The following is a 288,358-nucleotide window of genomic DNA, read 5'->3' as shown; positions in this document are numbered from 1 at the left end:
TAAATCTTGGCTTTTTAAAAAAGTATTTGTTTACTTTTAGCTGCACTGGGTCTTTGTTGGTGTGTGGGAGCTTTCTCTGGCTGCAGAGAACAGAGACTACTGTCTAGTTATGGTGCATGAACTTCTCATTGTGGTGGCTGCTCTTGTTGCAGAGCACAGGCTCTAGGGCATTTGGGCTCCGTAGTTGCAGCACGCAGGCTCAGTAGTTATGGCACAGGGGCTTAGTCGCTCCACAGCATGTGGGATCTTCCTGGACCAGGGATTGAACCCACGTCCCCTGCATTAGCAGGTGAATTCTTAACCACTGGACCACTAGGGATGTCCAGTCTTGCTTTTTTAATAGATAGATAAAAATAAAAAATTTATATGCAGATGCAAATGCAAATGCAAATATATATATAAAATGGTGCTGTTTCTCTGGCAGACCCTACGACAATAACTGTGTTTCAGGTAAGCAAAACTCTTTCTGATCCTCTTTCTTGATTAGGATAGAAGAGAATGCATTTGTCAATTCAAAGGCTACACAATATGTTCCTGAAACTATGTCTGTTATGGCAGTTACAACTGAGGCTGCCACTTGGTGGAGTAGTCTACCAACCAATCTTGGTTTGTAGTAATCTATCAGTTAGTTCAGTTCAGTCACTCAGTCGTGTCCGACTCTTTGCGACCCCATGAATCAGAGCACGCCAAGGCTCCCTGTACATCACCAACTCCCAGAGTTCACTCAGACTCATGTCCATCAAGTCGATGATGCCATCCAGCCATCTCATCCTCTGTCGTCCCTTTCTCCTCCTGCCCCCAATCCCTCCCAGCATCAGGGTCTTTTCCAATGAGTCAACTCTTCGCATGAGGTGGCCAAAATATTGGAGTTTCAGCTTTAGCATCAGTCCTTCCAATGAACACCCAGGAGTGATCTCCTTTAGAATGGACTGGTTGGATCTCCTTGCAGTCCAAGGGACTCTCAAGAGTCTTCTCCAACACCACAGTTCAAAAGCATCAATTCTTCGGCGCTCAGCTTTCTTCACAGTCCAACTCTCACATCCATACATGACCACTGGAAAAACCATAGCCTTGACTAGATGGACATTTGTTGGCAAAGTAATGTCTCTGCTTTTGAATATGCTGTCTAGGTTGGTCATAACTTTCCTTCCAAGGAGTAAGTGTCTTTTAATTTCATGGCTACAGTCACCATCTGCCGTGATTTTGGAGCCCCCAAAAATAAAGTCTGACACTGTTTCCACTGTTTCCCCATCTATTTCCCATGAAGTGATGGGATCAGATGCCATGATCTTCGTTTTCTGAATGTTGAGCTTTAAGCCAACTTTTTCACTCTCTTCTTTCACTTTCATCAAGAGGCTTTTGAGTTCCTCTTCACTTTCTGCCATAAGGGTGGTGTCATCTGCATATCTGAGGTTATTGATATTTCTCCTGGCAATCTTGATTCCAGCTTGTGCTTCTTCCAGCCCAGAGTTTCTCATGATGTACTGTGCATCATGGGATGCAGGGTATACCCTTAAATAAGCAGGGTGACAATATACAGCCTTGACATACTCCTTTTCCTATTTGGAACCAGTCTGTTGTTCCATGTCCAGTTCTAACTGTTGCTTCCTGACCTGCATATAGGTTTCTCAAGAGGCAGGTCAGGTGGTCTGGTATTCCCATCTCTTTCAGAATTTTTCACAGTTTATTGTGATCCACACAGTCAAAGGCTTTGGCATAGTCAATAAAGATCACATTGGTGCATTAAAACTCAGAACCATATGACTAACTCCAAACTTTTGCCCTTCATCAACCATATACTGCTTCCAAAAGATTCCGTGAAATAACTATGTGGTATCTCAAAAAGTATACAAGACTTTTACTCAACTTCCCCTGCTTTGCAGCAATACTTATATCATCTCAATCACATTGTGATTTTTAAAAATGTTTATTTCTTTATTTGGCTGCACTGGGTCTCAGTTGCAGCATGTGGGAACTTTGATCTTCACTGAAGCATGCAGGATCTTTAGTTGTGGTGCGTGGGATCTTTTTTTTAAGTTGTGGCACATGGGATCCAGTTCCCTGCCAGAGATTGAACCCAAGCCCCCTGCATTGGGAGCACGGAGTCCAAGTCACTGGACCACCAGGGAATTCCCACCACACTGTGATTTAAAATTCTACTGCAATTTAAATAGTGGTGGAGCAGTTACTATTTTTTAGAAATCAATCCAAGAGGCCTCTACGATGAGAATCAACACCCTTACAAACGTACTATGACAACATTTTCACCTATTCACTTCAAGTTCAGTTTTCACAGGCTTGTAGTGGCATTGCTTCTTTAGAAATCTCCACTGTCTGTAACAGTGAACGCTTTCTTTGCTGAGAAGGCAGCTGGAGAATGCTACCCAGCAGGTGAGAACAGAATGCACGTCAAGGAAAGATCCAGGCATGGGCAAGAAAGGAAGGAGAGATCATTGTCAAAGAACCCAGAGACAGTCCTTTGTCCAGAAGACAAAAAAAAAAAAAATGCTGGCTTCTTGCTTTCTCTTGTCTCTTCCCTTCTTCGTGGTAAGATTATCAACCAAAAGTTTTAGATCTCAACTCTCTTTATTCTTTCTTCTGATCATTCAGCCAAAAGCTCCTGTACTGTGTAGCTGTGCTCCTGCCTGAACTACCAGTGTAACTGCTATTGTTACCAAGGTGTTACTGAAGTTCAGTAACAAGTTCATGTGCCCAATGCACAGTGAGGCCAAACAAAGCATAACACTAGAGTTTGGAGCAGAAAAAGGTTTATTGTAGGGCCAAGGAAGAAGGATGGTGGTTGGTGCTCAAAATCACAGAAATCCCTGCTGATTTGGGGTCGAAGGGGGTAGTTTTAAAGGCAAAATTTGGAGTGAGGGCTGCAGGGTGTGTGACTTTCTTCTGATTGGTTGGTGATGAGGTAACAGGGCACTGCTCCAGGAATCTTGTGCTCAGTTTGAAGTTACCATCTTCCACCAGGGTGGGGGGCCTTAGTTTCTGCAGAACTTACAAAGATATTGTTATGTATATCCCTTAAGGAGGAACCAGGATCCTGCTTTAATCACTGCACTAATTTCTAATTTTTAAAATTTATTTATTTGACTGCACTAGGTCTTCATTACTGAGTGCAGGCTTTCTCTAGTTGTGGTGAGTGGGGGCTACTCTCCAGCTGTGGTGCGTGGGCTTCTCACTGCTGGCTTCTCTTGTTGCAGAGCATGGGTTCTATGGCACGTGGGCTCAGTAGTTGTGGCTCACGGGCTTAGTTGCTCCATGGCCCGTGGGATCTTCTGCAACCAGGGACCAAACCTGCATCCCCTGCATTGGCAGGTGGGTTCTTAACCACTGGACTACCAGGGAAGTCCCTACACTATAGTTTATTGATTGTTCCTCCTTTGTTTCTGTATTCCCTTACTTCTCTGATTAGCAACTATTTGAATCGCTCTTTGGTATTCAGGAAGGTCGAAGAGGCTGACACCTTTTTCCTGCAAATTAAAAAAGGGAACTGGAAAGGCTTTTGTGCCTTGGAGGACCTCACAGGATCTGCTCAATTTCAAAGGCTGTTACCCCAGAAACTAGGGGAAGAAGGACTTGGATAAAAGCTGTTTTGAGAACTGATTATTTCCCTAGATCTCCTCCCAAATTCCATAAGAATGCATAACTGCCCCTCCTTTACCATGGTAAAAGTCTGGAGGCCGATTTTCTGGAGATGTGATGACGACCTCTGGATTAGGGGATACGAGACACACTTAAGGACTTGGGTACCCTGAAAAAATGGGGACAGCAGATGGCCATATGTTTTGCATATGAAATGTTGAGATGCCTCTAGCCCCTCCTTCACACTGCTCCCAGAACATCGGTGGTTACTGGACCTCTAGTCTTCAGTTAGGAAGGGCAAGATTCTTCTCTGGGGGAATCTAACTGTCCCAATAACTCCAGAAAGAATGAAGGGATGGAGCCAAAGCAAAAACAATACCCAGTTGTGGATGTGACTGGTGATAGAAGCAAGGTCCGATGCTGTAAAGAGCAATACTGCATGGGAACCTGGAATGTTAGGTCCATGAATCAAGGCAAATTGAAAGTGGTCAAACAGGAGATGGCAAGAGTGAACATCGACATTCTAGGAATCAGCGAACTAAAATGGACTGGAATGGGTGAATTTAACTCATATGACCATTATATATACTACTGCGGGCAGGATCCCTTAGAAGAAATGGAGTAGCCATCATGGTCAACAAAAGAGTCTGAAATGCAGTACTTGGATGCAATCTCAAAAACGACAGAATGATCTCTGTTCGTTTCCAAAGCAAACCATTCAATATCACAGTAATCCAAGTCTATGCCCCAACCAGTAATGCTGAAGAAGCTGAAGTTGAATGGTTCTATGAAGATCTACAAGACCTTTTAGAACTAACACCCCAAAAAAAAAGTCCATTTCATTATAGGGGACTGGAATGCAGAAGTAGGAAGTCAAGAAACACCTGGAGTAACAGGCAAATTTGGCCTTGAAATACGGAATGAAGCAGGGCAAAAGCTAATAGAGTTTTGCCAAGACAACGCACTGGTCATAGCAAGCACCCTCTTCCAACAACACAAGAGAAGACTCTCCGCATGGACATCACCAGATGGTCAACACCAAAATCGGATTGATTATATTCTTTGCAACCAAAGATGGAGAAGCTCTATACAGTCAACAAAAACAAGACCAGGAGCTGACTGTGGCTCAGATCATGAACTCCTTATTGCCAAATTCAGACTTAAATTGAAGAAAGTAGGGGAAACCACTAGACCATTCAGGTATGACCTAAATCAAATCCCTTATGATTATACAGTGGAAGTGAGAAGTAGATTTAAGGGACTAGATCTGATAGATAGAGTGGCTGATGAACTATGGATGGAGGTTCATGACATTGTACAGGAGACAGGGATCAAGACCATCCCCATGGAAAAGAAATGCAAAAAAGCAAAATGGCTGTCTGAGGAGGCCTTACAAATAGCTGTGAAAAGAAAAGAAGCGAAAAGCAAAAGAGAAAAGGGAAGATATAAGCATCTGAATGCAGAGTTCCAAAGAATAGCAAGAAGGGATAAGAAAGCCTTCCTCAGCGATCAATGCAAAGAAATAGACGAAAACAACAGAATGGGAAAGACTAGAGATCTCTTCAAGAAAATTAGAGATACCAAGGGAACATTTCATGCAAAGATGGGTTCAATAAAGGACAGAAATGGTAGGCACCTAACAGAAGCAGAAGACATTAAGAAGAGGTGGGAAGAATACACAGAAGAACTGTACAAAAAAGATCTTCACGACCCAGATAATCACAATGGTGTGATCACTCACCTAGAGCCAGACATCCTGGAATGTGAAGTCAAGTGGGCCTTAGAAAGCATCACTATGAACAAAGCTAGTGGAGGTGATGGCATTCCAGTGGAGCTATTTCAAATCCTGAAAGATGATGCTGTGAAAGTGCTGCACTCAATATGCCAGCGAATTTGGAAAACTCAGCAGTGGCCACAGGACTGGAAAAGGTCAGTTTTCATTCCAATCCCAAAGAAAGGCAATGCCAAAGAATGCTCAAACTACCACACAATTGCACTCATCTCACACGCTAGTAAAGTAATGCTCAAAATTCTCCAAGCCAGGCTTCAGCAGTATGTGAACCGTGAACTTCCAGATGTTCAAGCTGGATTTAGAAAAGGCAGAGGAACCAGAGGTCAAATTGCCAACATCTGCTGGATCATGGAAAAAGCAAAAGAGTTCCAGAAAAATATCTACTTCTACTTTATTGACTATGCCAAAGCCTTTGACTGTGTGGATCACAATAAACTGTGGAAAATTCGGAAAGAAATGGGAGTACCAGATCACCTGACCTGCCTCTTGAGAAACCTATATGCAGGTCAGGAAGCAACAGTTAGAACTGGACATGGAACAACAGACTGGTTCCAAATAGGAAAAGGAGTACATCAAGGCTGTATATTGTCACCTTGCTTATTTAACTTCTATGCAGAGTATACATCATGAGAAATGCTGGGCTGGAAGAAGCACAAGCTGAAATCAAGATTGCCAGGAGAAATATCAATAACCTCAGATATGCAGATGACACCACCCTTATGGCAGAAAGTGAAAAGGAACTCAAAAGCCTCTTGATGAAAGCGAAAGAGGAGAGTGAAACAGTTGGTTTAAAGCTCAACATTCAGAAAACGAAGATCATGGCATCCGGTCCCATCACTTCATGGGAAATAGATGGGGAAACAGTGGAAACAGTGTCAGACTTTATTTTTGGGGGCTCCAAAATCACGGCAGATGGTGACTGCAGCCATGAAATTAAAAGACACTTACTCCTTGGAAGGAAAGTTATGACCAACCTAGACAGCGTATTCAAAAGCAGAGACATTACTTTGCCAACAAAGGTCCGTCTAGTCAAGGCTATGGTTTTTCCAGTGGTCATGTATGGATGTGAGAGTTGGACTGTGAAGAAAGCTGAGCGCCGAAGAATTGATGCTTTTGAACTGTGGTGTTGGAGAAGACTCTTGAGAGTCCCTTGGACTGCAAGGAGATCCAACCAGTCCATTCTAAAGGAATCAGTCCTGGGTGTTCTTTGGAAGAAATGACGCTAAAGCTGAAACTCAGTACTTTGGCCACCTCATGCGAAGAGTTGACTCATGAAAAAGACTCTGATGCTGGGAGGGATTGGGGGCAGGAGGAGAAGGGGACGACAGAGGATGAGATGGCTGGATGGCATCACTGACTCGATGGACGTGAGTTTGAGTGAACTCTGGGAGTTGGTAATGGACAGGGAGGCCTGGCGTGCTGCAATTCATGGGGTGCTGAGAGTTGGACATGACTGAGCAACTGAACTGAACTGAACTGTCCCAAAAGAAAGACTTAAAGACACTAACATCAGGGGTTTCCCCAACAAATGGCTTGTCCAGATCTGTCCACAGGGAGACTTCAAAGTCAAACCATTGTTATGGTTTAAATTTTATCTTGTAGGTACTTAAGAGCCAGCAGAGATTTTTAAGTAGGAAATGACTAGATTGTATACTAAGTGGAGGAAATGTGCTTGTAGGAGGAAAAGTGGTATGAAAGGAGAGAGAATAATAGCAATGAAAACAGTTACAAAGTTATTTTAAATGGTGAGGAGGACTTCCTTGGCGGTCCAGTGGCTAAGACACTGCATTCCCAGTGCAGGGGGCCAGGGTTCAATTCTTGGTCAGGGAGCTAGAACCCACATGCAGCAACTAGGAGTTCACATGCTGCAACTGAAGATCTCACAGTTTAACAAGGGACCAAAAAGTAAATAAAGGAAATGTCAAGGAAGCATGAGAACCAAATACATAGGTATCAAAAATTGAAATAAATGTCAGTTATGATGATAGATGTGAGCAATTAAAATCTTACACTGAAGGACTAAGACTGAGGAATTCCATTTCAACCTGCTAATCTGGACACAAGAATTTAATTTCTTCTGTATGAGTCTGAGTCCAGTAAGAAGAGAGAAGCCACACCAGTAAATAGAACAGAGAAAATTTAATATTCTACTAATAACTTTTTTTACTAGTTAGTAAAAGGTTAACTACTAACAGGGTAAAAGAGAACTTAAGGGGTACACAAGTCACAAAGTGTAAAAAGTAGTTACTATCTCTAAGGCTGAGAAGTTTAGAGATAATAATTGTTCAAACTACCACACAATTTTACTCATTTCACATGCTAGCAAAGTAATGTTCAAAATCCTCCAAGCTAGGCTTCAACAGTATATGAACCAATAACTTCCAGATGTACAAGCTGGATTGAGAAAAGGCAAAAGAACCAGAGATCAAATTGCCAACAATCGTTGGATCATAGTAAAAGCTAGATAATTTCAGAAAAACATCTACTTCTGCTTCATTGACTATGCTAAAGCCTTTGACTGTGTGGTTCACAACAAACTGGAAAATTCTGAAAGAGATTTTGGTATTCAGGAATACCAGACCACCTCACCTGTCCCCTGAGAAACCTGTATGCAGGTCAAGAAGCAACAGTTAGAACAGGACATGGAACAACAGACTGGTTCCAAATGGGGAAAGGAGTACCTCAAGGCTGTACGTTGTTACTCTGCTTATTTAACTTCTATGCAGAGTACGTCATGTGAAATGCCAGGCTGGATGAAGCACAAGCTGGCATCAGGACTTCGGGGAGAAATTGACATTTCTCCCTGCAATTTTCTAATGAGCCAACTCATTGGAAAAGACCCTGATGCTGGGAAAGACTGAAGACAAGAGGAGAAGGGGGTGACAGAGGATGAGATGGTTGATGGCATCACCAACTCAAAGGATGTGAGTTTGCGCAAACTCCAGGAGATGGCGAAAGACAGGAAAGCCGGACGTCCTGCAGTACATGAGGTCACAGAGTCAGACATGACTGAGCAGCTGAACAACAAAGCTGAGAAAGAGCAAACAAGGAAAGAACAAAGACTGTAGAAGAGCCTCACTCCTGAGCTAAGACTCAGACCTTTTTGGAGAGTCTGCTGCTGCAAGAACATGAGACCTGTGGGTGGTGTAGGAACTTGCTGAAAGTGGCAAACCAGAGCTGGTTATAGGACTGGCCCAGAAACTTGTCAAACTATACAAGTAAATTGGATCCGGTCTATACGAGTAACGCTGGGTGGTGGAAAACCTTGCTTTTGGTTGTAGCTGCCCAGTGAGGGCAGCCTGCTAGGTGGGAAGATAATATGCTGAGTATGCAGGTCACAGCTGGTCCATAAGGACTCCTGAAGTGAGCACTAACCAGGTCTCCTCACATGCTCAAAATGAGCTGACAGGAAACAGGAAATGAAGTCTCTCCTATGGCTTTGCAGTGTCCCTCCAGAACTCTATTGACAAAAACTAATATAAAGTAACAAAGTAGAAATGTTTATAGGGTCCACTATCAAAAAAATAGGACAAAGAAGAGGACATTTGGATGTGAAAAGCAACAAATTAATAAGTTATTCCCTTTGATTTCCAGATGCACCCTTCTTCACACATTCAAACTTCCATACAACAATAAAGCAACAGTTATTCTTCATACAAGCAGAATTCTCCCCCTCTCCCCCAAATGAGGAGACACATAAAGAGTCATACCCATTATTGGCTACATTGATTACTCCTCAGATTCAGTCACAATCTCACTGAATCTTCTGATACCCGAAGACACAATTGTAAAGTTAACCTCCAGCAATTTGTAAAGAAAATAACAAATAAAAGAAGAATAAAATAGTTAAATATACACATAATTAGTGAAGAGAAAATAGATAAAGATATCACAATCCTCACTTTGATAATTAATTAGTCATGAGGCCATAGCTGAAATCTATGACTTCCTTCAGTAACCACATTGACCATTTTGGTCCTTTATGTGGTAGGGTGATCTCAGCCTTCATTCTGGGATGTTCAATAATCATGTCTTTTTGTTTTTCTTTTGGCTACACTGAACAGCATGCAGCATCTTCCCCAACCAGGGACTGAATCCATGCCCCCTGCATTGGAATTGCAGAGTCTTAACCACTGGACTGCCAGAAAAGTCTTGCTGCTGCTGCTGCTAAGTCGCTTCAGTCGTGTCTGACTCTGTGCGACCCCATAGACGGCAGCCCACCAGGCTCCCCGGTCCCTGGGATTCTCCAGGCAAGAACACTGGAGTGGGTTGCTATTTCCTTCTCCAATGCAAGAAAGTGAAAAGTGAAAGTGAAGTCGCTCAGTCTTGTCCAACTCTTCGCAACCCCATGGACTGCAGCCTACCAGGCTCCTCCGCCCATGGGATTTTCCAGGCAAGAGTACTGGAGTGGGGTGTCATTGCCTTCTCCAGAAAAGTCCTAGTCTTGCTCTTTTTTGATTGCTATACTTTTCCATAAATTTTACTTGGGTGTAGAAGTATCAAGAGTAGCCCCTTGTAAAGGAATTATTATACGATTAAAAAAAAAAAAAAGCACACCCAGAGGGGCTTCCCTTGTGGCTCAGTGGTAAAGAGTCTACTTGCCAATGCAGATGACACAGGTTTGATCCCTGACCTAAGAAGATCCCACGTGACTCAAAACAGCTAGCCTGTGCGCTACAACTATTGAGGCTGTGCTAGAGCCTGAGAGCCACAACTACTGAGCCCACATGCAGCAACTACCGAAGACTGAGTGACCCAGAGTTCATGCCCTGCAACGAGAGAAGCCACTACAATGAGAAGCCCTCACACTCCGATTAGGGAGTAGCTCTGATCAACACAACTAGAGAAAAGCCTGTATAGCAACAAAGACCCAGGACAACCAAAAATAAATACATAATATATATATTTTTAAATCCACAGATTTATACCCTATGGGAACTCAAATAGAATTTGTATCCTGCTGCTATGTGAAAATTGTATAAATCTTAATTATGTTGAATTGGTTCATAGTACTTTTCAGGTCTACTGTATCCTCCTCAGTTATGCAGATGACACTGCCCTAATGGCAGAAAGCAAAGAGGAACTAAAGAGCCTCTTGATGAAAGTGAAAGAGGAGAATGAAAATGCTGACTTGAAACCCAACATTCAAAAAACTAAGATTATGACATCCAGTCCCATCACTTCATGGCTAATAGATGGGAAAAAAATGGAAGCAGTGACAGACCTTATTTTCTTTAGCTCCAAAATCACTGTGGACAGTGACTATAGCCATGAAATGAAAAGACACTTGCTCCTTGGAAAAAAAACTATGACAAACCTAGACACTGTATTACTATGCAGGGACATCACTTTGCCAACAAAAGTCTGTATAGTCAAAGCTATGGTTTTTTCAGTAGTCATGTATGGATGTGAAAGTTGGACCATGAAGAAGGCTGAGCCCAGAAGAATTTATGCTTTCAAACTGTGATGCTAGATAAGACTCTTGAGCGTCCCTTGGACTGCAAGGAGATCAAACCAGTCAAACCTAAAGGAAATCAACCCTGAATATTCATTGGAAGGACTGATGCTGAAGTTGAAACTCCAATACTATGGCCACCTGATGCAAAGAGCTGACTCACTGGAAAAGACCCTGACGCTGGGAAAGACTGAAAGCAAGAAGAGAAGAGGGCAACAGAGGATGAGATGATTGGATGGCATCATCAACTCAATGAACATGTGTTTGAGCAAACTCTGGGAAATGGTGAAGGACAGGGAAGCCTAGAGTACTGCAGTCCATGGGGTCACAGAGTGGGACACAACTGAGCAACTGAACAACAACAACATATCCTCCTATTTTTCTGTCTATTGATTCTATTAATTTTTGAGAGTTTGATATGGAAACTCCAACTTAAAATCTTAATTTATCTACTTAAAAAATAATTATAATATATAGAGGGACTAAATGTAACTTTGTTTTGTATTTTCTAAGTCTCCTTTAAATGTGTTACCATACTTTCGTAATTTAAAAAAATCATTCAGTTCATTTCAGTTGCTCAGTCATGTCCAGCTCTTTGCAACCCCATGGACTGCAGTACGCCAGGCTTCCCTGTCCATCACCAAATCCTGGAGCTTGCTCAAACTCATGTCCATCCAGTCAGTGATGCCATCCAACCATTTCATCCTCTGTCATCCCCTCTCCTTCCACCCTCAATCTTTCCCAGCATCAGTCTTTTCAAATGAGTCAGTTCTTTGCATCAGGTCGCCAAAGGATTGGAGTTTCAACTTCAGCATCAGTCCTTCCAAAGAATATGCAGAACTGATTTCCTTTAGAATTGAATGGTTGTATCTCCTTGCAGTCCAAGGGACTCTCAAGTCTTCTCCAACACCACAGCTCAAAAGCATCAATTCTTCGGCACTCAGCTTTCTTTATAGTCCAACTCTCACATCCATACATGACCACTGGAAAAACCATAGCTTTGACTAGATGGACCTTTGTCAGCAAAGTAATGTCTCTGCTTTTTAATATGCTGTCTAGGTTGGTCATAGCTTTTCTTCCAAGGAACAAGCATCTTTTAATTTCATGGCAGCAGTCACCATCTGCAGTGATTTTGGAGCCCAAGAAAATAAAATCTGCCACTGTTTCCACTGTTTCCCCATCTATTTGTGATGAACTGATGGGATTGGATGCCAGGATCTAAGTTTTTTGAATGCTGAATTTTAAGCCAGCTTTTTCACTCTCCTCTTTCACTTTCATCAAGAGGCGCTTCAGTTCCTCTTTGCTTTCTGCCATAAAGTGAAAGTCGATCAGTCGTGTCTGACTCTTTGTGACCCCATGGACTATACAGTCCGTGAAATTCTCTAGGCCAGAATACTGGAGCGGGTAGCCTTTTCCTTCTCCAGGGGATCTTCCCAAACCAGGGATCAAACCCAGGTCTCTCACATTGCAGGGGGATTCCTTTACCAGATGAGCCACAAGAGAAGCCCTTCTGCCATAAGTGTGGTATCATTTGCATACCTGAGGTTATAGATATTTCTCCTGGCAATCTTGATTCCAGCTTGAGATTTACCCAGCCCCGCATTTTGCATGATGTACTCTGTAGAGAAGTTAAATAAGCAGAGTGACAATATACAGACTTATTGTACTCCTTTCCTGATTTGGAACCAGTCCAAATGTTCTATGTCTGGTTCTAACTGTTGCTTCTTGACCTGCATACAGATTTCTCAGGAGGTAGGTAAGGTGGTCTGGTATTCCCATCTCTTTCAGAATTTTCCACAGTTTATTGTGATCCATACAAAGGCTTTGACATAGTCAATAAAGCAGAAGTAGATGTTTTTCTGGAACTCTCTTGTTTTTTTGGTGATCCAGTGTATGTTGGCAATTTGATCTCTGGTTCCTCTGCCTTTTCTAAATCCAGCTTGAACATCTGGAATGTCACAGTTCACATACTGTTGAAGCCGTGCATGGAGGATTTTAAGCATTACTTTGCTAGTGTGTGAGATGAGTGCAATTGTGTGGTAGTTTGAACATTCTTTAGCATTGCCTTTTTGTGGAGTTGGAATGAAAACTGACCTTTTCCAGTCCTGTGGCCACTGCTGAGTTTTCCAAATCTGCCGGCATATTGAGTGGAACACTTTCACAGCATCATCTTTTAGGATTTGAAATAGCTCAACTGGAATTCCATCACCTCCACTAGCTTTATTCATAGTGATACTTCCTAAGGTCCACTTGACTTCACACTCCAGGATGTCTGGCTCTAGGTGAGTGATCACACCATTGTGGTTATCTCGGTCATTAAGATCTTTTTTGTATAGTTTTACTGTGTATTCTTGCCACCTCTTCTTGATATCTTCTGCTCTATTAGGTCCATATCATTTCTGTACTTTATTGTGCCTTTCTTTGCATGAAATGTTCCCTTGGTATCTCTAATTGTCTTGAAGAGATCTCTAGTCTTTCCCATTCTGTTGTTTTCCTCTATTTCTTTGCATTGATCACTGAGGAAGGTTTTCTTATCTCTCCTTGCTATTCTTTGGAACTCTGCCTTCAGATGGGTATATTTTTCCTTTTCTCCTTTGCCTTTCTATTGTCTTCTTTTCTCAGTATTTGTAAGGCCTCCTTAGACAACCATTTTGCCTTTTTGCATTTCTTTTTCTTGATCACTGCCTCCTGTACAATGTCACAAAATCATAGGGTTTTTTTTTTAAAGAGTAGCCCCAGGGAATACCCTGGTTCCAGAATCATTCTTATTGCTCCTTGGTGTAGCAACAACTTAATTTACCAATGATAATCAGGGAGTAACCACCCAGTAGAGCAATTCTTTTACCTGCCAGCTGGCTCAGTGACAATAAGAAACCCAAATAGCCAAATGGAGTTTCACTTTCTAATTCAATGGAATTATCATTGTATTTGTATTAGGAACAAAGAATCTCCAAACAACAAAGCTCAAAGTAGTTGAAAGAGGAGGGAAAAACCCTGTGAGTGGATTGAAGAAGAAGTGAAGTGAAGTCGCTCAGTCGTGTCCGACTCTTTTCGACCCCATGGACTATAGCCTACCAGGCTCCTCTATCCATGGAATTTTCCAGGCAAGAATACTGGAGTGGGTTGCCATTTCCTTCTCCAGGGGATCTTCCCGACCCAGGGATTGAACCCAGGTCTCCTGCATTGCAGGCAGACGCTTTACCATCTGAGCCACCAGGGAAGCCCTGGTGAGTGGATTATTAGGTATTAATTGTGAGAGGAGCCACTCCCACTTCCACTCCCTTGATTTCCAGATTCTGGTTATGAAGGAGATAGCACCATATAATGGTCTCTGATTCAAAGCATACACTGCAGGCTGGAAGATGGAATCCCATCTTTTCATTATAGTATCTCCCAACCTGAAAATCCGATCATTTGCCAAGGTCCATCCCATTTCTGCAGAGGCCAACAGGTATGTTAAATGCGGGTGTGATAGATATCAGCATCCCAGCACGTTTCAAGTCTTTATGGTGGTACTCATATCTACAGTTTCTACAGGGATGTAGTTTGCTTGTGCTGTTGTGTGGGCTAGATCGAGTTGGACTCTTCACAACCCCAAGGACTGTAGCCCACTAGTCTCCTCTGGCCATGGAATTTTCCAGGCAAGAATACTGGAGCAGGTTACAATTTCCTCCTCCTGGGGATCTTCCCGACTCAGGGACTGAACCTGCATCTCCTGCAACTCCTGCATTGGCAGGTGAATTTTTTTTTATCATTGTGCCATTGCTTTTTATTTGCTAATTTGTGAGAGAAGATAGCCTTTCTACTGCAGTGATACTCATAAACGTATTTATTCCAATTAAACATGAGGAAATGGGGAAATAAACATATGATGTGTCTGTGAACCAACTGGTCCCAACTTAATTTAGGCCTCAACTCCATTTATCACCACCACAATAGCCTCCATCATGAGCCACAATGTCATTTTGGCTTCCCAGTATTAGCATCAATCCAGAAGCAGTGTCTACCAATACTTGAAAGATCTGGATATTCCTTTTTTATCCAGTGCACAGTCACTTAAGCAAATGGGTGAAGGTCCCTTTGGAGAAGGCTTGAAGGAAGACTTATGATGTATTCATGCAGCAATGTTGTAGGATCATTTCTGAAGTGAAAGAACCCTACCATTCAATTAAGGAACTCTACATTTGTGAAGTGTCTTAAGTCTAGAAGCTGGACAAAAGGCCATGACTCTTCATTGTGGTAACTTGGTTCAGATTTCTGGCTATTAGACACAGATCACACTGTTCATCTGTTTCACTCTAAGGGACATCATGATCAATTAGCCGCAGCCAAAGGTCCCTGTGGGCTTCCCAGGTGACTCAGTGGGTAAAGAATCCTCCTGCCAAGCAGGAGACACAGGTTCGATCCCTGGGTCAGAAAGATGCCCTGGAGAAGAAAACGGCAACCCACTCCAGTATTTTTGCTTGGGAAATGCCATGGACAGAGGAGCCCAGCAGGCTGCAGTCCATGGGGTCACAAACAGTTGGACACGAATAAACAGCTAAACAGCTAAACAGCAGCAACAAAGTTCCCTATAGGCCAAAGCATTCTTATTATTGATAATGTCCCTGCTCCCATTTTTAGTAAACACATCTACTTTGTCTTTTATGGTTAAGTGATGCCATTTGACCTTTGCTACTTGAGAGCTTCTCATTTCTAGTGAAATCAGGGACATTTCAATGACAGCATCTTGCATGGTCAGGAAAGCAACCACAGACCTCTCTTAATTTCTTTCTCAATGCCTCAGTGACAGGAATGCCTTCCAAGCTTTCTCAGGAGTTATAGTGGGGGAATGAGTATGCAGTTTGCACATAATAAACCCATTCCAACCTCTTCTCTCCTTAAGTCTTTGTATTCTATTTCATGCCACTGAAGCTTTGGTATCTTATCCTCATTAAACACAAGAAAACAGGAAATTCCATGGTGGTCCAGAGGCTAAGACTCTACGCTCCCAGTGCAGGGCACATGGGTTCAAGCCTATTCAAGGAACTAGATTCTGCATGCCCGGACTAAAAGATCTCACGTGCCACAAATAAAAAAAAAGATCCCACATGCTGCAACTAAGATCCGGCACAGCAAAATAAATAAATACATTAAAAAAAAATGACAACAGGAAAATGAGTCAAAATGTTGATCCTTCAACCCACTAAGCTGTTAGAGCCACCTCTACTTGCATAAACCAACACATTAAGCCTGGAATATCTAGTAAGGGGGCCCTAATCAATGGATTATTCCTGATCTAGTTAAATTTTGTCTTCTTTGGCCTGACACTCTTAGAATCTATCTACCCCTACACATGTTCCCAGGCTTCTGCTACACTATATACATTAGCTAAACTTTGTAATAATTCATCTGATGCTTAGCTACTCCTTTCTTGGTCATATTGTACTGTATATCAAACTCCCTAGAGCAGACTGAGATTTGACCTTACTTATGGTTCTAGCAGCAGCCAAGTAAGATTGTGGTAGTTCTTGTGGTGGGTGCACATTGCCTTGCAAGGCACCTGTCCCTGGTCAGGTGAATGCCAGGATTTCAAACAAAACTAGGCTACTTTCCTCAGTTCAGTTCAGTTCAGTTCAGTCGCTCAGTCATGTCCAACTCTTTGTGACCCCATGAACTGCAGCATGCCAGGCCTCCCTGTCCATCACCAGCTCCCAGAGTTCACTCAAACTCATGTCCATCGAGTCGGTGATGCCATCCAGCCATCTCATCCTCTGTCGTCCCCTTCTCCTCCTGCCCCTAATCCCTCCTGGCATCTGAGTCTTTTCCAATGAGTCAACTCTTCACATGAGGTAACCAAAGTATTGGAATTTCGGCTTTAGCATCAGTCCTTCCAATGAACACCCAGGACTGGTCTTCTTTAGAATGGATTGGTTGGATCTCCTTGCAGTCCAGGGACTCTCAAGAGTCTTCTCCAACACCACAGTTCAAAAGCATCAATTCTTTGGTGCTCAGCTTTCTTCCCAGTCCAACTCTCACATCCATACATGACCACTGGAAAAACCACAGCCTTGACTAGACGGACCTTTGTTGCCAAAGTAATCTCTGCTTTTGAATATGCTATCTAGGTTGGTCATAACTTTCCTTCCAAGGAGTAAGCGTCATGGCTGCAATCACCATCTGCAGTGATTTTGGAGCCCAAAAAAATAAAGTCTGACACTGTTTCCACTGTTTCCCATCTATTTCCCATGAAGGGATGGGACCAGATGCCATGATCTTCATTTTCTGAATGTTGAGCTTTAAGCCAACTTTTTCACTCTCCTCTTTCACTTTCAACAAGAGGCTTCCTCTTCACTTTCTGCCATAAGGGTGGTGTCATCTGCATATCTGAGGTTATTGATATTTCTCCCGGCAATCTTGATTCCAGCTCAGACCCCTGCTTTTTGGAGGTGATGGATGCTTATGGCACTGACTGCAGCAATGGTTTCATGGATATATACTTATTTCCAAACTCATCAAGTTGTATACATTAAATATGTACAGCTTTTTGTATGTCAGTCACTTTTTTAAAGATTCTTCTTTATGTGGACCATTTTTAAAAGTCTTTATTGAATGTGTTACAATGTTGCTTCTGCTTTATGTTTCAGTTTTTTGGCTGCAAGGCATGTGGGATTTTAGTTCTCTGACCAAGGATTCAGCCCACACCCGCTGCTGCTGGAAGGCAAGGTCTTAACCGTTGCACTGTCAGGGAAGTCCCTGTCAATCACTTTTTGAACTCAATAAATGTTGAGGTCCTTTAATGGCCCGGAACCTGGTGGTCCGGAGTTGACAATAAGAAAGTAAAAGAGAGAAAGAGGCTGATATTCCTTGGTTTACACAGAAAACCAATAAAGCCCTTGATACGGGGCTTGCACTGTTTCACGTATGCACCAGGCACCCTCTCAAGGGGGTGAAGGCACAGTGCGCCTTCTCGAAAGGGTCTTAGAAGCCCGGGCAAGACAGTGAGCTCAGCCAGCTTCTGCGTTCCAAAGAATTAGCCTGAGAGAGAGAAAGAATGAAAGAAAGACAAGGGGACCCAATCTCTGATGGAGCAAAGGTGTTTCATTCAACATAGTGTGGGTATATATACTGTCTTACAAGGTAGCTATTTTCAGCAAAGATAAAAGTCAAAAGTCCAGACTTACAAATTATCAAGGAAATATAAGGCAATCCATATCAAAGAGAGAGGGTTGTAAATAATCACTTTTACCATATGGTTAATAAAAAGGAAGAGGGCCATAAATAGTTACTTATCACCATATGGAAAACTAACAAAGGAAATGCATGCATTCCTCAGCCCCAGAGCGGTTTGCCAACTCCTCTTAATTCCTGAATATTCAGGAATTAATAAGGGGCAGAGGATTCATGACAGATCCAAAACAGCACACAGGAAGCCTCCTGTTAATGCTTCCTGACAAATAAAGAGGCTTTTAAAAACACACACACACACACACAATTTTAATTTTTAAAAAAAGAATTTAATTGCCTAAGGCCTTGCCCACTCCTCTACCAGAGGAAAAAGGGGATGATAGAAGGTTGACCACTGCTCAGGAAGTTCTCCTTTCTGGTCCTTCCTTCTGGGTGCTGTCACCACCTAAAGCAGGTGGGCAGCATGAAGCAGTCTCTTATTGCCACAAACACACACTGTCCACTCCTGCCAGTTGTCCCCATGAGTGTTGGGTCACACTTTCTTCAGACAATATGAGCTTTTTAAATGCTGAAAATATAAGAAGACATGGAATTTATTTGAGAAGAAGGAACCCAATAGGTTGTAATTTGTCTTACTTGCCCCTCCTAGGAAGAACACTCTGATTTGGTGTAATGGCTAAAGTTTTGGGGAGAAGAGTTTAAAGAAAAAAACTATTACTATTCACTGGCCATCATGTTTAGTGATAACTTGCAGGTGCTTTAGGTCCAAAGAGAAATGGTGAAACAGTGCTATGGGAAAAGTAGCATTAGAGTCATGTGAAATTTCTAGTAATGATCATATCTTTTCAGTAAACTTGGGCTAAAGTGAGGCATCTGAAGAGAAAAAAATAGACAACATATTCATCAAAGAATACATCAAAAACTTTTGAATAAAAGTTGCATCTGTAATCTGGGAATTCAATATGTTCATGCCTTCTTTTTGACCTGGAGAAGTCCGAGGATTGTATACTCTATGGGGTCATAAAGAGTCAGACATGACTGAGCAACTTTTGCTTTCACTTTCATGCCTTTTTTTGGGGCTTCCCAGATGGTGCTAGCGGTAAAGAACCTGCCTGCCAATGCAGGAGACATAAGAGACGTGGGTTCAGTCCCTGGGTCGGGAAGATCCCCTGGAGGAGGTCATGGCAACCCACTCCAATATTATTCTTGCCTGGAGAATACCATGGACAGAGAAGCCTGGTGGGCTACAGTCCATGGAGTCACAAAGAGTCTGCCTGACTGAATACGCATGCATGACTCCTTTTTGGCTGATGTTTCACTTTACGATTTACACGTTAGAAGATGAACCATTCTGGACACCTTAACCATGTTCTTAGCTTCCCACCTCTATCTACAACTAAGTTATGAATTAGTTATTCTTCTTACATTCAAACCATAACTATCTCATATTTACCCATGCAGATGTACTTTCAGCATGTAATCCATATGGTGAAAGAACTGTTGACCTTAAAGACATCAGAATTTCTTACTAAAAAATATCTAACCAGCCAGATTAGTTGAAGTGTTGGTGATACACAGCAGAGACACTGGTGCAATGCACTCAGACTATATGACAGTCTCTGGGAAATATGATAATGTTGCCATATGGATTTTTTAAATATAATACTTGCAAGTCTTTGCTGTAAATGTGCATTTTTGAGGCAATTGTGAAAGTGGTGTGTGATTGTTGATGTGTTCTGTTGTAAATTCAGAGCTTTTTCAAGTTTATTGCTCTTTACCTATTGCTTTCAAAGTGTTATTTTTAATTAAAACTTGTTATACCACTACAAAAAAAAAAAAAATCTAGCCAGCTAATTCCTTTGTTGTTGTTGTTCAATTGCTAAGTCATGTCCACAGCTGCCTCAAATGCAGTTTGCTCGTGGCCACAAGTTCCATGAGAATCAGTATTTTAAAATAGAGTTGAATATACGTTTGTATCTAGAAATAATATTACCCTTTCCTCCTAGTAACAAAAGCTAAGAGCAAGTAAGAATCCAGAAAGTCATCCATCAGTGCAGAAGAATATAGGCTTAGATTCTTTGCTGCCAGAGGGGTGCTGATTTCAGCATAAATGCATCCTTCAGTTGAGAGGCCCTGCCACTCACCAGTGATGTTCACTTTCATTAATTAGAAACACTAAAATAACATGGGAATAATTTTGCTAGCCTAAAAGAGCTTAAATAAATTATACAAAAGTCATGAGTAAACAGAACACTCACATTAACTTTTCATGATTGTTCCCATCTCAACTTCATAGATTAGAAAAGTCTCCGAAGTTCAGTGTGATAGAAAGTCAGAATAAGACTCAACTAGGCCCAACCACACTTCAGATATATAACTAGTTCTTGTGTAACAGATGGCATGCTGAAGGGATAAGGAATTCTTTTCCCTGAAATGAACTTTAACCATATTATCATGTGTACTTAAATAGAAATCAGGGGTAAATTTCTGGCCAAGGATGCAGTGTGACCTTGGAACAAATTATTTTACACTGTAATAAAAGCTTTCAGGTCATAATAGAACCATTCAACTTCAGCTTCTTTGGCATTAGTGGGTGGGGAATAGACTTGGATTACTGTGATATTGAATGGTTTGCCTTGGAAACAGAGATCATTCTGTCGTTTTTGAGATTGCACCCAAGTACGGCATTTCAGACTCTCTTGTTGACTGTGAGGGCTACTCCATTTCTTCTAAGGGATTCTTGCCCACAATAGTAGGTATAATGGTCATCTGAATTAAATTCACCCATTCCAGTCCATTTTAGTTCACTGATTCCTAAAATGTCGATGTTCACTCTTGACATCTGTTTGACCACCTCCAATTTACCTTGATTCATGGACCTAACATTCCAGGTTCCTATGCAATAGTGTTCTTTACATCCAGCATCTAACTTTACTTTCATCACCAGTCACATCATCCATAACTGGTCATTGTTTTCACTTCGGCTTTGTTTCTTCATTCTTTCTGGAGCTATTTCTCCACTCTTCTCCCGTAGCATACTGGGCACCTATTGACCTAGGGAGTTCATCTTTCAGTGTCATGTCTTTTTGCCTGTTCATACTGTTCATGGGGTTCTCAAGGCAAGAATACTGAAGTGGTTTGCCATTCCCTTCTCCAGTAGACCATGTTTTGTCAGAACTCTCCACCATGATCCATCCATCTTTGGTGGCCCTACACAGCATGGCTCATAGTTTCATTGAATTAGACAAGGACCATAAAGAAAGCTGAGCGCTGAAGAATTGATGCTTTTGAACTATGATGTTAGAGAAGACTCTTGAGAATCCCTTGGACTGCAAGGAGATCCAATTAGTCCATCCTAAAGGAGATCAGTCTTGAGTGTTCATTGGAAGGACTGATGTTGAAACTGAAACTCCAATACTTTGGCCACCTGATGAGAAGAGCTGACTCATTTGAAAAGACCCTGATGCTGGGAAAGATTGAGGGCAGGAGGAGAAGGGGATGACAGAGGATGAGATGGTTGGATGGCATCACTGACTTAATGGACATGGGTTTGGGTAGACTCCCTGCAGTTGGTGATGGACAGGGAGGCCTGGTGTGCTGTGGTTCATGGGGTCAAAAAGAGTCTGACACGACTGAGTTGACTGAACTGAACTGATCTGCTGGCTAGAGAGCATCTAATCTCCAGGCTACCTTCCTGCAAGTTGGACTCAGCCATGGGACCCTAAAACAACTGTAGTATGAATCCCACAGTTCCGCAGAATATCTAATTACTTCCATGTGTGTAATAGGAATAGAAAATGAGATTTTAAATAATTTTAGTATCATCAAAAAACATGAAATATTTAGGTATAAATTTAACAAAGTATGTGTAAAACCTGTACACTGAAAACTGAAGAATATTTCTGAGAGAAATTAAAGCACAGTTGGGACATCCCTGGTAGTACAGTCGCTAAGACTTCACACTCCCAGTGCAGGGGCCCTGGGTTCAGATCCCTGATCATGGAACTAGATTCCATATGTCGAAACAAAGAGTTCACCAAAGATCGAAGATCCTGCATGCCACAATTAAGACTAGGTGCAGCCAAATAAATAGGGCTTCCCTGGTGGCTTAGAGGATAAAGTGTCCGCCTGCAATGCAGGAGAAAGTGAAGTCGCTCAGTCGTGTCCGACTCTTTGCGACCCCATGGACTGTAGCCTATCAGGCTCCTCCGTCCATGGGATTTTCCAGGCAAGAGTGCTGGAGTGGATTGCCATTTCCTTCTCCAGGGGATTTTCCCAACCCAGGAATCGAACCCGGGTCTCCCGCATTGCAGGCACATGCTTTACCATCTGAGCCACCAGGGAAAGAGACCGGGATTCAATCCGAGTCAGGAAGATCCCCTGGAGAAGGAAATGGCAACCGATTCCAGTACTCTTGCCTGGAAAATCCCATGGACAGAGGAGCCTGTGAGGCTTCAGTCCATGGGGTCTCAAAGAGTCGGACACGACTGACTGACTTCACAGTCAAATAAATAAATTAAAAAAAAAAAAAAAAGACAACTTGAAAAAAGAAAAAGAAAATAAAGCAGAATTAAATAAATGGAGAGATGGAATCATGTTCATGGATCAGAAGACTCAATGTTGTTAAGATGCCAATTCTCTCCAAACTGGTCTATCAGTTCAGTTCAGTTCAGTGGCTCAGTCGTGTACGACTCTTTGCGACCCCATGAATTGCAGCACGCCAGGCCTCCCTGTCCATCACCAACTCCCGGAGTACACCCAGACTCACATCCATCGAGTCAGTGATGCCATCCCGCCATCTCATCCTCTGTCATCCCCTTCTCCTCCTGCCCCCAATCCCTCCCAGCATCAGAGTCTTTTCCAATGAGTCAACTCTTCACATGAGGTGGCCAAAGTATTGCAGTTTCGGCTTTAGCATCAGTCCTTCCAATGAACACCCAGGACTGATCTCTTTTAGAATGGACTGGTTGGATCTCCTTGCTGTCCAAGGGACTCTCAAGAGTCCTCTCCAACACCACACTTCAAAAGCATCAATTCTTTGGCACTCAGCTTTCTTCACAGTCCAACTCTCACATCCATACATGACCACTGGAGAAACCATAGCCTTGACTAGACAGACCTTTGTTGGCAAAGTAATGTTTCTGCTTTTAATATGCTGTCTAGGTTGGTCATAACTTTCCTTCCAAGGAGTAAGCATCTTTTAATTTCATGGCTGCAATCACCATCTGCGGCGATTTTGGAGCCCAAAAAAATAAAGTCTGACACTGTTTCCACTGTTTCCCCATCTATTTCCCAAGAAGTGATGGGACCGGATGCCATGATCTTCGTTTTCTGAATGTTTAGTTTTAAGCCAACTTTTTCACTCTCCTCTTTCACTTTCATCAAGAGGCTTTTTAGTTCCTCTTCACTTTCTGCCACAAGGGTGGTGTCATCTGCATATCTGAGGTTATTGGTATTTCTCCTGGCAATCTTGATTCCAGCTCGTGCTTCTTCCAGCCCAGCATTTCTCATGTTGTACTCTGCATAGAAGTCAAACAAGCAGGGTGACAATATACAGCCTTGACGTACTCCTTTTCCTATTTGGAACCAGTCTGTTGTTCCATGTCCAGTTCTAACTGTTGCTTCCTGACCTGCACACAGGTTTCTCAAGAGGCAGGTCAGGTGGTCTGGTATTCCCATCTCTTTCAGAATTTTCCCACAGTTTATTGTGATCCACACAGTCAAAGGCTTTGGCATAGTCAATAAAGCAGAAATAGATGTTTTTCTGGAACTCTCTTGCTTTTTCCATGATCCAGCGGATGTTGGCAATTTGATCTCTGGTTCCTCTGCCTTACCTAAAACCAGCTTGAACATCTGGAAGTTCACGGTTCACGTATTGTTGAAGCCTGGCTTGGAGAATTTTGAGCATTACTTTACTAGCATGTGAGATGAGTGCAATTGTGTGGTAGTTTGAGCATTCTTTGGCATTGCCTTTCTTTGGGATTGGAATGAAAACTGACCTTTTCTAGTCCTGTGGCTACTGCTGAGTTTTCCAAATTGAGCGATGGCTTAACAGGCACAGGAGGGCCGAGAGGAGCTATTCCATGTTCAAACTGGTCTATAGATTCAATTTATGGAAAGGTTTTGTTGTTGTTGTTGTTGTTTAGAAATTGAGAAGAAGTTTTATAAATGTATATGGAAAGGCCAAGGACCCAGAATGGACCAAACAATCCTGAAAAAGGAAACAAGCTGGGGCACTTATACTACCTGACTTCAAGAACTACTATAAAACTACAATATTAAGACAGCATGGTGCTTACATATAGACATATATGAATATGTGTGGATGGACATATGGATCAATGGAACTGAACAGAGAACCCATGAATAGACTCATATGTATATGGTGAGTAGAAGCCCCAAAGCAATCCATCAGGAAAAGGAAATCCTTTCAACAAATAGTGCTAGAACAGATAAATATCCATATAAAGAAAATGAATCTCAACCTCTATCTCATCCCACACAAAAATTAATTCATGACAACCCTATTGTAAAAAACCATAAAACTTTTAGACAAAAAATAGACATGGGAGTAGGCAGATTTTCTTAGATGTAACACAGAAAGCAATAATCATAAAAAAAAAAAGTGATATATGAGACTTCATCAAAATTTAAAACCTCTGTTCGTCAAAAAATATGAAGAAATAATAGGCAATCCACAAACTAAAAGAATATATTCATAAAACATGTATCTGACACAGGACTCATGTTCAAAATATATAAAGAATTTCTAAAATTAACATTAATAAATTATCAAGCAAGATATTTAAACAGATTCTTCACAATGGAAGTTCTATGAAATGCCAACATGCACATGTAACAGTGCTCAACATCAGTACTCACTAAGAAAACGCAAATTTAAACCACTAGGAAATACAACACCTGCTGTGTGCGTGCTCAGTTGCTCAGCCATGTCTAACTTTTTGTGACCCCATGGACTGTAGCCCACCAGGCTCCTCCATCTGTGGAATTTTCCAGACAAGAATACTGGAGTGGGTTTCCATTTCCTCCTCCAGGGGATGTCCCTGACCAAGAGATCAAACCCACTTCTCCTGGATCTCCTGCATTGGCAGGCAGATTCTTTACCACTGTGCCACCTCCAATGGCTAAAAATGTCAAAAACTGGTATCACCAAATGCTGAAAAGAATGTGGAACAAACAGAACTCTCAAACATTGCTGGTGGAAATATAAAATGGAATACTTGGGTAAAATGTAATTTCTCATAAAGTCAAATCATAAACCTAACCTATATCCAGAAAACTCACTCCTAAGTAATTAGTCAAGAGAAATAAAAGTACAAATCTACAAAAAGACTTGTGCAAAAATGTTTATAGCAGCTTTATTTGTAACAGCATAAAACATAAAAAAAAAAACCAAATGTCCTTCAGTGGTTGAATGGATAAACAAGTTGTACCATATTCTTACAATTAAATAATTACTCAGAATAAAAGACGATGTTCTATTCTATAGCACAGGGAACTAATTCAATATCCCATGATAAACCATAATGGAAAAGAATAAAAAAAAGAATGTATATATATGTATAACTGAATCACTTTGATGGACAGCATAAATTAACACATTGTCAACTATACTTCAATAAAAAAATTATTCAGAAATATGAAAAAACATGGAAGCAACCTAGATGTCCATCAATAGATGAATGGATAAAGGAGCTGTGGTACATATATATATATATACAATGGAATATTACTCAGCCATAAAAAGGAACCCATCTGAGTCAGCTCTAATGAGGTGGATGAACCTAGAGCCTATTATACAGGGTGAAGTCAGAAAAAAATACAAGTATTGCATATTAACACATATATATGAAATCTAGAAAGATAGTACTGATGAAGCTATTTGCAGAACAGCAATGGAGATGCAGACATACAGAATAGACTTTTGGACATGGAGGGCAGGGCAGGAAGGAGAGGGTGGGATGTATGGAGAAAATAACGTGGAAACATATACATTACCATATGTAAAATAGATGGCCAATGGGAATTTGCTGTATGATTCAGGGAACTAAAACCAGGACTCTATAACAAAACCTAGAAGGGTAGGGTGGGGAGAGAAGTGGGAGGGAGGTTCAGGAGGGCGGGGACATCAGTATACCTATGGCTGATTCATGTCGATGTTTGGAAAAAAACCACTCAATATTGTAAAACAATTATCCTTCAACTAAAAATAAGTATATCTCATTGAAATAAAAAGAAATATGAAGAAATAAACTACTGATATATACACCAACATGGAGAAATCTCACAAACATAATGCTAGGCAAAAAAAGCTATACACAAAAGAGCATGTACTATATGATTCCATTTGTAGACAAAACTAATCTAAAATGAAAACAATCAGAACAATAGTTCCCTCTGGGGAGACAGGGAGGGATTGATGGAGAAAAGAGAGGATGGAGATTTTTGTGGGGAGACAGTGTTATTTGCTCAGTCGTGTCCAACTCTCTGCGACTCCATGGACTGTAGCCCAGTAGGCTCCTCTATCCATGGGATTTTCCAGGCAAAAGTACTGCAGTGGGTTGCCATTCCCTTCTCCAGAGGATCTTCCTGACCCAGGAATCGATCCCAGGTCTCCCACATTACAGGCAGATTCTTTACTGTCTGAGCCACCAAGGAAGTCCTTATATTATTATAGGTGTGTGAGTTATACAGGTATATTCATCAAAATTATGTAATTAACTTTCTTCCATTTCAATATGTGTATATCTTACCTTTAAAATAACTGCAAAAAATAAAATAATGGTCAAAAAACAATGGGAAGTGAATGGGTGGAAGCACTAAGGAAACAGGATTGGTAGAATGTTAATAATAACTGAAGCTGGTCAGTTACACTGAGTTCATTACATGATTCTGTTTGCTTTGTACAGACTTAAATTTTTTCATAACAAAAAGTTTTAAAAATTAGCTGGGCCCGCTTCATTTCCTGGTAACATTTCCTTGTTGTCCATCAAAAAGCTCATTTCCCACCATCAAAACTCTTTCAAACCTCCTCCTCCACTTTCCTCCAACCTGCCACCTGCCCTGTCTCCTAGTCTCCTCCTACCACTGAACCTACAGCTCCACCAGCATCTGTATCCACACCTTTCTCCTTCCCACTTGTTCCAAAGAAAGGGGTGGCACTTCTTCTCTTCAGTGTCAGTCCCTCTGCCTGGGCCCTAAAGCCCTGGCCCCACCACCAACCCACTTTTTCAGAGATCTTGTGCCTTTGATGATCACTTTCTCCTCTGTCTTCTAGGCTGGCTCCTTCGCATCAACATTCAGCTGCACTCAAGTCTCTCCTCTCCTAAAAACAAAGCAAAACACAAAAGCTTATCTCCAACTCCCCTCAAACCTCTGCCTTTTTTCCCACCTCCTCTAGAACCAAATTTCTTGAAAGAGTTTGACACTATCTCCACTTCTTCCATTTCTTTTACTCTTTGGCCCACTTCAGTCTGGCTTCCATCTCTACCACTTCATTGAAATGGCTCTTACCAAGACCACCAATGACCTCCATGGCACTAAAACAGGAGTATTTTTCAGTCCTCACCTTCTTGGACACTCGGCAGCATTCGACAGCCCCTTCTTATCAAAATCCCTCTCAAAGTGACTCCATATTCCCTGACCTAAGTCTCATCTGTTAACCTCTGTCCTCTATCAGAATATTTTATGCTGGAATTTCCAAGGTCAATGTCTGAGACCTCTCTCAACACATTGAGCCCCTCCTGGGTGATCTTGTTTGCTCCCAACTATATGCTGAGAACACCCAAGTGGATATAACCAGACTGTGTCTCCTTTATATGCCAAAACCATATACTCAACTCTCTACATGCTCCTGGATGTCCCATAGACATCTCAAACTCTGCATGTCTAAAGCTGAACTCTTGGATTTCCCTGGTGATCTAATTGCTACAACTCCCATGCTCCTAATGCAGGGGGCCCAGGTTCAATCCCTGGTCGGGCAACTAGATTCCACATACTGCAGCTAAAGATCAAAGACCCCAAATGCTGCAACTAAGGCCTGGCACAGCCAAATAAATAAATAACTATTAAAGCAATAGAAAATTGTTTAGGAAAAAAACAACAAAGTTGAACTGCTGGGTTTCCTCCCATACCCGCTTCCCTCAGAACTTCCTGTTTCAGTATCTGGCATCACTTTCCACACAACAGCTCAAGCCAGAGATCTGAGTATCCTTGACTCATCCTTGAAGTCACTACCCACATCCAATAAAACACCAAGTTTTAGAGATTCCACCTTTTAAATATCTCTCAAATCTTTGTTGTCTCTGGCTCACCCCAGTCCAAGACACCATCCCCTCTTCTTAGACTCCAGAAATTGTCTTCAGTCTCACAGTCCTCCAGCCCATCCTACACACGATAGCCAGAGTGCTCATTCTACATTTACATTTGATGATTTTCCCTATTTCTCCCCTGTCTACTCAGAAACATGCAGTGTCTTCCAACTACCCTAACTGTAAAATGAAAACTACTTAGCATGATCTATAAAGCCCTGTGTGTTCCAGCTTTTCTTACTTCTGCAGTCTGGCCTCATGGCTCTCCCCTTTAGTCTCTGTCTTGTTACACTAAGACAGGTGTGGCAGTCAAATCCTCCGTGATGGATAGATGCTGAGATGGAGTCAAGAAGGCAAAGGTTTGTTGGGGAGTAAAACCTATGAAAGCAAAAGGAAGGAAGCAGGATTGGGCAGGGGGGAGCTATGAAGACCACAATACAGGCCTGTCACAATCTTTGTCAGCACCACGGGGAGCTCTGGAGCAAAGGTTGCACATTACAGGATGCACACTGGGTGTAAATGGCAAGGCTCTTATACCACAGTCTTAGTCACTGGCTGGGGCCATTGGAGAGGACCATAACCCCATCTCAAATACTGAGGGGGAATTGAAAGAGTTAACAGTTATAGGTTGTTAATTGACCTTACTTTATTTTTTTTTCTTTGGCTGCACAGCGCATGGGATCTTCCCTGATCAGGGATAGAATCTGTACCCACTACAGTAGGAGCACAGAGTCTTAGCTACTGGACTAGCAGGGAAGTCCCAACTGACCTTCTCCTTAACAGTCCTCTTTTGAAGAGAAAGCAGCTATTTCAGTGTCTACCACCAGGAAGCATATAATCAAAGTCCCCACTGAAGCCTAGGGGATTAAGGACATTTCCCACTGAAGTGGCATTCCCAATGAAGCTGAGGCCTAGGCATTCCCTGGTGATTCAGTGGTTAGGACTCAGCCCTTTCACAGCTGGAGGCCTGGGTTTGATCCCTGGTCAGGGAACTAAGATCCTGCAAGTTAGTGTGTAGTAGCCTAAACAAACAAACAAAGACCTGCTGGATAGATTGAAATTGGCCAGGGAAGCGTGAAAGTATTCCAAAGACCAGCATGTGGGAAAGCTCTGTGTGGCAAGGGTGTTGGATCCTTGAAGGAAATGAAAAAAGATCCTTGTGGCTGAGCACAATGTGTTGAGCAAAATGTTGGCTTCCAGCACACTGAGGAAACAGATCTTTTTCAAACTTAAGGTGTAAAAGACTTTGAGAACCTCTAATTAAAAATGCAGACCCCTGACCCTCACCCAGAGAGTCTGATGCAGCTGGTCTGGTACAGAGCCCATTACCTATGTTTCAAAAGGCACTTTCCCCTGGGGATTCCAAAGTAGGTGGTCCACAGGACACACTTTGAGGACGGTGGTAAACAGTAGCTCTTATTATCTCTTTACTTGTCTCCCATAGACTGTGAGGTCCTCTCAGTTTTCTAGCATTGGGCATAAAATATACACGTGATAAACATTTGAGGAAGGAGTAAATGGCAAATGAAAAATGGAGGCAGAGCCATGTAATAAAAATGGGATAACTAAAAGCATCTTGTAAACTATAAATAAAATGTTCTATTCCGTGAACAGTGACTTTCAAACTTTTGGGGCATGTCCCACAGTAAGAGATATATTTTACATTGGGACTCAACACACACACACACACACACACATAATTATAAAACAACAGATTCACTAACCAATAGTTACCTTTATTGCATGCGAAGCATCCTGATATTTTCTACTCTACCTCTTTCCAAAAAGTATATTGTTTTAATGATCCATTCATGGGTCTTATGCAATTTAAAACACAGTGAGTAAAGTGCAGTCACTATCCCCTGACCTATCCTGTCCCACTCCCTCAGGTATGATTGTGTGCTAAGTTTCTCAGTCATGTCCAATTCTTTGTGAGCACTATGGACTGTAGCTTTCCAGGCTCCTCTGTCCATGGGATTTTTCAGGCAAGAATACTGGAGTGGGTTGCCAATTCCTTCTCTAGGGAATCTTTCCGACCCAGGGATTGAGCCTGCATCTCTTGAGTCTCTTGCATTAGCAGGTGGATTCTTTACCATTGTGCCTCCTGGGTAGCCACAGGTATGATTTGGCCTTGCTAAATTAACAACTGCAGCCATGAAATTAGAAAATGATTGCTTCTTGGCAGGAAAGCTATGACAAACCTAGACAGTGTATTAAAATGCAAAGACATCACTTTGCCAACAAAGGTCTGTACAGTCAAGGCTGTGGTCTTTCCAGTAGTCATGTATAGTCCAATGAGAGCTGGACCATAAAGAAGGCAGAGTGCTGAAGAATTGATGCTTTCGAACTGTGGCACTGGAGAAGACTCTTGAGAGTCCCTTGGACAGCTAGGAGATCAAACCAGTCAATCTTAAAGGAAATCAATTCTGAATACTCATTGGAAGGACTGATGCTGAAGTTGAAGCTCCAATACTTTGGCCACCTGATGCAAAGAGCTGACTCATTGAAAAAGACTCTGATGCTGAGAAAGACTGAAGACAGGAGGAGAAGGGGACATTAGAGGATGAGATGGTTGAATGGCATCACCAATTCAATGAATATGAACTTGGGCAAACTCCAGGAGATGGTGAGGTACCTGAGTCCATGTGGTCACCAAGAGTTGGACATGACTTGGCAATAGAACAACAACAAGTTAGTGACGAGTACCCATGACTTCTGTGAACTTAATTCTCAAGTCTCATATATGGTGCTTCTTCTGACTCAGAAGGTCCTTCTCCCCATCCTTACTTGCCTATGTGTGTGTTAGTCACTCAGTTATGTCAGACTCTTTTGTGACCCCCTGGACTATAGCCCACCAGGCTCCTCTGTCTATGGAATTCTCTAGGCAAGAATACTGGAGCGCATTTCCAGTTCCTTCTTCAGGTCTCCTGCATTGCAGGTGGAAGCTTTACCATTTGAGCTACTACACCTTTTACTTACTTGGGTAATTCCCATTTATTTTATCCTGTCCTGTGGCCTAAGAAGACTCCCCTCTCCTTATGCCTGTCTTAGGCTAAGACAGCATAGTGTTCCTAGCTCTTTCACTTTGCATGGAAAGTGTCTATGTGTCCATATCCTTTAGCAGACCATGAATATTTAGAAGTCAAGGATTTGGCAAAATGGGCAATCAAAAATTATTTGTCAAATACCTGAGTAAAATCTAATGTGCTGTTATGTGTTATTTTGAGAGGAAAAGTCTGGGTGCTGGAGAGGTGAAGAGGAGGCATGAGCTAAATGGTATAATTATGTTGTTAAACACATGAAGCTTTTGTAAACAGTCCAGGAAAAAACTCACATTTTCAGATCCTTCCAAACTCTATGGCTCACTAAAACCATTCACTATTACAGTAAAGTTTTAGGTCAGAGTGCAGGTTTTTGCTGTGTGACTTTTGTACAGCAGCTAAATATTTAAGAGTTTTGAGCATAAATAGTAATAGAAATAGTGATTCAGTGAGAAGTGATAAAGGTTTTGATGCTGGAATCAAACCGAATGGGTCAAACCCAAAGATGTAACCTCAAAGTGTCTAATATGATGGCCATAATTGAGATGGACAAGCTCTCAGAAGTAGAGTGGCTCTGCTATTCAGCACAACCAAAGGTCCCTTGGCTAATGTCCACATGCAAAGTGAGAAACTGAAATTATAAGGTCTTACCTTTTCTTCACCCCTAAGGTTACTCCTGTTAATTTACATATACTGTATTTTAGGGACAATGTTAACAAAATCCAATAACATTTCAAAGAAGCTTGTGTTGCCTTTAAAAACTGCTTCATCTTTGTAAAGACAAAGTATTTTTGTCATTTCTTAGTGTCCTTTACTTTAAGCACTTCTACTTAAAAGAGGCTCTTGACACTCTTTACTCCTTTCTCTACCCCTGGCATCTTTCTTCTGTCTTGTATTCTCTCTCTTCTCCTGAGTAATCAGAAACCAAAAGGATCTTTGAAATTCAGCTCTCTGACAGCTGAAGTGGGTAAGGGACTACCTTGCACCATACTTCATAAACAAGAACGCAAGAGAGTGAGGCTCCAACTCCTGGGAGCTGGGGCTGGTGTTCAACAGTGGTAGCAGCGATGCAGGGATCTGAGAGGAAGATGAAGAAGCACGGTTACATGTGAAAAGTCCGCTGTTCTACTACTGTACTGACACTTGGTAAAACTGACCAACCCAGTTTTAGTGCTTTTATTCTTTGTTTTTTCTATCAAGATTTGGAAAGGGTGGCATATTAGGCCACTGGTTAAGTGAAATATTCCCTATGTGCACTTTTATGACCTTGCTTTCAGTCTGAGAGCATGTGGTCTAACACTGAGCTTCCTACTTTTCATGCTTAATATGAGAATTAATCGAACTGTCATAATATTTATGCAAATGCTACATTATAAACATACAGCATTTATAATACTATGTCTATTATGACCTTGTGTCTTTTAAGACTTTTTTTTAATATCCAGAAGTTAAGTGGGCCTTAGGAAGCATCACTGCAAACAAGGCTAATGGAGGTGATGGAATTCCAGGTGAGCTATTTCAAATCCTAAAACATGATGCTGTGAAAGTGCTGCACTCAATATGCCAGCAAATTTGGAAAACTCAGCAGTGGCCACAGGATTGGAAAAGGTCAGTTTTCATTCCAATCCCAAAGAAAGGAAATGCCAAAGAATGCTCAAACTACCGCACAATTGCACTCATCTCACACGCTAGTAAAGTAATGCTCAAAATTCTCCAAGCCAGGCTTCAGCAATATGTGAACCGTGAACTTCCAGATATTCAAGCTGGTTTTATACAAGCCAGAGAAACCAGAGATCAAATTGCCAACATCCGTTGGATCCTCAAAAAGCAAGAGAAAAACATCTATTTCTGCTTTATTGACTATGCCAAAGCCTTTGACTGTGTGGATCACAACAAACTATGGAAAGTTCTTAAAGAGATGGGAATACCAGACCACCTGATCTGCCTCTTGAGAAATCTGTATGCAGGTTAGGAAGCAACAGTTAGAACTGGACATGGAACGACAGACTGGTTCCAAATCGGGAAAGGAGTACGTCAAGGCTGTATATTGTCAACCTGCTTATTTAACTTATATGCAGAGTACATCATGAGAAACACTGGGCTGGATGAAGCACAAGCTTGAATCAAGATTACCTGGTTATCAATAACCTCAGATATGCAAATGACACCACCCTTGTGGCAGAAAGGGAAGAAGAACTAAAGAGCCTATTGCTGAAAGTGAAAGAGGAGAGTGAAAAACTTGGTTTAAAACTCGACATTCAGAAAGCTAAGATCATGGCATCTGGTCCCATCACTTCATGGCAAATAGATGGAGAAACAGTGGAAACAGTGGCAGACTATTTTTTTGGGCTCCAAAATCATTGCAGATGGTGATTGAAGCCATGAAATTAAAAGACGCTTACTCCTTGGAAGGAAAGTTATGACCAACCTAAATAGCATATTAAAAAGCAGAGACATTACTTTGCCAACAAAGGTCCGTCTAGTCAAGGCTATGATTTTTCCAATAGTCATGTATGGATGTGAGAGTTGGACTATAAAGAAAGCTGAGCACAGAAGAATTGATGCTTTTGAACTGTGGTGTTGGAGCAGACTTTTGAGAGTCCCTTGGACTGCAAGGAGATCCAACTAGCCCATCCTAAAGGAGATGAGTCCTGAGTGTTCACTGGAAGGACTGATGTTGAAGCTGAAACTCCAATACTTTGGCCACCTGATGCGAAAAACTGAAAAGACCCTTTGAAAAGACCCTGATGCTGAGAAAGATTGAAGGTGGGAGGAGAAGGGGATGACAGAGGAGTAGATGGTTGGATGGCATCACCGACTCAATGGACATGAGTTTGGGTAAACTCCGGGAGTTGGTGATGGACAGGGAGGCCTGGCGTGCTGCAGTCCATGGGGTCGCAAAGAGTCGGACATGACTGAGCTACTGAAATGAACTGAACTGAACGTGAATATCCAGAAACCCTTGTCAGTCATTTAACAAAGTTAGTAGAGACTTCCCTGGTGGTCCAATAGTTAAGAATCCACCTGCCAATGCAGGGGACATGGGTTCTATCCCTGGTTGGGAAACTAAGATCCCACATGCCATGGGGCAACTAAGACAGCTTGCCAAACAAAGCTACTTAGCGCGAGCTCTGGAGTCCATGGGCTACAACTACAGAGAAGCCCACATGCTGCAATGAAAGATCCTGAGCACCACAGTGAAGACTCAATGCAGCCATAAATAAATAAATAACAATATTAATAGAAATCAAAGAAAGAAAAATTTACTCTCAGTCCCACCACTGCAACAAATCAAAACTCTCTTCATTTTCCTGGGTTGCCTTCAAATCTTTGCCTTTATCTCTATCAGCTATTTCACTTGCAAATGACAAAGAACAATAAACAATAAAGGAACTGTTGAAAAGCATAGTTTCATATGAGGCTTCCTTCACCCAATAGTTTGAACTAAATCACCAAGTACCAAGTTTCTTTCAACTACACTATTCTACCTACCACTGCCTTGCTTTATCCTCAGGCTCTGTCTATCCTCTATCTGAGGATCTTAGCAAGCCCCAGGCCCTTCCAGTGTGGTAGGAAAACAGCTGCAAAAGTTCTAGATCCCACACTCTTACACCTCATCAAGCCCTGGTAAGTGGGCTCCAATTAGTTCACCTGCCCATCCCTGCGCCAACCACTATGGTCAAGAAGGTGATGTTTAGATTGACCTGAATTATCAGAACTCAACACATGGCTGAGAACTGGTGAGAAGTGGTTTCCTTTCAAACAAACATATATGCCCTTAGGAAAAAAAGAAAATAGATGCTGAACAGCAGAAAGAATATATGCCTGTTACCGTATGCAAACTTGATTTGTATCATTATAATCACCGTTTGTTTGGTTGGGTTTTTTTTTTTTTTTTTTTTTGGCACACCTTGCAGCATGTAGGATCCTGGTTCCCCAATCAGGGATCGAACCCATACCCCCTGCAATGAAAGCGTGGAGTCTCAACCACTGGACCACTGGGGAAGTCCCATAATCACTGTGTGGATGTGATTTTATATTATGCTTTTTAAATACACATTTATTTATTTTTGGCCACATCAGATCTTAGTTGTGGTGCACAGGCTTCTCTCTAGTTGAGATGTGTGGGCTTAGCTGCCATGAGGCAAGTGGGATCTTAGTTCCCCAACCAGGGATCGAACCTGCATCCCCTGTATTGGAAGATAAATTCTTAAACCACTGGACCACCAGGGAGGTCCCTATATTCTGCTTTTTAAACACAATTTTCTATAGAGTTGTATCTCAATATGTTGGACTGATAGTAAGCATATTTTTTTTTTCCTGTCTTCACCTCTGGCAGATAATCTATATAAGAGTGTTTTCGTTTTATTCTACTGCCATATGGACTAGTTTGGTTTATGGTGACATTGACAGATATCTAGGTGGGAGGCCCAGGGAAGAAGGGGAAAGCCAGTGAGCATCCTTTTTTTTTTTTTTTAGTAAGCATACTTTTAATGCTGTTAAATTTATGTCATCTTTAGTGATTCTGTCATCATTTAAACTTGAATGTAAAATACTGTTGATGCTAATGAAAAATCTAGTGACCAATCATTCAAATAATATGAGCATTAAAATGAAGCATCCGTGGAAGCCTGTGTATCATAACAATGATCAAAACACACCTTTGATGTGGTCAACAATTTAAGGTTAAGACTGCAAGTGAGGATTTATTCAGTGATTTATTCATTTATTCTCAACAGACATTCAACAAGTACTCATTGTTTGCCAGTGTGTGCCAGAGTAGAGAATACAAAGGCGAATCAAACCTGGTCCCTGACCTCACTGATTGTGTGTTTTTGGCAGCCTTTTCCTCAAACCTTATTCTGAGTTTCATAATCTTGTTTTCTATATAATCTACTTTGAAGCAGCAAAATTCAGTAAAAACCTCAAGCTTTACATCTCTGATAAATTTCTTCCATGGGGCAGTCTGGACATCTTTTCAATTTTCTTCAGACTGACCATCAAGCTGTAGGATGGCAGTGTCTGACTACAAAACAGATTCTTGCATATTTGCTTACGTGCCTCCAGAACTTAGTTATCCACACATTATAATTTCTAGAGATATATAGGAATGTTTGACTGAATGGAAACAGGTAACATGTTCCTGGATGTTAGTCCTTCCCCAATCAGTGTATTGGTAAGTGCAATTCTAATCAGTCATCATATTAACTTTTAAATTATAACATAATTTAAAGATAGTTTTAATATCTTCTGGAGAAATATAAAAAATGAGTGACAGTTAGCCCTTCAGAGAAACTTTATTTATTTTTCATTTTTTTGGCCATGCTGCTGTGACATGTGGGCTCTTAATGATGTTAACGAAAGTTAAATACCCCAATAGGGTGTGATGAGAAGGGCGCTTCACTTCTGTGTTACTCTTTCCAAGAGCAGTAAATAGACTGTAAGTCCAGTCTAATCATGAGAAAGACATCAGACAAACCCCAACTAGAGAGAAGCCTGTGCAAGGCAACAAAGCCCAAGCACTACAACTAAGACCTTACACAGCCAAAAAATAATTTTTTTTTAATAATTTCAAAATAAAAGTTTACCTTGTTAAAAAAAAAACAGCACAATGCTGGCATAATTACATGCAGATAGAGCAATGAGACTGGAGATACTGCCTAGAAAGAGTATTAGGGTATAACAATATAATATAAGAAAAAGAAGGTGTTACAAATTACAAGTAATTTATAGATTAATCAGCAAAGTTGAGCCACAGTTGTTCAACAATTTGAAATTAAATCCAATTTGAGCTTTACTTCCATATTCATCTATGAATAATCTATAAATATTGAGCACCACCCATATGCCAGGAAGTATGTTGGGTATTAACACTGTTCCTATTCTCAATGTGCTTACAATTTAGTAGGAAATGAGACATGGAACAGTAATTATAAATGTAATTATTGTAAAGGGACAATCAGTTCACTTCAGTTGCTCAGTCATATCCGACTCTTTGAGACCCCATGGACTGCAGCATGCCAGGCCTCCCTGTCCATCACCAACTCCCAGAGTTTACTCAGATTCATCTCCATTGAGTCAGTGATGCCATCCAACCGTCTCATCCTCTGTCATCCCCTTTTCCTTCCACCTTCAATCTTTCCCAGCATCAGGGCCTTTTCTAATGAGTCAGTTCTTTGCATCAGGTGGCCAAAGTATTGGAGTTTCAGCTTCAGCATCAGTCCTTCCAATGAATATTCAGGACTGATTTCCTTTAGGATGGACTGGTTGGATCTCCTTGCTATCCAAAGGACTCTCAAGAATCTTCTCCAACACCACACTTCAAAAGCATCAATTCTTCGGTGCTCAGCCTCCCTGATAGTCCAACTCTCACATTCATTCATGACTACTGGAAAAACCATAGCTTTGCCTAGATGGACCTTTGTTGGCAAAGTAATGTCTCTGCTTTTTAATATGCTATCTAGGTCGGCCATAGCTTTTCTTCCAAGGAGCAAGCGTTTTTTTAATTTCATGGCTGCAGTCACCATCTGTAGTGATTTTGGAGCCCCCAAAATAAAGTCTGTCATTGTTTCCACTGTTTCCGCATCTATTTGCCATGAAGTGATGGGACCAAAAGGGCAATACTGAGTGCTTAAAAAGTGTTCCTAACCTAGCCTCAGGCATCATGAAAATCTTCTCTGAGGCAGTGCCATTTAGGTTGACATCTGAAGACAAGAAATTGACGAGGTAACAAGGGAATGAAGAGCACTGTAGGAAGAGAGACTGACCCAAGTAAAGACCTGAGATGTATGAGATGACCTAAGGAGAAAGGTTAGTGTGGCGAGAATAAACAAGAACTGAGAAAATACTCCCAAGGTACTCTAACATTAGAGGATGAATAGTGGAGCAAGAGCCAGCCTTGGGACAGAAAAGAAACACTCAAAGATGTATAAGGAAGAGATGTACATGTCTTCAAAACATAATGACAGTCTGGAAGCCAGGAAGAGAAATTGTGAACACCAATTTCTACATGCTGCTACAGGTTGAAGTGTCCCTTTGATTTAGCGATACTAGGTTACTGGTAATCTTAAATAAGAGCATTGAAATGATTGGGGAAAAAGCCAGATTAAGTGATCTGAAAGGGGAAGAGACAGGACTTCTGTTTTGAAGATGGCAAAATGATCCCTTACAGGAGTGTCCTAAAAGTATAGGACACTCTTTTCACCCAGACTCTGAAGATTCTATTGGTGAGGGGAGCACCAGCATCCTTGAAAGGCTCTGTATTGGCCATTCTCGGAAAGTCAGAAATGACAGTAGTGATGCTGCCATTGAGATGGGCTCCCTGAATTCTATGTGTGATAAGAGTGGCAGAGACCAAGTGGAGCACTTAACTGTCAGAGAGATATTTTAGAACTCTCTCTCTCTCTTCCCCTCTACTCTGTCTCTCTGGTGTGCATGGGTGGAGAGGTGGGGATGAGGGAAGGACACATGTCTGTGTGTGCATGTGCAAAGACAGCCAGAGCAGTGCACTTTTATTGGCAGAGGCAGTTATGCTTTCAGTATCTTGCCTCAAATCTGTGTTGACTCTCTGTCATAATCTAGACTCTTTTCCATATCACCAAACCAGCTTCCACAGATGGTTGATTCACTGCCTTGATGACATCTTGCTGACTATGAGAGGCAAGCAACTTCCTAATAAGCAGGAAGTTGTTTATCCAAAACACTGGATGCTTTGATAAGACACATGAGTGCCAGAAGGAGGGAAATAAACATAAACATTCATGAAACTGTTACATTGATGAACTTTCTAAGGGTCCAGTGGTCTGAGGCATGTAAAGTGTGTACTTCTCCAAGATGAGATGAAGAGTAGAAGAGAGGAGACTGTTACTCTGGAGATCATTGCAGCCAGAGATGTGGGCAGACATGAAAGCCACAGTAACTTCCCAGGGAGCTCCAGAAAACTATCTGCTTCTGCTTCACTGTTGGAGACTAAGTCAATTGGTGGAAGCATCTCAGGTTCCTGAGAATTACGGCACCTTCCCAGTGCCTTCTGGAGAACTACTCAGTCATTGATGTCTCAAGGTAAGACTTTTGGTGGCACTTTATCTTCAATAGTGGTTTCTCCAGCCTTTACTGTCCTGCTTTTCTAACTGTTGTGTAAGCCCCTAATTCATTATTTAGCCTTTCATATCTAGAAAACATAGAATGGTTCTGTTGTCTGATCCAGCCCATACTTCCCTACTTATTGAGGAATCGTTGACTTCACTGGATTTTCAAGTGGTTGAACCAATTTACTATGCTATTGACTATTTCAGTTTCTTCCCTTATGAATTAGCCATTCTTCTTATTAATTGCCCATTTTTCTGTGGTTTATGTGATGGTTAGTTTTATATGCCAACTTGGCTAGGCTATCAGTTCAGTTCAGTTCAGTTGATCAGTTGTATCTGACTCTGTGACCCAATGGACTACAGCACGCCAGGCTTCCCTGTTCATCACCAATTCCTGGAGCTTACTCAAACTCATGTCTGTCGAGTCAGTGATGCTATCCAACCATCTCATCCTCTGTCATCCCCTTCTCCTCCTGCCTTCAGTCTTTCCCAACATCAGGGTCTTTTCCAATGAGTCAGTTCTTCTCATCAGGTAGCCAAAGTATTGGAGTTTCAGCTTCAGCATCAGTCCTTCCAGTGAACATTCAGGACTTATTTCCTTTTAGAATTGACTAGTTTGATTTCCTTGCAGTCCAAGGGACTCTCAAGAGTCTTCTCCAACACCACACTTCAAAAGCATCAATTCTTCGGTGCTCAGCTTTCTTTATAGTCCAACTCTCACATCCATACATGACTACCGGAAAAACCATAGCCTTGACTAGACGGACCTTTGTTGGCAAAGTAATGTCTCTGCTTTTTAATATGCTGTCTAGGTTGGTCATAACTTTTCTTCCAAGGAGTAAGCGTCTTTTAATTTCATGGCTGCAGTCACAATCTGCAGTGATTTTGGAGCCCAGAAAAATGAAGTCTCTCACTGTTTCCATTGTTTCCCCATCTATTTGCCATGAAGTGGTGGGACCAGATGCCATGATCTAGTTTTCTGAATGTTGAGTTTTAAGCCAACTTTTTCACTCTCCTCTTTCACTTTCATCAAGAGGTTCTTTAGTTCCTATTCACTTTCTGCCATAAGGGTGGTGTCATGTGCATATCTGAGGTTATTGATATTTCTCCCTGCAATCTTGATTCCAGCTTGTGCTTCATCCAGCCCCACATTTTGCATGGTGCATTCTGCATATAAGTTAAATAAGCAGGGTGACAATACACAGCCTTGACATACTCCTTTCCCAATTTGGAACCAGAGATCTCTAGTCTTTCCCATTCTATTGTTTTCCTCTATTTTTTTGCATTTTTCACTGAGGAAGGCTTTCTCATCTCTCCTTGCAATTCTTTGGAACTCTGTATTAAGATGGATATATCTTTCTTTTTCTCCTTTTCCTTTTGCTTCTCTTCTTTTCTCAGCTAATTGCAAGGCCTCCTCAGACAACCATTTAGCCTTTTTGCATTTCTTTTTCTTGGGAATGGTCTTGATCTCTGCCTCCTATACAATGTCATGAACTTCTGTCCACAGTTCTTCAGGCACTTTATCAGATCTAATCTCTTGAATCTATTTGTCACTTCCACTGTATAATCATAAGGGATTTGATCTAGGCCATACCTGAATGGTCTAGTTGTTTTCCCCCACTTTCTTCAATTTCAGTCTGAATTTGGCAATAAGGAGTTCATGATCTGAGCCACAGTCAGCTCTTGGTCTTGTTTTTGTTGACTGTATAGAGCTTCTCCATCTTTGGCTGCAAAGAATATAATCAATCTGATTGCAGTATTGACCATCTGGTGATGTCCACATGTAGAGTCATCTCTTGTATTGTTGGAAGAGGATGTTTGCTATGACCAGTGCATTCTCTTGACAAAACTCTGTTAGCCTTTGCCCTGCTTCATTTTGTACTCCAAGGCCAAACTTGCCTGTTACTTCAGGGATCTCTTGATTTCCCACTTTTGCATTCCAGTCCCCTATGATGAAAAGGACATTTTTTTTTTTTTTTTTTTGGTGTTGGTTCTAGAAGATCTTGTAGAACGATTCAACTTCAGCTTCTTTGGCATTATGGGTTGGAGCATAGACTTGGATTACTGTGATACTAAATGGTTTGCCTTGGAAATGAACAGAGATCTTTCTATCTGTTGCATTTGAGATTGCACCCAAGCACTGCATTCAAACACAAATCTAGGTATTGCTGTGAAGATATTTTGCAGATGTAATTAACATCTACAACTATTTGACCTGAAGTAAAGGAGATTATGCCCACTGAGAGAGTAATACATAGGGGGGTGGGAGGGAAGAAGAGAATCTCCCCTATTTAGTTCTGTGTCCCTGGAGAACCCTGTCTGATACAGATTTTGGTACTAGGAAGTGGGTGCTGCTGTAACAAATACCGAAAATGTGGAAATGGCTTTGGAATTGGGTAATAGGTAGGGCTAGAAAAAATTTGAGGCACATGATAGAAAAGACCTAGATTGCCTTGAAGAGACTATTCTAGAAATATGGAGGCTAAGGTAATTCTTGAGGTCTCAGATGGAAATGAGAAACATGTTTTTAAACCCTCAAAGAAAGGCAATCCTGGTTACAAAGTGGTGGAGAACTTGGCTGAACTGTGTTTTACTGTTAGGTGGAAAGTAGAAATTGTAAACAATGAATCTGGATATTTAGCTCTAGATTTCCAAGAACAAGCATGGAAGGTATGACCTAATTTCTTGTTGCTTACAGTAAGACATAAGAAGAAAGAAAGAAATTGAAGAAAGGGCTTTTAAACAAAAAGGAACAAACACTTGATGATTTGAGAAGTTTCCAGCATATTCAGATAATACATACACTCTGGAAACAGAGGCGAGGGTGTATGTAGCTGGACAAACTGTTGTGGATGAGATTAGTTGTGTGATTTACAGATCTAATCAACCACCTCAGCAGAACCCAGGAATAGACATATGGGTTATACAGGAGGGATCTGTGGAGAACCCTCTTGTGTAATGGCATGGATTCCCCTGACATATAGAGAAGACTAACAAAGGTTTGTGAGACTGTCATATCAGCAGAAATACTGCCAACCTGGACTGAAGGGGACAGAGACAGAATGAAGGAAAGCTGTGGGACTTCAGGGATTCTACAGGTAGGAAATGAGCTGCCAAAATTACTCAGCTACATATATATGTTATGCTTCAAGTAAAAATAAAATGATTCCAAGGGCAGTACCTTGGACACAGAGGCCAGAGAGATGGGCCCAGAGGCAGGAGCTGAAGAAACCTCCTTGGGCTCAGAGGGCAGATAGAGCCACAGAGAATGATTCTCTAGCCCCAAGACCTAAAGGAATTTCCCCTGCCAGCTTTTGAATTTTCTTGAGATCAACTCTTTGCCATACTATGGACTGCAGCATGCCAGATTTCCCTGTCCTTCACTATCTCCTGGAGTTCGCTCAAACTCATGTCCATTGCATCAGTGATGATATCCAACCATCTCATCCTCTGTTGTCCCCTTCTCCTCTTGTCTTCAATCCTTCCCAGCATCTAGGTCTTTTCCAATGAGTCAGCTCTTCGTATCAGGTGGCCAAAGTTTTGGAGCTTCAGCTTCAGCATCAGTCCTTCCAATGAATATTCATGACCGATTTCCTTTATGATGGACTGATTGGATCTCCTTGCTGTCCAAGGGACTCTCAAGAGTCTTCTCCAACACCACAATTCAAAAGCATCAATTCTTTAGTGCTCAGCCTTCTTTATGGTCCATCTCTCACATACAAACATGACTACTGGAAAAATCATAGCTTTGACTATACAGACCTTTGATGGCAAAGTGATGTCTTTGAGTTTTAATACACTGTATATATCCACTCTTTTTTAGATTCTTTCCCATATAGGTCATTAAGAGCATTGAGAAGAGTTCCATGGGCTATACAATAGGTTTTAATATTAATAGTTATCAATTTTATATATAGTAGTATGTATACGTCAATCCCAACCCCCCTATTTATCCCTCCCCCACCCTTCCACCTCTTAAACATGTTTGTTTTCTACATCTGTGACTCTATTTCTGTCTTGTAAATAAGTTTATTTGTATCATTTTTTTAGATCCTACATATAACTGATATCACATGATATTTTTCTTTTTCTGTCTGAGTTACTTCATTCAGTATGACAATATCTAGGTCCATCCATGTTGCTGCAGATGGCATTATTTCATTCTTTTTGTGGGTGAGTAATATTCCATTGGATTTCTTTGGAAGGACTGATGCTAAAGCTGAAACTCCAGTACTTTGGCCACCTCATGCAAAGAGTTGACTCATTGGAAAAGACTCTGATGCTGGGAGGGATTGGGGGCAGGAGGAGAAGGGGACGACAGAGGATGAGATGGCTGGATCGCATCACTGACTTGATGGATGTGAGTCTGAGTGAATTCTGTGTGTTGGTGATGGACAGGGAGGCCTGGCGTGCTGCGATTCATGGGGTCGCAAAGAGTCGGACATGACTGAGCGACTGAACTGAACTGAATATTCCATTGTATATATGTGTACCACAACTTTTTTTACCCATTCATCTGTTGATGGACATTTAGGCTGCTTGGCTATTGTAAATAATGCTTCAGTGAACATTTGGGTGCATGTATCTTTTCAAATTATGATTTTCTCTGGATATATGCCCAGTGATGAGATTGTAGGATCTTACCATAGCTCTGTTTTTAGTTTTTTAAGGAACCTTTATACTGTTCTCCATAGTGGTTTATCAATTTACATTCCCACCAACGGTGGAGGAGGGTTCCCTTTTTTCCACACCCTATGAGAAAGAAATGGTAACGCACTACAGTATTCTTGCCTGGAAAATTCTATGGACAAAGGAGCCTGATGGGCTACAGTCCATGGGGTAGCAAAGAGTTGGGCATGACTGAGCTCACCCACACACATACCCAGCATTTACTGTTTGTGGATTGTTTGATGATGTCCATTTTGATGGGTGAGAGATGATACATCATTGTAGTTGTGATTTTCATTTCTCTAATAATTATTGATGTTGAGCATCTTTTCATGTGCTTTTTGGCCATCCGTATGTCTTCTTTGGAGAAATGTCTATAGATCTTCTGCGCACTTTTTGACTGTCACCTTTGTATTTTGCAACCAGGCAACTTGTTTTCTAGTTTCACAGGTTCACAGATAGAGAGAAATTTTGCCCCATGGTGGGGCATTTTCAGAGTTTCACCCACACTTGATTTACAAAATTTAGATTATGAGGTTTTGGACTTACTAAATTGATATTTAGATGAGATTTAGGACTTGGAGTTGATGCTGGAAAAATTTAAGACCTTTGGAAATGTTTGGATGCAATAAAAGTATTTTGCACACGGCATGAATGTGAAAGTATGGGTTCAAAGAGCGGACTGTATTGGGTTGAGTAGTATCCTTCAAAAAATCAGTCCACCAGAACCTCAGAATGTGACCTTATTTGGAGATTGGGTTTTCACTGATGTAATCAAATTTACATGAAGCCGTATTAGATCAAGGTGGTCCCTAAATATAACAGTTAGTGTCCTAAGAAGCCCATGATAAGACACAGGGAAGAAGAATATGTGAAGACAAAGGCAGAGATTAGAGTGATGCAGCTAGAAGCCAAGAAATGCCAAGGACTGCTGACAACCCTAGCTAGGAGAGAGGCATGGAACAATTCTTCCTTAGAGCTGTCAGAAGGAAACAGAGCTGCTGTCACCTTGATTTTGGACTTCTAACCTCCAGAACTGTGAGAGTATATTTCTGTTGTTTTAAGCCACTTAGTTTGTGGTAATTTGTTATAGTACGCCTAGGAAGCTAATACAGTCAGCATTTAGGTGTTGACTGGCATTCTATCATTATATTCTAAATATATATTGTTTATTGGATATTAGGTCACAAATAATTTCTTCCAATTTGCCCCTTAGATTTTCACTATGATGCCACTGACATACATGATTTTTAACATAAAAGTTATAAACCTTTTCCTTTCTGTTTCATGGGGTTTTTCAGTGTCCTGTTTAAGAAATCCTTCTTACCCTGAAACAATGAAGTATTTCATATTTTCTTCTATAAGTGTTTATGAATGGAATGAAATAGAATTGTAATTTTTTTCAACCAATTGCTCCAGCACCACTTAGTAAACAGCCTGTCTCTTCTCCACTGATACAGAATTCTATTCTTGTCATATATCACTTTCCATATATGCAGGGGGTCCATTTTTTATCTCTCTCTTCTGTTCCATGGATCTATTTGTCTACCTTTGTACCAATAACACATCAAATACTGGAACTTTGTAGCAGTGGTTTTCAACTAGGGGTGATTTTACCTCCCAGGGGACATTTGGCAACTCAGGAGACACTTTTGGCTGTCACAACGGAGGTTGGGAGTGGTACTGGCATCTAACGGTAGAAAATGGAAATGCTGGTAAACATCTTACAATGCACAGGCCAGTCCCACACAAGGAATTATCCTGCCTCACATGTCAGAGGCACTGCGGTTGAAGGACTTTGTTTTATAGAAGGCTTGTATCTGATAGGAAGTGCATTATCTCACTGAAACCTCACAATAACTCTACGTGATAGGTACTACCACTATCCTTACTTTACGATGAGAAAGCAGGAGCTCTGAGTTGACTGAAGGTCCTACATCAAACATTTGTCAATAATTGGTAGAATCTGGATATAAACCAAACTAAAACTCCCTAAAATAAGATAGTTCTCATCATGTCCTAAGACAGGGCTTCCAAATCTCTACAGTGTTTTCCATTGATTAACTGATCTTATCAGAAAACTCACTGTACACCCTTTAGATGCCAGACTGGGTTGAATGGTGGGAACCCCCAGAAAACAAACCAGAGCCCCTGGCCTTGTGGAGTTCATAGTCTAATAGGGAGATAAAAATGGGAACAGACAATCTCTCCTAAAATGCTGCGGCAGAGGGTAACCATCACTTCAGTTGCCTATCATAAAATAGTGCTTTAAAAGTGTCCAGGGACATGTGTCATCCTATGTACTCCCAAGTTTTGTTTAAAATCTGAATTTTAATCCGTTACAGAAAGGGTTTGCTAAGCAAAATTCAACTTCACCCCAAACCGTGTTCAAATTATTGCAAATTACAAATAAACTCAGCAAGTGGAATTGTACTGTTATGGGTATATAAATGTAGGGCAAAGATTGTACATAAAGACTGGGGGCTTCCCTTGTGTTCCAGTGGCTAGGACTTGGCACTTTCAATGCAGGGGGCTGAGTCTGATCCCTAGTCAGAAAACTAGATCCAGTAAACCACAACGAAGACTGAAGGCTCCATGCGCTCAACCAAGACCTGGCGCAGCCTAATTGATTAATGAACTTTTAAAAAGTATTGGACAGCAATCTTCATATAAAGAAAAATAATTAAATCTCTTATTTTGGTGGGACTATAAATCAGGAGAGTCCCTATGAAGAACAGTACAGAGATACCTTAAAACACTAAAAGCAGAGCTACCATGTGATCCAGCAATCCCACTCCTAGGCATATATCCAGAGAAAACTGTAATTCAAAAAGATGCATGCAAAAAGAAAAAGAAAAAAAAAGATACATGCATCTCAATGTTCATTGCAGCACTAATTACAATAGCCAAGACACAGAAGCAACATAAATGCCCATCAACAGATTAATGGATAAAGATGTGGTACATATATACAATTAAATACTACTCAACCATAAAAAGGAACGAAATAGTGCTATTTACAGCAAGATAGATGGACCTTACTTACTAAGTGAAATCATAGACAAATATCATGATATCACTTATATGTAGAGTCAAAAAATTATACAAGTGAACTTATTTATAAAACAGAAACAGACTCACAAACTTTGAAAATAAACTCATGGTTGCCAAAGGGGAAAGGTCTTGCGGATGGATAAATTAGGAGTCTGGCATTAACATATACATACACATATATATAAAATAGACAATCATCAAGATCTACTGTATAGCAAAAGGAACTCTACCCGTATTCTTTGAATAACCTGTATGGAAAAGAATCTGAAAAAGAATGGATGTATGTATAACTGAATAACTTTGCTGTACATCTGAAACTAACACAACATTGTAAATCAGCTCATACTTCAATATTAAATAAAAACTAAAAATAAAATTGGAAAGGATTTGTCAAAAAATTCTCTTCTTTTGTTTGGAGAGAAAACGCTTGTCATTTGTTCTGGATTAATACAATAATCATGGCAGGGAATCTGTGGTAAAACAGTAGAATCAAAGTTAGAACCATTTAACCTCCATCTCTGCCCACCCCAACCTTTCAGAAGTTTGAAAAGAAGGCCTGCAGGGTCATTAGTTTCTCTCTGTGGTAGCAGGATGGATGTGTTGGTCTCAAACCATCCATAATAGATGGGTTCTAGTCTAGCCTTCAAAATCTACTCCTATGATGATTGTTCCACAGCCTCCCTTGGCAGTTCTTAAGTGTTCTTGGAATTTTAATATTTATTAAATCCAAACCTCATCAACTTATTTCTGAAGTCCAGACAACAGCAGGCAAAATCTCTTGTAATTGATTCATCACCTGTTCTTCCCTTGTTAGGTTCTGATTTTACTTGCCAGGCACTTTCCACTGTCAAACTATTTCCTTCCTGTCTTGATTGCCAAACTTTCTTCTTAGTCTTACATCACTCCTGTCTTCACCTCCTCCCATTCCTGCCTAGCCTCTCCTTTTCTGAGTGCAGGCTTCTCAGTCTCCTTTGGACCTAATTCTGGGAGCACTCCTGATTCCAGTTGCTGAATTTTGCCACTTTCCAGTTATCTTTTTACTTTTTCTGAACAGTAATGCTTACAGGATTAATTCTATCTTACTATTACTGTAGCTAGCTAAGGGAAACTGATGCCTATTTTGTAATGCTGCTTTTATGAGAAATAATCTAGCTTTAGGACTTCCCTGGTGATACAGTGGATAAGAATCTGCCTCCCAATGCAGGGGACATAGGTTTGATCCCTGGTCCAGGAGAATCCCACATGCCATGGGGCAACTAAGCCCCTGCACCACAACTACTGAAGCCCTCCATACCTGGAGCCCGTGAACCACAACTCCTGAGCCTGCTTGTTGCAACTACTGAAACCCGAGCACCTAGAGCCTGTGCTCTGCAACAAGAGAAGCCACAACCAGAAGCCTATGTACTGCAATTAGAGAGTAGCCCCCACTCTCCACAACTAGAGAAAGCCTATGTGCAGCAACAAAGACTCAGGAAAACCAAAAAAATTAAAATCTAGCCTTAAATTTTTTCACCCAGTATCTATTTAGCCATTTTCACACTTTTTAGTTATGTATTTCTTATGTACTTAAGTAGATTGGGCAATGCTTTCCTGACAAAGACTTCCCTTAATATGGTTTAGCCAAAGTTTTGTTGAAGAATCATAGCAATTAAATTTTTAATGTTCCTACTTCAAGCATTCATCCACCACCTATTTATTAAGGATCTATTGTATTCCAAGCACTGGGCCTTTAGAATGAATCAGACTCAGACTATCTTGCTGCAGCTCCCCTCCAGTGGCACGCCAGGCATTTTGACTAATAATTATGGTAAGAGGTAGACTGTTCTGAGTGTCTTCAGAACACAGTGGATGTACAGCTCAGTCACAAACATTTTCTGAGTGACTTCAGTCTGACTGGCAGGCACTTCAGTCTGACTGCTGAGCAGAGAGGGAGGTGGATACAAAGATGAATCATATAAGGTCCCTACCCTCAGGAGTCACAATCTAGAGGGAGAGACTGAATGGGGTAAGATGTTTTGAGGCTTACAAAGAGGAAATATCTAGGCTGAGTCTTGAAGAAGAAGATAGCAGGCAGAGGTAGAGGAGGGAATTCATCCAGGCAGGGTAACAGCCTAAACAAAAACACAAAGGCATAAAACCACAAGGCTGGGACTTTCCTGGTGGTCCAGTGGTTAAGAGTTTGCTTGCAATATAGGGGACGTGGTGTTTTTTTTTTTTTTTCCAATGTGTAATTAATTTTTAATTTTTATATTATCTGTTTACTATTTGTTTTCCTTTTGGGGGGTTGAGGAAGGTAATAAATCCCACCTCCTTTCTTCTCTGAGTTCGGAATCCATTAAGAAATAAAGCACTTAAGTCAGACAGGAATAAAAACATAAGCGTTGATGACACTGTCGGGACAGTTCCACTTGTGCTGATGTTTATGATTCATTCAAAGAGAGATGCCTGAGTTTTCCTAAAATCACCTGGGTCCTGGGAGGGTATAAGTAGTCAGGGGACTAAGATTCCACATGCCTCTGAGCAACTAAGCTCCATGTGCTGCCACAACTACTGAGCCCACACACTGCAACAGAAGATCCCAGGGCTGCAACAAGTAATAAATTAAAAGAAATAAAAAAGACCTGGAGATATATACGTACATATATATGCATGCCATATACATATATACATACGTACAGCCAAGTAAATATATATATACATATTTTTTAAAAAAGCAAGTTGCAGACAGGTAAATAGGAAAGACTACAGATCTCTTCAAGAAAATTAGAGATACCAAGGGAACATTTCATGCAAAGTTGGGCACAATGAAGGACAGAAATTGTATGGACCTAACAGAAGCAGAAGATATTAAGAGGTGGCAAGAATAAGCAGAAGAACTGTACAAAAAAGATCTTCATGACCCAGGTAATCATGATGGCATGATCACTCATCTAGAGCCAGACATCTTGGACTGCGAAGTCAAGTGGGCCTTAGGAAGAATCACTGGGAACAAAGCTAGTAGAGGTGATGGAATTCCAGTTGAGCTATTTCAAATCCTTAAAAATGATGCTGTGAAAGTGCTGCACTCAATATACCAGCAGATTTGAAAAACTCAGCAGTGGCCACAGGACTGTAAAAGGTCAGTTTTCATTCCAATCCCAAAGAAAGGCAATGCCAAAGAATGCTCAAACTACTGCACAATTACACTCACCTCACATGCTAGCAAAGTGATGCTCAAAATTCTCCAAACCAGGCTTCAATAGTATGTGAACGGTGAACTTCCAGATGTTCAAGCTGGACTTAGAAAAGGCAAAGGAACCAGAAATCAAATTGCCAACATCCGCTGGATCATCAAAAAAAGCAAGAGAGTTCCAGAAAAAACATCTACTTCTTTATTGACTATGCCAAAGCCTTTGACTCTGTGGACCACAACAAACTGTGGAAAATTCTTAAAGAGATGGGAACACCAGACCACCTTACCTACCTCCTGAGAAATCTATATTCAGGTCAGGAAGCAACAGTTAGAACTGGACATGGACTGGTTCCAAATAGGGAAAGGAGTACATCAAGGCTGTATATTGTCAACCTGCTTATTTAACTTACATGCAGAGTATATCATGAGAAACGCTGGGCTGGATGAAGCACAAGCTGGAACCAAGATTGCCTGGAGAAATACCAATAACCTCAGATATGCAGATGACACCACCCTTATGACAGAAAGTGAAGAGGAACTAAAGAGCCTCTTGATGAAAGTGAAAGAGGAGAGTGAAAAAGTTGGCTTAAAACTCAACATTCAGAAAACTCAGATCATGGCATCCAGTCCCATCACTTCGCAGCAAATAGATGGGGAGACTGTGGAAACAGTGAGAGACTTTATTTGGGGGGGCTCCAAAATCACTGCATATGGTAACTGCAGGCATGAAATTAAAAGATGCTTGGTCCTTGGAAGAAAAGTTATGACCAACCTAGACAGCATATTAAAAAGCAGAGACATTACTTTGTCAGCAAAGGTCCATCTAGTCAAAGCCATGGTTTTTCCAAGTCATGTATGGATGTGAGAGTTGGACTATAAAGAAAGCTGAGCGCTGAAGAATCACTGCTTCTAAACTGTGGTGTTAGAGAAGACTCTTGAGAGTCCCTTGGATTGCAAAGAGATCCAACCAGTCCATCGTAAAGGAAATCAGTCCTGAGTATTCATTGGAGGGACTGATGCTAAAGCTGAAACTCCAATACTTTAGCCACCTTATGCAAAGAATTGACTCATTGGAGAAGACCCTGATGCTGGGAAAGATTGAAGGCAGGAGGAGAAGGGGATGACAGAGGATGAGATGGTTGGATGGCATCACCGACTCAATGGACATGAGTTTGAGTAAACTCCAGGAGGTGGTGATGGACAGGGAGGCCTGGTATGCTGCAGTCCATGGAGTCACAAAGAGTTGGACATGACTGAGCAACTGAACTGAACTGAGACATGTAAATATAGTATGATACCACTTACCTAAACTTTCAATATATGGAAAATAATACTATATATTATTTTGGAATGCTTATGTATTGAAATAGCAAGATTATAAAAACATACATGTGAACATTAAATACTAGATTCATTCTGGTTACTGCTGGAAAAAGAGCAGGAAGCCTGGGGGGAAGAAAGGGCTATAAGAGGGTATTGTAATCATTCACTTCTTTATCTGGGTGGTGAATCACGTGGGGTTCAATATTTGATTTTCTCTTCTCTTCCACATGCAACAATATTTTATAATTTGTTAAAGTTGGGGAGAAAGGGCCTTTTGGGATAGACTGTTAAATTGTGGTAGTGACCTTAGAGCAGTGTCAGTAGGTGGTGGGAGCAAAGGCTGAATGCAGTGGTGAGAAGAGAACAGGAGGTACCATTTGAGCTGAGTTTTAAAGACTTGCAAGCCCTCAAACTGTATTTCCAGCCTCTAGTCAAGCTAACCAGGTCAATATGCCTTAGATATAGCCCACTTGATCCCCACCCTAATCCTCACACTTGATTCCCATATTTACTTACATCAATTCTGTTCCCAGGGATTAACAGTTGTAGCTGCGAATTTCTGACAACCTGCTGCAGTCCTGGCCACTATGTATAGAACACCTACTATGTGCCAGGAACTTTACAGATACTCTTCTAGTTAACCCTGACAGCAAACAGAAGTAGATGTCGTTCTCATTTTACAAATGAGAAAACTGAGTTTAAATGTCATACTCCAGGTCACTCAGGAAATGGTAAAGCTGAGATTTATATCTATGTTCATCTGAACCTAAAACATGTCTTTCCATTACAGCAGCCTGTCTTACCTTCCCAACCCTGGCCCCACTGTACTCAGTTTCCATTCCTAGACTCAGTTCAAATATCCAACCCTTCCTTTTCTGATTCATCCATTCAAACATGTATTAAGTGTTTCCCAGCTACTGGTACTCCATCCATATGCCCTTGGCCCAGCCCAGAGACACTTGCAGCTTCTGAAGACTGGATGGCTTATGCTTCAAACACTGGCATCTTTCAGCCTGAAGGCTTTATCTGGCTGCAGGAGGACTTGGCCCATGTGGCAAGCAGGCTAAGATGATAGAGAATTAGCACCTGAGGGTGCTAGCCTCAACCAATGCAGGGTGATGCTTGGTAGAAAATACCCCCACTTGCTCTCTTTGATGGGACAACTCGGAAGTACATTCTACACACTTCCTTGAGAGGGTACCCAGCAGGATGAGCCCTAGTTGCCCATCGCTGTAGCCCTCTGATTAATGAGCCTTTTATTGGCTTTCTTACCTTTTGTGTCTCACTTTCCTACTCTCTCACCATACTTCTTGGAATCATGCTCAAATAAGCTCCATGTGCTTTCTCAGAGGGTACTTAGGGGAACAGAGACTAAGACAGAGGGTCTTCCTTATGCAGAGTCAGCAAAGCCTTCCCTTGAGCCCAGGCATGGTTTGTGTTCCTTCCTTCCACTAGCTTTGCTCCAGCTCCCTGAGGCTCTGTCATGCTATCCTAAAGCCTTTCTAAATGTGGGTCTGCCTAGCTCACTTTGAACCCCTCAGAGCTGATGCCCTGTTCTTCTTTGTCTTCCTTGACCCCAGCACACCAGAACTGCCCACTGAATGCCTGCTGAGTGGGCTGAACTGTTGAAAGTCCTTCTTACATTTGATCTAATTAATCCTCACCCCCCTTTCAGGAAACCTTGTATTACCCTTAAGCCTAGAACTATATACACATCAAGTCAAAATACATACAACTTGTAACAGTGTCAGAATAAATTTTTCTTCAATTTGAACCAGAAATAAACTAGAAAAACAAGTCCAGGGACTACATCTTCTAATGCAGGGGGTGCAGGTGATCCCTGGTTGGACAGCTAAGATCCCACATGCCTCGACCAAAAAACTAAAACATAAAACTGAAACAATATTGTAACAAATTCAATAAAAGACTTTAAAAATGGTACACATAAAAAAACCCAAATCCAATCATTTATTACACTTAAGATATTAATTCTGACAGTTTTCCTTAAAAAAAAAAAAAAAGCCCTACTTACGTTGGGTGCTTTGATTCAGACTGAAGATGAATTGAAATAATTGTTCTAAAACTTCTGTTTATTAATAAAATGCAAATGCATTGCTTGAAATGAAGGCAAGCAGGTTAGTCCAGGACCAGAGATATCTGAAGAGAAATACATTTTTTTGTTTGTTTTCAGTGAGGCACCCTTATGAAACAATATAATGTGGTAGATAAGAGCATGGATTTTAAAGCCAGCTTGCCTCTGTTTCTGTTTCTACCACTTACAGCCATGTGATCTGGAACCATTTACCCAATCCCTCTATTTCTTAGTTGCCTTAATTATAAATTAGAGATAATAATAGTGCCTATTATCTCACAAAGTTGCTGTCATTGAGATGGGGGTGGGGGAGATAATCTTGCTGCCGTTTTGGCTCATCCCTGCATCTTCCTCCCGCTCCATCAGAGAGCACCCTACTCCATGTTTCTCGTTCCTGCACCTCCCTCCACCTTCTCATAACCAGCCACTTCCTCACTCTTAATCTCCCTTCCCTCACTACCTGGGCCTAGCCCAAGAGCTTTCTCCATTGGGGTCCCTCCTGTTTCTCATACCTCCTTTTTCCTACCTCATCTCTCTTCTCCAACTGAGGATATAGGTATTTAGAAGAGGCGTATCTATAGGCCTCAGAAAGGAAGTTCCAGAGAATACAATGGAATGACCGAGGAGCAATGCAAGAAGGAAGTGCTGGGTCAGTGGAGGGGACCCAGGGAAGGACCTGTATAGAACAGATGGAAGAAGAGTCAGAAAGGCAGGGTCACCTCAGTGAATGGGATTCATCCTGAGAGTCTCTTGGAGGAGGAAGCATTAACTCTGACTCTTCTCCCCAGAGCAGTGCTGTTCTTGTCCTACCCTAGGACCTTAGGTGAATCCTCATTCCAAGTGTCTGGAAGAAGTAATTGAACCAGAATTATTTGTCTTTCTCACTGATAAAGGTGCCAGGTCTGTCACTTTGAAGAGAAGGTCCTCTAGTTTCCAGCCTTCCCCAATCTTACAGCATCATCTTGACTGTATCTGGGAAGTATGAGATAAGAATATTCTGCTTCTTATCTATAAAACACTGGCTCTCTGGCTGTAGACCTAATTTAGATTATAATCTCCTAGAACCATGTCTAGCAGTGCTGCATAGGAAAAAGCATAAACCATGGTGTCAGGTAGACATAGATTCTATTTTCAGCTCTGCCACTCACCAGTCACATGACTTTGAGGAAGTCATTAACCTCTCTGAGCCTCAATGTCCTCATAGGGATTGAAGTCCCCACCTCATAGATCATAGAAATAATTTTATTTATTTATTTTTTATTTGGCAGCACCAGGTCTTAGTTGCAGCATGTGGAATCTAGTTCCCTGATCAGGGATCAAACTCAGGCCCCCTGCATTGGGAGTGCAGAGTTTTAGACACCAGATCACCAGGGACATCCGGGTTATAGGAAGAGTTAAATGAGATGATGTATGAAAGACTCACAACTGGGAGGACTGAGACTGGGCCTATTTGTTCACTATTTGTAGTTCAATGTTCAGCACAGAGCATGCTCTCAATAAATATTTGTTATAACTGAACGAATGAGTAGGTACCCAACAAACTGTAGCCAGGTATCCCTTTGTCTGGGCTGATTCTGGCTGACTGCAATGATGCTCTTCCCTGATACATTCTGAAAAAAACTCACTGCATCGAATCCAGAGATAGTAGCATACTAGTCTAATGTGCGTGGGAGATTGCATCATGTCCCAGCAGGTTAAAAGGGGCTGGTGTGAAACAAAAGTTTCAATAATATTGATTGTGCCCATTGAGGAGTTTAATATAGTGCTTCTCAAATCTTAGTGTGCCTCTGAATCACCTGGGGATCTTGTTAAAAAGCAGGTTCTGTCTGCCATCTTTCTGTGCTGTCATAATGGTGCGCACAAATGTCCTGACTGATATTCTCAAGAGCATCAACAATGCCAAAAAGAGAGGTTCTTATTAGCCTGTACTCCAAAGCAACATCCAGTGTCTAACTGTGATGATGAAGCATGATTAAATTGGTCAATCTGAAGTCACTGGTGATCACAGAGCTGGGAAAATTGTTGTGAACCTCACAGGCAAGTTACACAAGTGTGGAGATCAGACCCAGATTTGATGTACAACTCAAAGATCTAGAAAAATGGCAGAATAACTTGCTACCATCCAGTCACTTTGGTTTCATTATACTGATAACCTTAGCTGGCATCAAGAACCACAAAGAAGCAAGATGAAAACACACAGGTGGGAAAATCTTGGGCTTCTTTTTCCAGGGATATAATGTGTGTATGGTCAGTTGCTCAGTCATGTCCGACTCTTTGTGACCCCATGGACTGTAGCCCACCAGGCTCCTCTGTCCATTGGATTCTCCAGGTAAAAATACTGGAGTGGGTTGCCATCTCCTCCTCCAGGGGATCTTCCCACAGGGATTGAACCCACATCTCCTGAGTCTCCTGCGTTGGCAGGTGGATTCTTTACCACTGCACCACTTGAGAAGTAATACATACATGCAAAGAAAATGCCTCACCGGGGGAAAAAAGAATAGGTTCTGACTCATCAGTTGCAAGTGGAGATTTGACAAGCTACCAGGTGATGCTGAGACTGCTGGCTTTCGGACCTCATTTTGAGTAGCAGGGGTCTAATACAGGGGTGAACAAATTTCCTCTGTAATGGGCCAGACAGTAAATATTGTAGCTTTGTGAACCATGGGATTCCTGCTGCAACTGCTTAACTCTGCCAGTACTGAAAAAGGGCGGCCATAGAAAACACTCAAACAACAAGCATGATTGTGTTCCAATAAACCTGTATTTACAAAAACCCAGCAGACCGAACTTGGCCTATGGGCTGTATGTAGTTTGCCTACCCTTTATCTAATACAGGTAAATCAACATACCACTCTTGTAATGAACATCAGTGAGCTTGTCACCTGAGTGCCCAATAATTCCCTCTCATATGATAACTTCCTCTTCCTGCAGATCCACTTCCCTCTCCCCACTATGATGCCAGGAGCAGAGTACCCACTGCCAGGCTCTCACAACGGGCCTCTGCTTCCAGACCCCAGTGGACTGGTTCAGAATGGTGGCACAAGTCCAAGGGGTATCATTCACATTCACATCATCCATACTCTCTTGTGACTCCAGGGGTACCTTCTACAGAGAGAACCATGCACCTGACTAAAGCAGGCTACTCAGAGTCTTTCCTTAAGATTCTGGAATTGAGTGTAGGGGATTCCTCTTTTTTTCTGCCTGTCTGTTCTCTTAAATGGAGAATACATAAGCAGAGATAGACCCTTTAAAAAAAAAAAAAACTCTGTTTACTGGGATGCAGATAAAGTTAGTAGAAAGAAGGAAGCATATACTCAGAGAGAGACAATGGTGAGAGCTGGTGAGAGGGGCTTCCTGGGTTTTCAGCAGCTCTGCAGTCACTGACTCCAGGTCACTTGAGGTCCAGCTGCATCCTTGCCCTTGCCTTCTGTGAGAAGACCTTCTATAAATGTATTTTTCTTTTGCTTAAATCCAGTAGAACTCGGATGCATGCAAACTTCAGTCCTAATAGCATTGATAAGCAACAAAAAAGTTCTTCAATGAAATTCAAATTTCATAGGATTTTTAAAAAAATCAATGGATAGGGACTTTCCTGGTGGTCCAGTGGCTAAGACTCCACACTACCAACGCAGGGGGCCTGGGTTGATCCCTGGTCAGGGAACTAGATCCCATATGCTGCAACTAAAAGTTTGCATGCCACAATGAAGACTCACCACATCCAAATAAATAAATGTTAATTAATTCATTTATTTATTTAGCCTGTGCTAGGTCTTTATTGCTGTGTATGGGCTTTCTCTAGTTGCGGCAAGCAGGAGCTACTCTGCAGGGGCAGTGGATGGGTTTCTCATTGTGGTGGCTTCTCTTGTTGCAGAGCATGGGCTCTAGGGGCGAACAGGCTTCAGTGGTTGTGGCATGCAGGCTTAGTTGCCCCATGGCATGTGGAATTTTCTTGGACCATAAGTTGAACCCATGTCCCCTGCACTGGAAGCACGAATTCTTAACCACTGGACCACCAGGGAAGTCCCATAAATATGTTAAATAAATAAATGCATGAACAAATACAAAATCAATGTATAGATTGATGTAGAAGCACATATTTTTGTTGAAACTGGATCTTCCTGACAATAGAGTATGTCCAGTGCATGGTTCAGTCCAGTGGTTAGGACTCCATGCTTTCACTGCCATGTGCCTGGGTTCAGTCTCTGGTTGGGGAACTAGGATTCTGTGAAAGTGAAATTGCTCAGTCATGTCTGACTCTTTGTGACCCCATGGACTGTAGCCTGCCAGGCTCTTCCGTCCATGAAATTTTCCAGGCAAGGATACTGGAGCAGGTTGCCATTTCCTTCTCCAGGGGATCTTCCCAACCCAGAAATCAAACCCAGATCAAAAGAGTATGTGATACTTCATAAATATTAAAGTACATCCATATTCTAATGAGCCACATAGTAATCAACCATTGTGTCAGATATATAATAATTCTCAGCCCCTAGGGCTTAGTGGCAGAGAAAACTACTCACTTGGGCAGAAAGGGATTTGGTGCAAGGTATTAAGTGAAGTTGCTCAGTCGTGTCCAGCTCTTTGCAATCCCATGGATTACAGCCTACCAGGCTCCTCCGTCCATGAGATTTTCCAGGCAAGAGTATTGGAGTGGGTTGCCATTTCCTTCTCCAGGGGCATGGTATTAAGTGGGTTACAATGTTGTTAGATGCCCTGAGGAAACAGACTCCAGTCTGATCACCCAGGAAAAATTCTGTAATCCACTCTGCAGAACTGGGCTGTGAAGAACGCTGCTGCTCCCTAGATAAAACAGGAGACTACTTGCTGAATCAGGGAGTAACCACCCGGCACTAGCTCTGGAATCTTGCCACCCCTTCCGCATCAGAAAGTTCCCTGACAAATTAGGGAGTCGGTACCTCTGCTTTAGGTACACATCAAACTCCTTTCCTCTCAACCATCAGAATGAGTAAGATAGATGCCTCAAATTCTCCCTCTTAACTGTTCATTTTCAGGTTACAGGTGGATGCATTTGAATGAAGGAACCTACATCTCATTCAGAACCCTAGCAGGAAAAGAGTCTGGAAAATGTACTTTTAAACTTTTCAGTCTCTGCATTCCAGGAAGACACACTGTAATGAGAATGGAACAGATGTTGAATGAGCCAGTCCACAGAATTAGCCGCACCCTTAATTGACCACAGTTGTAAAACAAAAATTTTATTTTTGTGAAGAAAATGTAAATATGAGCAAACAAACAATAACACAGTAGTTTGCTGCACTTGTCAGATTGATGCTACATAATTCAGACTTTCCTTCCTTTTGCCAGATAGTGTTAGTTATGCATTCATTTCTACTTAGGCAACTGGAACAGCTTTTAACATCGCAATGACTATGATGAGTAAAGAGATCTATTCATTCATTCATTTATTCAACAAATATGTTTCAAATGCCTGCTGTGTGCCAGGCATTGCTTTTGTTCTGCAGCTACAACAGGGAACAACGGATGCTACATCCTATTAGGTCAAGATTCCCTTTGAAAATTCCCTCCGTCCTCTATGAGGCTGAAAGGATTCTCGGGGTTCTGTTGACATAGGCAAAGACAAAGCTGTTGCAATAGTCAATGACCCTTAAGTACTTGGCCTTTTAAATCCAAAAGGTGAAAACATTTGATCAAAGCATGCAATGATATGTAAGTTAACTTTATTGACTTAAAAATTGTGTTAAAAAAATCTACATTAGAGATTTATTTTAAAAAAATGTTTTAAACCCTCTCTCAGCCAAAATTTCACCATTATTTGATGATCCTTATGAATTTTGCCTTGTCAGCTTTACTTTTATGCCAACTAATCTTTGGTAGTATGTAATGGAAGAGAAAATATAATTAATCTTTCCTTATACTGAAATCACTCAGATAAGTGCAATCTTTTAAGGGTTAAGTATTTTTGCTGATTTCTTTGTATATTTTTCATAAGGATGAAAAAGTCCATATATAAAGTGAAATGCAGAGAAGAGGCAACAGGAAGTTTCAGGCACCTATTAGAATCATTATTGATCTAATTACTGATTGACACCAAAGCAGAAAAAAACTGAAAGAACAACAAAAACAAAAACAAAAAAAAAGGCATTCACGAATTTGGTGATTCATTCATTCAGTAAATATATGTTTAAAAACCTATTATATTAGTTATCGTTGCATTATAAATTACCCCAGAACTTGGATGCTTAAACCAATAATGATAATCATTTATTACCTCTCACAGGGAGCAACTTGTTGCAGTGGTTCTGGCTTAGATTCTCTCATGAGATTATGGTTAGATGCCAGTCAGAGCTGCAGCTATCTGAAGGCTTGACCAGGGCTGGAGGATCCACTTTCAAGGTGCCTTCCTCCAATGGGGGGAAGGGATAGTTAGGGAGTTTGGGATCAACATGGACATTCTGCTATATTTAAAATGAATAAAATGGACAACCAACAAGGTCCACTGTATAGCACTGGGAACTCTGCTTAATGTTATATGGCAGCCTGGATGGAAGGGGAGTTTGGAGAAGAATGTTTACTTGTGTATGTATGGCTGAGTCCATTGGCTGTTCACCTGACACTATCACAACACTGTTAATTGGCTATGTGTGATGGCTCAGTGGTGTCCAACTCTTTGTGACCCTGTGGACTGAAATTATTGCATTAGGATTCAGAGAATTCTCAGTTGCTCATAAAGAATTTGAAATTTTATTTTGTCATACTTCTTGATGGAAGTATAATTCCTTACTAAAGTCTGAGGTAAAAGAAGTATCCTTAGTATGCAAAAGTTGTGGCTTATATGGAACATCTTATCTGTCCCTAACAAGAACGAGCACAATGCATGCCATAGAGTTGTGGTTGTTTAGTCACCAAGTTGTGTCTGACTCTTTGCAACCCCATGGACTGTAGCCAGACAGGGTCCTCTGTTCATGGGATTTTCCAGGCAATAATAGTGGAGTGGGTGGCCATTTCCTCCTCCAGGGGATCTTTCTGACCCAGTTAATTGGCTATACTTAAATAGAAAATAAAAAGTTTTAATTAAAAAAAGAAAGACAAAAAGGTGCCTTTCTCTCATGACTGAAAACTTGATGCTGGCTATTAGTAGGAGGCCTCAGTTCCTCTCCATGTGAGTCTTACCATGGTGTTTCTTCTTTAAAAAAAAAAAAAAATATATATATATATATATATATTTATTTATTTATTTATTTGGCTGTGCTAGGTTTTAGTTGTGGACATCTTTAGTTGCAGCATGTGGAATACAGTTCCCTGACCAGGCATCAAATCCAGGCCCCCTGCATTGGGAGCATGGAGTCTTAGCCACTGGACCATCAGGGAAATCCCTACCACAGTGCTTCTTGAATGACAGCACAGCATGCCCTGGCTTTCCCTGAGCAAGTGATCCAAGAACAAGAAAGCACCAGGAGGAAGCTTTATTCTTTCTATAACCTCAGAAGTTATATATTGTCACTTCCACTACATTCTATTTGTTAGAAGCAAGTCACTAAGTCTGATCAACATCAAGAGGAGGAAAATTAGTTTTCTGCCTTGAAAGGGTGAGTGTCAAAGCATTTTTGGATATATTTTAAAACCATCTCACCTATTATATGCAAGTATTAGAATACCAAACAGACATGACCCTTGTGGAATTTACAGACAAGCAAAAGAGAGGGGTTTTAATTAAATGAGCACACAGATAACTGCAAAATTATAACTATGATAAGCTCTGTGAAGGAGAAGAACACAATGTGATGAGAGAGAATAACAGGGGAGCCTGGGGTGTACCCAAAGGAGGGATGTTTTAGTCAAGATCTGAAGGATGAATAAGAGAGGGCAGAGAGAAGGGTGTGTGCCCCTGTGGCAGAGAAGAACATGCAAGAATTGAGGATCTAAAAGGTGGCTATGATGTCTGAAGCAGAGAGTGCAATGAAGTGAGAGGAGGCTGGTGGGAAAGGCCTACCATGAGTTGGGCTCTAGGTCTCAGTGGCTGTTCCATGTGAACCTGGGGGCAGATGCCCTGAGTCATCAGATTCCCCTCTATGTGCTGCACCCCCACGTGAAGCTGCAGGGACCGTATTGTTGCCAAATCACCACAAGAAGGCTCCCAACTATACTCAGCTGGTGTATACCTCTTTCATCAAGGAATTCTCAGGACAGATTCCATTCAAAAGGATCGCTCTACCTTTGTGACTCTCCTCACCTGTTCTCGATATCCTCTCAACTGATCCAGCACTCCTTGGCCCTGATCCCCAGTCATTCCTTTGTATCCTCTTGAACCTCATTCTGAAACTGATAAACTCCCTTAGATACCAACATCCCCAGGCTCTTCTCTTGCCTAAACTGAAGCCTGGTGATCCCTTGAGGACCCTCCCTCCACCCACCACAACCCCCTCACCAGCCAAAGCTCCCTCTCCAACTTTTTCATCTACTGAAAACTGGAAGGTGAAATCAGTGTCCTTCTTACCACCACATATAACTTCTAGAACTTTACTACTTCTCCTTCTTGTAAAAGAAAACTTATGAGAACTACCCTGGTGATCCAGAGGTTAAGAACTCGCCTTCCAATGCAGGGGACACAGGTTCAATCCCTGGTCAGGGAACTAAGATCCCACACGCTTCGGGGCAACTAAGCACAAGTGCCACAAACAGAGAACCCTGTACACTGCAGTGAAGAGCCCATGTGACACAAGGAAGACCTAGCACAGCCAAGAAAAAAGAGAAAGAAAAGAAAAATTATGTGCCTTCAAAGTCTCACCTCATCCAGATTTACCACCATCTTCTCCTCCCCACACAACTATCACTTTCCATTTTCTTAGTCATGACCTGTCATCCTCTGAAGACTTTGGCATATGATTCAAGACTTTTCTCTCATTTACAATTCCTATTATCCTTCTGGGTGGTATTGGTACCCACACAGCTAAACCTGGGCTCTCGGTTTCCTAGACTTCCTCACTGTCAGTGACTATTTTCTTCATTCCATCTCCGCCTCCCTATGTCCATGGTCACATATGGACCTTGTCATCATCAGAATCCAATCATATCCTAAATAACTTGTCCAAACATATCCTTCTTGAAAGGGCAAACACCACAGTGCCCTCTCATTCCAGCTTAATTATTTAAGAATCCCCATGGAAGTCACTCTTGGCCTTATCAGGATCTCCAACTTACTGGTTTTGCTCCATTCTGTCCATCAGCACCTACCTTCCTTGTCTCCTTAATGCCTTAAACATGGTCTGTCTTTGTGGTCATTCTTTTGCAAATATCCATGACCTCCCTGCCCCTGTCTCCTGGCTGGGGAAAAAAAATCTGTCCTCATGGGCTCTTAAGCCTGGTTTCCACCCCTCTTGTTTCTTAGAAAGCTCACTCTTTCCACTACCCCCTTCTCCACCCCCCACCTCATCTTCTACATCTTTAACTTCTCCCTATAGCAGAGATTGCTAGCTACCAAATCCTTTTCTTCCTCTTCCTGCACACAGCTAGACAAGATTTCTGAATCTCTCGGGAAGTTAGGTATGTATTAATAGTATGGCTCTGTGTGCTGAAGTGATCACTGCTGCTTTCAAGCCAGACCCCTAAAAACATCCCATGAATATTATTTATGCTCTTTTCTCTTTCAAGGCTTGATGCAGACAAGCTTAGAATCACAGGAGTCTGTTGAAGGTGGGTGAGACACAAGGTATAGGAAGTCAAGGTCCTAAATTACCATCTGGAGTAAATCTGATTGCTTTAGACTTTAAGTTATCAAGACACAAACTTCTATCATGTTTGAGCCATTATGCATAATTGGGAGGACTGATATAGGAGCTGGGCTTCCCGGGTGGCTCAGCAGTAAAGATTCTGCCTGCTATGCAGGAGACATACCAAGAGGTGCGTGAAATCCCTGGGTCAGGAAGATCCCCCGGAGGAGAACATGGCAACCCACTCCAGTATTCTTGCCTGGAGAATTCCATGGACAAGAGGAGCCTGGTGGGCTACAGTCCATAGGGTCACAAAGAGTCGGACACGACTGAAGCAACTGAGCACACACAGCAGCTAATGTTAGCTTAATCGCTACATCATTTACTAAACTGTTTTCATCAGCACACAAACATAGGCTGCTGCTGCTGCGTCGCTTCAGTTGTGTCCGACTCTGTGCGACCCCATAGACGGCAGCCCACCAGGCTGCCCCGTCCCTGGGATTCTCCAGGCAAGAACACTGGAGTAGGTTGCCATTTCCTTCTCCAATGCATGAAAGTGAAAAGTGAAAGTGAAGTCGCTCAGTCATGTCCGACTCTTAGAGACCCCATGGACTGCAGCCTACCAGGCTCCTCCGTCCATGGGATTTTCCAGGCAAGAGTACTGGAGTGGGGGTGCCATTGCCTTCTCCGAAACATAGTCTAGGATCCTCCAATCACAAGAGGAAATCTCTCCCTTGATCCAATACCCTTTCCAGCTACTACCCTCTCTTCTCCCCTAATAGCCAAGTTTTGTCAAGAATGATCTTCTCAGACTTCCCTAGTGGCCCAGTGGATGGGAATCTGCCTGCCAATGTGGGGGACATGGGTTCAATTCCTGGTCCAGGAAGATTCCACATGTCAAGGGGCAAATAAGTCCGTGTGCCACAACTACTGGGCCCATGCTCCAGAGCCCATGCTCCACAACAAGAGAAGCCACCGCAATGAGAAGCCTAAGCACCACAACAAAGAGTAGTCCCCACTCATCACAACTAGAGCAAGCCAGTGTGCACCAACGAAGACCCAGCGCAACCGAAAATAAGATAGATAAATACATGATTTTTAAAATCTCTCATAGGCTATTTAAAAAAAGAAGAAGAATGTTCTCACACTTTGTTTTCTCCCCCAACTCATTCTGATAGTCTCCAACCTAGCTTCTACCCACATCACCAAAATTTCTCTCACCTCAGTCACTAATAATCTCCACATTGGCAAGCCTTTTGGACACTTCCCAGTGTCCATCTTACTAGCTCTCTCAGGAATATATGACTCAGTTGGTCATCCTTTCCCTCTTGAAACACTTTCTCTTATTTTCTGTGGCACCACACTCTCCTGGTTGATCTCTCACCTCTGTCCCTATTCCTCTTTCTCCATTGCCAGCTCATTTTACCTGACCTGGACTGTCAATATATTTCTTTCACTCCCTTTCTCATTCAACTTTCTCTCTCTACACAACTTCATCCACACCCATATCTTTAACAACTGGCTATATCTCAATAACTCAAATTTATGTTTCCAACATAGACTTCCGTTCTGAGCTCTGAATACTCTTATCTACCTGAGGTTTCATGACATTTCATGACATTAAAGATAGAACAAGAGTCCAGGGCCAGAGAAGTGAGAGTGATTGCTGGTATATCCAAATCAAACAGGAAGGAGAGGAGACTTCCCCAGTGGTCTAGTGGATAAGACTTTGCCTTCCAATGCAGGCAATGTGGGTTTGATCCCTAGTTGGGGAACTAAGATCCCATTGTCTTTGGGCCAAAAAAACCCCAAAACAAAACAGGAACAATATTGTAACAAATTCAATGAAGACAATAAAAATGGTCCATATCAAAAAAACATTAAAACCAAAACAAAACAGGAAGGACAGATTGGACTGGGAATGGCAGGGATAGAGAACACGGAGGACACACTGTTTTACAGCCCACAGAGCACATGGCATGGATGGATCAGTCTCTATCTTTAAAAAAAAAAAAACAAAAACTATTTATTTGGCTATACCAGGTCTTAGTTGTAGCATGTGGGATCTAGTTCTCTGACCAGGGATTGAACCTGGGCCCCCTGCATTGGGAGCGTGGAGTTTTAGCCACTGGAGCACAAGGGAAGTCCTAGATCAGTCTCTTTTAAGGGACTAATGAAGCAGAGACACGGTGACAAGTATTTTGCTTCATCCTTTGCCTATAATTCCCTTCCTGTAAATCAGAGAACTAATTTAGAACTAATTATAAACTTGTATATAATTTTATTTGTTCAAGATTGTTATATTTTATATATTATGTTTTAAAACATTTCAAATTCAGAACATAAATTACAAATTCACTAAATTATTTTTAAATATAAAAAAGATGGAGCCCACAAACTACAGGACTTTAAGAACAAAGTATTGTTTGCCAGCTAGAAAAAGTAGGCAAAAACTGCAAATATAAGAAGATGAGGACTTCCCTAGTGGCACAGTGAGTGGAAGTACATCGGCCAATGCAGGGGACACAGGTTTGATCCCTGGTTCGGGAAGGTTCCACATGCCATGGGGCAACTGAGCCCCTGTACCACCACAACTACTGAGCCTGAGTGCTGCAACTCCTGAAGCCAGCATGCCTAGAGGCCCTGCTCCACAGCAAAAGAAGTTATTGCAATGAGAAAGCAGCGCTCGGCAGTGAAGAGTAGCCCTCACTCACTGTAACTAGAGAAAGCCCAGGGACAGCAACGAAAATAATCCAGCATAGATCCAGCACAGCCAAAAATAAACAAACAAATAAATAACATTTTTAAAAAGAGAGAAAGAGAGAAGATGATATCCTTTTGGAAACCATTCTGAGTCCTCCAGCCTGCTGGGGTTACTCTTTAATATCCAAATAAAGATTGCTCAAGACACTGCCCCACAGAATGCAGAAGTCTGTGCCCTCCTGATGTTTCGTATATTGCTTGGGAAGGACTCGTGTTCTCCTTATCACTGATTGTCCTGTTCTCCAGCTCAGGATGACTTACTTCACTCAAGGTTCTTCCTTGGATCTGGTATTCCAACCTTTTCATTTCTTCTCATTGTTTCACTCTCTCCAAGTTGTCCAGGCCTACTCCCCCAGGCTGCCCCTAAACTCCAAATTCCCCTCACTTCTTGCTTACTTTCCCTGGCAGATCAATTCTGCCCTCTTTATCTCATTTCTTCTATCCTCCTCTCCCCCTGCCCATTCCTTATTCCTCTCCTGAGAATCACACATCGTTTTCCAATCTGTGCCATGAATGCCATCTTCCTCCTGAGCCATGATTTTTTCCCTGAAGAGCAATTTGTTCCCACTCCACAGAGAAAATCATTCTTTTAACATCAACATCTGCCTCTGTGCCTCAGCATATACTATTCCCTCTGCCTGCAACAGCCCACATACTCCTCTCAACCCCTCTCATGGCCCACACATCCCACACAAGGCTCACTCAAGCATAAGCATCCCCAGCACCTGGTACACGTTTGAGAATTGAACACATTAATTACGTCTTCTCAACTCTCAAGTACAAACAGCATTCATTTCTAGAAAAAATCTTCAGGAAAAATAGAGCAAAACTGACTCAAACTTTTAATATAATGGGTCTCATATTCTGAGCTACTGTTGCCATCAGTTTCTACTGCTGTAGTTTTAGAATTTGCATTGGCTCCTCCAAGTTAAAGATTAGCCAAGACGGGAGCATCCTGCTCTTTCTTCCCTCATGTTCCTTTACTCCTTTAACTGATACATTTCCAGGAAGGAATGGAAATGATTTCTGATGGACCCACTGCTTGTCAGAAACCCAGCTGCCTCTCTGTGGTCTGTACACTATTTGCAAGATCTTTCTGGTATGCTGTCATTTGATCAACATTTGTGGGTTTGCATTTCTTGCCTCTGCAAGTAGAAAAGCGCAACAACACAGTTCCATTATTTAAAAATTCTTCTCCAGATAGTTTGGAAAGGGGCTGTTTTCACATTGTAACTAAGAAGTCAATTTCCTCTTTATTTATTTTTGATAGTCTTAATTTTTTTAATTTGGAGTATAGTTGCTTTACAATGTTGTGTTAGTTTCCACTGTACACCAAAGTGAATCAGCTAATATGTATACATATATAGCCCTCCCTTGGGAGCCTCCCTCCCACTCCACCCCAATCCTACCATCTAGTTCATCGTAGAGCACCGAGCTGAGCTTCCTGTGCTATACAGCAGCTTCCCACAGTGTGTGTCTGTGCACTCCATCAGTCGTATCCAACTCTTTTCGACCCCATGGACTACAGCCTGCCAGGCTCCATCATCCGTGGAATTTTTCAGGCAAGAACACTGGAGTGGGTTGCCATTTCCTTCTCCAATGCATGAAAGTGAAAGTGAAGTCACTCAGTCGTGTCCGACTTTTAGTGACCCCATGGGCTGCAGCCTACCAGTCTCCTCCGTCCATGGGATTTTGCAGGCAAGAGTACTGGAGTGGGGTGCCACTGCCTTCTCCGTCATTGGCCCTAGTCTTCTACAAAATGTATTATCATTAACTCATAATACATTGGGTGTTCTGTTATTTCCCTTTTAGCACTTTTATTAAAATTATTTTGAGGTGTTATCATAAAGCTTATTATTTCTTGTTCCTGAAAACGTTTTATCTATCCAGGCAAGACACAGAGACCCATGCCTTTTTTTCCACACAGGTTTAATCATCTGGTTATAATCTCACTTTAAAAGAGGTTTGTTCTGGGGACTTCCCTGGTGGTCCAGTAGCTAACCCTCTGTGCTCCCAGTGCAGGAGGCCTTGGTTCAATCCCTAGTCAGGGAGCTAGATCCCACATGCCACAACTAAAGACTCCATATGCCACAATAAAAAGATCTCGTGTGCTGTAACTAAGATCCAGTGCAGTCAAATAAATAAGTATTTTTAAATTAGATAAATAAAAGAGGTTTGGTCAAACTTGACTGTTGTGCAAATAGGTAAGTAACACAAGGTAGTGATTACCATGGGCTTTGGAATCAATGGCTTCCCTGGTAGCTCAGTTGGTAAAGAATTCAGCTGCAATGCCAGAGACCCTGGTTCAATTCTTGGCTAGGGTAGATCTGCTGGAGAAGGGATAGACTACCCACTCCAGTATTCTTGGGCTTCCCTGGTGGCTCAGCTGGTAAAGAATCTGCCTGCAATGCGGAAGACCTGGGTTTGATCCCTGGGTTTGATCCCTGGATTGGGAAGATCCCCTGGAGAAGGGAAAAGCTACCCACTCCAGTATTCTGGCCTGGAGAATTCCATGGACTGTATAGTCCATGGGGTCACAGAGTTGGACACAACTGAGCAACTTTCACTTTCACTTTGGAATCAGTAAACACCTCTACGTACTGGCTGTGACTTTGGACAAATAATTTCAATTTGGTAAACTCCAGAATGCTACTTTATAAAATGGAGGGCCATGTATAACTAAGAATTGCAACTAAGGATTGAAAAGCATTAAATGATTTTCAACTTGTTGACACAACCATAGAGCCTGAAACATAGCAAGCACTTAAACAGGAATTACTACTCTACTACTACTATCATTATTATTACTGCACTTATAGGATCTGAAAAATCCTGACATTCCCCTTGAGTTTCCTTGTCAGTTTTGATCAGTGGTATCCCAGGAAGAGGTCCAAGAAATAAATATTCTGTTTTCCTACATGATTTGCTCCTAAAATCTTGTATAAAAATCAAATGTGTGAAAATTTAACTTCTATTCATCAAGGAAAAGAAAGATAACTATTCTTAACATGCAAATATATATATATATATATATACACACACACACACACACATAGGAGAAGGCAATGGCACCCCACTCCAGTACTCTTGCCTGGAAAATCCAATGGACAGAGGAGCCTGGTAGGCTGCAGTCCGTGGGGTTGCGAAAAGTTGGACAAAACTGAGCGACTTGACTTTCACTTTTTACTTTCATGCATTGGAGAAGGAAATGGCAGCCCACTCCGGTGTTCTTGCCTGGAGAATCCCAGGGACGGCGGAGCCTGGTTGGCTGCCATCTATGGGGTCGCACAGAGTCGGACATGACTGAAGTGACTTAGCAGCAGCAGCAGCATACATACATAAAGTCTAGAATTATATCTGATTATATATTCCCAATATTTTTTACCTATTCGTTAATTCTTTTTCCATCCAAGTCAACACAAAATAAACTGAGTTAACACATTCTCATCTAAATGAGAATAAAGTCAACACTTCCAGCTTAACTGAATGGTAACCATTTAATCTCAATAGCAATACATTTATAAGACATATACATTTTATCACCACTGTCAGGAATTTCTTTTTCTGTTTTACACTTAGTTATATAAAATATACAAAAAATTCAAAGTTGGGCAAATATTGTTACACCAGCAAAAACAGAGAAACCAAATTGCCACTTGGTATTGTGTGATGGATCAAAATGTTCACTTATCAGCAGATGTGCAAACATTCAAAATGTTTTATTTAGACATATCAAAGTCTAATGTATAAAAGTACAGGTTGTAGGTCAGTCAAGAACTATCCCCATTGCACTTTGACAATCTTTTCTAAAGTTAACTCACCCAATAACTTTTCATAATGATTATTCATCTGAGATTGTTAATGGGCAATTCTTTTTTATTCTTAGTTTTTTGGGGGGCAATGACATGCAACATGTGGGATCAATGCAGGATCTTACTTTCCCAACCAGGGATGGAACCCACACCCCCTGCAATGGAAGTACAGAGCCTTAACCACTGGGCCAACAGGGAAATCCCTGGGCAATTCTTTTTAATCATGCTGATGTAATGGAGCAGAGGAGACTTCTGGGCAGAGGATGTTAGGAAAAGCAAGAACTCCTTGTCCATAGCCACAAAAGACTTTTAAGGTGTGGAGCTAGCCCTAGTACATGAGGCGAGTGGCCATTTGAATGTAAACTGGAACTGCGTATTTCATGTGCCAGTATTTGCAAAGGTCTTGCCTGGACTGGGGCTTTTTGTGTCATGCTCAGAAAAAATTTCAGTTTGGAAATGTTTTTATGCCAGAATTTCCCCAGGCCTCATCAACCTGTAAGTACAAATTAGGTCACATTAACAGATAAAACACAAATTGTACTTGTTCAGGCCCACGTTCAAGACTGTAGGCAGTGAGACTGACAGGTGACCTAGAAAGCTGGGTTACCTGCGAAACTGATGTTTATTTAAAGGTTACAATGGGAACAAAAGTAGCAGTGGAAAATCTGAGTGTGATAGCAGAAGCATGGGTGCTGCTGCGGGAGGGGGTGGGGGAAATTCCAGCTTAAGGGTATGTTGCAACAATGCAAAAAGACAACTTCCTGTGGCTACTCTATGGTGACCCCTAGATCCTCATGGTTCAGATATGCGTGTGTGCTAAGTCACTTCAGTCGTGTCTGGCTCTTTGTGACCCTATGGACTGTAGCCTGCCAGGCTCCTCTGTCCACGGGATTCTCCAGGCAAGAATACTGGAGTGGGTTGCCATGCCCCCTCCAGGGGACCTTCCTGACCCAAGGATTAAATCTGGTCTCCTGTGTCTCCTGTATTGAAGGCAGATTCTTTACTTCTTGGAGAAGGAAATGGCAGCCCACTCCAGTACTCTTGCCTGGAAAATCCCATGGACAGAGAAGCCTGATAGGCTACTGTCCATGGGGTTGCAAAGAGTCGGATAGGACTGAGCGACTTCACTTTCACTTTCACTTTTCTTTACCTCTAGCGCCACCTGGACAACTAGGACTTTAACAAAGGCTCAGTTTAACCAGTCGAAAGACATGCCTGCAATGTAGGCCATCTCTTCTCCCCACTCACTCAATTCTCCCCTACAATATCAAGTTACATATTAAGAAACATAAGGAAAAAAAAAAAATCAAGTCATAAGCTCAAACCATAAGCAGCACTGACTTTAAACCCAATCCAGAGACAACCTGCAACAGAGAGATGCCCTCTGTCTCTGACTGGGAGCTATCCTAACACAAGCTTCTGGCACAGAGGATGACAGTCACAAGAAGCACTTCTGGCCTGAGGGAGTCTCAAGCCTGCTTAAGTCACCACCATGGCTCCATGAGGCCAGACTCCTGCCAGCACACAGAGGAACCAGGAACCAGAGCCTTCATGTGCAGAAGTGTTTCCCACTTGAGAACAATACCTCCAAACTACGAAAGCTAAAAGTTGAGAAGCTGAGAGGCAAAAATCCTGTGGGTTATTGGATATAAGAGTGAGATGAATATTTGTATACATCGCATTGTAGACATCCTAGTTGCATGCACTGATTCCCAGACCCATATATTCTGGCTGTGGGGGAGAAAGTACCATATAATCATCTCTCAATCAGAGCATATACTGTTACTGAAAGAGAGTGTGTGAGTCTGGCTGCTCGCCACTCAAAAGGCAATAAACAGGCCAGGCTGGAGGAAAGGAAAGTTTGCGTTATTTCACATGCCGGCAACTGGGATGGGGGCGGGGGGGACAGGGGGACCAGCATCATCTTGGTTGTTTTAGGTACAGTTAATCTTCAGTTCCAGGGTCCCATCTGTTCCCATTTCTTTGAGGCCAGTTCTCAGAATTGTGGCAACTCATGTTGTGGGTACAGTCTGGTCATCATGTGGTTAACTTCTCCATCTGTGTGGTTTAGTATCTATAAGACAGCTCAGAATATCATCTATAGCCCTTGAGAAAGAACTAAAGATCCTTGATTATGCTTAAAGAGTATATTATTATTATTTGGTTTCCCTTTGTTTTCACATGTTCTCATTTCTCCAATTAAACTTATTCTTTGACTTAAGTTTCCCACAGACAAAAGGCAGGCAGAGGACATGGGTGGGTCGGGCAAGGACCATACAGTCCTGCTCCATTTCAGTATTTCAGCCTGTAAGACAGAACACTGTCCCTTCAGAGTGTTGCCTCCTAACTGACACCAAAACTGAGTCTTCAGTAAGCCATTCCACCTTTTTAGTAAGCCAGATACTTATAGGTAATAGTAAAAGTAGTAAGACCAGTCAATTCCCTGGGCATGAGCCCACTGACCGTGGATAGAATCCATGACAGTACATAAAGTATCCTGAGAGTCTGTAGATGGTAGAATTGACAGAAACATTACAGGAAGGATATGGAAAATCCATATCCATAATATATGTTTAGTCCTCTAAGGATGGATTTATGACCTTTCCATGATGAAAGAGATATATAATATAGTCAGCCTACATCAGCTGGCTGGCTTGTTCCTCTAGGGAATGCTATCTATTGGGGACTCACTGTTGACATCATCTGTTAGCAGATTAGGCACTCAGAAGTAGCAGCAGTCAAGTCAAGTCAGCTTCCTTAAGGGAAAGTCCATTTTGTTGAACCCATGCAGAGCTCTCACCTCCATCATCAAAGCATGCTGTTCATGAGTCCATTAAATAAGCACTGGGGTGGCTGATGAAACGGCACAGATTTGATCCAAAATCCTAAAGGTCTATACTGTGATTCTCTTACTGGTACTTGCCTAAGGTTTTATTACCATCCTTATTTGTTAGAGATTCTTGAGTGTCACTGGACCGAGTGATCATAAGGACCAAGTAGAAGAACATCTTGTGCTATAGCCTGGACTTGCAGAAGCTTTGTTCCACCATTTGACACTCACAGCCTTATAAGGGACTCCTCAGATGGTTCCAACTCAAAACGTGGTTTATATTGCCTCCAAAAGCCAAAAAGACCTATCAATTATGATTCTTTTGTCATGGTAGATAATACATCAATTTGTCTGTCACTGTGGAAAAGATATCTCAACGTGCTCCAGTCTGCTGGATTCTCAGAAACCACTGAAGTGGCAGGTCCCTGAGATTCATCTCAAACTTTCTGGTTTGCTCATATCTTAGTAAGGCTTCCAAATTAACTGCTACTTTTGCTCATCAGGTTGAATGAGCGAAGTGTCATCTATGCAATAGACAGTGACGTTTTGCAGAACATCAGCACCTCGGAGATCTCTGCTGACTGTAACGTGGCAGACAGATTGAGAGCTGACATAGGACTAAGCCAAGATGGTGAATGTCTTGGCTGTTGTTGCTGCCAGGTAAAAGTAAACTGCTCATGGTTACCCTTTCAACGTGGAATGGAGAAAAAACCACTAGTCACATAACAGGGCCAGGGACTCTATTGATTTCTTCCAGTACAGAAACTCTTTTATAATGGGAGTTGCAACTGAAGTCACACCCTAACCAAGTTTATTGAAATCTACAGTTATTCTCCAATATCCATTCTATCCAGGCCAAATGGGTAAATTAAATAGGGATGTCCTAGATATCACCAATCTTGCATGTTTCAAGTCTTCACTATTGAACTGACCTCTGTTCAACACAGAAATACAGAAATTGAATACAGAAATCCCTCAGAATACAGAAAACTGTATTACAGAAATATTTCTGTATTACTGTAATACAGAAATCCCTCAGAAATACAGCATTGCTTCTGGTTTACTATCTTGGTAGGAGGAGGAAGTTCAAGGGCCTTCCATTTAGCTATTTCTACCATAATGACCTTGTCCCATGGGTTAGAGAGCCAACACAGGAATTTTTGCCTCTGGTCAAGTTTGTCAGTTCCAATCATTGGGGGAATTACCCTAGGGTAGACCCATGAACTGACTGGTCCCATACATTGGTGGGCCACAGTGGCATTTTGGGCTCCTAGGAATTAGTATTAATCTAAAAGTAGTGTCTAGACATCCACCAAAGGTCTGAGTATTTTCTTTTCTCCACTTTAGTAAATAATATTAGATATCTTTAGGAAAGGCTCACAAGGAAGATTTACATTATATATTTGTGGCAATTCTATAGGATTCTTCCATAAGTGAGACCTAGCTTTCTGTTCAGTAAAGGAGCTCTGGGTTTCAGAACTGGATTAATTCTGTAAATTGAATGAGAAGCCATGATTTTCCACCGTGGTGACCCAAAAGAACTGAAAATAGGTACTCCAACAGACAATTGTTCATGAATGTTCACAGCAGCAATATTCACAACAGCCAAAAAGATGGCATGAATAGATTTTAAAAATTGTGGTATATCCATACCATGGGTATAATTTATCCATAAAAACAAATGAAGCACTGATACATTGCTATAGCTTGGATGAATCTCAAAAGCATGCAAAGCCAAATAAGCGAGACAGAAAATAGCACATACTACATGGTTCACTTAATACAGAATATCCAGAATGGGAAAATCCAGAAAGACATTAAAGCAGACTAGTAGTTGCCAGGGACCGGAGGAAAGCAGAAATGGGGAGGGATTGCTTAATGGGTATCTTCTGGAGTGATAAAAAAAGTTTGAAACTAGAGAGAGGTGGGTGTCTACAGCATCGTGACTGCACTACATGATACTGAATGGGACACTTTAAAATGGTTAATGGTATGCTATATGAATTTCATCTCCATTTTTTAAAAGAAAAGTAACAAAATAGTACCCATAAATTAAAAAGTAATGAAATTATTCCTTCTCTAGTACCAGTGGAAGGAGAGCATCCTGTTTTTCAATCATGCATATTTTTACCCTCTTACTTCAGAGAAACAGTACTTAAAAGAAATTGCAATGATCCAATACTACTAAATAGTTTACATATTTTGCTGAGTTGTTGGAATTTTGGGGGGTCGGGTAGGGATTATTGTGAAGTCTGACGAGGAAGAGAAGATCTATATAAAGCCTTTTTGTACTGGTCTCTTTGTTCTCAAAGAGAACATTTCTTTAAAAAAAAATTTTTTTTTTAAATTTATTTGGCTGCTCTGGGTCTTAGTTGCGGATCGTCCTACAGATGCTGTTTTGTAAGCATCTAATTCCTTGCATTGAATTCTTTTATGTTCCTTTCCTTTGGAATGGTTTCTGTTTCTTATCCTGAACCTCATTGACTTTTGGGGGTATTTAAAGAGATAAAAGCATTGAAAGAAATCAGCCCAGTGCCTGGCATATGGAGAGGGGTCAAAATTGATAGCAATTATTATTATTACAACACATTATTTTCTAATTCTTTATTATTACTACATGATGTAGAATTTCAATGTTTCTCCCCTTTCTTTGTTCCCCAATCCTGGTTAGATTATAAAAGGTTCACTCAGGGACTTCCCTGGTGGTCCAGGGGCTAAGATCCCTTGCTCCCCATGCAGGGGGCCTTGGTTCAATCCCTGATTGGGGAACTAGATCCCAAATACTGCAAGGAAGACCCAGTGCAGCCAAATAAAGGAATATAATTTTAAAAACAAACAAACAACAACAACAAAAAGGTTCACTCAAAGAACTGAGGAGTCCTAAACTTTTTCTCTGTTTCCATTTAGGCTCCTTGTATTAGTCAAAGTTCTCCAGAAAGAGACTTCCCTGGCGGTGCAGTGGTTATGAATCCACCTTGCAATGCAGAGGATGTGAGTGTGATCGCTGGTCAGGGACTAAGATCCCATATGCCATGGAGCAACTAAGTCCACACACCACGACCAGAGAATCCGTGCACCACAACAAAGACCCTGTGTGCCACAACTAAGACTCAACACAGCCAAATAAACAAATATTTTTTAAAAAGGTTCTTCAGAGAAAAAGAATCAATAGAATATATGAGTGCGTAAGGACGTGTGGGTATGGGTATGTATGTGCAAGCATGCACACACACACATGCTAGCAAGTTTGAAATTTGTAGGGTTATCCAACAGTGTGGAAATCCTGGCAGAAGTTGATATTATATTCTTGAGTCAGAAGGCAGAATGCCTCTCTCTTCAGAGGACCTCAGTCTTTTCTTGTAAAGCCTTCAACTGACTGGATGAGGCCCACCCACACTATGGAATGTAACTTGTTTGACTCAAAGTCTACCGATTTAAATGTTAATCGCATCTAAAAATACTCTCACAACTATTTGACCACATAACATAGACTAGTTAAATTGACACAAAATGAACTATCACACTATTCAAACCATCAATCATGTCATGTAATGTTTATCTATTGATGTTAATCCACAATGCTTTGGGGCATAAGACCCATTTGATTTCACTATGTACGTTTTAAAGGTATGGTACTTCAGTTTTCTTAGACTGAGTATTTGATATATGCAATAAACTACAGAAGACTGCGCAATGGGTAAGGAATAACCTGGGGCCTCTTCCTGCCTTTCGCATGCCACAGCTAGAAGATCCTGCATGCTCCAACGATCAAAGAACCCACATACCACAACTAAGACTCAGCACAGCCAAACACATAAATAAATATAAATATGAAAAAAAATATTACATGGAGCATGAGATGTAGGGAGACCATTAGGGTCCATGGCAGTAACCCAGGCAAGAGATGTCAGTCAAATGGATTAGGATAATAGCAGTGGAGGTAGGAGTGGAGATTAGGACAAGTAAATGATTTTTAGAGCCCTTTAAGAGGAAAAGTGAAGACATTTGGAGATGGATTGGACACAAGGTGAAGGAGAGGTTGGCGTCCCAGGTTTCTGGCTGGTACAACTAGCTAGTCACTAGCTAGGGAACACCGGACAAAGAAAAAATATAGGAGAAACTGTGTGTTCAGCCTTAGGTATGCTGAATTTAAGGTAAGGCACTCAAATAGAACTATCCAATAAGCAGTGGGGTATGCAGGTTTGAAGGTCAAAAGGGAGGTACAGCCTGGAGATGAATATTTGGAAGTCATATCCAGGGCCAGTCTATCTACTAGGCATGGCTAGGCACATTAGTGCCCTAATATTCTTAGGGCTCAGTTCAGTTCGGTCACTCAGTCATGTCTGACTCTTTGCAGCCCCCATGGACTGTAGCACCCCAAATTTTCCTGTCCATCACCAAATCCTGGAGCTTGCTCAAACTCATGTTCATTGAGTCAGTGATGCCATCCAACCGTCTCATCCTCTGTAGTCCCCTTCTCCTCCTCCCCTCAGTCTTTCCCAGCATCAGGGTCTTTTCCAAGGAGTCAGTTGTTTGCATCAAGTGGCCAAAGTATTGGAGTTTCAGCTTCAGCATCAGTCCTTCCAATGAACATTCAGAACTCTTGGGGCTCATACACACACAAAAAAGCTTTAATCTCCTTTAAATCAGAAAAAGAAGTCTTAATAGATAAAGATGTTTTAATAGAAATTCCATGGACAGAGGAGCCCAGTGGGTTGCAGTCCATGGAGTTGCAAAGAGTCAGACACAACTGAGCACGCACACAATACACAATATATTCATCTTTACACCAATGCAGTCATAAAAGATAATTTTAAAAGAAATGGTTCCCTAGGAAGGAGCGAGCCCACAAAAGTCCTAATGCTGTCCTGGTTGTATTAGTAAGGATGCTTCCTACCACAAATATCAAAAAGCCCACTCTCAATGGCTTCAGCAGGGACGATATTTAATTTCCCTTGTTCAGCATTAGGGTGGCCTCCAGAAATGACAGGAAGCTCATGCCCTCAAAGCCAGAGGCTCCTTCCAACTCTACTCTGCCATCCCTGCTGTTAGCTCCATCCTCAGCTGGGAGCACACCAGTACAGTAGGTCCAGAACACATCCAGACTTATCAACATTCCCAGAAAGCAAGCTCCCGAGAAATGTCACGTCCAGAGAATGCTTCTCTCCTAGGAGTGAGAAAACCTTTCCCAGAAGCCCTGCAGCAAATGTCCTCTTAGTCTCACTAGGCAGATACCCCTTCCGAAATCAGCTCTGGCAAGAAGGAAGGAATTTATATGATGGGCTCAGACTAATCATCTGGGGTGCAATAGAGGTTAGGGGGTCAACCACAATGCCTTCTCTCAAAGACTTCCTCCAGGAGGTGGGACTAGAAACTAAAAGCAGGGATGAGCTCACCCAGGGAAGAGTGTTCAAGAGAGAGAAGCACAGAGGACCTAGGAACTTCAGTATGTCCATGTTATGAGGGCTTCCTCACTGATGGAAGAGATTCATCATTAAATACAGTTGCAAATGGACTGGAATGTGAAAGCAGCCTGGGTGTTGGAGGCCCAGGTGTATGTTAAAACCTGTGTGACTGGGTAGGTTTCTTAAACTTTCTGCCTCAGGTTTCCTCTCTGTATAATACCCTACACATAGTAAATATCAAATAAACTCAGCTATTATTGTTTTATGGTCATCCACATTATTATTATATTTAGGTGATGGGAAGACACTGGAAGGGAATTGACAGGCAAGTGTCCTGGGCAGATTTGTGGCTAGGTTATATGGCTTGAGCAGTTGTGCTCTGTGCTGGGTTTCCTTTTCACTAGATCACTGTGAGCAACTCTCCAAGTTTCCCTCTGGCTGCCCCCAAGGTTGAACCCTACCAGAACCCTCCAGGCCCCAGCAGCATCTCTATAAAATCTGTGTGTTGGTTTTAGCTACACTCCTGTGCCTTGGAATCAGGATAAATTACTATCTCTCCTTTCACCCCTGCCCGCTTGCATTGCTGTCACTCAAAGAAATTAATCAGGTTTATTAAGCATGACCTCTCTTTTGTGAGCCTTGCTCCTGGTCTGCGGATCTGTACCTGTCTGTTGCTCTCCTAGCTCAATTCCAGTTGGGGAGGCCTCAGCCTCTCTCGGTGTTCTGGTGGGGGCAGGGACAAGCAGCCGAGTGGCCACATCTTTTGTTATTTGCAGAGACTGACGCACTGGGCTGGATTGGACAAAGGCAGGATGCTCCGCTGTAGTGAGCACAAGGCTCTTTGTTGCCATGGCTGTGGAAGAAATAGGAACAGAAAGGATAAATGTTGCATCCAAATACACTAATAATTAACACTTAGCACCATGGATATAAAAAGCACTTAATGCTAAATTACTGTGATCATAATAGCTCTTCTTTATTCAGCCTGACTCCATATGGCATCATGGTTTGGTAGTTAAGTGTGTGTGAACTGGAGCCTGACTGTCTGGGTCCAAATCCTGGCTCTGCTATTTGCCAGTGTGGGCCAGTTACTTACACTCCTTGAGTCTGTTTTGCATCTGTAACACACAGACAGTGGAAGTACATAACCCATAGTGTTATGTGAGTTCATACTAAAAGCACTTAAACATGACCTGCCACATAATAAGCACTCAATAAATATCATATTTTCATATAAATTGGTGGGCAAATTTGGACCTCAAAACAAACTTATGACATAGATGTTATTATTATCCCTATTTATTGATTGAGGATTCCAAGACTCAGAGAGGTTGAGTAACTTTCCCAAAGTCACCCAGCAAGAAAGTAGCAGGACCGATTCTGACTGACCCTAAAGCCATGTGCTTTCTACCGCACATGTCACTGTCTTCCACGAGCTCCTGGCAAGAGGCCCCACATCAATGTGATGGTGCAGTATTGGTGACTTTCACAACACTCTTTCATCATAGGTGGTACAGACCAGGCATTTTCAGAATGAAGGACAGAGGAGTCTTGTAGACAAGGCAGCTTACTCAAAGTTTCTCTATTCTCTGGCCCAGCTTCATGCCCAGACCCCCAGGCTTCCATATGTACAATGCCCAGTTCTCTGCTGGAAGGTGGAAGGCCAGCTAGGGAAGAGCAGAGACATAGCCCAGGTCTGTCTCAGGCACCATCCGTCTGATGGCTTGGCTTTAGAGGAGTCACAGGGCAGAACTTGGCCATGGGACACCAGGCTACACCAACACCAGGTCTGAGCTCAAGATGGTCCAGGACAGATCTTGCACCCCAAAAGTCTTTGGACACTACCAATAAAATAAAGTAAAACAGCACAGCCCAAAGCACCTTCATGCCAAAGAACTTAAAATTCTTGAGGGATGTCTGCATTTTTTTTTTTAATGTAAAAGAATCCAAGTCTGGCTTTTCATACCTTCTGTGGAGTGGACATCTGGCTGCCAGACCAAAAAGTGCCCACAGGACTCTGACCACTGTCTAGCCTAGTCAGGCCTCTGCCCATTCCTCCACACAACCAGTCAGGCCTCTGCTCATACTTCCACACAACCAACTCTTGTTATTTATTCAAAAGTAGTTCAATTCCTAAATGACCACCCGGGCAAAAATAAAACAGCCTTACAAATATCTCTGAGAAAGAGAGGCAATTGGCTATATCATTAATTGCAACCATTCACTGAGCCCAAACTCTAGGCAAGGCACTGTACTTACCATGGCCCTTGTCCAGGCCCTACCCATCCCTCACTTATCAAGTTTAAGTTTATGGCTAGCTCCTGATGGCTCCTCCTCTGTGATTCATGTTTAGATGTCCATTTGCAAGCTGGTAAGACGTGGCTGGGTTTACCCTTGACTCTGGGAAACACGGCCTTGAATATATAGCCTGGTGTCAGGAGAAGAGCCTGTGAAGGGGGCTCCCTAGAGTCCACAGGCTATGCCCACCTCTACTTCAAGACAGCAGAGACTTCTCTTGTGTGGACAGGCAAACTCTCAGTGCTATGTGGATCCCCCACTCCTATGCAGGCTCTGATCACAGACCCTCTTCCTCAATCCCTTCCACCCACACCTGCCTCTTGCTTCCTCCTCACACCCCTGGGGCTCTCAAATGGTGACCAGAGAAGGAAGAAAATGGCCAGGCTAAAGATTCAGTGAAAATAACAGGAGCTTTATACTTGGACAGACATGGATTTGAATTTCACCATGTTATTTAATAGCTCTGTAACCTGGGCTGGTCACTTGACTTCTCTGAGTCTGTTTTCTAATCACTGAAAGAATAATCTTCTGTATTCTTAGGGTTTCTGTGAGGATTAGAAAAGGTATAAATCAGTATGTTATGCTCAGTGATACTCAATAAATGGTAGATATCGTCAGATATAAGTTGGTCTCTTTTTTTAAATTTTTCAAAAGATTTTATTTATTTATGGCTGTCCTGGGTCTTTGTTGCTGTGCGGGCTTTTCTCTAGTTGAGATGAGCAGGGGCTATTCTACAGATGCAATGCTCAGGCTTCTCATCGCAGTCGTTTCTCTTGTTGCCAAGCATGGGCTCCAGGGCGCACTGGCTTCAGTAGTTGTGGCTTCCAGGCTCCAGAACACAGGCTCAATAGTTGTGGCAAAGGGGCTTAGTTGCTCCATGGCATGTGGGATCTTCCCCAATCAGGGGTTGAATTTGTGTCTCCCCTATTGGCAGGCAGATTCTTTACCACTGAACCACCAGGGGAGCCCTATAAGTTGGTCTCTTTCCATTCATTTAAAGTATATACACTTTCTCTCTCTAAATGCTTACAACCACCAGGCAACAGAGTCAGCCCACTAGTGATGCTGCTGTAAGGAGCTTGGCTGGGTTAGAGTATCTTTCCTGCTGGGCTTGGAGCTTAGTCTAGTACATATGCTTGGGTTTCAGCCCCTCTGTCCATGGTTTGGTGACCAATACTCTCGAGTTGCCTGAAGTTCAGCTTTGGGAAACCTGGTATGATTGGTCACCCTATCAAGAGAGTTGACCCAGAACAGATGGAGAAGGTGTGAGACCTGGAAAATAGCTGGGATTCCCATAACCTCTCCCAGTTTGCTGGACTGATGAGCCAGACTGGGCATCAACTCCACCCTTCCTTCTAGGTTCCCAGCCAAAGCCTAGTTAAACTGAAGTCAAGGGCGACACCTAGAGTCTGTGTGAAAAACTACAGGCTGGTAACCACCTACCTGGCCCCTGAGGCCTTAGTTGGTTAGTTCCTTTCAGTTCAAGTCAATTCAGTCGCTCTGTCGTCGACTCTTTGCAACCCCATGGACAGCAGTATGCCAGGCCTCCCTGTCCATCACTAACTCCCAGAGTTTACTCAAACTCATGTCCATTGAATTGGTGATGCCATCCAACCATCTTATCCCTCTGTCATCACCTTCTCCTCCCGCCTTCAATCTTTCTGAGCATCAGGGTCTTTTCTAATGAGTCAGTTCTTCACATCAGGTGGCCAAAGTATTGGAGTTTCAGCATCAGTCCTTCCAATGAATGTTCAAGACTGATTTCCTTTAGGATGGACTGGTTAGATCTCCTTGCTGTCCAAGGAACTCTCAAGAGTCTTCTCCAACACTACAGTTCAAAAGCATCAATTCTTCAGCGCTCAGCTTTATAGTCTTTATAGTCCAACTCTCACATCCATACATGACTACTGGAAAAATCATAGCTTTGACTAGATGGACCTTTGTTGGCAAAGTAATGTCTCTGCTTTTCAATATGCTGTCTAGGTTGGTCATAACTTTTCTTCCAAGGAGTAAGCGTCTTTTAATTTCATGGTTGCAGTTACCATCTGCAGCGATTTTGGGGCCCCCAAAAATATTCTGTCACTGTTTCCATTGCTTCCCCATCTATTTGCCATGAAGGGATGGGACTGGATGCCATGATCTTTGTTTTCTGAATGTTGAGTTTTAAGCCAACTTTTCACTTTCCTTTCACTTTCATTGAGAGGCTCTTTAGATCCTCTTCACTTTCTGCCATAAGGGTGGTGTCATCTGCATATCTGAGGTTATTGATATTTCTCCCCGCAATCTTGATTCCAGCTTGTGCTTCATCCAGTCCAGCATTCTCATGATGTACTCTGCATATAAGTTAAATAAGTAGGGTGACAATATACAGCTTTGACATACTCCTTTCCCAATTTGGAACCAGTCTGTTGTTTCATGTCCAGTTCTAACTGTTGCTTCTTGACCTGCATATAGATTTCTCAGGAGGCAGGTCAGGTGGTCTGGTATTCCCATCTCTTGAAGAATTTTCCAGTTTGTTGCGTACACATAGTCAAAGGTTTTGACATAGTCAATAAAGCAGAAGTAGATGTTTTTCTGGAACTCTTGCTTTTTTGATGATCCAATGGATGTCGGCAATTTGATCTCTGGTTCCTCTGCCTTTTCTAAATCCAGCTGGAACATCTGGAAGTTCACAGTTCACATACTGTTAAAGCCTGGCTTGGAGAATTTTGAGCATTACTTTACTAGCATGTGAGATGAGTGCAACTGTGTGGTAGTTTGAGCATTCTTTGGTATTGCCTTTCTTTAGGACTAGAATGAAAACTGACTTTTTCCAGTCCTGAGGCCACTGCTGAGTTTTCCAAATTTTCTGGCATATTGAGTGCAGCGCAGCACTTTCACAGCACCATCTTTTAGGATTTGAAATTAGTTAGTTTAGTAAATATTTATTATTGAGCTCTCACCATGTGCCAACCCTTGTATTAAGCACTAGGCACAAGTCCTGGGTGCCGAGGTCCAGCCCCGGCTGATCCAGGGTATTCGAAGAAGAGACGGCCTAGGTGACTATTTATATGCTAATTAGAAATATAAGAGTAATAGAATGAGGATAGCTCAGTAGGAAAATTCAGTGGAGAAAAGAGGCTGAGTAGCTTGGTTTACGCAGAAAATCAATATAACCCGTGACACCAGGTTAGCTCTGACCACGGAGGCCACAGGCGCCCTCTCGAATAGCGAAGGTGCCCCACCTTAGACACCTTCTCGAGTGGGTCTTAGAAGCCCAGGCAAATAAATGGTCGCAGAGGATATCCACGCTCCAGATGGGAGACTTCAGCCAGAATGTGAAAAGAAAGAATGACATAGGGAGACCAAGCGCTGGTGAACAAGGCCCGTAGCTTTATTTTCAACAGGGGTTTTTATACCCTAAGTTACCCTAAGTTACACATAGAGGATAATAGGGGATGCAAAGTCAGCAGTTTTTGATCCTTATCAAAAACCAGGATTTCTTTCCTGCAAATTTATCGTACACAAATGGTATACATCATCTTCTGGCCAGAAGGCCTATTAACATTTTATGGCTCCTAACAAAGACTTATCAACCGTAAGACTTATTTTCTCTAAGAGTAATTATTTTAAGGTTTGGCGCCATCTTCCGAAGATAAAATTGCATTCCTATAGGGTGGATGTGTAATGGGTTTACAACAAAGGAAAGAATTTATTACCTTAAGGGTCTAAAGTTACTAACACCAAGGCCACTACTTATTTTTTCTACATACCAACTATTAATTAATACATATACAAGGATACAATTCAGAGGATGTGAAAACTTGGCAGCAAGCATTGGCTCATCAATGAAATCTTTTACTAGTTTGTTCTGACAGTTTCTAACTCTCTGAGAGGTTCTAAGCTATTTGAATATCTTAGGCTTCCCGTGCCTCTTGAGGCTGGGAGACTGTAAACAATCGTATGCATAGCTGTAGGAGTCCGGGTAAACTTGTCAGGCGAGTTAGAGAGCCATCTGAGGGGTTGGATTTAAACACTCCTAATTGCCCAGGAACTTTATTAATTGGAGTTGTAAGTTAACTCTTTGACAGAGAGAGCGAGATGGTGGTGGGGGACAGTCCCCAGTAAAGTCAGAGGTGAGAGCACAAAGCAATAAAGTAGGCAGACTCTGGTTTTTTGGGGGTAGATGCTCGAGAATATCCGGGGGGATTCCTGAGGCTCGATCCCGCCTTTGCATATGCCGAGCCTCCTTCCTCATGACCTTTGTCACGAGTGGAATGTTTCTCACCGGCTCCCGGCACCTGGGGGTCTTGGAAGACATCCTCAAACAAGTTAAATTTTTTTTTTTTTTTGCCCATAATCAAAACTTTATTGAAAAACTGACACCAAAATAGGAGAGTGTTGCTGTATACCTTACAAAATTAAATGTAATTACATTATCTTGGTAGATTAACTGGAATTACTGAACTGATAAGGCTTTCTGCGATAGAACACAAATTCAAGAAGTTGTGTGGATCATTAGTGTTGCTTCCTTCTAAATGAACAGCCTTCTGTGAGTCTGACCTTTCCTCCTGTTGGCTGGCACAGCACTGTTGAACAGCCTACGCAAAGCACTACTGTCTGAGCATGGCTGAAGACCGTGGTAATCTTGTAGCAACCTGGACGTTTTACATCCATGAAGTAAGAATTTGGACTTTGAACCAGCTGTTTCTTTTTATGTTTTTTCTTTTCCTCGTCCAAGGAAGGATGCAGTAAATCTCTAGCTAAAGGCATGTTGATCCTTTCGCAAGCCCAGCCCGTGCAGATCTCTAAGGCGACAACCCCAGCGAGCAGCACGCGACGAAGCACGTGGCATCAAACAAGTTAAATTTATGTTGAGACATGAGGTTGGAGAAGGAAATGGCAACCCACTCCAGTATTCTTGCCTGGAGAATCCCATGGACAGATGAGCCTGACAGGCTACAGTCCATGGGGTTGCAAGAGATGGACACGACTTAGCGACTAAACCACCACCACCACCTATTGAGGTATTTGCTAGGTCAAGGCAGGAGGGAAAGAGTATTCCAGGCAGGAAGAAATAGCAAAGACAAAAACTCTGAGTGGGAAGGAGCATAAAACATCCAAGAAGCTAATCACAGTATGAAGGAGGGAGTCAGTGATGACAACAGCAGTTGGGAGGGTTACTAGGGCCTATAAAAAAAAGTCAGGGGATTTTTGTCTTTCAGGTTTTTTTTTTTTTTGGTCTTTACCCTAAGTGCAATCAGAACTTAGTGAAGGGTTTTAAGCAGGACAGTAACATAATAGGGCTTCCCCAGTGGCTCAGTGGTAAAAAATACGCCTGTAATGCAGAAGCTGCGGGTTCAATCCTTCGGTCGGGAAGATCCCCTGCAGAAGGCAATGGCAACCCACTCCAGTATTCTTTCCTGGGAAAGCCTATGGACAGAGGAGCCTGGCAGGCTACAGTCCATGGGGTCACAAAAGTCAGACACAACTTACCGATTAAACAGCAATAACATAATCAAACCTGCATTTTTCAAAGCTTACTCTGGCTTGGAGAGTATTAAGTCTAAAGCCAGGGAGGCAATTAGAAGATCACTGCAGTGTCCAGATGGTCCACAGTCTGGACCTGGATGGTGCAGGAAGATAATGAGAGATGATGGTTTGAGAGATGTTATGGAGACAAATGGGCAGAAACATGGTAATTGATTGGAGGTGAGCGTTGAGGAACAGTGAAATTCAAAAATGACTTGCAGGTTTCTGGCTAGGATCACTGGACAGCAGTGGGACAGCTGCTGCAATGGAAGCACAAGAAGGAGAATGATGTTGGACACATGGAATCTAAGGGACCCATGGGACATCCACGTCAAGATGGCAAATAAGCATGTGAATAAAGATTTGTTGTTGTTCAGTCACTAAATTGTGTCCAACTCTGCAACCCCAAGGACTGCAGCACACCAGCCTCCTTGGTCCTCCACCATTTCCCAGAGTTTGCTCAAATTCCTATCCTTTGGGTCAGTGATGCTACCTAACCATCTCATCCTCTGCTGCCCTCTTTGCCTTTAGCTTTCAATCTTTCCCAGCATTGGGGTCTTTTCCAATGAGTTGGCTCTTCACATCAGCTGGCCAAAGTATTGGAGCTTCAGCTTCAGCATCAGTCCTTCCAATGAGTATTCAGGGTTGATTTCCTCTAGGATTGACTGGTTTGATCTCCTTGCAGTCCATGGGACTCTCAAGAGTCTTCTCCAGGTTAGGAAGAAGGAAATAATGTGGGGGTCATACACTTGCAGATGGTAACTGAAGCCCTGAGCAGCACCAACCTTTACAAGTGGGCAGAGGAAGACCAGGCAAGTATGGTATTATAAAAGCCAGGGCCAGAGTGTTTCAGAAAGAAAAGTGTGGTCAACCCCATAAAACATTTCTGAGAGGCAGTGAGATGAGATCCGGAAATTGTTGACTGGACAACATGAAGATCATTAGTAACCTTAGATCCTTTTAAAGTGGAATGATGGAGAGAAGTCAAGTTAGAGTGAGTTGTGCTGTGAACAGGAGGTGAAGAGGTGGAGAAAGTAACTGAAGCCAATTCTTTCAATAAATTTGGCTAAACTATTGCAACTTACCAGTGAGAGTGTGTGTGCTATATCACTTCAGTCATGTCCAACTCTTTGTAACCCCATGGACTGTAGTCTGCCAGGCTCCTCTATCCATGGGATTCTCTAAGCAAGAATACTGGAGTGGTTGCCATGCCCTCCTCCAAGGGATCTTCCTGACCCAAGGATCAAATCTTTTGTCTCCTGCATTGGCAGGCGGGTTCTTTACCACTGAGCTACCAGGGAAGCCCTAGCACTTCAGGCAGATGGATGTGCTAGTGACTTTAAGAATGTGAGAGTGTAATTAGGTACAACTTTTTGGAATGGCAATTAGGCAGAACTTATGAAAATTAAAAACACACATAGTCTTTATCCCAACAATTCTACTTCCAAGAAGTTAGACTATAAATGTACTTTACCCATGTACAATGACTTACAGAAAGGGTGTTTACTGTGGAATTTTATAAATAGCTAAAGTGAAATACAACTAACACATTCATCAACAGGGGGCTGGTTAAATTAGCTGTAATACATCCATGCGACAGGATGTTATATGTCCATTAAAAAGAACATGTTAGATTGATATGTATTGAAATGGATACATACCTAAGACTGGATTTAGCAAGGAAAAAAGTATGCCATATATATGCTTGTATAAATGAACAGAAAATACTTAAAGTGGATACATAAGAAACTCTTCATAGTGGTTACTTCTGCAGAGTAGTCAATGTAAGAATTTTACTTTTCATTTTATGGTTTTTCTTATGTTTGGATCTTTATTGCGAGCAATGTACAGTGAAAATTTATGTAATTTATATATCTATATAATAATTGATATAACTATTTTAATGGGCAGCAGACTTAAATAGACATTTCTCCAAAGAAGACATACACATGGTCAGCAGGCACATGAAAAGATGTTCAACATCGTTAATTATTAGAGAAATGCAAATCAAAACTACAGTGAAGTACCAACTCACATTGGTCAGAATGGCCATTATCCAAAAAATCATAAATGCTGGAGAAGGTGTGCAGAAAAGGGAACGCTCCTACACTGGTGGTGGGAATGTAAATTGGTACAGCCATCATAGAAAACAGTATGGGGCTTCCTTAAAAAGCTAAAAATAGAGCTACCATGCAATCCAGCAATTCTGCTCCTGGGCAGGTTATCAGGGAAAGATGAAAACTTTAATTCAAACAGATACATCCAGGGAATCCCCTGGCAGTCTAGTGGTTAAGACAGCACTTTCACTCCCATGGGCCCGGGTTCAATCCCTGGTTGGGGAACTAAGATTCTGCAAACCATGAGGCATGGCCAAAACACAAGTAAACAAAAATGCACAAGAAGAAAAATGCACTGTAATGATTAAGAAACTAAAAAAACTAAAAAAAATTTGTAAATTTAAAAAATTTTGAAATTCCATCCTCTCCATTTACCAGCTGTCTGATTTGCTGACTTGGCAAATTATTTAACTCTTCTTTGCCTCAGTCTCCTCATCCACAAAGTAGACAAATTTATAGTATTTTTGCTTAATGAGTTAATGTGTGTTACAGAAGGTTTTGTTCTTATTACAAACACTCATTATCCATAATTAGATTAAAAGTAGAAGCAATGTCAAATGTGTGTGTGTGTTCTTAGCAGATCGTAAACTTCCTCATACATAGTATGAGTATAACAAATATTTATTAAATAAATGAAATACTAGAAAGAAAAAAGTACTTGGAAAATCATTTTTTGTTCTCATTTTTTTACTTTGCATATGTTAGTTCCATGAAATAATGTTAAATCAAAAAAAAAAAAAATGTAGGGGACTTCTCTGGTGGCCCAGGGGTTAAAAATCTGCCCTGCCATGCAGGAGACATGGGATACCTGGTTGGGGAACTAAAAATACCACATGCCACAAAGCAACTAAGCTGGGCAGTGCAGCCACTGAGCCTGCATGCTCCGGAGCCTGTGTGCCACAGCTAGAGCGTCCACGCACCTCAACAGAAGGTCTCTCATGATGCAAGGAAGATCCCATGTCCCACAGCTAGGACCCTCTGCAGCCAATAAATTTGTTAGTGTGTGTGTGTGTGTATATATATATGTATGTATGCTGCTGCTGCTGCTGCAGTCGCTTCAGTCGTGTCCGACTCTGTGTGACCCCATAGATGGCCGCCCACCAGGCTCCCCCGTCCCAGGGATTCTCCAGGCAAGAACACTGGAGTGGGTTGCCATGTCCTTTTCCAATGCATGAAACTGAAAAGTGAAAGTGAAGTCACTCAGTCGTGTCCGACTCCTAGCGACCCCATGGACTGCAGCCCACCAGTCTGGAGTCGGACACGACTGAGCGACTTCATTTTCACTTTTAAGTTTCATGCATTGGAAAAGGACATGGCAACCCACTCCAGTGTTCTTGCCTGGAGAATCCCTGGGACGGGGGAGCCTGGTGGGCGGCTATCTATGGGGTCGCACAGAGTCAGACACGACTGAAGCGACTTAGCAGTAGCAGCATATATATATATACACAATGGAATATTAGTCAGCCATAAAAAGAATGAAATATTGCCATTTGCAGCAACATTCATGAACCTAGAGAATATCACACAAGGTGAAGTAAGTTAGAAGAGAAAGACAGATATTATGTATCACTTATATGTGGAATCTTGAAAAATACAAAACAGAAACAGACTCACAGACATAGAAAACAAACTTATGGTTACCAAAGGGGAAGGGGATGGGGGGAGAAGGAAAATAATCTGAAAAAAAATATATATATATATATATAACTGAATCACCCTGCTATACACCTGAAACTAGCACAATATTGTAAGTCAACTTTACTTTTAGAAAACTTATTTTCACAAGTTTGACTCTGAAAGGGAGGAGAATTACACAGAAACAGTTGTAGAAGTAAGCAGGATAGAAGAGAAAGGAACAGTTTGGGTTCTTTTCTCTTTTTAAGATGAGAGACAGAGCAGGGGGTGCAGTGGCAAAATAGATGACACATCTGACTACAGAATGGAAGATTCTAGATGAGAGAGAACTATTGATCTCTTAAGAGGGAAAGAGTAAAGATATATAGGAGAGAGAGGAAAATCAGTAAAGCAAGTTCACTAATTTTAAAGGGATTTCCAACTGTGCAGGGATTGTCACCCCAACTCTATCCTTTTCTTCACCACCTGTGTTGTTCATGCATGCATGCTAAGTCACTTGAGTTGTGTCCGACTCTGTGTGACCCTATGGACTGTAGCCCACCAGGCTCCTCTGTCCATGGGATTCTCAAAGCAAGAATGCTGGAATGGATTGCCAGTATCACATCAGTGTCACTGATGATGTGAGTGTTGGTAGGATCCAGTGCCCTTGTTAGTCCAGCAGGTCTTCAGAGCCTGGCCCTAGGGCTATGGAAATGAAAACACATTCTGCCACTCCCACCCTCCCAGGAAGCTCCCAATCTAGGGGTTTAATTAGTTGACCCCTGAACAACATAGGGCTTCCCAGGTGGCACTAGTGGTAAAGAAGCTGCCTGACAATTCAGGAGACATAAGAGTCACGGGTTCAATCCCTGGGTCTGGAAGATCCCTGGGTCGGGCATGGCAACCCAATCTAGTATTCTTGCCTGGAGAATCCCATGGATGGAGGAGCCTGGCGGGCTACAGTCCATAGGGTCACAAAGAGTCAGACACAACTGAAGCGACTTAGCATGCATGAACAACACAGGTGTTGAAGGAACGGATGGGGTTGGGGTGACAATCTCTGCACAGTGGGAAATTCCTGTAAAATCTGCATGTAACTTTATAGTCAGCCCCCCATATCTGCTGTTCCAATCCTCAGATTCAACATACCATGGATGATGTACTAATACAGTATGTATTTATATATAGTATGTGTATTATGATGCCAAAACCATCACAAAGAAAAAGAAATGCAAGAAGGCAAAATGATTGTCTGAGGAGGACTTACAAATAGCTGAGAAGAGAAAGGGAAAGCAAAGAAGAAAGCAAAAGATATACTCAACTGAATGCAGAATTCCAAAGAATAGCAAGGAGAAATAAGAAAGTCTTCTTAAGTAAACAATGCAAAGAAATAGAGGAAAACAAAAGAATGGGAAAGACTAGAAAACTCTTCAAGAAAATTATACCAAGGAAACATTTCAGGCAAAGATAGGCACAATAAAGGAAAGAAATGGTATGGACCTAACAGAAGCAGAAGAGATTAAGAAGAGGTGGCAAGAATACACATAAGAACTTTACCCAAAAAGGTCTTAATGACTCATATAACCATGATGGTGTAATAATCACTCACCTAGAGCCAGATATCCTGGAGTGTGAAGTCAAGTGGGCCTTAGGAAGCATTACTACAAACAAAGCTAGTGGAGGTGATGGAATTCCAGTTGAGCTATTTCAAATCCTAAACAATGATGCTGTTAAAGTGCTGCACTCTATATGCCAGCAAATTTGGAAAACTCAGCAGTGGCCACAGGACTGGAAAAGGTAAGTTTTCATTACAATCCCAAAGAAAAGCAATGCCAAAGAATGTTTAAACCGCACAATTCTGCTCATTTCACATGCTAGCTAGGTAATGCTTGAAATCCTTCAAGCTAGGTTTCAACAGTATGTGAATCGAGAACGTCCAGATGTACAAGATGAATTTAGAAAAGGCAGAGAAACCAGAGATCAAATTGCCAACATCCACTGGATCGTGGAAAAAGCAAGAGACTTCCAGAAAACATCTACTTCTGCTTCACTGACTATGCTAAAGCCTTTGACTGAGTGGATCACAACAAACTGGGAAATTCTTAAAGAGATGGGAATACCAGACAGACCACCTTACCTGCCTCCTGAGAAACCTGTATGCAGGACAAGAAGCAACAATTAGAACTGGACATGGAACAACAGACTGGTTCCAAATTGGGGAAAGGGTATGTCAAGACTGTATCCTGTCACCCTGTTTATTTAACTTATACGCAGAGTACATCATAGGAAATGCTGGGCTGGATAACTCACACACTGAAATCAAGATCACCCTCAGATATGCAGATGATATCACCCTAAAGGCAGAAAGTGAAGAGGAGCTAAAGAGCCTCTTGATGAAGGTGAAAGAGAAGAGTGCAAAAGCTGGTTTAAAATTCAGCATTCAAAAACCTAAGATCACGGCATCTGATCCCATCACTTCATGGCAAACAGATAGGGGGAAAATGGAAAGAGTGGCAGATATTACTTTCCTGGGCTCCAAAATCATGGCGGACAGTGACTACAGCCATGAAATTAAAAGACGCTTGCTCCTTGTATGAAAGCTATGACAAATCTAGACAGAACATTAAAAAGCAGAGACATCACTTTGCTGACAAAGGTTCATATACTCAAAGCTATGATTTTTCCAGTAGTCATGTATGGATGTGAGAGTTGGACCATAAAGAAGACTGAGCATTGAAGAACTGATGCTTTTGAACTGTGGTGTTGGAGAAGACTCCTGAGAGTCCCTTGGACAGCAAGGAAATCAAACCAGTCGATCCTAGATGAAATCAACCCTGAATACTCATTGGAAGGACTCATGCTGAAGCTCCAATACTCTGGCCACTTGATGTTAAGAACTGATTCATTGGAAAAGACCCTGAAGCTAGGAAAGGTTGAAGGCAGGAGGAGAAGAGGACGACACAGGATGAGATGGTTAGATGGCATCACTAACTCAGTGTACATGAGTTTGAGCATACTCTGGGAGATGATGAAGGACAGGGAAGACTGACGTTTTACAGTCTATGGGGTTGCATAGAGTCGGACACAACTTAGGGACTGAACAACAACAGTATGTATTTACTGAAAAAACCCCGCATATGAGTGGACCTGCATGTAAGTTTAAACTCATGTTGTTCAAGGGTCAACTGTACTAACAACTGTGAATCATCTACACTTGCTCTCACCTCCCAGGCCTTTATATAACCTGTGTCCTCCACCTGGAGCACTTCACTACCAACCTCCAACACATAAAGTTACCCCTCACCTTGTCAATTCCTACTTAAAAATCTGGTCTCAGCTTCCCCTGGAAGCCTTCCCTAGACCTCCAGACAATGTTAGAAGCAACAGTTTCTTCACTGGCCTCCCCAGTCTGCCCTGGCACCCCTCCAGCCTATTATCAACTCAGCAGCCAGCTAGGTTCAATGAAAATGCAGTCTGATATGTCAGCCTTCATCTTAAAACCTCCAATGGCTTCCTATCTTGTTAGAAAATGAAAGTGTTTTTTTTTTTAAGCGAGTGTTAGTCACTCAGTCCTGTCAGACTCTCTGAGACCCCATGGCCTGTAGCCCGCCAGGCTCCTCTCTATTCATGGGATTCTCCAGGCAAGAATGCTAGAGTGGGTAGCCATTCCCTTCTCCAGGGCATCTTCCCTACCCAGGGATCAAACCTGTATCTCCCACATTGCAAGCAGATTCTTTACCATCTGAGCCACCAAGGAAGCCCATCTTTCTCAGAGGAGTAAAAGCCAAAGTCCTAACAGGCTAAAAGCCACTATTACCTCTCCTCCCTATCTTCTTCCAGCTTCACTGGTCCTTTGCTCCAGCACACCAGCCCCATTCCTGCCTCTGAGCCTTTACCTTTGTTCCTCTTGCCCCACACTTCCTTCAAGAATTAATTAAAAAGTCACCAACTCGGAATTCTGACATGTTACAACATGGATGAAACTTACAGGCATCAAGCTAAATGAAATAAACCAAACACACACTGCCCAATTTCACTTACATGAGGTACCTAGAGTAGTCAAAATTATAACAGAGACAGAAAAACAGAAGAGTGGGTGCCAGCGGCTGGGGGGAGGGGCGAGTGGAGAATTATCTAATGGGTAGCGCTTCAGCTGTGGAAAAAGGGTTCTGTACGTGGAAGAGGTGCTGGTTGCACAACACGAATGTACTCAATGCCACTGAACTGTATCTTAAAAATGGAACATGGTAAATATTATATGTATTTTACCACACACACACACACACGCACAAAGTCACCTTCTTTAAGGTCTTCCAGCTCACTCCTTATAAAAAGTCAAGGACTCAAGGAGAACGGAATCATGCGGAAGAAGGGCGAGGGCAAAGCCAGAAAGGAGGGAGCTACAGAGGGAGTCTCCTTGAAAGGGTGGGGGCCCGGAAGAGGCGCCGCCTGAAAGGCGGGACCTTCCTGGAGCGTGTTTCTGAGGAAGAGAGTAAGTCCGGAGCTTGGGAGGGGCGGGCTCGGGGAAGGGCGGAGTCGGGCGCGGTCATGGAAGGACTGGGCGGGGAGGAGAGGGGTGGGAGGGGCTTGAACGGTGAGAGCTCTTGTGAGTAAAGAGGCGAAAAGTGGGAGGGGAAGCGGTCGGGGAAAGAGTTGGAAGCTGCTGAGGAACGGAATTTCCTCTGAGGTAGAGGGCACCTCGGATAGCCGGCTTCCTAGACTGAGCGCTCCACGAATTCGACCTCTTGGCCCTCCACACCCCCCACCTCGACCTCTTCTGACCTTGTCGTTGTAGACGGCAGATGTGTTAGACGTGGCGTCACCACCTCACCTCTCGGACCACGCGCCCTCGTGTACTACAGGCCGGTTTGCTCAGGTCTCCACCCTCAGCATCAGTAGCCCCAGTCAGTCAGTCAGTTCAGTCGCTCATCGTTTCCGAATCTTTGCGACCCCATGAACAGCAGCACGTCTGGCCTCCCTGTCCCTCACCAACTCCCGGAGTCTACCCAAACCCATGTCCATTGAGTCAGTGATGCCATCCAACCATCTCTTCCTCTGTCGTTCTCTTCTCCTCCTGCCCTCAATCTTTCCCAGCATCAGGGTCTGTTCCAATGAGTCAGCTTTTCGCATCAGGTGGCCAAAGTATTGGAGTTTGAACTTCAACATCAGTCCTTCCAATGAACACCCAGGACTGATCTCCTTTAGGATGGACTGGTTGGATCTCCTTGCAGTCCAAGGGACTCTCAAGAGTCTTCTCCAACATCACAGTTCAAAAGCATCAATTCTTCGATGCGCAGCTTTCTTTATAGTCCAACTCTCACATCCATACATGACCACTGGAAAAACCATAGCCTTGACTACTACTACTAAGTAGTTTCAGTCGTGTCCGACTCTGTGCTACCCCATAGACGGCAGCCTACCAGGCTCCCCCGTCCCTGGGATTCTCCAGGCAAGAACACTGGAGTGGGTTGCCATTTCCTTCTCCAATGCATGAAAGTGAAAAGTGAAAGTGAAGTCGATCAGTGGTGTCTGACTCTTCTCGACCCCATGGATTGTAGCCTACCAGGCTCCTCCATCCATGGGATTCTCCAGGCAAGAGTACTGGAGTGGGGTGCCATTGCCTTCTCCAATAGCCTTGACTAGACGGACCTTTGTTGCCAAAGTAATGTCTCTGCTTTTTAATATGCTGTCTAGTTTGGTCATAACTTTCCTTCCAAGGAGTAAGCGTCTTTTAATTTCATGGCTGCAATCACCATCTGCAGTGATTTTGGAGCCCAGAAAAATAAAGTCAGCCACTGTTTCCACTGTTTCCCCATCTATCTGCCATGAAGTAATGGGACTGGATGCCATGATCTTAGTTTTCTGAATGTTGAGCTTTAAGCCAACTTTTTCACTCTCCTCTTTCACTTTCATCAAGAGGCTCTTTAGTTCTTCATTTTCTGCCATAAGGGTGGTGTCATCTGCATATCTGAGGTTATTAATATTTCTCCTGGCAGGAGTGCAATCCCTGCCAGGCTCCAAGGACCCATCTTGGGAAACTTCTGCAGGGTCCTGATGCCAGGAGGACAGGAGTCCTACGTTGGGCATGGCCAGACGCCAGCAGGGCTACAGGAATTAGAGTCTAGTTTTCTACTCCCAGCTGGTCTCCAGACCCCAGTCTATGCCCCGGGCCCGAGTCAAGCACAGTGCCCTTGCAGGGCAACGTGCCACAGTTGAGGTCACCCTTTTCTTTCAGACAGCCCTAACTTAGCCTCCAGAAATCTACCCTCTCCCAGGTCAAAAGTGATGGGCCAAGGGTCCTGTTTCTGTTCCCTTTGTCCATAACTGGGGCCTTTCAGTGGAAATTCCTTCTCCTGGACCAAAGACTTGGAAGCTGCTCCCTTGGGGCCCTAATCATGAGAGCTGGGGCAGAACACCACATTTTAGGTACCAACCCTCAGAACCCTATTCCCATGGTTCCTTCCCTCAGAATCTACAACCAAAGCCAGAACCCTCCCAATGCCTTCCCAGTGCTCAGGCCTAGGAAGGAGTAGCCCTTTCACCCCACAATTGGGCCCAGGTTCACAGGCTAAAATTGGCGTCTTGCCATATACTATCAGTTCAGTTCAGTCCAGTTGCTCAGTCATGTCCAACTCTTTGCGACCCCATGAACTGCAGCACACCAGGCTTCCCTGTCCATCACCAACTCCCAGAGATTACTCAAACTCATGTCCACTGAGTTGCTGATGCCATGCAACCATCTCATCCTCTGTCGTCCCCTTCTCCTCTCGCCTTCAATCTTTCCCAGCATCACGATCTTTTCAAATGAGTCAGCTCTTCGCATCACGTGGCCAAAGCACTGGAGTTTCAGCTTCAGCATCAGTCCTTCCAATGAACACCCAGGACTGATTTGCTTTAGAATGGACCGGTTGGATCTCTTTGTGGTCCAAGGGACTCGAAAGTCTTCGACACTGAAGTTCAAAAGCATCAATTCTTTGGCACTCAGCTTTCTTTATAGTTCAACTCTCACATCCATACACAACTACTGGAAAAACCATAGCCTGAACTAGATGGATCTTTGTTGGCAAAGTAATGTCTCTGCTTTTGAATATGCTGTCTAGTTTGGTCATAACTTTCTTTCCAAGGAGTAAGCGTCTTTTAATTTCATGGCTGCAGTCACCATCTGCAGTGATTTTGGAGCCCCCAAAAATAAAGTCTGCCACTGTTTCCACTGTTTCTCCATCTATTTGCCATGAAGTGATGGGACTGGATGCCATGAACTTTTTTTTCTGAATGTTGAGCTTTAAGCAAACTTTTTAACTCTTCTCTTTAACTTTCATCAAGAGGCTCTTTAGTTCTTCACTTTCTGACATAAGAGTGGTATCATCTGCATATCTGAGGTTATTGATATTTCTCCCAGCAATCTTGATTCCAGCTTGTGCTTCATCCATATACTATACCACATACTATTTCTTTTAATCATAACAATCCCATGAACTAGGTAATATTATTATTCCTATTTTTACAGATGAAGAAACTAAGGCTCAGAGAGGTTAAGCAACTTGCTCAAAGTTATACAGGTGCTAGTCAGAATTGGAGGTGAATTATAATACCAGGTCTTAATGGCTTCTGAAGCTCATGTTCTCAAAATCACTGGTGTGCAGAATAGCACAAAGTGCCCTTCACCACTAATGACCAGCTTCCAGGTACTGACTTACTGACTATAGGCCTGAACACTCAGCCAGGCCTTTTGCTAAGCCCTGTCTTCTCGTTCCATCCTTCTTCCTCTTGCCAATGAAACTCAATAATAAGTTGTCACACCAGGCCGCCTAATAAAGGAATCTCTTTTACAATGCCTCAGACCATAGCATCCGTCCCACTGTCTCCCCAACCTTATGCTCCATGGGTCCTCTGAGGGCTTGGCTCACACTCCTCACTGAGCTTTTGTTTATGCAATTTGCCCTTCTTGGAATGCCCTTCCAATCCCTTCAAGAGCTACCGGTGAAGTTCCAAAAGACTCCTAATTTCCTCAACCCAGGGATCTCACACTGTTCTGAATGACAAGACCAGAAGTGCCCCCACTAAGCTTCTCTGGCCCAGTACCCAATCAAGAAACTGCAAAGAGCAGGGAGGGCTTGTTCAATCCTAAGGCTTTCCTGGTGGTTCAGCTAGTAAAGAATCCACCTGCAATTTGGGAGACCTGGGTTCGATCCCTGGGTTGGGAAGATTCCCTGGAGAAGGGAACAGCTACCCACTCCAATATTCTGGCCTGGAGAATTCTATGGACTATTCCCTGGGATCTCAAAGAGTTGGACACAACTGAGTGACTTTCACTTTTCTTTCAATAGAGTCAGGAGGGTGAGAAAGGACACCCATGCAGCTGTTCCTTTCAGATCCTGAGCCACTGTTTTTTTGTGTGTGTGTTTTTTTTTCCCTGTAAATCTTGTTTAGGATAAGGAGGGTAAACCATATTAAGGGAGAAGTGGGGTTGAATAAAGAGGTGCAACTGAGAGATTTCCCAAAAGATAGATGCATGTAGGAGCTATATAAATGGTTTATCTTCCTATAACAAATTTCTCTACACTATTTTGGAGAAAGAGTGAAAATCTGTAACTTAAAGCATTTTTTTTTCTTTTTTAAGTTTTAGGAACATTAGGACTTAAAAGCAAAATTCTCCAAATATTTTAAGCTAAAGCAGGAAAATTGCTAAAAATTCCGTGCTTATAGGGAGAAAATCCGGGCTTTTCCCCCAACTAGAGCTGATTCCCTTTGCTCTGAGGTTGGGCATGAATGGGAGCCCAATGCCTGGAATCTAGTGAAGGCAGCTATTGTGATCTCGAGAGTTGGGGGGAGAATCAGTGCCCAAGGGTGTGTGGCCCAGACAGAAGCCATGGGAAGGTCAGTGCTCAAGGGTAAGGCCCAGCCAGAGGCCATGGGAGGGGGGCAGTCCTGTGTCCCCGGGGTACCGTCTGCGACACAGGCTGAGCAGAAGGTGGAGAATGGCAGGCACTGGCTCCGCCCCCTCTCCCGCCCCTTTCCTGCCGTGCCTCCACGTGGTTCTCAAAAGCCGCAGTTCAGACTTGGTGGTCCCCAGGCAGCTCCAGTTTGTGGTAGCTCGGCAGCAGGAACTGCAAGCCCCCAAGGGGGTCCGTCTGTGGCTTCTGCCAGAAAAAGATCGAGGAAGGTGTTTTGCCGGCAAAATTGGACTCCACCGGCTTCCGACGACAAGACTGAGAGTCTCGGAGTCCTGAATGACAAGTGAGTGTCCCCAGGGGAAGGACAGGCCAGGGTCGCCATACAGACCGCTATGGCCGCGCCCGTCCGCCGTCTGTGTCATATCGCCTTCCACGTGCCGGCGGGGCTACCCCTCGCCCGGGATCTGCAGCGCCTCTTTGGCTTTCAGCCTTTGGCAGTACGGGAAGCAGACGGCTGGAGGCAACTGGCTCTGCGCAGCGGCGACGCTGTCTTTTTGGTGAATGAGGGCGCGGGGCCCGGAGAGCCACTGTATGGCCTGGACCCGCATCATGGGATACCCAGCGCCACAAACCTGTGCTTCGACGTGGCCGACGCGGGCGCTGCCGCCCGGGGGCTGGCAGCGCTGGGCTGCAGCGTGCCGGTGCCCCCTGTCAGCGTGCGAGATGAGCAGGGCGCTGCCACCTATGCCGTGGTAAGCTCGCCGGCAGGCAACCTCAGCCTGACTCTGCTGGAGCGCACTGGTTTCGGTGGGCCCTTCCTGCCTGGCTTTAGCCCTGTGCCCTCCACACCCGGCCCGGGCTGGTTCAGCCACGTCGATCACCTGACCTTGGCCTGCAACCCCAGCAGCTCCCCAAAACTGCTGCACTGGTTCCACGACTGTCTAGGCTTTCACCACCTGCCACTGAGCCCAGGTGAGGATCCAGAGCTGGGGCTGGAGGTGGCAGCAGGGTCTGGGCTTGGCGGGCTGAGGCTCACCGCCCTGCAGGGCCCTGTCGGCAGCGCTGTCCCCACCCTTGTGCTGGCAGAGTCCCTGCCAAGGGCCACCAGCGGACAGGACCAGGTGGAGCAGTTTCTGGCCCGGAACAGGGGACCTGGATTGCAGCATGTGGGGCTGTACACACCCAGTATCAAGGAAGCCACTGAAGGGGTGGCAGGGGCTGGGGGTCAGCTTCTGACTCCTCCTAAGGCCTACTACCAGCAGCCAGGCAAGGAGGAGCAGATCCTGGCTGCAGGGCAGGAGCCTAACCTGCTGGCCCGACAGGGGGTATTGCTAGATGGTGACAGAGGCAAGTTTCTGCTTCAGGTCTTCACCAAGTCCCTGTTTGCGGAGGACACTTTCTTCCTGGAGCTGATCCAGAGACAGGGGGCCACTGGCTTTGGCCAAGGCAACATTCGGGCCCTGTGGCAGTCTGTGCAGGAGCAAGCTGCCAGGGTCCAAGAAGCCTGCAAAGGGCCCAAGCTGGATGCAGCCGGCTGTCCCGGAGCATTGGAAAGTTCGGCATAGAGCCTGCTGGAACTGAGGGACATTCACGGAGGCCTGGAGTAACAGCTTTTGTCTTTAGGGGCTTCCATCTCATCAGTACCTGCCACAAGTTGAAACTCTCACAGGGGTCCAGAGAGGTGGGATTTTTTTTTAACTGTGAAACATTTCTCATATTGTCTGTATCTAATATATATGCAAAGTGTAAAGAATAGCAAAATTATATGATTAGGAAATAGAACATAACCAGTATTTCTGAATCCTCTTTATGTCTTTCTGACCTCATTTCTCTCCACCACACCTCCAATTTGATTTTCTGCATTGTTTCACTCCATATATAACGTATCCCTAAACAAATGATCTAAATGGCAACCCATTCCAGCATTTTTGCCTAGAAAATTCCATGGATAGAGGAGCCTGGTGGGCTACAGTCCATGGGGTTGCCAAAGAGTCACTGAGCACAGGAGTCTAAGGCAAAATAAATTCTCCTCTGTACTTCCCTGTTCCCTAGGGAGAAGGCACTGCAGGAAGGAGGGGCTGAGTCAGGGCTAAGCCCAACCACCTGCTCTAGGGTGATAACGCAGCTCCAATCAGAGACCTGGCCGGAGAGTGCTGGATGTAAGCCACTGGCAGGGGCTCTCTGCAGCTGCCTTCTCCCTCTCTGGGGTTGGAGGAGGACAGATCACTCAGGACAGAACACCCCCTCCTCCATCTGCCCAGGGCTGGCTAGGAGCTCAGCAGAAGTCAGCACCAAACAGAGCTCTACCACTTTCTGGGTCCCTCAGAGGTGAGGAGTGAAGGGGCTCAGGAGAGGGTGGGAAGCCTCCAGAATGACTACAAAAATAAGCATTTTATTAAACAGGATTCTCAGCGGGGTGGAGGATTCCAAAGGCATCACTGGGCTGCAGTGTTGAGGCTGGGTGCATCAGTGGGGACGTGGGGCCAAAAGAAACTCTCCAGGACTTGCTGGCCTGGACTGGGCTTTTTCCGTTTGGACAGGGTGGCCACCTGGGATCTCTTGGAACCCTGTGCAGAAGACAAAGGAAGGAAACACCGAGGTGACAGTAGAGTCTTCTCCTTCCACCTCGACCCCCCGTACCACTGATCTAGCTCAGATTCTAGCCTTAATACTGTAAAGCTTCCATCCTGTTTCCAGTATCTAACTCTTCAATCAATCAATTCTTTAAAAGGCAGCCTGAGGTAGTCTTCCTAACAGGCAAATCTGACTCCTCTCTCCGCCTAAAATCCTTCAGGGCCTAGTGTTCACGGCCTTAACTGTCCTGGGCCAGTCCTGCTAACTCCAACTAATCCAACAGCTCACAGGCTGTATGGTATTTCACCTTGGCTCACACTACTCTTGGGCCAGGAAAGAACATCTTTACTGCTGATTCTCCTTCCAAACCTGGAGAAAATAATTTAGTTCTAGGACCTAGATTACCAGCTGCTTCTTCCAAGCATCCATTCCTGATTCTTCCAGATAGACATGATAGCTCCCCACTTCATATCCCACAAAACTGAGTACATTTCACACACTGTGACACTACTGTCTCCATCATTTGCTCCTGTCCCCTCTCTACCTGTAAGGTCTTCAGGTCAAGAACTATTCCTCTCGCCCCAGTGAACTCTGTCATGGAGACTGTTCACCCAAACATGCATCACTTAACTCACTGAAAACCTGTAGATTTGGCCCTGGGGAGAGATGGCTGGGTGAGGGCCAAGAGACTCACCTTGCAGGTGCCAGGCTGTTGGCCCTCATACATGCGGAACACCTAGACGAGAAGAGGGAAGTGCAGGGCTGGCATCTTTCCCGCAAAGAGACAAACCTCTGTATTCTACCCTTAACTTCATGCCCCAGCACTTTTGTTTAAGATATGTTTTTCATTTGTTTACATAGTAATAGGTTTACTTAGAACACGCAGGGAACACGAAAAAACACAACGAAGACAACAAAGGTAGTGCCTTTTTCATGGCGGTGGAGACGGCTGCAGTGTGAAAGTCCTCCCGGGTCAGCCAGCGAGCGCCGGGTGGTACAATGGTCACTGGGGTGTGTTCTTCCAGGGCCAGACTGTATACTTGGTATGTCATCTTGATGTGAGAGAAGGTGTGGACCACCTAGGGGGTGCCAAGAGGCTGAAACAGACCCGGAGATGGGGCCACAGAAGCCATCGTTCCTGGTCACTCCTCTCCTCACTCACCTGCCCCAGGTGCTGAAGGCGTGTGTCCGGGAGGGGCCCCACCCAACTCTGCAGTTCCTGCAGCAGGGCCGCCCGCTGATGCTCTCCTGAGGCTTCCGCATTCACACTCACTGACGGGAACTCCCACAGTCCTGCCAGCAGACCTGAGAGGGAGGGCAGCCAGCTGTGGGTGGGGCCTTAGCTGCTGCTGCCTCCATTTCTTCCCTGTTGCTCATGCCACCTCGCTGCACTGCCAGGGACCAGGTACCTGAATTGGGCCTCTGCACCAGCAGAATGTGGGCACCCCCAAGGGCCTTGGGCTGCTCCAGAACACAGATGGCAGAGCACTCCTCCCTGGGGGGCTTGCGGCTGGCCTTTCTGGGAAAGTTGGTCACTCCCAGGGTCTGGTCCCAGGGCTCTGTGGGAGGCGCACACAGCGGGCACTGTCCAGTGTTGGGAGCTGGGAAGAGAGATCCAAGAGCCTCACTCAGGCCAAGTGGGCTCGGGTACCAAGCCCAAAGAGCAGGTCTTTGCCCAGCTCTGTAGAATCTGACTCGGTTGTAGGATGAAAGGGAATGAGGCTGCCACAGGCAGCTCCCTGACAGCACAGGGAAGGGCTGGGGCTGCCACTCACCACACTCCTCCACGTCACAATTGCCTGGCAGGCTCTGTGAGGCTGAAAGCTGCTCCCGCTCCACCTGAGAGGCACAGACAGGGCAGGATGCCATGGGGCAGGGGTCACTCCCTAGGACCCCTGACTGCCTCCCTTCCTTGGGTGGCTCACCCTCTGGCGTGCCCGGCACAGGTTCTGCACAGGGCAGTGGCTGCAGAGTGGGCGCTTCGGGGTGCACACTATGGCCCCCAACTCCATGGCTGCTTGGTTAAAGTCCCCTGGCCGGGCTGGGTCCACCAGCTGCTGGGCTAGGCTCCTACAAGAAGGGAACATTGCTCTGAGCCAAAGACCCTTTGGAGACACCTTTCCAATCTTCCTCTTTACCCCAGTATCCTACCAGAGGTGCTGGGAGACAAGAGTGCTGCTGGAATCAGCACCTATGGCTCGGACACGGCACAGCACCCGTATGACGTTCCCATCCACCACTCCGGCGGCCTGGCACAGAGGAGTCCAGAGTCAGCCTGGTCTGGGAGTAAGGTGGGCATGCACAATATGGGGGTGGGCAGTGGGCTCACCTGGCCAAAGGCTATGGAAGCAATAGCTCCGGCTGTGTACCGCCCTACCCCAGGTAGGAACTGCTGCAGGGTCTCTGCTGTACGTGGCATGTGGCCCCCTAGCTCCTCTACCACCTGATTGGAATGGGAAGGTTCATGATTATGAGGCACCCAAGGTCCTGGGGCTCCCAGACCCCTCGTCAACCCCTTACCTTCCGGGCTCCTTCCTGTAGCCACCGGCCTCGAGAGTAATAGCCCAGGCCGGCCCAGAGTTCGTTAACTTCCTGTGTGTGGGGTCAGAGGTCACAGGGGTCAGGGATCGGTCCTCAGTAGTCCCCATTCCCCCTACCCTAGGGTGGTTCTCACCTCCAGGGAAGCACTGGCCAGGTCCTGCAGCGTTGGCCACTTCTACAGCCCGAAGGCAGACAAAAAGAGATGAGGCCAAAGGTGAAGGAAGTGGAGGAAACCTTATTTTATCCCTACCCCCAAGGAGTCATCTGGGGTCTGGACCATGACTGACCCTTCCCTTTGTTCCCAGAAGTCACCTGCATCCATCGGGTATAATAGTTGATCACCGTGGCAACCTGGGTCTGCTGCAGCATGACCTCTGCGACCCACACTGGGGAAGAGCAGCTGGCATGAGGACACTGCTGGCTGCCCTACTCTTAGCCCACAGCTCCTAGACCCCAAACCTGAGGTCGTCTAGGCAAAGCAGCCCTGCTCCAAGGAGATGTACTCACCAGCGTATGCCCGCCTGTCTAGGTCCACCTCACCCTCCACCTGCCAATGCAATCCCAGATGGGCAGTTAGTATGGAGGGGGCTGGGCACCAGCCTCCTACCCACCCCCTCACATCCATTGTCCTCCTACCAGCCTTCTCCAGGGTAGGTCCCGCTTCTTTCGGTCATACCAATCCAGCAAGCTCTCCTGGAGGGCTGTGACCTCGGCCACATCTCTGAATAGATGGTATGGGGAGACAGAGGCCTGCAATAATGCCTTCTGCTGCCTGGCCGGCCCTGCTGGGGTTTCAGAAAACTCAGGGATCGTCCCTGCACAGGCTGTGCACCAGAGGCCTGGTTTCAGGCTGTCCACTTAAGGCTTCACCCACCCCAATCCCTTGCTTGAGCTCAGACTGGGAGGCTCTAGGGTTTTGTAGCCTAGGTCAAGTTTCTAGCCTTTATTTTCCCAGGGAGGTACCCCTGGCTCCTTTGTCTCTGGATCATAATGAAAATCCAAGTTTCTGCCAAACATACACCTGTGGAGGGCCTTCCCATTCACAGAACACTTTCGGGCTGATAAACTCGTTGGATCCCATGAAAGCCAAGTGAGGAAGGAAATGCACAGACTACTGCTCCATGTCACTGATAGAAAGCATCTATTCAGAGCAATTATCCCAAAGTCACAGAGCAAAGTCAGAATTAGATCCTTAATTAGTCCCTTAATGACTTGATACATACCATGCTCTCTTCCCAGCCTGAATTTGCCCCCTTTCACGGCCAATTAAACCAGCCCCTGAGTCTGATTAGGACCCAGATCCTTACCACTGGGGGCAGACGGCTTGGCCTGGCTGCTGCCAAAGGCACATTTCTCCTTTCCCTCCTGGCTGGATGCCTGCTTCCTGCGACCACTTCGATTCCCCACAGCTGCTCGTGGCTTCTTCATGATCAGCTAGAACAGAATGACCCAGCCAAAGTATGTCAGTCACCATGAGGCTGAATCTTAGGGTCCTGTAAAGGGTAAAGCTACCTCCCTCCCCACACCATTCATATAAAGTGTCTAGCTTTTCTCAAGCACTCCCTGGATGCTCACGGGCTTACTTACTCTTGGGGGGCTGTGGTACTGAGATATGACCAGTAGGGCTGAACTTCTGCAAGTGGCCTTAGTGGGACCAGCATTAGTATACACCTGGAGACATAAATAAGAGGCCAGAGCTGGGCTGAGTCAAGGACCAAAGCCTCCTGTGCAGGAGCATATGTGTACCCCTGGGAGCTCAGGTATAAGAGGTTTATCTCCTTAGAGATGTAGCACATTTACACTGAAGCAGCTTTTTTTTTTTTAATTGGAGGCTAATTACCTTACAATATTGTAGTGGTTTTTGCCATACATTGACATGAATCAGCCATAGGTTTACATGTGTTCCCCATCCTAACCCCCCTTCCCACCTCCCTCCCCATTCCATCCCTCTGGGTCATCCCAGTACACTAGCCCTGAGCACCCTGTCTCATGCATTGAACCTGGACTGGCGATCTGTGAAACAGCCTTTAGTAATCATCTAGTCTAAACCTTCATCCTATAGAAAGGAGAAACCTCAATGATGATTTTAAAGATAAAATGCAAAGGGAAAAAAAACAGAGAAACTAAGGATCGGAGAGGGTAAAAGATTTGCCTGAGAGCAGATGGCAAGTTGGGAAGAGGGGGAAATGAGCTATTTTTATTTCTAATCTACTGATTTAGTAAATCGCAGCTGCCTATCCACTAGTAATGAGAAAACATCTGGTTGATCTTCACTGCTCCCTAACTGTTCTGGCTGCTCCTTTTACCTTTTATCTAACAGCTAAGTTGTGAGTGTTATACATGCCAGACCCAGCGTAAATGCTTTACCAGTTTTCTTACTTAGTCTCTTAACAATCTCATGAGGTATGTTCTAGGATTACCTCCATTTCAGTTATGAGGAAGCTGACGCTTGTGATTAAGCAACTTTTTGATTCAAACTCCAAAGATCTGCCTGCAGAGTTATACTTGACTATATATATATATATATATATATATATATATATATATACTGCTGACTTCAGCAGCAGTCCCTGCTGAAACTCTGGTTCAAACCCTCTCCTCAAACTTTTTCCTTCACACCTGATTTTTTTTTTAAATTGTAGGATAATTGCTTTACAGAATTTTGCTGTTCTCTGTCAAACCTCAACATGAATCAGCCATTCAGTTCAGTTGCTCTGTTGTGTCCAAATCTTTGCGACCCCATGAACCACAGCGTGCCAGGCCTCCCTGTCCATCACCAACTCCCGGAATCCATCCAAACCCACGTCCATCGATTCAGTGATACCATCCAACCATCTCATCCTCTGTCATCCCCTTCTCCTCCTGCCCTCAATCTTTCCCAGCATCAGGGTCTTTTCCAATGGGTCAGCTCTTCACATCAGGTGGCCAAAGTATTGGAGTTGCAGCTTCAGCATCAGTCCTTCCAATGAACACCCAGGACTGATCTCCTTTAGGATGGACTGGTTGGATCTCCTTGCAGTCCAAGGGGCTCTCAAGAGTCTTCTCCAACATCACACTTCAAAAGCATCAATTCTTCAGTGTACAGCTTTCGTTATAGTCCAACTCTCACATCCATACATGACCACTGGAAAAACCATAGCCTTGACTAGATGGACCTTTGTTGGCAAAGTAATGTCTCTGCTTTTTAATATGCTGTCTAGGTTGGTCATAACTTTCCTTCCAAGGAGTAAGCATCTTTTAATTTCATGGCTGCAGTCACCATCTGCAGTGACTTTGGAGCCCCCAAAAATAAAGTCTGACACTGTTTCCACTGTTTCCCCATATCCCATGAAGTGATGGGACTGGATACCATGATCTTAGTTTTCTGAATGTTGAGCTTTAAGCCAACTTTTTCACTCTCCTTTTTCACTTTCATCAAGAGGCTTTTTAGCTCCTCTTCACTTTCTGCCATAAGGGTGGTGTCATCTGCATATCTGAGGTTATTGATATTTCTCCCGGCAATCTTAATTCCAGCTTGTGCTTCCTCCAGCCCAGTGTTTCTTATGATGTGCTCGGCATAGAAGTTAAATAAGCAGGGTGACAATATACAGCCTTGACGTACTCTTTTTCCTATTTGGAACCAGTCTGTTGTTCCATGTCCAGTTCTAACTGTTGCTTCCTGACCTGCATACAGGTTTCTCAAGAAGCAGGTCAGGTGGTCTGGTATTCCCATCTCTTTCAGAATTTTCCACAGTTTATTGTGATCCAAGGCTTTGGCATAGTCAATAAAGCAAAAATAGATGTTTTTCTAGAACTCTCTTGCTTTTTTGATGATCCAGCGGATGTTGGCAATTTGAATCAGCCATAGGTATACATATATCCCTCTCCTTTGAAACTCCCCTCCCGTCCCACCCCTCTGGGTTAATGCAGAGCCCCTGTTTGAGTTTCCTGAGCCATACAGCAAATTCCCATTGGCTATCTATTTTACATATGGTACTGTAAGTTTCAATGTTACTCTTTCCGTATATCTTACCCTATCCTCCCCTCTTCCAATGTCCATAAGTCTATTCTCTATGTCTGTTTCTCCACTGTTGCCCTATAAATTAATTTTTCAGTACCATTGTTCTAGATTCCATATATATGTGTTAGAATACAGTATTTATCTTTCTCTTTCTGACTGACTTCACTCTGTATAATAGGTTCTAGGTTCATCCACCTCATTAGAACTAGCTCAAATGTGTTCCTTTTTATGGCTAAGTAATATTCCATTGTGTCTATATACCACAACTTCTTTATCCACTTATCTGTTGATGGACATCTAGGTTGCTTCCATATTCTAGCTATGCTTCACACCTCATTTTCATCAAGAGCTTGCTTCCGCTTTCAGAAAAAAGAACCAATGCATAAACTTCCCCCCATCTGCACTTTCCTTCTCCTTTATCCCATTATATGGAGGAATGTTCTCTCCTCCTCCTCCTCCAATCCCATCCACAGACACACTCACTTCCTAGCAAAACTTCTTGACCAAACTCACTGACTTCCATAATTCCTTATGGAATGCCTACTAAGTCCAAGCAGTTTTAGGTGCCTGGAATACTTCAATAAGTAAAACAGCAAAGGTTTGGGCCTTCATAGAGTTTATGGGATCTACAAAAAATAATGCATAAAATCAGCCAATTATATAGGATGTTAGGTGATAAAAACTAGCATAAACAGTCAAAGTAGACTTGTGAAGGGGCTAAGAAGTAAGTGAGGGTGGTGGAATGTTGCAATGTTAAAGAACGTGGTCAAGGTGGGCCTTGTTAGAGCAATATTTGACCAATGACTTAAAGCAGTTAAAGGAGTTATCCATACGGATGACTACCTGTGCTAGTGCAGCAGGGTTCCCGGTGTGTTTGTAGACTGAGGAAGTCAGTGTGGTTAGAAATGGAATAGGAAGGGGTGAGTAGTAGGTGAGGTCGAAGAGGTAAAGAAGGGGAAACTGAAAGTCGCTCAGTCATTTCTGATTTTGTGACTGTAGCCCTCCAGGCTCCTCTATCCATGAACTTCTCCAGGCAAGAATACTGGAGTGGGTGCCATTCCAAACAAGGTGCGGGGAATAGGATTACAAAGTACCTTGTAGGCCACAAGGACGTTGGCTGTCACACCCATTGCTCTCAGGAGCCAATCCTCTTAATGTATCTTTGCAGGATACAAACAGCTCAACCTGCCTCATCCCCTCACCCACGGCGCTCCAGCCATGTTTGCCTGAAATAGTTGCTTCAATTCCCAAAGTGTCTGTCCACCTTGAGGCCTCACCCAGTTCATTTCCTCTGCTTGGACAGCTCTTGTCCTAACATTTATTTACTCTTCAGGTCTTGACTTAAATGTCCAAATCAGATCCCCCCCAGTCTTACCCTCTTCTGTACTTCTCCACTGTTGCTCTTATACCAATCATAATTTCATGTTTATTTGTGATTCTTTGATCAGTGTCTGCTTTCCCCACTTAACTGTAAAATTCCATGAAAGAAACTTGGGTGTCTTTTGTTGACTGTTGTGCACAGTGCCAGGCAAACTGCATTAAAAGTACCCCTTTTTTCCAGAATGGGAGAAATCCAAACAATTCAGAATGATGATGAAAAGATTCAGTAGAAAGGATGAACTGAAACAGCAAATAATCAGAGACAGAAAAGGTTCAGAGTCCTTGGTGGAAACCAGAGCTCTTGAGAAAGTTCTGGTCTACGGTAGGGACAACTCTCAGTAGCAGAAATCAAATCCCAAACCCCTCAGGAACAACTATAACTCCTAATTGCTTACAAGCTGTCACTGCTGGAGCCTAATTCAAGTCCTTATTATCCCGCGCGTCTATTGTTTCAAAAGTGTCCCTGCTAGCGGTCGCTTTCACCCTCCGCAGCCTCATCTCCTGTCCCCTTCCCCGCTCCTTTCACTTGCTGGAATGCAACGCTCTCCACCCTCCCTAAGAGCTAGCCTTTTCCCAAATCCTTTTTCCACCCACACTCTCTAGTCTGCATAACTTCTACGGTTGCTTTAAGCTTAGCTCAGGTATCATCTCATCCTCTACAGACATAAAAACCCCAACCCCCACCCCGGGGCAGAGTCGAAGAAGACAACATAACACGAAAGCCTGCGTTCCCGCCAGGTCGCACAGGAAGAAGGAATTACCTCCCGCGCGATCTCCCGCGCCAAGCTCTCCGACGAACTCCAGGGGGCGTGGCCCCGGCCAATATTGGCGGCAAGCCGATCCACGCCGGCCAATAGGATTCCAGCGCGCGCCAGGCTGCCTCTAGCGCGCCAGGCTGCCTCTTCCGCACCAGACCCAGGAGATCTTAAAGGGAAGTCCGACTGTTCGGCGATTCTGGGCATGAGACCCCGCCCCATCCCCCACTGCAGGAACCGAGACAGGAGACGAAGCGGAAGTCCCCCGTGCCCAGTGACTATACTAGCGAGGGACCCGCGGTGTCATGGCCGCCGACAGTGACGATGGCGCAGCCTCAGCTCCCACGGTCTCAGACGGTGAGTGGCTTTCCCAGGGGCCGTTTTCAAAGCCTGTGCGCTCCGAGGCAGCGGAGGGCCTCGGACTCATAGTTCTAAGAAACCTGCCTCAAGTTTCGGAGGACTAGCGCCTTCCTTTTGGATCAGCCACGAGGAGACTACATGTCCCGGTGTGCACCGCGGTCCCGCCTCCAAAAGCCTGGAGTGTTGGGAGGCTAGTTAGGACCCGTCGGGGCATGTCGGGAGATGTAGTCTGGAGTTTATGGCGCTGTTAATTGGGGGAAGTTGGGAGTTGTGGTCCACAGGAAGTGGGACGGATTGGGGCGTTATCTGTTAGGCTCTGGCACATACTGGCTACTGCCACTTGTGGCTCTGAGGCACCATGGGAACGGTTACAGAGCTTTGTGGGATATCAACGGGCCTGAAGTCCTCAAACCTTGCAAAATATTTCCTGCAGGATATGGGGAAAAGGAACCTCAACAGATTATCTAGTTCAGCCTTCCACTTTTACAGGTCTTGATGCTAAGGGGAAACATTTTCCCAGAATTTTACATTAGCCACTGGAAGGCCCAAGCTTTCTCTCCCCAAATTCAGGGCACTGTTCACTCCAATCCTGTGTATAAAGCATATGCAATATAACTCTTGAGGGGGAAGCTGCCCCTGCTCCCAGCCATGGCCTAGCTTGGTGTCTGTTCCCTTGGGCTCTTCCCTGAGCATTAATATCCATCACCCTTCTTATCTCCAGATGGTGTCCGCCAAAGCACAAAATCTGGAGAGGAGCTAGTAGTCCAGGTTCCCGTGGTGGATGTGCAAAGTGACAACTTCAAGGAGATGTGGCCATCCCTCCTCCTGGCCATAAAGACAGCTAACTTTGTGGCTGTGGACACGGTGAGAGCTAGGGAACTGGGAGAGCAGGTGGTGGTTAAAGGGCTGGTACTGCAGAACCTAACAGCTCTCCCTTTACTTATCCATAGGAACTGAGTGGGCTTGGGGACAGGAAGTGTTTGCTGAACCAGTAAGTATATGCCCTGATCTCTTTAGTCCTAGCCTTGCCAGGAAGGGCAGACCTCAACCCTAGAGTGGAGGTCACAGTCCTGGGTGGTTTGGGTCTTGCATGAGGCTAACTCCCAGCCACAGCCACCCCCAAACCCAACCCCAAGGTGCATCGAGGAACGTTACAAGGCCGTGTGTCATGCTGCCAGGACCCGTTCCATCCTCTCCCTGGGCCTCGCTTGCTTCAAGCAGCAGCCAGACAAGGTATGGGTTACTGTCACCCCCATCCCAGGTCTGTGGCAAGGGAAGGAGGGATTGAGATACTGAGGAACATCAGCTATAAGGTTTTTTTCTCCTAAGGCTGGATGTAGTAGACTCTCTTTTTCTCCCAGGGTGAACACTCATACCTGGCCCAAGTGTTCAATCTGACCCTACTGTGCATGGAAGAGTATGTCATAGAGCCAAAGTCTGTGCAGTTCCTGGTACAGCATGGCTTCAACTTCAACCGCCAGTACGCTCAAGGAATCCCCTACCACAAGGGCAATGACAAGGTAGATCTTCAGCCTTGAGACTGCCTCTTTTGTGAATTCATTTCTTAACTACTCTAGGGTGGGTACACTGGGGAGGATCTGCTTCTTAGGAGTATAGGGACTCACCAGTGACAGAGCTGGAGAAACAAGATTGATAAACTGGTGAATAGCAATAAATTAGATGAAAGCAAGGGAGAACTTTCCAGGTGAGGCTGCCTGGGACAGGTGTCCTGCAAGAGAGGTTCCCTAAGGCACTCTATCCTTCTTGATGACCCCTTTCTTTCTACCTAGGGTGATGAGAGTCAGAGACAGTCAGTGAGGACACTGTTCCTGGAGCTGATCCGGGCCCGCCGGCCCCTGGTACTACACAACGGCCTGATAGACTTGGTGTTCCTCTACCAGAACTTTTACGCACACCTGCCCGAGAACTTGGGAACCTTCACTGCTGACCTTTGTGAAATGTTTCCCGCTGGCATTTATGACACCAAATATGCTGCCGAGTTTCATGCCCGCTTTCTGGCCTCCTACCTAGAATATGCCTTCCGGAAATGGTGAGGAACTGGTTGAGGGAACGGGGTGGGGCCTGGCATAAGCCTGATTATTTCATTCACTTAAGATGTTAAGTGAGTGCCTACCATGGGGCAGGCACTGCTTTAGTGCCAAGGGTTCAGCAGTGAACAGAACAGACAAAAACCCCTACTCTCACGGAGCTTACATGCTAGTGGATCCATATCCTCTTGTGATGTTGCAGTGAGCGGGAAAATGGGAAGCAGCGGGCAGCTGGCAGCCCACACCTGACCCTGGAGTTCTGCAGCTATCCTTCTAGCATGAGGGCCCATATTGACTACCGCTGCTGTGCGCCGCCCCCCACCTACCGTACTCATTCCACCAGCATTTGTGACAACTTCTCGGTGAGCACACCTGCCCATTTCCTGGGGAAGGGACTTTGATGCCTGGAAACCCTCTCTAAGCTTCTTTCCTACCTCTAGGCCTATGGCTGGTGCCCCCTGGGACCACAGTGTCCTCGGTCCCATGATATTGACCTTATCATTGACACTGATGAAGCTGCGCTGGAGGACAAGAGGCGACGGAGACGACGCAAGGAAAAACGGCGGAGGGCTTTGTTGGGCCTGCCTGGGAAACAGCCTTCTAGGGAAGCTGAAGACAGTCCTCCCACCAAGCAGGTCTGTAAGGACAATCGCAAGCCTGAGGAAACTGAGCAGGAGGTGGCTGAGGATGAGACTGGGACCCAACCTGGCTCCGAGCAAGGTCACACAAATGACCTGGAGATGGAGCCTAAAGCAACAAGTGCTGAGACAACTGACACGGCCACCTCAGAAGCACCAGAGAAGCAAGTCACAACTGACATGGCCACCTCAGAAGTGCCAGAGAGGCAAGTCAGTCCTAACCCAGTGCCTGGGGATGGACTGCATCGGGCTGGTTTTGATGCCTTTATGACAGGTTACGTGATGGCCTATGTGGGAGTGAGCCAAGGATCCCATCCCTGTAGCTCTGAACCATGGCTACCTGAATGTCACAACAAGGTATACCTGAGTGGCAAAGCTGTCCCCCTCACAGTGGTTAAGAGCCAGTTCTCCCGTTCTTCCAAAGCCCACAACCAGAAGATGAAGCTGGCTTGGGGTAGCAGCTGACCCAACTTCTACGCAGCACTCAGGGCCTAGGAACAGAAGCTGAGAGTGGATCAGAGGAGTCTGGATCCCTCTAGCCTGTGAGTGACTTAATCCCAACTACTCGGGGATAGGATGGCGTCCTGGCAGAGATACTGTTGCACTGCTCTGGCATTTCTGCCTTTACCCCAGAGGCTGAAGAACAAGAGTACAAGTAAGAAGGCTGACCAGCACCTGTAACACCGACTTTATTCATTTTTAAATCTCAAAGTGTCCTGGGAAAGTTTTACCAAAAAAAAAAAAAAGAAGAAAACCAGAAACAAGATATGAAAATATCTGACCAGCTTCATCTTTGGTTATTTCTCATTGTGGTTCTATTAGGACAGACTGTTCCCATAGCTCTGGCCATAGCAGAAAGGGAAGAAATCAGTCCATGTATAAACCAGTTGGGTGTATCATGTGTCGACAAATTCACAGAGCAGGCCCTAGGGCCTACAAAATCAGCCCCACTCCCAACCACAAGGTTGAAAGTCTTTTAGGGCAGAACATTAAGACTCCTTCATAAATATGAAAATAGATTAATCAACTGGAAAAGATCTTTGAATAGGTTAGCTGAGAGCCACGACCACCACTCTGCCTTGTCTTGCATAGAAATGTAGTGACATGGTCTGGCCGTGCAGTAAGTGCAAACAGCAATTATTATTCAAGTGTCTTAGACATTCTGGCAAGAAGCACCCCAGTCTTCAGGTCTGAGAAATAGCCATGCCCTTTATGATCTCCTGGTCAGCTACAGGTTCCATCCATTAGCTTATATGCCCCAGGAAAGGGCAAGAAACAGACCTGGGGTAGGAGAAGAACCTGGGGTAATAGCTGCCTGCCAGCTCACACTAGAACTAGGAATCCTCTGGTCCTGTCGGGAAGTCTTGGGGATCTGGTGGGAGCCAGAGCTCCTTGCTGGATTTCAGAGGCTTCGTATCAGCCATTGGCCCTAACTAGGAAGGCCTCTCATGGCTGCCTTGCCTCACAGATAAGTCTGGCTTGGCTTAGCTTGTGTGCTCTCTGGGCCCCCGGGAAGAGTCTAGGCTTTGCACCAAGGGGGCCCTGTGGCTTCAGCTGAAGGTCTGTCCCCAAGGTGAGGTGGGGATGAACTCTGCTCACCCATCCTGCTCTCCCTGGGTCCTCAGGCCCATGCCTGAGACAGAGAAGGGGACTGGAGCCAAGTCTCTTGGCCTTTCTTCTTCCACTTCCATCTCCTCAGGGGCACCTGCAAGGCACGGACTGACCCCTTGGGGCCTGGGCCCAAAACCATTTTCTTCCTGGGCGTTGGAGCAGTCCATGGCCTCATGGGCTGGAGCAGCTGGCTGGGCAGATGCTCGGAATGGTGGGATCTCCCTTACTCTGTACTTGTGACTGCTGAGGCGTGGTGGGGGCCCATCAGATAGTGATTCTTCCCGGCCCACAAATGGACAAGCCTCCTGATGCAAGAACTCAGGTGAACTAGGCAAAGAACGCCACCGGCGAGCAGGTGGGCCCAGGGGCTCCTGCCAGTCAGCCATGGGGATCGTTCCAGGCCCTGGTGCATCCAGGTCAAATACCAGGGAGATGACAGACTTGCTGGGCAGGTCAAAGAACTTGATCTTGCCACCTTTGAGGTCCTGGCGAGCACTGAAAGGGTTGATTTTGGGGGCTCGGGCAGCACCAACTCGTTGTGGCTGGTAGTAGGGATCCAAGACGTTCACTGTACGTGGGGGCTTATTGGAGAAAATGTCTGACTGGCTTCGAGACAGCCAGATGGTACGTCTTGGGCGTGGGGACTTGGGCGGTATCTTGTCATCCAGTAAGCTCAGTCGCTTCACCCCAGGTCCTTTCTCCAAGAGTCCTGAAGAATAGTGAGTCAAGTCAGGGTTTCTCTCTAGTCATAACAAATAAAAGCAATATCTCATACACAATGTTTTACCACTTGAGAAAGCAAAGGTAGGTACTGTTGTCCCCATTCAACAATGAGAAAACAGACTCAGAAGGGAGGCGGTATGCTAGTGCAGAGCTCCAGGACTTTTCCCATCATCCCCTGCTTCTTTACCTTTCTTCTGTACATGGGATCCTGTGATCACAGCCCTAGAGGGGAAGCCCCTTCGCCCCCCACCATCCTAATATCCTCCCATGGGTTCAGGCTGGACATTCTAGTTTCATCTCTTACCCTTGGCTGTGGGCTGCAGCTTCCTGTCTCTCTCCAGCTCTTCCTCCTGTAGGCGGCTCAGAATTTCCTCCAAGGTCTTCCCAATCTCCACAAAGGATGGGCGTAGTTTGGGGTCCATCTGTAAGTCATCCACACCAGCCATTAGCCCTGACCTCCTATCTTCCATCCCGAGGATGGCATTTGAGTCTGTTTCTGGCATCTTTTAAGAGTCAGATGTGTATCGAAGAGATCTTTTCTGAAGGTTCCAGACTGTAAGACTGAGCCCCAGAGTGAAGGTCAGGGAAGATGCTATTGTCTAGTACCCTCCCCTACCTCAGCGGCCTTTCTATGTCTTGTCCCCTTGTTTGGCATAGAACCCTCCAAAAGGGGGTGTTCACATTGGTTGGTTCTATTCTTTGAGTTCTGCAGCTAACATGTTTCTGGAAGCTACCTGGACCAGTCCCAGCTACCCCTTAGTCATAACTGGTAGGTGCGGCCCCAGACCTAAAATGCTAACGAGCCTTTCTTATGGGCTTTGGACCAGTTGGATGCATGGTCCAACTAAAACCTGACCAAAGCTCCATCAATATCCAAGAAAAGGGGTAGTAGGTTTACATTACAAGCTGAGGACTGGATAATAGAAAGCAATTTTCCTTTCCTTGGTCCAAGGCTTTGGGCCAGAGTCTGACAGGCCCAGAGGAAGGAACATAGGCACTGCCACTCATCATTGAGACAGAGGTCCCTCATGAGGCTAATTAGCAGCCTCTCCCTGTGGTCCTAACCAGGTGAACAGGGTTCAGCCAGCCCCAACCAAAGCCCAGGAGAAAAAGATACTCACATTACAGCAGTTGAAGGTGAGCTGCAGAAAGTCTGGGGGACAGTCTCCCACCATGTGCTGGAAAGCATCATAGTCTAGCCCGAAATTCTGTGGATGGGTATGGTGGAGAAGGAGCAGGGACATGGGTAGACAGGTCATTAACCCCTCCACCCATCCTGGCCTGCTCAGGAGAGGTGGAGAACTGCCCCAGAGAAGAAGCCACAGACCAAGTTCCAGGAACTCCACCCCAAGAAAATAAAAAATTCCATGGCCTCGAAAGCAGCCATCCCAGTGGCACTGATCCCCATCCTGGAGCTCACCTCTGTTCGGGGAAGATAGTCTGGATCAGCCTGGATGCGGGCGATGATCTCACAGAGGATGATACCATAAGAGAACACGTCCGCCTGGTGGGTAGTGAAATCTCAGTTTCCCTCGATGGGGTAAGAGGTGGGGTTTCTGCCTCTCATGTTCACTAGCCCAGGCTTGGGCCCTACTGACCATGTACTCAGTTGCTCAGTCATGTCTTAACTCTGTGACTCTGGACTGTAGCCCGCCAGGCTCCTCTGTCTGTGGGATTTCCCAGGGAAGAATACTGGAGTGGGTTGATATTTCCTACTCTAGGAGATCTTCCTGACCCAGGGATCAAACCCACATCTCCTGCATTTGCTGGGGGATTCTTAACCACTGAGCCATCAGGAAGTGGAATGAAATACTGACCATATTTCATTCAGTTCATTCACCAGGCAGCTGACAGGTACCAGTGCTGATTTTGCAGGAAGGATATAGATCCTTACCCTATACGTGAAGGGTGATCCAAGGCACTTTATGCTAAGAATGGATTCTACAGAGAATCAGGCCTTGGGGTCCCCAGACTCACCTTTTCATTGTAGGGCTCATCTCGGAGAACCTCAGGTGCCATCCAGAAGGGTGAGCCCACCACAGCTAGCTTCTCACCGCCTGTGCTGTGGGGTAAGAATGTATGGAAAATGAGCTTGCCACTGGTGGGTGCAATGGGAGGTCTGACCATTGGGAATTTCTCTCCCCCAAGGATGGGCACACCAAAATTGACTGAATTTAGGGAGCTGAGATTGGGCTGTGACCAAGTCCTAGCCTCTGAAGAGGACACTGGAGTCTTCCCCTTTGCCTCAGTCCCTTCAGTGACCCCAGCACCCATTAGGGTTACCCACCTGATATCAGGGATCTTCTCAGCCAGGCCAAAGTCAGCTACCACTGCAGAGTAACCATTTTCATCCCTCTTTATCAGGCAGTTCTAGGGTTCCCAAAGAAGAAGACATGTGGATCAGAAGAGGGGACCAGCCAGCCATAGAGTTTCCCACCACCCCTCCCTACTACCACAGGGTACCTTGTCCTTTGCTTCTTGGTGAAATCATGCTCTTGGGCTGACCCCAGTGGGGCTCTGATAGCCATGTGAGGTGAGTTAGGCCTGGATCTTGGGTGGCTGCCCTAGGATTCATACCATGCTCCAAACAAATATTTATCTTTGTTTTCCATGTGCTAGGCAAGGTTCTAAGTATCAAAGATATCACAGTAAACAGAAACCCTTGTTCTCTTGGAGCTTATAATCTAGTGGAAGAAGACAGGCTATCAGACCCTGGCCTCCATTCTTCTCTCAGAACGTAGAGACTCAAAGACCAGGCCTGACCTTGCCAAGTAATGTAAGCACAGGACAAGCCTATACCAACTTTCACTGCCCACAAGATTACAACCACCCTCTCCTCTGGCATTAAAATTCCACAATCTGGCTTTGTTCTGTGATCTGAGCCCCTGGTGCCCCTATGTACATATCTTCATCCAAACTTCTTACAGACAAGCCTGAACAGGCCCTTCAAACCTTTGTCTTTGCTTTTACTTTTTCTTTCCATTTGGAATATTCTCCCAATTCTTTTTTCCTCAGAAAATTTAGTGTGCTTTAAGGTAAGCTTACCTTTCCAGTCCTGACCTCTCCAGTTCTCACCTTCAGCTTTCTCAACTCCATTAACTCCTCTCTGCCACTTCCTCTTACAGCCTAGCAGAGAGGCCATCAGCCTCTCAGGGGCAAATTCGGGTTTGGGCCTTCCTTACACTATTCAATTTATGAGAGAGGTTCAAGACAAGCTTGTTGAACAAATGCTGCTGTCTCCAGAGAAAGGATGAACCCAAATGACTTTAAACATAAAGCAGCAACGAGCTCTCCTCAAATATTCAAAATGGACCTACACCACTCTGGCTCAGGAGGCACCTCATTCGATCCCCCCTTCCTCCAGGGGCAGCAGAGAACAGGGATCCTTGGCTCACAGGGACATTTCTGGGACTGGCAAGGCCCTCTAGCCCTCCCTCTTCCTCACCTTGGCACATAGTTGCCAAGGCATTGCCAAGTCACCTGGTTACTTCGCATCAGATACAAATTAGTCCCTTACTCTGGCCTTGATGTGATCACACTATGCTCTCTTTTTCTGAGCTGGAAGCAGCCTGTGATTTCATTACATCTATTGCCCTCGTTTCCTGATAGACATAACTGTCTCTGGCTTCTAAGCAGGCCTCTCCTTGGGCTTGTCCTGGCTTCAGCCCTTCCATCAGTCCCCTGGCTCAGCAATCCACCCCCACCCCAACTCCCTGACTTTACAATCTATGAGAAGATGGGTTCTAAGCCAGCCTGTCTATTAGACAGCCGAAGTCTAGGCTATTGGGCACTGGCTTGTGAGGCAGTGGCGGCTCAGATCTGTTGCTTGTTTTTCTCCCCTCCTCTTCTTTCATCAACAACTCAGGCTCCTGTCTCCAAGGATCAGTCTAAAGTCCTGTTTACTACTGGCTTTTCAGCCCTTAGAAACAATCCTGCGAAATTCAGCTTAGGCGCAGCAATAAGGAACAGAGCATGGCCGGTACCCCTTATCAAAGCTCTTCAATTTCTGTCCCATCTTCACAGTCATGAAGCCCTCTTATACACTCACTGTAGACCAACCATCCAGGAGGAAGCGACTTACAGTAGCTTCTCTGAGCCGCTAAAAGATGGCTACGGCAAGGTTGATCAGGGCCCCACAACATGGATGAGCCTGCCTAGCCCAGTCTGCCTCTGATCTGGAATGTGACCCCTGCCTCTCTTAAAGCTTCTCCATAGCCAGCAGCCAGGGACTGGAGCCAAAGACAAAGATGGAATACTGAAAACCAAAAGAGCCAACTTTAGGAGTCTGTATCTGAGGTGATGAGGAAAATGGGGAGGATCCCTGACCAGGATTAGCTCCTATGGGGTTTTTCAATAAACTCCTGAGCCTGCTCTTAGTGGAGTCTAGACTAGTGAAGTCTGGCTGGCAACACTTGCTGTTTTTACTTCCTCATCTCCCACCCCTTCCTCACTGGCTTCTGCTGGAAGTATTCTCCCGGAGGATCCCTCTGAGTTCCATGTCATTAAACTCAGTAGACAAAATCAGTCCTTAGTATTACTTGATTTTGCTGCTGTTGACATTGCTGATTATTTCCTTCAGCATTTTTATATATGATTCAGGAATCCTATCAATGCTGGACATGTAGAGACTAAGCCATTGTGGCCCTGGAGCAAACAGACTAGCTATCAAAGGCTGCTGCTAAGTCGCTTCAGTCGTGTCCGACTCTTAGCGACCCCCTGGACTGCAGCCTACCAGGCTCCTCCATCCATGGGATTTTCCAGGCAAGAGTACTGGAGTGCCATTGCCTTCTCCAATCAAAGGCTAATTACAAGCTATTTCTGTTGCTTTTGATTCTTCTCTCCTGGCTTCTGTGACACTATAGATTTCCTTCTCTACCTCTGGCTACTCTGAACACTCTAGGGCAGGCTTTTCCTCCCACCCCCGAGGGTGATGGTCTCAGGGTTCTCCTAGGCCTATAGCTGTGGAGACTATTCCACATTTCTTTTCTAATTACCACTTCTGTACTGATGACTCCCAAATGTATATCCTCTGCACTGACCTTTATTTCTCAATCTTCAGCTTTGCACATCTGGTCTATATCTGGACGACATCTGGATTATTCACACTGAACTATACATGCAAAGCTGAACTCATCTTTTTCCCCCAAAACTAAATCTCTAGCTGTATTTTTATGTCAGCTAGTATTGCTGTTTTCCACCCAGTTTGCTAAGCTAGAAACTTGGGATTCACCTAGACTTTCCACTCTTAACTCCAAATAATTTTAGCTTCTAAATGTTTTCAAATCGCCCCCTCCTTTTTCATCCCCATGACTGTTGCCTTAATTCAGGTCCTCCTCTGAATACTCCAGTATTCCAAATGGTCTCTGCCTAGGCTAGGCTTGATCTCCAGAATCCACCTTCCTCACTTCTGCCAGCATGATCTTTGTAAAATGCAAATCTGTTACTCACCTACTTAAAAGCTAGCAATAATATATTGTATGATTCTATTTCTATGAAATGTCCAGATTAAGCAAAGCTATAGCAACTGAAAAAAGATTAGTGGTTCCCAAAGGCTGAAGGGAGGGGAGAACAGGGCATGGGGTTTTCCTTTTGGAACGATGAAAAGATTTGAAATTAGATAGTGATGATAATTGAATATACTAAAAACCACTGAAATGTATACTTTGAAAGGATGAATTTTATTTTATGTGAGTAATATCTCAAAAAAGTTGTTATTTAAAAGAAGCCAACAATGGTTCTTCATTTCCTATCTAGAAGATAAAATCCAAGTTAGATAGTATATCATCAGACTCCTCTGCTTTCAATTCTTATCCCCTACCACTTCAGCCTCACAGTCTGCATATCATACTGTTCATGTCTCTATGCCTTTGTTTATACTGTTCGACTGATGTGATCTGGAATATAACCCCACCACACACACAATGTGGGTTGCCATGCCCTCTTCCAGGGGATCTTCCCAACCCAGGGATCGAACCCAGGTCTCACACACCAGGGCTTCCCTGGTGGCTCAGTCAGTAAAGAATCTGCCTGCAATGTGGGAGACTTGGGTTTGATCCTTGCGTTGGGAAAATCCCCTGGAGGAGGGCATGGCAACGTACTCCAGTACTTATGCCTGGAGAATCACCATGAACAGAGGAGCCTGGTAGGCTGCAGTCCATGGGATCACAAAGAGTCAGACATGTCTAAGCAACTAAGCACAAACACACAATACTTACTAAGTAGAATTCAATTTTCAAGATTCAGCTCAGGCATCACCTTCTCCAAGAAGTCGTCTCTGTACCCTCAGGTTAGGTTCAATATCCTTTTCCAAAGTATCCTTTGCATTCTCTTCTCTCTAACCTTAGTATTTGACCTAAGTGTCTGTTTCTATAGTCCCTTCCTATAGCTAAAGGCTGTACACCATATACTAAAAGATTCAGCAAAGCAGCAATATCTTAAGAGCGAAGTGCCCTTGGGAATATTTCCTAGCCCCTTGTGCAAGGGAAAGACTGTCTACTTCTGCCTGTGTGGTACCTTACGAATTAATTATAAAACAGTATTCATAAACTAGGCCAAGTGATTCAAACAACCTTGTCAGGTGGGCAGATCTGAGATTTTTACATTTAAGATGAGAAAAGTGAAGCTTCCAACTATGAGTGGTAAAGCTGTGGGTCTCCTGATTCTAATAGGATCATCCCCTAATGATTCTGACCTTTCCAGAAAAACTGGTTGAAAAGCTTTCCACTAGAGACAGCAAGGCTATGGCAGGAACAATGCAGTCTTAAGACAGAAGCAGAGGCCCAGGCCCATGGAGAAGGCAGCACTGTTTGTGCAGGCAATACAGTAAGACCCCTTCATCTGGGATGCTAGCCCCCACCTCCAAAGCTGATTAATCCAAGGGCGCCTACTGTAATGCTTGCATTTCTCACCCAACTTGGACATGGCCGCAGTACAGACTGACGGTACAGAGCACAAAATATGAACTCAGACCACTGTGGGGTTCTGAAGAACCCAGACTAATTTTCAGGCTGTGTGGGATACAAAGTCCATTAAATCAAGCTGAAGAATGCTTTATTCAAAAGTATGCCTGGAGTAAGCAACAGATATAAGAAAGGCCCAGTCAGACTTCCCTGAGGTGAGAGGTGACCTTTTCTGGTTCAAAGAGGAGCCCAGGCACTGCTGCCACCTGGCTCCCATTCCTCTTTGTCCTTCCTCCTATTATAATACATCACACAGTAGCAGAGGCTTACAAGTCTGCCTCTTCAAAGGGCAGGGACTGATCCTATTATCTCTGTATCTCTAACCTAGCACAGACATGCAGAAAGAACTCGGCCAAAGTTTGTCATGTGAAAGTCTGACGAATAAAGCTTCTTTTGAAAGCAAGTGAAAAGGCACACACTAATCATACATTCGACTCTCCATGGTGGGGACCAAGCTGACAAGAGATTCAAAAGGTGGCCATGAACGCATTTCTGTAAGCCAGCACAAACCCTTCAGGACTGCGCCAGAGGAGACACCTGAGAGCAGATCCTGAGGGCTCCTAGAACAGCTGCACAGCCTGTACTGGCACTGAATAAAATGACCCAAACAGAGAAATGCCAGGTCCATTTGTAAGTGTTAGCTCTAAGTGAAGTGAAGTCGCTCAGCTGTGTCTGACTCTGCGACCCCATGGACTGTAGCCTACCAGGCTCCTCAGTCCATGGGATTTTCCAGGCAAGAATACTGGAGTGGGTTGCCATTTCCTTCTCCAGGGGATCTTCCCGACCCAGGGATCGAACCTGGGTTTCCCGCATTGTAGGCAGACACTTTACCGTCTGAGCTACCAGGGACCTCTCAAAAAGCTATTTCTGTAACAACAAAAAATGGCTTTCCATGTGCCAACACCTCTTTCCCCTTACCCCCAACAAATTCACTCCATAAATCCAGTTAGAAACAAAGTACTGATTCTATGTCTCAAGAAAGGTTAAAAGTTTCTTTTCACAGCACAGCCAGATCAGAAATTAAACTCCCTCCTAAATATCCCAGAGACAACTAGAGTCCAACTTGGAGAAGATTATCTGGTTTGCTATAGTGTGTCCTGTCCCTTCCTTTCCACTCCACCATATGATCCTATACCTTCTCCATAGTTCTTGGGAAGTAATCTGCTCACATATCTGAATCTCCAACTTGACTCAGAGCCCATGGATGGTATAGATTAGGTTCCAGCAATTTCTATCTCCTCTAACAGCACAGTATAAGTGGTTCCAAAAGGCTAATGATGGTTCTCATTATAAAAAATGACTACAGAGTGCCCTAACACACACTCTCTACATCCTCCAGCATTCAACTGTTTCTAATTCATGTTCTCTTCAGTCTCTGAAAGCATTCTCTTGAGTTTGATGTGTGACACAGGGAACCCAAAGCTAGTGCTCTGTGAAAATCTAGATGAGCGCAATGGGGAGGGAGCTGGGAGGGGTGTTCAAGAGGGAGGGGACATATGTATACCTAATGCCAATGTATGTTGATGTATGGCAAAAACATCACAATATTGTAATTATCCTCTAATTTAAAAAAATATATATTTAAAAACAAAGAAGCCCTCCTTAGCTGCCCTTAAGAGCAAGGCTCACATACAACTGAATCAACTGCTTCTAGCCTGCATGCGGCTGTTGCCACTTCTTGATGGAGCTCAAGAACTGAATGTTTTTAAAGCCACACAACCTCCCATTTCCTTCTAAGTAATCAGCATTGCCACTGCACAAACCTAAATCAGCCTGTTTCTTAGAAGTAGTTACAAAATTAGACTGAACAGCTATATGTGACAGACTTTTCATTCTTGAAAACAGTGTTTCAGTAAACACTGATGTGTGAATTCTACAAAGGCAACACTACTTTCAGTAGGCACTCAAAACTAGGATCCTCTCTGCCACTACTCTAGGCCCAGGATCATTTGGAAAATGGCATATGCTTCTCTCTGTCCTGGTTTACCCACCTGAAACACACTGCCAGTATTCTAAATCCCTCTTATTAGCTCTGGTCTGAGAAGCCAGGGCTGATGTCAATAGCCCAAGAACACTGAAGTCATTTAAAGAGGTGGAATAAAACTGGATGTGGGACTCAAAATCTCAGTTCTCAAGCAGATGTTCTGGCCTCTGTGCCATCAAGCACATTTTCTGCAAGAGGGCCAGGAAGCCTCTACTCTGATAGGCTCTATGTTAGGTGCTAGGGGGAAAAAGGTGAATAAGAGCAGCACTTGAGAAACTCATGTGTTGGTGGGAGACACAGACACAGTATACCATCAAATAACTGGAAGTGTACACACTAAAATATAAGTAAACCTTTTACTGCACTTAAATTCAGATCCAAGGCTGACAATGAGGAGATAGTTTGGAAATTTCAAAGCCCTGCTCTGTCCCTTTAGCCTTATTTTTCCCTTGGGATTCTCATTCTTAGAGTCACTGTCACCACCACACAGGTCTCCTGGGTGGGGCTGCTTTGGTCTAGGTGTGAACATACAACCTCTCCTTAATCTCTGCAACACTGTGAAGTTGAAACATTTGGATAAAAGGGCAATAAATAGAGTCTCTCAAATAGGATGGTCTGGCTTATAAAATTTGCTCGTTTTTCTTCAACTTGAGATTCCCTAAAGTGTAGTTCCCAGCCTGTCTTCCAGTTGCAAAGTCATTTGTTCTCACCACCACCTAAAGTTCAGACCCAAGAAAGTACACCAATAATACCAGAGAATTTTTCTCCTAAATTCCCAGTTTCTCATCTCAAGCCAGCTGACATGGGAGCACCCACCATCAACTAGGAAAACCAAAGGACAGTGGTCTTACCCTAAAGATCCAAAAAGGGTAGTCATTTTTACAATACATACAATATGACAAACTCAGAACCACACTAGCACAATGGGATAAAATATTTTGGGTGCACAGAATGGAATACAATGAGTTCCTCCAGAAAACCTAGGTACCCTAGTTTACTGATTTTTTTTTGCTGAAAACCCATAGTCTATAGCTAAACACTCAATTATAAAATGCTATGAACTTTTCTTCAGTTATTTGCCAATAGACTATCTCTGGTCAGAACTTATCTTTCTCAAATATTCCTTCATGCATGGTGCCAGGCACAGAAGACACTCATGTGGGTGTGTAGGAAATATCTGTGTGACTGATAGACAACTGGTCATGACCTCCCTCTATGTTAGAAGACATGATGCTCTCTGAGTAGGAAGCAACAATTTTATTTTAGTTGCATGCCCAAGGTAAGGATATGCCATCAACTTAAGACAGTATCTAAGTTGATACAACCCAACCCATCTGCCAGGAACAGGTGCAATTTTCTAAGTCTTGACTTTCTAAAACATTCTAAGGAAGGAGAAGAGGCTGATGAAGGGATAAGATACCACCTTCCAGCTCCCAGCTGTCCAGCTCTTGCTTATACCATTGAAGATAAAGGACTTCTCACAACTAGGTCTCAGCTGGTCACCAGATTCCACCAATCTTAGGGTTTCTTCAGTAACAGTGCAGCTGACTACAAATGGCACTGCCACACCTAGAGCCCTACGAGCACTACTTAAAGCTATTTTCTGTGTAGTAGTCACAAACCAATGGCCAGGGTCCCTTGGGGACAGTACTTATGTTTAGAACACCAGGTCTATTGGCTCTGAGAGCACAGCCTGCTTTTGTTCCCTTTGCAAACTTTTTCCTGTAACAGGTTTCCTTACCCCTCATCCATGACAGAAGAGCTGCACGAATATGTATATGCATGTGCATATGCATGTGTTAAGGGTGCAGAATGAAGTGACCACTGTTCTTGGATGGTCCATATACCTCCCCTGCGTGCATGTGTGTGTGCTCAGTTGCTTAGTTGTGTCCGACTCTTCGTGACCCCATGGACTGTAGCCCACCAGGCTCCTCTGTCCATGGGATTTTCCAGGCAAGAATGTTGGAATGGGTTGCTATTTCCTCCTCTAGGGGATCTTCCCAACCCAGGGATCGAACCCATGTCTCCTGCATCTTCTACATTGGCCAGTGGATTCTTTACCACTGAGTCACCTAGGAAGCCTCATATACCTCCCTAGGAGAATTTTAAATCAGCTTCTGAACACAAGTTATATTAGATGATTTATAGTTCCCATATCAATGGTCAAACAGTATTATTTAAAAAAAAAATTTTATTGGCATATATTTACAATGTTCTATTACTTTCTGCTGTACAGCAAACTGAATCAGTTTTATATATATGCATATCTCCACTCTTTTTTAGATTCTTTTCCCATATGGGTCATTACGGAGTATTGAGTAGAATCACTGTGCTATATAGTAGGTCTTTATTGGTTATCTATTTTTTATATATAGTAGTACAAACAGTACTATTTAAATAAGCCTTGTCATGTGGTATCCTGTGCTACTTGGCCCTGAGGTGTCTGCCTTGTAGTATAGCCAACTTCCTCTAAAAGCAACTCTTTTCTAACCTGGTCACACAGCAATTTGGACAGCAAGAGAATACTACAAAGACCAGCTGATGCCAAAGAGGAACTGGCAGGATGGCAGAAACTCAATCACACAGAAAGAAAATGGGTCAGTACATTATGGCCTCCAAAACCTGTACTCAAGTGACTAAAAATCACAGAACCCCTGCTGGAGACCATGGGAGAGAATACAAAGAGGCAGGTTCCCACACAGCCTTGACTGCTGTCACCCCTAAAGGGCAAGAATCTCTTATGTGTTCTCGTGCCATCTATTCCTGCAACATACATTCAGTAGTGAGTGAAACCAAGAATAAAGGTTCTCAAGATGTATGTGCTGATGGACTCAACAATGAAAGGAACCTGCTGTGAGCCAAGTTTGGCTTTCTAAGGACTAGCTATACACAGTAATAAGCTGTATCTTCCATGATTAAATGTTGAATTTATAAGAGATCTCCAACATTCCAAAGCTCATTAATGACTGGTTTCTTAATGCAGATTTCTTGGTAAATGGAAGATAGTGTCTCAAAGAGTTGTCCAAGTAAAGCCTTCGTACCTTAGAGGTGAGGTCCCGATGGAAAATGCCTTTGAAGTGAAGGTAGCTGAGGCCCACTGCTATGTCATAAGCCAGTTTCACCCTCACAGTCCAGGGCAAATGCAGGTTACTGTCTAGCAACTGTTCCAGGTTTCCAGAGTTGATATACTGCAAAACAGAAGGAAAACCCAGCTACCATTTGTCAACAACGTTTAGGGTGGGGGTAAAACTGCTGGAGGGTAAAAACCTAGAAGACAGAGACTGTTGTTTTTTTTTTTTTTTTTTTAAGTTACTGAGCAGTTATTCTGCATCTGGGCACTATGGTAGATGCTGCACCTTCCTTTGAGATCACAATCTATTAAGGGATATAGACAAACAATATCATGTAGTAAATGCTAAAAGATAGCTTTGTACAGGTACGACAGCACAAAGGGAAAAGGTACAGACTCAATCTAGGCATGTCAGAGAAAGCTGCACGAAGGAACTGAGGAGTTCAAAGGATGACTTGGGGGAGCAGGAAAGAAAGTCCACACAGAGGGAACAGCAGACATAAAGCTATAGGTTAAGAGCATGGTGTATTCAGAAAACTAATTTACTCAGTATGGCCAGAGTACATGAGAGGTGAGGCTGATATGCTTTGCTAAAGTATATGGACTTTATCCTATCTATAGGGAACAAAAGAAGCCTTTTAAGCCAAAGAGCAACATGTTCATATTTGTTTTTTTAAGGAAAAGATTATTTCAGCAATGGTAGGATGGATGGATTAGAGTGGAGAATATGGAGAAGGAAAAATAGGTTAGGAAATTATTGCAATAATCCTGGTGAAGGAAGAATGCCTGAGTTAAGGCAACAGTGGAGGCACTGGAACAGAGCAAGATTCAAGATTTTAGATGGCAAAGTCAAAAAAACTTGATGAATGCCTTGATGAGGAGGAGGAGAACAATGAAAAGCTCCTAGGTGGATTGCAGGCTATTGGCCCCTGTGTGCCATTATTAAATACTCAGAATATAGGGAGAGGAGGTTTTTAGAAGAGGCAATGTTAAAAAACAGGGAGTACAACTAAGACATGCTGGGCTTAAGGGCATGTGGAGATACCCTATACCAAGTCAGTTTGAAGTTTAGGAGCAAAATCTGGGCTAGAGACTAACATTTAGGAGGCAATGACATTGAGCTGAAGTAGTCACTGAGGCTAAGGAATATATGGGATTGCCCAGGGGTTAACATATAAGGTGGGAAATTAACAGAATCCCAAACAACTGGAACATATACAGAAGCAGGCAGAGGAAGAACCACCAAGCAAGAATGTCACCACAGAAGCCAAAGAACGAGAACATTCCAAAAGAGAAAATGACCAAAAGTATCAAAATGCTACAGATCAAGTAAGATGAGCCTGAAAAGTGTCTACTGAATTTGCCTCTAACAAGTCACCGGCAGGACTTCCCTGGTGGTCCAGTAGTTAAGAATCTGCCTTCCAATGCAAGGGATGAGGGTTTAATCCCTGGTCTGGGAGCTGAAAATCCCACACACTGTGCCTCAACTGCCGAGCCCACAATCTGGAGCCCATGGGATACAACCAGAGAGAAGCCCATGTGTCACAACAGAAGATGCTGCGTGCAGCAAGACCCAATGCAGCCAGATAAATAAATAAGAAGTCACTGGCAACCATGGCCAGAGCAGTTTCAGTAAAGTGGTTAAGACCAGAATAAGATCAAAGTGAACTGAGGAGTGAGTAGGAGACAAGGCTAAGTGGAAACTACGTGAAGATATACTCGTTCAAGAAATTTGGCTGTCTGTCATTCCTACATACCCACAAAGAGCCGCTTTGTTTTGTTTTGTTTTTAAAAAGAGCAAATACCGAGATAATAATAATAACCACAATAGCAGTGGCAGCTGCTATCAGTTGGTGCTTACTTTGTGCCAGGCACTACTCTGAGGACTTACCATTAATTACATCATTTAATCTTCACAAAACCTCTAAGCCTAAAAATAAGCACTTCATATCTTTTCGGAGTGGGGGGTGATATTGGATTTACAAAAGAGTAGGGAACTGATGGGAGAGAAGATAAGAAACCTGAATTTTAGTCCAACTCTGCCTCTTAACAGCCATTTTACTTTGGACAAATAGACTAATGAGGCTTTCCTTCTGTTTTCCCATATATACAATAGGTATTATAATCCATGATCCATATACCTCATGATGTTATTATAAGAATTGAATACAAATACATGAAAGTGCTAAGAAAAAAATAATAGAAGTTTCATATAATCTTAGATTCTCTGATGTGGTAACATGAGTACCAAAAAGAACCAGTTGGGGGCAGCATGAGGCAGCATTTCAGATCCTTGGATGAAGTAGATCAGGTTTGGCAAGGCAGAGAGAATGGCTAAAAATACACCAAATTTCTCAAAAGGGAAACCTGTTGATCTGCTTCATCTTGTTTGATAATCCATCTTTGGAAATCTCAAAACAAAGCATAATGACGACATTAGCATAGCACCTTAGCCTCTTCACTCCAGTTGAATTTGTTCACGGTTCACATCTGAGGTGCCCATTTGCTAAAAGGAAAGTGAACTTGCAAATTCCAAGCTATAGAGGGGCAGTGAAGCTGACAGCTAATCACGTAGACAAATTTCTCTAGCTCTGAGAGTAGAAAAGGTGTGACAAGGTTGTAGTCCACTTGTCTGGCACCGTGACAGTGTGACATTGGAAGGCTTGACTTCAGGAGCCACTCAGGTTTCCCACTGAGGGCCAGGCAGAAAAGACGGGTAAAAAGCCTGTATGTGTACTCTGTGGGCCAGGGTAAGCCAGGACTCTTGGTTCAAACACATGTTTACTCTGTCCCGCCATGTCTCTGAAAGTCCGAGAAATCCACAGACCAAGCCACAGGGTGGAGAGCAGAGGAGAGAGGTGAGACAAGGTGAGGAATCACACTGGCTATTTGGCTCTGACTATTCCAGACAAGATGGGAAAAAAGCACAAACCCAGGACCAGAGAGGGAAACCAAATGGAGTTTACTCACTTGCCTGCCTTCAGTGAACACTTTGGTGGGGCTGATAAGCCTCTGGGGCTCTCAGAAACCACAACTTCTCAATGTCTCAAGACCTTTGCATATATGAGGAAAGGAAGTTTGAGATCTGCCAACAAGGAAGATTTCTAAGTTGCTACACACTCTGTGTGCCATTAGTCGGAATGTCCACTTCCCCATAAGCAACGCCACGTGCAGACTCAGCTGGTGTGTGCTCTGTGGGAAGCAGAGGCAAGAACAACTGTCCCCGCACATTCAGCCTTCTGGGCTGGGGATAACAGCCACTTTGCTTTCATTTTCTTCCAGACCACTCCCTTAGCTCTACGAAACAACCAAAGGCCTTGGCAACACATTTAAATACCTACCAGAGAGAAGATTTTATAATTTTTATTGTTGCTTTTTTTAACTTTCAAGTTCAGAAAACTATAATATCAGCCAATCAAATGTGTCAGAGGGACTTAATACCTCTAAGTGACTGTTCCCCAAGTTCACCTACACCAAAACCTGCTTTTCCTCCTCATGGTTTAATAAAATGTTAAGAGTTTCTGCCATTTCATTTGTGTGATATTCGATTTCATTAAAGACTTTTTTCTTAAAAGGCACCAAATAGACAAATATGTGTTGGTGACTGAACAATATTACTATGTATGTAAAAAATCATATGCCAACACTCTAGAAAATGATCAAAGGAACAGGTAAGCACACACTCAGTTCGCCACTCAGGAATATCAGCTTATTTCTCCAAATACTTATTGAGCACTCCTCCCCTTCCTACCACCCCCATATGAGAATAAGAACTTGTCCATTTACATCAACATTATATCCCCCAGTGATTACAAGAGACCCATCCACACAGTAAATGTGGGTATATAAATACTCAGTTTATCCCATAAAGAAAGAAATACTCAGTTTATACCATAAAATGTGTCATGAAAGACACACTGGTAAACAAATAATACTAATAACCTTTTAGCAGAGGTAAATACTTGGGGTATAAAAGTAGATATTGAGGAGTTTGGAAAGTTTCAGAGAAAAAGTAATATCTGAGTTGGATCCTAAAAGGCTGAGAATGGCTCTTTCCATATATGCCCTATAGAGTCTGATGGTACCACTCAAACACAGACAGACACATAAACTTGTACATACAAAGAATATTCTGGAGCAGGACTAGGCAATACATACCTCTCCCTGAGGTAACATGCACTACACCCAGGACTCCTGTTCTCGATTCCTGCTGATTCTAATCATAACCTCACCCAATCATAACCAGTCAGAAGAACAAGAAAAAATGGTTACCCTTTCTTAAATCTGAATTATCAAAGTAGTGATATCTATAATCAAACAAACTTATCTATGAATAGTAGTTCAAAGGCATATTCAGAGAGGTACTAAAGAAAATATCAACTCTAAGAATTATTATTCCTTTGTGAAAAATCTACCCAAATAGCCTAGAGCTAGGGCACTTATCTAAGGCAGATGAATGTGCCTGCCATTCCACTAACAGACATCATTTGCTGCCACCTAACTAGCGGGATTGTCCCGAGAGAGATCCACCCACCTGTATCCATACACCTACAGAAATACTGAAAACCTACTACGTGAAAACACAAAACTAAGCAGGGCCAATCCCTGCCCTTAGTTCACAGTCTAGTAGAGATGACACAAAAATTAACGATTTTTTTCACCCAGGACAATGACTAGATGTGCTTTAGAAATATCATTTTAACAGTAATGTAAAAACTGTACAGAAAGGTCAGGAATTGAGACTGGGAGAAGAGTTAGGAGGCTTCTGGAATCCAAGTGAGAAGCAACAAAGGCCTGAAAAAGACTGGGAGCGAGAATGGAAAAGAGGTTAATATCTGGAGACATCTCAGAGGCAGAACCAAAGTGATTTGGTGTTTAATCAAAGGCAGAGAAAAATAAAAAGAGATAAGATATACAAAGTATTAATGTGTCTAGCACATGCTTAGCTTAGCTCACAGTATACAACTCATTCTTTCCACTATTAATATCTTATCATCATTCCTCCCCTGGGTTACTCTACTAGCTTTCGAAGTAGTCTTCTTTCCTTAGCATGTCATACATGTCTTTCACTCCTGTTTATAAGGGTCTGATCCCTGCTTACTTGCACATTTGTGCACATTGCTGGCCCCATTACCTGGAATACCTTTTCCCACTAGGCCTGGCTCATCACCCATTGAGGATTCAGTTCTATTTCCTGGAAGCCCATATACAGGGTTGGGAGTAATAAAGATATACTATACAAAAGGAACACCAAGTTCAGCGATTAGTAGTTATTCTTCTCTTTTTTTCTTTCCCTGCATGAAGTATAAGCAGGGGAGAAGAATGAAGTTAAAAAGTGAAGCCAGGCAGTGCAATATAGTGATGAAGCCCACATAGTGCAGAGTTAGGCTGCCTCTGATTGAAACTCACCTCTGACTAGTTGTGTGACCTGGGTTGGTTACTCTTTAACATTCATCTATAAAATGGGAATAATAATAGAACCTAACCCATAGAGTTATGAAGATTCAATGAATTGATTACCTGTGAATGTGACCTTATTTGAAAATAAGGTCTTTGGTAGATGTAATCAAGTAAAGATGAGGTCCTTCTGGAGTAGGATGGATCCTTAATCTAATATCTTAACAAAAAGAGGAGAGGAGACACAGACATACAAGGAGAATGTCAGGTAACAATGGAGGCAAAGATCCATTTTCATGTGTCTATTAGCTAAGGAACACCAAGAGAAACCATGAAGAGGCAAGGCTCTTCTTCCTTTAGGGCCTTCAGAGAGAGCAAGACCCTGCCGACACTTTGATTTCAGACTTCAAGCTTTCAGAACTATGAGAGAATAAACTTGTATCATCATAAGCCACTCACTTTGTGGTGCTTTGTTATGGCAATCCTAGGAAACTAATACATGACGGAAACTACATTTTAGAAAGCTCATGGTGTTAACAGAAGAGAGAAGGACCTAGAGGGAGGTTTAAAGGCTACTGCATCAGCCCAGATGAGAGATGACCAAATACCTGACTTACAGTGCTATTACAGGCATGAAAAAGTAGTCTAGAGTTAGAATAAACAGAAGTAGAATCTAAATGATTTAGCAACTGAGTAGTAGATATGAGAACTAAGGGAAAAGAGTCAAAGGCAACTCAGAGATTCCAAATAGAGGTTTCTGGAAACAATGGGAAGAAATCCTACAATGTTACACACCAAAAGTAAGTCAGAAAGCCCATCAGAAACCAGCATCAATACCAAACAGCCAAATCAGAGGCTTGTCCAACCTCTGTTCTTTGGATGGGCCCTCTGCAGAGGAGGGCCTGGGCCACGACCTACTTTTCACTGAAGCCCAACAATGCCATTGTACTGGTCACTGTATGTTTGTTGGTTGGCTCCAAACACAAAGGCTAGCAGACATCCCATCCTGCTGGCTTGGTGTAAAGAAGAAAAGAAAGCTTTGTTACTGCCCTGGGTAATTCCGGGACAGGCATCCCAAGAGCGCCCTGTGGGAGGCTCATGCTCCAAAGGAGCCCCCTGTTCTCAGCTCGAGGTTCCACAGCCACCACACAAGTGCACATCCACACATCTGCCAAGGCCTGAGTTCACCACGGTTCAGCCTCCACTCCAGGAGGTCCACCGGGACCTGCGTGACTCAAGCAGGCAGCAGTAATGAACTGAGTCAAAGAGAAAGGGAACCCAAGATGTATTTCAGAATATTTAAATGTTAAACTCTCTCTGCCTTCATATATGCTTAAGTACTATGCAGAATACTCTTCTTCCCCTTCATAGCTTTGCTAATTCTTATTCATCCTTCTAAACCCAACTCAAGTCGCTTATTTTGGAAAGCATTTCCTGATACCCCATCCCATCCTTTGTGCCTCTTGGGCCCCCTGTATTTCTACCATTGCTTATCATATTGTACTATAACTTTGATGACAGGGACCAGATCTTTCTCAAGTTTGTAAGTCTAGTATCCAGTAAGGTAAATAATAAATCACTGAATTAATAAATGAATGATTAAGTACATTTAAATAATAGAGGCAGGTTTTAAGTTCCCTCTTTTATTAGAAGCCCTCCCATTTCTGTCATTACTGTAATTTAAGATAAAAAAGAGAGATGTACTTTTAGAGGAATTTTCTGATAAATATCATGCAAAACAAACATTTAATAATGCCTACTTGAAGGCTTCTCAGATGGCACTAGTGGTAAAGAACCCGCCTGCCATTGCAGGAGACATAAGAGATGTGGATTGGGAAGATCCCCTGGAGAAGGGCATAGCAACCTACTCCAGTATTCTTGTCTGGAGAATCCATGGACAGAAGAGCCTGGTGGGCTAAGGTCTGTGGGGTCGCAAAGAGTTGACACAACTGAAGCGACTTAGCACGCATGCACTATATGGCAGATACTATGGTAGCAATAAATACAAAGCAAAATACAAAACAGCCTGTCTGGCCACTCAGTGGAAGGAAATTCTGAGGATCTTTTGACCACTCTATCTGCAGACTCCTTAAAGTGATCAGAATCACATGGACTTAAAAATATATCTAAGATCTCTTTTTGAAAATTAGAGAGGGCATTTCTTTTATCAGTAGCTGAAAAAACCAGTTAGAAGAGGCCATAAAGATACCACTCACTTTTTCCTCATACTTCCTGCAGACACTAAGTATAACCCGCTCACCACTTTAAGAACATGTTTGTTTAATGCACCTGAAGTAGTACGAGTGTTTTTCTATGCACATAAACTACTATAAACATCAAAATGACTGTTTACCCACAAGATTCAAAAAAGTATGACTAAGCTTCTCCCACAGATCTTTAACTCTTACTGTAAACATCTCTAATCAAAATCAAATTTGTTTAAATAAAGTAAACATTAAAAGATAAATCTGTAAAACTAATCTTCTCAAAGAAATGAACTAAGATAACACTAAGACTATTTTATTTGCCCCATAAAGCTCTACTAGCAATCAATGGTCTCAGACATGATTTAAGATCAGCCTAGGTCTGCTGACTACACTATCCAGTCTGCTTTCCTATCCCCACCTCCATGATATCTTCACCAGTGACATAGTTATTAAGGTCATGTTTGAAAGTTTTCTTCTATACTTCAATAAAAATTTTTTTAAATTCAAATCCAACTTGCTACCCCATATCTACTACAACCTCACATTTTCCAGATTCTGACAAGAACCTCTGACATTCACCTCATGATTGAACTCACACTGAACAAAGCAATCTGTTAAGGAAGACAACAGACCCTGCTTCCCCCTTCACCAGATCTCAGGAGTAAGGGCTTGACAATGGACAAAATGAAAATGGAAACCAAAAGAGGTTTAAGTTTCTAATTAAGATGATTTATATCAAAGGAAACTACAGCGTGGAAACTTACATTGCCATACGTAAAATAGATAGCCAATGGGAATTTGCTGTATGGGTCAGGGAACTCAAACAGGGGTTCTGTGACAATCTAGAAGGGTGGGATGGGAGGGGGATGGGAGGGAGGTTCGGGAGGGAGGGGACATAGGTGTCCCTATGGCTGATTCATGTAAATGTTTGACAGAAAACCACAAAATTCTGTAAAGCAATTATCCTCCAATTTAAAAAAAGGTGGGGGGGGGGGAACGCTATCATCAAATGAGCCAATCATTTCTTCCACTTCTTCTGTCCATATCAACACACAACTTGGCCTATGGATAAGGAAAAAGTCGAGCAAAATTTAGAGGCAAACTATAAGCCCAGATGGTATCTTCTAGTGGCAAATGGTAGGTAGAAGGGCAAAAAGGGAGGAAAGGTTTCCAATTTGCTATGTGGAAAACAGCTTCCCAACTCAACAGTCACTCCAAGTGCAGGGAGAAATCTCCTCTAAAGGCTAAGGGTTAAATAGGTAACTAATTACCTGCAAGATCACAAAAATTCACAAAGACTAGCTGGAGTTATCAAAAGTAGGGGCGGGCAAAGAGGAGTCAGCCAGTTTAGGTTCAACTGCAGAGAAAACAGATTTGAGGTCTGGTGTATACATAAGTGAGCTTCCCAGGTGGCTCAGTGGTAAAGAATACAGGAGACACAGGTTTGATCCTTGGGTCAGCAAGATCCCCTGGAGGAGGAAGTGGCAACCCACTCTAGTATTCTTGCCTGAATAACCCCATGGACAGAGGAGCCTGGTGGGCTATAGTCCATGGGGTCACAAAGAGTCAGACATGACAGCGACTGAGCATGCATGTATACATAAGTATCTACAGCTATAAAGAAAGAGAGAAAGCCTTTTCTTTGGTTTCAGACCATCTCAAATGTTGGAATTATGTGCCCTCTGTAATGACAGAGTAGAGAATTCCTGGGTGGTCCAGTGGTTAGGATGCCATGCTTCCACTGCAGGGGCACAGGTTCAAGCCCTGGTTGGGGAACTAAGATCCTGCAAGCTACACAGGAAAAATGAGAAAGTAAATGAGAAAAATGAGATGATTAAACTTGAGTGAAGTTAAGTCTAGATTTTTTCTATCAACATGTTCCAAATTATCTTTTCTCTATCAGTCACTGGACTCTGAGAAGCAGCTAACGCTGGTCTAAGGCCAACTCTCAATTCAAACAAAGCAGCAGATCTGGATATGATATCACTCAAAGGGGTTTTGCGGATACTAAATTCTAAGAAATTTTTCTAAATGGCTAAAAGCAGAGAATGACCAAGGTGCTGAATTCTGAATACTTTTCCAAATAAATTCAGAAGGTTCTAATGTACAATTAACTTCACTTCTTGAGTTCACTGAGATTCAACGCCATTGCTAGATCAGTGTAAGCCTCAATAAAAGGTAATTGAATTAATGAACAAATTAAGCATCTCCAACCATTTATCTACATATAGAGATCCCTTCTACACTCTCCATGAATCTACTCTCATCAGCTACCTCAGTCTTCAGAGCTTAGACCAAAAAGGTCTTGTCCACGGAAGGGCTTTAAGATGCAGTGATGTGTTATCCTTAAAAAGCTCAAAGACTGAGTCTGGTCTTTCACAGCAAACAGACTATTCTGATTAAGTGTTATGTTAAAAAAAAAAATCTCAGGTAATACATACATGGCCGAGTAGGCATTCCATCAGCATTCTGGAAATTTTCCAAATCTCAGTAAATGAAACAACCACTCACCTAGAAAATGGGCCTCATTTGATTCCTTACTCTTTTTCTTATCAAAGTCATAAGACCTTGTGTTTCTATTTCTAAAAGAGACCTTTAAAAATCTTTACAGATACCACTCCAGTTCAAGCTACCCACATTCTCTCATATAATCTGTGTGTTTCTTTCCACTGGTCTCCTTGTCCTCACTTTTGTCCCTCTACAATCTGTTCTCCACAGCAGCCAAAGTACTATTTTTTAATACAAATTGCATCCTACTGTTCTCCTATCTAAAATCTTTCAATTGCTTCCTGCTGTATTTAAAATAAAATTCAAAATCTTCACCATGGTCTATAAGGCCCTGTATCATCCAGCCTCTATCTCTCAAATTTTTAATATTCTTTTCTCTAATCTTCATAATGTCTCCTTATCTTTTACGTATTCCCAGAAAAGTATTTCTATGAACTTATGTACAGGATAAGTTAGTCAGTATCAACATAGGTACATTTTACTTCCTGATTTCATGCATGGATCAACAATTTTTTCAAAGATACTCATGAAAAAAACAATGCCCAAGGGTATGGAATAACAATATAATATGGTGGGATAGACCTGAAAGCAGTCCATGCTAAACTCCACATTATACAATTGAAGTCCTTCTATAACATCCTTGCCTAGGAAGTAACCCATATTAGCTTTGTAAAGAGCTAAGTTAGAGAAGAGAATAATCACACTAAACACAATGGTCCTCCTTAACTGTGGTGCCCTCTAACTAACACTCCAACTTTCCAGCATCTAAGAATGTGGTCTTTAGCTTCCTGAGCTTAACATAAAGGCAGTAATTGAGGAGGTCCACTACTTCCTCTACCAACCCCATGCTCTTCAATGACCTGCTACTTACTTGTTGCTGGTGGTAAACAAACAGAACATGGTCCCAATCCTACTGGAATTGATATATGGGAGAGGGACAATAAACAAACATCAAATAAATAAAGAATTATATGTTATGATATGTGCTACAATGAAAAAGGGAAGAATACTATCAATGAGAATAATAATCTAAGTAATGATCTAGATGCGGGGGGAACCATTAGGAAAAGCCAATATAATGAAGTGAAAATTTAAACTAAGACTTGAAAATTGGGCTAAGTAGATAAAATGAAAGAAGAGCTTTTCAGGTACTATTTAATCTAATTCTCAGCTTCTTTTTACATAAGATAGCAACAATAATGACTACATCTCACAGGGTTGTCAAGTCGTCACAGGGTGAAAAAAGAAAATGCATGCCAAACTTTACATTCTAGAAATATTAACTATTTCTTTAATGAGCATGTGTGATTTCATAATCAGAAAAAAAGTTATTTTTTAAAAAGCATCTGACACTGCCAAGTACAACAAATTATTGGTTAAAAATTAAAATATTTCCTCATCCTAACACTTAAGTTGACTTAAAGACTTATTGGGGAAGTCATATGTCTATTATTTTATTTCTAAGTCCAGTATTCAGTTCTGTTCCTTCTGAGCATATGAGAAACACGTTTGACTAACTAGCTAGTCTGGGTAGAAAAGAAATTGCCGAGTGAATTAGTTACAGAAGGAAAGGATAACTATGCAAGAGGTCTTACAATTGAACAATTTAAGAAGCCATTTAGAAATTATTCCATTCTTGAGGCAAGAATTCTACACATTCGTACAGGTACTAAAAATCACTGGAAGATTTTTCTCAATTTCACTTTTTTGATGACATAACATGTTTACTGTTTGCTTCCTTTCCTCCCTATTCAATCATTCAGCCAATACCTATAAAAGTGTCTTCTAAATACGAGGTACTGTTGGGAGATTAGGAGTATACATCTGAGTAAGACACCATGTTTGCCATTATATAATAACCAGCAAGTGATTTTACAAAGCACTTTCACAGTTACCTCATTTGAACTTTGCAAGATCTTGAAACATTCTTGTCATTGTTTTCTACCGAATGAAGAAACCAAGCCCAAAGAATTTAACTAACTTAATGGATCTGAGATAGGGATCTGAACCCAAGTCTTCGGACCCTGAAGTCTGGGTTCCTCCTTTACTCTAGGAGCTTACACTGCTGCAAGAAAACTAAAGCAAAAATAACTTTAATACATGGTGAAATGTGTAATAAGAGAGGTACCAAAAAAAAAAAAAAAAACACTGTAAAAGAAGAACAATGGAGGGAAACATTTTGACTATCTAAGGGAGAGATAGGGAGGTGTAGCAATGGTAAGAAAACAATCAGGAAAGGTTTTATGCAGAAAATAAGTGGTCTTTGAGCCAAGTCTTGAAGAGGGGGAAGATTTCCATAGGATAAAGGGTAAGAGTATTCTGGGTTGAAGAAATAATACAAATAAGGAGGCAGGAAAACACACACTGCATTTAGTAAACACATAAAGCCTACTTTGCCTGAATTATAGAGTACTTGTTAAAGAGGAAGAGAACTAGAAGAAAACAGGCAGGATGATGCTAGAGCAGAGAGGACTAGATACCAGGCTAAGAGTTTATTTTGAGTTCTATGTTTTAACCCTAGCTGTGCGCTAGATAACCTATGGTGCCCTATTAATTTATTTTCAAATACAGATGCCTGGGTCTCACCCAAGACTTTAACTCAATAGGCCTTGTGTGAGGTCCCAGCATCTGTACTTTGTAAAAAACTCCTAAGCAATTCTAATAAGCCACTAAGGTTACAAAACTACACTGTAATCAATGAGGAAATCACAGAATACTTTTGAGCCAGAAAATGCCACTGATTTCTTATTCATTCAATCAACAAATATGATAAGCAGTTATCATTGTCAGGCACTATGAAGGAACCAATGGAGGCCAATGCAAACAAAACAGACCCTGATCTCAAGGAATTTATAATCTACATACAAAGTCAGTTCAGTTCAGTCACACAGTCATGTCTGACTCTTTGCAACCCCAGGACTGCAGCACGCCAGACTTCCCTGTCTATCACCAGAGCTTGCTCAAACTCATGTCCATCAAGTCAGTGATACCATCCAACCATCTCATCTTCTGTCGCACCCTTCTCCTTCTGCCCTCAATCTTTCGCAGCATCAGAGTCTTTTCTAAGTTCTTTTCAGTTCTTCACATTCGGTGGCCAAAGTACTGGAGTTTCAGCTTCAGCACTGTCTTTCCAATGACTATTTAGGACTCATTTCCTCTAGGATTAACCAGTTTGATCTTGCAGTCCAGGGACTCGGAAGAGTCTTCTCCAACACCACAGTTCAAAAGCATTAATTCTTCAGTGCTCAGCTTCCTTTGGGCTTCCCTGATAGCTCAGTTGGTAAAGAATCTGCCTGCAATGTGGGAGACCTGGGTTCAACCCCTGGGTTGGGAAGATCCCCTGGAGAAGGGAAAGGCTACCAATTCCAGTATTCTGGCCTGGAGAATTCCATGGACTGTATATAGTCCATGGGGTCACAAAGAGTTGAACATGACTGAGTGACTTTCACTCACAGCTTTCTTTACAGTCCAACTCTCACATCCATACATGACTACTGGAAAAACCATAGCTTTGACTAGATCGACTTTTGTTGGCAAAGTAATGTCTCTGTTTTTCCATATGCTGTCTAGGTTGTTCATAGCTTTTTTTCCAAGGAGTAAGTTTTTTAATTTCACAGCTGCAGTCACCATCTGCAGTGATTTTGGAACCCCAAAAAATAAACTCTGTCACTGTTTCCATTGTTTCCCCATCTATTTGCCATGAAGTGATGAGACCTGATGCCATGATCTTCGTTTTCTGAATGTTGAATTTTAAGTCAGCTTTTTCACTCTCCTCTTTCACTTTAATCAAGAGGCTCTTTACTTCCTCTTCATTTTCTCCATAAGGGTGGTGTCATCTGTGTATCTGAGGTTATTGATATTTCTCCTGGCAATCTTGATTCCAGCTTGTGCTTCATCCAGCCGAGCATTTCGCATGACATACTCTGCAAAGAAGTTAAATAAGCAGGGTGACAATATACAGCCTTACCTACTCCTTTCCCAATTTGGAACCAGTCTGTTGTTCCATGTCCGGTTCTAACTGCTGCTTCTTGACCTGCATACAGATTTCTCAGGAGGCAGGTAAGGTGGTCTGGTATTTCCATCTCTTTAAGAATTTTCCATAATTTGCTATGACCCACACAGTCAAAGGCTGTGGGATAGTCAATGAAGCAGAAGTAGATGCTTTTCTGGAATTCTCTTGCTTTTTCTATGATACAATGGATGTTGGCAATTTGATCTCTGGTTCCTCTGCCTTTTCTAAATACAGCTTGAACATCTGGAAGTTCATGGTTCACATACCATTGAAGCCTAGCTTGGAGAATTTTGAGCATTACTTCGCTACAGACACAAGCAAAGAGTAAATTAAAGTCAATGATAAATACTATGGTATTATGGAAGCATAGAGGAGGGATGTCTAACTAATCTTGGGAGATTAGAAAAGACTTCCTAGAGAAAGTTATATCTAAGCTGAGTCCTAAAGGTTAAATAGGATTTGGCCAGGCCAATGAGAGACAGAAAGATTGTGTTCTAGGCAGAGGGAGAGCTGAGGCAGAGACCCAAAGGTGGAAAGGGTCACATCTCATTTGTGGAACTGAAGGAGAAAGAGGCTCAGTACAGCTGCAGTATACAACTGAGACCAGAACCAACAGATCAGAGAAGAACAAGCAGTGAGGATACAGAGATGGTGAGGGCCAGGGTTAGATATTTTGACTTTACTCTGAGGGCAATGAGGATCCATAAAAGGGTTTATGAAAGGAAAAACAAAATTAGCTTTGCATTAAACATTGTGGTGTTGGCATAAAGACAGACATATAGACTAATGGAATAGAATAGAAAGCCCAGAAATAAACCCTCATATATATCAAAGGGAAAAGGACAGTCTCTGCAACAAATGAGAAATGGAGAAATGCAAGTCAAAACCACAGTGAGTTACCACCTCACACCCATTAGAATGCAACTATTCAAAAAAAGAAAGAAAGAAAACAGTAAGCATCAACAAGGATGTAGAGAAATTAGAACCCTTGCACTATTTGTAGGATTGTAAAATGGTACAATAACTATGGAAAACAATATGCTGGTTCCCAAAAAAGTTAAAAATAGAACTATTATATCATTTAGCAACTCTGCTTCTTGGTATACATCAAAAAAAATTGAAAATGGGGTCTCTAAGAGACATATGCACACCTTTATTCAAAGCAGTACTGTTCACAATAGCCAACAGGTGGAAGCAACCCAAATTTCCACAGGTGGATGAATAGGTAAGTAAAATATAGTATGTATATACTTGTGATAGAATATTATTCAGACTTAAAAAGGATGGAAATCCTGTCACATGTTACAACATAGGTGAACCTTTAGGACATTAAGCTAAGAAAATGAGCCAGTCACAGAAAGACAACTACTGAGTGATTCTACTTTTTTGAGGTACCTAAGTAATCAAAATCATAGAAACAAAAAATAGAACAGTGGTTACCAGGGACTGGAGGAAGAGGGAAATAGGGAGTTGTTTAACAGTACAGAATTTCAATTCTGCAAGAGGAAAAAGATCCAAAAACCTGTTACACAACAATATAAACATATTTAACTCCAATACTTTGGCCACCTCATGCAAAGAATTGACTCATTGGAAAAGACTCTGATGCTGGGAGGGATTGGGGGCAGGAGGAGAAGGGGACAACAGAGGATGAGATGGCTGGATGGCATCACCGACTCAATGGACATGAGTTTGAGTAAACTTCAGGAGTTGGTGATGGACAGGGAGGCCTGGCGTGTTGCGATTCATGGGGTCACAAAGAGTCGGACATGACTGAGTGACTGAACTGAACTGAACTGAATACTAACTATTGAACTGTACACTTAAAAATTGCTCAGATTGTTAAAAAATAGATTTGTATTTTAACAGGAACTCTGGCTGGCAATACGGACAATATGGATGCAAGGCAAGGAACAAGACTGATAGGGAGACTAGTTTAGAAGGTTGTGGCAAAAGATGATGATAGCAGAAGGAACTCGCCTGAGGTGAATGTATTCAAGATAGAAAGGAGGCAAAATGGTCAGGACATGATGACTGATAAGATGTAAAAAATGCGAGAGGTCAAGGAGGAAGGGAACAAGAACTCTAGTTTTAGAAAAGCTAAGCATTATACTAATACTATTACAAGTTATTAATTAATTTAATAAACATTTATTAAGGAGCTATTTGTGCCAAGTACTTCAGAAGGCTTTAGACAATTGTTCTGCCACCTTCACAGAGCAGCTTCTCCTCTTGGAAGTTCATCTAAACTAGCCCTTGACACAGTGTCTCCTTATTTGTTGAAAAGGATATAGACACGAGCAATTACTATGAGAAGGTCAAGTGTACTAAAATGAGCATGTTGAAGAAAGAAAAGCTTATGATTCATTTTGGAAATCATTGACCTAAGAACCTACTATATAAGCAGGCAATGGTGACTGTGATAACAAGACCAACATAAACAGCAAGGAAACACAGAGTAGAGTGATTAGGTATCAAGTGTAGGAATGCTGAAATGCCCTGAAGTAGTAAGAATGTGTGAAAGGTACGTCCTCCCACCATCGTCCTATTTGCTACAGAATCCAAAGTAGGAGAAGCTCTCGAGTCAACACAGATCCAACTCTGATGAATGATACCACCTATCAAATTAAGAAAAACATTTTTCAAAATTTCTGTTAGAAACAGGTTTAGTCTAAACTCACAAGGGGCTCTATGAATTCAAATGCCACACTAGTTTCACAGTCATGGAGAGGATTAAAAGAAAGATTAGCTAGAAATCTCCTGAACCATTTTGTAAATCCTTTGTCCTATCACTATCAACCACTGAAAAGATTCGTCAGTTGCCCCAAACAACCCTGAAAGAGGCAGATGTCTGTGGCTAACAGCTTAATGGCTGGAAGTTCAAGTGTTGGGAAGCAGTGTCCACTCATTCATCTATTTATCCATTCACCCAACAAATATTTATTGCATGCCAGTTACGTGAGATTCAACAGTGAACAAAATAGCCAGGATCAAGGAGCTTAAAGTTGAGTAAATGGGATTATAGTCAGGTAGAACTTGACTCAATCCCAGCTCCACTACTTAGCTAAGCAAGTGAAAGTAAAGTTGCTCAGTCGTATCCAACTCTTTGCGAGCCCATGGACTGTAGCCTACCAGGCTCTTCCGTCCATGGGATTTTCCAGGCAAGAATAGTGGAGTGGGTTGCCATTTCCTTCTCCAGGAGATCTTCCCAACCCAGGGATTGAACCTGGGTCTCCCGCATTGTAGGCAGACGCTTTACAATCTGAGCCACTAGGAAAGATCACTTAGCTAAGAGACCTCAGGTAAATTAACTTCTTTTTGAGCCTCAGATTTCTCACCTGTAAAATAGGAAAATACCACATATTCCATGGGATTGTATGCTAATGTATCCCCCCCACCCCAAAGGAGAGGCTTAGTAGGTCATGGCACACTTATAAGAAGAACAGCTTAATGTTCTTCTTATAAGAAGAATAACAGAAATAATAATAGAAAATAAATTATTTTTCTTATAATAAGAAAAACAGCTTAATGATTTTCATTATTATCACTCAGAAAGTGATACAAGCAGTTGAAAAATGCCTCCTTCTAAATCAATAAAATGTTTTCTAGTGAAAAAGCTGATAAATAGGATCTGCACAAGGAAGGTATCATTCAGAGCACTCCTTGAAATCCTGATGCTTTATGAAGTTATCTCCACTCCGATGTTCAGTAAATATCTCAAACTCAATCTATTCAAAACTGGCCTCTTGATTATCTTCCATCTTGTACCTCCTGAAGTCTTCCCATCTCCATTAACAGAAACTCTATCTTTCAGATGTTCAGGCCCAAAACTTCAGTTATCCTTGAATTATTTCATCTTTTTACTTCCCTCACCCACTGCATCAGGAAAGTTTGTTTTCTCTACTTTCAAAATAGATCTAAAATCACGAGGTTCACTGCTACCACTCTGGTCCAAGTCACCACTGCCTCTCACCTTTTTTGCATAGTCTCTATTTATTTCATGGACTCTGTTGAAACAGTCTCTCTTAACTAATCTTTCTGCTTTCACCTTTGCCTCCTTTTCAGTCTATTCACCACACAGTTGCCAGGGTGATCCTGTTAAAAGGTAAGTCATATCATGTTGTAATTCTACTCAAAAACCTCCAAAGACTTCTCAATTCATCCTGAGTAAAAGAGGAAACTCTCACAATGGTCTGTAAGGCACTTTGTGGGCTCTGGCCCATGTTTCTTCTCTGACTTCCGTCTACTACTATTCTTTTTATTCCTTCTGCTGCAGCCACATCACCGTCTTCGGAGTTCTTTGACCACACCCAGCACCAGGCATTTCTCCCTCCATATCTTTACACTTGCTGTTTCCACTGCCTAGAACACTTTTCCCTCAGATATTCACATAACTAGTTCCACTACCTCCTTAATTTTTATCTCTTCTGTGATATCTTCTCTATCCACACATTCAAAACCCCAGATCACATAACATCATATATACAATTTGTTTCTTGTTTAGTCTAACTCCTCTCCCACCCCTGATGATTACAATGTAATTTTCATGAGGGCAGAGATCATCATTTGTCCATTATTATATTCTACAGTCTTCCCTGTAGCTTAAATGGTAAAGAATCTGCCTGCAATGCAGGAGACCTGGGTTTGATCCCTGGGTCAGAAAGATCCTCTGGAGAAGGAAATGGCAACCCACTCCAGTATTCTTGCCTCGGAAATCCCATGCACAGAGGAGCCTGGCAGGCTATAGTCCATGGGGTCTCAAAGAGCTGGACACGACTGAGCAACTAACACTACACTATATTTCGAGTACCTGGAATACTGCAAGACACATGGTGGGAGCCAGTAAATTTTTTTCTTTAATAAGTAAATGAGCTAGAGGCATGCTAGCAAATCAGGGGGAAACTTCTTTAAGAAAAAAGTAAATTAAATGAACTCTTCTATTATTTGTAGGTTAGGCTGCCAACCTCAAATTCTTGTTTCTCAAATGTCTTACGGAGTTACTAAAAATAAGGGCAGAAAACATGTACCACAATTTATTTAGAGATTTTTAAAATTACTAAATGACCAAACCAAAAGTTAAATAAAAGCTACATTTTTCAGAAGTAAAGAAGACGCCAACATGTATTCATAGGAATGCTTTAGCTATTTTTACATGTATAAATGGAATGAATTTCTAATTGTGCAAGGACTTGGATGTAGCATTTCACACTATTTTTGACTGCTGGCTCTTTCCACTGCAGTTAATGAAGCTTCTACATGTACTATGGACCCAATCACACAGGGTATCATTATACAGACCCTATTTAAGAGACTGACCCTCACTAGAGAACTCGGAATTTGACATAACTTGGAAAGTGGAAGGGAGAAGAGAGACAAGGGCGTCCCAAGTCCTGGAAGGCATATCTAAGGCTAGCACATGTAGAAGATGGCAAAAAGACCCACCTAACAAAAGGGAGCAATTTGAATTCTGAAATCCGATTAGAGAAAGTCTAGAATACTAAACAGAAGTTTTTAAACAGAATCATCACATTATCAAAGTATGCCTAAGGAAGATTACTTATGTAGTAACATATCAAACTGAAACAAAGGCAGACCAGGGACAAGAAAAGCAGCCACATGCTTGAAAGATAGAGGGCATGGCTATGCTGCCAAAGTTAACTCAAGGCAGGCACCAGACAACTTTGCATTTGGCTCAAGGTAAGTTAGACCAGAAGAATACTCTGTACTGGGTCACACAAAAATAAGAAAAGCAGTAGGCAAAACCAATGGCAATATCACAGCACACCAAGAAACTGGAATCGGGGTCTGGCTGCTCATTTGTATAAATAATGCATGAGTTTGGTTACTGAACCCACAGAGTTTCCTTTCATTGTAAGCTCTCTGATTATATAAAGGCTTCTTAGAGGTCTGACAGAAACCGACTCAGAAACAACACATATCAACCCACATAAACAAGGAATTTCCAAAGTAACTCTTCTTTAATAAAGAAAGTGGGGAAAGGGGTAGAAACGGTGAGTGAGAAGAGGATGAGGGCTTTGTGAATTAAAAATTCTCTTCAGCCACTTGCAGGGCTAAACATCCCCTCATGAGTAAAGAGCATTTCTTTCAGTACCAAGTATCTGACTGGCTGAGGTGACTTTGCTAAAGAGGCCAAGCAATTGCTCTGTTTATAGCTGCCATGCCATGTTCAGTTGCTTCAGTCGTGTCGACTCTTTGTGACACCACAGACTGTATCCTGCCAGGCTCCTCTGTCCAGGGGACTCTCCAGGCAAGAATACTGAAATGGGCTGCCATTTCAGAGGATCTTCCCAACCCAGGGATTCAATCTACATCTCCTGCATTGCAGGCAGATTCTTTATCACTGAGCCACCAGGGAAGCCCCCTTTTTATAGCTAAATGGCTCTTATAGCCACAGTGGAAAAAAGAATAGTTTTTCCATGGCAGAAATGGCAAGAAAGACCCCAAAACGTCCTATCAATTCTTTTGCTGACTCCCTTGACCAGAGTATTGTCACTTGAGGCCCATACCCCACAACCTTATACCCCGCTCATCCACCAAATTCCCAATCTTCTAGGCACTAAGAGGTTCTGCACAAAGAGGTCCCCCCCAAAAAAGAAGTTCCCCAAACTGTTTGATATGAGGATATTTCCCTCCTTGTGCTTTTCTTAACAAAGTAAAAAACAAAAAATATCCCCAAACAAAAACAAACCATAAAAACCATTATGAGATGACATGTAATCTGTTGTAACCATCTCTCTCTCCTCTCCTTTGACATCCCTCCTACCTGAGTATGGAATAGAAAATAGCATGTAAGTTGGTGGCAGCTACTTTTTGATTATGAATGAGAGCCAACCTTAGGACGAAGCTGACAATGTAAGCATAGAACAAAGAAATGGGGAGAGGTGGGGGGTCTCTGGATAACATCTATTTAGCTGCTGAATTAAACCAAGCTCTAACCTAGTAAGCTGCTAGAATTTCAGTTTATATGAGTCCTTTAGTTGTTTAAGTCCATTTAACTATTTTCTGTTACTTGTACCCAAATACATTACAATATATCCAATAACCAGAAAACAGCTTTCCCAAATAACACAAAATATACAAAGTTAGTCAGAAATGAATTCTACAAATACTATATGTGTTACACATACAAGAACCTGTGCTCAGGACTATGGGGAAACATAAGTGAATTAAGGACAGCATGTTACAATGAAAAGAGTATAGACTTTGAGGCCCGATGAACCTAAATCCACATCCTACTTTGAGGAAGTCACTTAATTTCTCTAAGCCTTAGTTGTCTCATCTATAAAACAGAAGAAACAGAACTACAGAATTGTGAGAAGTATAGCTAATATATAAAGCACCAAGCATAGCACTCAGCCCACAGTGGGTGCTTAATAACTAGTAGTTATGATTTTTAAAATGAGAGCAAGTTTTACCCTCAAGTAGAGTAGAAAAGACAAATTATAATGTGCTAACTGGGATGTTTATAGGGTATGAGATATTGCAACAAAGGTTCCAATTCTTCACCCCTTACTGAATCAATGTTTTTTGACACAAAGAACTTTGCAGTATGCTCCCAGTGTGGATTCAGGCATGTGACTTGCTTTGTCCAATCAGATATTAGCCAACCAAACTGGAACATAAGCAGAGTCATGAAAAGCACTTGTACAAATGTGCTGGCACACTCTTGCTATTCTGGTATCATCTTAAGAAGGACAAGTCCAAGCTAGCCCATTGGTCCCAGAAAACAATGAGAAACAGCTGAAGCAAAGTGCCCACACAAAGCTCACCCTACAGCAGACCACCAGCAGACCTGCAGATAGATGACTGAGCGAGAGAGAGAGCAGCAAAACTGCCCAACTGGGCCACTGGGCCCAGTTCAGCTTAGCAGAGCCTCCAGAGGTATGAGAAATAGATGTTTATTGTTGCATGGTTTTGTGGTTGAATATTACATAGCAATAGCTAACTGACCATAGGGTTATATTTCTGTCTTTAAAAACCAAAGATTTCCACTTCCTTGATACTCATGACTAAATGAAAGGCAAAAACAACAACAACAACAACAACAACAAAACAAAAAAAAATAAATGAAAGGAAAGGTTAGGTCGTCTGAGTCAAAGACATACTTTGGGATTCTTAATTCAACTCATTAAACTCGAAAGTACCTGATCTTTCATTAAACTGCTTTCTCTTTAACAAATACTAATTTGTTAAAAAATTAGAAGTCTATGCTTACTGTAAGTAGTTTTAAAAAACACTCGTAAATGTCTGACTGTTCCAAGTTCAATTAATGTCTACAATTACAATGAACACTTGTAGAAATGCCTGAGGCCCAGAAAAGTCTGTATCACCATTGTATGTGAGAAATATTCTTCTTAATAATATCAATACTTTATAGGCATCAATAAGATCTGTGCTTCTCTACTGTAATTATTGACAAACTATTTTGAGATAAATAAGGAATGGCGCTCACATTACTGTGGAGGACAGGAATTCCACCAATCAAGAAATATTTACTAAATATCATCCAAGTTCTAAGCAGTGCACTTGATGTTATTAGTAATTTATCTTTATGATCCTTAGTGAAACCAACAGCTGTGCTGTCACATCAAATTATTAGGCCATTAAACCAGAAATCTATGCCATGATGGCCTTTATTGAAAACAAGCAAGAACATTTGGATATTTGGGCTTCATGACCTTTGGCCTATTAATACCATAAAGATTATTAATATGATAAGTTGTATCAATATCTCATTAATTATACAGAAATACACTCACAAAGCACTTACTGTATCTTGCATATGACTATAAACAAGCTACAAAGCAACAGAAAATATTACTTAAGTGCAACATGGCCAAAGGAATGTTGCACTACAATCATCCATTTCTGCCCTTTCTACTGCATCCACTTTCAGATTTGAGGCATGATCACAGATTTTAAAGCATATTCTTATTTGTCAGTAAAACCAACACACAAGCTCTTCCAATGAACTCACATTTCAGAAAACAATGATATAAACAGGGAGTGCAACAAATACTTTTATAAGTGTTTATGATTAGTGTCAGAGCTCTGTTGGATAAAAGGCTTGAGAGGAGAGAGTTTTGTCTTTGAGGAATATATATACTCACTTCTGAGAAAAGAAATACACAGAAAATATTTCTTGATCCAGGATGCTGGTTACGGGTGTGTTCATTTGTGAAAACCTAGTGAGATACACATTTTCCATATGTGTGCTTTTATTTATACTTTGTAAAAGGTTTTAAAAATTTAATGACATAAACAGAAGTACAGAATTAAGTACTAAATGAAAACTACTGACAATTCGAGGAGTTCAGGAGGGACTGGTCACTGTTAATGCTATAATAGTTAAAATGTATTAAGCAATTACTGTATGCCAGTTACTGTATTAAATAAGCATTTTATATCTGTGCAGTATCACTGTGGTCAAAATCTTACCAACAGCATTTGCCACAACTACGTAATTATTTCTTCCTCCTTGAAACCCCTTCCTTTCCATTCCAGGCCAACACACTCCTGGTGTTCTTATTTTCCTAGCTATTCCTTAATCTGCCTTTCCCACAAGACTTTAAAAATTCAAGTACTTTAACATTCAGCTATAGTCCTCTTCTCTATCTGGACTCCTAGGGATAGGTACTACTGTTATTATTCCTGTCTTACAAATGAAAACATTGCAGCACAGGGAGATTCAATTATTAGATTCAATTAGTTATTAGGGAATCCAAGAATATTAAGAGATATGGCAATCAACACTACAGAGCCCATGCTCTTCACTACCTCACTAACCCACTTTCTTTGGCCTTCCATACAAGAGGCAGGACATAGCTATACACATTCCACACTCTGGTGTTCTCAGTAATTGAGAAAAAAGACATTGAGTGAGGCACATGGGACCCTCCTTGACAATATATTAAGGATTAATACCAGGTACCAAGCCAGTAGGAAACCAGTGTTCTTGCAAATTCTGTTGAACAATTTTCCTTCTTAAATTCTTCACTTTTTATTCTGGTGCTTCTCAAGGAGAAATGTGAAATCATTCTAGAAGATAGAATCTGAAGAGTTTTCAAGAATACCTAGGAGCCTTATGAAGACCTACTAAACCTAGAGTATTCTAGGAATCCAAATTTCTAAGAAGCGACCCAAGCAAATTATGAAGCTGGTAACCTAGTACCTGAATTTGGGAAGCATTTATTTGAGAGGGGATTCCCTGGTCCTCAGAAGCTAAGTAGTGACCACTACATATTTACCTGCCTAGAAGAGACTGAAAATGAAATGAGAATAGAGATGTAAACTCTACAAGGAGTACTTTCCTCCAGTTAGGAAACTAGAGCAGCAACAGTGGAATTTTAGATCAGGACCCCACACATTTCTTAATAGTCCGGGAATTTGTTGTCATGATGCAGCACGCAGCCAAGTGACATCATCCCTTCGTTTAGGAGGGGGTCATCCAGGCAGCAACAACCAATATAATATTTGAGCACTCATTCCCAGTTCAGTTCAGTTCAGTCGCTCAGTGCGTCCGACTCTGCGATCCCATGAACCGCAGCACCCCAGACCTCCTTGACTCATTCGCAGGGTACTCACTAAGTGTTATCAGGGAATCCAAGAGTATTAAGAGATATGGCAAACTGTCCCAAGGCTACAGAAGAAAGCTTTGTTAACAATGCCCTTTTTACATAAACATAAATGAATACATATTTTGCATACGTATGCGAGTAACAATTGAGTGGAACCATAAATGCTGAAACTAAGGCAAAGAAGTCACTTCAACACGCTTATTGAAGTCTTACCTCTGTGAGTGCATGCAACTGTCCTTGATGTACACACACACCCATGAACCTACAAAACAAAACAGATTTTTTTTTAAACAAATGAAAAGGACATGAACATAACTAGTGTAGTTGTGCATGCATTAGAGACAGTCCAACACCTGTAAAGTCTACTGTCCTGAATAACACTGTAGCTTCTCAAACTTTAATACCACTCTTGTAAATTCTAAGTTTATCATGAAATATCTGGCTGTGGCAAGACCTGGTGGTAAAAAGCATTGGTGGAAGAGGGAGGTGAGCAAGCCTTTAAAAACAGCATGGTATCATGAAACAAGCACCAAGCTGGAACCAAGGAAACCTGATACTGGCTTAGCTTGGCCATTATCTGTTTACACGCTCACACACACAAAAAGGTCACTAACCCTATGGTTTCCTCAGTTTCCTCATCTAGGAAGTAAGTAGGTTGAACTACCCAATATGAAGGTCTGTAATTTACAATCAGTGAACTGGGGTTGGGAATACCCACATTTACTAGAGGACAGAGAGCTAACTTCCTTAACATAAAAAGAACTCTTCTAAATATGTAACTTTAAAAAGACCCAATAGAAAAATAAGCAAAAAGCATGTACATAAAAAATAAATAAATAAAAATCCACAGAAAACTAAGAATAAAGGGCTAACCATATAAAGATGTGCTCTCCCTCATAATTAGAGAAATGTATACTAAAACAAGGAGCTATTACTTTTTAAATCTATCAATGAATGAAGATTAAGAATGATAATGATTGGGAGAATTCCTTGAGATGGATCCAGTGGTTAGGACTCTGCTCTCACTGCAGAGGGTGCAGGTTCAGTCCCTGGTTAGGGAACTAGGATGCTGCTTAGGAACGCAAGCCCAACAGGGCAGCACCCCCCAACCCCCAGAAAAGAGTGATAATGCTAAGTGTTGTCCAGAAGGGAAGGAAACAAGAACAGGAAATACTGCTGAGTTCTCAGTACAACTTTTTCAAAGGGTAATTAATTGATCATCCTAGCAAAAATTTTCATTACTCCAACAATCCAGTTCTAGAAATTTATCTTACAAGTATACTCAATTTGGGTGAGCAAAAATTCACATAAAAGGACATCTACTTCACTAGTGTATGTGAATCTAAATACCCATCAAATAAAAGATTTGTTAAATATTTACAGTATAATTCATAGATTAGAATACTATACAGGCATTAAAAAGAATGAAGTAATCCTTACGCACTGACATGACAATATACAGAAAATATACTGCTAAATGAAAATGTCAAGCTTTAAAATACCATTTGTGTAAAAAAATTTTATATATTAATAGAAAATATCTAGAAGCATTAATAATAAATGGTACTGAGGGGGTAAAGGGTGATTTTTATTTTTCAGTGCACAACTTATGTTATATTTGAAGTTTCTTCAAACATCAGCTTACATTTTTAGGTAAAAATAATTTTTAAACAAAAATCACAAACCAATATTATGACTGATGATAATCATTAAGTGACAGAAGATAAATGACATAAAGCCAGTGACACTCAGGCCTTAGGTTGTCAAGAAAAGTCTCATTAACAATACCCACAAGGCCCAAGTAAGCTCTAGTTTAGAAGAGAAAAGAAAAGGGAAGAGATTGACTAAACTGATAGTGAAGGCACAGCAGAGACTGTGCTCGAAAGGACCATAAAGTTCTATGGAGGCAGAGTCCAGGTCATAGCACCTAACAGGGCCTAGCAAATAGTTTGCTTACTCAGTGAATAATTGCTGGGTGAAAAGGAACTGAGTGAGGGAGAAAGCCTGGTCAGCTGTAACACCACAGCAGTTTTAAAGACATGCTGCTCTAAAATTACCAATGTGAAAATTTCACAGTTTCTCCAAGAGGTGTTATCTAGACCACTGGTTTTCTCTAAGGGCATCCAGAGACACGATGGAGACTTGAGAAAGGAAAAAAAACCCAAGGAAATATCTAGGTAGTATTGAAAATAAGATGCAGGTTTCAATGACAGGCTAAAACTTACCCCTTGGGAATAAACAGGCTTAGGAATAAAAAGGAAATGAAATAATAGAGTAGTTAAAAGAGGTCTGGAAAAAAAAAAAAAAGAGGTCCTGGATTTCCCTGGTGGTACAGTGGCTAAGAATCCACCTGCCAGTGCAGGGGACATGAGCTGGATCCCTGATCCAGGAAGATTCCACCTGCCATGTGCCACAACTACACACACGTTTTAGTACCCACGAGCCCACACATTTTAGTACCCACGAGCCCCAACTACTGAGCCCTCATGCTGCAACTACTGAAGCCCGGCACACCTAGAACTCGTGCTCTGCAACAAGAGAAGCCACCACAATGAGAAGCTTGCACACCACAACCAAGAGTAGCCCCTGTTCGCTGCAACTAGAGAAAGTCCACACACAGCAATGAAGCCCCAGGACAGCCAAAAATAATTACTTAAAACAATTAAAAGTACAGAAAGAAGATAATTGACAATCTAGATATCAATTTTAAAAAGAGCTCTGAAGTTAGAGGGTGTAGGTTCAAATCCCATCTCCACTTGTTAATAGTGTCCACAACCTAAGGTTGTTGTTAAGACTTTCGTTCACCGTCAGTTTCTTTACTGTGAAACTCACTACCTAATATGGAGGAGAATGAGGTGAGGAATGTAGGACAGGTAAAAGTCTAAAGAATAATTAACATAAGTAACATAGAGTGCTGGAAGACTGAATCTGGAATGCTGAATGTTTCTGGGCGGCATGGCATAGTGTCTTTGCAGATACAGCATCTGACAGCTTCAGTTTAACATCAGAAACCAGTTGGGTAAAAGAGGAAGCTGTACTAGAACAAAGGAAATCCGGGCAAGATAAATGAGAAAACAATCAATTTGGGGGAGCTGAAGTTTTAGAGGTATCTTTTTTTTTTCCTTATTAAAGACATTTCTTTTTTTTTTTTTTTGGTAATAATATTTTTATTGAAGGACAGTTGATTTACAATATTACATTCACTTCAGGTATACAGCAAAGTGATTCAGTTATATATATATATATTCTTTTTCAGATTCTTTTCCCTTATAGGTTATTACAATATATTGAGTATAGTTCCATGGCTATATAGTAGGTCCTTCTTGGTTATCTATTTGATATATAGTAGCATGTATATTCGGAGAAGGCAATGGCAACCCACTCCAGTACTCTTGCCTGGAAAGTCCCATGGGCAGAGGAGCCTGGTAGGCTGCAGTCCATGGGGTCGCTAAGAGTCGGATACAACTAAGCGACTTCACTTTCACTTTTCACTTTCATGCATTGGAGAAAGAAATGGCATCCCACTCCAATATTCTTGCCTGGAGAATCCCAGGGACAGGGGAGCCTGGTGGGCTGCCGTCTATGGGGTCGCACAGAGTCGGACACAACTGAAGTGACTTAGCAGCAGCAGCGTGTATATTAAGGATTCATGGTGGCTCAGAGGTTAAAGCGTCTGCCTGCGATACAGGAGACCTGGGTTCGATCCCTGGATCGGGAAGATCCCCTGGAGAAGGAAATGGCAACCCACTCCAGTATTCTTGCCTGGAGAATCCCATGGACGGAGGAGCCTGGTGGGCTACAGTCCACAGGGTCGCAAAGAGTCGGACACGACTGAGCGACTTCACTTTCAGCATGTATATGTTAAACCCCAAATCCTAATTAATCCCTCTCCCCTTTTCTCTTTTGGTAACAATAAGATTGTTTTCTATGTCTGAGGGTCTATTTCTATTCAGTGTCATATATGTATACATACATATGTATGTGTATATATATCCTTTTTCAGATTCTCTTCCATTATAGGTTATGACAAGATACTGAACATAGTTCCCGGTACTATACAGTGGCTCCTGGTGATTACCTATTTTGTGTATGGCAGTGTGTACCTGTTAATTCCAAACTCCTAATTTATCTCCCACTTTCCCTTTTGGTAACCGTAAGTTGGTTTTCTATGTCTGTGAGTCCATTTCTATTTTATAGATAAGTTAATTTTGTATTTTTTAAGAGTCCACATATAAGTGATATCATATGATATTTACCTTTGTCTGACTTACTTCACTTAGTATGATAATATCTAGGTCCATTCATGTTACTGAAAATGGCATTATTTCATTCCTTTTTATGGCTGAGTAATATTTCATTGTGTGTATATACCACATCTTCTTTACTGTAGAGGTATCTTTAAAAAAGGTCAGTGTTCTTTAAGTGTTTGTACAGTTCCTCAGTCACCAGAATTACAAGAGTCAGTATTTTATTCCTTTATTTAACAACTATTTGTTGAGTGGCCACTATGTGTAAGACATTAGGGACAGAACAGTGAATAAAACAAAGTCCCTGTTCTCGAAGCAGTTTCATTCCAGGGGTCATTCTATTGGAAAGCAATTATAATAAAAAGTTAAATGGATGTTTTGCAGAACGTAGTTAAATTGTTGTGCCATAAATAGCTGTATCTAGTGAACCTCTTACAGGAAGGATGCTTCCCTGAGATTACATGGTATTTCTGCCCAAGGATGATTCTATTCTCATTATCCCACCATAGCAAAAAGAGGTAAATAATACACAATATTCTTTTATTACAATATATAATAAGCTTTTATTACAAAAAAATTTTTATAATATTACAATAAGTAATATACAAAAGCTTCACTACAGCTTTCTAAACTATAAAGGGCACTAGCAGGGGTTAATAACTAAGGCCTACTAGTTGTTTTTATAAAATTTTATTGGAACATAAGCAGCAGCAGCAGCAACATGGTATTTTCTGGGGCTGCTTTTGTGCTACAACAACAGATTTAAATAGTTGTGACAGAGACTGTATGGCTTGCGAATACTGAAACATTTACTATCTCATCCTTTACCAAAAGAGTTTGCTCATACTACCTTAAAAGACTGTTAGGAGGATAAAATGGGATATTTCAGGTACAATATCTAGCCTATGATCAAATAAAGATTAAATGTTTTTTATTATTATTAACAATTCTAAATTGTACCATCTCTTATATGACTATTAGAGTTACCTTTTCAAAACCTGAACTATGTAATTTCCTTCTTTATAAACCTTCAATGGCTCCCTTCTGCCTATAGAATAAAGTCAAAATTCCTTACCACAGCATTTGAAACTTTCCACGATATGTTCCAGCTTATCTTTGGAAGCTCACACTTTCCCATGAGCCTTATTCTTCACCCATTTCTCCCTTTCCTCTGCTTCTATCCTACAAATATATTTAAATTTACTCATCTTAAAAAATGCTTCCCTTGCCCCCTCTCTAGTGGTTCAACAGTAAAGAATCTGCCTGCAATGCAGGAGATGTGGAGATGTGGGTTCGATCCTTGGGTCAGGAAGATCTCCTGGAGGAGGAAATAAATTTCTAATGGCACTCCAGCATTCTTGCCCAGAAAATCTCATGGACAGAGGAGCCTGGTGGGCTACAGTCCATGGGGTTGCAAAAGAGTCGGACAGGACTGAGCGACCAAAACAACAATAAAAACAAAGCCCCTTCCTAAAATATGATCCTAAGTCATTCTTTGTATTTGTACCCAACCTTTAAGAGTAGGTTACATACACTATAGGGTTTCCCTAGTGGTTAAGACAGTAAAGAATCCGCCTGCAATGCAGGAGACAGGGGTTCAATCCCTGGGTTGGGAAGATCCCCTGGAGGAGAAAATGGCAACCCACTCCAGTATTCTTGCCTGGAGAATTCCATGGACAGAGAAGCCTGGCGGGTGACAGTCCATGGGGTCGCAAAGAGTCAAGTCGGACACAACTGGGTGACTTAACAGTTTCACTTTACATACATATTTTTACACTATCTGGCTTCCCTGGCAGCTCAGCTGGTAAAGAATTTGCCTGCAACGCAAGAGACCCTGGTTTGATTCCTGGGTCAGGAAGACCCGCTGGAGAAGGGATAGGCTACTCACTGCTATATTCTTGGGCTTCCCTGGTGGCTCAGCTGGTAAAGAATCTGCCTGCAATGCAGGAGACCTGGGTTCAATCCCTGAGTTGGGAAGCTCCCCTGGAGATCTTCATGGCTACAGTCCATGCGGACACGACTGAGTGACTAACACTTTCACTTTACATACATCTACCTATCTTTAACCTTCCTTTGTTCCTAAACTCATTATAACCTGCCTTCTGCCCACATAACTCTTTTTGTAACTTTCCTTACTGGGGAAGATTCAGAGTTTTATTTGTCTCTGCATTTCTAGTACCTAGTATAGTATCTTACACACAGTAAGCAAGATCTCAGTAAAGATTTGTTGAAGGGCATGAATGATTTTCATGACCTGGAAACTTAACTTCAAGCTCCTCCCTGAGCTGAAAGACTTCATTTACTTACTGAAAATTATCCTTCTAGGATCAGCTAAAATTTCATTTTCTCTGCAATGATCTTTAGGATGCCTTCAGTTAACATTAGTACTCTTTCTCTTTCTTCCTGGCTCCCAGCAGTGCTAACATCCTTCTTTGCAAGACTGCTCATTAGCATAAGTCAAGAGGTCCAAGGTCTGGAGTCTGACTGCTTGGATTTGAATCCTGGCTCTGCTTACTGACGACCTCTCCATATTTGAGGTTTTTTCCACATGCAAAATGGAAATGTTGGTATTATCCAATCTATATGGTTATTGTGATGATTAAAATAACTTGAGCTCTTAGAACATAATATGCACTAGAGAATGTTAGCTATTCTTTTTAACCTTTCTGACTTCTCCAGATTGGAATATAAGGAAGGCTTTTAAGAGTACAGAACTCATCTAATTTATTTCTATATACACACAATGCTTTGCACATAAGATGCTAAACAAGTATTTCTTGAATGAAAAGGCAATAATCACCAAATTACTTTCACAACGTAAACTCAAACCAAGAGGTATTTATTTTATTTCATCAAATATTTGTATAGAAGGGAGGCAATACAATGGCTACATTCTAAAGTTAAAAGGGTCTTCTAGAAACTGAAAGTACTTGGTTTGAGTGTGATTTACCCTTGCTTCCCATGCCCTCAGACCCACCATCACTGTTACCGCACCACCCACAGAGATGTCACAGAGGACACGTTCAGGCAGGCACTGGCTTCACGTGACAGTTTTCCCCACCCCCTGCTCACATCACCACATCGTAGTGGTGTTGCACAATTCTACTTCTACGTGAAACTTTTCTGCTAGACCTTCTCAACCTCATTTCCTTTCCACCACCACCACCACCACCACATCGAAAATGGTGTTAAAGAGCTGGCAAGCTGAGACAGGAATTAGCTTTCTATTGGAAGAGCTTGAGCAGAGCTAATCATTCGAGTTGCTATAAAAAGCATATACTTTTAAAAGGGAAATATTACTCATCCTTTAGGGAAGTGATTTATGCCTAAAAAGGCATTTAATATATCAACAGTAAGTTTTCACTGAAATTTTTATTGCTACTTTAATCAAAATCTAAAATGTGGCCAAAGCTGAAAATCTTTCTTGGTAAGAGACAGGATCTTAAAAAAAAATTACATTATGAATGATTCTTATTCTCCACCTCCACCACCCCAAATCATGCAAGCTTAAATTATTTAGCTCAGAAAGGGGGCGTTTTCTTAATGGATATGCTTGAGAGTGAGTGACAGATTACTCAAATTTGTTATTTTTTATTTCATATTACACACACATTTGCATTGTCTTTTAGACCAGCGCTTCCTAAATTTTAATATGGAAACAGATCACCCAGAAGCTATGTAAACTGCAGACTTTGATTCTATAAGTCAGGGGGGGGAACTGAAATTTTGAATTTCTAAAAAGCTCCCAGGTGATCCTAATGCTGCCTGGTCTATGGAGCATATATTGAGTAGCAGGGTTCTGTCTAGACCAAAGACAGCTAGCTGATCACTACTCTCAAGTTACTGAAGGTGTTTGACCTCGGGAACGGCGTCACGATGTGGTTTGAGGTTCTTCCCGGGATCGCCATTATGGGCGTGTGCTTGTTCATCCCGGGAATGGCCACCGAGCTCATCCACAGGTTCAGTAATGGGCGCAAGGAAACAAGGGTTGCCCATTATCCATATCAGTGGTATTTGATGGAAAGAGATAGGCGCGTCTCTGGAGTAAACCGTTCCTATGTGTCAAAGGGTTTGGAGAACATTGATTAAGGAAACGTTTTCCTGGTTGATGAAGAACAACTCAGTCATGCTCTTCTATCCCTGCTAGTAGATTATGCCGCATATTGTGTAGCATGCATTGTATTTTGTAGTGTGTAATAAAAATAAAGTTACTGAAATTATAACAGGAAACTCCCAACTCTGATGCTACTGGTAAACTAGAGTTTGACCAGAGACTTAACTTTCCTGTCTTTCTTGTAGAATGATTTACCATTCCCCATAAAGTATCATAACCACACTTTTCCATAACTTAACTTTTTTCCTCAGACTGTTTCCAATGTTTAGAATGCCCCACCCTTCATTTCCACGGAGTTATATTCTGCCCCATAGCTCATTTCCTTTCCCCAAAACAAATCTGGCTCTAAGTAGAAGTATTTCTGAACTAGCATGCTTCTGAATTACCAAGGCACTCCATCTACACCACACTGCTACATCATCATAATTTTCTACCTTTAACTGTTTTATAATATGCCTTATATTTCCCTTAGGAGACCATAAGCTCCTTAAAGCATTCTCTTGAGTGGCATACAATAGTATATAAACACTTGCTGGATAATTTAAAACACAACTCTGAACACTCAAATAGTACTGAGTGCCAGCTATGTGCCAGGCACCAGTAATGATCATAACAATTGTAAGAACTAACTCAAAGAGTGCTTACCATTGTTCTAAGCACTTTATGTTATATTCATTTAATCCTCATAATAACCCAAAGAAGTAATACTTTTATTAACCTGAATACATTGATGAAGAAACTGAGGCTCAGAGAAATTAAGTAACTTGTCCAAAGTCACACAGCTAACAAGTGGCAGAGTCAGGAGTCAAATCTAAACAGTGGGTTCCAAAGTCTGTGTTTTTTTTTTTTGGCCCGGGCGGGGGTGGGGGTGGGGGTGGGGGAGTGGTGCGTGCCGTGTGGCTTGGGGGATCTTAGTTCCCCCTTCCAGGGATCGAATCCAGGGCCCCTTGAAGTGCAAGCATAGAGTCCTAACCCCTGGACCACCAGGGAATTCCCAAAGTCTGTGCTCTTAACCATGATGTTTTAATACCTCTCCGTATAGTTATAAAGAGGCTATAAAAGTGAGTAAGACACAACCTGTTCACTTAAGACGCTATTGGCTACTCAAAAAAATTGTTGTGGCAGCTCAGAGCTTCTGATATAAGTCCAAACTCCTTAGCATGTTATTCAACAGTCTTAATGATCTGACCCAAACCTCTCTGTATTACATCCATCTGCATTCTCGATGTTTTACTGTAGTTACATAACCAGCTTCTCCTAAATATGTCCTGAATTCTCCCACTTCCACTTCCATTTTGTTGCTGGAATAAGTCCATCTTTCTCATCAAAATTAGTCTTTCTCTTCCCTATACACTCAAATTACTCCATTTAAACTTCTACCATAACACTAACCAGGCTTGCCTACTACATGTTTTAGTTATGTCCACCTTTTCACTCAATTAGAGGACTCTTGAGGGCAGAGATGGAAGAGTATGGAAGAGATGGTTACTTGTTAACTTCCCTTTTCCTCCTGAAGTAGGCTACATTTCCCAACTGGTTAAGATCATAACACTGAGTTCTGGCCGGTGGTACAGGGATAGAAGTGATTACATCATTTTCAGGCCTGTCCCATTAAAAACCTCAACATCATCCTCCATATTTTCTTCCTTCATCTGCCAGCAGATGCACAGGATCCAATAGAGGAATCTGAGGCCCTGTCCTAGGTTAAAAGGAGCCCCCCTTCAAGCTCCACTCAACATGCATCGGATTAGAATATGAATTAAGAAACAGCTTATAAGCCAATAAGATTTTAAGTTAGCCCACCTGGACTAAATACATCTTATAGTTTTGTTTCTCTATATATACCCCAAACACTGCGTTATTCATAATTCAGTTCAGTTCAGTCACTCAGTCATGTCCGACTCTTTGCGACCCCATGAATTGCAGCACGCCAGGCCTCCCTGTCCATCACCAACTCCCAGAGTTCACCCAAACCCACGTTCATCAAGTCGATGCCATCCAGCCATTTCATCCTCTGTCATCCCCTTCTCCTCCTGCCCCCAATCCCTCCCACCACCAGGGTCTTTTCAATGAGTCAACTCTTTGCGTGAGATGGCCAAAGTACTGGAGTTTCAGCTTCAGCATCAGTCCTTCCAAAGAACACCCAGGACTGATCTCCTTTAGAATGGATTGGTTGGATCTCCTTGCAGTCCATGGGACTCTCAAGAGTCTTCTCCAACACCACAGTTCAAAAGCATCAATTCTTCGGCGCTCAGCTTTCTTCACAGTCCAACTCTCATATCCATACATGACCACTGGAAAAACCATAGCCTTGACTAGATGGACCTTTGTTGGCAAAGTAATGTCTCCGCTTTTTAATATGCTGTCTTGGTTGGTCATGACTTCCCTTCCAAGGAGTAAGCATCTTTTAATTTCATGGCTGCAGTCATAATCTGCAGTGATTTCGGAGCCCAGAAAAATAAAGTCTAACAGTGTCTCCATTGTTTCCCCATCTATTCCCATGAAGTGATGGGACCAGATGCCATGATCTTAGTTTTCTGAATGTTGAGCTGTAAGCCAACTTTTTCTCTCTCCACTTTCACTTTCATCAAGAGGCTTTTTAGTTCCTCTTCACTTTCTGCCATAAGGATGGTGTCATCTGCATATCTGAGGTTATTGATATTTCTCCCAGCAATCCTGATTCTAGCTTGTGCTTCTTCCAGCCCAGCGTTTCTCATGATGTACTCTGCATATAAGTTAAAGAAGCAGGGTGACAATATACAGCCTTGACGTACTCCTTTTCCTATTTGGAACCAGTCTGTTGTTCCATGTCCAGTTCTAACTGTTGCTTCCTGACCTGCATATATGTTTCTCAAGAGGCAGGTCACGTGGTCTGGTATTCCCATCTCTTTCAGAATTTTCCACAGTTTATTATGATCCACACAATCAAAGGCTTTGGCATAGTCAATAAAGCATAAATAGATGTTTTTCTGGAATAATTAGTGTTCAGTAAATATTTAGAGTCCAATTAAGTTAAAATTCTTATTGCAAAGCAGAACCTTTCAAGACTCTATTAAAACTAGCATATGAAAGAGATTATTCATGGAAATATGGGAAGAAAATTGAAAATTTTACTTTTTTTTATACAAAAAAGAGAAATGTTTACTAATATTTAATATGGGTTGATAGTAGCACCTGGGATGGGCTCAAAAATGTTTTCCTAATGGGATTCTATGGGAGACAGAAGATATCCAAAGATGTTCATGTCCTAGTCCCTAGAACCTGTGACTATGTTGGATGGCAAGTAGAATAAATTTTAAAAACTGCAGATGGAATTAAGGCTGCTAATCAGTTGACTTTAAATTAGGGAGATTATCCTGGATTAGCAAAGTGGGTGCACTGTAACCACAAAACGTCCTCAAAGGTGGAAAGAGGGAGGCATAAGAGTCAATATCAGAGGGCTACAATATGAAAAAGACTCAACGGGTCACTGCAGGCTTTGACGATGGAAGGGGACTACAAGCCAAGGAATGCAAAATAGTCGCTAGAAGTTGAAAAAAGTAAGAAAATAGATTCTCCCCTAGAGCCTTCAGAAAGGAATACAACCCTCCTTGAATTTAGCCCAGTAAGATCTGTAAGATAATAATTGTCTGTTATTTTAAGCCATTAGGTTTGTGGCAATCTGCTACAGCGGTCCTAGAAAACTAACAATCAAAAAAATCTAAGGGTCACTATTTTATGTTATAATGTTCACAGATCTAAGATAGATTTTGGGTTTTGACTCTTTGTAAAGAAGCATAAGGAAAATAATAACGTTATTTTCTTTGGTGGTATTTACATCTAGTAGGTCAAATATTTATTGAACTCATAGTCATGTATAAAGCTCAGAGTTAAACACTAAAGTTTAAATGTTATCCCTTCTCAAAAGTTTATTACCTAAATAGAAGAATAAGGGAGAGGTATGGTAACAGTCTAAAACACATCTATCCTCCTTCTAAAAAACAAAACAAAACACTGACACTACTATTTTGAGTGGGACCTCTTCAATTCCGCATAACAGGACCTAGGAAGAGAAATGCAGCCACTGCATCAAAGCTGTCAAGAAAATTACTCTGTACTGCTCACCTGCAACATACCTGGAAACTGTGCTAGGTGTTTTATAGATACTACCTGATATGAAATTACCCCTATTTTATCATCTAGGAAAATAAGATTCAGGGTATTTAAGTGACTTGACAAAGACTAGAGAAGGTACTGGAAAATGGATCCATTTGGCTCAAAAGCCTATGTTTTGTTCTGTGATAATCGGTATGTATGAAAAAGGCCAGTAGATTAAGAATAATTTTATTTTTGATTCATAAAAAAGAACTATCTATCTGCAAACCAATGAAAATCTGACTAGTTTGCTTTACAAGCCCTTCTACTGCCAACTTTGAGCAGTAAAAACAGGACTCTTATTATAAAAGTTTTTCTGACCTGTACTGGTCTTTCCGGAAAAATGTTTGACTCCAAAGTTTGGTAAAAACAATTAAGAGGCCTGAAATAAACCTATAGCAAAATATTAGAATGTGGGCATGATTTTTATAATAATATGCTTTCTAAAATGTCTGCATTTAAAACTTACTTAGATTGGTTTACTTTTCTTAAAAAAAAAAAAAAAAGTTTTTCCAGAAGTTTGAATATATTTTTATCTTATTTCCTCACATAATTTTGGAAGGCAAAGCCCTGGAACATACTCCACCAGATTCCACTAAGCTGTAATGTGTGGCACTAAAAGGAACTGCTTTGCATTTTACTCCCAAATAAAGCAAAGATACCAACACTCTCTCTTGGACTAGAAAAAATTACCAATAACCAAAAAGGAGAAGAGACAGAAACAGCTCAAATCTTAAAGTCCCAAAAGAGCTATGAATCCAGACCCATAAAAAAAGGAGTAATATCCTTGGGTAATTAAGGTTTGCTGGAGTTCAAACGTGTTTTAGAGGTATTACATCACGGAAAACTGGTTGTACTGGGTCCTAGATATGAAAACTCATAAGGAAAACTCAGCTGAACTGACATTAACCACCAGAGCTCACATCAGATGACAATGAGCAGAGCTGGTTCAGTCTGGTTTTCTCTTTTCTGCCCATAGCTTTTATAGTCCAATTTTAAGATTGCTAAAGGCAGAATAAACATGCCTCAGCCATCACTAGGTTATATCAATAGCACTACATATAATAACATAAGGATGAATCAAGTTCATGTTCAAATTTTACTTTTTATTAGTAAAACAATACAAATATCTAAAAAGTTAAAATGAGATCTGCTTGCTTATAAATATTATACCAGTTTAATAAATATAAAAACATCCTAGATTTCTGAGAGAAAAATATCCTCTATCTTGAATAACAACTGAAAAATAAAATGAGACTAAGAATAAATTCATTCTGTACTTTATTTCAGAGAAAATTTTAAACCACATAGCTCAAAACAGTCATACAAGCAGCAAAATACCAAGTCTCCCGACAAAGGCAGAGCTATTAATAAATATATGGGCAGTGACTTCAAAATGTCCCCAGCGTGCTTTTTGTTTGTAAACCCAGGAAGTTCAGAAGAGAACTAAAATCCACAAACCCAAGTATATAGATTGTCTCCCCAAGCACTGAAAAAGCTTCTTCCTCCTTCCCAAATTTATCCTTTAGCCTACAATTACTCATAAACTCATGCCAAAATAGCAAAATACAAACACAAACTTCAATTTACGTGAACATACTTTTGAAACAACACTCTCCCAATGATTTATTTCTTCCCCAATTCAACCCAAGAAATACTATGTGCAAATACTTGTACTCTCCATGGATAAACAGAACACTTAATTTTTTTTCACTGCCTGTCACATATATATAAGCACAGTGCCAGGCAATAAGGATCAAGTAAGGTCCGTCTAGTGAAAGCTATGGTTTTTCCAGTGGTCAGGTATGGATGTTAGAGTTGGACTGTGAAGAAAGCTGATCGCCGAAGAATTGATGCTTTTGAACTGTGGTGTTGGAGAAGACTCTTGAGAGTCCCTTGGACTGCAAGGAGATACAACCAGTCCATCCTAAAGGAGATCAGTTCTGGGTGATCATTGGAAGGACTGATGCTGAAGCTGAAACTCCAGTACTTTGGCCACCTCATGCGAAGAGTTGACTCATTGGAAAAGACTCTGATGCTGGGAGGGATTGGGGGCAGGAGGAGAAGGGGACGACAGAGGATGAGATGGCTGGATGGCATCACTGACTCGATCGACATGAGTTTGAGTGAACTCCAGGAGTTGGTGATGGACAGGGAGGCCTGGCGTGCTGCGATTCATGGGGTCGCAAAGAGTTGGACACGACTGAGCGACTGAACTGAACTGAGGGGCCATAGAAATAAATATAAATAAATCCTTCTTTAAGGAGCTCACGGACAAATAATGATAATAGTAGATAACATTTACTGAGCACTTATGTGTCAGACACTGTTCTAAATACAGGATTTACCTCATTTAATCTTTATGAAGATATTATGTAGTAGGTACTATTACTCTCTCCATTTTACAGACATGAAGACCGATTAAGTGGCAGTCAGAAGTAGATCCTTAACTCTTTTTTTTTTTTTTTGCTTAACAAGTTATCTATTTATTGTTGTTTGAATCCTTAACTCTAAAGGTTATACTATAGAGCCTCAATATATAATGCTTCAGATTATTATAACAGCAACAATAATAAAAAATAATAGTTAAGATTTAGTGCCTTGCATTGCGATAAGTTGTTTGTGGACATTATTTCATTTAATCATCTCCATAAAAGCAAGCAGGACCCTGGGCACACAAGCCTTTCAAACAGTTGCTAATCTGGAAGGGAGGGGATGCTGAGACAAGGGAGGAGCAGTCAGGAAACAAAGGATAGTGTTGCTACCAATCCTTCTGGGGCTGCAGCTCTTCCAGCTGCCCCAACAGCCCCCGCCCCCCGACAACAATAACAACTGTGTGGAAGGTGAACAGTCTCTGCCTCTGCCAGCCAGCCTCAACAGTTCCTGGGCACAGCGCCCCAGGAATAGCAGCAATGGCAATGATTATAACAATGGGGAAAATAGGGGGCTAGAACAGGTACCCTCCTCATCCTCTATCCACAATGGAGACATGGAAAAGATTCTTCTGGATGCACAACATGAATTCAGAGTAGTTCAAGAGACAGTTCTCATTGCAACAGCCCTTTCCCACCAGAAGAGGGGGAGATCATGTTTGATAGGAAACAGCAGCAGGGACCATAGCTCTCAGTCAGAAGAAATTGCCGAAGAGAAAGATGTGGGTGCACTGACGAAAATTGCAGACTGGGTGTCCAGCTGGTCTAGCAGACCTGAAAACATTTCACCTGAGGAGTCCCACTCTGGCACCCTAAATAGTCCATTTCCTTAAGCATGAGGAAAAGTAGAGCCATGAAAAAAGGGGAGATTTTTTCTCCGCACAATTTCTTAAGGTATTCATTCCATCTCTCTTCCTTTGCCATGTTCTGGCTTTGGAGCTAGGCACCTACATTGGAAAACGACTAATCACGATTACTGCCAGTACCTACTGAAGGAAAAGAGCCCCTGGGAAAGCGTGTGACTTGTATTGTCAGTAGTTTATTTGAACTTGAGACCATTGTGAGCATGACCCAACCTATACCCTGTTTTTATATATCCAAGTAGTTCTAGTAATTCTCAAATCCACTATTTTATTCAAACTCAAGGCATAGAGTTTTACTAATCTCATTCTCTTTTTGACCTAAAAAACACTTAGGAATTTCTTAACAAAGTTTACTGTTGTTTAGAAATTTGCAAGGGCTTTTTTTCTGCAAATGCTACTAGCAAATTATGATTTTGTCAACAATGCTGTTGTTTCCTTTTAGTTCCACTAGACTTAGACTTGTATCATTTGTGACACAAATTTTACTCTTGCAAGATAATTTCCATCTTTCTTTTTAAATGAGACCAGGTTAGCAAGTGATATAAAAGCTTTGTTGTTTTTCAAGACAAAGGCAAGTTTGAATTTATAGATATTAAAAAAGAAAATAAACAAAAGAAGACACAATAAAAAAATATCCTGGGCAATAAAAAATTATTTTAAACCAGAAAAGAGAGAGAAACAAAGAGTAGTTTTGGGGCAGGGTCCTGCTTCCACCTCAAGAGATAAAACATAGTATCTTTGAGCCCTTCTACAGAACTAAAATTTCCACCAAGTGGAAGATGTTAGCATTCTTCATTCCAGAGGAGAACATAGTTTGATTAACCTCAAGAAGACCAAGAGAAGACCACCTAAGGCCAGATAAAAGAAGTACAAGCCCTGCACACACCTTGATCCTTATCAGCAACCCTGCCCTTGAACCGTTGCTATAAAACTCACCAATTCTCCCTGGATTGGGACACACAGGTTTTTCCAGAGCATGAGCCTCCTGTGTCCCTCTTTACCTGGCAAAGAAATAAAGCTATTCCTCTTCCCAAAACTGTCTCCAAGATTTGATTCAGCACCACTGCATAGAGGCTGAATTTTTAGCAGCACCACCAACCTGGTACAGTAGTACTATTATTCTTTTCTACTTCACAGATGAGAAAACTGAGGTTATAGAGGTTATATAACTTATCTAAGGTCCTTTAACTATTAAGTGATAAAATCATCCTGAACCTCTCCTCTAAATTCCAGACTTGTTTACCCAACTTGCTCCGAGAGGAGCAACCCCACATCCATGGACCAGAGGCTGCGCGGGCACAGGAGGGCCGAGAGGAGCTACTCCATGTTCAAGGTCAGGAGGGGTGGCCATGAGGAGATACCCCTCATCCAAGGTAAGGAGCAGCAGCTGCACTTTGCTGGAGCAGCCGTGGAGAGATACCCCACGTCCAAGGTAAGAGAAACCCAAGTAAGACAGTCGGTGTTGAGAGAGGGCATCAGAGGGCAGACACACTGAAACCTTAATCACAGAAAACTAGCCAATCCAATCACACGGACCACCGCCTTGTCTAACTCAATTAAACTAAGCCATGCCATGTGGGGCCACCAAAGACGGAAAGGTCATGGTGGAGAGGTCTGACACAATGTGGTCCACTGGAGAAGGGAATGGCAAACCACTTCAGTATTCTTGCCTTGAGAACCCCATGGACAGTATGAAAAGGCAAAATGATAGGATACTGAAAGAGGAACTCCCCAGGTCAGTAGATGCCCAATATGCTACAGGAGATCAGTGGAGAAATAACTCCAGAAAGAATGAAGGGATGGAGCCAAAGCAAAAACAATACTCAGCTGTGGATGTGACTGGTGATAGAAGCAAGGTTCGATGCTGTAAAGAGCAATATTGCATAGGATCCAGGAATGTCAGGTCCATTAATCAAGGCAAATTGGAAGTGGTCAAACAGGAGATGACAAGAGTGAACGTTGACATTCTAGGAATCAGCAAACTAAAATGGACTGGAATGGGTGAATTTCACTCAGATGACCATTATATCTACTACTGTGGGCAGGAATCCCTTAGAAGAAACGGAGTAGCCATCATGGTCAACAAAAGAGTCTGAAATGCAGTACTTGGATGCAATCTCAAAAACGACAGAATGATCTCTGTTCGTTTCCAAGGCAAACCATTCAATATCATGGTAATCCAAGCCTATGCCCCAACCAGTAATGCTGAAGAAGCTGATGTTGAATGGTTTTATGAAGATCTACAAGACCTTTTAGAACTAACACCCAAAAAAGATGTCCTTTTCATTATAGGGGACTGGAACACAAACGTAGGAAGTCAAGAAAAACCTCGAGTAACAGGCAAATTTGGCGTTGGAGTATGGAATGAAGCAGGGCAAAGGCTAATAGAGTTTTGCCAAGAGAACACATTGGTCATACCAAACACCCTCTTCCAACAACACAAGAGAAGACTCTACACATGGACATCACCAGATGGTCAACACTGAAATCAGACTGATTATATTCTTTGCAGCCAAAGATGGAGAAGCTCTATACAGTCAGCAAAAACAAGACCGGGAGCTGACTGTGGCTCAGATCGTGAACTCCTTATTGCCAATTCAGACTTAAATTGAAGAAAGTGGGGAAAACGACTAGACCATTCAGGTATGACCTAAATCAAATCCCTTATGATTATACAGTGGAAGTGAGAGATTTAAGGGACTAGATCTGATAGAGTGCCTGATGAACTATGGATGGAGGTTCGTGACATTGTACAGGAGACAGGGATCAAGACCATCCCCATGGAAAAGAAATGCAAAAAAGCAAAATGGCTGTCAGTGGAGGCCTTACAAATAGCTGTGAAAAGAAGACAAGCGAAAAGCAAAGGAGAAAAGGAAAGATATAAGCATCTGAATGCAGAGTTCCAAAGAATAGCAAGAAGAGATAAAGCCTTCCTCAGTGATCAATGCAAAGAAATAGAGGAAAACAACAGAATGGGAAAGACTAGAGATCTCTTCAAGAAAATTAGAGATACCAAGGGAACATATCATGCAAAGATGGGCTCGATAAAGGACAGAAATGGTATGAACCTAACAGAATCAGAAGATATTAAGAAGAGGTGGCAAGAATACACAGAAGAACTGTACAAAAAACAGCTTCACAACCAAGATAATAACGATGGTGTGATCACTCACCTAGAGCCAGACATTCTGGAATGTGAAGTCAAGTGGGCCTTAGAAGGCATCACTACAAACAAAGCTAGTGGAGGTGATGGAATTCCTGAAATTGAGCTATTTCAGATCCAGAAAGATGATGCTGTGAAGGTGCTGGACTCAATATGCCAGCAAATTTGGAAAACTCAGCAGTGGCCACAGGACTGGAAAAGGTCAGTTTTCATTAAAATCCCAAAGAAAGGCAATGCCAAAGAATGCTCAAACTACTGCAAAACTGAACTCATCTCATACACTAGTAAAGTAATGCTCAAAATTCTCCAAGCCAGGCTTCAGCAGTACGTGAACCACGAACTTCCAGATGTTCAAGCTGGTTTTAGAAAATGCAGAGGAACCAGAGATCAAATTGCCAACATCTGCTGGATCATGGAAAAAGCAAGAGAGTTCCAGAAAAACATCTATTTCTGCTTTATTGACTACGCCAAAGCCTTTGACTGTGTGGATCACAATAAACTGGAAAATTCTGAAACAGACGGGAATACCAGACCACCTGACCTGCCTCCCGAGAAACCTATATGCAGGTCAGGAAGCAAGTTAGAACTGGACATGGAACAACAAACTGGTTCCTAATAGGAAAAGGAGTACGTCAAGGCTGTATATTGTCACCCTGCTTCTTTAACTTCTATGCAGAGTACATCATGAGAAACGCTGGGCTGGAAGAAGCACAAGCTGGAATCAAGATTGCCGGGAGAAATACAATAACCTCAGATATACAGATGACACCACCCTTATGGCAGAAAGTGAAGAACTAAAGAGCCTCTTGATGAAAGTGAAAGAGGAGAGTGAAAAGGTTGGCTTACAGCTCAAATTCAGAAAACTAAGATCATGGCATCCAGTCCCATCACTTCATGGCAAATAGATGGGGAAACAGTGGAAACAGTGGCTGACTTTACTTTTTTGGGTTCCAAAATCACTGCAGATGGTGACTGCAGCCATGAAATTAAAAGATGCTTACTCCTTGAAAGGAAAGTTATGACCAACCTAGATAGCATATTAAAAAGCAGAGACATTACTTTGTCCACAAAGGTCCGTCTAGTCAAGGCTATTGTTTTTCCAGTGGTCAGGTATGGATGTGAGAGTTGGACTGTGAAGAAAGCTGAGCGCTGAAGAATTGATGCTTTTGAACTGTGGTGTTGGAGAAGACTCTTGAAAGTCCCATGGACTGCAAGGAGATCCAACCAGTCCATCCTAAAGGAGATCAGTCCTGGGTGTTCATTGGAAGGACTGATGTTGAAGCTGAAACTCTAATACCTTGGCTACGTGATATGAAGAGCTGACTCATTTGAAAAGACCCTGATGCTGGGAGGGATTGGGGGCAGGAGGAGAAGGGGACAACAGAGGATGAGATGGCTGGATGGCATCACCAACTCAATGGACATGGGTTTGGGAAGATTCTGGGAGTTGGTGATGGACAGGGAGGCCTGGCGTGCTGTGATCATTGGGTTGCAAAGTGTCGGACATGACTGAGCGACTGAACTGACTGGACTGAATTGTTCCCCAAAGCCTCCAATAGAATTGCAAAGTTTTTCTGAACATGAATGTCCATCCTGTCAAACACATCTGGGAATCTATAAATTATTTCCTCAGACTCCACTGCCCAATATCTCTCCTGAAGTTCTTGATCCTCCCACTCCAGTTAGACTACTTATTCTCTAGACTATTGCCCAGCAGTCACCCTGGACTTGCTATCACCCTTCTTTCCAGATCTTATGCCTTTTCATTTTTATCTGTTGTTTTGTTTGCCCCCTTACTTTTGATGGGACACATAGTCCAGCAGCTTCATAAGAAACAGCTCACGAGAAGTAACATTTTCAAAACCATGCATGTCTGAGAATGTCTTTACTCTCATGCCTGACTGGTAGTTTGACTGGATAAAGAATTCTAAGTAAGAAATAATTTTCTCTCAGAAAGTATTGTTCTACTGGTAGAGCTTCCAGAGCTGGGTTTCGGTATTTTTTTTAAGATTTATTTATTTACTTTTTGGCTGTGAGTCTTCGTTGCTGCACGTGGACTTTCTCTAGTTTCCACGAGTGAGGGCTACTCTTCACTGCAGTGTGCAGGCTGCTCATCGTGATGGCTTCTCTCGTTGAGGAGCACAGGCTCTAGGCGCAAGGGCTTCAGCAGTTGCAGTGTATGGGCTCAGTAGTTGTGGCCCATGGGCTTAGTTGCTCCGAAGCATGTGGGATCTTCCCAGACTGGGGAATCAAACCTGTGTCCCTTGCATTGCAAGGAGCATTCTTAACCACTCGACCACCAGGGAAGCCCCCAGAGCTGGTTTTGAGAAGTCTGATACCATTTGAATTTTCAGTCCTATATATGGCCTCTGGTTCTCTCCACCCCTATGCTGTAGAAGTATTTAGAATCTTATTTTTATTACCCATATTCTAAAATTTCACAACTATATGCTCTGGGATGGGTCTTTTTCTTCATTCATTGTGCTGGGCACTTAGGAGGCCCTTTCACTTTGGAAGTTCATGCCCCTTGGTTGTAGAAAATGTTCTTGTATTAGTCAAAAACAGACTTCCTAGATTGATCCTTTACTTTTTAATTCTTTTCTCTCTTATTTTCCATCTTTGATTTTTCACCATTAATGGATGATTTCCTCTTTATCTCCTTGGCAGGCCAATCAAATGCTTTAAATAAAGCCATAAATAAATAATCATATGAAACTATATATAAACATATAATCATATTTTAAAATTTTCAAGAATCTTTATGGCTTTCTAATTACTCCTATTTTATAGTATACTATTCTTATTTCATAGATGGATTTCCTTCTCAAACCTCTCCTAGAAGAAGCATATTTAGAAGATAATAATTAGTTTTTTTGCTGGTTACACTTCAAAGTTTTCTTCTTTTACTTGGGGCTCTTCAGTTTCTCCAAATCCACCAGTTTCCTGGCAGGTGTGGGTGGGATGGGGATGATTCCTACCTGCTTAAGAGTCAAAGGATAGAAGAGGACTCGAAGTCTCAAGAGCCTCACCATTCAGTACACAGACAGTCCCTTCATTTCCCTCTTCTTAGGATAACATTCCTTCTCCATCAGCTGTCATACTAGATGCTTACCTAGTATGAAGCATGTATGGTTCAATTGTTTTCCAAAAATAAAAATTCACCTCTTGTTGAGGTAAGTGAGACTTAACTGATTAATTGCAATGAATGGAGATGGTGACTTTTAGGCCCAGTTACCCCTGAAAAGACTTTCAATAGTCCTCCTGTTTTCAGGCCAAGCCTGACATCCACCTTCAGTTCTAGAGCTGAACTGTAGGTTTTGTAGGTTCTGTGATGCTAACTGGCTTGCTTCTATCTAGCATCTGCCTCTATAGACAGTACTTTCAAGGAACTCACCCTATATGAAGGCTACAAACAAAAAGTAAACAAATAAACAAGATATTTTCAAAGACGGTAAGAATGATGTAGACAAAGCATAATAACGAGGGGGTAAAGAGTGATACTGGATGGCTATTTTAGACAGGCTAGTCAACAAAAGTCTCTTTGAGGATGGGATATCTCAGAAGAAGCATGCTAAATGATTCTGGAACAAAGACATTACAGGAAAAGGGAAAAGAAAGTACAAAGACCCTGAAGTATGAAAGAGGTTGGTGTATCTGAAAAACAAAAAGGCCAGTGAGGGTGGTTAGGATGGTATAAGCTAGGAAAGAGTGATCAGAAATAAGCTCAGGGACTTCCCTAGTGGTCCAGTGGTTAAGACTTTGCCTTCCAATGCAAGGGGTGCAGGTTCAACCCCTGGTTGGGGAGCTAAGATCCCACATGCCTTGTAGCCAAAAAACATAACCTCATAGCCAAAAAGCATAAAACAGAAGCAATATTGTAACAAATTTAATAAAGACCTTAAAAATGGTCTACATTAAAAAAAAAAGAAGAAAATAAGGGGAGAGAAGCAGATAGGTCAACTCATTTAAGGTCTTGTATGCACACATCTCAACATCAAAGCCCAGGGTTTAGACTTTATTTGAAGAGTGACCAAAAGTCATAGAAGGAAATTCAGCAGAGGTGGATGGTATGATCTGATTTACCTTTTTCAAGTTCAAACTGGCTACCATGGAACAAGAGAGGAATCTGGGAGATCAACTAAGAGTGTTGAAGTAGGATGGTGGCTATGGAGCTAATAAGTGGTAGTCAGACTCAGGGCATATTTTAAAAATAATGTTAAACTACTTGAAGGTTTGAAGTATGGTATAAAGGAAAAATATTAAAGATGACACCTAAGGTTTTGGCATAAGTAACAGATGAATGGTAATTCCACTTGCTGAGAATGGGAGACATCTAGAAAGTAAAACATGTGGGTGGGATAGGAATATGATCAACAGTGGCCCATAACAGGTGCTCAGTAATTGGTACCCATTGTTTACATTAACAATCATCTTACATTGTATGTCAATTATATCTCAATAAATTTCTTAAAAATCACCTTCTTTCTGGGGTTATACTATGTCACTATCCACAGACAATAACATAAATAGTACTGAAGCTGATTCCACCTTTATTTTAAACAAAAACTTTCTGGTTATATGACATTAGAACTCAGACTCAATTCATAAGTCATCAGACTTTCTAGCATAGTACAGAGAAGAGAAAACAATATTAAGATCCCCTTACCAACGTGCAAGTGTTATAAATTTGCTTTGACGGCTCTATTGACACTCTTTCATTTAGTTACTCACTAGTATTACAATGATAAAATCAAAAAGGTGAACTTTAATCCATCATTTTTAAATGCTTCCCATTTATTCTGAACAACACGTGCACACACACACAATGCAAACACACCCTGAGATAATATATTTTTCAAACCTGATCATTTAAAAACTATTCAACATTAATTCCGTATGATTTCTAAGCTGATCCATTCTCCTCATTTAACAAAAGCGGAAACCAAAGCCCAGAGGTCAAATAACTTGTCCAAGAGAACACAATTAGGAAATCACAGAGCGCATAAGAATGTGCATAAGAATACCTGAAGATAAGGCTAGAAAAATAGAGCAGACGTTAGCTGTCTGTCTAAAGAATTTCTGATTCAATTCTGAAATAAATGGGAGCCACAAAAAGTTTTTAAGAAATGTTCAGTCGCTAAGTTGTGTCCGACTCTTTGTAACCCCATGAATTGCAGCACACCAGGCTTCCCTGTTCTTCACTATCTCCTGGAGTTTGCTCAAATTCACGTCCATTGAGTCAATGATTCTATCTAACGCACTCACCCTCTGCTGCTCTCTTCTCCTTTTGCCTTCCCTTCTCTTCTTTTGCTTTCCCAGAATCAGGATCTTTCCCAGTGAGCCAGCTCTTTGTATAAGCTATACGATTAGAGTTATGTATCAGGAAAAGTGAAAAGGAGGGCAAAAAGAATAATTCATTCAAGGCAAAAGTGAAGAGGATTGAACTGACAGATGCATAGGGGAAGAAGAAGATGCTAAAGTCTTTGAAGGTTTAAAATCAAGAGCTTAGTTTCTGATTAGAAGCAAGGAATAAAAGGAATAACTAGAGATGAATTTGGGATTTTCATAATGGGTAACTGGAAAGACTGCTATCTTAATAATGAGGTTGGGAAAATACTCTGACACATCCTCATAGCATTAGCAGATACTAGTCTGTTTCCTAGGTATACAGTTTGCTTCCTAAGGAGACCATCTGGGAGGTAACAGCCCTCTACTTCTCATCTATTCACCATGGTATTACCTAGCATGGGGTTGGACTGAGTAGTTCTAAATAAATATTTGGTGATTTGAAAGCATATTCTTCATTTTAACAAAATGGCAATCATATTGTTGCATATGGATTCTGAAGAGGAGTTAATTCTGAATAAAAATAGGTAGATAGGAAAATAAATTCAGAATGTGGCCTAAAAAGAAGTAAACATGAGATTGTAAACAAGGAGTCTAAAAGAAATATTAAATTTCTCATGGCATGAAGAATAACAAAGAGGTATGAGAACAAGTCTTGGTACAAGTCTTCAAAAAGGCCATTGGGGAGTGGAAGTGAGCAGGGCACAGAATTGGGTTACAGATCTTTGAGCATAAGACTTCCTGGCATAAACAACCTTATTCACAAGAGGTCCAAACTATCGGTCCCTGCCCTCAACAAAGCAGTTTATTGTTCTTTTTCTCAACTGATAAGTTAGAGCAACTGATGATAAAACAATCTTAACTGTATCCATGTATTAAAAAAATATAGACACACAAACAAAATACACACATCTGCTTGCCTCTGTGTCTCACCAGGGCCACTCTCTTCCTTCCAACTAGAAATCTTAGGAGGGAGAAAGATAAAAAGAAAAGAGGAAGTAGGGAGGCTGGGGTCAAGAAAAAGAGAGAAATAAAACTGCAAAGGTTCAGCTCATTCACTCATGCTGGGCACAAAATAGCTGTGCCAGCAGAGGACCAATTCACGCCCAGAGGATCAGATGCTCACCATCTGGCAGCTCATGCAGATAGCCTTTTTTCCCAAGTACACCTTCAAAATCACTAATGTAGCAAATTTCAACTTTTTCTTTGTTTTTAAGTAGGAGATCTTTTCTGTAAAATTCTTAGATGGAAGTTCAATATAAAACAGCTTCTCTGGCTGGATGAAGCAGAGATGAAAACCGAAAGGCTCATCTGCTCAGCCACCTCCCTCCTGAGGTTAAACCCCTGAGGACACAAGTCGGTGAAAATCCTAGGGTTCCAAGAAATGGATTCTTCCCAATTTAAATCTCATAATGAAGGAAAACTTTGGTGCATATTTCTGTCTCAGCTTTTGTACCTCTAAAAACAAACTAACGTGTACTAACAGCTTGAAAATAAGCTAAGAGCCATACTAATGGGAATGGGAACAAAAAATTTGAATCACAAAAAATATAAACTATGAACAGTAAATTTCTAAGACGATTAAAAAAGCATTCATGGAGAAGAAAATGGCAGCCCACTCCAGTACCCTTGCCTGGAAAACCCCCATGGACAGACAGTCCATGGGGTCACAAAGAGTAGGACACGACTGAGCGACGTCACTTTCACTTTCACTTGTCCTCACCTCCTACTCTACTCTGTCTATAAAAGAAACTGGCATTCAGACCCATATAAGATCATACGCTGGGGCACTAGCCTGCCATCTTCTAGGACGCCTAGCTTTCCAAATAAAGTTGTATTCCTTGCTTCAGCAAAAAAAAAAAAAAAAAAGCATTCAGTTCAGTCACTCAGTCGTGTCCGACTCTTTGCGACCCCATGAACCGCAGCACGCCAGGCCTCCCTATCCATCACCAACTGCCAGAGTCCACCCAAACCCATGTCCATTGAGTCGGTGATGCCATCTAACCATCTCATCTTCTGTCGTCCCCTTCTCCTCCTGCCCTCAATCTTTTCCAGTATCAGGGTCTTTTCAAATGAGTCAGCTCTTCGCATCAGGTGGCCAAAGTATTGGAGCTGCAGCTTCAAAATCAGTCCTACCAATGAACACCCAAGTCTGATCTCCTTTAGGATGGACTGGTTGGATCTCCTTGCAGTCCAAGGGACTCTCAAGAGTTCTCCAACACCACAGTTCAAAAGCATCAATTCTTCAGCACACAGCTTTCTTTATAGTCCAACTCTCATATCCATACATGACCACTGGAAAAACCTTGACTAGACAGACCTTTATTGACAACATAATGTCTCTGCTTTTTAATATGCTATCTAGGTTGGTCATAACTTCCCTTCCAAGGAGTAAGCATCTTTTAATTTCATGACTGCAATCACCATCTGCAGTGATTTTGGAGCCCAGAAAAATAAAGTCAGCCACTGTTTCCACTGTTCCCCCATCTATTTGCCATGAAGTGATGGGACTGGATGCCATGACCTTAGTTTTCTGAATGTTGAGCTGTAAGCCAACTTTTTCCTTCTCCTCTTTCACTTTCATCAAGAGGCTCTTTAGTTCTTCTTCCCTTTCTGCCATAAGGGTGGTGTCACCTGCATATCTGAGGTTATTGTATTTCTCCCGGCAATCTTGATTCCAGCTTGTGCTTCCTCCAGCCCAGTGTTTCTCATGATGTACTCTGTGTATAAGTTAAATAAGCAGGGTGACAATACACAGCCTTGACGTACTCCTTTTCCTATTTGGAACCATTCTGTTGTTCCATGTCCAGTTCTGACTGTTGCTTCCTGACCTGCATACAGGTTTCTCAAGAGGCAGTTCAGGTGGTCTGGTATTCCCATCTCTTTCAGAATTCTCTGCAGTTTATTGTGATCCACACAGAAAACCATTAAGGAAATAAAAATTCTAAGAATTTGAGACTGGGACACAGTTGTGCATCCTCAGTTCAGTTCAGTCGCTCAGTCGTGTCCGACTCTTTGAGACACCATGGAGTGCAGCACGCCAGGCCTCCCTGTCCATCATCAACTCCCGGAGTTTACTCAAACTCTTGTCCATTGAGTCCGTGATGCCATCCAGTCATCTCATCCTCTGTCATCCCCTTCTCCTCCTACCTTCAATTTTCCCAGCATCAGGGTCATTTCAAATGAGTCAGCTCTTTGCATCAAGTGGCCAGAGTACTGGAGTTTCAGCTTCAACATCAGTCCTAGGGAAGTATAATAAATGCTTCTACTACTATAGGACTCCTCTGGCTAACAAAAGCCAAGAGGACTTTGCTTGCTCTAGGCCCCCTTGATAGGATAATTTCCTTCTGTTGTATTCAAAATATACAATGAAACTAAAGGCATGAAAACATGAAAGATATAAACAACTAGAACTTCTTTTAAAAAGTAATACACTTCCAGGCTTTTAACTGTACTATATTTGAGACAGATGGCTTATGCAGGACAAAAAATGTCACCATCAAAATGAAAACCCACCATGGTTAATAATCAGTATAGTAATTTTCATGTATTATATGCTTACTGTGGATTATAACAGATCTATAGATTTTATATACATAATCTCATTTGTTGGCTTATTGTGAAGATCAAGATAGAATTAACATTACATTTTATATGTTAGAAAACTTAGCTCACAGCAAAGAATATGATTTTTTGTAAGTTAAAAGGGAAGGGCGTGTCATTCCTGAACAATGAGGTGAAAAAAAGATAGGCTGAGAAAGTAGACCAAGGAGACTTGGTCTAGGAATAGTACAGACTTGGAATAGGAATGGTTGTCAACAAGAGCAAAGATGTGCATAGACTGAAAGCCCAGGATTATCCAATATAGTAGCTGCTAAGCTTCCTGTGGCAATTTAAATAAAATCAAACAAAAAATTCAGTTCCTTCTTTGTACTAGCCACATTTCAATGCTCATTAGCCACATGAAGCTATTGAACAGCACAGATAAAGAACATTTCCATCATTTTAGAAAGTTCTATTCTATTCAACAGCATCACTCTAGCAGAAAACTCTTGAATGTATTAGAAACAGCAGTAGACCCTCAACAAATGTTTGGTGAGTGAATGAATGATAAAAGACAGATGGGATGCAGTGAGCCATTTAAAGAACTAGCCAGAGGAAAAGAAACTAATAATAATAGCTAACATTTACTGGACACTTAACAAAACCAAGTACTATTCCAGGGTGCTTTATATGGATTAAATTAATCCTCAATAACAACTCTACGAGGGATTTACGGTCATTATCCTCATTATACATGGGAAAACTAAGGATCTCAGAGGTTAAATAACTTTCCCAAGATCCAGGATTTGAATTCAGGCAGCTTGATCTGGAATCCAGAGCCTCCATTTTTAATCAGTACACTGTATAGTATTCTACTTCTTTATATAACAACTACATATTTAAACTTTGCTGTCAGGAAATAAAATTTGTTTAGAGTCAATCTTCCCATGCAATTACCAGTCAAGTTCATAGTGAAGAGAACAAAAAAATAAGTGATGAATAAAGAAGATCGGCAGAAAATATATCAAATGTTAATACTAGCTTGATGCCTAGATGCTGAGATTAAGGACCATTTTTTATTTTCCTGTTTTTGCGAATACTATTTTCTCAATGAATCATCCACAGTGATGATGTATCATTTCTACAATAATAATAAAACTCTACTTTTTAAACAAGATGAAAATATAATCAGCTTAAAAATTCCTAAGCAGAACATCAAATCAAAACTCAACCATCTCGAGGAAATGACAACCCACTCCAGTATTCTTGCCTGGGAAATTCCATAGACAGAGGAGCCTGATGGGCTACAATCCATGGGGCTGCAAAGAGTTGAACACAATTTAGCGACTAAACAACATATACTATATGGTATACTATATATTAAATAGTAAAAAAAAAAAAAAAAAAGACTCAACCATCTGAAACACTTATGTCCCCTAACTGATCTCTTGGCCACCAGTCTCCCCATCATTAAACCATTCTGAATTTGCCATTAGTTACCCTCTGTCATCTAATCCCTGCTCAGAATTCAACACATAAAACATAAAATATAATCTTCGTGGCTTTGGGCAAAACATTTCTGCATAGAATGGCCCAGTTCTACCTTTCCAAATTTATCTACCAATGCTATCCCGTCAAATCCTTTAGGAGAGACATGAAAGAAAAAGTTCTTCTAGGAGAAACATGGTAGAAAGAGTCCTACCTCAAAGTTACAGACCTCAGACAACACATATCTCTTGGCCTCAGTTTCTCCAATGGAGAAAAACTGTGAAAATTAAATCTTTAAACAGCCAAAACAGCCAGCATACAAGGAAGACTTCAATAAGTGGTTTTCTCATTGCTGTTATTATTAACAAAATTTTTTTCAGTCCAATAAATTGCTCTATTTATTCCCTGACGAGATCACAAAAATAATCATAGTAGATATCTTAGTTCATCCTTTGAACAAGCTGTTGATCTAGTCTTCTCTGTGGCCAGCATCTCTACCTTCTACAAAATGTGTGGTCTTTTCCTTCATTCCACCTCATGGAGAAGAGAATTTGAATGGCCACAAGAAGTTGTTTCCTTCTTTGAAGAATTTTCCAACAGTATAGGTCTTATAAATCAGATCCTCCATGTAGATAATGCTATATTTACCAAGACATCAGGCAATCCATGTGTTATCTGTCAGGGAAATTTGCTTCTTGTTGATTTTGTCATAACCACATCTGTAGATCAATTCATCTACTGACTGTAGGTTTGGTTACCACCACGCAATATGTGGTTCCACGGTCCATGGCATGTTAAATGGAGCATAGTCAATCTTAACAAAGGTGCCACTGAAGACTTGACAAAGGTGAAGAAGTTGCAACGTCTTTCAGATCTGTGAACTCACAACACTGATGCCTCTGATCCTAATGACAAATGCCAGTTTGGGCTCTGCATGTGCATAGAAGCTGCCAGCTTTTCTTGCCATCCTAGCCATCAGAATCGCAGTTCTGTACATCTGCCTATACTCTTTATGAGAGCACTTAACTTCTTTACAGATAAGCTTCATTCCTTACCTTTTGAAGGATCTTTTGGGCAAATTTCTTTCATAGGCACTTGATCTTCAGCTCTGCAAAATTCCTTCCCATTTCAAAAAATATATTTGTTTTCTAATTTTATTTATTTTGCTGTGCCAGTCATAGTGGCAGCACACACAATCTTCCATCTTTGTTGCGGCATGTGGGATCTTTTACTTGCAGAATATGGAATCTTTAGTTGTGGCATGCAGGATCTAATTCCCTAACTAGAGATCAAACCCAGGCCCCCTGCATAGGGAGCATGGAGTCTTAGCCACTGTCCACCAGTGAAGTCCTCAAAATTTCTTCATTTTTTTCTTAAGGGTTTCAGTAGGAGCCTTAGTTTTCTCCTCTTCTGCATACTCCATAGCCAAATGGGCTTTTAATTCACTGACTCCTTAAAAAGCTTTGGACTTTTACCTTTATGCTTCATTTGTTATTATTTTGTTCCTTTCTGAGTTTCTAGAAGACTCCTGAGAGTCCCTTGGACAGCCAGGAACTCAAACCAGTGACTTTAAGGAAATCAACCCTGAATATTCATTGGAAGGACTCATGCTGAAGCTGAAGCTCCAATACTCTGGCCACCTGATGCGAACAGCCAACTCACTGGAAAAGACCCTGATGCTGGGAAAGACTGAAGGCAGAAGGAGAAGGGGAAGACAGAGGATGAGATGATTGGATGGCATCACCAACTCACTGGACATAAATTTGAGCAAACTCCGGGAGATAGTGAAGGACAGGGAAGCCTGGTGTGCTGCAGTCCACAGGGTTACAAAGAGTCAGACACAATTTAGCGACTAAACAACAACTTTGTTCCTTTCTGAGTTCTTTCCCTATCTTCTAAAATCCTATTAAACTTCATGTTCCAATTTGAGTTAACCGCCTCCAAAAAAGCTTTCTGGCTCTGCTAAGGGAATTCCCAAAAGTTGCCTTATTAAATGCAGTTAATTACCAGAAAATTAAGTCTCAACAGGTAGAAAAAGACCTACAGCACAGCTAAATTCCAGCAAGACAGATTCAGCATGAAACCTGGAATCCCTCTTTTCAGCTATTAATACTATTCTAACAAGTCTCCAATAATGTTTCAGCTTTCTCACTGATCTCTGGAAGGAAGGAAAAGCCATTACCTAAGGATGTTGGGATGGGAGAGTCTATTCATGAGCTGCACTTCTTTCAGCATGTTTGCCCGGTTACTGCTCAACGTGTTCATCTTAAGAGCCATCACCTGGCCGGAAGCTCGGTGGCGCACCTAGAAAATAAAATAAGAGACTCAAGGACGGCAGCTGTATATGAGGTCAAAGTCTCCACATGTAGAGCATGCTGAGATGTTTTACTGCCAATTCAGATAAAACAGACATGGTAAGGGATGTTTTTCTATAAAATCTGATTACATAAGGGTTTCACAACCGTTAACAAAGATGGATTTATTCCTTTGAAGACCAAAACTGTTTCATATTAAGCTGGCTAGAAAATACATGATTATACCTCAAGAAATCATGACTTCTTACTTTGCTGTCCACCTAAAACTATCAGAACATTGTTAACTGGCTATACTCCAATACAAAATAAAAAGTTTACTTAAAAAAAAAGAAAAAAAACACGATGTCTTAAAAAAAATACCTTAGAGAAAAATGGGGAAAATGTCTTAGGCTGGTTCCTCATGGCCAATGCTTCTGAGCCTTAGGACACTAACCAGAAATTCTCTTTCGTGGAGTTTTATAACATTTAATGAACTATAAAACTGTCTTTATAGGACACTAAACCCACAGCCTCAAAATCTCTCCCAAGCACCATAAAATGTATATCTATACAGAAAAAATTATCGCATGTTAAATATAGAAAGAAGGCAGTGAATCTTCTGGACCTAATATTGAGTAACCCAACCCAAAGTTCCTTATAATCATTTACACACAATCAAGTCAGATACAAAAAAACCTGAGCCACACCACTTACGCCATTACCCATATACACAGAGCAAAGTCTACTTCTAAAACATTCATCCTCTGTAGAACTCAATCTATTTTACATGTAAAAATATTATTTTATAATTTCAATGCATACTCCACAGGTTTAAAAAACTCAACACTTTGTCTGCAAGAAAATTAACTATGTTTTCAGTCTCCAAAAGTAGTCTCAGGCGTATCAAAATGAGAGAGAATCAAAATGAGAGACTAACAAAATAAGAGAAAATATTTTGTCTTAACCAAAAGAAGCTCAATTATTCACTTAGATATGTGTTTCCTACTGGGCAATTATGAATGAGGCTGTAGAAAAGTTACAAAGTACCAAAGACCTCATTGCTGCTGCTGCTGCTGCTGCTAAGTCGCTTCAGTCGTGTCTGACTCTGTGCGACCCCATAGACGGCAGCCCACCAGGCTCCCCCATCCCTGGGATTCTCCAGGCAAGAACACTGGAGTGGGTTGCCATTGCTTTTTCCAAAAGACCTCATTACTTACTGGTTAAAAAAAAATTCATTTCAGATCATGTACAACAGGGACATGCCATGCACAACTGTCATCATTCTATGGACTTTCAGAGTATCATTTCAGGATATTATTTCTACTTCACCAAGTGGAAATTCCAATAGAAAACACAAAAATCTACTTAACTCTTCAATCTCCAGAAATTCTTTGACAGGACAACAGCCTCAGAAGTTTAGTATAGCTATTAATATAGGACAGACAACACAGCTTATCTTAAAACTCAAAGGTACAATGTTTCAGAGTGTCTAGACAGAAGAAGGGGAAGGAAGAATTAAAACACTCAGAGCCACAGGAACCCTGATCAGAAGAACTGAGCACAACACTGGCTGTCTCTCCCCTCTTCTAGATCCCTGAGTGAGATTTGGAACACAACTCTCTTCCGAGTGCATCAATGATTCTGTTGTCATGTACCTCGTGACTGATGAAAGAGAAGTGGCTTTCCTTTTCAGATCCTGCGTGGATAAGTTAAAAGAGACATTTATATACAAAGAACACACTGACAGTATTTTTCCAGCTTTATTTACAGAAGACATCTGTTTTTTAATAAGGGCTCTCCATTCTGAAAGTCACTCCTCTTTTTTTTTTTTCTATCATCTGAAAACTATCACTCTTGAGGTCTTTTTTTTTTAATGTCTGCTTTTAAGAAACTTTGATAAAACAATGTGTGAAATTTAGGGATAAAAAAAGTTGTTTCAAATTAATCACAAAAAACCCTACTTCCTTAAACAAGTGGACAAGGAGATGAACATGTTCATTAACACTGTATATCTTTCATGTGCATAAAATATTTTCCTCTTTCTTCTAGCCCCTCAAATTCTACCTATCTTTGAAGGCCACACTCAAATATCCCCTTCCTCTCTGATGTCTTCCTTGTCTGTCTCTAGGAACTGTTTGTGGTTTCCTTCTTTATACTGCCTCAGAACGACAGTATACCACTGAAGACACAGTTCTGTGCATAAATATATCCTCACTAGGCTACAAACCATTTTGAGGCCAGGATCTATATTGTATTAATTTTTATTTTGCAGTGCCTAAAACGCCTGGCACATCATAAGAGCGCAATAAAAACAACAACAAGAATGGTTAGTTAAATGATACTTCTAACATACTTTTTAAGGGCCAGTGCATCATTCATTTATCCAGGTAATTTCTTTCGGGGTAGTGCTTTTCTTTTTCTCTTTTTGGTGGCAGAGGTACAGGGGGAGGATATAAACAGAAAAGCAGTACAAGATTTGGCTTAAATTTTCTGGAATTAGCCATCTAGAAAAGGACAAACAAAAAGCAATTTGACCAATCAGTAAAGAAAGAGAATAAAGACTCAAATACATCACAAGAGGTATCTATATGAATGTTGATGCACTTAGGGGAAAACTTCATGGGACTTCAGTGAAATCTCCAAGAATTAATAGATTTGGACAGATTTTTGAAGCACAAAACTGACTACAGGCGATAAAGAAAAAGGTATCATCCAATATAGAGGTCCACAGGATTTCCCTGGCAGTCCAGTGGTTAAGACTCCACATTTCCAATTCAGAGGATGTGGGTTCAATCCCTGGTCAGTGAACTAAGATCCCACATGCCTCAGAGGAAGGCAAAAAAACAACAAAAAAAAAACACATAGAGATCCACTAAACATAGGGAACCTGTCTAAATCCAGGAGGATCTTCATTCCAAGTTGTCAAAACCACAAAAAATTGTTAGCCCTCAAACCTACTTAGATTTTCAAAATAAAGGGAAGGTCAATTTCTGCTTAAGTTTGTCCTCTACACATAGATCATTGTTACTACTACTAAGAGGATTTCCAAGAGACTGATATCTTTAAATACCTTTAAAAAAAAAAAATTAAAAACAGAACTGCCATATGATCCAGCAATTCTACTTCTAGGTACAAACCCAAAAGGACTGAAAAAGGGTCTCAAAAAAATATTTGTACACTCATGTTCAAAACAGCATTATTTATAATAACCAAAGGGCAGAAGCAACCCAAGAGTCCATCAACAGATAAACAGATAAACAAAATGTGGCACATGAGGGAATATTATTCAGCCTTAAAAAGGAAGGAAATTTTGGCATATGCTATTACATGGATGAACCTTGAAGATATTATGCTAAGTGAAGTAAGCCAGTTAGGAAAAGGCAAATACTTATGATTCCACTTATATGAGGTTCCTTAGATAGTTTAATTCAAACAGAACGAATGTAGAATGGTGGTTGCTAGGGGTTGCAGGGAGGGGAAGAATTCAGAACTGTTTAATGGGTACAGAGTTTCAGCCTTGCAAGATGAAAACAGTTCTGGAGAATGGTGACACAAAAATAGGAATTGAATTGTACACTTAAAAATGGTTAAGATGGTAAATTTTATATATACTTTACCACAAGTATAAATAAAGAAAGGAAGAAAAGAAAGAAGAGATAGAGAGGGAAGAGAAGAAAATCACCAAGGTAAGAAAATTACTATCCCTCTGATTTTTAAACTTAGCTGATGCTACCACAGGATCTTCAAATCTACTTTCTAAACAAGAACATAGCAGAGTGGTGAAGTACTCAAGCTGTCAATATTAGCAGATCAAATCCAAGTTTTAATGCTTAGAGTGACTTCTTTTTGAAGTTTTCTGTTGTAAAATAAAGAGAATGATAGTCTCTATCTCCTTTGGAGGATAAACTGATGTTGTTATGTTAAAGAAACAAAAAAATGTGTATAAAGTACTTAACATAGTGCTTGGCACATAGTATTCAGATAAATAGGTATTGTTTTTATTAAAGATAAGAAACTATGTTTGTAATAGTTTAGCATATCAGGTGATTTTGAGATGATATAGAAAATGTATACTAATTTTAAGTGAAAAGAGCAATATTCAAATCTGTATTGGCCTCCAAGATGATTTATTTATCACAAAGGGGAAAAGATGACCTTTATAATGGAGAGGTCTGGCAGCTAGCACCTTAATCAAGGGGTTAGAAATTCAGTTATTAGCAAAAGTGAGACATGCAACATTATCAACGTTCTGAAGCAATGAAATATACTTGCCAAATGTTTAACTCAAATCTAATCATAAGAAACTGACTCATCAGAAAAGACCCTGATGCTGAGAAAGACTAAAGGCAGGGGGAGAAGGAGATGACAGAGGATGAGATGGTTGGATGGCATCACCGACTCAATGGACATGAGTTTGAGTAAACTCTGGGAGTTGGTGATGGACAGGGAGGCCTGGCGTGCTGCAGTCCATGGGGTCGCAAAGAGTTGGACATGACTGAGTGACCGAACTGAACTGTATCATAAGAAAAAAATTAGACATATTCAGAATATCTAAAAGACAACTGTACAGTACTCTTCAAACAAACAAAATGTGGGGGAACATTCTAGATGGAAAAAAAAATTTGGCCATACCTCATGGCATGGGGGATATTAGTTCCCTGACCAAGGATCGAACCCATACCCCCTGCAATGGAAGCACAGAGTCTTAAGCACTGGACTGCCAGGGAAGTCCTGGAATATTCTAGATTAAAAAAGATTAACAGTCATAACCACTGAAATGAACAGATGAAATCTTAACTGAATTCGGGATCCAAAAGTTATAAGTTGTACATTAAATTATTTTACTGAATTAAGGTTAATTGTCTAATGTATAAATAATGATATGGCTTTGTAAAAGAATGTATTCTTAGAAGATACATACTAAAGTATTTAAGTGTTATGATGTCTGCAATTTGCTTTCAAGTGGTCTGTCCAAAAAAATACAGATAGATAAAGCAATGTAGCAAAATATTAACAACTGATGAATCTAGATGAAGGGACTTAGGAGTTTACTGCATTATTCTTTCAATTTTCTATAGATTGAAAAAGTTTTCAAAAGTTGGAATAAACAAGTAAAAACTGAATTTTATTTCCTTACATAAATTTAGGAAATTAGGAAATAAAGATTAGCTTTTAATTGTAGGGAAAAAAATTCTGCATACGGCATATGCCTAAGTTTATGTCAAAACAAAAAGAAGTAGAAGTAAGTTTATAAAATATTAATGATGCTTGTCATTGACAGTAGATCGATGATTATTTTCTTGCTTTTGTTTCTTCATTTTCTACTTTCTTCCATAATATACTTGCTTTAATTTTCTAATAGAAAACATTGAATTTATATTCATTTTTAACTAAATAAGTAATACATGCATATATTTTCTTTGTAACACATTAAAACAATACACATAAGTAAAGTCCCTTTTGACTATCAGATTCATTAATCCCAATCTTCTGTGCTCATCCCCAGAAGCTGTTATTATTTCAAGCTTGACTAGTACCTTTCTGGGCCTTTTACAAAACGCACTGACCAAAACAACAACAAATCACTGGTGTGTATAACGTACACATGATCTAGATGAGGGATATATTATGTATATCAGAAGATGAAAGCTCTACAAAACAGAGGCTTCTTTCAACATGCTCAGAAGTCCAAGTACCCTATATGTCCTAAGTCCTAAGAATGTTTCAGTAGTAAGCTGAAACAAAAAAAAACAAAAAAGCCATAGATACCATCACCACAATGAGAAACCTGAGAACCACAACAAAGAGTAGCCCCTGCTCACTGCAACTAGTGAAAAGCCTGAGCAGCACTGAAGACCTAGCAGAGTCAAAAATAATTGATTGATTTTTTAAAATAATAATGATTAAAAAAGAAAAAGATCCAAAAAAAAAATCAACAAACAAAAACTACAAACTAAGCCAAGAACTAAGAGTTGGCCAAGTGTGTGCATGCAGCTTGAAAGTAACTGATAATATTTCATTAGTCTTCTCAGTCACATTCAAATAGCAAATACTATCAGTCCAGTTCAGTCGCTCAGTCGTGTCCAATTCTCTGAGACCCCATGGACTGCAGCACACCAGGCCTCCCTGTCTCTCACCAACTCCCGGAGTTTACTCAAAATCATGTCCATTGAGTCGGTGATGCCATATAACCACCTCATCCTCTGTCATCCCCTTCTCCTCCCGCCTTCAATCTTTCCCAGGATTGGGTCTTTTCAAATGAGTCAGTTCTTCTCATCAGGTGGCCAAAGTATTGGAGTTTCAGCTTCAACAACAGTCCTTCCAATGACTATTCAGGACTGATTTCCTTGAGGATGAACTGGTTGGATCTCCTTGCAGTCCAAGGGACTCTCAAGAGTCTTCTCCAACACCACACTTCAAAAGCATCAATTCTTCGGCACTCAGCTTTCTTCACAGTCCAACTCTCACATCCATATATGACTACTGGAAAAACCATAGCTTTGACTAGATAACTAGAGGATGTCTCCGCTTTTTAACATGACGTCTAGGTTGGTCATAACTTTTTTCCAAGGAGTAAGCGTCTTTTAATTTCATGGCTGCAATCACCATCTGCAGTGATTTTGGAGCCCAGAAAAATAAAGTCTGACACTGTTTCCACATCTATCTGCCATGAAGTGATGGGGCCAGATGCCATGATCTTAGTTTTCTGAATGTTGAGCTTTAAGCCAACTTTTTCCTTCTCCTCTTTCACTTTCATCAAGAGGCTCTTTAGTTCTTCTTCACTTTCTGCCATAAGGGTGGTGTCATCTGCATATCTGAGGTTATTGATATTTCTCCCAGCAATCTTGATTCCAGCTTGTGCTTCCTCCAGCCCAGCGTTTCTCATGATGTCCTCTGCATAGAAGTTAAATAAACAGGGTGACAATATACAGCCTTGACATACTCCTTTTCCTATTTGGAACCAGTCTGTTGTTCCATGTCCAGTTCTAACTGTTGCTTCTTGACTTGCATACAGATTTCTCAAAAGGCAGGTCAGGTGGTCTGGTATTCCCATCTCTTTCAGAATTTTCCACAGTTTGTGGTGATCCACACAGTCAAAGGTTTTGGGATAGTCAATAAAGCATAAATAGATGTTTTCCTGGAACTCTTGCTTTTTCTGTGATCCAACGGATGTTGGCAATTTGATCTCTGGTTCCTCTGCCTTTTCTAAAACCATGTGGAAGTTCACTGTTCACATACTGTTGAGGCCTGGCCTGGAGAATTTTGAGCATTACTTTACTAGCATACGGAGAAGGCAATGGCACCCCACTCCAGTACTTTTGCCTGGAAAATCCCGTGGACGGAGGAGCCTGGTAGGCTGCAGTCCATTGGATCGCTAGAGTTGGACACAACTGAGTGACTTCACTTTCACTTTTCACTTTCATGCAGTGGAGAAGGAAATGGCAACCCACTCCAGTGTTCTTGCCTGGAGAATCCCAGGGACGGGGAAGCCTGGTGGGCTGCCATCTCTGGGGTCGCACAGAGTCGGACACGACTGTAGTGACTTAGCAGCAGCAGCAGCAGTTACTAGCATATGAGATGAGTGCAATTGTGCAGTAATTTGAGCATTCTTTGGCATTGCCTTTCTTTGGAATTGGAATGAAAACTGACCTTTTCCAGTCCTGTGGCCACTGCTGAGTTTTCCAAATTTGCTGGCATATTGAGTACAGCACTTTCACAGCATTATCTTTTAGGATTTGAATTAGCTCAACTGGAATTCCATCACCTCCACTAGCTTTGTTCGTAGTGATGCTTTCTAAGGCCCACTTGACTTCACATTCCTGAATGTCTGGCTCTAGGTGAGTGATCATACCATTGTGATTATGAGTCATGAAGATCTTTTTTGTATAGTTCTTCTGTGTATTCTTGCCACCTCTTCTTAATATCTTCTGCTTCTGTTAGGTCCATACCATTTCTGTCCTTTCTTGAGCCCATCTTTGCATGAAATGTTCCTTTGATATCTCTAATTTTCTTGAAGAGATCTCTAGTCTTCCCCACTCTGTTGTTTTCCTCTATTTCTTTGCCCTGATTGCTGAGGAAGGCTTTCTTATCTCTCCTTGCTATTCTTTGGAACTCTGCATTCAAATGGGTGTATCTTTCCTTTTCTCCTTTACTTTTCACTTCTCTTCTTTTTACAGCTATTTGTAAGGCCTCCTCAGACAGCCATTTCACTTTTTTGCATTTCTTTTTCTTGGGGATGGTCTTGATTCCTGTCTCCTGTACAATGTCACAAACCTCAGTCCATAGTTCATCAGGCACTCTATCTATCAGATCTACTCCCTTGAATCTATTTCTCACTTTCATTGTATAGTCATAAGGGATTTGATTTTGGTCATACCTGAATGGTCTAATGGTTTTCCCTACTTTCTTCGATTTAAGTCTGAATTTGGCAATAAGGAATTCATGATCTGAGCCACAGTCAGTCAGCTCCCAGTCTTGTTTTTGCTGACTATATAGAGCTTCTCCATTTTTGGGCTGCAAAGAATATAATCAATCTGCTTCTGGTATTGACCATCTGGTGATGTCCATGTGTAGAGCGTTCTCTTGTGTTGTTGGAAGAGGATGTTTGCTATGACCAGTGCGTTCTCTTGGCAGAACTCTACCAGCCTTTGCCCTGCTTCATTCTGTACTCCAAGCCCAAACTTGCCTGTTACTCCAGATGTTTCCTGACTACCTACTTTTGCATTCCAGTCCCCTATGATGAAAAAGACATCTTTTTGGGGTGTTAGTTCTAGAAGGTCTTGTAGGTCTTCATAGAACTGTTCAACTTCAGCTTCTTCAGCATTACTGGTCGGGGCATAGACTTGGATTACTATGATACTGAATGGTTTGCCTTGCAAATGAACAGAGATCATTCTGTCATTTTTGAGATTGCATCCAAGTACTGAATTTTGGACTCTTTTGTTGACCATGATGGCTACTCCATAACTTCTAACGGATTCTTGCCCACAGTAGTAGATATGATGGTCATCTGAGTTAAATTCACCCATTCCAGTCCATTTCAGTTCGCTGATTCCTAAAATGTTGATGTTCACTCTTGCTATCTCCTGTTTGACCACTTCCAGTTTGCCTTGATTCACGGACCTAACATTCCAGGTTCCTATGCAATATTGCTCTTTACAGCATCGGACCTTGCTTCTATCACCAGTCACATCCACAACTGGGTGTTGTTCTTCCTTTGGCTCCATCTCTTCATTCTTTCTGGAGTTATTTCTCCACTGATCTCCAGTAGCATACTGGGCACCTACCGACCTGGGGAGTTCATCTTTCAGTGTCCTATCTTTTTGGCTTTTCATACTGTTCATGGGGTTCTCAAGGCAAGAACACTGAAGTGGTTTGCCATTCCCTTCTCCAGTGGACCGCATTTTGTCATACTATCATCTTCCATATATAAATCACTGTGCTAGATGCTGAGAAGGCTATTACATATCAACATGAGACATCAGTTTGTCAGATCTCCCAGCAATTTTTGTTCCCCAATTGCAAAGTTATGTTGTTGCTCTCCAGCTTAAAATTCTTCAGTGGCTCACCATTACCTGGGGAATAAAGTCCAAACTCCTTTTAGCAAAACTAAATCCATCAACTTCTCCCTGTATATTCCCACCATCCTCTCCCCTTCAGTGCTCAGTGTGTGCTCAATTATGTCTGATTCTTTGTGACCCCATGGGCTGCAGCCCACCAAGTTATTCTGTCCATGCAATTTTCCCAGCAAGAATACTGGAATGGATTGCCATTTCCTCCCCTAGGGGATCCTCCTGACCCAGGGATCAAACCCAAGTCTCCTGCATGGTAGGTGTATTCTTAACCACTGTGCTACCTAGGAAGCCCTTTTTTCCCCTTACCTTTAGTTATTATACAGTAATACTTGTAATTATTTCTAAATGCATCACCCTATCCACTTTTCCTTTCCTTGACACATTCTATTCTCCTTGCCCTGATGTAATCCTCAACCCCCTAACCCCTATCCTAATTTCCCTTCCAAATTCCTTTCAATTATTCAAGTTATAAGAAACATCATTTTTCCCGAGAAAAATCTCAGTTCATTTCAAGAAAAGTTAGATGGCTCCACTCTGTTTTCTTAATACTCTGTTCTTATTTATCTCTGTTACAGCACTTGAATATTTTTTCAAAACGTTTATTTGGCTGCGCCAGTCTTAGTTGTAGCACTCAGGAGATTCATTTTCATTGCAGCACACAGGATCTTTAGTTGCAGCATATTGGATCTAATTCCTTTACCAGGGATCAAACCTGGACCCCCTGCATTGGAAGAGCAGAGTCTTAGTCACTGGACCGCCAGGGAAGTCTCAGCACTTGCATATTGTATGCTCTTAGTCTGTCCACTTATCTCCAATATATCTAAGGGCAGTTCTGATTCAAGGTGGCAACTAGGAAGATCCTGAACTTACCTCCTCCCAAAAACACAGAATGCATATGCAACAACTTCCTATATGCTTAAGGGCAAAAACTGCCTTATTCATTATTCATTTATTCCGAGAATAGCTATTCAGCTCCTCCCACCATCCACCCGCAATACACACCTTCTGAGAAGCAAGACTTCTTTTCATATGGACAAATCTAGATTTTCATCAAAAATCATTAAAAGCTAATCAGAAAAGAAAAGCATGGCAATTATTATATAACTATCAACAGACACTAGTAGATTGCAAACTGTAGACTCAAAAGGCAGATTACAGGTTATACATAATCTTATAGCCACTAGTTATTACTTTACCCGTTTTTATCCCATTCAAGTAAGCATATTAACATACAAGTGACAATGACGGTAAACAGAGGTGCTGCTGTTTAGTCACTCAGTTGTGTCTGACTGTGACCCCATGGACTGTAGCCCACCAGACTCGTCTGTCTATGGGATTCTTCAGGCAAGAATACTGGAGTGGGTTGCCATTTCCTTCTCCAGGCAACCTTTCCAACCCAGGGTTCAAACCCGTGTCTCCTGCATTGGCAGGTGGATTCGTTACCCACTGAGCTACCAGGGAAGCCTCAATTGGGGTGGCTCTGTGTGTGTGTGTGTGCGCTTAGTCGCTCAGTCATGTCCAACTTTTATGACCCCATAGACTGTAGCCTGCCAGGCTCCTCTGTCCCTGGGATTCTCCAGGCAAGACTACTGGAGTGGGTTACTGGAGTGGGTTGCCATTTCTTCTCCAGGGGTGCCTCTAATTCAGCTCTTAATTTATATTTTTCAAATTAAATTATTTGCATATGCTGGTACTTCAGTAATTTAAAACAACAAACTACATGCAATAACTTCAGCTTTAGCAATGTGGTATGAAACCAAATTGAGAAATTCTTCTCTGGCACAGTGCCTAGCATCTAGTATCTGACTGCTCAAAAAATGTTTGTTGAATTTAAATGGTTAACTTGAGTCAGGACACTTATTTTCTAGAGGGGAAGAAAAGCATAAGCCTCTGACCAGCTCACAGAAATACTAAAGGGAGAATTAAGTAATAAAAACGACAACAATGCAAGAACTGTAACAAAGTAATTAATCATGAAGTTAACTATTAGACGAGTAGCTTAGGACTTCCAACCAAGAAGGGACAGTGAGCCTATAGTAAATATACAGTAAGCTGGTATAGCAACATTAATATTAGGCAAATAAAGTTTAAACAGTACTCTTCAAAGGAAGCTATAACCCCTCACTTCAGAAGTGTTTTTGAAGTTTTCGGGTGAAATGTTTTGGTTCTAACAATGACTGGGGGTAGGGAGTGCTGCAGGCCTGAGATGCTAAGACATCCTGCAGCTACAGGACTGTCATGTACAAGGAAGCATTGTTCCATGTGCTGTAGAAAATGCAAATGTCTTACCAGATATTCATGTAAATAAAGAACACATTTATTATTATCTAAGCTTGGACTCTAACTCCATTTTACATTAAAAACAAAGTCACCTTGCTTGGTATTAGTATAGACTGAACTTCCTAGGAATGCAACTAACTACCTGTAAATTAAGGAAAACTGCTTTTTGTTTTGTTGAGAATATCACTAAGAATTGGTCCTCATTTCAGAAAACCAGACCACCAATGATAGTGCTGCTCCTGAATCCCAATATAACACATCTGTATCAGATCCATTTGCAATTTTTATATTTATGGTGATTTATTAGCCTTTAAAAAAAAAAAAAAAACACTTTTCATTTTGTATTGGGGTGTAGCCAATTAACTGGAGAAGAAAACAGCAACCCACTCCAGTTTCATGGGAAATCCCATGGGCAGAGGAACCTGATGAGTTGCATGCAGTCCATGGGGTCACAGAGAGTCAGAGAGATTTAGTGACTAAACAACACCAACAGCATAGCCAATTAATAATGTCGTAACAGTTTTCCGTGAATAGTGAGCGCAGAGACTCAGTCATACATAAATATCTATTCATTCTTCCCCAAACCCCCCTCCCATCCAGGCTGCCACATAACATTGAGCAGAGTTCCATGTTATTTAGCCTTTTTTAAAACACCAAACATACATAGGACTTTCCTGGTGGTCCAGTGGTTAAGAATCCTCCTGCCAGTGCAGAGGACACGGATCTGATCCCTGGTCCAGGAAGACTCAACATGCAGGGCTTGTGTGCCACAACTACTAAGCCGGTGTGCTGCAGCTACTGAAGCCTGCACGCCCTAGAGCTCATGCTCTGTAACACGAGAAGCCCGTGCTCCACATCTAGAGTAGACCCCTCTTACCAAAACTAGAGAAAGCCTGGGCACAACCACCATGACCCAGCACAGCCAGAAATAAATAAATACAATTTTAAAAGTATATATGTATAAAGTGTATTTTTGCTTTGCCCACAAACTTATCATTGTGCCTATTCTGCCAACTTTTTTCTCTAATGAAACATTCCAAATTAAATGAACATCTGATAAACTTGGCAAAAATATATTATACCTCCTTAATCAATCTGTAATTTGTCTTGGCAAGCTATTCCTATTTCAACTGAAGTTCCTATTTCCTTTATCACATACAAATAAGTCTGGTCTATTAATTACACTTTTATTCTAATATTCTATGGCATCTCTGTTCTTTTTTTTTTTTTTTTTTGTATGGAGTGGCTTCTGTCTTCTCTTAAAACTAGAACTAGTCATGCTTAAGAAGGTAAAAGCATCCAACTATTTTATTATGTATTCCAGCATGCTGCTGCTATTACTGCTAAGTCACTTCAGTCATGTCCGACTCTGTGTGACCCCACAGATGGCAGCCCACCAGGCTCCCCGTCCCTGGGATTCTCCAGGCAAGAACACTGGCGTGGGTTGCCATTTCCTTCTCCAATGCATGAAAGTGAAAAGCGAAAGTGAAGTCACTCAGTCATGTCTGACTCTTCGTGACCCCACGGACTCCAGCATAGTCAGGCCCCAAAATGTGCATACTGAAATCTATATTTTTACTAATTTAATTTTACTCTTCTTTTATCATACAATTTTATCAATGATGTTTACCACTGATCTTATATAATCAATTATGTTTACCATTGATCTTATATAATTATAAACAACAGAACCACAGATCCCTATCAATTTCATTTCAGGGTAATTAAGAGTTAGGTTTTAAAAACCTGTTCTAACACCTAAAATTACACCACTTGCTACATACTTGGTTCTGTTGTGTAACTGCTTTATATGTTTTAACTCAGCTAATCCTCAAAATAATTCTATGATATATTACTAACATTTCCCATATTACAGCTATGGAAACTGAGGCAAAGAGAGATTAAACAAGACTTTTTCAGAGCTCCAGCAAATGGCAGAGCCAGCAACTGAATTCCGATAATGCAAAGAACAGTGGACCTGAAAGCGTTCAAAACAAGTGTTCTAAGGAAAAAACCACTGCATGCACAAGAAAACAATTTACCAAATGCATGGATACTACATCATAATGATTGAATCACATTCTCAGACCACAATGAAATAAAATTTAAAATCAACAATAAAGAGATAAATAAAAATAAGCATAGTAGGCTATACTAATTGTTTACCCAACATCTATTGTCCCCATTTCTTGACTGACATAACTCCAATTAGGTGGCTTAATTAAAATGTTCAATCTTCCCTTCCCTGCAGCTAGGGTGGACAGATGTCCTAGTCTTAGTAAGGACATGGAAGTGGGAATTGCTTGGTGGAGGATTCTCGGAATGCTAATGTTTTCCTGATGAAATTGTTCTTTTTAACTGCTGAAGCATAGATGTGGTGCTTGCATCAAGAGCAAGAGGACAAAAGCCACAAACTAAAGAGAACTAGTGGAGGCCTAGATTGTTGATGACTTCCTCAAGCAGTTGTAAAGCATAGGAATTTCTCAAGATTTCCTGAGAAAAATTAATATATTATATGAATAAGCCATTGTGTTCTGATTTCTGTAACATAACTGCCAAAGACAGTCCTAACTGATCTGTAAAATATTAAAAATAAATAATTTAGAGTTCAACCTAAAGATTCTAGGGAGGACTTTCCTGGTGGTCCAGTGCTTAGGCATCCACCTGCCAATGCAGTGGGCATGGGTTCAATCCCTGGTCTGGGAAGATTCCTCATGCCACAGGGCAACTAAGCCCATGTTTGGCAACTGCTAAGCCCATGTTCTAGAGCCTGTGCTCTGCAATAAGAGAAGCCACTGCAGTGAGAAGCCAACACACCCAAACTAGACAGTAGCTCCTGCTTGCTGTAACTAGATAAAGGCCTGTGAGCAGCAAAGAAGACCCAGAAGAGCCAAATATTAAAAAAATAATAATAATAAAGTAAAGATTCTAAGGAAAAAAGAAAGTATAATAATAAAGATAAAAGCAAAAGTTAATGAAATAGAAAATGAAAAAATAATAAAGAAGGTCAACAAACCAAAAGCTGATTTGGGAGAAGAAAAAAACTAATAAAGAAACATATCTCCAAGGGCTTCCTTGGTGGCTCAGTGCTAAAGAATCCACCTGCCAATGCAGGAAACATGGGTTCAAACCCTAGTCTGGGAAGATCCCACATGCCAAGGAGCAACTAAGTCCATGCCCCACAACTACTGAGCCTGTGTCCTAGTAGCTGCAACTACTGGAGCCCAAGCGCCTAGAGCCCATGCTTGGCAACAAGAGAAGCCACAAGGAGAAGCCTGCACATCACTGTGAAGAACAGACCCCCCTGCCCGCACTGGCCAAAATTAGAGAAAATCCCAGGCAGAAACAAAGACCCAACACAGCCAAAATAAATAAATAATAAAATTATTCAAAAAAGAAAACATATCTCCAGAAATCTTTCATTTTCAGGTCACTGCTTACCTTTCTAGACTCATCACAGGCTTCCCACTTCTTTCCATGCTCGCAGCAGACTTGAACCAAACCCATTTCACTCACCACTCTGAGAATATTCCATGCTCTTAATCCCCTGTGCCTCCACAAACGCTTTTCTTCCTGCTTGAAATACCCTTTTCCCTGGTTGTCTTCCTGACAAGCTCTTTCTTCCTCTAGAAAACTCACTGGTGACCTCCTCTGAGAAGCCTTCTCTGACTCCTTTAAACAAAGTTTGTCCTGGAGGCCCATATTAAATTCCTTGGCAGCCTTTGCATACTTTCACACACTTACTAACTATATATTAAGTAATTTGAAGCTCTTGCTACAGGCTCTGTTTTAGCAAGTACTATATTTTAAATATATTTCCTTTTTTTCACCCTAAGCAAAGAGCTCATTTAGGGTGAGATTTTATTAATTTCTCTATCCCTAACACTAGCTCAATGTCCTATACCTAATGAGCTGCTGCTGCTGCTGAGTCGCTTCAGTCGTGTCCGACTCCGTGCGACCCCATAGACGGCAGCCCGCCAGGCTCCCCCGTCCCTGGGATTCTCCAGGCAAGAACACTGGAGTGGGTTGCCATTTTCTTCTCCAGTGCATGAAAGGGAAAAGTGAAAGGGAAGTTGCTGAGTCATGTCCGACCCTTCGCTACCCCATGGACTGCAGCCCACCAGGCTCCTCCGTCCATGAGATTGTCCAGGCAAGAGTACTGGAGTGGGTTGCCATTGCCTTCTCTAATACCTAATGAACACTAACTATATATTTGCAGAGTAAATGAATGAATGATTAAGATAGCAAATAAATGCAATGTTTATTACACACTCAAAGTATCAGCAGAGTGTTATGAGATCTCAAAGGGGAAGCAACCAACCCTCTCACCTTCCTTACTGCAAAAATAATATGCTTTAAGATAAGCTTTTTTTTTTTTTTTTTTTGGCTATACCACAAGGCCTGCAGGACCCTAAGTTCCCCAAGCAGGAATCAAACCTGGGCCTTTGGCTCAGTTCGAAACAGAACACAGTTTCTAACCACTGGACCCCCAGGGAAATTCTAAAATCAGTGTTTTATATCTCTCACATGCTTTCACATATATCAATGTCAACAAAAATACACCCATGCACTGAGTGAATCCAAGTTGTACATATAACTTCTGTGCTTCCAGTTTTTGTTTTTCTAGCTGGATTATCAATTAAGGTGAAGGATCTTGGGAGCTACTTTGGCATAGCAGTACACACACAGTAAAACTCTCAACCTGATAAATCATCCCCCGATGTTACCTAGTGCTGAGTTCATCCCCCAGAGACATCTGCAAAATTCTTTACTAATCAGTAGCCCAACTTTCCACATCAGCTCTGGAGGAAATAGTAAATGGATGGAATATGGCCAAAAGCTACAATCATACACTACTATGAGTGAACCTTAAGAATAAATGTAAAAAAAAAAAGAATAAATGTGATACAAATAGTCTCCTTTAAAACATACCACTTTACCCCAAAACCCTGAACCTCCACATGAGAGCTCCCTCTCTGAAACCTCACTGTACCTCAAAGAGGTTGCAAAACCAGATAAATGCAACAAGAAAAACAGCAGGAAATTTAGCAAGAAGCAGTTTTGACAGACAGCAAGGATATGTAACAAGGACCATTTCCAAGGTACAGAGCCCTAAGAAGCCTTGGACTGCTATCATCCTTTCTCCCGGGGTTCTCAATGCTAAACTCCTTTTAAAAAGGTAGTGGGAGATGGGAAGGAACTTCTCTCTTCTCTATTCTGTTTTGGAAATCTCTGTAATACAGTGTTAGCCCCTTGGATTCATCACAGGCAAAAATAAATAAAATTATTTTTTAAAAATTAAAGAAGAATTAAAGAATTAAAGAAAAATTAAAGAAGAATTCTGGTGGGTCAGTAGCTAAGACTCAATGCTCCCAAGGCAGAGGGCTGATCAAGGAACTAGATCCCACATGCCACAACTAAGAGTTCACATGTGACAAAGATCAAAGATCCTGCATGCTGCAACTAACATTGGGTGCAGCCAAATAAATAAAAATAAATACTTGTTAAAAGAAGAGTTAACTGCAACCTAAATACAATGATGTTACATAAGACTGTAGCCCATAACTTGCTAGGAGACTCCCATGTTTGCTGGCTTTGAAGAATCAAACTGCCACATGGAGAAGGAAACACAGCAAGGAGCTACAGCCCTCAGTTCAGCAGTCTGCCAGGAACTGAATGATGCCAACAACCACATAAGCTTAGCAACAGATCCTTCCCCAGTTGAGCCTCACATAAGACAGCTGCCCTAACTGACACCTTGATTGCAGCTTTGTGAGCCTCTGAGGCAGGGGACCCAGCTAAGTCATACCTAGACTCTTGAACTACAGAAACAGATATAATAATATGTGTTCTTTTTAAACCACTGCATCGGTAGTAAAATTGTTATGCAGCAATAAATAACTAATATACTATCCTTCCCATTGTGTGGCAATTACCCTTGCACTTAATTAATGTTAATATAAATGATTACCATCGGATTATAATTTCCACAAGGTCAGGATTAACAAGTTTTAATCATCAGTGTATCTTAGCACTTAACACAGTGTCTGGTGTGAACAGATGGATAGATGGATGAATAAATGCCTACTCTGTTCCAGGCATAATGCTGTATCTTAGAGAAACAAAGGTAAATAAGACATAGTCCCTGTTCTTATGGAGCTTGAAGCTAAGTAGGATGACAAGACACTTAATCAGATGATTCAAAAGACTATGTTAAAGGTAACATAGGCTTCTGTGAAGACACAGTATATGGGCTTTTAACTCAGACTGCATGGGTCCAGGTACGGGAGAGGAGAAAATCTTCTCCCCAAGAGTAGAAAGACAAACAAGGCTGTGGGGGGTATGATCAAATCAGTGCACTATGAGTACTACTCTGTCAAGATTGACATCGTTATCAATAATGTCTTCATAATCCAGTCCCAAAATGACAAAGTATTCGGTATGCTGCTGCTGCATCGCTTCAGTCGTGTCTGACTCTTGGCAACCCCATGGACTGCAGCCTACTAGGCTCCTCCGTCCATGGGATTTTCCAGGCAAGAGTACTGGAGTGGGTTGCCATTGCCTTCTCCTGAGTATTTAGTATAGTGGGATTAAAAACAAGGACCCACACCTCTTGTGATGTGAGAAGACACATTTTAGGCACTGTATTAGTTACAAGAAAATCTGATATCAAAGAAATTCAATTAATCTTCTAAAGGAATGTTTGGGGATTCTCAATAGATCAATAAAATCAAGATTTATATTGATCAGGCAACATGATATTATGTATAGAAAATTCTAAAGAAAAAAAACTACAAAAACTATTAGAATTAATAGAAGAGTTCAGCAAGGTTATAGGATACAAGATAAATATATAAAAATCAAGTGTTTTCCATACTGTGCTGTGTGCGTCCATCGTCGCTCAGTCTTGTGTCAGACCCTTTGCAACCCCATGGACTGTAGCCAGCCAGACTCCTTGGTCCAAGAGGACTCTCTAGGCAACCCACTGGAGTGGGTTGCCCATGCCCTTCTTCAGGGGATCTTCCCAACCCAGAGATCGAGCCCACGTCTCCTGCACTGCAGGTGGATTCTTTATATCATCTGAACTACCAGGGAAGCCAGTTTTCTACACTAGGAATAAGCAATCAGAAAATGAAATTAAGAACATAATTTTCCTACAACAAAACTGCTAGAAACAAAGACCGAGAACCTCAGGACTTTGAACCCAAGGTAGCTAGAGCATTATCTGTATAGCACATAAAGTTCTCTTCTAGAGGAGGCAAAAAGGTTGCTGCTCTGCCTGTGTTTTTCCCTACAGTATCCCTTGCTGTCACTCTGGAAGACACCAACTGACTTTTGCCTGACACTGACATTCTCAGTTTGATCTCAGTCACTGCATCCTTCCAACACTTAGACTTCTGAAGTTAAAGAAAGGGTCCTCATTGCTTGAGTATAAAAATCCTCCCAAGTGAAACATCACTCTTAGTTTTCTTTTTAAACCCTCTTTCACTGTAATAACTTTTGTTTTAATAAAATATTCCTTTTTTTTAAGACCTAGGAAGGAAGGGAGGAACACAGAAAGAAAGGAAGAGAAGAAAGAAAAGACAATTCCACTTACAATAGCACCAAAAGTTAAGAGCTGAAATGACAGAACTATTAGAAAAAAACATTAGGGGAAATCTTCATGACATTACATTTGGCAACAATTTCATGGATATGACATCATAAGCACAAACAATGAAAGGAAAGCTATAAATTGAATCTCAACAAAATTAAGAACTTGTGTGCATCAAAGGACACTACATAAAGAACTACAACTCAACAAAAACAACCCAAGTTTAAAAAAAAAGGAAAGGAAGGAAGGAATACGCAACAGATTAAAGACAATCTCTTCAGCAACTGGTGTTGGGAAAGCTGGACAGCTATGTGCAAATCAATAAAATTAGAATACTCCCTCACACCATGCACAAAAATACTCGCTTAGTATCATGCTTAGTGAGATAAGCCAGAGAGAAAAAAAGACAAATACTATATTTTATCACTTACTTGTGGCATCTAAAAAAAAAAACAAAACTAGTGAATAGAACACACACAAAAAAGCAAAACAGACACAGAGAGAACAAGCTAGTGACTACCAATGGAGCAAAGAAAAGGGGCAAAATAGGGGCAGGGGTAAGAGGTACAATCACCATGTATAAAATAACTACAAGCACATTACCTATAGCACAGGGAATATAGCCAATTTTTATAATAACTATACATGGACTATAACCTGTAAAAATTGTGAATCTCTATGTGGTACACCTGAAACTAATATAATATTGTAAATCAATTATTATCTCAAAAAAAAAAAGCTCATGAGAGCTACTTCATGAGCTCTCACACCTACTTCACACCCACTAGGATGGCTATAATAATAAAAAATTTTTAAATAATAAACAGAATAGTAAGTGTTGGTGAGATGTAGAGAAACTGGAACCCTTACACATTGCTTGCAGGCATGTAAAATGAAACAGCCACTGTGGAGAACCTCAGTACCTCAAAAAGTAAAATGAAATTACTATATGAACGAGACATTCCACTTCTAGATATACAGCAAAAGAATTAAAAACAAGTGCTCAAACAAATACTTGTATACAAATGTTCATAACTGTACTATTCACAATAGCCAAAAGAGGGAAACAATCCTATTGTCTACCAACAAATGACTATATAGACAAAACGTGGTATTTCATACACTGGAACATTATTGGGCTATAAAAAGGAATGAAATGTTAATACATACTATAACACGGATCAATGCTGAAAACACTATGCTAAATAAAAGAAGTCAGTCATAAAAGTCACATATTGTATGATTCCATTTATATGAAACGTCCGAATAGGCAAGTCTATAGAGATATGAAGTAGAACAGTGTTTGCCTGGAGATGGGGGAAGGGAGGAACGGACAATGACTATTAATAAGTACAGGATTTCTGTTTAGAATGATAAAAATATTTTTAAATTAATGGTGAAAGATGTACAGCCATGTAAATATATTAAAACCCACTGAATTATGTATTTTAAAAACGATAATTTTATATTACCTCAACTATTTCAGAGATTGAATTGCCAACATCCGGAAATGGATCATGGAAAAAGCAAGAGAGTTCCAGAAAAACATCTATTTCTGCTTTATTGACTATGCCAAAGCCTTTGACTGTGTGGATCACAATAAACTGTGGAAAATTCTGAAAGAGATGGGAATACCAGACCACCTGATCTGCCTCTTGAGAAATCTGTATGCAGGTCAGGAAGCAACAGTTAGAACTGGACATGGAACAACAGACTGGTTACAAATAGAAAAAGGAGTACGTCAAGGCTGTATATTGTCACCCTGCTTATTTAACTTCTATGCAGAGTACATCATGAGAAACGCTGGACTGGAAGAAACACAAGCTGGAATCAAGATTGCCGGGAGAAATATCAATAACCTCAGATATGCAGATGACACCACCCTTATGGCAGAAAGTGAAGAGGAACTAAAAAGCCTCTTGATGAAAGTGAAAGTGGAGAGTGAAAAAGTTGGCTTAAAGCTCAACATTCAGAAAACAAAGATCATGGCATCCGGTCCCACCACTTCATGGGAAATAGATGGGGAAACAGTGGAAACAGTGTCAGACTTTATTTTTCTGGGCTCCAAAATCACTGCAGATGGTGACTGCAGCCATGAAATTAAAAGACGCTTACTCCTTGGAAGGAAAGTTATGACCAACCGAGATAGCATATTGAAAAGCAGAGACATTACTTTGCCAACAAAGGTCTGTCTAGTCAAGGCTATGGTTTTTCCTGTGGTCATGTATGGATGTGAGAGTTGGACTGTGAAGAAGGCTGAGCGCCGAAGAATTGATGCTTTTGAACTGTGGTGTTGGAGAAGACTCTTAAGAGTCCCTTGGACTGCAAGGAGATCCAACCAGTCCATTCTGAAGGAGATCAGCCCTGGGATTTCTTTGGAAGGAATGATGCTGAAGCTGAAACTCCAGTACTTTGGCCACCTCATGCGAAGAGTTGACTCATTGGAAAAGACCCTGATGCTGGGAGGGATTGGGGGCAGGAGGAGAAGGGGACGACAGAGGATGAGATGGCTGGATGGCATCACTGACTCAATGGACGTGAGTCTGAGTGAACTCCGGGAGTTGGTGATTGACAGGGAAGCCTGGCATGCTGCGATTCATGGGGTCGAAAAGAGTCGGACACGACTGAGCGACTGATCTGATCTGATCTGATCTGAACTATTTCTCAGTAAAGTGCTTATTAAAAAGAAAAAAAAAGTACCCTGATACTTTGATCTGGAATAGGAGTCCAGGTTTTATAGGTTTCACAATACACACTAAAATACAGAATTATCTCATGGGGGTACTTTAGTTATCTCAAGAGACTGGAAAAGTCATCAGCCTACAAATCCTCCTTCCAATTATATTTCCAAACAAAACAAGGACTAGCATAAGAAGAAATTAAGAGCCTTCTACTGTAGCCCAACAGAAATACTCTTAATGTGAAAATGAAAAGGTTGTCAGCCACTGCCACACTAGAGCTGAATAGATTTTCCACTTACCAGAGGTAAGAGATTGGGGCCATTGTGCCATTTGGTTTTACATTCTTTTCCCTTTATAAATATACATACAAACACTCATGTCACCTCTATTTACACACACCTCAGTTCTTCCCTAAACAGATTTCACTAACATCCAAAATATCTAAGTCATTTTCTTAGAAATAACTGAAACTAATCTGTTTTATAGTATTTTTAAAATAAGAAGATGATTAACAGTCAAAGGAACTCTCTGAAGCTCACAAATGGTATTAAGTGTAAATCCAACCTATTTTGCTTCTAAAAGGGTATTTTTTCTAATTTCAGTAACAGATGTTTTATATATCTTTTCTAGTGCTTTTAGGTCAGGGCTTTATAACCTCAGCACTATTAACATTTTGGGCCAGACAATTTTTGGTGGTGGACGGCTATCCTGTGCATTGTAGAACTGTTAGTGGTATCCTCTACCCACTAGATGCCAGTAGTACCCCTGCCCAGTTGTGACATTATCTCCAGACATTGCTAAATATCTCTTAGGAAGGCAAAACTGACCCCAGTTGAGAACAACTGCCCTACTTCATCAGGCTTAATTATTTCTGGACTTCCCTGGTGGGCCAGTGGCATCCACACTTTCAGTGCAGTGGGCCTGGGTTCAATCCCTGGTTGGAGAAAATCCCACATGTCGCATGTTGTGGCCAAAAACAAGGAAAATGACAAATTATCTAATTGTAATTCATGAGGCTACTGAACCACAAAGTATACAATAAATACCATGAGGTTTGATAGTCATGGCTTTCTATCCTTCATATATAGCCAAGCAGTCTTTGTTACTTATCTAAAGACAGGCTTCAGAACTAAATTGAACAGATTAATATAACTAAAAATCGATTCTTAAGGAGGAATGACCAGAGGGTGCTAAATCCTAAAACTGAACTATTTTAAAGGAATATAAATAAGCTGCATAAATCCACATTCTTGGGACTTCCCTGGCGGTCCAGTGTTTAGGGCTCCACGCTTCTGATGCGGGGGCACAGGCTTGATCCCTGGTCAGGAAACTAAGATCCCACATGCCACGTGGTGCAGCCAAAAAAAAAACAAAAAAATAAAAAGTTCACATTCTTTAATATGAAATCATCCATCAGCCAGTTTTCTTTTGCTATCTAAGGCAACTAAAAGTCCTTAAGCTACCTGCATAATTCATACCTCCCATACCAGAAGTTAAATATTTTCTTTTATTGCTACTGATACATATTTTTTTATTTAACCTGACCTTTAAAGCTCTGTAATCATTTGTACTTTGTAATCAAAGATAAAAACTAACCATCACCTAGCTGTGCACTACAGAGCTAGTAGACCAGAGGTTGGAAAACTTTTTCTGTAAAGGGACAGACAATAAATATCTTGGGCTTTGAAGTTATATGGTCTCTGTTGTAACTACTCAACTCTGTCATTGTAGCACAAAAGCAGCCATAAAACATACATTACCAAATAAGTGTAGATGTGGTCCAATAAAACTTATTTACCAATGCAAAAGGCAGGCAAGATTGGTCCAAAACCCTGTATCAGAATACTACATGTGAGAAAAAATAAAAATATTGATTCCTCTCTTTCCCGATGATGTTTTCATCATAAAATTAAACTTAGAACTTTCTAAAATACCATTAACTTTTGTTGTTGCTGTTCAGTTGCTAAGTCGTGTCCGACTCTTTGTGACCCCATGGACTGCAGCACAAGGTCCTCTGTCCTCCACTATCTCCCAGTGTTTTTTCAAATTTATGTCTATTGAGTCTGTGATGCTATCTAACTATCTCATCCTCTGCCACCACCTTCTCCTTTGGCCTTCAATCTTTGCCAGCATCAGGTTCTTTTCCAATGAGTTGACTCAGCTGGCATCAGGGGGCCAAAGTATTGGGACTTCAGCATCAGTCCTTCCAATGAATATTTAGGGTTGATTTCCTTTAAGATTGACTGGTTTGATCTTCTTACAGTCCACGACACTCTCAAGTCTTCTCTAGCACCACAATTTGAAAGCATCAATTGTTCCGAGTTCAGCCTTTTTTATAGTCCAACTCACACATCCATACATGACTACTAGAAAAACCATACCTTTGACTATACAGACTTTCATAGGCAACATTCTTTCTAATATGCTAAGTTTGTCATAGTTTTCCTTCCAAGGAGCAGTATCTTTTAATTTGATGGCTGCAGTCACTGTTCACAGTAATACTGGAATTCAAGAAAATAAAATCTGTCACCAGATTTTTCCCCTTTTAACTAGCTTTCTTCAATTAACAAGCTTTTTCCTATTTAGTAACAGGCATTCACAGTGGGATAATGCTGCACCCTATTGCCTTAAATGAAGAAAAAGAGCCAACTATGAAATCAGGCTCAGGATTGAGATTTGTACTTACCACTATACAGAAGCCTGACCCAAGAAATTAAATCCTTTAGGTTCAGATCCAGAACCTAAACGAACCCAGCAGAAACAATGTCAGACCTGTATATTAAAACACATCCACAAGCTAGAAAACTGCAAGGTAAAACCTATCTCCCTGAATATAGGCTCTCAATATAAAATTATAAATCACAGAAAAAATGAAATTCCAGCAGGTCAAAAGACCAAATAGTAAGATATCCACACCCTAAGACTTGCAACTAATCTGAAAGGGACTAAAAACAAACAAAAAAGTTTAATGGTCAAAATTTACTCATCTCTATGCAAATCTACTAGAAAACCTATACTAATAACATTCTCTTTTTTCAAATTTTTATTTATTTATTTTTGGTTGCACTGGGTCTTCGTTGCTGTGAACAGGCTTTCTTCAGCTGCAGCAAGCAGGGGCTGCTCTTCATTGCAGTGCACAGGCTTCTCACTGCGGTGGCTCCTCCTGTTGCGGAGCATGAACTCTCCGGGCACAGGCTTTAGCAGCTGCAGCATGTGGGCTCAGTAGTTGTGGTGCTGGGGCTTAGTTGCTCTGTGGCATGTGGGAATCTTCCCAGATCAGGGATCAAACCTGTGTCCCCTACATTGGCAGGCAGATTCTTAACCACTGGACCAGCAGGGAAATCTCAACAATAATTTTCTAGTAAAATATAATTACTGAAATTGACTTAGAAAAAACAAAAATTTATACAGTTAAACTAAAAGGAAAGAAAAAATTTTCAAAGTACTTGGCCAAGATTTGACAGAAGAATTCAATCAAATATTCAAGAAGTAAATTATTCCAATAATATTTCAATTGTTACAAAGCATAGGGGAAAAAGCTTCAAAATTATTTTTATGAACCAAGTATAACATTCCTAACAAAACCTAAAAACAGAAGCATGAGAGAAAAACACTGCCTATTCTCATAAATACTGGAATATAAACACCCCAGAAAAAAGAAGTTAGCAGCTCATTAAAGAATAATATACCACAAATGCAAAGATAATTTACTATTAGACTACTTACTAATATAATTCACTTTCCTGACAGCAAAAGACAAAAATACATGCATCATCATATATATTACAGTTCTTCAGAGAAACAGAACAGGATATATAGAGACAAAAAGATTTATCACAAGGAACTGGCTCACACAATTACAGAGCCTGATAAGTTCCAAGATCTGCAGTTGGTAACATGGAGACTCAGGAAAGCCAATGGTGTAATTTCTATCTGAGTCTGAAGCCCTGAGAACCAGGAGAGCCAATGGGATAAGTTCCAGTCCAAAACACGGCAGTTCAGTTCAGTCACTCCGTCCTGTCGAACTCTTTGTGACCCCATGGACTACAGCATGCCAGGCCTCCCTGTCCATCACCAACTCCCAGAGTTTACTCAAACTCATGTCCATTGAGTCGGTGATGGCATCCAACCACCTCATTCTCTGTTCCCTTCTCCTCTGGCCTTCAATCCTTCCCAGCATCAGGGTCTTTTCAAATGAGTCAGTTCTTCACATCAGATGGCCAAACTATTGGAGTTTCAGCTTCAACATCAGTCCTTCCAATGAATATTCAGGACTGTATTTCCTTTAGGACGAATTGGTTGGATCTCCTTGCAGTCCAAGGGACTCTTAAGAGTCTTCTCCAACACCACAGTTCAAAAGCATCAATTCTTCGGTACTCAGCTTTCTTTATAGTCCAACTCTCACATCCATACATGACTACAGGAAAAACTATAGCCTTGACTAGACGAACCTTTGATGGCAAAGGTCTCTGCTTTTGAATACACCTTTAGTAAAATCTTTAATAAAACGTCTCTGCTTTTTAGTATGTCATCTAGGTTGTTCATAGTTTTTCTTCCAAGGAGTAAGCATCTTTTAATTTCATGGCTGCAGTCACCATCTGCAGTGATTTTGGAGCCCCAAAAAATAAAGTCTTTCACTGTTCCCACTGTTTCCCCATCTATTTACCATGAAATGATGAGACCAGATGCCATGATCTTAGTTTTCTGAATTTGAGCTTTCATTTCAGTTCAGTCACTCCATCGTGTGTGACACTTTGTGACCCCATGAACCACAGCGTTCCAGGCCTCCCTGTCCATCACCAACTCCCAGAGTTCACCCAAACCCATGTCCATCGAGTCAGTGATCCCATCGAATCATTTCATCCTCTGTCATCCTCTTCTTCTCCTGCCCTCAATCTTTTCCAGCATCAGGGTTTTTTCAAATGAGTCAGCTCTTCACATCAGGTGGCCAAAGTATTAGAGTTTCAGCTTCAACATCAGTCCTTCCAATGAACACCCAGGACTGATCTCCTTTAGGATGGACTGGTTGGATCTCCTTGCTGTACAAGGGACTCTCAAGAGTCTTCTCCAACACCATAGTTCAAAAGCATCAATTCTTCGGCATTCAGCTTTCTTTATAATCCAACTCTCACATCCATACATGACCACTGGAAAAACCAAGCCTTGATTAGATGGAGCTTTGTTGGCAAAGTAATGTCTCTGCTTTTGAATATGCTATCTAGGTTGGACATAACTTTTCTTCCAAGGAGTAAGCATCTTTCAATTTCATGACTGCAGTCACAATCTGCAGAGATTTTGGAGCCCCCAAAATAAAGTCAGCCACTGTTTCCATTGTTTCCCCAACTATTTGCCATGAAGTGATGGGACCAGATGCCATGATCTTAGTTTTCTGAATGTTGAGCTTTAAGCCAACTTTTTCACTCTCCTCTTTCACTTTCATCAAGAGGCTCTTTAGTTCTTCTTCACTTCCTGCCATAAGGGTGGTGTCATCTGTATATCTGAGATTATTGATATTTCTCCCGGCAATCTTGATTCCAGCTTGTGTTTCTTCCAGTCCAGCGTTTCTCATGATGTACTCTGCATAGAAGTTAAATAAGCAGGGTGACAATATTCAGCCTTGGCGTACTCCTTTTCCTATGTGGAACCAGTCTGTTGTTCCATGTCCAGTTCTAACTGTTGCTTCCTGACCTGCATACAGATTTCTCAAGAGGCAGGTCAGGTGGTCTGGTATTCCCATCTCTTTCAGAATTTTCCACAGTTTATTGTGATCCACACAGTCAAAGGCATTGGCATAGTCAATAAAGCAGAAATAGATGTTTTTCTGGAACTCTCTTGCTTTTTCCATGATCCAGCGGATGTTGGCAATTTGATCTCTGGTTCCTCTGCCTTTTCTAAAACCAGCTTGAACATCAGGAAGTTCACGGTTCACGTATTGCTGAAGTCTGGCTTGGAGAATTTTGAGCATTACTTTACTAGCATATGAGATGAGTGCAATTGTGTGGTAGTTTGAGCATTCTTTGGCATTGACTTTCTTTGGGATTGGAATGAAAACTGACCTTTTCCAGTCCTGTGGCCACTGCTGAGTTTTCCAAATTTGCTGGCATATTGAGTGCAGCACTTTCACAGCATCATCTTTCCGGATTTGAAATAGCTCAACTGGAATTCCATCACCTCCAGTAGCTTTGTTCATAGTGATGCTTTCTAAGGCCCACTTGACTTCACATTCCAGGATGTCTGGCTCTAGGTGAGTGATCACACTATCGTGATTATCTTGGTCATGAAGATCTTTTTTGTTCTTCTGTGTATTCTTGCCACCTCTTCTTAATATCTTCTGCTTCTGTTAGGTCCATACCATTTCTGTCCTTTATCGAGCCCATCTTTGCATGATATGCTCCCTTGGTATCTCTAATTTTCTTGAAGAGATCTCTAGTCTTTCCCATTCTGTTGTTTTCTTCTATTTCTTTGCATTGATCGCTGAGGAAGGCTTTCTTATCTCTTCTTGCTATTCTTTGGAACTCTGCATTCAGATGCTTATATCTTTCCTTTTCTCCTTTGTTTTAGGGATGGCAATCTGCTTTACTTCGTCTACTGATTCAAATGATAATCTTATTCAAAATGTACTCTCAGAGACTTACTCAGAATAAAATTTGACCAAATATCTAGGCACCATCTGGCCCAGTTAAGTCAACATATAAAATTAACCATCATGCTAGAGATTTTGAAAAGACATACAGTAAAAGTCATCATCCATACTGCATAAAAATAGTTCTTAACACAAAATAGGAGGTTTTTTTAATTACAATTTTGAAGATGGAACAGAAAAAGAAATATCTACTTCGACCCCCAAATCATATCATGTTTAATTAGGAAACACTACAGGTATTCCCGTTAAAGTCAGGAACAAAGACAAGATGTCAAATACCAATATTATTTAACACTTTAGGAAGTATTAGTCAGTGCTGTTTATTGAGAAAAAGTGAGATAACAAATGGGAAATAAATTTATCATCATTCACAGATATGACTATATATCTGGAAAATCAAAGTGAATCAACTGAAAATCTATTGCAAACATTAAAAAAAACTCAGTACACTGGATGCATCAAAGATTAATGTGTAAAAATTAGTAGTCTTCACAAGCAAACAACAAACAGAAGATATAACGGAAGTGCAGTTGACATTTACAATTGCAACAGACAAAAATGAATATCCAACATCAGAAGAAATGTGGAATTTTTTTTTAAATTTTTAATGTCTACAAAGAGACACAAAATACTTGAACATATGAAAAGGTATGCCATATGCTTATATAAAAAGATTCACTATCATCATAAAGATAATAATTCTCTAAATTAATCTATAAATTTACCAAAATCTCAGTAAAAGGGTAATAGGATATTTTTAGAAACTGACAAATGCATTTTAAAACTCACAATAAAAATCAGGAAGAATTGCCAAGAAAATTCTGGAAAGGAATAATAATGATGAAGAAGACTAGACTAACCAGATATTAAAATAAAGTTGAAATGATTAAATTATTATAACAGTGTATTATGGTAGACAGGCCAATGCAACAGAATAAAGTCTAGAAAGATACCAAAATACATACTGAGGACAATTCAGGATAGAACAAAGGTGACACTTGCAATCAGTGAGAAAAATATTAAATATACATTAAATGTTGCTGGTACAACTGAGTAGACATCTTAAAAAACAAATTCCAGATAGATCAAACATTTAAACATAAGTAGTAATACCATCAAAGTGATAAGAAAAAAATTATAGTGTTTTTTATAACATAGGAGTATAGAGAGATTTTTTAAATAATAAAAGAAACAGAAGACAATAAAAAACAAACTGAACTATTTCTACATTGCAAAAATTGTTAAAAACTAGCTTAAAAAGCACTACAGTCTTAGAAAATATAATTCATAGCACACATAAAAAGTTCTACAAAACTAAGATACTTGTAGAAGAATGAGTACTATATGCCATGTAGAATTCTAAGCACTCAGGATACAGCAGTGCAGAGATAAAGAGATTTAAAAGTTAGTGTGAGTTCTGCTGTAAGTTCTGTAAGATTTAAAAGGTAGTGTAAGTTCTGCCCTCATAGAACTTATACTACCTCTACCATGGAGTAGGTAAGTAAGTAGGTAAATAATAGATAATTGATATATAAACATCCACACACACATACACATACAGACATACATGTATTTGCTTACATAAGTACAAAATATCTCTAGAAGGACACATAAGAAAGCACTGAATACCAGTTACCTAGAGAGAAGAAAACTGAGGGGCAGAAAAAAGCAAATGATTTTTCACTGAATAACCTTTTACACCTTTTAAGTTTATACTATGTGATTTTTAAAATAAATTCAACTAAAATTACACAAAATTAGATGTTCAAAGAAAAGCAGGAACAGGATATTTGAAACAAAAGAGAAGTGAATTTAAGAAACACAAATAGAAAGTCTACAAAACTCTCATCACGAGAAAGAAAAAAGAATCTGCAAATACATGACGTGATGGACGTTAACTAAACCTATTATGGTAATCATTTCACAATATATATTCATATGAAATCATACTATACACCGAAAATTAATACACTTTTATATGCCAACTGTATCTTAATAAAACCTAAAAGAAAAAAGCCAAAAAAAGAGATAGTCTAGAAAAGAAAAACATAGCAACTGAAATTAAAAAATCTCAAAGGCAGTTTCAATTATAGAGTAGGCCCCAAATGAAAAGAAAGTAAACAGGGAAATAGACTGAAAATCACCACCACACTCCCCCCTAAAAAAACTAGCACAAAAAGGCAAAGAAATAAAAACACGAGAGAAAAATTAAGAGACATGAAAGATAGCATGAGACAATCCAATATGTATGTAATGGGACCTTAAGAGGCCAAAGAAAAGAGCAGAATTTTAAAAGATAAAATGTCCAAGAATTTTCTAGAATTTAAGACACATGAGTTCTTAAAATGAAGGAGTAAACCACATTCTAAGCAGAATAAATAAAAATAAATCAGCTCCGAGACCAATATAATCAAAACTGAACAAAGAAGAAAAAATAATTCTAAAAAGAAAGAAAAGGCTGATTAACTAAAAAGGGTAACAACCAAACTAACAACTAACTTAGCAATAGCAAACATGGATTTGATCCCTAGTCCAGGAAGATTTTACATGCTGTGGAGCAACTAATTAAAAAAAGAAGAAAAAAGGGAAGAATAATTTTAATGTGCTGAAGCAAATACTGTCCTAAATTCTATACTCATTAAATTATCATTTAAGAGTTTATTCAGTGTAAAGACAGAAGTAATAACAATAAATATAAACAGATTACAATTTCTCTGTCTCTTTATGGGCAAATTTAATTTTGTATCAAAAAAATTAAATATAAAACTATTTCATAGGACACATAAAAAATGTACTATCACAGACAGAATAAAAATAGAGATAGAAAAAGACATACTGGGAAAATAATAACCAAAACAACAGATAAATGCATACAGTGAGGAAGAAGGTACATAATATTGATATCAGATAAAGTAGAAATCAAAGCTAACAGCATAAAGTGGGACAAAAATAGAGAACTAGCATTTATAAAATATACAATCTATCTGTAGTATACAATCTAATAATAAACATGAATTTCTATTAATATATAGTTCACAAAATGGACTATAAACAAAATAACCACACTGACAGAAACACAAGGAGAATCTATAAACACATTAGGAAATATTAATAGACTTTTTTCAAAGAAATATATTAGACTATAATAAATAAGGTCATATAACATTTGAATAACAATACAAAAGCTTATCTAATAGAGGTACACAGAACTTTATGCAATCAAACAAAACAGAAATTCATATTTGTTTCAAATATATTTGTGGCATTCAAAAAAATCTGACCTTGTACTATATCAAAACAAAATCTAAATTATATTCCAGAGGCTTCCTTGATGGTCCAGTGGTTAAGAATCTGCCTTGTTGGACATCCCTGGTGGTTCAGTGGTTAAGAATTTGCCTTGCACATGGGCACATGGGTTCGATCCCTGGTCCAGGAAGATTCCACATGACACAGGGCAGGTAGGCCCTTGTGCAGCAACTAATGAGCCTGAGCTCCAGACCTTGCAAGCTGCCACTACTGAGCCCACCTGCTCTAGAGTCCCTGAGCTGAAACAAGAGAAGCCACTGCAAAGAGAAGCCTGCACACTGCAACTAGAGAAAGCCTGCCTGCAGCAATGAAGACCCTACACAGCCAAAAATAAACAAACAAACAACTTGTTTAAAAAAAAAAAAAGAATGTGCTTTGCAATGCAGAGGACTCAGGTGATCAGAACTAAGATTCCACATGCCGAGGATCAACTAAGCCCCCGTAGACCACAACCAATGAGCTCTCGTGCCACAACTCGAGAGTCCCTGCCTGCGCTGCAACGAAAGATCCTGCGTAATCCAATTAAGACCCAACATAGGACTTCCCTGGTGGTGCAGTGGATAAGAATCTGCCTGCCCATGCAGGAAACATGGGTTTGATCCCTAGTCCAGGAAGACTCTACATGCTGCGGAGCAACTAAGCCCGTGCACCACAACTACTGAGCCCACGAGCCCTCCTAGGGACTTCAAGCCACAACTACTGAAGGCCGTGTGCGTAGAGCCTGAGCTCCACAAGAGAAGCCACCACAGTAAGAAGCCTGTGCACCACAACAAGTAGCCCCTTCTGGTCCTAACTAGAAAAAGCCCACAGGCAGCAACAGAGCCAGAGCAACCAAAAAAATACATGAAATAATTAAAAAGAAAGAGCCAACACAGCCAAATAAATAAATATTTAAAAAAATAAATTATACTCCAAAGACAGGCTTCATATAAGCCATTTTCTGTGATCATGATGCACTAAAATTAAAAATTAAATATCAGTTACCCAAAAGAAAATTCACCATGTAGACATTTTAAAATTTCATTTAAATAATTCTCATATCAAAACGAAATCAAACCAAACTACATTTAGAAGTGATGAGACCACACTGAAAACCTGTGATATGGCCAAGTCTAGAGGAAACTTTAAAGCTTAAGTGTATATATGAGAAAATAATAAACACTGGGAAAAACTGAGACAAGAATAAAATTCAAAAAGCTACAAAAAGAACAAACATCACTAGATCTAATAAGAAAGTAAACAAAAGAAAAGTAATACAGATAGAAGTAGAAAATAGTGAACCATAACACAAACAGAAGATAATCAGCAGAATCAAAGGTAATAAGCTGACTGCCAGGTTCCGCCCAGGGTGGAGTTATCAACAGGTGTGGAAACAGAGACAAACTTCCCTGGGACAGGTACAAGGGCAAAGGCAGGACCAGTGAGACTTCACAGCTATCCCACAGGTCCCAGAATCCTATATTTCTTAAGCCTTCAGTTTATCAGTAAACGATACCTCTTTTTTTTCCCCCCCGTTTTTGGCCACATCATGTGGCTTATGGTATCTTAGTTCCCCGACCAGAGGCTGAACCCAGACCTTGGTAGTGAAAGCACCGAGTCCTAACCATTGGATCTCCAGGGAATTCCCAACTAGCTCAATTTTTTTTTTTTTAAGCAAATCCTTTGAGAAGAAACCTAAAATAAATTTGTGTTGTTTTATTTTTAAAATAGAAGACACAAATAAACCATATTAGAGGAAGGAGGCAGATATTGATACGGTACAAATTACACTAATTACACTTAGGTTTGTCTGCAAACAGAAGACCAAATATTAAAAGTCTTAAGATTTTTTTCTCACAAAGAGACTCTAGGAGATAGTACAGAACCAGGCCGCTCTCTTCCATGTAGGCATGGAAGATGCAGGCTCTGTCTTGTTGCTCTGCCACAAATGGCCTCCATTTGTAGGGTCACACTATGATCAAAATGTACAACAGCAAATATGAAGGAAAAACGGATATAAGAAGTGGCAAAGGAAGATTTCCAAAAGCTCCCATACGACAATTCTGCTCACATCCTATTGGACAGAACTACTCATTTAGTTAAACCTAGCTATAAGTAAAGCTAGGAAATGGCATCAGTGTGTCCAACTAAAAGATCTATTAATAATGGAAGAAGAAAATACAGCTATTGCGGAAACAAAAAACCTGTGCCACATCAATTACATACAGTATTTATGCCCACAAATCTGAAAATTTAAGTAAGATTAATTATATCCTAAGAAAATAAAATTAACAAAAATTACTTAAGAAAGGAAAGATCCCACACAATGTGAAGCAATTAAGCGTGCTCTCCTCAACTAATGAACCAACATGCTCTGGAGCCCACACGACACAACTAGAGAGTCTATGCACCTCAAAGAAAGATCCTGAATGAAGCAACTAAGACCCAATGCAGCCAAATAAATATTGAATGGAAAAAAAAATTTTTTTTTTGGCCATGCCACAGGGCTGGTGGGTTCTCAGTTCCCCAACCACAGATAAAACACAGGCTCAGCGGTGACAACACCGAGTCCTAACCACTGGATGACAAGGGAATTCCAGGCACAAAAGGACAAATATTATAATTCCATTATATGAGGTTCCTAGGATAGACATATTCATAGAGACATAAAGTAGAATAGATATTAACATGGGCTAAAGGTACTAGAGGGAGTTTTTTTTTTAATGCATACAAAGTTTCCATTTTGGATGATGAAAAATTCTGGAGCAGTGGAAGAGGCTCCTATGTTATTTTAATTTTTGATCAGTATGGATTATTTTTATAGTTAAAATAAATTAAATATCTTGCAAGTTAATAGATAGCTCAAGAGGAGTTTACAATACTACTCAAGATCCACAGCGTCCTGACAAGGCAAAGCCTACATCGTAATGAAACACAGCTGTGAACTCTGCAGTAAAACTGACCCTCAACAAGACAATATGAGAAAAACTGTTGCATCACTCACCTTGAACACTTCAGAGAAGAAGCCAGACCCTATTTTTTCACAGGTGAAGTCATCTAAACGTGTCAGTCTGGAAAAGGCACTTATAAGAGCTCGATATGAGGAGGGCCAAATTCTTCCCACTTGGGTCATGTTCCCATCCCCTCCACCACCTCCTTCAAAATCCTCAAGACGCTCCACACGTGGAGGAAATCCTGCAATTGAATTCCGTTTGCTCCGATCCATAGTCTTCAATAATCACTTTTTTCTTCTTTTAAGAATGAATTCCATACATAATAAGTTTTTGTTGAGTTTTACTTCTCTTCTGGCTCGACACTAAACAAGAGATCAAAATAATATTTCATTAAAACCATTAATAAAAATTAAACACATGCATACAGTAAACTATTAATGAAAAAGTATTGCCTCTCTTATATTCTAGTTACTGATTTTCAGATCTAAAAAACATTTTATGCCTTTACCTTCAAAAAACAATGATATAGCCATGATTTACTGAGCACCTACTATCTAGGAAACAGTATGAGAGCTGTACATATGTTATGTCATTTGATTCTCAAGTAACCCATGATACAAAGATTATAATGCTTATTTTGCAGAGAGGTCAAATAATCATACAGTCACTAAATGACAGAGATAAAACTAAAATGCCAGACTGTCTGATTCAAAAACTTGTACTCCTGCCAATGCCCTTCACAGTCTCATATAATTTTCTCTTCATTTGAAAAAGTCAAGTGCAAATATATAAAACAAGGATGACAAATATTTTACTTTTTAAAATTATATAATTTTAAAAGAAAAAAACTATATCCAAAGGCAATTTAAAAAGCCACTCTTGATTAAACAACCCAGTCTAGCAGAAATGACCACAGAAGGCTCTACCATTCTGGTACCTGACAAAGAATAACAAAAAAAGCCCACTTTTTCTTTTAGTCTGTCTCCACTACTTTTTCCCACAAGAATCAATTATATTTAGGTTTAATTAATCCATTTTGAGTTTAGTTTGGTGTTAAAGAATGTTCTAATTAAATTTTCTTACATGTAGCTGTCCAGCTTTCCCAGCACTTATAAAACTCTTAGAGGAAAATATAGGCAGAACACTTGAAATAAATTATAGAATTACTTTTTCGATCGGTCTCCTAGAATAATGGAAATAAACAAATGGGACCAAGTTAAATTCAAAAGCTTTTAAACAGCAAAGGACACCATAAAAAAAAAAGAAAGAAAGAAAACAACCTATAAAATGGGAGAAAATATTTGCCAACAATGCAATGACTAAGTGATTAATCCCAAAATTTACAACAGCTCATGCAGCTCAATTAAAAAAAAAAAAATTGGGCAGAAGATCTAGACAGACATTTCTCCAAAGACACACAGATGGCCAAAAAGTACATGAAAAGATGCTCAACATTGCTACTTATTAGAGAAATGCAAATCAAAGCTACATGATATCAGGCTTCCCTGGTGGCTCAATGGTAAAGAATCTGCCTGCCAATGCAGGAGACATGGGTTTGAACCCTGATCCAGGAAGATCCCATATGCTGTGGAGCAACTAAAAGCTGTTCGCTATAACTCCTGAGCCTGTGTTCTGGAGTCTGGGAGCCGCAACTACTGAATCCACGCACTGCAACTAATGAAGCCCAAGTGCCCTAGAACCCATGTTCCACAACACGTGAAGCCACCGCAATGAGAAGCCCTGGCACTGCAACTAGAGAGTAGACCCTGCCTGCTGCAACTAGAGGAAACCTGTGCAGCAACAAAGACCCAGCACAGTCAGAAATAAACAAATTTTAAATATATATATATATATATCACCTCATACCAGTCAGATAAATACTGGAGAGGGTGTAGAAAGAAGGGAACTCTCCTGTACTGTTGGTGGAAATGGTACAGTTACTATACAGAACAGCATGGAGGTTCCTGAAGAAACTAAAAATACAGCTACCATATGATCCAACAATTCCATTCCTGGGATTTTTCTCAAACCTGAGAAAACCATGGTTCCAAAGGATACATGCACTCTAATGTTCATTTCAGTGCCATTTACAATAGCCAAGACATTGAAGCAACCTAAATATCCACTGACAGATGAATGGATAAAGATGTAGTACATATATACAATGGAATATTACTCAGCAACTAAAAAGAATGAAATAGTTAGGACCAATCTAGACAGCATATTCAAAAGCAGAGACATTACTTTGCCAACAAAGGTCCATCTAGTCAAGGCTATGGTTTTTCCAGTGGTCATGTATGGATGTGAGAGTTGGACTGTGAAGAAGGCTGAGTGCCGAAGAATTGATGCTTTTGAACTGTGGTGTTGGAGAAGACTCTTGAGAGTCCCTTGGACTGCAAGGAGATCCAACCAGTCCATCTTAAAGGAGATCAGTCCTGGGTGTTCACTGGAAGGACTGATGTTGAAGCTGAAACTCCAATAATCTGGCCACCTGATGCAAAGAGCTGACTCATTGGAAAAGACCCTGATGCTGGGAAAGATTGAGGGCAGGAGGAGAAGGGGACAACAGAGGATGAGATGGTTGGATGGCATCATCGACTCGATGGACATGAGTTTGGGTAGACTCCAGGAGTTGGTGATGGACAGGGAGGCCTGGCGTGCTGCAGTTCACGGGGTCACAAAGAGTTGGATACGACTGAGCAACTGAACTGAACTGAACTGAGTCCCATTTGCAGCAAATGGATGCATCTGGAGATATCACGCAAACTGAAGTAAGCCAGACAGAGAAAGACAAATATGATATCACTTATATGTGGAATCTAAAAAAAAGAGAGAAAGATACAAATGAACTTATTTATAAAACAGAAATAGACCCACAGATATAGAAAACGAATTTATGATTACCAAAGGGGAAAGGTGGGAAGGGATAAATTAGGAGCTTGGGATTAACAGATATACACTGCTATATATATAACAGATAATCAATAAGGGCCTACTGTATAGCACAGGGAACTATATTCAACACTTTTTAATAACATATAAGGGGAAAGATTCCAAAACAGAATAGAGATATATACATGTATAATGGAATCACTGTGCTGTATTCCTGAAACTAACACAATACTGTAAATCAGCTGCTGCTAAGTCACTTCAGTCGTGTCCGACTCTGTGTGACCCCATAGACGGCAGCCCACCAGGCTCCCCCGTCCCTGGGATCCTCCAGGCAAGAACACTGGAGTGGGATGCCATTTCCTTCTCCAATGCATGAAAGTGAAAAGTGAAAGTGAAGTCACTCAGTCATGTCCGACTTCTAGCGACCCCATGGATTGCAGCCTACCAGGCTCCCCTGTCCATGGGATTTGCCAGGCAAGAGTACTGGAGTGGGTTGCCATTGCCTTCTCCGTAAGTCAGCTATACGTCAATAAATTTTTTAAAGAAAAAAAAAGATATATATACCCCAATGTTCATTGCAGCACTATTTACAATAGCCAAGACATGGAAGCAATCTAAGGCCTTCAACAGATCAATGGATAAAGATGATGTGGTATAATGTGCAATTTTAAAGGAACTTATTTACAAAACAGAAACAGAGTCATAAATATAGAAAACAAACTTATGGTTACTAGAGGGGAGAGGGTGAGAGGGAAAATTGGGAGATGTGGATTGATATATGCCCACTACTATATATAAAATAGAGAACTAATAAGGACCTCCTGTATAGCATAAGGGACTCTACTCAATACTCTGTAATATGGGAAAAGAATCTAAAAAAGAGTGAAAATATGTATATGGATAAGTGATTCACTTTGTTGTACAGCAGAAACTAATACAACATTATAAATCAACTATACTCCAATAAAAAAAAAAAGATGTGGGGTATGTGTGTGTGATACACACATACAATGGAATATTACTCAGCCATAAAAATTGAAGTAATGTCATTTTTAGCAACATGGATGGAGCTAGAGATAATCATGTTAAGTGATGCAAGTCAGAGAAAGACAAATACATGATGTCACATAGGTGGAATCTAAAAAAAAAATGATATAAATGAAATTACTTCCAAAATAGAAATACACTCACAGACATGGAAAACAAACAGTACCAAAGGGGATGGAAGGGGCAGGGTAAATTAGGAGTTTGGCATTAGCAGATACACACTTCAGTTCAGTTCAGTTCAGTCGCTCAGTCATGTCCAACTCTGTGCGACCCCACGAACCTCAGCACACCAGGCCTCCCTGTCCATCACCAACTCCCAGAGTCCACCTAAACCCATGTCCATTGGGTCGGTGATGCCATCCAACCATCTTATCCTCTGTTGTCCCCTTTTCCTCCTGCCCTCAATCTTTCCCAGCATCAAGGTCTTTTCAAATGAGTCAGCTCTTTGCATTAGGTGGCCAAAGTATTGGAGTTTCAGCTTCAACATCATATAAAATAGATAAAACAATAAGGACTACTGTATAGCACGGGGAACTATATTCAATATCTTGTAGTAACCTATAATGGAAAAGAATAGACATACATATATATGTAAAACTGGATCACTTTGCTATACACCTAAAAGCAATACAACATTTTAAGTTAACTAAGCTTCAATTAAAAGAAATACTTTAAAAAATAAAATAGGCTAAAAAAGCAATACTGAGTGGAAGTGGAAAGAAGCAAGCTATAGTTCACAGTATCATTAAAACTGAACTGAAAACAATTTTTAAGAAGTTACCAAAAAAATTATAGGACTATCCCTATAGAATGATACCATTTTCATTTTTTAAATGTATTTTTAAAACATACAAGGGGGCTTCCTGGTGGCTCAGTAGCCACCTGCAAACACGGGAGATGCAGATTCAATCCCTAGTCCAAAAGGATCCCACCTGCCACAGAGCAGCTGGGCCTGGGCCAACTGTTGAGCCCGTGCTCTGGAGCCTGGGAGCCACAGCTGATTGAGCCCGCTGGCAGCATCTACTAAGGCCCACACCCCTGGAGCCCCTGCTTTGCAGCGAGAGGCTGCCACAGTGAGAAGCCCACAAACGGAAACCAGAAAGTGGCCCCCACTTGCAGCAATTAGACAAAGGCCCAGGTTGCAGCAAAGACCCAGCACAGTCAAAAGCAAATAAATGAAATAGATAAATAAAAATTATTAGATTAAGCCTGAATGACTCAACTACTGAGCCGGTGAGCCACAACTAGAGAGCCCACACACTCCAGAGTTCTCACACCACAGCTAGAGAGAAGCCGGCACGCCACAACCAAGACCTGATACGGCCAAAATAATTAATTAATTTTTAAATACATACAAAACAACATATATTTATAGAGAGGCAGGATTGATTAAAGATACACACTTGCTTCATTTGGGAGTTGACTGCCACAGACCTCAGGAAAAAATGCACCTTGCTTTTGCAGAGATCAACATAGTTCAGCAATGCCCAAGCTTCTTTTTCAGAGAGGTGAACCTCAGCTTAGAGGAAGGGCCAAGGAGGCTTCCACGCTGAAGGGGACATGGAGAAGAGGTAGTAATCACACGGGAGTCAGCTCAGGGAACAAATGGAGCGCATGGCCACCTGCTGCTTCCCTGTGCCCTGCCAGGAGAGCGCTGTGAAGCAGAGGCATCCAGGTTCCCAAGCGGGCACCAGCAACACCTCCAAAGCAGACTCGGAGGCCTCCCCGCTGGCGGGGACCTGAGGAACCTGAGGATGAGGTTCCAAAAGTAGTCCCTGCAGAGGCTAAGAGTCTAATCAGGAATAAAAGTAGACAAGCAGGGCGGGAGGTGGGAAACGGGGCTTGGTGTATGTGTTCAGTCCTGTCTGACTCTTTGCAACCCCATGAACTGTAGCTCACCAGGCTCCTCTGTCCATGGAATTTTCCAGGCAAAAATACTGGAGTGGGTTGCCATTTTCTTCTGCAAAGGAATACATGATTAAAGGTATAGCCTCCAGACAAATCTGGCTTCAAATCCTCAATCTGTAGCTTGCAGCTATATGAACCCAGACAAGTTATTTTAAAACCTCTACATTATTTACAAAATGGAAATAAACTAGTACGTGCATTATATGGACTTCTCCGGTGGCTCAGACGGTAAAGAATCTGTCTGCAGTGCAGAAGACCCGGTTTAATCCCTGGGTCAGAAAAATCCTCTGGAGAAGGGAATGGTTACCCACTCCAGTATTCTCGCCTGGAGAATCCAATGGACAGAGGAGCCTGGTGGGCTAGTCCATGGGGTCGCAAAGTCTGACATGACTGAGCAACTAACACTTTCACTTTATACTTCCTGTAACATTTTATATGTATTAATTCATTACAGTCACCATAAGGTTATTGGTTAAATGAATAGTGTCTGGCAAGTAGTAAGCATTCAAGCCCATTGGTTACTATAATTATTATTTTGTTGCTGTTGAGCCAATCAGTCCAGTCCGACTTTTTATAACCCCATGGACTACAGCATGCCAGGCTTCCCTCTCCTTCACCATCTCCTGGAGCTTGCTCAAACTCATGTCCATTGAGTCGGTGATGACATCCAACCATCTCTTCCGCTTTCATCCCCTTCTCCTCCTGCCTTCCATCTTTCCCAGTATCAGGGTCTTTTCTAATAAGTCAGTTCTTCCAATCAGGTGGCCCAAGTATTGGAGCTTCAGCATCCGTCCTTCCAGTGAATATTCAGGACTGATTTCCTTTAGGATGGACTGGTTTGATCTCTTTGAAGCCCAAGGGACTCTCAAGAGCCTTCTCCAACAACACAGTTCAAAAACAACAATTCTTTGGCACTCAGCCTTCTTAATGGTCCAACTCTCACATCCACACATGACTACTGGAAAAACCATAGCTTTGACTAGACGGACTACTGTCAGCAAAGTAACATCTCTGCTTCTTAATATGCTGTCTGGGTTGGTCATAGCTTTTCTTCCAAGGACCAAGCATCTTTTTATTTCATGGCTGCAGTCACCATCTGCAGTGATTTTGGAGCCCAAGAAAATAAAGTCTTTCATTGTTTCCATTGTTTCCCCATCTATATGCCATGAAGTGATGAGACTGGATGCCATGATCTTCATTTTTTGAATGTTGAGTTTTAAGCCAGCATTTTCACTCTCCTCTTTCACTTTCATCAAGAGGCTCTTTAGTTCCTCTTCACTTTCTGCCATAAGGGTGATGTCATCTGCATATCTGAAGTTATTGATATTTCTCCCAGCGGTCTTGATTCCAGCTGTGCTTCACCCAGCCCAGCATTCTGCATGATGTACTCTGCATATAAGTTAAATAAACAGGGTAATAATATACAGCCTTGAAGTACTCCTCTCCCAATTTTGAACCAGTCTGTTGTTTCATATTATGTTCTATCGCTTCTTGACCTGCATACAGATTTCTCAGGAAGCAGGTAAGGTGGTCTGGTGTTCCAGAAAATTCTCTTTCAGAATTTTCCACAGTGATCCACACAGTCAAAGGCTTTGGTATAGTCAATGAGGCAGAAGTAGATGTTTTTCTGGAACTCTCTTGCTTTTTCTATGATCCAACAGATGTTGACAATTTGGTTTCTGCTTCCTCTTTTTCTAAATCCAGCTTGTATATCTAAAAGTTCTCAGTTCACAGACTACGGAAGCCTAGTTTGGAGAATTTGGAGCATGATCTTGCTAGCATGTGAAATGAGTGCAATTGTGCAGTAGTTTGAACATTCTTTGGCAGTGACCTTCTTTAGGACTGGAATGAAAACACTTTTTCCAATCCTGTGGCCACTGCTGAGTTTTCCAAATTTGCTGGCATATTGAGTGCAGCACTTTCACAGCATCATCTTTTAGGATTTGAAATAGCTCAACTGGAATTCCATCACCTTCACTAGCTTTGTTCATAGTGATGCTTCCTAAGGTCCCTTTGACTTCACATTCCAGGATGCCTGGCTTTAGGTAAGGGACCATACCATCCATCATAGTTATCCGGGTCATTAAGATTTTTTTGTATAGTTCTTCTTTAAATTATTATTTAAAGGTACATATTTATAGTAAATGTCTAAAAGCAAGAAGTAGAAAGCCAGTCACTAAATTCATTGTAGTAGTTGCCTTGGTGGCAAAGAAGAAAAATGAAATAAGGAAGGAAAAAAAGGAGACTTGTATTATAGCAATAATGTTCTGTTCACTTTTATTAAAATACCAAAACAAATATGATATGTTTGCTAATTTTATTATTTTTTCACTAACTTGCTGTTATTGTTGTTCAGTCGCTAAGTCGTGTCTGACTCTTTGCAACCTCCCATAGATTGCAGCACTCAAGGCTTCCTTGTCCTTCACTATCTCCCGGAGTTTGCTTAAACTCATATCCATTGAGTCAGTTCAGTTCAGTTGCTCAGTCATGTCCGACTGTTTGGGACCCTAAGGACTGTATCATGCCAAGCTTCCCTGTCCATCACCAACTCCCGGAGCTTGCTCAATCATGTCCATGGAGTCAGTGATGCCATCCAACTATCTGATCCTCTGTCATCCCCTTCTCTTCCTGCCTTCAATCTTTCTGAGCATCAGAGTCTTTTCTAATGAGTCAGTTCTTCACATCAGGTGGCCAAAGTATTGGAGCTTTCAACTTCAGCATCAGTTCTTCCAATGAATATTAATGGTTGATTTCCTTTAGGATTGACTGGTTTGATGTCTTTTCTGTCCAAAGGACCCTCAAGAGTCTTCGCCAGCACAATTGAAAAGCATCAATTCTCTGGCGCTTAGCCTTCTTTATGGTCCATCTCTCACATCCGTACATGGAAAAAAACATAGCTTTGACTATATACACCTTTGTTGGCACAGTGATGTCTCTGCTTTTTAATACACTAAGTTTGTCACAGCTTTCCTTTCAAAGAGCAAGTATCTTTTAATTTCATGGCTACCGTCACCGTCCTCAGTGATTTTAGAACCCAAGAAAATAAAGTCACTGCTTCCCACTTTTCCCTCTTCTATTTGCCATGATCTGATGGGATTGGCTGCTATGATATTAGTTTTTTTAATGTTGAGTTTTAAGCCAGCTTTTTCACTCTCCTCTTTCACCCTCATCAAGAGGCTCTTTAGTTTCCTTTCATTTTCTGCCATTAGAGTGGTTATCACCTGCATATCTGAGGTTGTTGATATTTCTCCTGGCAGTCTTGATTCCAGCTTGTGACTCATCCAGCCTGGCATTTCACATGATGAACTCTACATATAAGTTAAAAGAGCAGGGTGACAATATACAGCCTTGTCGTACTCCTTTCCCAATTTTCAACCAGTCCATTGTCCCATGTCCAGTTCTAACTGTTGCTTCCTGACCTGCATACATGTTTCTCAGCAGACAGGTAACGTAATCTGATATTCCCATCTCTTTAACAATTTTCCACAGTTTTCACTAACTAATATTTGTTAATACTGGGTGATAGTATATTGTACTTTTTACTATATTTAACTTTTCTAATAAAAAAGAATTTTAAGTTTGTTTGTTTTTTGCCAATACAACAGCTATGCAGTATGCTCAAGCCAAAAAAACTGACAACAATTTGGCAAATAAATAGCATCCCAATGTCCAAGCCAAGTCTTACGATTCTCAAACTTTTATTCAACAGTTCAACTGTAGTTCTTGGTCCAAGGAACATTTATATTTTAAGCTAAAAACTCAGAAGCACTGGGAGAATTTTTGGATAGCTTTCCTTATTCAAATCCACAAACTCAAAATATAAAAACACTCATGAAAAACACTGATATTTAGTTGTAGAGCCCTTATTATATGCTAAAGCAATACTAATTACTAGACAGTTGAGGGAGGTGAGTGGGAAAAAGTACAGTCCCCTTATGGGAGTAAGAACTTTATCAATCCATTTTGGAGAAGTGCTGAGCATGGGAAAACCTCCAAACCATGCCTTCTGCTCCCCTGGCCAACATACTGAATGACCATATTTTAAATGAAACCAACCAAGTTACAAATAGCTTTCAATTTAATCTGATAAATTTTAATTTAGCCATAAAAGGCAGCAAAGGTGTGTATGAACAGACTCTAAAAACCATATGCTGTTTTTTTTTTTTAATCTGAAAATGACTAATTTTAAAATGAGACAATACATTCTTTGAAATGTGTGAGATTTTGTGCTATTTTCAGACTCTGGATTATCTCTCTTGGTGTCATTTATGGAATATTACCTTTTGATGTTAATGGTGCCCTTTAAAGTACACATTTTGGGTAGAACAAAAAAACAACTATCGAGGCTATTTGATTCAAGAGACAGCACAGATCAAGAGATGGCACAAGATCAAGAATAATGAATTTTTAGCTTGTAAAAACTTGAAATTCCTAAATGGAAGCTGATGATACTGTGAGCTGCTTCATTAAATATATCCAAGCGAGAGTCCCAGTGGTTCTCCATTAAGGGCATGTGAAAATTTAGGGGGAAGGAGGCTCTTCTCAGGGAGGAGCTATTGTCACAGTGGCGGGGGTGTGGGGTGGGCACTTTTGGCATTTTAGTGGGCAGGGCCAGGGAAGCTAAATGTCCTACAATGCACACAACAGTCCTGCACAACAAAGAATTGTCTTGCCCTAAATGCCAATAGTGCCCTTGTTAAGAAGCACTGTGTGAGAAAAGCTTAATCAGTTTTGTTCTTAAACTAGGAAACAGCCTTCAGCACTCTTTCAAAAATGCCAAAATCATGTGCTTATAAGGACACAAAGAATTTTTTAGTGTGTTCTCAACTTCAATACTTACAAACTGGGAAGTTCAGAACTTTTTTCCTTTCCCATGAACAGGTTTGTCTTTTCAAAGGCTAATTTTCACTTATCTTGGGATTGATTTCTTTTTCACAAAGAAAGTACAATTAAAAGCTTTTATTGGAGAAACTAATTGGAAAAGCTGTCAATAAAAAAGTCAGTGAACTAAATATCCTATAAGATACATTTTATCTTTTCAAAGTAGGAATTCCACAAATCATTTTCCAGAGAATTAAGAAACTTTCTTAGGACTCCCAAGTAGACCATACACTCATCCACAATGCTTCTGGAAATAATAACCACAATCACCATTTACCATAGGTCATGGATTCTACCAAGTGTTTTTGCATTTGCTATCTCTAAGCTTTATGACTCCTGAGCGTCTCCTGGACAGCAAGGAGATCCAACCAGTCCATCCTAAAGGAAATCAGTCCTGAATATTCACTGGAAGGACTGATGCTCAAGCTGAAACTCCAATACTTTGGGCCACCTGATGCAAAGAACTGACTCACTGGAAAAGACCCTGATGCTGGGAAAGATTGAGGGCAGGAGAAGCAGATGACAGAGGATGAGATGGTTGGATGGCATCACCAACTCAATGGACATGAGTTTGAGTAAGCTCCAGGAGTTGGTGATGGACAGGGAAGCCTGCCGTGCTGCAGTCCATGGGGTCGCAAAAGTCGGACACGACTGAGCAACTGAACTGAGCTGAAGCTTTATGACAACTCTGCAAGATAGGTATTATCATCTCCATTTTAAAAAGAAAGAAATTACAACACTGAGAAATTAAATTCAAATAAATGTGGCTCAGCTGGTAAAAGATCTGCCTGCAATGCAAGAGACTACAGGCAATACAAGAGATGGCCTGCAATGCAGGAGACCTGGGTCCCATCCCTGAGTCAGGAAGATCCCTTGCAGAAGAAAATGGCAACCCACTCCAGTATTCTTGCCTGGGAAATCCCACAGACAGAAGAACTCGCTTGGCTATCGTCCATGGGGTCACAAGAGTCAGACACAACTTGGCAACTACACCACCACCACCAGTGACAGACTGTATTCAAATTCAGAGTTCTAATACCAAACACTTCCACTACAGCGTGTCTCCTCCAGAAAAATAGCTAAATTTCTGTGAAAAATTGTTCATTAGCTAGGTACAAAGCTACTATTATTCTCCACCCTAACTTAACAGAGACTGAAGAATATACAGACAAGAGCTCCACTAGCCTCTGGAGCAAAAGCCTTCAGTCATTTAACCACATTCCACAGGCATAAAAATTAGCATTGGCTTAAGCAGACTATTTAAAGAACAGAGGCCAAGATGACAGGAAAGATATGCAAACTCCCAATCAGTCCTTCTTTTCCATTCTAAAGTACAGTGTTAGCTGTTTCTTACCCTTTCATTCCACAGAAATGAAGCAGATCAAACTTCACAACAACGCAGATGCAAATAAAATCCTGTAACACACTGAACAGCTATCAACCATCAGGTAATTGGATATGGCCAAGTGTCAGCCAGCGACCATAATCTTCAACATCCATCCAAAAATGGAATCGTGTGCACGTAGTTGGTAATAAAGTTCCACAAAGTGAGTAAAAAAAGATTTCTGAAACTTTTATACCCTGGGTATAAAAAGCAGAAAAAGAATACAAACATAATGTCCTGCTATCCTAATTATACTTTGTTTTCTATCATCATAAAAATTCCCTAATTCAAAATAAATGAAGGATTCATCATGAGTAAGATGGAGCCCAGAAAACTGGCCATTTTTCAGAGTTGGAAAACTGATAAGTACATTAGCTGTATATCAAGACCAACCACATGGCAAATCTATATCACAGGTCTACTCAGCTGCTATCCTTTCTATGGACCAACATAGCAAATACAGACACATTTCAGGATGACTGCCTAATTAAAAATAAAAGCAATACTGCTGAACTTGCCATCCTGCTGTGAAATAATGAGTTGCAGTTTCCATTCAAGCCAAAAGCAATCTAACATAAAAACTGGCATCCCCTATTTAATTAGTCATGAGTATACACAATGGCATATATTACTGCCAGACAGATCAAAAAGCCAGTTCTTAAAACTGTATTGTCTCTTTTGGATAAGCATATTATATGCTGTTGTAACTACAATCCACCAGGCCCTAGGTCATGACATAAAACAGAAACTTAGGTTGAAAGCTGTAAAGGCATTTAAAAGAGGTTAATTAGTCCAATCTTTCCAATATTCATTGGAAGGACTGATGCTGAAACTGAAACTCCAGTACTTTGGCCACCTGATGCGAAGAACTGACTCTTCAATCTTTCCCTGATGCTGGGAAAGATTGAAGGCAGGAAAAGGGTCAACAGAGAATGAGATGGTTGGATGGCATCACTGACTCGATGGACACAAGTTTGAGCAAGCTCTGGAGTTGGTGAAGGACAGGGAAGCCTGGCATGCTGCAGTCCATGGGGTCGGAGAGTTGGACACAACTGAGTGACTGAACTGAACTGAGTCCAATCTTTCAGCCAATTCAACAATCCCCTCTATTAAAAAAATCAAATGTTGGGTCCCCACTAGGTACAAGGCATTATGGTATGTGCTATAATATTTACAGAGCATTTACTATAATCCAGATATTCCTCCAAGTGCTTTATATTTAATATCCATATCAGTTCTATAAAACAGATACTACAGTTGATCCTTGAACAGTGGTGGGGGTTAGGAACTCTGACCCTTGATGCAGTTAAATACATCCCCAAGTTCCCAAGTTCCTCTGCATCCAACCAGTCTCAGACCATGTGTACCATAGTATTTACTATTGAAAAAAATATGCATATAAGTGGACCCATGCAGCTCAAACTCATATTGTTCAAGGGTCAACTGTATTAGTATCCCTGTTCTATGAATGTGGAAACAAAGACATGACATGAAGGAATTACTTAACCTGCCCAAGTTCTTAGAGCCAAGACGTGGTAGAGCCAGAAATTCAAATCCAGAGCCTATGTCATTAATCACTATACTATTACGTCTCTGAGAGGACATAGAAAACTGAATAAAACATGGCTCCACCCCTCCAGGAACTTAGTCTCCCAGGAGAACACATGTAAATCAATAAGTACAATATAGCATACTAATTGTTAGTAACAGGTTAGAAATAAGGAGGGCTTAATACTTATTGTTCTTACTTGAGGGTGAAGAAGTAGGAAAGGAAATATGTGATTTAAAAGAGGGGAACAAGGACTTTCCTGGTGGTCCACTGGTTAAAAATCTGCCTGCCAATGCAGGAGACACAGGTTCATCCCTGATCCAAGAAGATTCTACATGCCATGGGGCAACTAAGCCTGTGTGCCACAACTACTGAGCCTGTGCTCTAGAGCCCACATGCTGCAACCACTGAAGCCTGTGTCGTAGCTCATGCTCTGCAACAGGAGAAGCCACTGCAATGGGAAGCCCATGCATTGCAACTAAAGAGTAGCCCCAACTCACTGCAACTAGGGAAAGCTCATGCACAGCAACAAAGTCCCAGAGAAGCCATAAATAAACCAATTTTTTTTTTTAAAGATGAACAGAATAGGAATTCCCTGGAGATCCTCTGTAGCCTGGGTTCAATCCCTGGTTGGGGAACTAAAATCCCTCAAAGCTATATGGTACAGCCAAAAAAATTTTTAAATAAAAATCATAAATAAAATTAAATTAAAAGATAAACAAAAAACCCAAAGCAATCTACAGATTTAATGCAACTCCTACCAAATTACCCATGACATTTTTCACAGAACTAGAATAATCCTAAAATTTACATGGATCCTCAAAAGAGCCAGAACAGTCGAAGCAATCCTGAGGAAAAAGAACAAAGCAGGAGGCATAACCCTCCCAGGCTTCAGACAATGCTGCAAAGCTACAGTAATCAAAACAATAAGGTACTGGCACAAAGTCAGACCTATGATTAGTGGAACAGACTAGACAGCCCAGAAATAAACCCACACACTTTCAGTTAATTAATCAACAAAGGAGGCAAGAATATACAACGGACAAAAGATAGTCTCTTCAGCAACTGATGTTAGGAAAGTTGGTCATCCACATATAAATCAATGAAGTTAGAACACTCTGTCACACCATGCACAAAAATAAACTCAAAATGGTATAAAGACTTAAATATAAGACTACTACTACTAAGTCGCTTCAGTCGTGTCCGACTCTGTGCGACCCCATGGACTGCAGCCTACCAGGCTCCTCCATCCATGGGATTTTCCAGGCAAGAGTACTGGAGTGGGGTGCCATTGCCTTCTCCCATTACCATCATTACTTTCATGTAAACAATAGAAAAGTGTTATAAATGCTCGTCTATATTTAAAAGCTTGCAAATCTAATCTTTTCTTTGTTGTTGGTGGTGGTGGTGGTTTAGTTGCCAAGTTGTGTCCAACTCTTGCAATCCCATGGACTGTAGCCTGTCAGGCTCCTCTGTCCATGGGAGTCTCCAGGCAAGAATACTGGAGTGGGTTGCCATTTCCTTCTCCAAAATTTAAGACATGACACCATTAAATTTTTAGAAGAGAACATAGGCAAAACATTCTCTGACATAAATCATACCAATGTTCTTAGATCAGTCTCCCAAGCTAATAGAAATAAGAGCAAAGTAAACAAATGGGACCTAATCAAACTTATAAGCTTTTGCAAAGCAAAAATAAGTCATAAACAAAACAGAAACACAATCTATGAACTGAGAGAAAATATTTGCAAACAATGCAACCAATAAGGGCTTAATTTCCAAAATATACAAACATCTCATATAACTCAATAACAGAAAAACAAATGACTCAATCAGAAAATGGGCAGGGAACTTCCCTGGTGGTCCAGTGGTTAAGACTCCATGCTTCCTTTTCAGGGGCATGGGTTCAGTCCCTGGTCAGGGAAGATCACACATGCCCCATACCACCACCACCACCTCACCAAAAAAAAGAAAATGGGCAGAAGATCTAAACAAACATTTCTCTAAAGAAGACATATAGATGGCCAACAAGCATATGAAAAGATGCTCAACATCACTAATGATCAGAGAAATGCAAATCAAAACTACAATGAGGTACCATTTCATGCAGGTCAGAATGGCCATCATCAAAAAGTCTATAAATAGCGACTTCCCTGGTAGTCCAATGATTAAGACCCTGAGCTTCCAATGCAGGGGGCACTGATTCAATCCCTGTCAGGGTCACTAAGATCTGGCATGCCATGCAACATAGTCAAAAAACAGTCTGCAAACAACAAATGCTATAGAGGTTGTGGCAGAGAAGGCAATGGCAACCCACTCCAGTGCTCTTGCCTGGAAACTCCCATGGATGGAGGAGCCTGGTAGGCTGCAGTCCATGGGGTCGTGAAGAGTCAGACAAGACTGAGCGACTTCACTTTCACTTTTCACTTTCATGCACTGAAGAAGGAAATGGCAACCCACTCCAGCGTTCTTGCCTGGAGAATCCCAGGGACGGAGGAGCCTGGTGGGCTGCCGTCTGTGGGGTCACACAGAGTCGGACACAACTGAAGCGACTTAGCAGCAGCAGCAGCATAGAGGTTGTAGAGATAGGGAACCCTCCCACACTGATTGTGGGAATATAAACTGATACAACCACTATGGAGAACAGTATGGAGGTTCCTTAGAAAATTAAAAATAGAACTACCCAATGATCCTGCCATCTCACTCCTGGGCATATATCCAGAGAAAACTATAATTCAAAAAGATACATGCACCTCAGTGTTCACAGCAGCACTATTTACAATAACCAAGACAATGGAAGCAACCTGAAAATGTTCATTAACTTAGCACCTACGGATATTCCAAAGAGTTTCCCAAAGTAGAAAAATGAGTCAGAGGTAACCATTTACTGAGTTGCTACTATGTTCCAAAGCCCAGTCTCTTTCCTGCCTCCTTAGCTGAGATTAGATAAGAGGTCAAGGGACCATCGGAGAAGGCAATGGCACCCTACTCCAGTACTCTTGCCTGGAAAATCCTATGGACAGAGGAGCCTGGTGGGCTGCAGTCCATGGGGTCTCGAAGAGTCGGACACGACTGAGCGACTTCACTTTCACTTTTCACTTTCATGCATTGGAGAGGGAAATGGCAATCCACTCCAGTGTTCTTGCCTGGAGAATCCCAGGGACAGCGGAGCCTGGTGGGCTGTCGTCTATGGGGTCGCATAGAGTCGGACATGACTGAAGCAACGTAGTAATAGCAAGGGACCATCAACACATACAGGACAAAAAGAAACAACAGGTAAGAATAAACCCAAAAGGAAGCATGTCACACAGGCCAAAGGTGGGAAAGACAAACATATCGAAAGTCACAAACCAGTCAAACAAAATGAAGAAAAGTGTCCATTGGATTGGAAACTACAGAGGCCAGAGTTAGCTCAGCCTACTGAAACACTACCACTAGTGAGCTCTCTTTGAGCTCACTAATTCCTTCATCAGCCTGTTCTACTACTGGAAAGTTCTGATTGTTACAAAGTTCCCCCCCCCCCAAGAAAAGCAGAGGAAAAGCACAGTATGGGGACTTCCCTGGTGGTCTAATGGTTAAGACTCTGAGCTCCCAATGCAGGGGGCACAGGTTCGCTCCCTGGTCAGGGAACTAGATCCCACATGCCACAACCAAAACCTGGCACAGTTAAATAAATATTAAGAAAGAAAGAAAGAAAAAGCATGCCACAATATTCAAATTCTAACTCTGAAGGAGAATTAAGAATATTAACAACCAAAACAATGATACTTGATTGAATCTTGATTTGAACAAACTAGGTATAAAAGACAACTGGGGAATTTTTAATAAGGACTACTATTAGCTGTTATCAGAAAGTTATTATTAACTTAAGTGTGATAATGATATTAAGATTATATAAGACCTATTTTTGGAGATACACACAGAAATAGAAGTGAAATATCATGTCTACATTTGTGCTAAAATACATCAGAAAAAAAAAGACGTAGCAAATTTTACAAAATGTTAATAATTGTTAAGATAGGTGACAGGTAAATGGGTGTTTGTTATATTTTTATCATAATAATAACAAAAACAAAAAAGGCTTCAGAAACAAAAGATGATAAACTTTTTGTCTATTAAAAAACAAATCAAGCAAATGAATGAAGCACAGAGCTCACAAACACCAACAACAGAAATGGAAAAACCAAATGGTCTTATGTTGTGTGAATGACTTCTTCTTGCTTAGAATAAAACTTCTAATAAAGTACCATATACATATTCAAAAAATGTGCTTTCTAAAACAGCTTAGAAACTAATAAAGAACATAATGTATAGCACAGGGACCTCTATTCAATATTCTATAATGCCCTAAAGGGGAAAAGACTCTAAAAAAAGAGTTATTATATGCATATGTATTACTGATTCACTTTCATGTACAGCAGAAACTAATACTACATTGTAACAATTAACATAATATTGTAAATCCACTATACTCTAATAAAAATTAATTTAAAAAATAAAACAGCTAAGAGGAAAGAGCAGAAAATATACCATGCAAACTGTGCTAGATAATTAAAAAAAGACCCAGTGATAGCAAAGATACTGAGATTGAAAAAGCATTTAAATATAGATAAAATTTCATGAAATGAGAGCAGCGGGAGGGGGGGGACAATTTTTCTAAAATAACATATTATTACATATTATTTAAAACATGTGTATGTTCAATTCAGTTGCTCAGTCGTGTCCAACTCTTTGCGACCCCACGAATCACAGCACACCAGGCCTCCCTGTCCATCACAAACTCCCAGAGTACACTCAAACTCATGTCCATCGAGTCGGTGATGCCATCCAGCCATCTCATCCTCTGTTGTCCCCTTCTCCTCCTGCCCCCATCCCTCTCAGCACCAGGGTCTTTTCTCAACTCTTCGCATGAGGTGGCCAAAGTATTGGAGTTTCAGCTTCAGCATCAGTCCCTCCAATGAACACCCAGGACTGATCTCTTTTAGGATGGACTGGTTGGATCTCCTTGCAGTCCAAGGGACTCTCAAGAGTCTTCCCCAACACCACAGTTCAAAAGCATCAATTTTTCGGCGCTCAGCTTTCTTCACACTCCAACTCTCACATCCATACATGACAACTGGAAAAACCAGAGCCTGGACTAGACGGACCTTTGTTGGCAAAGTAATATCTCTGCTTTTCAATATGCTATCTAGGTTTGTCCTAACTTTCCTTCATGTGACCAAACTGACACAAGTTTAAAAAATTCTGACTCTAACTTAGTAGGTGAATGATCTTAGGCATATTAATTAACTTCTCTCCTAATTTACAAATTAAAGGTAAACATTAACTATACTTCACTGAGTTGTTATGATAATTAAATGAGGACATGCTAAGGAATTCTAAAAATGCATATGTGAAGGGACTTTCCTGGTGGTCCAGTGGTTAAGACTTCAAGCTCCTGATGCAGGGGACCACAGGTTCAGTCCCTGGTCAGGGAACTAGTTCCCACATGCTGCAACTAAGAATTTGTATGCTGCAAGTAAAGATCCTGCATGCCACAGCTAAGACCCAGTGCCACTAATATAAAATTTTTTTTAATGCATATATGAAGCATGAGAAACGCTGGGCTGGACGAAGCACAAGCTGGAATCAAGATTGCTGGGAGAAATATCAATAACCTCAGATATGCAGATGACACCACCCTTATGTCAGAAAGTGAAGAGGAACTAAAAAGCCTCTTGATGAAAGTGAAAGAGGAGAGTGAAAAAGTTGGCTTAAAGCTCAACATTCAGAAAACAAAGATCATGGCATCTGGTCCCATCACTTCATGGCAAAAAGATGGGGAAACAGTGGAAACAGTGTCAGACTTTATTTTTGGGGGCTCCAAAATCACTGCAGATGCTGACTGCAGCCATGAAATTAAAAGATGCTTACTCCTTGGAAGGAAAGTTATGACCAACCTAGACACCATATTGAAAAGCAGAGACATTACTTTGTCAACAAAGGTCTGTCTAGTCAAGGCTATAGTTTTTCCAGTGGTCATGTATGGATGTGAGAGTTGGACTGTGAAGAAAGCTGAGTGTCGAAGAATTGATGCTTTTGAACTGTGGTGTTGGAGATTCTTGAGAGTCCTTTGGACTGCAAGAAGATCCAACCAGTCCATTCTAAAGGAGATCAGCCCTGGGTGTTCTTTGCAAGGAATAATGCTAAAGCTGAAACTCCAGTACTTTGGCTACCTCTTGCGAAGAGTTGACTCATTGGAAAAGACTCTGATGATGGGAGGGATTGGGGGCAGGAGGAAGAGGGGACGACAGAGGATGAGATGGCTGGATGGCATCACTGACTCGATGGACGTGAGTTTGAGTGAACTCCGGGAGTTGGTGATGGACAAGGAGGCCTGGCATGCTGCGATTCATGGGGTCGCAGAGTTGGACATGACTGAGCAACTGAACTGAACTGAACTGATGAAGCACAAGGCAAGTCCTAACACATAGTAAGCATGCAGTAAAAATGAGTTCCCTTTCCTCTCTCCCCAACCCCAACCTTAACCCTAGTTCTGGATGCTGCGAGTATATAACAAATTAAGTTTGGTTTTCTTCTTTAGGATACCTTTTCAGTTACCAAGTTTTCTCCAGGGCAGATACACACAAGCCTTTAAGGTCTCCTATTGAACAGGGCATCAAGAGATTCCTGGTTATCTTCTTTAAAGTTTAGCCTTAATTACCCTCCAAATCATCAAAGGCCCTCTAAAACACAATAGCAAAAAAATGTACATGATATTACATATATGATCTAACTAGGAGAGAATTGAGGACTATTATTTCCCATAACTGTAATCTGGATATAAAAAGTATGGTTTTCAATCTTTTTTTTTTTTTTTTTGGCTTCTGGGATTTTAGTTCCCCAACCAGGGACTGAACCTGGGCCCTCAGCAATGAAAGCGTGGAGCTCTAACCCCTGGACTGCCAGGAAATTCCTTCTGATTTTCTTTTTTTTTTTTTAATTTCTTTTATTTTTTTCAAATCCTTGTGTCATGGACTGACTTTCAATAGATCACAATGAAAGAACTGCTCTGCTACCCACAAAATCCCGACTCAGAAGGAAGTCGTCTACAAACGGTTTAGCACCAGGTTCCCCACAAACATGCGATGCATGACGGGCAAGAGGCTCATCTTCTAAGTACACCAAATGTATCTAAAATTTTGTATGCTGGGACATGAAGCTTGACACAGGATAAACTCATATTGGATCCTATTCAAATAAGCTGACATGCTAAAATACTAAGAGGATGTATGAATTTCCAAAATAATCTCTATTTTGATAAGTGTTCTCTTTTTTGGTTTTTTTTTGGCCACTCAGCTTGTGGGATCTTCATTCACCACCAGGGACTGAAGCAGGGCCCTTGGCAGTGAGAGCACAGAGTCCTAACCACTGAACTGCCAGGGAATTTCCTGATAAATTTTCCTCTTTGAATTTAAGAAGACCACTTAGGTCAGTTAGGCTACTCACCTCTTCTTTTGAGTTAGAAGGCTATTTAAGAGACTGGGGATAAAAGCAATCAAGAGAAAAGAGGAAGTTAGGTTCCTGGGGTTAGGGCCGGCTCTTCTACAGTTTACATTACAAAGTTGATGTCGAAGGAAAAATCTGATAAGAGGCAAAACAAAATTAGTAATATAAAGTATTGTCAAAAAATATTCACCAAAAATATTTTTTATTCCATCTTATTTCTCTCCCAAATGTATCATTTCTACTAAAGGGAATACTTTACAGCCATTAAAAGTGACACTTAACTATAAGCACATAAAATATATATATACAAGAATGTATTAACTTACATGCTGTCAGTAACAGAAAAAAAAAAAAAAACTGGAGACAATCCAAATATCCATCAATAGGGTGGTTAAATAAACTGTAGTATATCCAAATAATGTATTATATAGTCATTCAAAGAATGAGATAAGTTCTATATATACTAACATAGGGAGATGTTCAAGTTTCACTGTCCAGTGACCATAGTATGTTGCAAAACAAAATGTATAGTGCAATCTTATTTTTATTTTTTAAACAGTAAACATTAATATATAACCAAAAAACAATTTAGAGGCATTCATATATTAAACTGTCATCTTGGTGGAGGAGAGGATTATACAAGACTCATTTTTGTATGGAATACATTTCTGTTCAGTTTTTTTTTTTTTTCACAATTATCTTGCATTAATTTTTGCTTTTAAAAATTTAGATTAAAAGGGGTTAGAAATAAAAATCACCCTTTCATCCCTACCACCACAGGAGCTTAAATGACATGAGATGAAATTTACGATATATGTTAAATGGGAAGAGGGAAGGGCAAAAATACAAAAACTGAATAATCAATAATTATATAAAATTATGGACTGGAAAAAAAGGAATTACACCAAAGTGATAATATTGTTTTGGGTGGAAATGTATGACTCATTCTTGACTCTTACTCTAAACTATCTGTAATGCTATATTGATAATAAATATAGCAAAATGCAAATAATTTCACAGTCAATGTATAATGAACCTGAGTCTCTGAAAACATTCAATTATGAGTGTACAGAAATAAAAATATAAAAGATGTAGTAATTCAGTTAAGTTCGTATTAACCACAGCACGCACGCATGCATGCTCAGTTGCTTCAGTCGTGTTTGACTCTGCAACCCACCAGGCTTCTCTATCCATGAGATTCTGCAGACAAGAACACTGGAGTGGGGGGCCATGCCCTCGTCCAGGGGCTCTTCCCAACCAGGGATCAAACCTGCATCTCCTGCACTGCAGGCAGATTCTTCACCCACTGAGCCACCTGGGAAGCCCAACGACAGCACACTACCTGGCATTTCTTCTACTTTCTGATAGGGATTTGCTTCCTTAAAATATTTCTTTCTGATTTAAATTCAGGAAAAATATTCCACTTCAAAAATAAAAATGTATTATTTAATGTAATTAAGGAGCTTTAAGAGGGCTTTTGCAGGGTTTTTTTGGTTTGTTTTGGGAGGGTTTTTTTGACCATGCCAAGCAGCTTCCCCCACCAAAGATCAAACAGAGTGCCCTGTAGTGAAAAAGCAGTCCTAACCACTGGATAACTATTAACAAAAGGTATTTGCAAACAATGCCTATTTTCATGGGTCTTCACTCTGTCTGTGTGTGTGTGTGTGTATGTGTGTGCACGTGTGTATACTTTCCAAATAAAGGGTCATATTCCAGTCTGAAATTTCATTTGTTTAGAGACGATTTTGATAACATTTCTATTATTTCACAGGCATAAAAGATTTCAACATCATTTCAGACTAGCCAGAAGGAAGCATTGAAGAAAGTGGGGAAAACCACTAGACCATTTAGGTATGACCTAAATCAAATCCCTTATGATTATACAGTGGAAGTGACAAATAGATTTAAGGGACTAGATCTGATAGAGAGTGTCTGATGAACTATGGACGGAGGTTCGTGACATTGTACAAGAGACAGAAATCAAGACCATCCCCAAGAAAAAGAAATGCAAAAAAGCAAAATGGCTATCTGAGGAGTCCTAACAAATAGCTGTGAAAAGAGAAGTGAAAAGCAAAGGAGAAAAGGCAAGATATACCCATTTGAATGCAGAGTTCCAAAGAATAGCAAGGAGAGATAAGAAAGCCTTCCTCAGCGATCAATGCAAAGAAATAGAGGAAAACAACAGAATGGGAAAGACTAGAGATCTCTTCAAGAAAATTAGAGATACCAAGGGAACACTTCATGCAAAGATTCGCTCAATAAAGGACAGAAATGGTATGGACCTAACAGAAGCAGAAGATATTAAGAAGAGGTGGCAAGAATACACAGAAGAACTGTACAAAAAAGATCTTCACGACCCAGATAATCACGATGGTGTGATCACCCACCTAGAGCCAGACATTCTGGAATGTGAAGTCAAGTGGGCCTTAGGAAGCATCACTACAAACAAAGCTAGTGGAGGTGAAGGAATTCCAGTTAAGCTATTTCAAATCCTAAAACATGATGCTGTGAAAGTGCTGCACTCAATATGTCAGCAAATTTGGAAAACTCAGCAGTGGCCACAGGACTGGCAAAGGTCAGTTTTCATTCCAATCCCAAAGAAAGGCAATGCCAAAGAATGCTCAAACTACCGCACAATTGCACTCATCTCACACGCTAGTAAAGTAATGCTCAAAATTCTTCAAGCCAGGCTTCAACAATACGTGAATTGTGAACTTCCAGATGTTCAAGCTGGATTTAGAAAAGACAGAGGAACCAGAGATCAAACTGCCAACATTCGTTGGATCATCGAAAAATCAAGAGAGTTCCAGAAAAGCATCTATTTCTGCTTTATTGACTATGCCAAAGCCTTTGACTGTGTGGATCACAATAAACTGTGGAAAATTCTGAAAGAGATGGGAATACCAGACCACCTACCTGACCTGCCTTTTGAGAAATCTGTATGCAGGTCAGGAAGCAACAGTTAGAACTGGACATGGAACAACAGACTGGTTCCAAATAGGAAAAGAGTACGTCAAGGCTGTATATTGTCACCCCGCTTATTTAACTTCCATGCAGAGTACATCATGGGAAATGCTGGGCTGGAAGAAGCACAAGCTGGAATCAAGACTGCCAGGAGAAATATCAATAACCTCAGATATGCAGATGACACCACCCTTATGGCAGAAAGTGAAGAAGAACTAAAGAGCCTCTTGATGAAAGTGAAAGAGGAGAGTGAAAAAGTTGGCTTAAAGCTCAACATTCAGAAAACTAAGATCATGGGATCCAGTCTCATCACTTCATGGCAAATAGATGGGGAAACAGTGGGGGAAGGCTCCAAAATCACTGCAGATGGTGATTGTAGCCATGAAATTAAAAGACACTTACTCCTTGGAAGGAAAATTATGACCAAACTAGACAGCATATTCAAAAGCAGAGACATTACTTTGCCAACAAAGGTCCGTCTAGTCAAGGTTATCGTTTTTCCAATGGTCATGTATGGATGTGAGAGTTGGACTATAAAGAAAGCTGAGCACAGAAGAATTGACGCTTTTGAACTGTGGTGTTGGAGAAGACTCTTGAAAGTCCCTTGGACTGCAAGGAGATCCAACCAGTCCATCCTAAAGGAGATCAGTCCTGGGTGTTCATTGGAGGGACTGATGTTGAAGATGAAACTCTAATACTTTGGCCACCTGATGCAAAGAGCTGACTCATTTGAAAAGACTCTGATGCTGGGAAAGATTGAGGGCAGGAGGAGAAGGGGATGACAGAGGATGAGATGGTTGGATAGCATCACAGACTCAATGGACATGAGTTTGGGTGGACTCCAGGAGTTGGTGATGGACAGGGAGGCCTGGCGTGCTGTGGTTCATGGGGTGGCAAAGAGTCAGACATGACTGAGCAACTGAACTGAACTGAACTGAGAAGGAAGCAAACTGCAACCTGTAACAGTTCACACAACACATGACAATTTAAAAAATTCAACATTTATAATGGTTAAAAAAATTCAATGACATCTATTGCATATAAAATTTCTTAGCTCGGCATTCAAAGACTTTGCTCTACTAAAACTGGCCTAATTGTTATACCCCAGACTTAACCCTTCGTTCAAGTGTAGCTTTCCCCTCCTAACTCAGCTTAAATGATGTTCACCTCATTCCAGCTGTTGTATTCAACATCTTCTTGGTCTTCCTAACTTCATTCTCACACCTCTCCCAATTTACTCTCCAAAATGAATAAATCTGAGAATTTTTCATGTGTGACACAACGGCTCTTTGTTATTTGGCCCCTGGCCACATCTCCAGCCTCATCTATTTGTATTTCTTTACCCACAGACACAATCTGCTACAAACATAGGGAACTACTTAAAGTGCCCTAGTCATACTTCAGTGCCTAGAAGGAATATTCCTTCCCTCTGGCGTGTTTTTCTTGACCTCTTCTACGCTCTCTGGGGATCATCTCATATGGGAAGTGTTCTCTGACTCTTCAATCTCTGCTGTGTTTTGATAATGCCTTGCACAAAGCTCTGTTATAACAGTTATCATACAGTATTTTAATGGCTGCTTATCTATCCCTTTCACTGGACTATGAGCTCCATGAAGAATTAGACTTGAACTTACTCACCTCCAAATGAGTATGGCATAAAAATTTTAATATTACTGTATGAATAAAAATTTACAGCAGGAATAAACTAAAATAAATAATTATGTCATTGAACTTCCATACCTTCTATGTAAAAACATATTTATCCATCCATTCATTCAGTCAACAAATATTTATTTAGCACCTTAAGGGCCAGGCACTATGCCAAGCCATAGAGAGCTAGTGATGACAATATAGACACACACACAAAAAGAACCCTGAGAGTCTTTGAATTTGGGGAAGATATAAATAATTTAAAATCATCTCTATTTCCCAATTCCTTCTTAACAAACATGCATTAGTTTTATAATCTCACACACATACAAAGTGAAAGGTCCTCCCAAATTACAAATTCCTACCAATCAGTAAAAATATAATACCCAAAGTAAATAATGTGCAAATTTGTGAACCATAGCTAATGCAAAAGCAAAACAATTTTTAAGACCTTTTAGTCAGATTCCAATTATACCTAATACAAAAAAACAAGATTAAGTGTGCAAAAATACTTCATGATTTCCACAGTGCCTACTTTTGAAAAAAAAAAAATACCATGCAAACTGTCCAAGAAAAACACTGACCACAAGATCAATACCATCCTAGTTTCCCACACTGCAGAAAAAAAAAAAAATTGTCATCCTATTCCATCTAATTGGAGGAGGAAATGGTAACCCATTCCAGTATTCTTGCCTGAAAATCCCATAGACAGAGTAGCCTGACGGGCTATAGTCCAAAAGGGTGCAAAGAATCAGACATGACTGAGCGACTAAGCACATTCCATTCAATGCAGAAGAGGTGACATCCTCCATACAATTTGTTCAGAAGACAACAAACACCATATTTCATCTGTATAATGATTTACGGTTTGCAGTTCACTAAGCACTTTGACCTTTACAACAATTCTGTTTTCTTATTCCCATTGGACAGATTAAAAAACTAAGGGTTGAGATGAAGAAGGTCTTTCTAACTATAACTCAAAATCAAAAGTCATAAAAGAAAGGACTGATAAGTTTGTCTACATAAAAATCTAAAAGTTCTGCATGGGAATAAAAGAAGTCAGAAGACAACAGTCAAAATGGGAAAATATCTGCAATACTTCAGACAAAAAAAACATGTATTTTATCATCTTATCATACATATATATGATACACAGTACATAGTACACATAGTGTTAGTCGCTCAGTCATGTCCGACTCTTCGGACCCCATGGACTGTAGCCTCTGTCCATGGAATCCTCCAGGCAAGAATACTGGCGTGGGTAGCCATTTCCTTCTCCAGGGAATTTCCCGATCCAGGAATCAAACCGAGGTCTCCCGCATTGTAGGCAGATTCTTTACTGTCTGAGCTACCAGGCAAGCCCATATACATATATAAATACACATATATTATAAATCAAGAGAAAGAGACTTACAGAACAGTAGGAAAGAGATCTATGACTCAAAAGAAAAATAGGTAAAGAATTTAGACACACAGTTTACAGAAATGGAAATATGAGTGATCAAACAATATAAAAAAAATCCTTGATCTTAATAACATAATATTTTAAAACTTAAAACTACTCTGAGCTATCATTTTTCTCTATCAGACTGGCAAAAATTCAAGTCTGATAACAGCAAAACATAATACTGCTAACACTGATCCTAGAGCCAGAGTACTTAGCTTGAGTTTCTGCCACAGTAGCTGTGTGATTTGGGCAAGGCATTTAAATTTTCTACTCATTAAGTATTCTTCTGAAAAATGGAGATAATAATTGTACCTAACCCAAAGGAGGTTATTAAGATAAAATGAAGTAATGTATATAGAGCACTTAGTATCTGGAACACAGAAAGCACCATGTAACTGTGATACAGTTAATGTTGGTGAGTGAACAGGCAACGTACATTTTGGAGCAGCAGCAAAGGAAAGCAATTCAGCGATATATTTCATAGTTATAAATGCATACATCGTTTAACTTAGAAATCCCACTTTCTACAAAGTTATCCCACAAATGGCCTTACACACATGTAAGATGGCATGCATATGTTCAACAGTCTCCATCATAGAACTACTTATAATATCACAAGACTAGAAGCAACACAATAAGGAACTAATTTATTTGACTGGAAATAAATTATAATACATCCATTCAATGAATATGATGCAAAAAAAATTTTTTTTAAAAAAGCAGGAGTTCCCCAATGACCTAGTGGTTAGGAATCTGGGCTTTCACTGCCATGTCCCAGGTTCAATCCCTGGTTGAGGAACTGAGATCCTGCAAGGTGCGAGATGTGGCCAAAAAATAAACAAAGGGTAAGAGCAAAAACCGTAAAAATAAATTAAATTTTAAAAATTAAAAAAGCAGAAACTATGTACTGAACTGGAAAGATCTCTAAGATATATTAAGTGAAAAAGTAGTTTGGGGGTAACAGTTTGAAGGTGCAGAACAGTGGGGACCATGGACTAACTTCTGCATGAAAAGTAGAAAAAATTAGATTACATATTCATATTTGTAAGCATTTGCTTAAAGAAAGTCTCAAAAAATGTAAAGAAACTAGTAAAAGCAGTCAGGAAGGGAGCATGGGAGGACTAGGAATAGGAGTGAGATTTTTGCTGCTTACATAAAATATATAAATGGGCAACTAACTATTTGAATGTATTACCTTTTCAAAAATTAATTTTTAAAAAAAAGCTCAGAGCATAAGAACTTTGCCTACAAGCATATAGTTAATCATAACAGGATGGATTACAATTTTGTCACACTGTCTTTCTGAAATTTTCAAGAATGTAAGATTTAAAAATCACCACAGGACTCCCCTGGTGGTACAGTAGATGAGAATCTGCTAGCCAACGCAGGGGCACAGGTTCAGTCCCAGGTCTAGGAACTAAGTCCATGCACTACAACCACTGAAGTCTGTGCGCCTCGTGTCTGTGATCCACCACATGAGAAGCCACTGCAGTGAGTCCGAGCACCAAAAGAAGAGTAGCCTCCAATCGCAGCAACTAGAGAAAGCCCCCACAAACGTAAAAAAGACCCAGTGCCACCAAACATTAAAAAAATAGTCACAAGTGAGACTTCCCTGGTGGTCCAGTGATTAGGACTCTGCATTTCCACTGCAGAGGGAACTAAAATCCCATATGCTACATGGTGTGGCCATAAAATAATAATAATGATGATGAAGTTTTTTTTTATAAAAATAAATAAAATAAAAATTATCACAAGTAAGTTTTTCTCTGAAACAACCACTCCCTCAATAAAAGTAACACCAGTGTGACCACACTGAAGTCATCTCCATATGATGACTTGGAAAATATATATAACAATGTGAGTCTAAAATATTCACCATCACCTACACTATTCAATGCAATAATTGGGCTTCATTTCCTGGAAGATGAAATTCTCATAAAAGCCCTTATCATAGGTTTCAAATTCCAATACAACATTCATTTTGCAGAAAAATGAAATGTATGACACAGGAATTATACTCGTAAAAATTTTCACATGGAAAGAGAATCATTAAAGCAAGTCAGCTTTCTACTCTAAATAAGCCAGAGGATGAGTACATATAAATATGAAAATGTGTAACTTTGTTTTTATAAATAACATAAGTACAAAATGTTATTGGGGATAATGGGTTGGAGAGTCTAGCCTAGCTTCTCAACATATACACTTTTAAACAGAACTAAACAGGCCTGAGTTCAGTTGCTCAGTCGTGTCCGATTCTTTTCGACCCCATGGACTGCAGCAGGCCAGACCTAAAATATTTTAAATTACAAAAGACTGTTTGAGACCACCATCCCAAATATATATATATATCTGTATGAGAGAATACATCATACATCCAGTGTATCAAGCAAGTATCTGAGGATCTCAACATTAATTCACTCACAAGCACACAAGTACTTGTACCACCTAGTACTGCTTTTGAACAAGTGACAAGGAGTGTCCAACTCAATTTTGGGTCCCTTAATTATGAGCAGCCCCACATATAGGACCCAGCATCTCATCTGTTCCATTTCCTGCTTCATAGTGAGCAACTACGACATCCATATTGGTGACATAATATGTCATGTCCCTTATCCTCCCACTAGTTCAATAATCTCTATTCCCCTTCAACAGCACTGAGACAGTTACATCTTGTTTTTAGTTTTTACCTTGAAACTATATTTATATTGAACTCACAGCTTTCTCATTTTGTATTTCTTACAAAACCTAGTCTTCAACCACCTTTCTGATTGTCTCCTTATTCTCCAAGTACACTAGCCCCAATGAACGTTTTATTTCTTATAGCCCCAGCTTGGACCCTCAAAGTCCATCACATCTCCCACACTATCATTAGCAATGTAAAGTTACTCTCCATTTTATCTTTCTTTCTTGTAAATTCCACTTCTGGATCCACCCAATCATCTTTTTTGCCCTCTTGCTCTTAGGCTGCTGAAGGAGTATAAAATCCATGGTGCTAGGCCCCATTATTATAAATATTACTGGACCTACATGTGGTTAGCAATTTTTTGTTTGTTTAATCCTTAATCCACCCCTCTTTCATGTTCCATTCAAGATTTCCAAGGCCATAAAACTCAAGAGAAACTCACCATAGTTCCTTCAGTCTTCAAAGATAATTGACTTCTCCACAGATAACCGAGCACATCAAGAAAATAAGACCACCTTTAAACTCGCTCACTTTCCCTCCAACCACATCAGTGTCCACACTTAATGTCTATTCTTGTGGTGTCAAAAAATGAAACACTCAACATATTAAAATTTCCCCATATAAATAAAATTTCCCTTCAACCTACAAAACTGTTTCACTCATACTAAGAAAAACACACATGTGCCATAGTGGAAAGAACATAGGTTTCAGAACTAGACTTTTTTCAAATTCTTGCCTATAGCCTTCCCAACCATAAAAGAGGGATACTGCTGATACTAAACAAGGCTGTTGTGATCTATAAAGCATCTTTATGACACGTAACCTATAGAATAACCTCAACAAAGGTGTTTCACTACTATCAGTTTTCCTTCACAACCACAGTTGCTGAACAAGGAATTTTATTCACTGTTCCACATTTGTTCCTCAATCCATCATGATCTGATTACTGCCATCCATCATTCCCACCATCAAGCTATCTAAAGTGTCTTTCAAAGAAAACAAGTGATCTCCTAATTACTAAATTCAGTGGTTTCTTCCTAATTCTCACTATACTGGTATCATACACTGATAGTTACCCTCTCCCTTCCTGAGATCCTTTCTTCCTTTGGCTTCTATCATAATGCCACTCTGTTCTAGTTCTTGTCCCATTCTTTTAACCTCTCTTTCTCAGTGTCTACTACCCTACAATGATATTCTTCCTGGTCCACAGCCCTTTTCATCTCTTCTTTCAGCATTACCATCCCATACTAAGGCTTCAAATACCCTGCATATATTCTTAGTTGACCCTCAAATATATGTATCCAGTTCCAGACTTTCTTCCAACTTTCAGACCCAAATTTCCACAATAATATCTGAAAAACACTTCAAACTAAACTTGTCCAAAACCAAATTCATTACCTTCCCTCATAACTGCTCCTTTATTCTCTATTTCAATTAATATTACCAATCCATCCCATCAGTCAGGTTAGAAATCTCCCACTAATTCTCTCCACTTTGTTTTGGGAGCACATGGAATTGCATGCCATTCTCTTCACTCTCCTCTGACCTGGATTAGCACATTACTTTCCAAACTACCTAGGCTGTCTGCCTCCAAGTCTTCACTTTGAATTCTTCCTCCATATTTTCACCAGAGGTAATCAACCATACCAAACTCCTGCTTACAAAAGCTTTAAAAGCTCCCCATACCTACGGAATAAAGTCCAAATTATTTAGCAAGGTTCCTCACCCTGCCCAGAGGGATAAACTGACAGGTTTTTATTTTTAAATTCGACAAACCCGGTTTCACTTCTAGCTAAATCTGAATACTGGCTTAGTCCAGATAGTTCAAAGTGAAGGATAAAAGGCAAAGGAGGGAAAAGGAGAGATTGGGATAAGAGGGATGACAGGGGAGGACTGAAAAGGAGCTAGTAGTGCCTGAGAGGAAGAAAGTATCTTTTGAGGGTAGAAATGGATGAGGGAAGATTATGTCTGAGAAAAGTTTGACAGTACAGATCTCCGTCAGAGCCGACAGGGTGAAGCTTAAGGTCTCAGACACAGGAGTTCTCCGAGGAAACGAAAGGGTCCTGAGTCTCTAAAGTGGGAAAAGTGCCTGAGAGGAGTCGGGGACCAGGTCCCACTTATGAACGAACTTCTCACGGGTTCCGGGCCTCTGAAGAGGGCAGAGAGAAGGCGCGGGGGGAGGGGAGAGAGGGGGAGCTGTCCCGGGACCCTGAGGGAAGTGAAAAGAGTAGGGGAAGGGGTCGAGGAGTTTCCCTAGCCGCTGAGAGAAGGGCCTCCGGGAAGCGATTGACTTCTGCCAGTGCTAAAACACCCGAGCACCAATGCTCCGGAGCCCAGGCGGGTAGCAGCAGCGCGCGCGGGCCGGGTGCCCTGGGTTCGTGCCCCACGCGCTCTCTTGGCGTTACCTGAGGCGGGACTGAGCAGCGAGAGGGGTGCCTGAGCAGGCGGGAAGGGGAGGCGGAGGCAAAGAGGGAGCATAGTACCCCTCACTGCTCGGAGGCGGCAGCGGCTCTTAGCCTGCGGAGGCGGTGGGGGTCCCTCTCGCAGAAGCCGACGACTCGGCGGGGCCAGCGGCGGCGGAGGGCGAAGAGGCTACTGCCATGACCCCCAAGTCGGGGTCGCTCCCCAAGCTTGTTCGGCGGGGCCAGCAGGATGATCCGGCCGGGGAAGCAAAGAAGGCAGCTGGGAGCGCCGCTAGGCTCCCTGGCCGCGAGCGACTGAAACGCCTGCCCCGCAGGGCAGGGGAGTTGGAGGCGGGGTTTAGTTAGCCCCGCCCCTCACCTCAAGCCCTCGCTCAGAACAGCCAATCAATTGTTAATCCTTGAAAAAAAACGAGCTGGTGGAATTGCCCAATTAGCGCTAGGAATACCACGTGGTATGAGGGCGGGCACAATGGGCGTTCAGAGAAGCCAATCATCAGCCCAAAGCTCCAACTCTGGAGGACTAAGGGAGCCAATAGGAAGAAAGTAGAGGTAAAAACAGAAGAGGCAGTGTGTGGAAAAGGCGGAACCAAGGAGGAGGGAGGGAATACACCTGGGGGAAACCCAAGTCCAGGAGCCTCTCAGAGGGCGGGACAGTAAACATAAAATGGGCCAATCAAAATGCCAAACATATAAGCTCTTGGTAATTGATAAAGCCAACAGAAAATGGACTCGACTGGCGCGGCTTTTGGGTTGGAGAAGAAACAGCTGAGTAAGAACTGTCTGAGTAGGCAAAAGCTGTATGAACGCAGAGTCCGACAGGATCTTAGTATAGTATGGGGAGAAAACTGATGTGAATTATTAGCGACCTGAGATAATAAGAGCAATTAATAGAAATGCTGAGCGAGTAACTCATCTAAACCAAGAGATTCGATTTGGTGAGGGCTTCTTGGAGAAGGGAACCCTTGCTGCTGCTGCTGCTGCTGCTAAGTCGCTACAGTCGTGTCCGACTCTGTGCGACCCCATAGATGGCAGCCCACCAGGCTCCCCCGTCCCTGGAATTCTCCAGGCAAGAACACTGGAGTGGGTTGCCATTTCCTTCTCCAATGCATGGAAGTGAAAAGTGAAAGTGAAGTCGCTCAGTCGTGTCCGACTCCTAGTGACCCCATTGGACTGCAGCCCACCAGGCTCCTCCGTCCATGGGATTCTCCAGGCAAGAGCACTGGAGTGGGGTGCCATTGCTGGCTTGAAAACAGGGCAAAAAATAGAATTTGTTCAGCTGTTCAACAGGTACATATTTCCTCTTGTTTTCCCTATGCCTGGACCTCAGGCAGTCATAATCTCATGCCTGAGCAGACTGGAATAGGATTAGAGCTTCCATGGGAAAAAAAAAAGCAGGTAAAGAAACAAAGGAGTATGGACCTTCTTGCATCAATGCTCCCTAGGGTTGGAGACCTCTTTTCCGACATCTTTAGGCTTGCCTCCTGCTGGGTCTTGACAGATGAGTGGAATTTGAATAAGTGGATTGTGTGCATTCTTGGTGGCAATGTTTAAGAAAGGGGACTTCCCTCGTGGTCCAGTGGCTAAGATTCCACAACTCATAATGCAGGGGGCCTGGGTTCAATCCCTGATCAGAGAACTAGATCCCACATCCCACAACTAAGGTTAAATGTGAGTTCAGTTTAAGTGCCAGACTTGTCCTTTCTTTTTTATGCTGTGAGAATTATCGAAGGTTTTTTAGCAGGAGAGTAACCTTAACAGGACACTGTTATAGAAAGATAGATAGCTCACAGGATCTCTAAAGGGAGAAAAGAGATCAACATTGGCCATTTCCTTGGCCAAAAGCCTTTTCTGTATCATTCTTCTGGCAGCAAATCATGTGCTGCCACCTGGTGACAGTTCAAATACCATTGTTCCACATTGTTATTGGAGCCCTGGCACCCTTGCAAACCCGTCTTCCACAGACGTTGATGCAAAAGAGTTGATAAATAAGCAGAGTACTGGTAGCAAGTAGATTAAATAATATCATTATGCCAGATGTATCACCTCCCCAGTCAAAGATGTAAAACACAGGGTTTCCTTGACCTGCTTCAGTAGGAAGATGAGCCTTGATGGGAAGTTTTGGGGGTTGTTTGAACAGGTTATATTTGACCCAGGTCTGATCTTTGTCATTCCACTCTCATCAATCTCCCTAATGCTGAAGGGAAAGAAACCCTGAGGACTGCCTTATAGCTATTCAGGTGTCAGAGGCCCACTCTTCATGACTTGTCTGCTAGTTAAGTCGGGGCCTTGAATGTACCCCATAACAGGAAATAGTTCCTGCCCTCCTCACCCCAGCCTTTTATTATGCTTTTATTTGAGATAACTGTCTCCTCTTCCTAGCTAGATTGAGCTAAGAGCTGGGAGTCCACTGCACACTTTTGTTGTTGTTCAGTAGCTAAGTCTTGTCTGACTCTGCAACGCCATGGACTGCAGCACACCAGGCTTCCCTGTCCTTCACTATCACCTGGAGTTTGCTCAGACACATGTCCACTGAGTCAGGGATACCATCCAAACAGCTCATCCTTTGTCGCCCTCTTCTCCTGCCCTCAGTTTTTCCCAGCATCAGGGTCTTTTCCAATGAGTTGGCTCTTCACATCTGGTGGCCAAAGTATTGGAACTTCAGTTTCAGCATCCGTTTCTGCCCTACTCACCCCCAGCCTTTTATTGTGCTTTTATTTCAGGTAACTGTCTCCTCTTCCCAGCTAGATTGAGCTAAGAGCTGGGAGTCCACTGCACATCTTAGCTCAGGACAAATACATACCAGGACTGGTATGCATTAAGTTCAAGAACCATCATCCATTTGTGTTAAGCAACTATACTCCATTAAAATTAATTTAAACAAAGGAATACCTTTGAGTCAATTCTAATGAGGTGGATGAACCTAGAACCTATTATACAGAGCGAAGTAAGTCAGAAAGATAAATATCATATTCTAATGCATATATACGGAATCTAGAAAAATGGTACTGAAACATTTATTTACAGGGCACAAATGGAGAAACAGACATAGAGAACAGACTTGGGGAGAGGGGAGGAGAGGGTGGGCTGTATGGAAAGAGTAACATGGAAACTTATATTACCATAGTAAAGCCAACAGGAATTTGCTATATGGCTAAGAAAACTCAAACAGGGGCTCTGCATCAACCTAGAGGGGTGGGATGCAGAGGGAGATGGGAGGGAAGTTCAAAAGGGAGGGGATATATGTATACTTATGGCTGATTCATGTTGAGGTTTGACAGAAAACACCACAATTCTGTAAAGCAATTATCCTTCAATAAAAAATAAACTATAAGTTACAAAAAAGTTTAACAAAGAAGAAAAATCCACTTAGTGGATAAATAACATTATTTTGGCTATGTTTAGGAGAGGAAGAGACTTCATGAGACCTCAGTGAGATGCTACTACTTCTAGGGAAATCTTGGAATGCACTGTCCAGAATACAAAGCCCAGGTAAGGAAAAAGTAAAGCTTCCCTTACCTGCCTAGGAAGACATCCTTTCCAGAAAGCATCCAAGTGGAGGAAGGATCAGAACCAATAGCTAAAAAGCATTTTTTAATATAACAGGAAATATCAGAGTGTCTAACTCCTAGTAAGTACTGAATCATAAAATTTGTTTTGGTTAATAAATACAGACATGTATATTTACTAGGCTACAATACAATGTAAACTATTTCTTACTAGAGGTCCCAGTCAAAAAATCCTGAAAGCCACTGGATTAGAGGTTGAGGCTGAAAGACCAACCAAAGAGGAGACTGCTACAGAATCACAGCCTGAGCTGCTAAGGATGAAGAGATATAAAGGGGCCAGAGAGACAGCCTCAAGAGGCAGAAGCTGAAAAAAAAAAAAAAAAAAAGAGGACTCCTTCTATTGCCCAGGTCAAGGGCCCACCAGAATGTCTTGTCCTCCTCTGCATCCCCACAGCAGTACTGCCCCAAGCACTGGCCTACCTCATTCTACCCACCAGACTGGGAGCTTCCATCTCCTTCCAGTTTCCACTGAGCACAGGGTCTGTACTCAGAAGATACAGTCATAAATGCCCATGAACTTGGATTTCAGAGAGAGAGGTGGCAGGAAGCAGTCAAGTAACAGGAGGAAGAAAAGGTACAGCTGAGCGTATCCCATGTGGGTGCTGATTCACAAACACATGAGTTCAGTCGCTCAGTGGTGTATGACTCTGCAACCCCATGAATTGCAGCACACCAGGCCTCCCTGTCCATCACCAACTCCCGGAGTTCACTCAAACTCATGTCCATCGAGTCGGTGATGCCATCCAGCCATCTCATCCTCTGTCGCCCCCTTCTCCTCCTGCCCCCAATCCCTCCCAGCATCAGAGTCTTTTCCAATGAGCCAAATGAGTCAACTCTTCACATGAGGTGGCCCAAGTATTGGAGTTTCAGCTTCAGCATCAGTCCTTCCAATGAACACCCAGGACTGATCTCCTTTAGGATGGACTGGTTGGATCTCCTTGCAGTCCAAGGGACTCTCAAGAGTCTTCTCCAACACTACAGTTCAAAAGCATCAATTCTTCGGCGCTCAGCTTTCTTCACACTCCAACTCTCACATCCATACATGACCACTGGAAAAACCAGAGCCTGGACTAGACGGACGTTTGTTGGCAAAGTAATGTCTCTGCTTTTTAATATGCTATCTAGGCTGGTCATCGGAGAAGGCAATGGCACCCCACTACATTTTCTTGCCTGGAAAATCCCATGGACAGAGGAGCCTGGTAGGCTGCAGTCCATGGGGTCGCTAAGAGTTAGGCATGACTGAGCGACTTCACTTTCACTTTTCACTTCCATGCATTGGAGAAGGAAATGGCAACCCACTCCAGTGTTCTTGCCTGGAGAATCCCAGGGATGGGGGAGCCTGGTGGGCTGCCATCTATGGCGTCGCACAGAGTCGGACACGACTGAAGCGACTTAGCAGCAGCAGCAGGCTAGTCATAACTTTCCTTCCAAGGAGTAAGCGTCTTTTAATTTCATGGCTGCAATCACCATCTGCAGTGATCTTGGAGCCCAAAAAATAAAGTCTGACACTGTTTCCCCATCTATTTCCCATGAAGTGATGGGACCAGATGCCATGATCTTAGTTTTCTGAATGTTGAGCTTTAAGCCAACTTTTTCACTCTCCGCTTTCACTTTCATCAAGAGGCTCTTTAGTTCCTCTTCACTTTCTGCATAAGGGTGGTGTCATCTCAGGGAGGGTTAAACCATTTTATTGCAATTGGTAGACAGGGATGGACAGGCAGTGACAAGCCTCAGTAGGGAGGGCAAACACCAACTAGATCAAGAGCGGAGCGGCAGGCAACTCAGAAACAGGACCTTGGAGGGGAAGATGAGGAAAGAAGACTTCATCCTACTATATTACAAGTCCTTACAGGTCACTTAGGAGTATCCTGGGGCCCTTAAAGAATACATCCTCTTGCTCAAGGCTCTGGGCCTGGAGCTGAAAGCTGCTGGGCTCCGGGTTCGAAAGGGTATGCCTCTGGAGATCTATGAGGAGAGAAAGGGGAAAAAGAACGAATCACCAGCAAGCACTGTGGTACACACGGACCTAGACTTGGGCCCTGTTGGGGAGGGACATACAGGCCTGATGGGATAAGGAGCAACAGAGGTTGATAGATTTCCAAAGAAAGAGGCAGAGACCCCATTCTATCCAGTGTCAAACAATTAGGCAGCTGGCATCCAGGCACCACTCAGATTCAGCCTCCTGCCTTACCCTCACCTAGCTTCCTTAAAAGTTCCCTGCTACTGTTACTGTCCAGAAGCCTGACTTCAGAGGTAGATAAAGAAAGCGACATGGCGAAGGTGGGCTGCTTAGATTGGAGGACATGAACAGAAGTCCTGCAAAGGGGGAAGAATCAGAGGTAGACATGGTGACAGTGGGTCAAGGGGGCCCTCCCAGCACAGACCTGACCTGTCCTCCTTCCTGAGGCTAGGATTCCAGTCTCTTCCCTCTTTATCCTCTAAATACAGAGATACCTCAGAGACACTGTGTCAAGTAAAGAAAATGTGCAGTACTGCCCATATGGGCTATAACCCCCTACCATACCTTCCCTACCAGCTCATGTCAAATCTGAGATAGCTGAACTTTGGTCCCCAATGCCTGGCCTCTGTGAGCCAAATCCCTTCCACAGCCATAAGCACCCACACCCCCTGACCTGAGGAGGTCATGCTCCTGCCAGGCATCCTGGACCTCTGTTCTGACAGCCTCCAGGTTGTGACCTTTGCCATCCTGGCCACTTTGCAGCTGATCCAACATCTGCCATACCATAGGGCCAGGTAGGACCAAACCTCTACCTCTCCAGGAGGAGCACCCGCCTCCCCATGATTAGCCTCTTGAGCCCGCTTGGAGCCCTCATGGGGACAAAGATAGTTTCTCATGTCCTTTAGCAGAGGGCTTGGGAAGAAGAGCTTTGGAGGGAGGTGGAGTCAGTACAAGGAAGAGATGGAAAGAGATAGGAGTAGGAGAGAGTATCCTGGCCTGTCTGCAAAACAGGATAGATAGAGAAAGGAAGGGGCCTCCAAAGGGAGAGATGAACAGATAGGTCCAATCCTGGTCCTACCTTCCAGCTGCAGGCCTGAGCTTGCCGCCTCTCAGTTATCTGTTTCAGCAGCAGCTCCTGATGCTGGCCTGCAGATGAGAGAAAATGTGAGGGAACGTCTCCAACTTCCTTCCTTCCCCTTCCCTGCCTTGCACCCAGCCTGGCACTGAAAACGGACAAATACATTCTGGTCCAGCTACTGGGCAGTTTCCAAGCTGACTGGAGATGCACACTCACACCATATGAGAAAAGACAAAATACTTGGCCAGGTTTCTGGGTAGCTCAAGCTATCAAAGGTATGGTCATTTATAAGGAAAGCAAGAAGGCTTTTCAGAAAAGGGAAGAGGTGAATTCATACGCACCCTCAATCTTTTACTCACTCAGCTGGTCCCATAGCAACTTTAGTTCCTCCCGAAGAATCTGTGACTCCTCGCACAGCAGTTGCGAGGGATAATAGCAGTGTCATTCTAAAACCAATTAACAAGCCCAGAGGAGGCTACCAGAGTACCAGGAGTTCAGGGCTGAAGAAGACAAGGTTTTGCCCATCACTTACTCATTCTGAAGCTCTTCGTGAAGGCCACTGGTGGCACTGCACTTCTGTGGTCCTGTCTGTATTTGGGCTTGGGCCTGTTCCTGCACCTGGCTTTGAAGGCCCTGCAGTTCCCTTCTCATCTCTTCCAGATGTTGCTCCAGGAGAAGGACCCTTTGCTCTGGGCCCCCCTGCAGCAACCTTAGTGATGCTACAGTGAGACAAGTAGGGGATCAGCCCCCTAAGAACATCACACATGAGCCTACAGACTCCACTTGCAAATCAAGACACAAGTGCACAGACAATAGAAGAGCCACAAAATGTGCACACACATTTGAGGCTGTGTATATGAAGAAAAGAATGATCAGATACCTTCCAGGGCAGAGATCTGGTACTTCTGCTGCTCTCGCTCTTCCAGCAGGCCCTGGACAGCCTGCCGTAGTGCTTCAGTCACCTACCCAGGCAGAAAAACCCCATGAGCTCCCCAATCACCGGTAACCTCATCAGTTACACACTCACACAAACCCCAAATATACACACCATGCCTCACCTGAGCCTGGGATCGAAGAATAGTAACTTCATCCCTGAGAGAAGATGCACTGTGGGCCTCAGCCCAGTTTAGCCTCTCTGGAAATACGGGAGCCTCTAGAGCCCAAGCCTTTTGAGCTTGGATTCCTGACTCAGTAGGCAAGTCACGAGGGGAAATCCAAGTCCCAGCCAGGTCTCCTGCTGAGAGAAAAAGGAAGGGACAAGTGGAAAGCCCCTTAGGCGGAGGGGGGAACAGATGTTTCTTCAGGAAAAGAAAAGTTGGAATTTAGAAGGAACAGTGGATAACACTGGAAAGAAAGGCTGAGGGACAATATTTACCCCCGGTAGAGACTCCAAGTGGATACAGCCGCTGCTACAAAAGAAACAAATGCACAGGTCAATGAGTTCTGTTTTGCAATCTATTAACTCACATCCCCTAAACAAGGGAGTAGGGGACTCAGGAGCCCCCTCACCTTAATCCTGTTCACATTTCGGTCCGTAGCATTGAGAAGCGCGTCGAGCTGCTCAGACCAGCTCAGGCTCCTACTCATAGACTGCAGCAAGGGTCTGGCTCCCTGGCGTCTTGTGCCCTTGCTCCCCACACTGTGGACACCAAAGACACAGCCCAGGGAAGACCACAACATAAGCTCTAAAGAGGTGAGTGGGGGGATGCAATACTAAAGGTAAGGAAGCAATAGTCAGACCAAAACTGCGTTTCTGGGACTAGTCGGGGGAGCGGCTTCCTTGCGAAATTAGGGGAAAAGCGGGATGCCCTGATAAACGGATATCAATTGGGAATTGAAGATGCTGAATCTTGGTTTAGACGTCCCCAGACTCACAACTCTGGCACCATAACACTGAAACTGTGCCAGTGACCACTGAAACCGCCCAGTTCAAACCTTACGGTAGGCGGGGAAAGCCCGACTTCGGACTGGCCTCTGCGGCGCCACTTGGGAAATTGAGTTCGCCTCTATTGGAGACAACCGGCGATGGAGGCTACCGAACTACGTTTCCCTGGAAGCAACACGCGCAGTCACAGTGCCCCCCCCCACCGTGAAGCTTGTCGGGAAACCGAGTTTTTCTGCTTCTGTAGTGGGTGCCTCTACGAACTGAATGAACTACGTGTCCCAGGATGCATCGCGCAGAGACGACACAGTGCCGCAGCTGATCCCCGTAGCTCTTGGGAAATGGAGTCCAAGCTGTCTCAAAGCGTAAAGTCCCGAGTAACCTTGAGACTCCATTGCCCAGCAGGCTCAGTGTGTAACGTGCACTATGGAGCCGCTAGTCGCAGAGCTGAAGCAGAAGATTGAGGACACGTTGTGCCCTTTTGGCTTCGAAGTTTACCCCTTCCAGGTTGGTTTATCCCTGCTGCGGTGCTAGGGCTAAGCGTATGGATGGCTTCGGTGCCACTGACGTGAGGCCCGTGAATTTTCTAATCTTTCTCGAGCTCCTCTGGCCGCGAGTCCGTTTAATTGTCGAGACAGGGCGCTTGGGCTAAATGGGTAGAGCAGCGTTGCAGGTTTGTTCTTTTGTTGTTTTTGTTCAGTCGCTCAGTCGTGTCCGACTCTTTGTCACCCCATGGACTGCAGCACCGCCAGGTTTCCCTGTACATCAGCAACTCCCGGAGCTTGCTCAAACTCATGTCCGTTGAGTCGGTGATGCCATCCAACCATCTCGTCCTCTGTCGTCCCCTTCTCCTCCTGCCTTCAGTCTTTCCCAACATAAAAGTCTTTCCAATGAGTTATCTCTTTTACCCTCCTACAATGCTGTATTGATGAGTGGGAGACACCATGTGATCCAGTAACCTTGTGGTTTTGTCACCCAGGTAATTTAGAGGAAGAAGGGGATCTGTGGAGCCAGAGTCACTTTGGAAGCTTCCTGAAGGAGTTTAGGAGAGGGCAAGGTCTGGGAATGTTTGTATGGCTCATGAGCAAAGGGCATTCTGGATGTTGAACAAGCAAACAGTTGGCTTGGTTGTTCAGTCTATCTGCAAAAGGTTACATTCATGATGTTGCCAATCATCAATGCTGGGCTGGGTTTAGAAACTGTACACTTGCCTGACACAGAAGTCTGGCATCAGGACCTACCCTTAGTCACATAGGTCCATCTCCCCCCACATCCAGTGCCCTCTGCACTGAGCCCTGTGCTTAGTGCAGGGATAAATCAACTCAACCTGAGCCTTTTGCCTGATGCTTAAGAGGCCACCCTTTCCACTTTCCACTGAGTGGCATACAGCAATGCTGGGAGAGGATTATAGAGGAAGAGGTAGTTGGGTCTAGCCTCAGAGAGGCTTCCCTGGAAAAAATGGAGTTGAGCTATATATGAAAAGATAGATTGGAAGGAAGGAGGGTCATGTACATCTCAAATATCAGAAATTGCTTGAGTAAAGGTATGGAGATAATGGTGGATGGCAGGTGTGGGAGAGATTGGAGATGCCTGTCTGATATAATCAAGAAGACTTTGGTAGAAGGAGCTGTGGTATTGAACAGTGCCTCTTACAGCCCTGCCAGTCATCCTGTGTTCCTACTTCTCTCCCCTTCCCAGCGCCACATACAGTCATCCACAGCGATCTTTAGGAATCTGTCTCCTAAATTCAACCTATCTATGCTCTGGTTCAGCCCACTATTAGTCATTTGGATTTCTGCAATAACTTCCTTGCTGTCACTTTGCCTCTATTCCTTCCTCCACACTGCAGCCAGGTTGATCTAAAACTGACCATGTCAGTTTGCTTCTTAAATCTTCAATGGCTAACCCCTCACTGTCAGCAAATTAGACCCATATTCCTTCAGTTGGTATTCAAGGCCAGTCACAGTCTCATTCTTACTGATCTCTCCAGCCTTCTCTCCCTCTGCTCTCCTCCTCAGATGCTTCATTTCTATCAAACTAGACAACTTGCTATTCTCCAAGTATGCTTTGCATTTTTTGCCTCTTCGTTTATGCTGGGACCTGTTTAAAACACACACCAGATTCTCCCTCTCCACATCAGCCTGTAAGTTACCTTCCCAGCATCAAGACTCAGCTTCCAAGAAGCCTTTTCTAATTTCAGAGGACCTTCATTGGCCCTGTTATTGCACTAACCACAGTACAATCAATTTCTTCTTTTTCTTAGTTGTTTATGAATTCTTTGCCTCTCTATTATAACTGTCAGGTGAGTTCCCCACAAACACACATCATCAGGAGAATTTCACTGTTTGAATAAGGAGGCTGGACAATTTGCATGAAACCTTGAATGCCAGGCCAAGGTATGGGCCTGGCTAAGGCCTAAGTTAGCCCTCTTGTGCGGCCTGAATTTTCTCTCTGTTCCAGGTGGCATGGTACAATGCACTCCTGCCTCCAGCCTTCCACCTACCCCTGCCAGGACCTACACTGGCCTTCCTGGTACTCAGCACACCTGCCATGTTTGACCGGGCCCTCAAGCCCTTCCTGCAGAGCCACTACCTCCAACCACTGACTGACCCTGTGGACCAGTGTGTGGCCTACCACCTGGGCCGAGTTAGAGAGGTGAGCAAGGCTGGCTATAGCCTCACCCAGCTTCCAAATCTGCATCTGCTTCCAGTTCCTGTAAGCTCAGTATAGAATCTAGACCTACAAGGAGCCACTTCCCCGGCAGAAGGCTATCCTAAAGCCAGCCTTGACATCGTGATCTCTCCCCAGTCTGCCTTCTCATCTCAGGTTTAGCCACCCCCTCTAGCCAACAAGGTCTGAAACAGATCAATCTCACCCTTCCCTGATGGGCAACTTGATGAGCAGACTTCCCTTGACCTCCAAGTGAAATAGGAATAAGCCCCAAAATTCTCCACGCATCTCTCACCTGTCTTTGCCCTAGACCTGGGAGCCTTATGGGGTCTTTTGAGGACAGAACAGGACCCCTGCACTACATACTTTACACGTATACATAAATACGTATACATACACTGGGTCTCCCCAAAGCTGGACCGTCTTCCTCTGCACTCAGCCTCTGGAGGGCAGAGCCGTAACAGAGGTTTCTGAACAATCCTAAACAGAATTATCATTTTCTTCACACTGGAGCCTCCAATCCCACTCCAAGTTTAAGGTCATGTTTTCCCTTTAAACATGACTTCTAAAGACAGGGCCATGTTAACACAACTGAAGGCTCTGTTGAACATGATCATGATTCCTGTTGCGCTTAAAGTCTTCATCTTATCTTCTAACCCAGAGCCTCCCAGAGCTGCAGATAGAAGTCATCGCTGACTACGAGGTACACCCCAACCGGCGCCCCAAGATCCTGGCCCAGACAGCAGCCCATGTAGCAGGGGCTGCTTACTACTACCAGCGACAGGACGTGGAGTCTGACCCTTGGGGGACCCAGGTCAGAGGGCAAGTATGAGCAAATAGGGGCTGAGAACGAAAATGAAATAAAATTCCATCAAGATTTCAAGTCCCAGGAATTCCCTGGTGGTCTAGTGGTTAGGATTCCAGGTTTTCACTGCCATGGTCCCGGTTCAGTCCATGGTTAGAGAACTGAAATCCTGTTAACCACATGGCACAGCAAAAAAAAAATTTCAAGTCCCATTCTTCCACCTTCCCTGGGTAAAGGAGTTGCTGGGCACAATCCAGGACAAGAGTACACCATGGTCAATGATCCAGTTCCATGATTTCGTCTACTTGCAGACACATCAAGTCAGAAAAAGTGAAGTGTTAGTCGTTTCAGTTCAGTTCAGTTGCTTAGTCGTGTCTGACTCTCTGCGACCCCATGAATCGCAGCACGCCAGGCCTCCCTGTCCATCACCAACTCCTGGAGTTCACTCAGACTTAGTTGTGTCCAACTCTGCTTTGCGATCCCATGCACAGTAGCCCACCAGGCTCCTGTACACAGAATTCTCTGGGCAAGAATACTGGAGTGGGTTACTGTTCCTTTCCCCAGGGGATCTTCCCAATCATACCCAGGGATTAAACCCATGTCTCCTTCACTGGCAGGCAGTTTACCATCTGAGCCACCAGGGATCCGGTTAGAGAACTAGTCTGTTCTTCTTTGTGACAGAATGGAGCAGGTAGAGCTGTGATTAAATCCACTGTGCGACTGGGAAGCTGAGGCTCAGCTTAAGGAAACTCTCCTTGGGGTCAGTGACTTCATGAAGAGTTGACGGAGTAGGGGAGCCCAGCCAAGACTGACAGTTCACATGTGTGTGTATGCAGCACAGCTTTTGGGATCTTAGTTCCCTGACCAAAGATAGAACCTGGGACCTTGGCAGTGACAGCGTGGAGTCCTAACCATTGGACCACCAGGGAATTCCCTGACAGGCTCACAGGTAGAATCACTGTTGAATAAGAAGTGAACTAGCTTGCATTGATGGTAGTTATTGGTGCCCATATGACCACCATGACCTTGCTTTCTTTTTACCCTCTCCCCAGCACATAGCAGGTGTGTGCATACATCCCAGGTTTGGGGGCTGGTTTGCCATCCGAGGGGTGGTGCTACTGCGAGGAACAGAGGTGCCGAATCTGCCACCCACAAAGCCCGTTGACTGTGTACCCACAAGAGCTGACCGCATCAGCCTGCTTGAACGCTTCAATTTCCATTGGCGTGACTGGACTTACCGGGATGCTGTGACACCTCAGGAGCGCTACTCAGAAGAGCAGAAGGCATACTTTTCCACTCCTCCTGCCCAACGCTTGGCCTTACTGGGCTTGCTTCAGCCCTCAGAGGAGCCTAGCTCTCCATCCCAAGAGCTTCACATCACTACACTCTTATCCAAGAAGCCTCAGAATCCCAGGAGAGGCTGGCTCAGTCCCACAGTTTCCCCACCTATATCCCCTGGACCCTGATACCTTCCCTGCCTGTGGGATCCTCATTTAGGGCAGTGGCACCTACCTGTTAAAAGACTTTTACACTACTATTAATATTTCGCCAGGGAAGAAACTTATTTTGGGTATAAAATGATTATTTTTGATAAATTATTCTAGTAGAGATCTTAAAATAACAAGGCTCAGGAAAGTTTGGTTAAGACCAAAGTAGATCCAGACCTCCCACCTGCCTTGAAACATGGAATCGCTACCTGTTACCATTTCTCTGCAGTGCTTCGAAATGCTACCTGTTACAGGGCGTAAGGAGGAACTATCCCCTAAATAATAGTACCTGCTTCAGAGGGTTATCATGGTGACTGAATAAATGTGAAATTGCTTAGCATACAGTAAGCTGTTGTTGACGGCCCTGGGAATCCTGTACTACTGCCCACAGGTTGCCTGGGCTAGTCGGGGTGGGGGGGTGGTGTCCGGAAGAGCACATACTAAAGGATCTTCTGTTGCAAATGTGCCCTAGCCTTGGGCCCAGGAGGAATCCACCTTCACCCCACTGACAACCCTCCCTCACGACACAGATACGAATGAGAACAAGTTCAAATGAGTCGCGTCCAAAGTCTTTGCAACCCCATGGACTGCAGCACGCCAGGCTTCCCTGTCCATCACCAACTCCCAGACCTTACTCATGTCCGAGTTCGTGATGTCCTCCAACCATCTCATCCTGTCATCCCCTTCTGCCTTCAGTCTTTCCCAGCATCAGGAAAGATAGGGCTTCCCTGATAGCTCATTTGGGAAAGAATCCACCTGCAATGCAGGAGACCCTGGTTTGATTCCTGGGTTGGGAAGATTCACTGGAGAAGGGGGAAATGCTACCCACTCACAGTTTTCTGGTCTGGAGAACTCCATGGACTGTATATAGTCCATGCAGTTGCAAAGAGTCGGACAAGACTGAGCGACTTTCATGAGGACAAGAACTATCCTTAATTCAAGGCTGGAAACCCAGGGAAGCCAAGAGGTGCTCACCACTGTTCTTTTGACACAGAAAGCCAGCCCTGGGTTTGTCTCCCTCTTTCAGTTCCAAAGGTACCTAAAGCCCATAACTGTCATCTTTCATAGATCCAGTCCCAGGCATTCATCCAGGTTTTCATGTAGCCCTCCTAGTACTGTAAGTGTCAGGCACCTCATTGCAACCCAGCCTACAGCATAAACTGCAGCACCTTGGCTGATACTGTAGCAGGTCTTGCTCTTTTCCCTGTTGTCTATGTACATTTTCCCTCAATATCATTTCACGATTCTGAGGCAGCTCTCGCACCTCATTTTCTCCCAGAAAAGCAGACTAAATTCCTCTTAAAAGCTTCCCCTGCCCCACAACCAATGAAGAATCAACAAGGTCTCATTTCAAATTTAATACAACTACAAAAGATCAAGTGATACCCCCTTACAGTATACATCAGTTGGCCTGGCTCAGGTCTTTCTGTCCAGAGGAAGAAAGGCTGGCGTCCCCAACCCCTGCAGGAAAGGCCCGTCCTGTCCCACACCACATCCTGGCGGAGTGTAAGATCATGGTTTTAAGCACAAAAATAGGACAAAAGAGGTTTTGTTTTCAAGGCCGCCTACTGCAGCCTGGCCCTAAAACGGCCGAGCGCTCACTTCTGCTTAGAGAAATATTCTTTGCTCTTCTGGACATCAGGCTTGATGGTATCACTGCCAGGCTTCCAGCCAGCTGGGCACACTGCAAGAGGAAGGGTACTGATTAATAACCAGATCAGTGGTAAGCTCCACCCTCCTAAGGACAACTGGATGCCTAAAAAACCAAATCTGAGCCCTAAAGAGCTTCAACATTCAGGTGCCAGGAGGTCTATCCTCCAGTCAGATCATTCAGCCTATCAGTACAAAACTAAATATGCAAGTTAATCCTCACTGTAGCCCGAGTTACTATTCTTAATTTGTTCATGCAGTAACTGAAATTTAAAGAAATTAACAACAATGATGCTGGTCATCTATTCATACCATATACAAGAAATTTACTTAAAAACACATCAACAACCTAAATGGAAGAGCTAAAACCATAAATTCTTTATTTTTTAATTGAAGGATAATTGCTTTACAGAATTTTGTTTTCTGGCAAACCTCAACATGAATCAACCATAGGTATACATGTCCCCTCCCTCCTATCTCCCTCCCCATCCCACCCCTCTAGGTTGATACAGAGTTCCCTGAGACATACAGCAAATTCCCTTTTGCTATCTAATTTACATATGGTAATGTAAGTTTCCATGTTACTCTCTCCATACATCTCACCCTCTCCTCCCTTCTCCCCATGTCCCTAAGTCTGTTCTCTATGTCTTATATAAAATTTTTTGTACCATCTTTCTAGATTCCATATATATACACGATCATATACGATATTTATCTTTATCTGACTTACTTCAGTTTGTATAATGGGCTCTAAGTTCATCCAAAAATCCATAAATTCTTTGAAGACAACTCACAGAATGGGAAAAAAATATTTACAAATCGTATCTAATGAGGGATTAATAGCCAAAATTAAATCCAAACTCCCACAACAACAAAAAGACAATTAAAAATGAGCAACGGACTTGAAAAAAGATGTATCTCCAAAGATATACAAATGATCAATAAACACATGAAAATATGCTATCACTAGTCATTATGGAAATACAAATCAAAACCACAATGAGATACCACTTCATATCCCCTAAGATGGCTAGTCAAAAAAAAAAAGTAAATGCTGGGAAGGATATAAAGAACGCTTGGTATTGCTGCTGCTGCTGCTGCTGTTAGTGATGTAAAATGGTACAGGTGCTGTGGGAAAGTCTGAAAATTCCTTAAGAATCTAAATACACAAGAACCATAGGACCCAGAAATTCTACTCCTATGTATATATTCAAAGTAACTAGAAACGAGGATTCAGATATATTCACCAGTATTTTACCAACATTATTCACAATAGCCAAAAGGTGGAAAAAACCTGTTAACAGACAAAATGTAGTATACATAAGAAAAGTCAAAGTTGCTTAGTCGTGTCCAACTCCTTGCGACTCCATGGATTATAACCCAACAGGCTAGTCTGTCCATGGGATTCTCCAGGCAAGAATACTGGAGGGGGTTGCTTTACCCCTCGCTCCAGGGGATTTTCCCCACCCAGGGATTGAACCTGCATCCTGCATTGCAGGCAGATTCTTTCCTGTCTCAGCCACCAAGCATCCATATACAATTAAATATTATTCAGCCTTTAAAAAGAATGAAGTTCTGATACATACTGCTGCAACGAAGTCGCTTCAGTCGTGTCCGACTCTGTGCGACCCCATAGACGGCAGCCCACCAGGCTCCCCCATCCCTGGGATTTTCCAGGGAAGAACACTGGAGTGGGTTGCCATTTCCTTCTCCAATGCATGAAAATGAAAAGTGAAAGTGAAGTTGCTCAGTCGTGTCCGACCCTCAGCGACCCCATGGACTGTAGCCCACCAGGCTCCTCCATCCATGAGATTTTCCAGGCAAGAGTACTGGAATGGGGTGCTATTGCCTTCTCCCTGACACATACTACAGCCTGGATAAACTTTTGAGAACCTTGAAAACATTATGCCAAGTGAAAGAAACCAGACACAAATGGATAAACATTGTATGGTTTCACGCACATAATATTTAAGATAGGTAAATTCATAGATGCAGAAAGTTGAACGGAAGTTACAAAAGGCTGGAGGGAAAGGGGAATGGTGAGTTATTTCTTCATGGTTACTACTACTACTGCTTATTTGGGATGATGAAAAAGTTTGAGAAATAGTGGTGATATACAACACTGAATGTAACTAGTACCCAAGAATTATACACTTAAAAAGGTAAATTCTATCATATATAACCACAGTAAACACTGACCAAAAAAATAAAAAGTGACTTACCCCCATTCCCAAGAAAAACACAAGCTAAAAAATGACAAAGTTAGGACTGTGTAAACCCTAACACTAAGCTGCTGCTTCTATCAGCTGGCTCTTCAGAGATATGAAGGCAGCACTTTGTCTTCAGTTCAGTTCAGTCACTCAGTCGTGTCCGACTCTTTGCGACCCCATGAATCACAGCACGCCAGGCCTCCCTGTCCATCACCAACTCCCAGAGTTCACCCAGACTCACATCCATCGAGTCAGTGATGCCATCCAGCCATCCCATCTTCTGTTGTCCCCTTCTCCTCCTGCCCCCAATCCCTCCCAGCATCAGAGTCTTTTCCAATGAGTCAGCTCTTCACATGAGGTGGCCAAAGTACTGGAGTTTCAGCCTTAGCATCATTCCTTCCAAAGAAATCCCGGGACTGATCTCCTTCAGAATGGACTGGCTGGATCTCCTTGCAGTCCAAGGGACTTTCAAGAGTCTTCTCCAACACCACAGTTCAAAAGCACCAATTCTTCGGCTCTCAGCTTTCTTCACAGTCCAACTCTCACATCCATACATGACCACTGGAAAAACTATAGCCTTGACTAGACGGACCTTTTTGGTAAAGTAATGTCTCTGCTTTTCAATATGCTATCTAAGTTGGACATAACTTTCCTTCCAAGGAGTAAAGCGTCTTTTAATCTCATGGCTGCAGTCACCATCTGCAGTGATTTTGGAGCCCCTCAAAATAAAGTCTGACACTGTTTCCACTGTTTCCCCATCTATTTCCCATGAAGTGATGGGACCAGATGCCATGATCTTTGTTTTCTGAATGTTGAGCTTTAAGCCAACTTTTTATTCTCCACTTTCACTATCATCAAGAGGCTTTTTAGTTCCTCTTCACTTTCTGCCATAAGGGTGGTGTCATCTGCATATCTGAGGTTATTGATATTTCTCCCGGCAATCTTGATTCCAGCTTGTGCTTCTTCCAGTCCAGCGTTTCTCATGATGTACTCTGCATAGAAGTTAAATAAGCAGGGTGACCATATACAGCCTTGACGTACTCCTTTTCCTATTTGGAATCAGTCTGTTAACTGTTGTTTTCTGACCTGCATACAGATTTCTCAAGAGGCAGGTCAGGTGGTCTGGTATTCCCATCTCTTTCACAATTTTCCAGTTTATTGTGATCCACACAGTCAAAGGCTTTGGCATAGTCAAAAATAGATGTTTTTCTGGAACTCTCTTGCTTTTTCCATGATCCAGCGGATGTTGGCAATTTGATCTCTGGTTCACGTATTGCTGAAGCCTGGCTTGGAGAATTTGGAGCATTACTTTATTAGCATGTGAAATGAGTGCAATTGTGCGGTAGTTTGAGCATTCTTTGGCATTGCCTTTCTTTGGGATTGGAATGAAAACTGACCTTTTCCAGTCCTGTGGCCACTGCTGAGTTTTCCAAATTTGCTGGCATATTGAGTGCAGCACTTTAACAGCATCATCTTTTAGGATTTGAAATAGCTCAACTGGAATTCCATCACCTCCACTAGCTTTGTTCGTAGTGATGCTTTCTAAGGCCCACTTGACTTCACATTCCAGGATGTCTGGCTCTAGGTGAGTGATCACACCATCGTGATTATCTGGGTCGTGAAGATCTTTTTTGTACAGTTCTTCTGTGTATTCTTGCCACCTCTTAATATCTTCTGCTTCTGGTAGGTCCATACCATTTCTGTCCTTTATTGAGCCCATCTTTGCATGAAATGTTCCCTTGGTATCTCTAACTTTCTTGAAGAGATCTCTAGTCTTTCCCATTCTGTTGTTTTCCTCTTTCTTTGCATTGATCGCTGAAGAAGGCTTTCTTATCTCTCCTTGCTATTCTTTGGAACTCTGCATTCAGATGCTTATATCTTTCCTCTTCTCCTTTGCTTTTCGCTTCTATTCTTTTCACAGCTATTTGTAAGGCCTCCCCAGACAGCCATTTTGCTTTTTTGCATTCCTTTTCCACGGGGACGGTCTTGATCCCTGTCTCCTGTACAATGTCACGAACCTCATTCCATAGTTCATCAGGCACTCTATCAGATCTAGTCCCTTAAATCTATTTCTCACTTCCACTGTATAATCATAAGGGATTTGATTTAGGTCATACCTGAATGGTCTAGTGGTTTTCCCTACTTTCTTCAATTTAAGTCTGAATTTGGTAATAAGTAGTTCATGATCTGAGCCACAGTCAGCTCCCGGTCTTGTTTTTCTTGACTGTATAGAGATTCTCCATCTTTGGCTGCAAAGAACATAATCAATCTGATTTCAGTGTAGACCATCTGGTGATGTCCATGTGTAGTCTTCTCTTAGGTTGTTGGAAGAGGGTGTTTGCTATGACCAGTGCATTTTCTTGGCAAAACTCTATTAGTCTTTGCCCTGCTTCATTCTGTATTCCAAGGCCAAATTTGCCTGTTACTCCAGGTGTCTCTTGACTTCCTACTTTTGCATTCCAGTCCCCTATAATGAAAAGGACATCTTTTTGGGGTGTTAGTTCTAAAATAGGTCTTGTAGGTCTTCATAGAACTGTTCAACTTCAGCTTCTTCTGCGTTACTGGTTGGGGCATAGACTTAGATTACTGTGATATTGAATGGTTTGCCTTGGAAACAAACAGAGATCATTCTGTCGTTTTTGAGATTGCATCCAAGTACTGCATTACGGACTCTTTTGTTGACCATGATGGCTACTCCATTTCTTCTGAGGGATTCCTGTCCACAGTAGTAGATATAATGGTCATCTGAGTTAAATTCACCCATTCCAGTCCATTTGAGTTCGCTGATTCCTAGAATGTCGACATTTCAGTCTTGCCATCTCTTGTTTGACTACTTCCAATTTGCCTTGATTCATGGACTTGACATTCCAGGTTCCTATGCAATATTGCTCTTTACAGCATCGGACCTTGCTTCTATCACCAGTCACATCCACAGCTGGGTATTGTGTTCTTAGACAAACACTAAGTTTGTCTTAGTGTTCCTTAACTCTGCCAAACAAGAATGCCTGAAACAAAGGGGCAGGACCTCCACAGAAGGTCCTGCTTGTTTCACTAAGTAATCGCCTTCTATACATTGGTAAGCAAAGGTCTGAGTTTGAATCTCTCAAATACTTTATGCAAAAGCATAATCTTCAGTCTTTCCTATCACCCTGAGTTAGCAATGCTCCCTGGGAAAACCTGAGGAAAGTGAGATAAGGGGAGTGATCTCTGATATTCCACTCTTAACCTGTTGTTTTGTCTTGCAGGAGACATGTAGTCACCAAAGTCCAGTAACGAAGCAGCAAAAGTCTCACTTTCTCAAGTGAGTGAAACGAAGCCCTTTTCTTCCCCTCTAAGGATGTCATTGGAGAAGGCAATGGCACCCCACTCCAGTACTCTTGCCTGGAAAATCCCATGGATGGAGGAGCCTGGTAGGCTGCAGTCCATGGGGTCGCAGAGTCGGACTCGACTGAGCGACTTCACTTTCACTTTTAACTTTCACGCATTGGAGAAGGAAATGGAAACCCACTCCAGTGTTCTTGCCTGGAGAATCCCAGGGATGGGGAAGCCTGGTGGGCTGCCGTCTATGGGGTCACACAGAGTTACACGACTGATGCGACTTAGCAGCAGCAGCAAGGATGTCATAGCCTCAGAGGTCAGATTCTACAAACAGCCATCTGCGAACAAGGTATGTATGCACTTAGCTGCTTTACAAAATCTCCATTTGATCCTTACATAGTCATTGGCTTTAGTGCCAGCAAAGGGTTAGAGCACAGGTCATAAGTATAAACAAGCTTCTGAGAATAAAGAGCAGCATAAAATCAGTGACCAGACCCAGCAGTTTACCACCAGGAAAACCAAAGATTCTTCTGTCCAGGAAGAAAACACAGCTTTAGAAGAGCCCAATTACAAACCACGACACCAAGATAGAAGGAATAATGAGCCAGAAAGAAGAACCTTGACAACTTAGTATCCTTGCACTAAGGCCTCTTGGCACTTAAGACTGTACCAATAATCAATGACAGGAAAGAAAGATCCACACTTGGGACTCATACCCAACAGTGCTGGATTTTAAGAATATGAAGCTCAGCAGAACTGGCTGAGTCCCACATTGACCAGCTTTCAACAGAACCTGAAGTACAACTCTCCCTAACACAGACGGCTCTAAACAATGCCTTTCTCATCATTTTAAACTATGTAAAAAAAAGAGGGCTTTGAATTTTGATCCCAGTTCTACCATTAACTGAATACATACAGTGTTTAAATAGTGGTTTATTGGTCCTAAAAATAGAAACACAGGGGCTTCCCTGGTGATTCACTGGTGAAGATTCTGCCTGCCAACACAAGAGACATTTCCATCCCTGACCCAGGAAGATCCCACATGTCACAGAACAACTAAGCCCGCACACCACAACCATGGAGCCTAATTTCAGAGCCCAGGAGTCACAACTACTGAAGCCTGAGTGCCCTAGAGCCCGTAGTCCACAAGAGGAGCCCCCACAATGAGAAGCCCTCACACTGCAACTAGAGAGTAGCCCCCACTTGCAACTAGAGAAAGCCCAAGTAGCAATGAAGACCCAACAGAGCCAAAAATAAATAAATTTTTGAAAAATTTAATTTTTGAAAAATTAAAAAAAAATAGGAACATAGGATTTAAGTAAAAAATTTCTTTGTAGTATTGTCAGTTCACCCTTTTCTCTGCTAAAATGTAATACAGGTTCACTCAAAGATCCCCCCCAAAAAAGTGTAAATTCAAGATAAAAGAAATTTTAAAGCAAAATAGGAATGTAGGATATACAAATATCAGATCATTATGTTGTATACCTGAAACTAACATGTATCTCAATTTTAAAAACAGGACTGTAGGATTATTTGTCAAATAACATGACAGCACCTGGTAGAGTGCTTGATATCCACAGGCAATCAAATACTATCGTATTATAAGCCATTAAAGACTGCACACAGAAAGCTGTGCTTGTTTTAGTGGGATGGGAAGCACCGGAGAACAAGAGTGTGAAGAAGCAAGCTTCACAACTCATGAAAACTTGGGTTCAAGAGTCTATTGCAGTAAAAATTAATTAAAAAGTCTATACTACACATGCAAGGGAAAGTCCAATAAAGGGCCAACTTTGCCACCCATTTCCTCAGCTCCTTCCATCTTTGTTCTGAACCATTCTCCACCAGAGGGCAGTCTCAGCTGCTGTCTGCTTCAATCCAGGGTAAAGCCTACACATACTTCTGCAAATGGTGCCTTCTGATTGCCATTACCTACTAGCCTTCCACTCCAGCCAAACTAGCACTTTTGGGTCCCCCAAACACCACTAATCCAGACTCTTAACTTCCACCTCCTGTAACTCATGAGATCCGAGCAGTGATCACAACTATTTTATATCCTCAATTACATTAAGCTGGGGTGGCTGGGTGGGGTTCAAGATCCCCTTCCCCCTACATATCCAGCACTTGCAGCAGACTGAGGAGCTGTTCTTTAAACTCTTAGCTGGAATAAGGTGGTCTCATTAAAAGCAACAACTCCACTGGGCCAAAGTGGGGAGTTTTCAGAAGCTACAGTCTTATAAACTGAGAACCTGGGAGCAAGCAGTTCAGGACTTTATCAAAAACACTTCAAGGGGACTATTTCAGATGAGAAGGACCAGAGCAGTAAGAAAGACCTACACTCTAGCGAATGCTAGACAAAAACCATAAATTGAATCTTCTCAGTCATGTTTAGATTTTACAAGGACAGACTCAACAAAAACATCGTCTTGAATCCTGAAACTTCTCTAAGGACCTAGAGATTTCACCTCAAACCTTCTTGCCCTCATCCCTCCTCAAAAAAATTTTTCTATTGAGCATTTATATAATTTGGTATTTGGTGACTATAATTCTTATAGATACAAAAAATATCCTGCACAACAGAATGAATTTGTAAAAGACAAAAATGTTAACACCTATGAAATCCTCCTACACTTTAACAAGTTGAATCTGCAGCAGTAAGTAATTCTAAATGAGCAGGGTAGAAGCTGGGAATATGCAGTTGGAACAAAAAGCCTTTATATTCTCCTCCCCAAGCTTTTCTATTACCTCACCCCCACAACCCACTATAATCCAGAGACTGCAATTTCTTAAAGAGACATAATAACCCTTTTCCTGTCTGGTAGACTTTGCTCCCACCATCTTTCCCACCCTATCACTCCACTGTCCTGTCACCAGGCAAACTGGCTTACCTTCCCCATGTTTATCAGTAAACTGGAAGGCCTGAACTAGTCTCAGCGTCTCATCCACAGAGCGGCCGACAGGAAGGTCGTTTATGGTGATCTGTCGAAGGATTCCTTTATCGTCAATAATAAAAAGGCCCCTGGAAGAAAATATTTAAGGTCAGAGGGAGAGAGTACAGTTTTAGAAATTGCTGTTAAGAGTAAATCAGCAGAAACTGGCCTTCCCCTTAGGTCCTGCATAAAGAATGAAACCATTATGCCATCCACCTTAAACTTACACAGTGATGTATATCAATTATTTCTCAACAAAACAGGAAAAAAAACAAAATAAGAAAAGTCTCCACAGATCACAGCTCTACTTATAAAAGATCTTCAGCCAATCAGCCAGTTTCCTGGTGCATATATACCTGAATGAGATGCCTTCATCGGCCTTTAAGACCCCATAGTCCTGAGCAATGGTGCGCTTGGGGTCTGATATCAAGGGAATGTTCATGGGTCCCAGTCCTCCTTGTTTCTTGGGTGTGTTGATCCTATAGTAAAAAAACACACATACAATCACACTCATTAAAATTCTTCTATAACAAAAGCATTAACTGTATCTATCCCACTCCAATGTTGCTAATCTAACTGCCCAGACAACTTAAAATAAATTTTTTCCAGCAGTAAATGATGGTTTAGTCCCTAAGTTGTGTCCAACTCTTGGGACCCCATGGACTGTAGCCTGCCAGGCTCTTCTGTCCATGGGATTTTCCAGGCAAGAATACTGGAGTGGATTGCCATTTCCTTCTCCAGGGGATCTTTCGAACCCAGGAATTGAGCCCGGGTCTCCCGCATTGCAGGCAATTCTTTACCGACTAAGCTATGAGGGAAGCCCAGCAGTAAATGGCTGAGGCCAATTAAAATCACCAGGTACACTCAGTTGCAACCCAAGCTGCTTTCCCTCTGCTGCTAAGTTATAGGAGCAACAAGAGGAAGTCAGAGCATTTGTACTCCTTCCAAGAGGAGCCAGAAGTCAATACTTGAAAGTCTATTGCCAAAGCCTCCGGGTTCTAGTTGCTGCTTAAAAGTTCCTATGCCTGGACTTCCTTGGTGGTCCAGTGGTTAAGACTTCTACCACGCTTCCACTGCATGAGGCAAAGGTTTGATTCCTGGTTGGAGAATTAAGATCCCACATGCCACACAGCACAGCTACCAAAAAAAAAATCCATAATAATTTTCTACAATAAGCCCATGCCAAATGGACCAAGAGATTTACCATGCCAGGTGACAGAAGTGAGAATCCACAGAAGCACCAATCACTTGGCAGTTGAGTTTCTTAAATTCTTCTGCCCTATCACTGAAAGCAATGATCTCCGTGGGGCACACAAAGGTGAAGTCAAGTGGGTAAAAGAAGAACACAACATATTTTCCTGAAAAAAAAAAAAAAAAAGCCCATTATCCTTTGAAATAGACTTCCTTGCTTTGCAGAGAATGTAAACCTAAAGACATTTTCCTATGGGAAAAAAGAAGCCTTTTTAAACTGATGGCAGACAACTGTTAAAACACCAAGATGCTCAACACAGATGATGCCTAGCAGCTACTGTAGAACCTCGGCTGTAAGAATTTTCCTTCTTCCATGTTAGCTGCCAACTACAGATAAGCACTGTTCAGTCTAATTTTGATCTTCTCTGGGTAGTTAAAATTAACACAAACACCAAGTTCTTCAGTGAAGAAAAAACAAGGATGCAATCATCTACTGCCAATACTCATATAATCAGTGCCCAGAAAGAGCTTAATGGCTGGATTCTCTGCCACAAGGCAACAAGACCAACAAGAGAAAGTCAGAGCCTTTGGTATTCTTCCACAGTGAACCACAGTAATGTGATAGGTAAGGTCTAAGTGATACCTAAATCATCACAAACATGGTTCAAATAAGTCTGATAGGATGCACAAGCAAAGAAAAAATTTCTAAGACAAAAGTTCCCAAAATTCTCCTGGTAGGTAATAGGATTTCTAGTTGGAATTTTATGAAAGTCATTCTGATTACCAACTGAAGTAGATCTTCAACCTGTCAAGCAGTCTCTCACCAACAATTCCAAATATTCACATTTCCAGATACCAGCAATGTTTCAAAATCAAAATAAGCTGGTCCTTTTGACATTCACTTCAACCTTCCCCCAGGGTTTTGCTAATAAGCTTCAGCAGGTCAAGCCCAGGAGGGCACAGAGCAACTCTTCCTAAACCTCATGCCTTTACCCTTGGGCCAGGGTCACCTCCCTATGGTGCTACTTACTTTGTTTGCCAGGAGGAGCTTCCCTCCATAGGGCCCCACTTATCTGCTCTCATTCCAACCAGTATGTGGAATTTGTTAAGAAATCTAGTCATAGGTTTTACCCAAAAGCTAACTCTATGAACTGCTATATCACCAAGAAAGGTATACTTGACACCTGAGTTCTTAGGTTTAAATGCTAGGAAATCCGTATTTTGAACCGTCCCAGAATACCTTGCTATTCTAGGACAATAAAGTAAAAAGATCCTCATTAGTATTTGCCTGGTGTCTACATGAAACTACTTAACAGAAAGGAGAGTTGTTCCAACTGTGACATCAATTTTTCTCTGGAGGTAAAATGTCAAGGGAACATGCCTAAACCCTCAGTCGTGACACACATTTTTGTAAACTGAACAGTTTCACAGCTCCAAAGACTTGAGCTCTGAGACTTTAAATTGTCCGAGGCTTTAAACTGTAACAAGATAATGAGTTTATCTCCAGTAAAATAACTGAGGAGCAATATTGGGAAGATAATTGAGATATTATGTCCAGATATAATGAAGTATGCACATGCCTTCTCCAGAAGTTGTTTGGACTTGGGAGATCTACCCTATGTTCACTGATGATAATCACCACTTTAATTCAATAGGAAGGCAACAGCCTCTTATCCTAAAGATGTAAAAATCATTTTACACTCAAACATGACAAGAGATACAGAGAGTGAACAAGCCCTCCCTAGATTGTAATATAATTTCATATTAATGAACCTAATTAATTACTCTTACCTTTGTAGTCAGCTAGGCTGATATCCTTGAACTGACCATCTGGCATAACAGCTGTTGCTTTGAACTGGGGGGCACGGTGCCCAATTTTGGCATTCCCTGAAGACATATTGCTATCAGCTGGAAAAGATGAGAGAAAGTGAATTAGAAACAAGTCTTACTTTTCTAGATAACAACCTTCATTTATTTAACAGGCTCAGCTGTAGAAATTGTCCAGTGGTCTTGAATATACACATAAACTTTTATAACAGTAAGAAGCATGAACTGAGCTTTCCAACTTTTCAAACAAAAATATTACACATCTCTGAATCTCAGCTCTGTTTTCATTTTTGAGGGGAGGGACTGTTCATTTGAGATTTTTAAATTTTTATTGGAATATAGTTGATTTAGGAAAAGGCAATGGCACCCCACTCCACTACTCTTGCCTGGGAAATCCCATGGACAGAGGAGCCTGGTAGGCTACAGTCCATGGGGTCGTGAAGAGTCGTACTCGACTGAGCGACTTCACTTTCACGCATTGCAGAAGGAAATGGCAACCCACTCCAGTATTGTTGCCTGGAGAATCCCAGGGATGGGAGCCTGGTGGGCTGCCATCTATGGGGTCGCACAGAGTTGGACACGACTGACGTGACTTAGCAGCAGCATAGTTGATTTACAATGTTGTTTTCACTTTAAAATGGGAATTTCTTTATAAACTGAACTCTTCCTGAACCATCATCTGTACAATTGCTTTTTCTTGTGTACGTTTATTATACAGGTGTACAGAGAGAAGAGAGGAAACTCTCAAACCTGGGCCCAAATGTGCAATGCCATAAACACTGAGCACCCAAGCCCCAGAAGCTGCCATGATGCCCTTTCCCTGGCCTGCACCTCCATCTGCCTTCAGAACGTGGGAAGCACCCTTTAATCTTTCTCTGGGTAGATTTCCCAAGACACACACCCTAAAGCCAATCCAATTTTTTAAGAGGCCAAGTCCAAGATTATGGCATCTGCTCAATTTCAAAATTCTAAGTGTTGTGTTTAAAGCCCAGAAGTCCTTTCAAAAGTGAGTTTACCGAGGGACCAAGATCCTGGAAAAATGGTAAGTAGAACAAGAGTCAATTTATCGCCAAAAAGCAATATAACACTGGATTCACCCTGGTCAAGACCAAGGTAAGATTTAACCCAGTAAGTCATCAGTTTGATAATCCCAAGAAGCTAACTTTTCAAGTCCCCAAATTCTTGGTTCATAATACTACAACCATAAGAAAGACTGAACATCGACTGTGACAATTAAAAACCCAACCAAACACAGGAGGTGACCCTCCTTATTCAAACCTGCTTTTCCAAGGGATCCCCACGCCCACTAAAGCACGACCAAGAGCGGGGGGCGGGGATGCTGCTGGAGTTCCACCGGGTGTGTCCCCTTCAGGAAATCGCCCCTTGAAGGTCCCTGGTAAAAGCCACACCCTCAAAACCCGCTTCTTGTACCCTCCCTGCCACTCCCATCATCACCCCCACCCTAGCACCTCAGAAAGCTCAGCAGAAGAGTGCTCAGTCTTCACCGAGGGCATTTAGAATCACTACAAACCCCATTCTGCAGGTGGAAAAATAAAGACGGAGAACGGAATCTTAGGTAACTTTCCACACCTGAAGATGGGGAACAGTCTCTCCCTCTACTACACGACCGACGGCTAGCCCTCAGTTCCTGATCAGTTTGCAGATTCACTCGAGAAGTTTCCCTTACCCGCCCGTCAGGAGACTCCATCACCACCAACCCGCCCAGACGCTACGCCAAGCCAATCACCGCTTTCTGCTTGTATTGCTGGGGGTAGGGGAGACTCAAGCTGCCGTTAGCCTCGGGTTTCAACCTCGTCCCCGCACCCAAAGGAGCCCTACATGAGGATCGCTTCGCCTGGCCGCCTTCTTTGTCCGAGGAGCCCAGCTGAGTTCGGCGGGCCCCGAGAAGACGGAAAAGGTGACGGGCGGGGCGGGGGCGCTGCCCTTATACTCACCAGTTCCACTGAAATAGGACCGACACCAGCGAGGAAGAAGACACGTGAGGTGTGCGCGAGGCGCTGCCTTTATAGCCTGTAAGGCTCTCGCGAGAGTCAGGGCGGGCCGGGGGTGCAGGCGGGGGAATGGGGAGGGGGATATGGCCAGAGCACCGCCCCGACCCAACGTGCCCCGCCAGGATGACTCAGCGCTTTCTCTTGCTGGGGGCGGGCTCCCGCCCTTAGAGTACCAATCCCCCTCCTCGCCGCCGACGGTTGAGGTCGGAGTTTGAGGGGTTCTTTCAATCCTTTCAGAACACGAACGCCTCCTTCTTGTTCGTAAGGCCCAAACCAGGGTACGGGCCGTCGCTGCTGCTCACGGAAGACTACGTCTAACCAAACCCTGAAGAGAACGATCTCTTCAAGTATTTCTGAAATATTCCGCCCCTATTTCCGCAGCCTCTGCTCTAGTACTGATCTTCCGTAACCCTATTTAGACAGCCTCCCTTATTGTTCTTCCTTATAACAGGGTTGTTGCATTCCAGCTCCCCTGCATGAATTCCTATCCCATCCACTCCACTGCGGCTGGAGGAAATCTTTCTGAAATCTGATCTCATTCATTCACCTCTTTGATTTGTGGTTCATAGAAACTGGGACTCTGTCTTCCTGGGTTAAAACTTGTTATTTTATGTGTGGCCTTCAGGCAAGAGTCTTAATCAATTAGCCTTACTTTTCTCGCCTGTAAAATGGGAATACTATGAATTCTTTGTTGAGATCATCTCTAGCTTATTTAGCAATTCTCATATATTAAAAGTGTTAGCTGTTGTTATTAGTGTAACTCTTCTTGCTCCTCTGTTGTAACTCCTAGGACAGAGAGTAACTGAAAACTCAGGCTTTTGTTCGAACATGCAGAACCTGTTCTCTCCTATTTGGCCTGCAGAAAACGTGTCAGCTGAAGCATTACCTTCTCGTGAAACTCTTCTGACTTTCACTGATCCTCAGAATTCATTCCATCCTTTCTACCCAAACAGTAGCCTGCTTGGTCACAACCATCTCTGCGCCCTCAAGTCACAACATAGCACCGGATATAAAATAAAGGGTATCGAATACATATGTTAGGTAGTTAGAATAGGAAACAGGAGCCCAGAATGGCGGTGGCTAAGACAAGGAAGGGAAAAGCCCGCGAAAATAGAACAAAGAAAGGTAGAGGACTGGAGTGAGGACCTCAGGTGGAACAAACAGCACTCCAGGCTAGCCCAGGGGGAGGAAAAAACATAACACATAGTTCTGTGTTCCGCTTTCTGCCCACAGCCCCCACTATCTTATCTCCTTTGGACCTTATAGCAGGATAAAAAGTAGGGAAGTGCTGTGTCATTCTGGTTAAGCATCTCAAAATTTTTTCACATTTATCATCCTACTGCACAACAGTAGTGATTTTTTTTTTCCTTTTTTTCCTTCTCTGCCTGAGACCAACAGTTATTTGGCCATTACTCATGTCCTTCTTTTTTTCTTTTTAATTGGTCACAGCCATCCATTACTGTGCTCAATCAAATTTTATTCTTTTTTTAATATTTTTAATATTTTCATTTATTTGTTTATTTTTACTTGTGCTGGGTCTTCGGCACTGTGCCAGCTTTCTTTACTTGCTCTGGGGAAGGGGATTGCTACTCTTTGTTGTGGTGAATGGGATTTTTATTGAGTTGGTTTCTCATGTTGCAATCATAGGCTCTAGGCATGCAGAATTCAGTAGTCACTGGCTCAATGGGCTCAGTTGCCTTTTGATCTTCCTAGACCAGGGAAGATCCATAACTGAATCCATGTCGCCTGCATTGGCAGGCAGACTCTTATTCACTACGCCACCAGGGAAGCCCCTCATTTACTTCTTGAGGGTTCAGGGGAAAAAAGAAATTCAGAGTTTAGTGTTTTTGTGTAATCAGCCACTAAATCGTGTCCCACTTTTTTGCGACCCCATGGACTGTGGCCCACCAGGCTCTTCTGGCCACTTTTTTGTCCATGGGAATTTCTCAAGCAAGAATACTAGAATGGGTTGCCATTTCCTTCTCTGGTGGATCTTCCTGACTCAGGGATCAAACTTGCGAATCCTGCATTAGCCTCAGAGCTTAATAGAGTATGGTTATTGTTGTTAAACCAATAACACACAGTCCTACTTCACTCAGAAGAAAATTACCATTTATTGTATCTACCATGTGTCAGGCCCTGGGCTGGGCACTTGAGTTTGTCTTATTTAAGAGCAGTTAAAATAGGACAGTTCTGACAAGAGAAGAAATCTATTGAATGCATGTGTAGAGTCTCTTTCTGCAAAGAACTGTAAAAAATTTGGAAATGGGGGCAGGGGAACTTTATCCTTCTATGGGACCTTTGTCCTCCCTGTTCACCAGTAGTTCTGGGAAGGATTTTATGTTTTATTTATATTTGTAATACCAGAACCCATCATGCTAACTGGCCTAGGAGATGTGCTTAATTAATTTTGGAAGGCACTGCAGATTTTTGAGATGTGGAGTTGACTTACTTGAACTACGTTTTAAGATGAGGATTCTAGCACTTGTGTGATAGATAAACATAATGACTTGGAGACAAAAGACCAACTGGGAGGCTACTGCAATAGTCCAGATAAGAGAAGTCTCACAGGGACTTCCCTACTGACCCAGTGGCTAAGAATCTGCCTTTCAATGTAGGAGGCACAGGTTCGATCCCTGGTTGGGGAACTAGGATCCCACAGCAATCATAACTAGTAATGAGGGGCAACACTGTGAGCAATTAAGTGCTCGAGCCACGTCAAAGATCCCAAGTGCTGCCTCTAAGACAGAATGCAGCCATATCTAACTAACTAAATAAATATTTTTAAAAAGAAAAAGAGAAATCTCAGAACTGTAATGACATTGGCAGCAGGAAGGGAAAAAGAAGAGAAAGTATATTTATATAGGTTTTTGGATTAATTGCATTTAGGGTAAGAGGAAAGAGGAGGTTCAGTCTGATTCATTGGTTTTATAGGAAACACATAGGAGGAGACAATTTTAGGTTAAAAATAGCAATGAACATTTGTTGAGTACTACGTATTTTATAGATGAGATGCCTAATGCCCAAAGAATTTAAGTAAATTGTCTAAAGTCACAGCTAAGTGGTGTTGGAGCCAGATGCCATCCAGGCCAGCAGAGCCATCATGTTGCACATGAGGCAGATGTAACATTTACATAGACCATAATGTGAATGGTGCCCCCTGGAGATGTGCCTTACAGTGGTTTGCCCAGGCTGACTCTGGAGTCTACCTTATTACTGACTCCTCTCTTAAAGGAGACAATAATCAGTTTTGTTTGAGGCAAACAGCACTGAGATGCTCACAAGACATCCAGGTAGAGGTATCCAGAGTTGCCGTTTGGAGATGAACATTTGAATATCAACAGCACAGAGGTTTAGTTACATATTTATTGTTTTTCTATCTTTAGGAGGCCTATTCTCTACTAGGTAACAGACATGCAAAGATATTCAAAATGCCATCTATTGAGGTGTTTTGAAGTGTCACTAAAGAGTTGGCTAGGGCTTCCCTCCCTGGTGGTTCAGTGGTTGAGAATCTGTCTGCCAATGCAGAGGACACAGGTTCCATCCCAGGTCTGGGAAGATCCTACATGCTGCAGGGCAACTAAGCCAATGCACCACAGCTACTGAGCCGCACTCTAGAGCCTATGAAATGAAACTACTGAAGTCCACACACCCTAGAGCCCATGCTTTGCAACAAAAAAAGCCACCGCAATGAGAAGCCTGCACACCGCAACTAGAAAGTATCCCCCACTTGCTGCAACTGGAAAAAGCCCTCATACAGCAACAAAGACCCAGGACAACCAAAAATAAATCAATGAATAAAAATAACTTCTTTATAAAAGAGTTAGCTAAGGAGAAGGCAATGGCACCCCACTCCAGTACTCTTGCCTGGAAAATCCCATGGATGGAGGAGCCTAGTGGGCTGCAGTCCATGGGGTCGCTAAGAGTTGGACACGACTGAGCAACTTCACTTTGACTTTTCACTTTCATGCATTGGAGAAGGCAATGGCAACCCACTCCAGTGTTCTTCCCTGGAGAATCCCAGGGATGTGGGAGCCTGGTGGGCTGCCATCTCTGGGGTCGCACAGAGTCGGACATGACTGAAGTGACTTAGCAGCAGCAGCAAGGAGAAGGAGTTAGCTAAGATCCAACCAGTCCATCCTAAAAGAAATCAGTCCTGAATATTCATTGGAAGGACTGATGCTGAAGCTGAAATTCCAATAATACTTTGGCCACCTGATGTGAAGAACTGACCCTTTGGAAAAAACCCTGATGCTGGGAAAGATTGAAGGCAGGAGGAGAAGGGGACAACAGAAGATGAGATGGTTGGATGGCATCACCGACTCAACGGACATGAGTTTGAGCAAGCTCCAGGAGTTGGTGATGGACAGGGAGGCCTGGCGTGCTGCAGTCCATGGGGTCGCAAAGAACAGGACACGACTGAGCAACTGAACTGAACTGAACTGAAGGAGAAGAAAAGTGTGGAATGAGTTCCAGGCAGAGAAAACAGCAAAAGAAGTGGAAAACAATATGTTTGGGAAAGCACAAAAAGTTGAATACTAGTAAAATGTAAATGCCAAAGTCTAGAACGTAGAGACTAAGAACACAGAGATTCTTTATGATGTACTCCATAAGCTAGGCTGAGGAGCTTGAATTTTATCCCAGGGGGCAAAATTGAATATGGAAGTATAGAAAGAAAGTAAGAGTTTTGAATAGGAGAATAACCACATCAGGTTGTATTATTTATCATTCTGGCAGCTGCAGCAAAAATAGATTTAGGGGACCAAGAGATAAAGGATAAGGGAGACCAAGAAGGAAGCTATAGCCATGACTGGGGGAAAGAGGTCAAGAGCCTGAGGGAAGACAGTAGTGCCAAGCGTGGAAAGATGGGGTCAGATGGCAGAGTTTGCAAGACCTGAGCATCAGGTACAAGAATTAAAAGAGAGGAAGGAGTCAAAGATGAGTCCCAGGAAAACTGGGTGAAGATGGTGCAATAAAGACATAATGAGTCCACTTCGGGACATGCTGAATTTGAGATTCCAGAAGGAGATGGATAGGGGGATGTTGGAAATGTAGAAACTTGAGTGTAAACCTGTGGAAAGGCAGGGACCCTGCCTATCCTGTTCAGCACATTATAACTCTAATACTTAGCAGCATGCTTCCAGGCACATGATAGATACAGTAGATATTTGTTAAATGAATTAATGCATTACATTTTCTGGCATAATTTGTGATATCAAGGATATCTGAAACTGTAGGAGAAAATGAAATCCCTAAGAAAGTGGAGAGAGGAGAGCCAAGACCAGAATCTCAAAGATTTTCTATGAGGATAAGAGGAGGGACAAAAGCAGTTAAAGGAAGTTTAAAAAACATACCCCAAATCAAACCAAAAAAATGCAGCATTTTGTGCGCAAAGGGTCATTCATGAAGATGGACTGTTTCTACCCAGAATAATTTCCTTTGATCTTTACCATCAGCACTGAAGTTTATTGTACCTGGCAAAGGATAACAAAAAAGCAAACAAACAAAGGGATGAGTTATAACAGGTCATTCAATATGTAGGTATATATGCCACCCTTGAGATTTACTGCTGCATTTTCTCTAAAATCCTTTAAATTAAAAAAAAAATCTGTTACTAAGTTGCTGGTTGCTAAGGACTTTAAGTGGGGCTTTATTAAAAAGAATTGCTTCAGGTCAGGGCAGCTGCTCAGTACGGCCCTTAACATTTTTCTCTGTCTAATTCAAATAAGGATAGCTCTCTCCTGGGCAAAGCGCTGGTTCCCAGCACAGCTCTGTAAAAGATTTAGTTCTCTCCATAATATTAAAATAGTATTCTCAAACAAAAGTAACGTTAGGGCCCTTATGAAAAGAAAAATATTCATGAGGACCCCCAATGTTGCTTTGATTTATTAAACTTAATTATTTAACTTTCATTAATTTTATTTCATTTTTAAAATTCAGAATACATATGTATATGTATTCTATATGTGTGTGTGTGTACATATAGTAGCTTTGGTTGTGTCCGACTCTTTGTGACCCTTTGTACTGTGGCCCACCAGGCTCCTCTGTCCATGGAATTCTCCAGGCAAGAATACTGCAGTGGGTTGCCATGCCCTCCCCCAAGGGATCTTCCAGACCCAGGGACTGAATTTGGGTCTCCTGCATTACAGGTGATTCTTTACTGCTGAACCATGGGGGAAGCCCCATATATACGTATGCTGCTGCTGCTGCTAAGTTGCTTCAGTAGTGTCCAACTCTGTGTGACCCCATAGACGGCAGCCCACCAGGCTCCTCCATCCCTGGGATTCTCCAGGCAAGAACACTGGAGTGGGTTGCCATTTCCTCCTCCAATGCATGAAAGAGAAAAGTGAAAGTAAAGTCGCTCAGTCATGTCCGACTCTTAGCGACCCCATGGACTGCAATCTACCAGGCTCCTCCATCGATGGGATTTTCCAGGCAAGAGTACAGGAGTGGATTGCCATTGCCCTCTCCATATATATGTATACATACATATATATGTATATATATATACATATATGAGTGTGTGTATATATATATGTATATCAGTTCATTTCAGTCACTCAGTTGTGTCCGACTCTTTGTGACCCCATGAACCACAGCACGCCAGGCCTCCCTGTCCATCACCAACTCCCAGAGTCCACCCAAACCCATGTGCATCAAGTCGGTGATGCCATCCAACCATCTCTTCCTCTTTTGTCCCCTTCTCCTCCTTCCCTCAATCCCTCCCAGCATCAGAGTCTTTTCCAAAGAGTCAGCTCTTCACATCAGGTGGCCAAAGTATTGGAGTTTCAGCTTCAACATCAGTCTTTCCAATGAACACCCAGGACTGATCTCCTTCAGGATGGACTGGTTGGATCTCCTTACAGTCCAAGGGACTCTCAAGAGTCTCCTCCAATACCACAGTTCAAAAGCATCAATTCTTGGGCACTCAGCTTTCTTTATAGTCCAACTCTCACATCCATACATGACCACTGGAAACACCATAACCTTGACTAGACGGACCTTTGTTGGCAAAGTAATGTCTCTGCTTTTTATTTATTTTTTTTTTTTCTTACATGATATTTTACATGTTTGTCTCTGCTTTTTAATATGCTGTCTACTTGGTCATAACTTTCCTTCCAAGGAGTAAGCGTCTTTTAATTTCATGGCTGCATCCGGTAAGTGGCCTGAGGTGACCCCTAAAAATGGTGCGCTATTCACTTGACCCAGAAACCCCCACAAAATCATGCAAATTAAGAGGTTCAAATCTTTGTGTTCATTTTAAGAACACTTGTAAAACTGCCCAGGCCATAAAGGGTATGCATATCCGAAAGGCCACCAAGTATCTGAAGGATGTCACTTTAAAGAAGCAGTGTGTGCCATTCCGTCGTTACAATGGTGGAGTTGGTAGGTGTGCACAGGCAAAACAGTGGGGCTGGACACAGGGTCTGTGGCCCAAAAAGAGTGCTGAATTTTTACTACACATGCTCAAAAATGCAGAGAGTAATGCTGAACTTAAGGGCTTAGATGTAGATTCTCTGGTCATTGAGCACATCCTAGTGAACAAAGCCCCCGAGATGCAGCGCAGGACTTACAGAGCTCATGGTTGGATCAACCCCTGCATGAGCTCTCCCTGCCACACTGAGATGATCCTTCCTGAAGAAGAACAGATTATTCCTAAACCAGAAGAGGAGGTTGCACAGAAGAAAAAGATATCCCAGAAGAAACTGAAGAAACAAAAACTTATGGCCCTGGAATAAATGCTACAAAAAATAAATGCAAGTAAAAGTAAAAGTGTTGGTTGTCTTAAAAAAATAATAATTTCATGGCTGCAATCAGCATCTGCAGTGATGTGTGTATATATATATATATATTTTGCCACATAGTGCAGCATTCAGAATCTTAGTTCCCTGACTGGAAATCAAACTTGTGTCCCCTGCATTGGAAGCACAGAGTCTCAACCACAAGTCCTCCAGGGAAATCCCTATATTCAGAATGTTTAATATTTTGATAGGTTAAGCAATATTGAATATAATTTAAAATACTGTTTCATGAAAATGTTCTTCTTGTTAGTCACTACTGTACTTGCTTCTGATGAATTATTGCCAGTTATAATATACAAAATGAGTTTATTTAAGCAATACCCTTCATGAATATGGTCCCGATACTATTATAGTTCATTATAGTTCATCATCTCCTGGGTTCTGCATACTTTTACTGGCCAACACATGTGTTGGTGACTCAATTCTCCTATTACCTTTCTCTGTTCAACTAGCCATGAAACTGGTTCATACCGTGTTTTTTTACATCATCTGGCCCTCACTTAAAGCAGTAATTACATCACAGTACTAATTTGCTGTGGTGAACACAGTTAACCAACTCATCAACAGCAATTGCCCCCTTCTTCATATTAACTAGATGCAACAGGTAAGGTAATTCAATGTGAGTATAAAGCAGATGTGGAGAAGGCAATGGCAACCCATTCCAGTACTCTTGCCTGGAAAATGCCATGGACGGAGGAGCCTGGTAGGCTGCAGTCCATGGGGTTGCTAAGAATTGGACATGATTGAGTGACTTCACTTTCACTTTTCACTTTCATGCATTGGAGAAGGAAATGGCAACCCACTCCAGTGTTCTTGCCTGGAGAATCCCAGGGATGGGGGAACCTGGTGGGCTGCCGTCTATGGGGTCACACAGAGTCAGACACGAATGAAGTGACTTGGCGGCAGCAGCAGCAGCATAAAGCAGATTTCCCAGAGCAATGAGTATCTTA

At 41.9% G+C, this 288,358-nt stretch overlaps 10 protein-coding genes and 2 pseudogenes across 20 annotated transcripts; 6 read left to right on the top strand and 6 right to left on the bottom strand.

Annotated features, from left to right (window-relative positions):
- Positions 1-83,919: 83,919 nt before the first annotated feature.
- LOC133245157 (small ribosomal subunit protein eS27-like) lies at positions 83,920-85,423 on the bottom strand. The gene has a single exon (XM_061413142.1). It carries the CDS (start codon positions 85,320-85,322, stop codon positions 85,068-85,070), a length of 255 nt encoding a protein of 84 aa, XP_061269126.1. The 5' UTR covers positions 85,323-85,423; the 3' UTR covers positions 83,920-85,067.
- Positions 85,424-98,550: 13,127 nt separating this feature from the next.
- On the top strand, positions 98,551-100,493 carry HPDL (4-hydroxyphenylpyruvate dioxygenase like). Its single transcript, XM_061413126.1, has one exon. It carries the CDS (start codon positions 99,099-99,101, stop codon positions 100,269-100,271), a length of 1,173 nt encoding a protein of 390 aa, XP_061269110.1. The 5' UTR covers positions 98,551-99,098; the 3' UTR covers positions 100,272-100,493.
- Positions 100,494-101,078: 585 nt separating this feature from the next.
- Positions 101,079-110,178, bottom strand: MUTYH (mutY DNA glycosylase). Of its 4 annotated transcripts, none has more exons than XM_061413098.1 (17): positions 109,963-110,178; positions 105,397-105,492; positions 105,129-105,255; positions 104,458-104,606; positions 104,329-104,368; positions 104,134-104,207; positions 103,955-103,996; positions 103,801-103,872; positions 103,610-103,723; positions 103,432-103,529; positions 103,206-103,350; positions 103,056-103,119; positions 102,690-102,881; positions 102,443-102,585; positions 102,207-102,359; positions 101,975-102,016; positions 101,079-101,273 (listed from the first exon to the last, which is right to left on the bottom strand). In XM_061413098.1, exons 1-17 carry the CDS (start codon positions 110,176-110,178, stop codon positions 101,142-101,144), a joined length of 1,899 nt encoding a protein of 632 aa, XP_061269082.1. In that variant the 3' UTR covers positions 101,079-101,141. The 4 variants fall into 4 exon arrangements, with proteins under 4 accessions (XP_061269082.1, XP_061269083.1, XP_061269084.1 ...); XM_061413099.1 differs by having other exon boundaries at positions 104,458-104,603; XM_061413100.1 differs by having other exon boundaries at positions 105,409-105,492.
- Positions 110,179-110,222: 44 nt separating this feature from the next.
- TOE1 (target of EGR1, exonuclease) lies at positions 110,223-113,778 on the top strand. Of its 2 annotated transcripts, none has more exons than XM_061413118.1 (8): positions 110,223-110,313; positions 111,038-111,180; positions 111,267-111,307; positions 111,495-111,549; positions 111,678-111,836; positions 112,107-112,366; positions 112,567-112,726; positions 112,805-113,778. In XM_061413118.1, the coding sequence occupies exons 1-8, from the start codon at positions 110,262-110,264 to the stop codon at positions 113,465-113,467; spliced, it is 1,533 nt and encodes a 510-aa protein (XP_061269102.1). In that variant the 5' UTR covers positions 110,223-110,261; the 3' UTR covers positions 113,468-113,778. The 2 variants fall into 2 exon arrangements, with proteins under 2 accessions (XP_061269102.1, XP_061269100.1); XM_061413116.1 differs by having other exon boundaries at positions 111,453-111,549.
- TESK2 (testis associated actin remodelling kinase 2) lies at positions 113,675-251,350 on the bottom strand. 7 transcript variants are annotated; one of them, XM_061413111.1, is made up of 14 exons: positions 251,006-251,321; positions 239,857-239,991; positions 238,957-239,093; positions 219,791-219,890; positions 218,758-219,069; positions 183,584-183,705; positions 152,285-152,333; positions 127,321-127,467; positions 117,624-117,706; positions 117,314-117,398; positions 116,757-116,840; positions 116,458-116,544; positions 115,641-115,758; positions 113,675-115,322 (listed from the first exon to the last, which is right to left on the bottom strand). In XM_061413111.1, the coding sequence occupies exons 5-14, from the start codon at positions 218,977-218,979 to the stop codon at positions 114,598-114,600; spliced, it is 1,722 nt and encodes a 573-aa protein (XP_061269095.1). In that variant the 5' UTR covers positions 218,980-219,069; positions 219,791-219,890; positions 238,957-239,093; positions 239,857-239,991; positions 251,006-251,321; the 3' UTR covers positions 113,675-114,597. The 7 variants fall into 7 exon arrangements, with proteins under 7 accessions (XP_061269095.1, XP_061269096.1, XP_061269094.1 ...); XM_061413112.1 differs by lacking the exon at positions 219,791-219,890; XM_061413110.1 differs by lacking the exon at positions 219,791-219,890 and having other exon boundaries at positions 238,957-239,011.
- LOC133245158 (NADH dehydrogenase [ubiquinone] 1 alpha subcomplex subunit 1-like) lies at positions 160,180-160,525 on the top strand. The gene has a single exon (XM_061413143.1). It carries the CDS (start codon positions 160,195-160,197, stop codon positions 160,405-160,407), a length of 213 nt encoding a protein of 70 aa, XP_061269127.1. The 5' UTR covers positions 160,180-160,194; the 3' UTR covers positions 160,408-160,525.
- LOC133245054 (BCL2/adenovirus E1B 19 kDa protein-interacting protein 3-like) lies at positions 164,722-167,991 on the top strand (annotated as a pseudogene).
- Positions 181,847-183,571, bottom strand: LOC133245053 (large ribosomal subunit protein uL30-like; annotated as a pseudogene).
- A 2,671-nt stretch (positions 251,351-254,021) lies between the features above and the next one.
- Positions 254,022-259,691, bottom strand: CCDC163 (CCDC163 homolog). The gene is given in 6 exon segments (XM_061413144.1): positions 254,022-256,554; positions 257,628-257,695; positions 257,987-258,050; positions 258,053-258,073; positions 259,003-259,089; positions 259,137-259,691. Coding segments are annotated over 6 exon segments (519 nt in total). The 5' UTR covers positions 259,308-259,691; the 3' UTR covers positions 254,022-256,446.
- Positions 259,692-259,757: 66 nt separating this feature from the next.
- Positions 259,758-264,815, top strand: MMACHC (metabolism of cobalamin associated C). The gene is made up of 4 exons (XM_061413132.1): positions 259,758-260,016; positions 261,970-262,164; positions 262,841-262,993; positions 264,037-264,815. The coding sequence occupies exons 1-4, from the start codon at positions 259,936-259,938 to the stop codon at positions 264,448-264,450; spliced, it is 843 nt and encodes a 280-aa protein (XP_061269116.1). The 5' UTR covers positions 259,758-259,935; the 3' UTR covers positions 264,451-264,815.
- A 999-nt stretch (positions 264,816-265,814) lies between these two features.
- PRDX1 (peroxiredoxin 1) lies at positions 265,815-279,966 on the bottom strand. Its single transcript, XM_061413141.1, has 6 exons — positions 279,550-279,966; positions 277,559-277,675; positions 275,781-275,934; positions 274,933-275,055; positions 274,535-274,665; positions 265,815-266,155 (listed from the first exon to the last, which is right to left on the bottom strand). Exons 2-6 carry the CDS (start codon positions 277,662-277,664, stop codon positions 266,070-266,072), a joined length of 600 nt encoding a protein of 199 aa, XP_061269125.1. The 5' UTR covers positions 277,665-277,675; positions 279,550-279,966; the 3' UTR covers positions 265,815-266,069.
- A 6,788-nt stretch (positions 279,967-286,754) lies between these two features.
- LOC133245359 (large ribosomal subunit protein uL22-like) lies at positions 286,755-287,360 on the top strand. The gene has a single exon (XM_061413245.1). The coding sequence runs from the start codon at positions 286,791-286,793 to the stop codon at positions 287,343-287,345; it is 555 nt and encodes a 184-aa protein (XP_061269229.1). The 5' UTR covers positions 286,755-286,790; the 3' UTR covers positions 287,346-287,360.
- Positions 287,361-288,358: the final 998 nt, after the last annotated feature.

Source organism: Bos javanicus, chromosome 3, assembly GCF_032452875.1.
Source record: "Bos javanicus breed banteng chromosome 3, ARS-OSU_banteng_1.0, whole genome shotgun sequence".
NCBI classification, from domain to species: Eukaryota; Metazoa; Chordata; class Mammalia; order Artiodactyla; family Bovidae; genus Bos; species Bos javanicus.
This window is presented reverse-complemented; position numbering and strand designations above follow the sequence as displayed.

Excerpts from the sequence above, each read along its gene's own strand:
- LOC133245157 (XM_061413142.1), bottom strand. The coding sequence starts at position 85,322 with ATGCCTTTAGCTAGAGATTTACTGCATCCTTCCTTGGACGAGGAAAAG.
- HPDL (XM_061413126.1), top strand. The coding sequence starts at position 99,099 with ATGGCCGCGCCCGTCCGCCGTCTGTGTCATATCGCCTTCCACGTGCCG.
- MUTYH (XM_061413098.1), bottom strand. The coding sequence starts at position 110,178 with ATGGGGCGGGGTCTCATGCCCAGAATCGCCGAACAGTCGGACTTCCCT. Across the intron at positions 105,493-109,962 it reads CGCGGGAGATCGCGCGGGAG|GTGTATACTAATGCTGGTCC; the intron begins GTAATTCCTTCT and ends TTATGTCTCCAG. Across the intron at positions 104,607-105,128 it reads CAAGCCGTCTGCCCCCAGTG|CAGGGCCGGCCAGGCAGCAG; the intron begins GTAAGGATCTGG and ends CTGAAACCCCAG.
- TOE1 (XM_061413116.1), top strand. The coding sequence starts at position 110,262 with ATGGCCGCCGACAGTGACGATGGCGCAGCCTCAGCTCCCACGGTCTCA. Across the intron at positions 112,367-112,566 it reads GAATATGCCTTCCGGAAATG|TGAGCGGGAAAATGGGAAGC; the intron begins GTGAGGAACTGG and ends GTGATGTTGCAG. Across the intron at positions 112,727-112,804 it reads GCATTTGTGACAACTTCTCG|GCCTATGGCTGGTGCCCCCT; the intron begins GTGAGCACACCT and ends TCCTACCTCTAG.
- LOC133245158 (XM_061413143.1), top strand. The coding sequence starts at position 160,195 with ATGTGGTTTGAGGTTCTTCCCGGGATCGCCATTATGGGCGTGTGCTTG.
- TESK2 (XM_061413109.1), bottom strand. The coding sequence starts at position 218,979 with ATGGATCGGAGCAAACGGAATTCAATTGCAGGATTTCCTCCACGTGTG. Across the intron at positions 152,334-183,583 it reads TCCCATCCCAACATCCTTAG|GTTCATGGGTGTGTGTGTAC; the intron begins GTAATGGCTTTT and ends TTTGTTTTGTAG. Across the intron at positions 116,841-117,313 it reads ATGAGCCCTACAATGAAAAG|GCGGACGTGTTCTCTTATGG; the intron begins GTGAGTCTGGGG and ends ACTACCCACCAG.
- MMACHC (XM_061413132.1), top strand. The coding sequence starts at position 259,936 with ATGGAGCCGCTAGTCGCAGAGCTGAAGCAGAAGATTGAGGACACGTTG. Across the intron at positions 260,017-261,969 it reads TCGAAGTTTACCCCTTCCAG|GTGGCATGGTACAATGCACT; the intron begins GTTGGTTTATCC and ends TCTCTGTTCCAG. Across the intron at positions 262,994-264,036 it reads CTGACCCTTGGGGGACCCAG|CACATAGCAGGTGTGTGCAT; the intron begins GTCAGAGGGCAA and ends CCCTCTCCCCAG.
- PRDX1 (XM_061413141.1), bottom strand. The coding sequence starts at position 277,664 with ATGTCTTCAGGGAATGCCAAAATTGGGCACCGTGCCCCCCAGTTCAAA. Across the intron at positions 275,935-277,558 it reads CAGCCTAGCTGACTACAAAG|GAAAATATGTTGTGTTCTTC; the intron begins GTAAGAGTAATT and ends TTTTTTTTTCAG. Across the intron at positions 266,156-274,534 it reads TACTGATAAACATGGGGAAG|TGTGCCCAGCTGGCTGGAAG; the intron begins GTAAGCCAGTTT and ends TTCCTCTTGCAG.
- LOC133245359 (XM_061413245.1), top strand. The coding sequence starts at position 286,791 with ATGGTGCGCTATTCACTTGACCCAGAAACCCCCACAAAATCATGCAAA.